Here is a 240,890-nt window from a genome sequence, read left to right as displayed (position 1 = left end):
CAAATTTTTTTTCCATTTGTAAGGCATAGAATATTTGCAATGTATAATATCGTGCATACTGTTCTTGTTTAGCTTTTCTCAGAAGTGTGCAAGACTAAGCACAAGGTTCTGTGAGAAATACAGAATTCTACTTGTTTTTAAAAATGCCATTCAGCAGAAAACAAAAGCTGCCTTCCCCATTGTAGATCTTCCTCTTTTTTTCCTGAGATATCTAGTTTCTCTTTGCAGTCACTTTTTCTTTCCTTTCTAAAATGTCTAATAGAGAACAAAACTATGGCAAAGTGAAAGTATTGATTAAAAAAAGAATTTGCTATTCACGTCAGTGTTTAGTGTATTTTTGGAAATAATTGTGAGCAGAACAGCTACAAGATGTTCTAAACATCTGCACTGCATCTAGCAAATGGCTTTTCAAACATTCCCATGTGTGCTTGACTTGTTCCTGCACCATCTCCAGCAACTATTCCTGGTAGCTATATGTGTCACTGGAATGGATGTGGAGGAGAAGTTATGTTGGAAAAGGGTGAAAAACACTTTGGAAAAACTTGGACAGAGACCTTTCCTTGGAGGAGATCTCATGCTCACCCTTGAAACAAATCCAGTGGTCCCAACATGAGAGTGATGGAAGCACTGGGCTGACAGTCCATTATGATGAACCCAAAGACTATACTGTTCCTTGGATTTTGCCATTCTTCATGCTTGAGTGCCTATTTGCCTCTTCTATACATCCAATTACGCGGGAATTAATTACACACTATGTTAAATTCATCTGAGAGATATTTTGATTTGCCAGCTATTTAGCAGTCCTCACTCTTGAAAGTTTGTGTCTCAAATGCAGCAGTTGCTTCATCTTCTTATACCTTGCCTTCAAGCAGGGAGTTAGCTATCATTGCTATATCAATGTCAATATTTATTGTGTCAATATTACAGTAATGTTTGTGGGGTTTATAGGATTATTGATAAAAAACATTAGATAACATGGGAGCAGAACTGGATACCTTTAGAAACACACCTGCTCAGTGTTGAGACTCCATTGTCAATGTTCTCCTGTTTCCAAATTATAATTTGTCATTTCTTGTCTGTTTAGTTGACAATCCACTCAATGTAAGCCACACCGATTCTGATTCACACTGAAGTTACTTTGCAGTCAAAGAACCCTACAAAATCAAATGTTTCAAAGAACTTAGCCTTCCATCAGTGCTGCAGCTTTTAACAAATAAATTTATAATTGCATTTTTAAGATAAAGGTAGACAAGAACATTGGCCATACAGAACACAGGGTTACTCACAAAACTACAGGACTTACTCCAGATGAAGTGTTTCTGATTTTAATGGTGGTGCTCATCTATAAAAGATTCAGGAGCACTGAAGACCATCCCATTGCCATCACAAAGTCAGAGCTGCTACCATAACCTCCCTTCTTTCCACATGAAGAGTGATGGGAGGTGGGAAGAAAGAGGGTGATTGTGTCTTTGTGGATATCTTTGCTCTGGCACGGGAGAACAGCAGCTGTGAGCTCTTCAGCTCTTCTCAAAGCCTTCCACAGCTTTCTTAACAGGAAAGGGAAACTGGAAGCTAGAAGTTCATAAGCATTCTAGCTTAGCCCATTTCTGTCGTCCTCAGATTAGAAACATACAAAATGTAGTGGGAGATACAATGCCTCTGTGTGACATTTCTGTTGTAAATGTGATAAGTGTTATAATTATGCATGCACATAAACTTAAAATGGCTGCAATTGTACCTAAAGTTTGGTCTTTACTCCTAAAATGGAAAGCAGCCATGGATTTACTTACCTTGACAAGAATAAAATAAATCTTGCATGCAGCATAGTTTTAAGGGAAAAGGAGAAGAATTTGATATATAACCATGCACTAAGGATCCTGATTTGGCAGGGTTTCCATTGGTTTTTCTTTGGGAAATGTTTCTTATCAAGACGGCTCTCTGGGATCTTTCTCATCTTTTCTGCTCCTTGGAGTTTTTTCTTAGAGAAAATGTTTTAAAATTCTAGATATAATCACAATTTTTTTTTTTTTGCCTTTTCAGACTCAGATATGCCCTAGGTTCTGTGCTTCCCAACACAGACTGCCAGGCAGCTGGGGGAAAAAGGATTCTTTATAAATTGAAGCTCTTACTTCTTCCTTTCTTTACTCCCTTGTCCAGTCATCCAGATTAATTCTTGATTGTGAACATAATTTAGAGCATTTATTGCTTTCCCTCAGGCCAGAGGACATCTATTTTTTAAAGGAAAATCTTCATAAGTAATACTTTGCTTGAATAAATGTGCTTCAGAAGCTGAGTTGTTATGAGCCTTTTCCACCCAGGCAGCTGGCAAATGAACACCCTCATGGAAAGGGCCTCATTGCTGGGACATGAAGCCAGGACAGCAGCTGTTTTACACAGGTAACTGTGGTGGCATGGTTTTCTCAGGCGCGACACATAAACACAGCCACTTGCCTGCGTGTCCATGGCAGTGCTACTAATCCTTGCTGCAGTACTGACCCACAGTACCCGTGTGCTGGTGTGCCATGGCCAGGCACAGCAGGGCACGCCTCGCAGTACACAGGTGGCTTCACAGTGCACGTGCTGCAAGAGCTGCTCCTGCCCCTCCACTCCCACCAACAAACATCACACCCATGTAAATGACAAATGTGTTGAGGGGAACGAGATTCGATAAGGAATAAGAAAGAGGGAGGAGGCAAAAGAGAAACACACTCCCTTCTGCTGACATGTCATCACTGGCACATCTGCTTTATGTCTGAGTGTGCTAATGATCTCTCTGAAACCCCAGTGCAAGACAATTAGGGATGATAAATCACAAGGGGGTTTCTTAGGTTTTAAGATCCCAGATGCTATAGTAGAAAAAAGGAGGCAAAAAGAAAAGAATGGATGCTTTATCTCACCTAAAATCTGCTGAGTGCTGACACAAAAAACCTTAACTTTAAAAAGATAGTAGAATGCCATAAAACACAAAAAGGGCAAAGTTTTTTCCACTTTTGTCTGGATTCCAACTCATACACAAGACATTCTTCATGATTATCTTTTTTTTTTGAGGGGGAAGGAAAAATTTTAAAAAGAAGCCTGGTCTTCCTGGTCTTTAGGAGTTGTGTGTATATATATACATCTTCTTGACTGATGAACTTTTATGCACACATAAGCTTTTTCATCCAATAAGAAGTCACTTTAAAAAATCAAACCATAAGTTATAGGATGATTTCATTGCAAAGGGGAAAGTCAGAATTGTTTGCTAATGCTTATTCTTTTCCTCTCTAGGACATAGTCGATTACAAGGCAGTATGTACCAGGGGCTTTTCCAGTTGTGTTTGTACACACTGTCTCCCACATCTTCACACAGTGGTAGAAGGCAGATTACACACTGTTTATAAAGCTAAAGCTGGACAAATTATCTGCAACAGATGGTCTGATTAGCCTGAGCCTCCACCTTGCTCCCAAATTTTATGGTAGTGGATCCTGGTGTTTCAGATTAGTTTGCAACTGAGATTTGTCAAAGCAAGGGACAGACTGGAGGAGCTGCGTGTCAACTGCACCACTGGGGCGCTGTGGCAGCTCCATGCTTTTCAGAGACCCTAGAGGAACTGACTGAGAAGTTTACAAACACTGAGCAGCAAGCTGATGCACAAAAAAGAAGCCACTAATATTAATGAAAAGTCAGTTTTCTCAAGACTGGTAAACATTACCTGGAGTTGGTGTCTGGAGTTTGTTAGTACAGAACCTCCTCTTCCTCCAAAGGGTTCTGAAAAAACAACTTCCAGATCATCATGGTCTGTTGTTTAAACCATAATAGAGGGCAGGCTTCTGCAGGAAACTGGCACTACAGATCTGCTGTCCTTCAGTGGTCAACAGCTTCCTGTGTTTCCTTCATTAAAAAACATGCATGTGATGGTGATGATGATGATGATGACGATGACGATGATGATGATGATAGTAGAACTAGAGAAAATTGCAGTGGATGGTTTCAGTAATCACAGGTGCCAGTCATTAAAAAAACACTGCAGTGCTGATGTCAGCTGATGTCCTCCATTAGCTTTCCCTGTGCAAGACATCTGAGGGCTGGCATTGACCTTACATCACAAAGAGCATGGCTGTCAGAGTACGTAGTCCTAGAAGTACATGGTTTGCTTTGCATCCTTTTATATCTGAGTGAATTTCAGACAGTCTGGGAACTGCCCCTTCCATTAGGCTATGGGGGCTACTGAAAGCTTCTAACCCAACCTATTGATTTGTAACTGTTGATCTCCCCTCTAAATGGAGGGATACCATGTCCCGTGAGATGGAATCAGCCTGTGCTCTTGCTGGTGCTAATGCAAATATGAGAGGACAAGCATTTGCTTTACTATTGATGAATCCACTCAGGCAGAACAGGACATGCATTTTAATAAGACTATTTCCCATTATACTGAAACACCTTGCTCTTTGCATGAAAATAAAAGACAGAAATAGTTGCCTAAGGGCCATCTACCCTCCCTGAAGGGGGATTCTAAAATGCTTCTTGTGCAGGGGCTGGGGTTAAGTATAAGTGAGAGGGTTGCCCAACAAAGAAAAATAGGGGGTGAAATGCAGCTCTGGAGAAGCTGTTTTCCAGCAGTCATGCCTGTTGCACCACACTGTAGCTGTCTTTTTTAACAGTCAAGGCATGACTGCAAAAAAAAGAATACAGGCAAGAAGGGATAAAAATAAGTGCTTAGAAGGGAAGTGACTGGTGGATGGACTACTAGAAAGTACCTTACTATCATCTCCCCAGTTGTAGTCACTCTTGTTGACTCTTGGGAAGGAGAACTCAGAAAGCAACTACCTTGCATGTGCCCAAAACTAAGGACTTAGAAGGCTCCCAGACTCTCTGTAATTCTGTGATTTGTGACTAGAGATTTATCTCCTATGCAGTGCTCCTTCCAGCATGCGTGTTCTCAGAGAGAAAAAGCTGGGGATGAGGAGCACCTGACCAGGCTGGCTAGAGCCAGCATCACTAGCTCTCAGCTGGATTTCCACATACATCTGTACAGCACCATCCAGTTACTTCTTTTGCAAGAATCAAATCAAAGACATTGGTATCCAGTGCAAAAATCCCATCCAGCTCATCTAAATGCAGACAATAGGGGGGCCCCACTGGTTTATCATCTTAGTACCCTTCAACTTAATTCAACAGTGCATGGTTTTCCTGGGACTGTCTGGCTATTCCCTTAACAATTCTCTTCAACACTTCCACGGGTCTGGGTGCAAAGACTAGAATTTTCTAGTCCCACAATGCTGAGACATCCAGAACAGCCCATGGACTACTGCAAAGCATATGATACTGTCCCATACAACATCCTTGTCTTTAAAATGGAGAGACGTGGAATTGATGGGTGGACCACTCAGTGGATAAGGAATTGGCTGGATGCTCACACTCAGAGTGTTGCACTCAAACAGTTGTAATGTCCGGATGGAGACCAGTGATGAGTGGTGTCCCTCAGGGGCCATATGGAATCAACATTATTTAACATCTTCATTGGGGACATGAACAGTGATATTGAGTGCACCCACAGCGAATTTGTGGATGACACCAAGCTGACTGGTGTTGCAGTTGATAATCTGAATGGAACAAATGACATCCAGGCGGACCTGGACAGGTTTTAAAGTTGAGCCTCATGAAGATCAACAAGGTCAGGTCAGGGCAATCCCAAATACAGACACAGGCTGGGCAATGACTGAATTGATAGCAGCCCTGCATAGGAGATCTTAGGGATATCTGTGGATGAAAAACTGAATATGAGCTGGCAATATACTCAGGCAGACCAATCACGCCCTGAGCTGCATCAATAGAAGCATGCCCAGCAGGCTGAGAGTGCTGATTCTTCCCCTCTGCTCTGCTCTGGCGGACCCAGCACAGGAAAGACATGGATTTTCTGGAACAGGTCCAGAGGAGGGCCACAAAGATGATCAGGGTGCTGGAGCATCTCTGTTATGAAGACAGACTGAGAGAGCTGTGGTTGTTTAGCCAAGCTCCAGGGAGACCTTATAGTGGCCTTCCAGTACTTAAAGGGGGCCCTGAGGAAAGATGGGGACTGACTCTGGATCAAGGAGTGCAGTGATAGGTTGAAGGTGGTAATGGTTTTAAACTGAAAGAGGATAGATTTTGTTTATATGCTAGGAAGAAATTCTTTACTGTAAGGGTGGTGGGACACTGGAACCAGCTGGCCAGAGAAGTTGTGGCTGCCCCATCCCTGGAGGTGTTCAAGGCCAGGTTGGATGGGGTTTTAAGCAACCTGGTCTAGCAAAGGGTGTCCCTGTCCATGGCAGGGCAGGTAGAACTAGATGATCTTTAAGGTTCCTTCCAACCAAACACTTCTAGGATTCCATAAAATGGTGGGTTGTGATATCTCCCAGTGTAAGGCTATAGCGAACTACTGGAGTGTGACCCAAAAATACAAACTGGATGCAAGCCCCTACGTGGACAGTGTGGCTTTTGTGTGAAGTGACTGCAGATCAGCCCAGACAGTTATCCTGGTTATTCTCAGCAGACTACAAAGCAGCTGGAAAAACACCAAAATAATTCTCAACTCAGATGCCACTACACTTAGACAGTAAGAGGAGAAAAACTACACCTCTGCTCATTGACAGTATTTTAAAGAGGTGATATGATGAAACTCAGAGCTGCATTTTAGTAATTTCATTATTCTAAAGAGATTGCAAAGAAACAGACTCTTTCTAGTGAGACAAGTCTGCTGAAGTTGGCTATTAACATGATATCCTAAATATCTGCTACTAAGGTCCTGCTCTCTTCATAAAGAGTCAAGAAAACATGACATAGAGAAGACCTGCAAGGTCACCTAGTCCATCTCCTTGACACTATTTGTTGTTTTGTTCTTCCTTGGTTTCCCATGTCTTAATCTAAACTTGTCCTTATTTCCTTCCTCCCTATCAGCCATATGAATCTCTTTTAAAATAACTGCCTTCCTCCTCAGTATCAGACCAGATAATAGAGTACATATTTCATGTCTTTCTCCTGTAGAACCTGAAATTAGTCTGTTTCCATTAAGAGCTCAAGTGCAGCTGAAAAATCAGTTTTCATCACTCTTCTTTTTTGCTTTTTCTGTGCATTTTGCTTCTATCAGCTGTGGTCAATAGTCCCCCTCTCCCTTACCTGCTCACCTGTGAAATTTTTCTTACGTTTAGTTACACTTTTGTAAATCACGTCTTTAATTATTAGTGAATATTTGGATCTGCATCTGATTTAATTTTCAAGAAAATTAGCAATGATGGACTTTTTGGGCCAAGATAATGTGTTTTCACTTGTTCTTAGTCAGAATACCTCTCTTTCTTGCTTGCAAGGTTCCTTAGGTTGCTGCGTTTATAATTCCCTTGAATTTGGTCTTTCTTTCCTTGTTCCCACTGATGAACATTAATCTACTCATAACACTTCCATTCTTTTTTTTTTTCTCTCCTGGTTTTTGGCTGCTTGGCAAGGCTATCCTGGCATTTTCTAGAGGAGTTGACCTCAGGGTAACAAGTGCTAGTTACCACTAAAAACACATGACCAGTCACAAGTAACTGCTCAGGTACTAACAACTCTTTTCTTTTACCTTATCTTTTTAATAATGCTCCTTTAAAATGTTACTGAAAAACATGGCAGTTTTTTAATAGATTTCATTACACTGTAGCACAAATATATATATGTGTGTATCTATAAAATGTAGTATCCTTACCGGCACTAAGGATTTCCAAGCTGCTGCCACTCTTAATACTGCCCTTTACTAGAATGCTTTAGTGGCTTTTGGTTTACGATGAAGCTGGCCATCACTGCAGAGTTATATTCCAATTAACTACTTCTGCCCCAGCTTGCTTGAAAAAACAATCCATGAGAATTTCCAGGGAGCAAGACATCCTTCAGAGAACAGGCTTCCATCTTTTTCTGTCAAAGAGCTTCTAGATCAAAAGCTGAAACAAAGTCTGTTGACTTTATCAAGACAAAATGCAATGACTTCACTTCAATGAAATGTTCTGATAAGGCCACTTTTGTATTCCCAAAACTCAGCTTTGGGGATTGCTTAGTATATGGGAGAGTATGAATTCTAACTTTTCATTCCAACTGAGATGGAAACAAATTCAGATGGTAGATATTTTTTTCCCCCAGAACAGAACTTCAGCATTTCAACCAGCTCACAGCAGATTCCTATTTACAGTGCGTGGATTTCCTGTCTGCTCTACAACCTTCTCCAGGAGTTTGAGGCTAAAACTTTCTGCTCCCCTCCTCAGTAGATCAACTGATTAAAACATTATCTGATCCTTAGTAACCCAGGGCTATAATTTAGAAAAAACATAATTTCCCTCTGCCCTTTATTTTTGTTTGCCCAAGGGAGCGTAGAAAAAGCAAATATTATCTACAGACTTTTTTTTGTTTTTCAGAGGCCACATGCAAACAGTTCCCCCTGTCCTTGGAGCTGCAACCCCTTACCCTATAGCTCTCTGTGTTATCTCATGTATCCTTCCTCTTGTTATTTGTTGTGTATCTTCCAAAATAAACACAACTGCAGAACCACAGGATAACTTCAGATTGCAAGGCTTAGCATCAAAAATTCCACTGGCTTTAGGCTGGAGGGAACACTGCTGCACACAGGGATTTGAGTTAGACCTCTCTAAAAGACTGCTATTTTTTCCTTTCCCCTGTACATACTAGAACAATGTTCACAACAACGCCTTCATGCTTTTCAAGAAGCAGGAACCACTTGATTTTTTGATGAACAGAGAATGTTCCTGTGGTGATTTTTAGTGGGAAAAATGTATCCCATAAACACACTATGAAAGAACATTCTGGAGGATGTGGGATGGTTATTGGTATAGTCAGGAGGGCAAAATCCTGTTCTGTTGGGATTCATTTATGTTTCTCAGATGGGAATGTGGAGAACTGGAATTCCAGTTTGGATTGTTTCTGTGTATATTAATATGTGGCTGTGCATTGTACAAGATGGCATAACCCATATGCTCACTGCCCAAGCACCCAGCAGGAAAGACATAAATGGCTTCATACCATCGTAGAACTGTTGCTCAGTTCCTAAATAGCCTCTTCACATCAAGCGAAGTATCAGTTCCCCAGACTCTATAGGAGAAGGAAACTGCACACGAACTCTAGAAAATCGGCAGGACAGTCTATTTTAGGAGCAGAGCTTCAGCTAGTAAACTCTGAAGATTTGTTGTTTTAAACATGAATCAGGAATATATGGAAATCAGCACCATTTGCACAAATGTGAGCCAGGACTCATAGAGCAATCTGTATATTCCGCAAGATAATGCATTTTCTTACCTTCAGGGAAACCTGAGGCGCTTTGGGCAGACACGTGTTCATTCTGCCTGAGCTCTGAGCTGGCGTGAGAGGAGCCAGCTCCTGTGTGGAAGCTGTGCCATCACAGTGGTGTGGCACTGTGACAAACCCAATGTACACTGCCTCTCAGCACCTGGTCTGTGTCACAGTCCCTTACAGTTCGCTGTAAGGTTCCATGATTCCAGCCAAACATGGGAAATGGATACAACTTCATTGCAAGGTCATCAAATAAATGAGCATCACACATTGCTGGGTTAATCATATGCCCAATATTAAGTTAGAAAAAGAAAAAAAAAAGGACATAATATTTTTAAATAAAAATTTTGTCTCTTCTAGGCAATTCTTTTGACTCATCTCCTCTCAACATGCCTCCCAAGGTTTAGTCCTACTTGCTCTCCAGCCACCTGTACAGTCTTCCCACAAAAGCAAATATAACTTGGTGTTGCAATGTAAAATGTAAGCAGGAAAGAAACCTTTCTGTGGCTGTAAGAAATTCATATTTCTTTCAAGGGAGGGCTCTTAAGATTCCCTATTTGATACTATGACTGTTAGGAAAGAGAGAAAAAAGACAGAATTGAACCACCAGATCTTGGTATTTCTAAATGTTTTCTCTGATTTATTATGTCATCAATTGACAGTATAATTCATGGCAGGTAGATGGTATGATTTTTTTCCCCCCCACAAAATTAATCTCAGTTACAGAAAGTCTGCAGTTCTACCCTTCAGGTGACACTGTCTTCCACTACTGTCTGCCACTTAGGCAGGATGTGCCAGTCAGGGCTTTCTTGGCACAGCTGAAAGTAAAGACTCTGCAGAACTGTCTAAAGATTAGAAATATCAAGGAATATGTGGTCTAATTTCTGCCTGTTTATGATATTTTATGAATTCTCAGGGAAAAAAAAAATTCATTAATTCTTTAATTTAAATATTATGTTTAAAATACAATACATCATCTTTGGCCACAAATCAGGCTGACAGCTGTAGCCATCTGCCCAGGACTGCTGGGTCTCTCAAATGACTCTCAAAGGTGAATATAATGTCCAGGAAGTCAGAATTCTCTAATTCTGGACCAAAACCAGTTTGACCAGGATGGCAACACAAATGACCCCAACCTCCGTTTTATACCGTGGTTGCTTTAATCAGCTCTGGAGACAGAACTGGAAGAGGAACAGGGCCTCTGTCAGAGGCTGTAAACAGCACTTCTGAGCCGCTTCACCATCTCAAGGGTATTTCGGATAGTGCTGTGTAATCACAGTCAAGCAGCAGAATTGAGAGGAACTGACATAATATTCAAGTATTTGTTTCCACTCTGAATAAGAGACAGATAAATATATGGATTTTTTTAAAAAGTAAATGAAAATATTTGGAACGATACCTTGAGGCTGCACACAAACCAGAAGAAAGCACTTTTTCTGTTTGTTTTGAAAATACAAATAAAAAATGCAAAAAAGTTTGGAGCGAGATATAAAAATGAAGAGGGGAAAAAAGCCAGAGAAGTGTGTCCCCAACGTCAGAAGGACACGGAACAATTTGGAACAAGTCCAGATGAGGACCACGAAGTTGATAAGAAGACAGGCTGAGAAAGTCGGAGCTGTTCAGTCTGGAGAAGAGAAAGTTGCATGGAGACCTCATAGCAGCCTTCCAGTATCTGAAGGGGCCCTACAGGGAAGCTGGAGAGGGACTCCTCATTAGGAACTGCAGTGGTAGGACAAGGAGTAATGGGTAGAAAACAGAAAGAGGGAAAATTTAGGTTAGACATTAGGATGTTCTTTTAGATATTCTTTACTGTGAGGGTAGTGAGATACTGGAACACATTTCCCAGGGAGGTTGTGAGTGTCCCATCCCTCGCAGTGTTCAAAACCAGGTTGGATAAGGCCTTGAGCAACCTGGTCTGGTGAGAGGTGTCCCTGCCCATAGCAGGGAGATTGGGACTAGAGCATCTTTTAGGGCCATTTCAACCCCTTAAGAGTCGAGCCCCCTTTTAGGGAGGGAGTGGAGTCACCATGCCTGGAAGTGTTTAGGAGGTGTCTGGATCTGGCACTGTGGTTTAGTTGTTTAGGGGTTCCAGTGGTAATGCCAGGTTGACACCTGGACTTGATGATCTTAACTTCTCTCCCAACCTTGACGATTTTACAATTCTGTGAAGATTCTACGGTAAGCCAAAAAGTAAGTTTTAAATGGACTCAATGACACAAAACAAGTTGCTTTTAACTTTAAATCAGAACTAACAAAACGGGTGCTTGCCCTGAGGCCAAGAGCTGTCCTTGGTTCTCCGCAGGGTTCTGCCTGCAGAATTTTGTCCCCGGGCTCGGGCTGTGCTCGCTCCAGGAGTGGGTGGTCGGGCTGAGGTCGGCTCTGGGGGAGGCGGGAGCCTGTACTGTACCGGGGGAGCTCCGCGGACACACGGCTGTATCCGCCGAGTGGAAGGGGACAGGAGGGCACTGCGCTGCCCTCGGGCACCTGCCCCAGCCCCAGCCTGGCCCCAGCCCGGCCCCCGCCCGGGCCCGCGGCCGCTGCCCGCCCTCAGCGCTCGGGGCCGGTCCGTGGCCTGTGGCGCAGCGCCCCCCGGCGGCCGCCGCGCCCCGCGTGCCCCAGCCCCGCGCGTGAGGGGAGCGGGGCCGCGGCCGGGGCCGGTGTGAGTGCCCGGCTCTCTCCGGAGGCCGTAAGGACCTCAGGGAACTTTAAATAATGAAAATAACAGTGTGCGGACCCTGCACTGCAACTAGCGTGGACTAGGGAGTCCACGTCGAATATTCGTACTTAAATACTAGCTGTAAAGCACCGTTTGTCATTAAACTGGGGGTTACTGAGAAGTGGAAAGCTTAACGTGACTCTCGTCAGGGAGAAACAGACACCTTTAAGCAAAGTCACTGGTGTGTGTTTCTGGTGGAAAATACATTTATCTGATAGGATATGACCAGTTTAATCTCTCTTTTTCTATGGAAAAGCCACAGTTTACTATGTGCCTATAAAATTTGATATGCTGCAGAAAATCAAATAATGAGACTGCAGGATAACTTCTTTTTAAAATCTGTTGACTTTACTATGTTTTAATCTCTATAAAATAAACTTCCCCTTAATCTGTAAACCACATCACTTATCAGATGATACCTCTATTATCCAAACCCCAGGATAGGGGAGCTCAAAGGGAACCTTGCAGAACAAAATGGGGAAAATGAAAAGATGTGATGACATCCCACCATACACCTACTGAACATTTAAAGGCTAAATTCTCCTTGTAAATGTCAGTCTTTTCAGGAGAATCACATTGCCCTTGTGATTTACTTAGTGTCTGCTGGGTGATGCACGTGAGCTACATCAAGCGGTTCATTTCTTACTGCCAATCACTACTTTATTACTGCACAAACAAACATCCATAGCTGAAGGTATAGTAACAAATACATTCATTGCATTTATTTGAATAAATGAAGTTGGCTTTTGGTGCTTATTCCCACCTGGAAAATAAAATTAATTTTATTTCTACTACGGGGGATGTTTTGGGGCCAGCTACTACAAAGAAGGATGTCACAATGAGTAGAATTTTTTTTTACTTGTTGGTGATGGTTTTTAAATTAGTTTCAATAATGCATACTAAATATATCTACTGTACCTCAAGATAGCTTAAAAAAATAGATACAATTTTAGGGAGCGAATTGTTAAGCAACATAAACAATACCTCAAGTGGCAGTAGGCTTACTAGTAACTTTTTGGATTCTCAATCCTCATTGTACAGCACAGGTTGTTACAGTTATGGAACAGGCAAAAGGTTGAGAATAAACAAGAAAAGGTGCTAGTAAATACAAAATACACACTACATTTTGTGTAGAAACACAGGCTGTAGAATTCTAGGAGACTGCTGAGGAAAGTAAAATATATCAGACCATTTCAAAAGCAAATCAAGAATAACCACATTGCCAATGACATCATTGGAGTCCTCTATTGAGCAATTAGGGCACTGTCAGCTCTTCCAATGTGCTCCAGAAAACATGCAGAGAACCCCAACGTAAAGTGACAGAGTCATCATCAGTGGGACCACCTCAAATCCACCACATACTTCTGACCATATTCTCCCAAGCACAAGCATTAATGGATTTGTTTTTCCTGAAGGAATTGAAAATAATTGTTCATGTTTATGTCATTAAACGTGTTTTTTGCCCACTTTGCATAACTTGATTGTCTTACTGCTTAGGAGCTGAGGCCGAGGCTGATTCGGACACTGCAAACGATCCCGTTCCAGTATGAGTGGGAGGCTCTTGGTCACAGTAACGATTCCTCCCTCTGCACTTGGAGGCAGCTCTGAGATCACATCTGCAAATCATTCAGATAAGTGACTTTGGTTCCACATAAAATAATGTCTTACAACTGTCCAGTTCTGGAATTTATATGTGGTTAGTGTGATAAATGTTATATGATCTTATATACATATATATATATATATATACACACCAGACAAAGGATAATCATAGGGTCAATGAAAAATGATAGTGAGGAATAGATATTGGATGATAGCAAACAGAACAATTGTTGAGCAGCTCGTTTGTAGTTGTCTGCAGAAAGGAAAAGGAGGGTGAGAGTCTCCCATGTGTTAGAGATAACAGCAGTATCAGCTATAAAAACTCTAGGCGCACTAAAAGCAAACAGAGCCTGAAGTCCAGATAATGTAAGGTTTTAGGAAAGGCACATTTGCAATCCTTTCACCAACATTTTCTAGAAGATCACAAGAGTCAAGAAGAGATTCCTGGAGATTAAGTAGCAGATTTGAATCTCACATTTTAAAGAGGGCAAAGGACAGGAAACTATAAACTAGCAAATGGAACATTGTTTGTATATTAACCTGGACACTGCTTAAGTGATTTGGCTAAAGAACACCTGGAAAGGTTCACTCCAATTAAGGAAAACTAGAATGGCTTATAATTCATTAAGTTGTTTGAGGTCTTTAGAGATACTACTGCCATTGAGTTCTTTATAGGTATTATGACTGTTGTGAAAGATACATTCATTTGTGTCATAATAATGAGAGCATGGTTAGTGTGAAGCAACAGCACATACTATGAGGTTTTGATGTTCCAGCTGAAGTTTCTGTGAAGCTGCAAGAAAAGTTAAATGCTAGACAGAGGCCACTGTTTTCACTGGTAGGAAAGAGGTTAAAAACCAAAGGCTATTAGAAAACCTTTTTTCTATGGATTTTTTTAAAATCCTCTTTTTAAAATTACTTTTTTGTGAACATTTGGGAACATTATATTAAATTGGTTTAGAAAAAAGTATTTTATTCTTCCTGGTATTTTTTACAGCAACACAACAAATCCTAGTATCTTGCAGAGCAAAACTGATTTCAGTGGCAAGGTCTGGTGAGATGGAAACACATCCCCTTCCAACCAGAACTGGGAATTTGGGGCAGGGACATGAATTCGCGGTGAACACTCTTGTGCCCCATACAGGCCTTCTTCAAAGCCGCTTGTACATATGCTGTTGCTCTCAAGAGTGCGGGGTAAAACAGCTGCACTGGGAACAGGCATTTCTTCACCTATCCTGCTTGCTGAGGTGAGGTTTTCTTCCAGGCTTTACCATCTCAGGCAGAGGCCATGTTTCAGTGGGACTCTATCCTTACAGATTTTTCCCCTTCTCTCCTGAGAGTTGATCACCAGCTGTATCTCATTCAAGTTAATACTTACTGCATTAGGGAGCTGTCCCGTTCTACCACTCTGAAGGGACATCAGTTTTGCTTTCTCCACCAACCCCAGCCCTTTGGAAACAGTGGAGGTTGTGTCTGGATGCTGCTGGGCAAAGCAGACCTGTCAGGAGAAGCTTCTCTGCCGGTGTATCACAGGTGCACATATAGTCATTTTCTAGCCCTGAAAGATACTGTGTTCTAGGAGCAAAGAGCAAATAGGATTTCTGGACACTTACCACCTTCTAGCAGCCTGATTAAACAGGGCTGGCTGCCAATAAAGAAGGAAAACAATTTATTATCATGTGTATTGGAACCTGCTGGAAAATTGCTTACTGCTCAGCATTGTCATTAACTCAGCAATAGATTTTCATATGGTTTCCATTTTCTCACGCTAAGGGCCAAACTCATCCCAGATGTAACTTCATTAGTGCCAATACAGCCACACTGAGAATAAATTTGGCCCCGTGATTTTAGGATCTCTGTGTGCGGGGACTCCAGTCCACGTCCCTATGCCAAACCATTGAAAGGCCAATCTCTCGGAGTCACCTAACAGTTCTTCCCTAACTGTTCTCCAGCAAAGACTATTTAAAATTAAACAACTCAAGGTCAGGTACCTCTCTGGACCAGGAGCTCTACAGCTGAGAATGGTTTTTCTAGTACTGCATGAGCCAGGGCCAGAGGAAGGAGGCATGTAGCTGAGAGGAGGATGTACAGCCCCATACTGTATTCCCCCAGGACTCAAGCATGGCTAAAGTCCAGGCAGATTGTGCGACAATTCACTTTAACCGCTTCAGATGTGGTTACCATAATTGTTCTAAGAGTAGAGAAATCAAACAGATCTTTCTAAGACAGGAAGGTGGATTAAGACATAGAAAGCAGAACTGTCATGAAGGCAGTTAAGAATATGGAGCACCAAATGTTCCCAGAACTCTCCTTACTGATAATTTACTGTGTTAAATTTAAAGAGTGTATCTTTCAGGCATTGTATAAATGGAAGGATTTGTGTGCCCAGACTAGGAAGACTTTTTACAAGTACATTGATATCTCTGACACTGCATGCTAGTCTGAGTATCCTCAGGCTACCCAAGGTTTTGTTCCGGTACTTACCGATGAAAAGTGTTACTAAGTTTTTATGAAGAGTTACATTTCTGAAGCCAGAAACTCTGCACTCCGTACAGGCCTCAGCACACTCAGTACCCAGCATTCCTCCTAATTAAAGTTTGAATGGCTTCTATAAAAATACCACTGATCAAGATTTTCTGTCCATAACTCAGACATGCCTTTCAACACTCTATTGTGCTTAGGTGTTACCAGTGATGAGAATAACTTTATAGTTTAGCCAATGCTCACATTGAGCAGCAGAACCAGAAAGCATTTCCTCAATTTCCCTTCTGAGGCAATTAAATATCTCCACGCAGTCTTTTAATTTCAGTATTACACTCACATTAATGACATTTATTCACTTCATAAGAGTTTTATGTGTTTATTAGAACACAGAACCAAGCTCAGATTAGGGTTTAATTTCAAAATATTGGTCTTTTCTTTAAAAAATTTATTATTTGCCAGGGTTTGTACCAAAACAATACATTGTTTTTATCTGTTGCACAGAGTGTTACATTTCAATCTGCACTCTCATTTTTGTGTTACTGCTCTGGGCCCTGCATGAGTTTAAGTGCCTAAAGTTAGGCAATTGCTTAAATACTTTGTGAGGTGGGAGCCTCAGGCCTCACAGAACTACTGAAGAGACATATAAGGGTTGTTTCTCTTTTAAAGAAAGGTGAATGAGTGGTACTGAGGGTGTTTAGTGTCTTGAAATCACTTAGGGCTTATTTATTCTTAGACAGGAAATTTCTGTGGTTAATTTTGAAGCCTTAAAGTTATGGAGGAAAAAGCAAAGACTTTTGTAAGTGAAGAAAGTACATGTTTGGTTTGGATTTGAGGGTTTTTTTTTTCTGTTCTTAAGTCCAACATCTAAAGCTGGAAATGTCAAGCAGTTTGTGGAGTGGTTCAGAGGTCACTCCTGTGCACTGTCCTGGCTGGTGACAGACCCACAATGCTGGGAGCTGTCTCCATCAGAGGAGGTTTTCTGCTTGCTGTTTACAATGCTAAACATGTCGGTAGCTCATCTGGTCGTAGGGGCCTCAGCAGACTTAGGAGTTGTGGAGATTTCCTGTGCGCCAAGGGTACTGTGGTTTGTTGCCACCTGCTCCAAATCCCTTGTAGTCCTGAATCCTTAAAGGACATTCTGGATCAAACTATCCCTCTTCCAGCTTTGCAACTTACTGGTTAAGGCAGGGAAAGGAACAGAGAGGTCAAAGGCACAGACAGTCCCCTCCAGGCAGCGACACCTTTCTTGAGGTGTCTCTTCCCTTTGGAGATAGGGCATGGATGGGACTGGTTTGTCCTGTGAAGTTTGCTTCCCCATGAGCTTTGGCAGCAACAAATTCCTGGAGAGCAGCGTTCCAATGCTTACTTTGCAAGGGAGAAAACCTTCATCTTTTCTCCTTTCCTTCTTTTTGCAGTGCAGAGGTGGAACACCCCTGGGACATGTCTGTGGTGTTTCTTTCTTACAAGTTTTGGCACTAGAAGGTTTCTGGTTTGGTGCCAAGGCTTTATCTCTCTCCTACACATTATCATAAGACAGCATCTTAGGTGGCGTTTCTGGCTGTCCTTGCATTCCGCACCAGAGGGGGTTCAGTTATGCCACATTTCATCTATGATTTATATTTTTTGCCTCTATCCACTCTTTTCCCTCCTCCTGGTTGTTTATTTTACTTCTTGTGTTTTTCTCAAATGATCCTTGTTTAAATGTTCAGAGGCTGTTTTCGTATTAATGTGTTTATATCTTCAACATCTGTTTATTTTGCTGCAGAACACTCCAAATGACCTGGCACAAGAAGTAGCAGTGTTTATAAATATAGCCATTACTTTAATTATACTGATTTTTAACTCACAGTGTATTTTTATGTGACTCAAGAGATTAAAACAGAAAAAATTCCAGGCCATACTTAATCAAATAAGTATTACTTTGTTTAACTGTATTATCAGCAAGAAAATCTGGTCTTGGCTTACTGCAAGCTGACTTTTATATTTGTCACCAGAGGCTCTCAAAATTTCAGCCTCCTTTTTTTCAGGTAATGACACTCCAATATCCTGGCTTTCACTAAGAATGTAGTAAGACATTCTTTTTTCCTTTCAAACTTAGGTGATTTTAATTGCAGGAGATTTTACAGAGAAGATAGCTCCTTTATGATTTGGATCCAGATTGCTGATCGTAACTTCCATGACTTCTATAAAATACTTCCCTTCCCCTAAATCCTTTACCTAGTGTAGCTTCCACCTCTCAGCTCAGGCTGTTCTTGTGCAGCAAACACTCTCTACAATGATGTGTTGCCAATGCATTTCCCCTCTATCCAAAGTACACTGGGTCCACCCCTCTTTTTGCAATGGAGTTCAATGAGTGAAGAATTAATCAAGCTTCTAAGTTTCTGAGTTTATAATGGAACAAAATTCTTTTCAGATACTTATTCTAGTTCTCTTGTTAGTGCTGGAAAAATATGCAGTGATACAGCAGTGACTGTCATGCACACCAACTCATTTCATCAATACAGATTCTCAGAACAGCCACATGCTTTGTTTTAGTAGAGAAATAACAGGGAAAAGGAAGGAGCATTCAACCAAAAGCAACTCGTTCATGTTACGTAGATTTTGCAATGAATTTTGCATTGCATATCCATAGATTTATGTTCATAAGAGCCCAGTGTTATGTTCTATATGAGATCAACCTTTGGTTGTGTCTTAGCATAAGCCACTTATCACTCAAGTGTAGAAATGTTTTCAGTTGACCTGTTGCTCTCACATTTTTGATGGATTTTTTTGTCCATATGGGAATAAAAAGGCTATTGCAATGATGGTGTCAAAAAACAGAAGAGAAGAAATTTGACAAAAACACCTCAGTGAATGTTGTTTTGCTTCTGTGTGCCTCTGAATCCCTGACTGCAATAGTAGTGTTCTACTGGGGCCCCAAGTTTCCACTGGCACCTTCTTTCTGTATCATTCTTTTTTTCATTCTTTGTCATCAATTTTCCCATGCCTAGTAGAAAATAATAGACATTTCTTTGGCACCACATCTAGCTGTATCTTTTAAAGGACTTAGTGCATGCAAACTCTCTCCTCTACTTATTGCTTGAATCTTTCTCATTTGAACTCAGAGCTGTTTCTCAGAAAAGGCTTTTACAGTAATCAAAACCTTCTTTTTGCACTTTCCATTCAGGTTTTCTCCTATAGACTTGACTTTCCAAGAGACCAATTATTAGCATTCTTTTAAAAAGATTCTTGTGAATGGGAGAGCCATAAGAATGTTATTAAAATTTCATAGGGTGAGAAAACTGTGACCCCCACTGAAAACTGTGCTATTACATAACACCTGTAGGAAAAAAAGGTGGAAATTTTGGTAGTTTCCCACATGATCTCACAAAATTACAGGTTTGAAGGTGGAAGAGTGTTGGATTTTATATTAAATGTTGTGCATAGACTGTTTTTATTTGCTCTGTTTGGGCTTATTTATCTAAGAAGGATTTTTGTTGCCTAGACCTTTTGTAGTGATTTGTGAGAGACATTTCAGGAAGGAAAAAATGAGTTGGTGACAGACTTTTGAGACTATTCTATAAAAAGCCAAAATGCTTAAAGTGAGCTTAATGATGGCTGTTCTGATACACCTGACACAATTTTCTGCTCAGTGAGCGAGACCACATCTGAGATTTCCTTAGCAGCAGGTCACAAATAAAGTAAGTTATTGAACTGAAACTAGAGCTGAGAGTGTTCTGCAAGCAGCCAGGGAAACTATAGGTGCTGGTAAGCCAGCTGGGAACGTTATCAGGGACAGAATTGCACTCCAGCTCCAACCCCATGAATTATTTTACGGTGGCAGGAGGTCTGTGGGAGTGTTTATATTTGCTGTCTGACTTCCCTGTGTTTCATCTTTATCACGTGTGATAGATGGCATGTTTTTATTAAGCAGTGCTTGCAGGACAGCTTCCCTCTAGATAAGGAATCAGTAAGCCAGAGAGCAGTGGCCATCCTTTGAGAGCTGCAGGAAAGAACGCTTGGGGTGAAAGACTCCACCATATATTTTCAAGGACTAAAATTTCTTGATGCTAGGGAAAATGAGGAATTTGGAAGAAAGAGCAGGGTTCTATAGTCCATAGGTAACATATGAACAGTCAGATTTGAAAAAGTTCCTGCACCCAGACTGATAAGTCTTTTACCAGTGTGAGCTGTGGATGTTTGTCCTACCAGCCCTGTTCTTCCTACCACACCCCATGTTTTTTACAGGGAGGAAAATTGAAGTCTCTGTTGGAGCACCCAGCCAATTCCACAGTCAGGATCAATATCCTGCACACATCCATCTCTCTTGGTCTGTCTTTGGATCCTACTGTAGCTACCAAACCCAAGCTCTTCTCATACAGTCCATAGGCTTCTTATGTCAGAGAACCTTTCACAAACTTGGCGCTGCTTTGGCCCAGGTAGGAGCAATGTCTGTCTGAGCAGCCTTGTAGTCCCAGTAGCCCATGGTCTTCTTCCCCAGCTTCCCACAGGCCATAATGCTGCCACAAAGGGCTATGGTTCTTTTTAAAGACATGTCTAAATCAGCTGTAAAGTTGTCTACAAAATATTAACATATTTTAAATAGTAAAAAGAATCACTGATTTTTGAAGAAAATTGAAAAAAACTGAAATCTGCTACATGAATATGTCCAACTAAGTGTGCAATCACTGCAGTTGTGCGTTTTAGGGAAAAAGTTAGAATGGAAAGTTCTGAATTGTTTTGCAAGAGAAGTATCTAATAAAGAGCTCAGGTATGGAAACAACACATTCCCTTGGACATGTAATAATTATATGACCAAACTATATTAGATAAGCAATAAGGACTCAGGAAAAAATTTAACTACATAGGAAATTACAGTTTCTCTTTTATAGTCACTCTATATGCTGAAAAGTCATAGCTTATTCTGTAAGACATGAATCAATAAATTACAAGCTTTAAAATAGGTTTTTAATTAATGTTTTCATTTAAATACAGAATAACATTAACATTGACTCTTTTAGGTTTACAAGGATGCTATTATGACTGGCAGATGTGAAATTTAACACAGACAAACCACATCCTGCAGAGACTGTATTTCATTTTATGGCATTCACCTGATAGCTTGCAATCCTCAGTTGGAGTTCCTTCAGCAGTATTAAAAAACCAGCTCCTGAAACTGAGTGCCCAAAAACCCTACACGTAAAATCACACCCATGATCTCTCAGAGCTCATTTCCCACTCTCTTACTGTAAACTCTTAGGGTTTGAAAATGAAACAACTTTCAAGCCTTAAAAGTGAAATTCACTTCACCTGCATGAAATCATAGTAATCAAATTTTTATGGGTGGAGTATGGAAGGGGAGAGGGAGGAAAAATTTATACTGCAGAAGTGTGGGGTCAAGTCAGGAGGTCCTATACAGTCCTCCCTTCCTCCCTCTCTTGCAGCTGCTCCTTTTTCTGGCATATTGACAATATCAGCAGCTGCAGACTGCCTACAACCAGAAGCTCTTTCTCCAGCTCATTGTGGCCTCTGCTGTAGTCTTTCCTGTCCCCTTGGGTTCCCATCTATTCATCCTTAACTTGAGACTTGCTTGGTGTTAGCTGCCTGATTAGTTGAACCATTTAGGTCCTAATACAGAGCTCCTGAGGGCAGGAAGAGCTTTTGCAATGAATTAGAGATTTAAGCTCAAGGTGGGTCCCTTAAAACAAACAGAATGATATGAAGTGGCAAGGTGACTGTAACTGGAAAATCTGGGACTGGTGCTTGACAAAATTGTTGGGATTCACCAACAGTGGTAAGGGCAAACCCAGATTGTCTGAATTAGACTTCAATAAATTGCATTAATACAAATCTCCTGGAGCAGTAAGGTGAAAACTGGACATTTAGAGGATGTATGCCAGAGGTGCTATCAGAAATTAACTCAAATAAGTAGAGGTTGGTCTACAAATATAAAAATGTAATGTCCTTATAGAAAGTATCATTAGATGAAATTGACTGTTGCCATCACCACAAGGGACAAGTATTGCAAATACCATAACTAAAATACAGAGATACTTTTAATCCATCTGCAAATACATCACTTTCAAATAATCTCTGAGAGTTGTCAGAACTAAAAATGCTATCTTTGCTACAGAATAGAAATTGCAGAAAAGCCAAGCAAAAAGTTCAATTATATGTGCATGAATATGATTTTAGAACATTCCCTAGATGAGACAGTGTTAGATAAGATTTGCAAAGGCTGTAGCTGATGGAGAAATTGCATAGAAATAAATTCCGACTGTTAGGATGGGAAGGATTGTTCAGGATTATCATTCCGGTTTATTGGGGTGGAGGCTCCTGAATTGTTGTAAAAAACTGTGCTGTGAAGAATATGTGAATGTAATTAGCTAGAAGTATAAACAAGCGAGAAGTATTGTTTTATTATAACAGATGAACAGTGGCAGGGAAGCACTGTTAAACATATACAAAAATTCAGGCCAGATTAAGCAACAATTTTCATGGTGTGGTGTGGGTATCTTGGGGGGTTCGGACGGTCGGGACGGACGGAGACGGACGGAGACGGAGACGGTGACGAGAGATCTCTATAAGCAGATCTTGGAGCATGCGGTTTATTGCAAAGGGCGTGGGTATAGGGGCACTGCTTAGAGCTGCAGCTGGCAGCTCTGAGCAGGCCCAAGAGAGCAAGAGAGTAAGTGAGTAAGTAAGGAGAGAGAGAGAGAGAGAGAGTGTAAGAGTGTGCGAAGAGTAAGAGAGGAATGGAATTGAAGAAGAAGTGATGAGAAAAGGATGGAATGGTGAAGTCCTGGTTACAATACAATAAATCATCTTCTGTACTGAATATTCTAATTGTCACTAGCCAATCTAATACATGATACAAATCCTATAGCATTTACATACAGCCTATAAGAGTTCTTATATTACCATAGAGTGTTACATCTTAACTTCTAAAAACTACTCTTTGGACCCCTTCTGCTGAGCTAGTAGGGTCTGCTCTGACCCTTGGACCTGCCTGCAAGCAGAGGGTATTGTTCCATCAAGAGGGGATTACCTTCAGTCGGCCATACCATTGTTTTCCAGTTGTTCAGTAACTAAGATTTGGTATTTCAAAAGTGGCCTTCATTTCGATGTCGCCTGTAGTTTTCATATTCCCAAAATCTTTTGTCAGGCAATCATATTTATAAGGCTTTCCTGTTTCATCTTCCCCAACAGTGTGGTGCAGGAAAATTGGCCACTGGTAGCAAAGTAACTGTAGATTTGTGTATATTGGCTGGAAAAAAAATCTCTTCAACATTTCCTGGACTATTATTCTTGCTTCTCTGAGGTGGCCTTGCTTAAAGAAACTACAGGTGATTGTGTATACCCAATTTGATTTTGCTATACATTTTACTTGACCTGGAAGTATTTGAACACAGCTGTAGGGCATAGGACATGATTTTAAGTGCTTCATAAAGAAATAGGCTTTTAAATTTCATTTACATATGACAAGTTTTGGGGGACATGATGTCTGAATTATAAAATATCCGTAGAAACAGTTGTAGAGTCATACACTGATCACTGTTTAGCCCTTTGATGATAGAAAAACATGAAAGACAGTTCTGTGGGTGCTGCCATGGGAAAGTTGTTTCTCTCTAATCACTAACATTACTTTTTTAGGTGTTTTGGTCTGGACAATGCACTTGCCAGGCCAGGAACTGGTATTGCTGGTGGTCCTTCTAGTTGTGCAAGGGGGTCATGGATGAAGGAAGACAGTGTCATCTCTAAAGCCACAACAATTTAATATACACACCCTGGCACTGTCTGGGGTAAAAGCCAAGACTCTGACACAGCGGTATTTCCAGATCTGTGCATTGCTTGTGCACACTCATGTTGACTTTTAACTGATATCCTGAGAAAACTGCAAATAAAACTGTGGTTTTCAAGTCTCAAGGGACTGATACCAAGTGTTGGATTTAGATTTTAGTTTTCTGAATTTACACCTTTTTTTTCCATATCTTGTTTACTTCTGTCATTTTTAATGAACACTCAGACCCTGTGACAAAATCCCTGGTGCCCAAGTTTCAGTTTCACACAGGTCTAGCAGCTAACTTGGACACTTACATGACTTGCAATAATTTGGAGACATGGTGTGTTTTGAGTAACTAAAAATTACATTACAGAATTCTGCAGCTGATGGTGTTTATCATCAATTTACAGATTTAAGTAAGAAAAGGTTTGTAGTATCAGAGAGGAATTAACTGAAACATTTTGCACCTAAATTATATTCTTTCACAAGTAAAATAGAAATATAGCTATCTGTGAAGATAGAGGTTCCAAATAATTTCTAAAAATACCTTGCATGCTAAAATGTCAGTAAAATCAATAGCTATTTTTATTTTATGTTATTAGTAAGATTTAAATTAAAGTTTCCTACCTACAGGCTATGAAAAAAGTGACTACACAAAAACAGGGTACTGGTGTCTACTCCAGACATTACTAGAATCCTCAGCACCAATTACTCAGTTGTGAACCAAAGGCTACAAAATTACCAAAGCAGTTACACATTTCTTAGTTCTTCCCTGACAAAAGTGTTACAGAGAGAGTGCAAGGGACCTTCCTCATTGTTGTGTTGTTCTCATCACCTGTACCTTATTAGAGGAAAAAGATTCCAGCACTAGATGCCAATATTTTAAGGAATGTAACAGACCTTTCCATCTCTGAAAGTATTTCCTGCTCTACTTTTTCTGATACAGCCTGTGGTTCAGAGAGAGTGCTGTAGAAACTTCACCATCTAGCCTCCAACATATCTGGAGCAGTTCATGGTCAGTCCATATATTAATTCTTAGATCTTAGTTGAAATTTTGGCTGGTTGGGTTTTTAGATATGGTAGAGTGAGCTGTTTTTTTCTGATTTTTTTATTACATTCCCATCTCAAAGCCATTGCTGTTTTCCTAATAACTTGTTTTCTGCTTTGTCTTGCTGCATACTTGGGAAATAAAGAGAAAGGTGCTATAACACTTTGGTCCCAAATACAGTGGTCTCATTTTCAGGAATCTTCACAAGAACATACCCACTCTGGTGGCTCCTCTTACCTCCAGAGAATGGCAGTATGCCAGTAATCACGCACTGTTTTTCACTGCAGAACCTTATTGAAGGTTTTAAACCCTGGGCAGGGTGCCTGCGCGGTGCTGCACCCTTTTCTTTACCCCGCCTGGTATCCTTCACCTCAGGCAGCCTCTTGTGTGCACCACATGTGGGTTGTGGTGCAGAGCATGGATGCTGGTTCATCCTTACCTTGGCACACATCCAAAGGGGTGAGGCAGGCACCTTGGCAGCACTGCTCTGCATCTGTCCATGGGGGCACTCAGGGCTCCATCGTGTCCCAGCAGGTCTGCCAGCTTGGATCATGGGCTGTCCTGACTGCTCAGGGCTCTCTTGAACACAAACTCTGTATGGGGATGTCTGAATGCCTTTGAATAGCTCATTTGCTTTCCAGGAACAATTTTTTTTCCTCCTAACAGTGTTTTCGCAAGATTAAATAAGTGTGAAATGAGCATTTATATGATCCCTGCCTATAAAAGATGTTATCTGCCTACTGAGCTTCCCTCCCCTGTTTGCTAATGGGAGTTGAGTCCTTCAATTCATGGTGCTAAATTTACTGTAATTAATTATATCTCTGTTCCAGTGCTGTCCTCATAATGGGTAATAATTGTTTGCTCTGCATAGACAGATGTTCCTTCTGCACTGTCATAAGAGTGCCTGGGCTGGGATATGAGTAAGCTCACAGAGGTGACTGAAGATTAAGCTTTATATTGCAGCAAGAAATCAGACCAGTACTTTTTATATATTCTTTTAGGACCTTTATTATTTTTGTAAGGTTTTCATAGGCTAAGAAACACAAATTGCAACAGAAGACAATTTCGCACATGAGATATTGCCGTATGAAGTGGAGAATGCTCATACTCAATAGATACTGTAAAAGAAAGTTTTACAAAACTATTGACATTAGAGGTGTTCAGGTGAAGGATAATACTGGGTGACTTTGTTCCCTGCTTTGTTTTGCAGAGGGATGAGAGGGAACTGAATTTACGTACCACTAAAAACTGTAGGTTTAATATCTAGATATCTAGGTGTTTAGGACTGCTGCAGAATCTCTATCTAAAACCTGTTTCTTAGGATACCATAACACTATAATAATTATCTCCTGTTACTGTTAAAGAAAAATACCAGCATGGCATGCTCCAAAGCTCATGGATGACAGACTCCTGGTTCCCCTGAGAGGCAAATGAAACCCTCCCTGGGGCCATGTAGGGCTATTGGTCTCTCTCTGCCAGAGCGAGCCATGGCTATGCCCATGGCTGGAGCTGTGTAGGTGAACAGGCTGTTACAGACCTGAATTTGTAATACACATTTGTGTGTGAAGATGGTGCATTGTATGTTTTACTACACATGTAACTTGCTTTGTGGTGAGCAGGCCCAGTTAGGAGTAAAGATCCCCAGACGGTTTTCCTACCTTGGTTCCCAATCGGGTAGATCAGCTTATATGTCACTCAACTTGTTTCTTTGATTGTAGATCAGAGACCTCAAACCTGACTTCTTGGCAACTGCTGGTAAAAAGTACTGCACAGAACTAGGTGCTCATCTAATTAACATGGAGTATGACATCTGACATCATGAAATCTACTGGTGAAAAGTAGTATGCAAAACTAGGTGCTTATATAATTAACATTGCTTCTTCAATTTGTACAAATAACTATTTGTATTCTATGTCTTACAATGGTTCCCAATGGTAAAACTTCAGTGTTATAAACAAAACACTGCAAATAGATTCAAAGTTTGTTTCTTTGTCCCTTAACGTGAACTATATTTGATTAAATGGAAGGATTTCTCGACTGAAACTTGTATACCAAAAAGAACTCTGGAAAACAGTTGTGTTAACATTTTACAACTGAGTTATGAACTCTTGAAAATATGAACTTTCCCTGAAGTTTGGCAGGAGACCATACTCTTTTACTAATCTGGCTTGCAGGTGATTCTGGGTTTATTAAGCTCAAACACTGCATTTTTTGAAATCTTTGAGTGGTGGAATGCCTGTGTCTGTAGCCCTGTAGCTATAGTTCTTGAGATTTAGTTATTCACAGAGGCTTGTTTTTCAGTTTTGAAAATGTAACTTTTATTTTTTAAACTTGCTAAAAGTAGAATTTCAACATCGTATTTAGGGGAGAAAATACCATCTTAAAGGAGATGTAAAAGAATTACAAGTAGAAATTTGTTTAGCCTCTCAAAGGATGTTTCATCAGGCCTGTATATTTGCCAAGTATTTTCTACATAAAAGACTCTACTGTTGCATCTTTTCTCTCCTGATGTTTTGGAGACACTGAGAATGAGCCTGCTGCATTATGGAAACTGAACACATTGGATATGTTATTGTCAAACATTTAATCAAATTTTCAACCTGTCCATATGGACATAACCTAAGTTTTTCAGACACACATTTTCCTGTTGGCCAACAGTCCTTAGCAAGACTAAGTTAACTAATTAACTATGTTAACTAACTGAATAACAAAACTCCTCCTTTGGGAAGGGTGTCATCTGTGGAGGGCTTCATTTGGGAAATGCTTGGATTAAAAATGTGCTTAAGTGATGAAGGCACCAAGGAACCAGGTGAGCATAAAGTCTCTAATTTTCCAGTAGTGATAAATGTGTCATTCAAGCTGCACTTTGGAGCCCTGAGGCCCCTCTAGCAGGCTTGTGGGTGAAAGCTGGGGAACATGGTGAAAAAAAACAGTGAAGAGACAGCACTGAAAAGTAACATATTAATGAAAAGCAATGTAATATTATATATTTCTTTTTTAAGAAATATGGAGGTTGGCTATTTTTTATTGATATTCTTATGGCTGATTAAATATCTGATTAATTGGAAGAATGATGTGCAAGTGGGACACACTCTGAAGAATACATTATGAAATTTTTGTTCCTACCTACCAGTCAGAACTTTTTCTCTTCCTGCTACTGTTCTATTTTTTCTGCAGTTTTTGTTTTATTTGGGAATTCTGGCTCATTTCAATAAGTTGTTTAGGTTCTATGGCAATTGGAGAAGTAGTGAAATGATTAATTCCTAAGAAAATCAGGTAGTCAAGAGGAAAGCACAAATTCACGTCAAACAGCTTAGCAATCTCTGCAGAGCATGATTTAACCTTACTTAGCATTTAACAACAGCTTCATTTACATTAAAAAATTATAAAGTTAAGGTAATAACCTCCTAATAAAAATACCTGAGGCTTCCTGCAAGTCTTTCTGCAAAATCAAAGAATATTAATTACAACTTTCTTGATCTTTTGGATTCCAAATATTTTGGATTCCTTAAGAAAAAATGAAAACTTATTTAGAAGATAATGCCTCACCTTGTTGAAGAGTTTCTGCAAGCTTTATATTTCCTTTGAAAGTAGACATTTATATTGGAAATGTTTAAAGTAAAAGCAAAATTTCTCTTCAAATCCATCTAGGAAAAAATTCTGGTGTACTCATTAAAACAACTGTACTTGTTTAGTACTTTCATATATTGAATTAAACATCAAAGATTAAACGCATATACAGAAATCATGCATATTTGTATAGAGGCCCATAGATGAAGAAGAGGGGAGAGGGCACAGAGCACTCCATGGTGGGGATGGTTCAGATGCAGAGTGGGCTGCTCCGTGAGGACCCCAGTGCCCACACGCCCTGCACCAGGTGCGTTTGGCATCCTGGTGGATGAGCAGCATTGTTGGTTCTACTCCATCATGAGGAGAGATTGTCGTTGACATAGGCTGGCATAACAGACTTTGATAGAGAAATGAAAAGGTAAAACAGATTTTGGACAGTAGAATATAAGGTAGAAAAGTTCTAAGTACATTGGGTGTCACACATACTTTCCCTGCCTCAAACTGGAACACGGCATATTAATGAACACTTGCACCTTTTTCTTTTGATGAAACCTTTCACAAGCTCCTTAGGGCACAGAATTTTAATTTCCCCTCATAAAAAGTCACTGATAGTATTAAATAGCAAGCAACCTTAAATAACGACACATGTTTGGGCAGATAATTAAGTACTGATCTGCTTTTTTAAATTATACAATTCCTCTATTGTCGCAGCGGGGATTACTGCAACAAGTATATTTCAAACCAGGAGTCCCGTGGAAAGCGAAGTATATATGGACAGATTCGTGGTAGATGTTTCAGAGATGTTTATTTCTCCAGCCGCATGGCCGGGGCTCAGCTCAGGAACTCCGCAGTCACGGGACCTGAGGGTCCTTGGCCACCCCAGGGAACCCAAACCAACCAATGGGGAATGAATCTGAGCAGGGGCAGGGAGACCCCGTGTCTCCCCCCCAGGGCCCATCTCCCAGGGCTACACGGCAGGGGAGGGACCCCAACACTCTATGACCGGTTTGATTTTAAAAACCCTGATGGATTGGGCTATTTTTCTAACTATGAATTTACTGCCAGATACAATTATACTAACAAAACATATATATCAAAAGTACAATTAGAGATTACTTATGCTGTTAAAAAAAAGCCCAATAGCAGCATATTGATCAGATAGTTCTCAATCTCAAAAAAGCCCCTTTTTAATATCCCCTCTAAATTTTTTGGGGAAACCAAGCCCAATGAAAGTAGATAAACTCATAGAGTAGGGTAAAAGGGTAACTGACTTTCTGAAACATACTGTACTAATCTCAAAAACATAATGTAAGTAATCTGTGCAGTGGTGTGGGGGTTATTATTTTTAAGATGGATTGCTGTATTTTGCTGTTTTTCTACATCTTATTTTGTCCTAACAAAATTGTTGTGTGATCCTACTATGCAGATCCATCACTATCACAGTGAAACATACTCCAAAACTAAAAGACATAGGAAAGAAAATGTTTGAAGTGATTTTCTGTGAAAATCTAATGTTCAAAAAAAAAAAAAAGATATTTTGCATTTTTTCCCAAACTTCTTGAGCAGAACATAAAAACTGGAGCTGTTAATTTCAGGCAGATTGTGGGATTCTTGGGGGATCCCATGCAGGGCCACGAGTTGGATTTGATGATCCTGATGGGTCCCTTCTAACTCAGTATATTCTATGATTCTATGATTCTGTAAATGTCAAGGTGCATCTAAGGACCAAAATAAATATTCTCTGTGTTGGTGAGAAAGAGGTCTTGGTAAAACCCCTGAGGGCAGTTGGCTCCCTTTTGTACAGCTGAGGCAGTGATAGCTGTGGGTGCTGAGTCAAAAGCCACTGGATGTATTATCCTGCAATGCAATTACAATTGAACTTTTTTCCCCTGTCAGTGAGAGGCAGAGAAAAGGAGGATCTCTAAGCAGCTGGAAATTTCCTTAATCCCATTTAGTGAAGCTCCCTGCTTTAGTCAAAAACAATCACATCCCAAGTGGGATTTTGTGATATAAAGCATCTCAGAGCTTGTTTGTGGATTTTTTTTCCCCAATTCCTTCCAATAAAATAAAGCTGAAGCACAGAGGGAGGCAGGGCAGTGGCTGCACAGCCAGCTGGACAGGAGGTATGGCGGGAAGTCCAGTAAATGTTTCTAAAGTGAGTTAAGGTATGTTCCTGGAACACTAATCTCCCCCTTTCATTCAGAAATCCTCACAGGATAAGCTTTGCTGATTTGACAGAGGAAAAAGGAAAACTTTTTCTTCCTGTAAATACTTGAGCAGAAAGGAAATTTCACAGGGAAAAATGATTGTCATAAACATCATCGTTTTATAAGGAGCTTAGTAATACAAAGTGTCTGGAGTTAAAGAATCTTTTAAAAACACCTTAGAGAAACTAGAGGTCCCAATCCTCAGCCTTCCCACTCTTAAAGCTATGTTCCCCTTGTCACTGAGAGAAAAATGTGGGAATTATTACCTCCTTGTATCTCTGCAAAGAAAAACTAGCCCACGACATTCACATCTCTGGCCACACAGGTGCAAAACAGGCCTGTAAGTGGTCCCTGAATGCATATAAATCCTGTGAGCCCATGTTCTATCAGCACAGGCTATACATTTCATATCTTTCCAGCCACCTCTATTCTCACTGTTGGCAAGTGGATGGTATAAACCACCATCTCCATTTTCAACAGGAATTTATTTTTTAATGGTCTGGATAATAATAGCTATTGGTTTAAAAGTTAGAAATTCAGTTGAAAATAGCATAAGTGAGTGAAATTAACTTTTAACATTGTTTAAGTTTCTTTTCTTCACTCCCTTTCACCTACTTTGGTCACTGAAAGCTTTGCATTGGGACTGAATTAACTAGAAATATATTTCTGATCCTGCCAAGATGTCCAGACTGGATAAGGATGAATAGTATCTTTTCCACCTTGTGTAATGACAGAATTTGCCACTGCCTGTAAGGTCTCTCTGGCAGGAATAGAAAGGTCAGCTGCAAAGCCTTCTTTTACTCTGAAATGTCATCAGTCAGAATGCTGGGGGAAAAAAGGAAGTGAGTTAGGTTCAAGTATTTCCTAAATGCCAAATTTCACTCCTCAGATAGGCCCCAGACTGGAAAGATTCATACATATTCATAGAAAATTATTAAAAGATTCCTCTAAAAGTCTTCACAAAGTGGGAGATCCCAGACCTTTTGATGATATTGAAGGAAATTCTTCTCATGCAACTGGGATCTGCTACAGCTTATATTTTTAGAGGTGATGGACACTGCTGTATTTGAATGTCACAGGTCTTAGAGGCTGAAAAAGGCTGTAATTTCTCTCTTATATTATCAGTTACCTAGGGACTCCAAGAAAAAGTATTCCTATTTGCTGTAGTAGGTATTTTGCAGAGGACATTCTTAGTGCTGGAGTATTCTTAGCTCTGAAAGGAGATGTTTATTCCTTTGGGTTGATCTCATATTCTGCCCCAGCTAGATGTGCACTCATGTCTCTGAAACAGTGCTTCTCCCACAGTGGACAGGGCTGAGAACACTCAGAATGACTCTCCAGTTTTTGCTTCCAGAGACAAGAGTTGAATCTGGCTTCTACAAGCAACACAGTAATTCCATACAACTAGAAGTGGAAGAAGCAAACTCATACCTTGTTTCATTGTATCCATGGAAATGGTGTCTGAGGAGTAGAGTCCATTCTGCTGCTGACTTGCTCCAAATAACATAGTAGGTGATTCTCTGTTGAAACTAAAGATACATCAGATAAAGTTACATCAGATACATCAGAAAAAGATAAAGTTCAAAGGTCTGTTCAAGGTCTGGTTATAGTTTTGGTTTGGGTTCTTTTTAAAATAATTTGTATACTTGAAAGGTGAGGAGGCAATAAATTCACAGATGACACCAGGCTGGGAGAAACAGCAAAAGTAATGGAGAAAGGACCAAAACTCAGAATGATCTTGGCAAATTAAAAAAGTCTTCTGATAAGAAAAAGAGGAAGCACAGTGAAGACAAGGTCCTTAGGTAATCAGGTATAAGCAACTGAGCAAATGCAGGATGGAGCATGACTTGCTGGATAGCATTTTGCAGAGAAGAGAGCATGGAGAATCCCAAGCCAAACAGTAGTCAGGGACCTAAAATGTCATCTCCTGAGCTGTATAAACAAAAGCATTGTCTACAAAACACCGGAGTATTTATTTTCTTATTATGTTGGTGAGTCCTTGGGAGAAGGATTACACCTGATGCAGGGCAGCATCTCAGAATTGGTGGGTTCTGAATTTTAAAACACTGATACGCCTTCTTGGTGCTTCAGGGTGTGCACTGTTCTTCAGACTTCCCCAGCTCTTTTAGGGATGCTTTGGCTTTTACTTCTGTCTCAGCTACATCCAAGTCATGGCTCTTTGCTGCCAAAGGCTGCTCTGAAGAATGGGCAGGAAAGCAGCTGCAAGTTTTTATGTTTCAACCTCAAAACCCATGTCACCTATTTTAATAAAGAGGAAATATTCAAGCAGGCAATATTTCACATGTTTTTAACATGGCATGTGAGATTTGAGGCTTAAACATGGGAAATCCCACATTATAAGGGATGTTTGGCCACTCAAGTTATTTTTAAAAAGATGTGAATCATCTGGAAGGGGTCCAAAGGAGGGCGCTAAGAATGATTAGCTGTCTGCAAAGATTGACAGCCAAAAGAAGGGAAGAATGAGGAGGGAGACAGACATAAGCTTCTGACATGTAAAAAGTTGCTGCTGCAAGAGGAAGGAAGTAATCTGTTTGCCATGTTCATGTTGGATAGGATAAAAACCTAAAAGCTTTATATGCCACTGAGGGAGGTTTAGGTTAGATGTTAGAAAGTGTTTCTGAACAGGCAGAGCAGTGAAACATACGAATCATATTCTCTGGGGAGTGACTTGGGACATAATGTCTGGATCACTGGGCTGAACTGCAGAGACTGAGTGTAGCCTAAGGCAGAAGAATGGCAAGAGCAACCTTGCAGTGCTCTTCCCAGTACTGGAAGTCTTCCCAGTACTGCTTGTAAGTCTATCAACAGCAGTAGAAAGAGGTAATCAGCCGAGTGCCAATTTTTTAAAGTATCATCTTGAAAAACTCATTTGCTCTTCAGGCAACAGGAAAGTTCCCACAGCATGCCTTGGAAAGCACGAAATTCACCTTTAGTACTAAATGTTGCTTTCTTGGAAACATTCTCAGTGAGGTAATAGTCAGCACAAAATAAATTACTGCATTTAAGTCAAAGACCCAATTTTGACTTTTCTTGTCTGCCTTTCTTTGCATTTAGGCATCATCTACAAAATCAGAGAGTGCAGTACTGTGCCCTATAACATAGCAAGGAACAGAGGGACCTTGGTATTTTTTATTGCAGTGTTGACAATGATATTTATCTTTAGGTAGTACCTTGTCCCTGAATCTTTTGCCATGCATTTATTCAAGAAAAAAAGAGATTTCACATTAAATGCGTGATAACTAACATTAACTCTACATCGAATACATATATATACATATATACAGAAAATATATATTTATTCTCCTGCAATATTCATGACTTTCATATGCCTTAAAGGACTATTTGCTCCATCTGGTTACTGAAGATACTTAAATTTTCTTGAGTGTTTATAGGGTGAGAAATTCCATTTGCATGCAAAACCTCATGACTCCATATGGAGGTTCTAGACCCAATTTGCCAGAAGTTCATGATTCTAAGATTGATATAAGAATAATATACACTAATCAAGGAAGAACTGTCATGACTATGGTTAACTTATCATTTTAATTATAGGGTAAGAAACAGCTATACAAAATAACTTCTCTAATGACCAAGCCTTACAGTACAAGCTGTGCTATGATTTTTCTTTAAAATATTAATTTCATTCTAAGACTTGATGTTTTTTCTGACATGGATAATGTTTCTGCACTGACACCTTCAGAGTGCAAAATTAATTATAACTGGAAAATCAGAGTTAATGAATTTCTTTGTATTTTATTGTACTCCCTTTTAAATATTTGAAGTACCATGAAAATTATTTAAATTTCTCACTCCTTCACTACTTTTTTTTTCCTTCAAAACAATACATATTTTTCCAAGACCTAATAAAAGAGAAAATGTTCATAAAACATTCTTTTTATGGTCTTTCATTTTCTGTATTCAGTCACGTAAAGGTGATATCATTACCTTGCGGGGACTGTGTTTTTTGTTTGCAGTGGCACCCCAGAGACAATATACGGATGTATTTACATAACCATTGCCCTTAGAAATGTCACAGTATCAGGTATAACTTACTGAGCAATAAATTCTTACCAGCTTTCAAATCCAAAATGGGCAGCATGGGAATTACTCTTCATATTACATCTTTAAACATGCTTTTCTTTCTAGGTGATAGAAAAATTACAGTGAAGTAGGGAGGGAGGAAAGCAGAAAAATAATCTGACTCATGTTGGGTAAATCTGAAAAGGTAATTTCTTGTTTCTGGCCCGCTAGCCTTGAGGCACATTTTTCTTTGTTTCTCTGCCCAACTTGTACTACTGCTTTTGATATGAGGTAGACTCATCCACCTTCACAATGCAGTTCTGGTTTTGGGTGAAGATAGGACCAAAACCAAAACTGAATAGGAACCAATACTGTTGGAAGATGCTTTCAGCCAAGTTGTCTGGACTTGTCCCTCAGTTCTCTCTTCTGACACCAGATTCTTCTGGCACCAGATGGTTGAGGAAAAGGAACCATTTGGATCAGCTTTCTCACCCTCTTCTCAAGTACTAGCTCAACTTTGAATTAATGTCTGGTTTTACCTTCATAACAGACTCTATGCACAGCCCAAATGAAATGGCTCCTTTAGCTCTGATTGTTCATGAACATAATCTGTTAGTCAGCTTAGGAAGTATGACCTAGGAACTGAGAAAGTATTGTTTTTGATGGCCGAAGCGAGCTGTAAATTAAAGGTGTTAGTGTGGCCCTGTCACTGCCCAGTTCTGGAGTCATTGCATTTAATATGGTAAACAAAAGCCTATAAATATTCAAATATACTCTACTGTTAAACTATGCTTTCTACATCCTAATCATCCATCATATGTTAATACTTACAACTACAAGCTGTTAATTCCCATCGCAGCAACAGGCAAATCTGCAGCCTGGCCAGTGGGTGGCAAACGTGTTTAACTGGAAATCTGATCTGCCCCTGCTATGGGGTCCCTAGCCTACAATATTTCATGACTGCTTTCAGCATGTCACTCCCATCAGAGGTCCTGCTATAAAGCTTCAGCACTTGTACTGCTCAGAAAGGCAGCTCTAATTCACTCATTTGTGGTCCTGCTCCAAGACTTTACTACTTCTCTCTCACTAGAGACCCCAAGACCAATACAGTCCTTCCCCATGACAAGCACACTGGCTCCAGGTGCATAATACTGTATATATCCCTAGAAAGAAGCTCTAAAATACCCACAGCAGTGCAAACAGATCAAGACTCAGAGGTGTGCCAGAATCCTGTCCATGAACAGGTGAAGGATGTCCCCAGTGCTCGTCCTCTCCATCCTATCTGCCTGGGAAAAGGAGACTGAAACCAGCTCCTTCTCTCCCTCTTCACCTCCAGAGTTGCTGTGTGACAAAGTCAATGTGGGAGGGAAAGTGGCAAATAACCATGTTGAAAGAATTTCTGGAGTTTGGCAATTTCATTAGGCATCTTCGCACTCTTATTTCTCCTTCCTTCTATCATTTTAATTAATATATGAAAACAGCAAAAGGTAAAGGACTCTCTTCCCACTGAATTAAAATACAGGATGAGGAAAAGGAAGATTAGAAGTTTGCTGAAACTCTAGGCGAAAAAAAGAAGAAGAAAAAAAAGAAAATACAACTTCTCCTAGTTTATAAGACACGTATATTTAGTATTTATCATTTCTTAATGTTCTAATGTTCTGATATATTAAAAACTCGGTCATGTCCAAGACCGTTACTCTGCTCTATAATAAAAATGTTTTAACAGCTGGGTGCTGTCCTCAGCCAACTGCATCAGGTGACAGTGCACCACCACCATCTACTGATCAATTGGCTGTATTACCAAGAGAGAAAGGCCCCCACTTGGACCGATTTGGATTTGCAGATTTTAATTCACAAGTTAAAATTCTTTTACTGAACCAGAGTTTGTCACATGTACATGCCTGACAAGGAGAGCAAAGACAGCTAAACTTAGAAGTCTAGAAAGATCATGAAACTCAAAAATTGCAGGGAGCAACTATTTAGGAGCTTGGGGTAATGCTGATCTGCTGCTGGAAAAACTGCAGATAAAAATTATTTGAACAGCATTTTGCTCTGACTTAGAAAACATGAAAAACTGGTGACTGTATGGTAGGCAACACTGATTAATGTTGCACTGGAAGGATGAAATACTGCTTTTCCTGCCTGCACTTTTACTCATGTAAATGAAAATCATCAGCAATACTGTGTAAATTACCTTTGACAATTCTCCCAATTGACAATTCAGCTGCCTATGCCCATTTAAAGAGCTCAGTAATGTGATGCATTGCATTGCATAGGACACACACTCGGTTCTTCAGGCTAAACTTAGAGCACATTTGTTCAGAGGAGCTAAGCTGTTGCTTCTCAGTATGTCCTCTTGAATTAAACTATATAAAATAAAAATGATTGCATTTTTGTATTTAGGAAAGTAAGAAATTGAATTAAAATTTCTTAGCTTTAAAGGGATTCTTTTGGTTCATAGCCTTTATAATATAAGTTGTTCTTTTCCTAACCTTTCAAGGTCTCAATGTACTTAGACCAGCTACTCACTTTTTTTAAGAGGCTGCATAGAATCTTTTTCTGCCCCTTCAGCAAAAGAATTGTTTTTTACTGGAAATCTTACAGATATTGAAAGCGTGATCTCTCAGCCTTTCTTATGCTATTGAATCCTTTTGTTCTGATACTTCTGTAAACCAAGCTGATGTGAATGAGGATTAGCCTGGTAGAGTTCAAGTTGTCTAGAAGTAGGAGACTATTAACAACAATCCTGTGGGGTAGCTTGTACAGTATCTACATTCTGCAAAGGGATATATCAAAAATACCCAGTCAGAGCCCAGATTTTCACATCTATTCCGTCTTGGTGTAAATGTCAGTGCATTGTGTATGAAGACACAGACTGGTGCTTGGAGCCATCGTTTCCACTGCCTTTTGTTAAAGTGTTCCATATGGCTACCTCTTCAATCCACTTATCTTCTTTTGTCTGTGTTGGTGGAGTTGTGCTGACTTACAGCAATAGATAATAAGTCATTATGTTCTGTGCTAGTGTTACCTCTGTGTTTCACTTCACTCTGTCTATGCTCTAACTTAGATGATCAGTGTTTGAGGACAGTCACCTTTGATATATTGTTGAGAATGCCATGCACACCTCTGCACAATAAATAGTGTGATAAAAACAACCAAGAAATCAGACACAAGGTAATGATCTAGTGGGCTGTCTCGTCTTTGACTGCAATCAAGGGAATTTACAGGTGTTCAGCTGGCCACAGGAGGGCTCTCATATTGTTCCCTAGATTCAGTAAGGAATACAGTGTGAACAAAGAGCACGTAATTCAGATAAGACAAATTCTCTCTCTTCCCAGATTATCCTCAGAGTTTATGAAAAAAAGTTTTTTATAGTTCTTAAACAAAGCCTTTCCATCAAGGTTAAGACCAGCTGGGACCATTACATCATATTACAGAATATGAAACCATTGTTCCCAACATTTTCATGCTTGGAACTCTCTGCAACTACCTTGTCCACTTTCCCAGTCCCTAGACTTCATCTTTGTCTGGTCCTTTCCATTTCTGTTTTCCTCCTTGGGCATTCCCTCATTTAATGTCTCTTAATGGCAATAGCAGGGAGGTCATGCTAATTATCCCAGCAGGGCTTACTAGCCTGGACTCCAGTCCCTGCCATGCTTAGCCTCTAATGTCATTAGTCTGAAGCACACCTTAGTGACTGGAAAGTAAGAGCATGAGCTGTAAGATTGTACCAATGTGCTTTTGTTTTATCAAGATGTTTTTGCTGAATATGTAATATTTGTGTGTCTTTATACAGTATAGTAATTTTAAAAGAATTATACTAACTCCAGAGATTTTAAACTAAACAAAGAATAAAAGTCTTTTACTCAGTTAATACTTTCCTTGTATGTTTATATATATACATTTGCCTACCATGCACAGATACAGTTTTATGCCTGCATATATGTATTTATGTGTCTTGATATTTATCTACATATAATTTTACAGTATGCACAGAAAGATTGAAAAAGGAAAATTTTTCATGGTGGCATTGCAAATACATAAATAAATGCTTTTCATGGAAAAGAAATCCAAGAAAAGCATGCTTAAATTTTACAACTTCCATGTTGGTCCTAGTGGATTTCCATTTTCAACAGTTTATGTGTATCCACATGCATATGAATGCATACATGGTTAAGCCTAATATTTGAAGAGTTTCAGTTTCCTACAGTGAACATTTCATTAGTGTTTATGTAGGCTATTACCAGCTTGAGTCCTTCATTTTAATAGGAATTATGTGTCTAAGCATTCCCATGAACACTGTGCCTGATAGAGGTACTGAAGTCCTTCAATGCAAAGCCAGCACATCTCAAAAGCAGGCTGGCATGCGCTAGGCCAGTCTGAAGCAGAGGCAGACAAATTCAGTGCACATTTGGACAGATTGACTTCTGGGACTAGTCTGAGTCACTCTCATGTTGAAATAATGTCCCTAAAACCAGGCCAAATGCAGGGCTTACTGAGCACCTCTCTCTGCAAGTATGTGATCCATTTAGAGGCTTGACTATTTTTCTCGGGTCAAACCCACTCCTTTGTGTCTTCATTTTTTCAAGCTACATAAAATCACAGCACCATAAGATACATGTAATGAGCTCACGTCTCCTTTTCTGGGTTTCCCCAGAAAAGCTATGTTCATTGTGCTCTGGAGAACACATTGCAATGAATGTCTTTATTTGCATAATGTTTTCAGTTGAAAGCAGAAACCGCAAGCATCTCAGTTTTTGTGTCACAGTACTTCTGTACTCTATTTGATGGCCATACCACCTTTCTCAATAAGTGATCTCAATATATTTTTCCAGTCTGTCTCCCATATTATTTTGCAGTGTACAAGAGTTGTAAGAGAAACAGAGTAGTCTTTGTGTCCTTGAGCCTTGCATTACAGGGATAGCCTGGCTTTTACGTATGGACATTATTCCACAATTCCACACTCAGCAGACCCATAAGTTTCTTCCATCCTGGGGAAAAAACCCACCACATTTTCAGATTTCCTATTAGTCTCTACCCTGTCTACCCAACATATGGCCACAAACTCTCTTGCCTTAGCTTTCTCTATGTTGGATGCAGAAGCTGATAATAACAGCTTCTTTTTTTGTTTGGTTTTGTTTGGTTTTTTTGGTTTTTTGTTTGTTTGTTCTTTGTTTTGGTATTTGGTTTTGGTTTTTGGTTTTTTAATTTATAGAAGGCATACTTTCAGCTGGAGGGCTGTTCCTGGGCATCTTGAGGTGTAGGAGTGCTCAGTGAGGGGCTGTGAATATTCCTCAGGAAGCAGCACATGGTTTGGTGTAAGATTAAACTGGGTAATCTGTAATCAGAGCAGGCATATGGTGTGTCAGCATGGTGGGAAACACCAACAGATCAGGCCAAGCCTGTGAGCCAAGCTAAGTGGAAGGGCCTGGGAAAGCCACAAGTTTGCTGCCTTACCTAGAAGCAGCTGATCCCTGCTTCAGTGAACAGCAGAAGCTTGTTGCCCGCAGGAATTTGCTCCAATAGACAACTACCCTCTTTGCTTTTCCTAGAGCCAGGCTTGCTCACATGAGTGTTCAAAGGGTTCAGAATGCCAGAGACAAAAGCATTTCACAACACTTCAGCCCATATCTCCTGAGGCTTGTGCCTCTTGAGGAAGGCTCAATTTTTCCCTAAGTAGTCATGAGACGAGTCCCTCACAGCCAGTTCCATTTCTGAAGAATTACAATGCCTGGTCTTATTCACTCATGAGATAAAAATACAGTCCTGCCCATCATTTCAGTATTTCACATTTCACTGTGTTTACCTTGCACACTACTTAAGCTCTGTCTTTTCCAGATGATGATTAATTCAGGCAAAACCATCTACAGATGTTCCTTCTCTCATTCCTGCTCCCCTGCCTTGAAAATCTGTATCTATTTCAGATATACAGTCCTCCAAAAAGTTGGGAAGAGCTGATTCTCAGATAGCAACTGAGACAATAACCACTCTCCTATCTTTTTTATGCCATTTAATAAAAATTTCAACAAATGTTCAATTTTAATACATTTGTAATCAACAGCACAGATGTCAGGTTTCATTAGCAGTCAGGGATGGGTTCTCTCAGTATGTCTTCAGTCAGTATGATCTACTGTATATCAAGAAAAATACAAACTTACTGTGAAAAGTATCACAGTTAAAATGAACAGACTATTCAGCCATGGAATGGAATGGAATGGAATGGAATGGAATGGAATAGAATAGAATAGAATAGAATAGAATAGAATAGAATAGAATAGAATAGAATAGAATATCCTAAGTTGGAAGGGACCCACAAGGATCATCAAATCCAACTCCTGTTGCTGCACAGGACCAAGAATCACACCATGTGCCTACACCATGCTTTGGACAAACATGGGGGAAAAATGAAAAGGAGAGAACAGGGCAGACAGAGCTCTGTGCATTTCTAATAGGTATACAGGGAAATACAAGGGAAGATATGCAAACCCTGACCTGGAGAAGTTCTGGTACAAGTGTATAAATATTTTCCAGTATGGTGAATAACTTCTTGACTGAATCTAGATTACATAAAATGTCCTGTCTCAGTGCACTCAGAAAAGAAAAGCCACGGGTCACAAAAGAAAAAAAAAAAAAAAAAAAGGAGCATTTAAATTGTCTTTCAGACTGCAGATGAACCTCCTTTATTTTTAATTGAATCAGTTGTATTTTAAATGCATAGTGAAAGCTCTGCTACCTCCTTTTCACTAAAGCAGGGACTAAGTTATTTTTCTCCTGAACTCTGGCATAGAGAACACAGTCCTCTCTTCTTCCCCCAGCTGACAAAAACATTTGTACTGTGTATCAGTCCTTTGGTCACCTTCCTCCAACAGGTTTCTGACATTGCCTTCCTTCCCTGCCAGATGCTCCTTTGACACTTTGCTTCATGTAGAAACTAATTTCTGTTGCTTCCCCCCTCTGTGCTATGCACAGAGAACAAGTGCATTCCAGGTCTTCAGGGGCAACCTGAAAACAGCAGGACTGTGATTATCTTTACTTTCAGGCATAAAGATTTCAGGGAATGATAAAAATCTTAAGGATATTGGGTTTGGCTTTTGGTTATTTCCAAAGTAATGGGAGATGGCAGGATAAGGAAAAAAGCACGAGTACACGAAGATGCCTCCTGAGACACTGAACTCTGGGACCCGTAAGACTCAGAATAATAGCAAGTAAACCATCAGAACCATTTATAAGCACAAACATGTGAAAAACCAAACAGTTTCCACATACTAATATTGTAGAATTTAATATTTATGTGTCACGTGAAACAGCTTGGTAGGAAACTCTGAGTTTGAGTTTAGCGACAGAAGGAAAACAAAAACCATCACAAAATGCATCACGTAAATTGTTGTGGGAGGGACAGTGTTTAGCACTCACTAATTCAAAGCTGGGCCCTTGGGGGCTAAGAAACTACTTGTATTTGCTGGCACAGCTGTAGCTGTCGAAGGGATTACTAAGGCGTGATGGGATGTGTGTGGCAGGCAGATGCAGCAGAACAGTCATCTGAGAAAAATTATATCAATAAGTGCCACAATGTTTTGGGGTTTTTAACTAGGCAGTTAAAATATTCCCAAAATTATTTCCAGTAAGAACTTGTGACATAATATGGTGGAATGAATACCTGAAATATTTTAAAAGTCAAGCTTAGAGCCTGGAAAATTACACTTCACAGAGCTTCCAGGATTACAATACAATTCTCTATCTTTGCAAATTACCAATAACTGTGAGCTATTTTAGAGTTGCTGCATAATGGCATTTGCAAAAAAAAATCCCTGAGCTTTAGAAATGGCAAGTCTCCACCTCTTAAGAAGAAACAATGATTCATACTGATGCAGCATTGTCTGTTTGACTCAGCAGGTGTATTGATGCCAACCAAAGATAAGGGATGGGTTCTGATCAGTAAAAAAATCCCCATTCCTCAATTTAGATTAAAGAAGGAAAGAGGTTGAAGTAGGAAGGTGGGAGTACCTGTAGTAATAGAGATTAGGTAAAACTGCTTGAACAAGACTATGGCAGTAGGTATGGCAAAGTTTAGAACTATAAACTGGTATAAATGCATGAGATAAAACAAATGGAAAAAAAGACAAGGAAAAAAAAAGCAAGTGCCGTTTAGAAGTTTGGGTGAGAAGGAACAGTAATCAGGTTTTAAATGGTAAAGAAAATGACAAGGTTTTTGAGTAGAATGTTTTAATTTCCAATTGTAAAACTGTTACCCTTGAAACTAAAGTTTGAAGTAAATAAAATTTGGAGCAGAAAGATAAATTAGATTTTGATAAATATAGGCAGTAGCCAAAACCTTGAGAATAAATGAAGTGTCCTGGATGTCAGGAGATGTGAGAGCAGAGGCGAAAGGCAGAGGAGAGGAAGGGGAGCCACAGAAAGACATAATGGACTTTAGAACTTCAGAGAAAATCTGTTTTAAAAATCTTAGTAAGATTATGGCGTCTGAGAACAATGTTTGCCAGTTTTGTATTGATTTATAAAGTGGTTTCTTTTTTTTGTTTTTCTTCCCCCAAAGACTAAAATCTGTACAGGACTTGTAATGACACCTCAAGGCCATTAAGAAAGACTCTCTTGCATTTTACTTTTGCTGACTCAAATGAACTGTCATCAGGAGGCACAAGGAATCACAAACACTCACAAACTCCACGAACAGAGCTGTGCCTGGATGGGTGTTTGCGTCCACAAGAGCTGTACTGCTGCAGTGGCCTCCGGGAGAGAACTGGTGTGGTGGTGAGGAACTCAGATCTAAACTGCTTTGAGTGTATTTCATCGAAGAGATTAAACAGAGAGGGAAGGCTCTTAGATTTAGTTATCAAGAGCTTTAGGAAGACAGTGGTTTTAGTAAGGCATTACACCGAAATATACTTTAGAAAGCTTCTATTTTACTGGTATACTTTTGTCATCATTTGCTGTAGCATAAAGTTTGGTTTGTTTTAATTTGACATATTTTTTGTTGTATCATAAGAGCTTTGTGGCAGCTGAGACAATCGTGTAAGTAATATCCAGCAGAGTTTAAATCAAACCTTGTTCATAAAAAGTTTTAAGTTCACCTAGCTGATATCCAAATGACAGTCATCCCTTCAGCTGAATGAAGCCATAAATAACAGAAAAGGGGAAACAAGGACTTTTAATGCTGAATAACAACTTCCTCATAATTATAGTCTGTGTTATCCTTATAATAATCCTTAGTATTAATGTTTTCTTTTTTTATTCAGAATATTGTTATGTTGGTGTTCTTACTAAATCCTTAACTCTCAAGAGTCCGGGACTCATGGGACTCTCAGATATTTTTGTTTCTTTTAAATTCACCTTTCAGAAATGCAGAAAAATCTGGAAAACAGAACTACCTTAGAGGTTAAAAAACTCCCTTGCCAGTCACAAAATGTTCTGATATCTCCCATAGCTCCCAAAAGCCCCAGAGACCCCACACAACCCCTCCTTCATCCTTCCTTCCCCTGTCCCCAAACCCACTGACTCCTTCGTCATCCTTTCATTGCTGCTTCAGATGTCCCAGCCCCTTCTCCGCTGCTGAGCCTGGCCTCCTAAAACCTTCATTTTGACTTCAAGACTCCCTACCAGCTTTTCCTCTGCAACCTTTATGCAATGCTTACAGATATTTTTTTTTTAATCTCAGCCTAGTCCTATTCTGGAAGCTCCAATAAGATAAATAATATTTTATTTAATATAGAAATAGGGCGATAAAAGCTACTTTTGGCTCTAATATTTATTGAAGTCTCAAGCTGGTCCACATGCAGTTGTCTACTAAGGGATTTAGTGTGAAGTCAGGTATGGGGATGTATTTCACACATTACTGTTTCACACTGACTTCCCTATGTAAACAAGTATTTAGGTCTTGCTGAGCCAAACATTTCTTTACCTTACAAGCACATATAGGCACTAGTTGACTTTCATATTAATAGCACAGCATGTGTATGACAATATTGAAATGATCTGAGATCTTCAGGGTGAAACATATTCATGCCAAAGACAGCATTATGTTTTGGTATCCACACTCAGCATGGCTTCAACTACAACAACAGTAGTACTCAATGACTGCTAGATTTCTCGTAAGGATATGCAATAGTTGTTGTCCTGGTCATAAAACTTTGCTTTTCTCTTTGAAAGATCCACGACTAAATAGCTTCTATAATTTTCATGTAAAATGTTTAATACCATATAATCTGTAGCTGGCTCAGCTTACCAAATAATCTTCAGGGCTTTATATGTGACGTTCACTCTATTTTTTTTTTTTTTTTTTCTAGGTTTAGGTTTGTGTGATCTTCCATGTGTAAAGTAACTTGTGCACTGGTAAACAAGTATTCTTCCAGAAATTATAAAAGTACTTCAAAGCAAATGCACACACTGCTACTGCCAACCAGAAAGGCTAGATAACAGCCTGCTAGAGCTACGTCTTTATTATAAATATTTGCACCTTCTGGTTCACTGAATTCACTTGCTATATATGAAATATTTAACTGTTAATCCTCCATTATAGAGTTGTCATTGGCTATCTGAGCACTGCTTTCATAACTTGTATTTGTCTATGTGGAAATAATACCACAAGAAATATGGTAGTAGACATTGTGAGAAAGAACAGAAAAGAACTAATTAGCCCATCTTTTTGCTTAAGCATATTCAGCATACCTTTCAAGGGTGTCTGAATATTGTAGAATTAAAAGTTGGAAATTTTCACTATAAGCCTACCTGCAAACTAGTCCATGTAGTCTTCAAGGCACTCATTGAATGTGTCTGTCTACTAATGACTGGTACAGAGAGCCTCATTAATAGGTACTCATGTTGTAAGTATATTAGTATTCATTATTTGAATAGTCAGCTATTTGAAAATGTGTTTGTACAATTTAAAATATAATTTACATTGTTTGTACAATGTAAAAATGTACTGTGCATAGCATCAGCATGGACTGGACAAATAGGAAATGCTGAAAGGAAAAATTTCCCACCTTGGGTTAGGAATAGGCCCAGCCATCTAGTTCCCACTGCACCTCCAGTGCTAGGGCTCAAGGATTCTTTCTGAATAAAAATCACAGAATGGTGAGGTTGGAAGGAGCTTCTGGAAGTCTTCTGGTCCAACCTGCCTGCTTAGGCAGGGCCTCATAGAGCCAGTTACCCAGGATTGTGTCCAGAAGGCTTTTGAATATATCCATGGATGGAGACTCCACAACCTCTCTGGGCAGCCTGGGTCAGTGCTCAGTCACTCTCAAAATAAAAGTGTTTCCTGATGATCAGAGAGAACCTCCTCTATTTCTGTTTGTGCCCATTCCCTCTGGTCCTGTCACTAGGCACAACTGACAAAAGCCTGGCTCCGTCCTCTTTGCACCCTCCCTTTAGGTATTTATATACATTGATCAGATTCCCTCTGAGCCTTTTCTTCTCCAGGCTGGCCACTTTCAGCTCTCTCAGCCTTTCCTCAAAGGGGAGATGCTCCAGTCCCTTTATCATCTTCATTACCCTTTGGTGGATGGTCCCCAGTGTGTCCGTGTCTCTCCTGTACCAAGGAGGGCAGAACTGGACACAGCAATCCAGGTGTGGCCTCACCAGTGCTGAGTAGACGAGAGGGATCACCTCTCTTGATCTGCTAGCAATGCTTTGAATAATGAAGCCTGGGGTACCATTCACCTTCTTTGCTCCAAGAGCATTCTGCTGGCTCATGTATGACCTAAATTGCAACTGAGCTCTCACTACAGCCTGACTTCGATTTTTTTTTTTATGTTATTTATTGACACTGCTCCTGTGGTGTTTACTCAGGCTGCAGTGAATTGTCTACTTTTTTTCCTTAAGGGTGTCTAGCCAATGGGTGTCAGCAAACAAGGCATGGAAATGTGACTGGGATATAACTGATATTTGCTTAAGTTTGAAGAGGATTTGAACTGAGCTATAATATGTCAACTATCCCTTGTGTCACAGGGAGTTTTCATCCAGGAATCAATGGCATTACCAGTATGTCAGTGTTGCATATTTCAGTGCTCACTGAAGCAACAGAGAAAAGATCATTTCAAGAGAAGCTATTTGGAGGAATAGCTCAGTTTCATTACATGAATAGCAGCATTTATGAGAGTGCTACCATGTAATTATATAGACAAATTTAGCTTATTCAGGTAAGAGACAAGCCCTGTGTGCCCAGCATAGTCTGTAAGGATATCTGTGCTGAAATAAAGAAGAATGCAGGGAGCATGTGGTACTATACACACTGTACTTTCAAAACCTGCAGCTCAGAGGTCCAGTTGTACCTTGGGCTGCATCACAAGAAGTGACCAGCAGGTTGAGTGAAGAAGGTGATTCTACTCTCTGCTCTCATGAGGCCCTGCCCGGAGTACTGTGAACAGCCTGGGGCCCCAAAATAAGGAGTCCAGAAGAGGGGTATGAGGATGATCACAGGCTGGAACACCTCTCCTATAAAGACAGGCTGAGAGAGTTGTGGTTGTTCAGCTGGAGAGGAGAAGGCTCTGGGGAAGCCTTATAGCACCTAAAGGGAGCTGCAAGAGAGAGATGGAGAAAGAGTTTTTACAAGGGCATGTAGTGATAAGAGAAGGGAGAATGGCTTTAAACTGAAAGAGGGCAGGTTTAGATGAGATAGCAGGAGGATATTCTTTACTGTGAGCATGGTGGGACACACTGGAACTGGTGGCCCAGGGGAGTTGTAGATGCCCCATCCCTGGAAGTGTTCAAGGCCAGATTGGATGGGACTTTAAGCAACCTGGTCTAGTGGAAAGTGTCTGCTTATGCAGAGGAATTGAAACTAGATGATCTTTAAGGTCCCTTCCAGCTCAAACCATTTAATGATTCTGTGATTTCTCTGTGCAGTATCTCATTTCTTTCCAGCCTTAGTTATCCACTGATGTTGCAAGCGTGGTTGTATCTGTCAAAGTGAAATACATTGTAATCAATTGGAGTGTCTCTAAAAATGATCTGTAAAATCAGTTTTAACACTTCTGGGGTACCAGAATTTCATAGAATTTATAAAAGAAACAACCTGTAGCTTGTGATGTAGCTACTCTGGTCAAATACTGAAATGACAAAATAAACAACTGTACTGCTTTCTAAAAATCAATCTATAACACATCGCATTATTATTGGAAGATTTTACTTAAAAATAGATATTACTAATTAATCCTGAAGCTTTAAGACACCTCAGTGAGAGATTAAATTTGTAGGTATACAAACTTCAGTCTTACAGGCCAACTGGCACACTGGCAGCGTTTGGGAGCAGATCGTGGGAAATCCGCGAGGCAGTGGGGCAGAGGCTTTGCTTTGCACAGCTGTGTAAAGACTTGCCATAATAGCTGTCTGGAGCAGCAATCTCCGTGCTGGAGGAAACATGAGGAGCGCCTGTTCTCCCTCCCTCAGGACGCGTAATGCTCAGCAGAGACCGGGAAGGGAGGAGTTGACGTCTGTGCCCTTGTGTTCTGCCTCCGCTGGCCTGAAGGAAAGCAAGCCGAGAGATGCTCTTAGGGAAGATGCAAACCACCCCAGTGAGAAAGCCCCCAGGGAGAGCACCCTACCCTCGGCAGAATGTCCCCAGTGCTACCCTTGCCATGCTCCGCACGGGGCCGGAGGTACCGTGCCCAGTCTCAGCCCTCATTGCCACGATTTCCAACCCAGAGTTCACCGTTCCTGTGCAGTTTGCTATAGCATTTTTAAAAACTATTTTCTATTAAAACCAGTAGATGGGTGCATTTGCTGTTGCTTTGTGGTTGGTTGGTTCGTTTTAGCTTTTATTTCGTTTTAAATACTCCAGCAGCGGCAGGGGCCCCGGCCGGAGGTCACGCGTGGCAGCGGGGCCGCGGGGAACCCTGCGACCCGACACGTCCCAGCCGTGCGGAGAGCAGGTCACCGCGCCCGCCTTCCCCCTCGTCCCTCCCGCTGGCTGCGGTGGGAGGCGAGCAGGGCCGGCACGGCTGGGGAGGCCATTTTGCAGCCGTTCGGGGAGGGAGAGCCGGCGGCGGGCGCGGCCGGGCGGGACCCGGCCCCCGCGGCAGGTGAGCGCGGCAGGTGAGCGCGGCGGCGGCGGGCGCGGGGCCGGCCCGGGCTGCCTGCGGGAACGCGCGGCCGCCCCGGGGGCAGGACCCGGCGCTGCCGGGGAGCCCCCGCGGCGGGGCAGGGCGGGGTGCGGGCGGCAGGGGGCGCTGCGAGGCAGGGCAGGGGGTGCCACCAAGGGTTAAGGGGCGGGCGGAGAGCCCGGGCTGCTCCCGGGGGGAGAGCGGGGGGATAAACGGGGCGGAATTAAAGAATAAACCCGGGCGGACAGGCGGCGGGGCCGCGGAGCGCTCCCGCCTCCCCCTCCTTCTCCCCCCCCCCCCGCCCCGCCGCCCGCCCGGGGGGACAGTGCGGGACGCGGAGCCGGGGCGCAGCGGCGGGACGACAATGCAGCAGGCGGAGAAAGCAGGAGGGGCAGCACACGGCAACATGGAGGGAGGCGCGGAGCGGGCCAGCCCCTGATGCGGCTCTTTCTCCTCCTCCTCCGGGCAGCGGCTCCGGCGGCGATTCTCTCCCTGGCGGCGGCTGGCGGCGGCGGGTGGAAATGAGCAGGTCGGCGGCGCTTCTCCTCTGCCTGCTGGGCTGCAACGTGTGGAAGGCGGTGACCAAAACCTTAGGGGCGCCCGAGGCGGCTCAAGGTCGGTGCGGGATGGGCGGCGGGACTGGCCCGCTTTGTGCGGGGGCGGCGGAGGCTGCATTGTGCGGGGGGCCGGGACGAGGGTACAGCGGGGAAGCGGGGCGGTGATGTGAGACCTCTCCCGGCTCCCGCCGGCCGCCGCGGACCCCGCAGCCCGGAGAAGCGAAGGCAGCCCCGCGGCTGGGGAGCTTTTGTTACTGGCAGGGGCAGGGGCTGCGCTGGCCTCATTGTGCTGCCCCCTCCGTTCCTCCCTCCGTCCCTCGGTGCCGCCGGAGCTGTTGCATTGCGTCCTTTTCCCCCCGGTTTCCCCTCTCCTCACCGTGCCCGCTGCAGGGCCCGACGCGGCGGTGAGAGGCGGGTGGGGGGCACCGGCGGCCGCAGGCCGTACGGGTCCGCCGGGCTGGGGTTCGCCCCCCGGGCTGACGGCGCGGCTGAGCCGCGGCCCCGGGACGTTTCCGGGCCTCCGTCGGGCCTTTTGTTCGGCGCGGTGGCTCCCGCCGGCCGGGCGGGGTCTGTCACCGCTGCCCCTGGGCAGGCGGGCAGAGACGCTCCCTGGCAGGACAGGGTCGCCCTCGCCCGGGCGGGCGCAGAAGCCGCAGCGAGCCAGTGCCCGAGCGCCTCGGGGGCACCTGGAGCAGCTCCTGATGCTCCTGTGCCGGGCTGCGGGTCCTGCCCTGGGCTGCGCAGCCCCGATCCTCACCTGTGCCGTGGTGTGGCAGCCCCTCGGCCGGCGAGGTGCACCTGGCCTCCAGCCGTTCCCCGTGTGAAAACTCGGCGAGGAGGGGGAGACGCTGCCGTGCCCCGCTCGCCCTCGGCCTTGCGTTTGGTGGCAGGAGGGCAACCCATCCGTCAGGCTGCGACAGGGATCCTGCGGCGGCATCGCGCCTCCGGGACAACGGGTATGTCAGGATGCAGAAAACTTGTGTAAACAGGGGTACAAGACGTGTTAGAAGGAAATGCATCCTCCCCTGTGGTCAGTATTGGCCTTGTGGGATGTATTGTCAAATGGCTAAATGTGTCATCTGGGATGAGCGATCATACACCGGCTGGGCCTTCATGGCATCGGGCTGGCAGCATTCTTCCCGCTGCGGTGGGGTGGACGTGCGCCACGTGAAGGGTATGCTTATGTCCTGTTTTCTCAAAGCTGTTCTGATTGTTGTAACAATCAGTAAGCAATGCCTGCCGCAAGAAGTAAAATGTTAAAAGTAACCTTTTTGGACTGTTTCTTTCATGGTTGTATTTAAGTACACCAAGTAGAATCTGGGTGGGCATGTGTTCGCACACAGAGTAGTCAAAAGGCAAAGGTGTCTTGTAGGAAAACCTGCCTATCTGACATCACATGTAATACCAGATTTTGCCTTTTTTAAAGGGTAAAACAGTAGCAGTTCTGAAATAAGAACCACTAACTATAACTCAAAGGCCACTAAACTTAGGATATACTGAGTTTATTGATAAGCATGCCAGAAAACCAGAGCTGTGTTTGGCCCATGAAGCTGGCATTTTGGATACCAAGGTAATATAAAAATCTACTGTTATTTTTGTATCATATGGAAAAACTCCTTCATGTATGTGATCAAAGTGGTGAGGTTGGCAAAATTAGTGCCTTTCAACTGCCCTGTTGATCTTGTCTTCTATTGTCAAGCTTAATTCAGATGGCATGGAAAGGCTTGTCTCAGTAGCTGCTACATCCACATCGAGACTGATGGCTGATTATTTGGATAATAGCAGCTGTGTCAGTGAGTAGAGAACATTTTTATCAAAATAGAAATGTCTAATTTCTATATTCTATCTAACATTTGAGTTTTCATAGTTTTCATTTTCCAAAGCCTGGTTACAAGCCCAGTCTTTACTCTTCGGCTGTGTGCATTGGTAAAAGGGGGTACGTAGAGCTGATCTCATATCAAAGTGTATTCTGCTTCCTAGTTATCAGCTACTTACTGTGAATCTTTTTTTGAAAGTTTTGTGATGCCACCTTAGCCTTGAATAAGTTCCTGAACATCAGGTGTGATGCTTTTCTGGGGAAAAGAGTTTTTGTATCAGGTACATTCCCAGTTTGTATACACACAGCACAGTAAGTGCCAAACGGTTGTAAAACCTAAACTAGCTGTTTTTCCCTCTTCCCCTTTTAGTACCATGGTCATAGTTGTAGGTCCCAGTAAAGAGCCATTGCCAAAGTTCAGGGATGTTTGCAGATGACTGTCTTTCCCATTGTGGCTGGGAATAAGCTAGTTAAAAACCAAGGGCTTGAAATAAAGATAGAGGTTAGAAAGCCAGAGCATGCCTTTAGGGAATAATTGCTTCAGCTGCAGTATTCGTTGTTGGACAGGTTACATGAGGCTAGGGTGGAGAACCCTCCTCATGGTGGGACAGATCGGATGAGACTTGGTTAAGATGTTCCATGTCTGTGTTAACAAACCAAATAAATAGGTCTTGGATTTTGAGCTTTTTGAAGGTGGGATTTGTAGTCAGTGTTCTAATTAAGGAAGGGATGAGGAGGGATGCTTTGCATCAAGTATTTCTCTGCTTTATTGTTCTCAGACGTATGTTCAGACAGTCCCAGCTTCGAATTCTCCTCGGCCAGACTGATTACGTAATTTGTGCATATGAAAATACTGGTAATTAAGCTCTGCACTTAGCACCGTGTTTAGAAAATTGAATGAATTTTCTATGCAGATCTCTTGGGGCCTCTGAAGGTCACAGAGGTATCCTCTAAGTTTCAGCAACTTGTTTTCTTTAATAAGGTAAAGTTCTCACAGATGAGTCGTTCACTTTTGACAGTGTTGGTGCTTAGACCCCCAGCAGTGAGGCTGTTAGATGTCCATGAAGGTTCACCTTGGAACCTTTACCTCTCTAACCTCTCTCAAGTATGTAAAACCTGACAAGTATTTCAGATGAGGACTAAATTGCAGTTTTGTGGGGTTTTTGTTTGGGTTTTTAAATTGTTCTAACAGGTATTCCAGAACTTAAATTTGTTTTAATGCTGAAATGAATGTGTGAAAATTTTGAAACAAACAAAAAAGCCCCCAAACTAACCCTTAAGCTGAATTCCTATTGGCATTGGTGATTTGTTTGGTGAGTACACAAAATACGCGGTGCATGTTTTTGACATGAATAGGTAAAACCTAACAGACCCTTGGCAAATAGGAATGTAAGAGTTATATGAAGAGGTAACATGAACCCAGGGGGAGTGTAAGCATAATCAGTGTAATTTGGGAAGGGATTAAATTTCTTCATTGCCTGTAAACTTTGCTTCTCAGTAGAAGATGAGGATCATTCATTTGTAGCTGCTAGGGAAGTATTTTAAGAGAAATCCTAGAATATTCTGTTGTAGTGCCGAAATCTGGTATTATATTTGTCTGCTGCGGTGTGTATTGTTTTTAACTTGTATTTCAGTTGGTCTTCCTATTTTATTAGTTGTTCAAAATTAAGAAGTTATGAATAATAAAGTAACAGTTGAGTAATAAATAGCACCCAATTCAAATACTAGCCTGTTAGTAGACGAATATGCACAGGAAATCCCACTTTCACAATCCCAGAATGAGATTAGGTAATTATTTTCGAGAATGATGGTGAATAAAAATTCAGATATTGCTGCTTAGTCAGAATCTGCAGTGTTTTTTCCCCTCTGTGTGCATGGAGGTTGATGCTTGAGTGCTGCTGTTTGGAATTGTCTGCGAGCAGCCATTCCATTACTTTGTGGAAACTAACTTCACAACCATTTCAGATGGACATTCTGCAAAGTCTGCTTTTGTGGACAGCACAGTAACAGCTCTGAGAAGACCTTCCATTTCTGGGTTTGTTTTTTGTGGTGTTGTTTTTAAACTAGTCATTCCAAGCTTGCGGTTTTAACAGTGATGATAAAGTTTAGATTATGCAGAAATAGTCTTTAATAGTCTTTTCTCTCTTTCCTCTTGCACTGCCATACTGCCTCTTCTCATTCAGCTGCAAATTACTAATGACGGTCAAATCCAAAGGTTTATTTCATTGAGACCACAAATGGACTCCTCAGAATAGAAGCTAAATTGCTCTAAAGCAGTACAAAAAATGTTGCTTTATTTTAGTGGAGGAGCCAGTTGTTTACTGAGTACTACAGTGTTGTAAAATGTTAATGAAGATGAGGTATTTGTTGATTTTATCAATAATCAGATCCAGGTAAGCACTAGGTTTTGGTAGGGTTTTTTCATGTTTGTCTTGAACTACTAATGCCTGCAAATGCCTAGTAACTGATTTCTCTCAGTCAGATGAACAAGTTACCTAGGTGATCTGAGGGTTTAAAACTGCAGTCTTTTTCTCCTAAGCATTTGTGTTCACTGTTTTGGCATCTAATACCTTGCACTAAGTGGTTCAACTTACCTTCAATAGCGCATGTATGCACTTGTGAAGTGACAAATTCATATGTTGGCTTTCCCTGCTGTCCCACTTGGGTCTTGTGGTTTTTTTGCCCACTCGTATCTTGAGATAGTATTAATTGCCATGTGTTTCTCCTCTCTCCTCATTTTTGTCTTTTTTTTGAAGCACCACACTGATGCCTTCTCCTGCTTGAGACTGGGTTCATGAACCTTTTAGGGATGGCTGTGTCAACCTTTAAGTGAATGGTTTCTGGTAGTAGTAGTTTCTGGTAGCAATGAAATGCAGTTTTACAATTTTAATTGTAGTGGTTAACAGAAGCTTTGCTATATGTATTTGTGTGCTGGGGAGGAAGAAGAATTGTGCATTTAGATTTTTTGAAAATGTAAGAAATCTCCAGTGGTTTTGGGAGATGGAGGAATGGAAATGTCACTCTGCTTCTTGTTAGTACAAACTTCAGATTAGTTTTTTACTCTTGTCTGCTGTGGGCAAAGCCAGTCTTGGTGCAGGAGGAAAACCAAGAAGAAAATGCCTGCCAAGGAAACACAATGCATAGGTCATATCATTATAGGAATGTGCTGTACCTGGCAGGTTGGAGGTTCAGCTTCAGTGGTATTTCTTAACAGCTCTGCTTGAAATCTGGCTGTTGAATAGCAGTGTTGTTGGGAGTGATGCTTCTATTCCACATCTCAAATTCTAGTACACTGGATCAATACAGTTGTTGTGAACCTTGAGCTTATAATTTAGGGAGGTTCTTCCAGTCAGCCAAAGGTGAACTAAGTAATCTCCCAAAAATACCTGCAACTTGAAATCAAAGTATGCACTTTTAGTATTTCTGTTGGCTTATACTCTCATTACTTTATGCAAGCTGCATTTTTTGTAGGATCAATTTTCCTTTGCTGCAGTATATATATATATATATATATATATATATCTGTTCTGCCTTTACTTACAAAGAAAAGCAGCTTCTGAGAGAACTGTGCTGTTGGTATTCTGCTTCTCCCACAGGTCCTGATGGTTTTACCATATTCATACTAGGGAGCACAAATAAGGGAGGCAAGAAGCCTGTGTAAATGGTTGTACTTACTAGGAAAAATCAGTTTAATAATACTAATATAATACATGTTAATAATATACACTAAAACATTTTGTTTTAGCAAGTGCCAAAGAGAACTGAGTGCTTTTTTTTTTTCTTCAGAAATTCCAGAAACGTTATCCTGAAAGCTGGTTTACATTAAGCTTTCAGTTAATGTAATATCTGGCTTGCTGTGCATGGGTAATAAGCATTATACACATGCTTTTTACAAATACCATCTTTAGTTTTATTAGAAACTGGAAAATATGTATGTATTTTTAAATACAGAACCGTAAGAATGTGAACATATTATAATTTCTTGTTGCTTTTTCTAAGTGCATTGAACCTTCCACTTTAAAATAGTAAGACAGAATCATAGTTGACATAATGGCACATCTGAGCCCTTGAATATTTTTAAGTTTGTTTCAACATAGAGCAACATTTTCATTTCTGTAAAATGGTGATGTTCTGATTCAGATATACCCGTGCCACTCTTGCTAGCTTGAAGAGCAACAGATCTTGAGAAAAACTGAAGGAAAAATTCATTTATGTACAGTATACTCTCTAAATTTGACTCCCTGTTTTTGGTGGGTCATGACTAGCTGCTTGGGGGATTGGGTGTATTTAAACAGAGCTACTGTTGATATAAAAGTAAATTTTGAGTAGAATCAGTTTATGCAGGCAGGGCACAAGAGTCCCTGGAAATCCAACACTGAAGCTATCTTTTACTTGTTCCTACTCTTAGCTCTTGCAGTTCTGTGAGCTGTCACTGCCTGTGCCATTCTGTGGAGGTACTCTAGGGATTGAATTCCTGCCTTTGTTCATTATCTGTACACCTCATGCATTGGCAGGTGAAGCTTTCCTGCTGCTGTGAGTGGGAACCTGCACCATGGCAAAGTGCCGCTGTAACGGGTGCTTTTCAGATGGACAGGCAAGACACATAGCAGTATAGAGGACACCACACAGGCCTTGCTGGAGCTGGAGTGACTTGTAGGGGCCAACCTCAGCCTCTCTGCCCTGTGGGAACCAGGCTTTGAGAGACACAGTGGCAACTGAAGTTAGCAGAGAGGAAATGGAGCATGGAGGGGAAGCCAAGGGGAAGGAAGTAGCAGCATCCTTTCAACTTGAGAACAACAAAGCAGCTGAATCCAATGAGGTGCATAATGCTTCCAGTTTAGTTGTAGCTGCACGAGTGCTGTGAGCTGCTGTACTATGTGGTAGGTATAATACAATGAGAGGGTTTAACAGTAAAGGGGAGCTCACCTTGACGGTCCATAAGTGCTGAGGTAACTAAGAGGTAGAGGCATAAAGTAGTCCGGCTTTGTTAAAGAAAACAGAGCCCTTTCTTCTTCCTGCAGTGATTAACAGAAGTGATAGTGATATTGGGTGCTTCCTCTTGTTTCATCCCACCTTTGTGATTGTCATTACTGAAATATACTGTCTTTCATCCTTTATAAGCAAAGGTATACACAGCAGCATTTCTCAAGTGATTTTGTGAGACTTGTTAAGAAAACAGCACCAAATAAATTAAAAGCTGCATTTGTACTGCTGCTGTGAGGAAATTATTGTATCAGCGGTTCTGTCCAGCCCTCTTGCTCTTCACCATACTGTGAAAAGTTATGCAAGGTGAAAGGTTAAGATCCAAACATCTCATATGTCAGTCTACATGTCAAATACTCCTCATGTGAGGGATATGCAGTTTGCATCCAGGTAGGAGACATCTCATCTGACTTGGGTGTCTGCAGTCTTCAAGTGTCTGCATTGTAGTGAGTCACCCACGGTCCTTTTACAGACAAGAGGATCTAATCTTCTCAGCTAATGGAGCTGAGTATCATTCCTGTCACCTGGAGTAAGGACGTTTGGTCCGATGAATCGTGCTGTGTGAATCTCCACTGACAAGCATGGCAGCCTACACAGCACCATTTGTATTCCCATTTAATCAGATAAATCCTCCCTCAGTGTTGCCTCCCTCAGTGTTGCCCTCTGGCTTGGCCTTGAGCTACTGAATATATACAGTGTAATAAACTATGTAAAGGAACACACACTTGGATTACCTGGCTGGGTTATGTGCTTTTCAAGACTCAAACAAGAGTTATTGTCTATTTACATTTCTAAACCATTTGTCTTTGTAGCATTATGCTTATGAGTCTAAGTGTTTCACTCCCAAGAGTAAATAAACAAAAAGAAAGGTTTAGGAACAAGTAAGGAGGCTTGTAGAGTTGTTTGGACTTGCCTATATGTTTTGCCATGTCTTTAATTAGCTTTGTATTCCCAAGGGTTGATTTATTCTGGATTAAACTGCATCGGTACTCTCATCTTTGTCTGTTTTCTCATACTGGCATTTGTGTAGCAATGTGGTAAACCAGATCAAGGAAGTTATCCAACTGAAAACTCTTGTATGCATCAACTCAGTCTTCACCTGGATAGTTTCCCTGACTGGATTCATCAGAAATTACACAAATGCTATGGCTGGTGCAGCAGAAAGGGCTGGGAGGAGCTGGTAATCGAAAACAAGGACTTCATGGCAGCCGTGCCAGTTGATGCAGGATTGCATTTTTTTGTAGAAGTAAAGCACAAGACGTAAGGCACAGCATTTAGAAAGGTAACTGTTTTAAAAGTTACTACTTAAAGGAAACTGCTCTTGTCTGGAAATATGATACCACCCCATCACTCAAAGTAAAAGCATAAAGAATTTTTTGAAAAACCTATTTGCTTACAGTAGACAAAAAACTGCATTATACAGTTAATACTGGCAGACCTGGGCCTGGGTGCTGGCAGATGATTTGAGGCGCTTTCATCTGCAACTGTCTCTGTCAGAACAGTTCTTTGTCCCTGCCTAGGATTTCTGGTTTGTACCCTGCGTGGAAGTTTAAACAGACTTTCATCCACAGTTTCAACTCAAGTGTACTGTGACATGTAGTCCTCAGGAGTGTTTCTCCCAGTTGTAGGGCAACAGGTGAGTTAGTACCTGAGTCGTCTGTTCTCTGAATGTTCTAAATGGCTTGAGAGGAAATTATATATTTCAGTTCATTTGAATGCTAAAGAAACATGGGGGCAGTACTGGCACTTACCACCGCCTTCTGGTAGAGTAACTTTGCCAGCAAGTCATTAACATAGGATTTGACATGGTTAGCTATGCCTGGTAGTGTCTGGTTGCTCCTCTCTGATCTGTCAGCTAGAGTGATTCCCACCTTCCTTCAGTTAATTGCTGTACTTTCCTTAGCTACTGCACTTCTGCATTGATGTCTCCAAGATTAGAGTGTCTGCTGAGAGATAAGAACTTTTCACTCTTTATCCTGTGCTTCCTCCTTCTGTCCCAGTGCTGGCCCTCTGTATCTTGAAAGGCTTGGTTTGTGTTTGCTGATGACAGGCAGGAAGGTGTGCTAGGGAGTGTTCATGGCCTTCTCTTGTTTCTGTTTGAGTTGGGCAAGCATTGCTAGGGCAGTAAATGGATCCAGGAGCTCTGGAGACAGGACTGATGGTTTGCAGGGGGTGAGGTGGATGAGGGCAGGAGGCACACCGCTGGGCAGGAGGGGATAAACTTGTCCAGGCTTTGCATTCTGTTTGCAGAATGGGAGTCATCAGCTCAAGATGGGAGCTTTCTTTACTTCCCTCTGTGTTGTGCTGCTCCTGGCAAGTTCTGAAACCTGCTGAGTAGCATGCTGACCTGGACAAATATTGCAGTAGTTAAAAAGGCTTCTTGGGGTAATAACATTGACAGACACAGTGAAGCACAGCGATATACTTGCTCTTTTAGCTTTACTGCTAGTACCCAGAATATCCTTGCAATATTCACAGCTTATTTCAGCATTTGGAGTCCTGGGAAATAACTTAAGCTTGGGCCAGTCTCTAGGTTCATGATGTGTGATTTACAGGACCCAGGAACACAGATTTTGAAATGAGAGCTGTATTTTTGTTGTTTTGTGGTGTACCTGTGTGTGGGGACAATTATATTTTCCCTACTACAAAAACCTTAATTTGAAGACATTTATTTTCTTAGAAAGTTAACTATCCTATAAGAACAAAGGAATTTTTACTTCATTCTTTAGTATACTGATAGTTGAAACTTTTTAGAGGGAGCTATGGCATTAGACTTAGTCAGTGAAAATATTGTTGTTAGCATGTTACATGAAAATTAAATATACAGTTGCTTCAAGCAGCCTGAAGCAGTAGGAGCTAGAACTTAAAATGGGACGAGTTTGCTTATTGCTGTAAGCTACTGAGTTATAACTGCAGTGGGCTTTGGAATATTAAATTAGTAAAAGTACTTTAAAAATCAGTCGTTGAAGGAAGAGAATCTAACATACTAAAGGTCTGACATACTATCTGACATACTAAAGGTCTTGTTGAAAACCATTAGTTTTTCCAGACATTTGATAAGGCCTTCCTTCTTCAGGTCAGGTCAGATAGGAATACTTACGTGCCCTGTGAGGCTTTAGCTCAGCAAAAACTACTTGCCATTCTTTAGCTATGTTCAGAGTCTTGGTGAAGATGTTGTTTTAGTTAGTAATTTTACCTGTATGTAATCTTTCAGTGAACTGAGGGGGGAGGGGGGTGTGTTTCATTTGTTTGGGGTTTTTTAAGGCGTGGTTTACTATTGCTGCTTAAAGAGCTGAGTGAGCCCTCTCAGCAGATGTAGTTAAAAAGGAGGTCAAAGTAGTGTCATGTCACAAGCTGACTTTCTAGGCACAGAAAAATAGCCTTGAGTTTTGAGGGGTGAGGGACTAGGTAAACAGAGTAGAGCACTTTTTGTGGTGGGCTTCTAGAAAGGTAATGTTTATTCCCGTGTGCAAGTTAATGCATGCTTTAAAGTGTACTTCCATTTTTCTGTGGTGAAAAAACAAATTTTAAAAAATGTATATGAGTTCTCAAGGTCAGACTCATAAATAAGTGATAGACCCGTAGGTTCCTTCAGAGCAGTAGAGAATCTTTGCTTACCATACATGATTGCACATAAACAAAGATGCTTTTTAATATCTGATTTATTCTAGGATCAAGTCTTGCATCAGTTAGCTGCTTGGAGTGATCAAGTGTCATCTTCCCTTACCCCTAGCCTAATTGCTTGGGGAAAAATACTAAAACTTAAATTCTTATGGCCAAGCTCTCTCAGGCACTTTGTGTGCCTGTGCCTGTGGTGATGTTAACATTTCCAAGAAGGAATATATTGAATGGGAGGTAAAAGAAATGTACAGCACTGTTTCCTTACCATGATGCTGACATGGGACAGAAAGTCTCATGGCCTCACTGTTACTTCATGCCATTCTGTCTGCTGCTGTACAGGATAACAGTTGGTAAGGATATACTCGAAAATAGTCCATCCTGACAGAGCCTTGGTACATATAGGGCTGGCCAGAAATAAATGGTATAATTCAGAAGACCTTCTAACAGCCCAAAGGCTTTGAATGCGATGGGTATATTTGCCAAAAGGAACAGCACTTTCTCTGGATGAGCTTAATCTTTTAAGTTATTCTTACAGCTTCTTGAGTGTATAAAAAAAGTAATAAAAGTTCAAATTAATAAAGGAGAGTACCTTCCTTGGAGAAGAAAGGCTCGTTGCTTGTTCTCTAGTCACAGGATGAGGAAGGTATGTCTGTTGTGCATGAAATAAGGTCAGGAGTAAAGAGAAAGTGCAGTGACCATGATGATACACTGTGTAGGTCAGGGCTGGAAAGTAAATCAAGCCCACACAAGAGTTTGTTCTTAATTCATGCCGTTTTTACTTCAGTGGTTTGGGAACTTTTTAATGAATTAAGTGATACTTAGTAATGAAGTTTCTACTTTGTATTGGGTTGACCCTGAGTTGATGGACAGTCTTTAAGACCAATTACGCTTCTCACAATTTACATATTTAAACCGCACAGAAAGGCGGGACTTCCCCTTTTGTCAGAGCTCGCCTGCTGGGAGGTGGGGGGGGGGCTCCGAGCCTCCCGGCCCCGCCGGGCCGGGCTGGGGCCGCTACCCCTTTCCCCCTTTCCCAATGCTGCGGCCCGGACCCTGGGTCACTGGGGGGACTGTCCCAGAGCCGCAGGCAGCTAAAACCAGCCATGGACTGCCACAGCTAAACCCATCCAGCGCGGCTTCTGGGGACAGGCGGGTCCCTCTCCTCTCCATGCGGAGCTGGCGGAGTCAACGGGAGCCGGCAGAGCCTCCTGTCTGCAGCCAGCACACTCCGTGCTGAACTGAAGAGGACACCACACAGCCAGCAGCACAGAGGGAGCGAGGCTTTCCCCACCGTAAAGCCTGAACAAGAACACCCTTCAACATGGCGGCTTCAGAGTCAGAGAGAAAGAGAAGTGAGTCCCGTGGGACGGAGCTGAGCATGGCAGCGGGAGAAAAGAGGGCGGTGCCGCGATTCTGGCGCGCAGCTTAAAAGAAACCTTCTTGCATGCCGTGGTAAGAAACTGTAATACCACAAACTGTTTGTCTCTTTAATCCATTTGAAGAACATGAGGGGATGGAGTATCTTCGTGTGCCTGTGAAGATTGTGAAGAATGCCTATGCCAGGCTATATAGAAGTAGTAAGAGGCTGTTAGAGACTTGTGGCGAAGAAAAGCCTTTGTGTGCAGGCCAAAATAACTTATCCTTAAAAAGATGAATAACCCCATGTGATGGCCCATGTTTTGTAGTGTGAAGGAACTGTGAGATTTTTCATGGGAGAGATGTTCTACACACAGCAGATTGTTTGTTTCCGGGCGGATCTGCTGTTAGTGGCAGTTTGGGAACCACGTGCAACTGAAGGAAAACCCTTTTTTCCTTAAGCATAAGAGAGAGACTTTTCAAGAACTGGAACACTGACTAACATCCCATGTTCTGTTATCCCTTGTGTGAGCTGGGTAAAAGGAGAGAACTGCTGGAGGGGCGGGGGGGGATTTGCTTTAATTTTGTTTTGTTATTTTGTCTTTACTTTTAATTCTATTAGTAATAAAACTCTTTCATTGTACTGCAACTGTTTAAGGTTTGTGCCTGCTTTGCTTTTCTCCTAATTCTTATCTCACAGAAGGAAAATAAGTAAGTAATGAATATTTTGAACCAAAGCCACTACATTCAGTTGGTGTTTCTGCCCGGTTTCGAACTCAACCCGCTACACACTTGGACCCTTGTGAAGTAGTGTTCAGATTTATTCCCCCTCTTCTTGCAGTTTCATGCTTTTCTTTGTCAGACCTGCATGAAAGGTAAAGGGTGAAGCCAGAAAGTGGCCTGGCAGTGGGCAGCACAGTGGTGTGTCAGCAGTCTGGGTTTGCTTTCAGCCTCCTGGGAAGGCAGAGAAGCCCCCACCTGCTACACTGATGTTCAGATCTGAGGGGGTTTTTTTTATGTACACAGCAACTTGTCCCCGAAATGAATGGCAAGCTTTGTTTGTGAATATATATATGTGAAGAAAGTAAGAAGATTAAAAAAAGGGAGGCAAAAAGAAAAATCATAAAGGTGATAGGAAGGCATGTTAACGTTCCTATATAGAAATTGAAGTTTGAATGGATTCCAGCTATGAGTGCTAAGATCCTTCTTCCTTTTCTTCTTGCACTTTTCCTCACCTTCCCTTTCCTACTGAGTCGAGCTTAATTTTTAACTTTATTTCATTTTGGCAGAAGGTAACCTACATTTTAAAACATAGTCTTGTAAACAAATTTGTATTTCAAACATACTCACAAAACTTGATGTTGTGGGTAACATCAGAATCTCATTTCATACTCTGAAGCAGCAGGAGGATTAAACCCTCAAATTCAAGGTTCTTTTTAAAAGTTGGTACTTGTCTGTAGTTAAAACACAGAAAATACCATAGAAAGCAATTATTTTAATTTGGAGAATGAGACAACACTGATAAATGTTGATTTCAGGAATTGTGCTGATAACCAGTTGCATTCGTCAATGTTCTCCATGCTTATAGCGTAGTATTTGGTTTAACATTTTTGTTACTGAAAACCCAAACTGATGACCTGTGATTTTTATGAGGTAGCTGTGTATTCACTGGACTTTGCCTGAGGGCGAAATAAAAAACTATGTGCTTTATACCACCTTAAAAAGAATAGGGAAAAATAAAAGAACTTAACTGTAAGTCCATTGATCCCTTTCCTTGTCATGAATTATTCACATACTAGTGTGATTGATTTTGTTAGGGGAGCTTTTTAAGACTTGTGAAGAGGAAAACAAATATGAGCATAATAATTAGTATCGATATAATTCCTAGTTATCTTTCACACCTTAGTTTGTCTCAGTTTGTCTTAATTACCAGGTTTTTGAGACAAAAATTGTGAGTTGGTAGGATTAGTTTCTCCTAGTGACTCTTGAAAAACTATGTATTTGTTTGTTGGAATCCTGTCTTCTTATTTCAGCTAAGAATCTGGGATGGCTGCAGTTGGTTGGAGACCTCAGCATTCATGCACACATGTGCAGATGTGCACACATGCTTGTCTTGCAAGGCCATATGGAATGAATCAAAGCTTACCTCACAGTAGTAAAACTGTAATGCATTTTCCACCATTTTCAGTTATGTGTTCATGGCATGATATTCTGTACTTTGAACAACTTACAGTGATTGCCCTTTGTAAATGGTCATTATTCTGTGAAATTAATGTATTCTCCAGGATACTTAGCATCAGTTTTGTCCTGGATTGCTGTGGATATTTCAATAACACCAGAAGTTGTGTTGTCTTTTCTGCTCACTGGCTTTGTTCAAAGCAGCTTTGGCTTGCAGATGCATACAGATGTGTTTGTTCTTTCTTGTTCATGGCAGTAGATTTGCAAAAAACCCTTGCTAGCAGATAGAAAGCATGTGAACTAATTGAGTGTATGAGTATGTGTACTTCCTTGTTCAGGATTTTTAAACAATCTGGGACCTCTAATTAAACATTGCTGGCTTCTGGTTGGTTTTTTCCCCTGCAGTTTTCATAGTATCTCATACTATTATTGGGAGTTCTTAAAAATTTACAACTTTATCAGAAAAAGTGGATTTTAATATTAGACTTTTAGATCTTTTATGTAAAACTATAGCACTTCGGATTTTTTCTCTCATTCTAGTAGCTGAAGACAATTTAGGCTGTGATAGTGCCTTTGATACTATTAAAAATTATCCTTTCTAGACACACAAATACACTTAGCATTAAAATGGAGAGCTAATCTACTGTTTATATTTTTATCTCTATTAAGATAAGTGGAGCAGTTAAGATACCCTAAAAATTGACCAGATGCTGAATCGGATGTCTTAATCTGTAAATGACATTAGTGAAAATCAGTACTGGTAAATTTTTCTCTTTTGTAGTAATAGTAGGTCCTTGGGTTCTAACTGTTCCTATAGGCTTGTTTGGAACGGATATGCTGTCAATTTTTCTGTATCAGGAATATAAAACAACAAAAAAAAAGGATGCATATTTAGGTAACATGGTGTGTCTTGTACATGGATTTTTTTTTTTTTTTAAATGGCTTGTAAATGCTCCAAGCCATCCCTTCAGAATATGTCTGGTAGTTGAATCTTCTGCCATACTTGTAATTTTTGACAACACAACTTCAATTGCCGGCAGTTCGGGTGTAGTTAATCACCTTGGTGGAGTGGCCAGTAATTTCTTCATGTAGTCATGATGACCTTGACTTTCAGAGGAGATGAACATATGTCTTCCTCAGTGTGCTGCTGTGGTTGTCTTAGAGTAAGCAGCATGCTGAGGCCAAAGTATGAAGAAGCTGGATAGTTCATCAGGGAGTTTTGCTAAGAGTTGCTTAGCTATTTCCTGATTCTTTCTTCTGGAGGCTGTCCAGACACATCCTTGTGTCGATTCTGGAGACATTTTATGCATTCACATGAACTTGCCTCTCACGTGTGTTTCCAACTGTGCATTGCAGAAGTTCTGTTACCTGGGTGTTTACTCAGAGAACCATAGAATTATTTAGATTGGAAAAGACCTTTAAGATCATCTGGTACAACAGTCCGTCACTAAACCAGGCAAAGTCCATCACTAAATCGTGTCCTTAAGTGCCTCATCTGCATCTCATAAAGGAGTTAGTTGGGTCCCTGCTAGTAACTGTAAGTCCCTGACAACTTGGCAGTGTTTCAATTTGTCATTCCAGTTGCTTGAAATACAGCTGCATTATAGCTTCTGAAGGACTCTAATCCATGTGTCTTGTTCCTTTCCAAGATTCTTAATCCCCATCAGAAGAGACTGAGAAGGATTTGGTTGCTCAGTAGTTCTTGGAGAGAGATGCTCAATGTGTAGGTGGAATGAGGCATTTTGCTGGCCTTCACTACCACAGAGGGATGTGCAGAGATGAGGCTGTAGTGAGCACTGCATTTCCTTGTTGTTCATACTTGAGGAAAGCTTCATCAGCTTGACAGCTGTGGCAGTATCTCATGGCTGCCAGCTGCTGTCGCGTTGGCCAGTCCTTTGTGTTCTTGACATGTTGCTTCCAGACTTAGAAGGTCTGTTGTGCTGGCTTTCTGTCAACTGAGGATCCTAAACTGCAGCTTCTTCAGCGTGGGCTGGTATGGCTGAATGTACAGCAATGAGCAGGCTGTGCTCCTGTTCTTCACCCTCATCTACGCCCCACTGCTGCTGCTCTTTGGATAAAGCATCGAGATTGTATGGATCTCTGCAATAATTAAAAGGATGATTCTTATGAACATTTTGTGAACTCATTGGGGAAAATGAAAAACATTCATCTTGTTGGCTCCTGTTCAGAAGAATGGTGGCTGCTGTGCAGTTGTTTTTGCCTTCCTGCGTGAGCTTGGAACAAATGTCTCATTGTTTTGCTCTCAATACCTGCAGATGCTGGGCTTGCACTGCTTACCACCGTTGTAACTTCTTGCTTGGCTGTTAGATATCCGGAGATAGCAGTAGTGCATGAGGGCTCCAGCTTGTGACTGGAGTTCTGCTGGGCTGTAATCTGTCAAGATGTTGTGGCTTCTAATGTTTTCCATTGCCAGGGAGCTAAATAGTAGAAGTTCTGCTTTGTGGCCACTTCCAATGCTGTACGGTGTGCAACAGAGAAAAGCAAGTAATGTAGAAACAGGAAAAAAGTTTATCTGAAAATGCAAATAGTTGAAAGAGGTAAACAAAATAGAAAACATGAAAGGTACTTACTGGTGTCTTAGTGGTTATGGCTGCTTGTTCTAAACTGGTAGGTGAAGAAGGTGTCCACCCTTATTTGCCAAAGGCTGGCATGCTGGGGAGTGCTTCAGAGCTGCTGTCTTGCAGTCCTGAGTATGAGCTGGAGGGTAGTTTTCTGTTTATTAGTCTTGTTGACAGCTTGGACTTAACGGAAGTAGATACTAATAGAGGAAGTAAACTTAGTGCAAGGCTATGAAATGACAGGGTAGCATTTTATCTTTCTTTAAACGTTAACTTCTTTATTCAATTTACATTGGGTTTCTCTGCTTTGAGAGAGGGTTTGTATTGCCCAGATATAGGGGCTTGATGTAGTGATGGGATGTTTGTATGATGGAATAGCCTTTCTCAATGGGTGTGAAAAAGATGAGCTTATGGAAAAAGGGTATTTGTTTGAAGAATTGTAAGCATTTATTTTTCTTGTGCAAAACCTTCTGTTCTAGGTATTCTGTTCAAAGACAGTGTCTGATTGCTGTGTGACCCTTGCCCAGAAGGTCTTGTATTGCAGACTTTGTCTCTGATCTAAATTCACTGTGGCTGAGTTCTAGTGCTATATGTTGGTCTTTACTTTCTGAGCACCTTTAGCAAGAAACCAGTGTGTTGTGTGCTTGAATACTGATTCAAACTGCTGCTTTTTAATAACATGCTCTTGTTTGCCCTTTTCACTGAGTAGTCATTGGCTCTGTCCTCGTTCCTGCTCTCTGCATATCTTCTTCCTCTAAGAAATCATACTGCTCTCATCAGCCTTACCCGTCACTTCTATATAGGTCATGTCTCATTCTACATATTCTCTTAATTTTGATTTCTCTGTCTGTCTGGTCTCAACCAGCTCCTGGCTATGCCATAATTTATTACAAGTGACAGATTTGGAGGAGGAGGTCCTCTGCTGTATCATATCTCTGACTGTTGTACTGATAGCAGATGATGGTGCTGTGACATTCCTCTGCTTGGGTGTTTTCAAAAAGTTCCAGGGTGGAGGAACTGACATGCTCTGCAAATTGTAAAACCCAAAGGAGTTTAAAGTAACAGCAGCCAAACAGCTTTAACTCCTTACTTTCTTTCTTTATATTTTGAGTGAGAAATAAAGTTAATATTTTTTTAATAAAAAGAATGAATCTTATTGTCAACTGATGAGAATCAGATGCTGACTTTTTATAGTGTGATTCTTTTAAAGAGTTAAAACATGATAGCAAGGGTATTAATCTAGCAAATGTCTTCTGGTCATGTTTTAAACCCAGCATGAACAAACATGGATGTTTTTAATAGAAAGACAGATATTTAATTCCCAGAAATATACAGGTCTTATGCCAGAATAAATGCAATTTGTGACTTCATTTTTTTATTATTTATTTTAGAATTATTTCCTCGGGGGCCATTTGCAGACTTTAGAACACTTAGAACTTTCACTAATAGTCTCGAGATTTTGTGTATTACATAAACTTCAGATTTCCTTGCTAGTCATCTGTGTTTATTTGACTTTCTGAGAGCTGTTATAGGCACCAGCAATGGCCTGTATTTGATTCTTGGATTGCTGATTTTTTTTTTTATTTTTTAACTTTTTTTCTCTGCTGCTTTGGTCTCATAAGTCTACCTTGTCTGCTTTGCTTTCAGCCTGGAGCAGGATAATTGTTACCTGCTGAACATGGAAAGCAAATATTTGCAAGCTAAAAGTAAAGGAAGGCTGTCCATTTCTCCTTTCTGGTGTGCAGAATGACTGCGTGTTGTTTTGAGAATGAGTATGTTGGTCTGCATGGTTGCAGTTGGTGCTTGTATATAGAGCAGAAGTGGGGACTAGGTGAAATTCCTTGGTATTATATTGTGGATCATACCAAGTGGCCCTTCTGCCCTTCGATCTGTGGATGTAATACTGCAGAAATTACAGGCGGTGTGCAGGACGTGCCCACAACTCTCTTTGTAGGGAAAGGCAATGAAGTGCAGCAGTATGTTAACTTCTGCCTTTGACCAAAAATGTTTGGAACGCAGTTCTGAATATGAATCATGAACCCTTTGAAAGTGTAGGAGTATGGTACTGGAACAGACTGGATTTTCATCTCTTTAGCAAGTACCTTGTAAGCATTTTTTGAATCTCACTGACCTCATCTTAAAACTGAGTTCTGTCTGACTTCACCATTATGAGTCAGAGGATGTTTCAAGGAATTCACTGTTATTAGTAATATTGTGCAAATTTTTCAATACTTTTTATCTGCCAGAGCAACTGAAATATTAAAGTCCATGAAATACAGCATGTTCTGGCTTTTACTGCTGTGTGCATAGACAGGATTGTAACCCAACAACTTGATCCATCTGGTTGAGTTCAGTGAAGGCTGCAGTTGTACAAATACCCAGTTTTTAAAAAAAAAAAAAAAAAAAAGGAGGAATTAAAAATTTTACAAACTAAAGATTGGGCACATGGGGTCATTACCAAGAGATGTTGTAAACACTTAGCTGTACAGAACCGCAAGTGTTCAGAAGATACACCAATTAATTTTTAGTTGGTAAATTTTATTCAGGTGGTAAGGTAATTAGAACCTGATAATCCCTCATACTTTCCTTCTCTAGTATTATCCAAATGATTGTAGCTTGCACAAGGTCCTATTTCATAGAACAATAATATTTTAGACCATCTTATAAAATTGGAAAACTGAGAGAAGCTTGCAGGCATAAAGATTTTATCAATTTCTCTGACAGAGCTGTTTTTTCAACTTGAAGATACCTCAATACAATTGCTCTGGCTTTAACTTTGGTAAGGTAATATTGAGATAAGTCAAAGGAGGGAAATAAGGATGGGTAATATCCATCAAATTGGGGAAAGGTAGGCACTGAAATAGTGTGGAGATAGGATCACAGAATGGTTGAGTTTGGAAGCTACCTCTGGTCCAATTTCCCTGCTTCGTCAGGGCCATCTAGAGCTGGTGGCCTAGGAGTCTTTCCAGACAACTTCCAAGTATCTCCATGGATGGAGACTCCACAACCTCCCTGGGCAGCCTGTGCCAGTGCTCAGACACCCTCACAGTGAAAAAGTGTTCCCTGATGTTCAGAGGGAACCTCCTTTATTTCAGTTGGTGCTCATTGCCTCTATTCTGTCACTGAGCACCACTGAAAGTGCCTGACTCCATCATCTTTCTAGTAAAGTAGAAGTGAGGAAAAACTGTGACATATGGTATTAGCATGATTATGCCACATTCAAAGCTGGTTTTTCCAGGTTGTACTTGGCTAGAAGGGGCTGCTACTGTTAAGACCAGAAAGAGTAGAAAGACTTCTGAGTTTGAAAAAAATTATCGAACTCTTACTAATTATTTTTTTAGGTAGAAGGATACCTGTCTGGGAAATCAAACCTTGCATGTTTCCTCAGAATTAATTCCATACCAGAGCCAAGAAGTGTACAGTATGCCAGGTTATTTTGAGTAGAGTTGTATTGCTTTCATAGCATTTGTTGTTAAAATACGAACAGCAATGATACAAGATGAACTGCCAGAAATTTTGGATGTTTTGCCTTTGCCTTTGGTCTCAGGAGCAATGATTTCACACTTCATCTGTCTATCAAGTGCTCTGGCTATGTAGAATTTAATATATACTGAGCTGTGGTGGTGCTCTGCTTGTATGCTTTTAGTGCCATATGTGTTGGCATCTATATTTTATTTGATAAGCAATTTTATAACATATTCCTTGTACTACTTCCTCCTTAAAATATTACCGTATTTTCCTTTCAGATCTAGCATAGTCAGCTTTGGATGTTTCAGCAGTTACTGCAAGATCCCTGTTCCACAGTTGGGATAAGTTCAGTTGGTTTTCACCAAAAGCATTGAGCAGTGTTGGTGCATGGAGTCACTGCTTGGCTGCACAGACAGGGATGAGGTGTGCTCACGTAACACTCTGCAGTCCTTCAGCTGGAGGAGTAATAATATTCAGATGAGGGATGGTGCTAGGCTGCTTGAGCATGGGAATGCGCTACTGATGTTTGTGATTACAGTTTCATGCGCCTTTGGTATCTGCAGTGAGCAGCTGTTCTAGCAGTATTTGATCCCAATCAAAAAGCAGTCTTACTCTTTTGCTTAATCCAAAGGGAATGTTATTTACCTCTACAGAAAAGGTTGTCATAGCTAGCCTGAGCTCACAGCTTGGTGAAGCCATGTGGGACTGTTTTTATTGTCTTGCTATCAGTTTGTGCCACCTGGCACAGCTCCATTACATTCAGGTTTTTTTCTTCTTTTCCCAGAAAGGAGGAAACAGGCGCTTCAGGCCCTGAATACTCATCTACACATCAGTGTGTGATGATTTGAGATAATAAATGAATTATTAAACGTTATTTTTTGTTTGTATAATGTTCATTCCTACCTAGCTTTTGAACTACACATGAACTTGCTCAATCGTGCATTTTTTTACTTCACAACATAATTAACTTAGTTTTTGTCTAGTACAGATTGCTATGTTCTATTTTGAATTTCAGCTTTCTGTGACCTAACACTTCATCCCATTTTGAGGGAAGAAGAAAAAAAGGGAAGAAAAAAAAAGGGCATGGGAAGGGCTTAGGGAAGATTTCTTGATGTTTCTTACTCAAGCTGGTTGTTTGAAGGCCGGACTCTGCCGTCCCCAGGTTAATCCATATGACCTGCTGCCTTACCTTGCTTGAATTGCATTTCAGTGTTGGGATTTGTTGGTTGGTTGTGTTTCTTGATGTTTTGTTTTGTTACAGTACTTTTGCTCTTTATTTGTAAGAGGTGGGAAATGGCTGTGGTGAAGAACATCCCTTACTGTTCTAATTGTTTTGTACAAAACTGAGATTTTGATAAATAGACTGTTGCAGAAGCTGGTTTGGATCTTTTTTCTCTAACATGTTAACATTGCACATAAGCTCCTGTTAATATTGAATGGGAAAATAGTGTTGTTCCTCTTCAGATTACATCCCCAAACCTGTAGTAACAAAGCTGTTAGTAGTGTTTCATAAGGATCTTGCTTTACATTTGGCATTGCAAAATTATTTCTGTGTGACCAAACACAGATGCTGAATAGTTACATTAGTAGGTTTTCATTTGCCTTTCTAAAAACATGTATAAAGCTTTGATTTTTATAAGAGTCTTTATAAAATGAAACAACTATATTACAGTACTAATTTGTCTATTTTGGGACCAATAACATCAATTTCTAATGGAAGCTTACCAACTCTTAGTTACAGAGGAAGAAAGAGATATTAGAGTATTGGTCAGTCACAGATTGTTTTATAAGACACCAAATAAAAGTAAACAGTGATTCTCTCTGCAAATACAGAAAGGACCTGTTTAAGGAAAGAATGACGCTTGACGGTTTGGCCTTGAGAAAAGTATGCAGGTGAAAGAAGCAGCCATTGAGAAGTGGGGTTCTGGCAGGCAGCCAATTGTGTGGGTGTGGAAGATAAGTAATTACCTCTTTTAAGACAGAACTTGAAAATCTTGACTTTTTTAATGATGCATGTTTCTTCTGGTAATAGAGGCCTGGATCTGACTACCCCCAAGATTCCTTCATGTTCTTTATTCTAATTTAAAACTTTACTACTAAGAAAAAGTGAGAAGAAGAGAAACACAGAAAAATGTAATAGTACAGTGAAGATCCAGCTAAAATATTTTTCCTTTGTTTTTAGTTTTTGCTTTTCAGTGGAATGCAACAAAAACCCCTGTTCTAAAAATGGCCTGAGGTAATTCAGTATTTAAATAAAAAACTAAAGCCAACACACGAAGTGGAAAAAATGTATCTCTAATTTCTTGAGATTTACAGTTTCTTTTGTACTTGGGTTACAGTTAGGAATTGTATGTTAGTATTCCTTGGTAATTTTTTATACAGATTATTATTTTCAAAGTAATTTTTTCCATTCTTGCTGCAAAAGAATTTGTACTCAATTGAAAGTAGTTACAGTTTTATTCTCAGTGCACATGGAAAGTAATTAATGTGTTAGATAAGGGATTGAAAGGCAAAACATGTAACTGCATTTCAGGGCTGATGTGACTTAGTATTCAATATGGAAGAATTTGCTTTCTTGCCTGTGGTGGATTTGGTTGTTTTTAAACACTTATACAAAACCACCACTGGATAGCAAGAGGAACTGAAAAGCAAAGGAAACTTGTAAATGCAGCTCCTAATTTTGGGAAGAATTAAATGTCTGTTAAATGACTGTTCTGTGATCTCACAAAGGTGTGACTGCTGCACACCTTGGCTTTTGAGTTGATGGAATGAAATGTATCTAAGGATGCCTGTGTTCTCCAGCAAATCTGCTTGCAGAACATTAGTCTGTGGGTTTCTTTGTGTGCTCATTTTAGTGTAAAAGACTTGGATGATAAAGCAGCATAAATTGAAGCTTTAAATAAACTGTCCAAGTATTCTTACCACTTGGATAAGACCAGAGAGATACTCTTCATTTGGGGAGCTAATTGATGTCATATTTGGCTACAGTGTGATGTTTTGACCAACAGCTGAAATAATTCAGATTTGTAGAAACATTCGATTTTTTTCTTTGTGCAAAATGTATAAAGTTTTAATGAAGCTCAGCTCATTTAGTATACAAATCAAATTGCTTTGGAGAGGAAGTGGTCTGACTTGTTTGGAGAAGCTTGTAAAGCTGCCAAAATATGGTAATTTTTTTCTTTGCCTTTCATAGTGCCAAAAATGGGACCTTGGCAGAGGTATTAACTTGGGTACATCATATCACCAGGTTCCTCAGGAGAACAACAGAAACCCCTAGCTTTTGTCTGTGGAAAACCATGATCTTGGAAATAATGGCAGTCTTTCCCTTTAGTATGTTGTATGCTTCTTAGTGGGAATTGTACTTTAGGTATTTTGTGAGAATATTTTGGGTTATGGAATACCCATCTTCACAAAGTCTCACACAGAGCTAAGTCTGCCCAAGTTTACTGCAAATAACTATTTAGCTATTTTCAATAATACTTAATGTTTTAACAATTTTTTAGTCAAAGAATGTTCTGTTTTTACATTTGGCTTTGTTGTTGGTTGATAGGTTAGTTGTTAGGTTGTTAGTTGAAACCCCATCAAAGTGAAATTGCAGTAAAAGTAGACACCAGGCACAAGTTCTTTATCTGCTGTGTGGCCTTGTCTTGTGCCTTGCTTACTGCTCCAGTGTGGTACATACTATACCACTGTGGCTTAACTGGCAAGTTGATCTTTTTCTGGATAGTTTTCTCAAGTGTTTTCCTAGATTTTTCTTTTGTCAGGGGAGAGGGAAGGAGGTGGCACAGGGGAATGGACTGGTTTTATTTTCTCCTTTCTTTACTTAAGAATTCTGTTGGACCTCAACAGCATACTATGCCATCCCATGGCTATTGTGTCTGTCTACAAGAAATGTAGATTTTTAACCTAGTTCAGTCTGAACAGAGCAATTTTTTGCATGAAAAACATCTCCCCCCTGTTCCCCCCCACCCCTAGTAAAATGGATATGGGAATTATTTCCTGGTTATCTAAATAAGTCCCTCATGGGGAGTTCCTTGATAATCATGGAACATCTTAAAGCTTGTATGTTGTGAGCAAGAATTCTCACCTGCCAAAATGTAGACTGCGTAAGAAAAGTGAATATACTGGTATTTCTGCATATGTAAAAATCGGGGTACAGTTCCACTGTTCTTGGCCCCAGCCACTCACCTGCGTTTACCAACGTTTGGCTGTGCTAGGACCATCACTGCCCACCATCACACCATGTCAGTGACTTGATTTGGGTTAAAAAAAATTATCCTTCCCTTCTTTTAGCTAGAGTCTATTAACCAGCCCATATATATAAATATGTATTTAAGTGCAACTGTAACCAAGATAAGTCTCTTCTGGAACCACATCTGAAGAGTGTCTCTTCTTGCACCCACTGGAAAATTTTCATCTCCATTAGTTCTTTTGAAATTACTTTATCAAATATAAGTGCTTGACAGACGGAGCCCCATCTGTCATCATACCATTATCTGTTGTATTTCTAAATTTGCTCTCACTTGTAGTGCTTGTGAGAATACTTTGATATTGTTCTTAATTGTTCCTTGGCTGCTTGCAGAGTTATAACCTTGAACAATGAATTAACTCTTGGACAAATGCATGATGTATTACATGATTTTATGTAAGACAAGAGACTTTGCCCTATCCTTTATTCTTTTACTTTCATATATGCATGTAATGTAACTTTTTTTTTTTTAATTAGACTGACTTTGTCACTTTCTTGTCATAGTCCACAGTACTGAGCCAATGCCGAAGGCGAATACCACATTAGATACAGTAGTGGCCTGATCTGGTGTGGCAAATCCTATTTTCATTCTTTAATTTTTTAAAAATATATCTGTTAGTTTAAAGTCTGATTAACTTAATCCAAACCACAGAATAATTGTCTATTTTGAGGCTGAGTGTAGATTAAGCTGTGTCTGAAAGTAAAAGGGTGTATGGCCTTTGGGAATGTCAATATAATGGTTTAATCAGGTGAATAGGTTTAATTATTTCAGTAGTCACACTAGTAAATTGCAGAACCCAGCAAAGGATAATGCAGTTTATAGGATCACTGGTTTGAGTTCAGCCCATATACGTCATTCAGGAGTCTCTGATCTGTAAAGTAATATTTGCAGCTGCCATTAAAAAAAACCACCCAAACTGCCTGAAGGCACATTTTAGTGGTTCAGCCTCATTTCCCAGTGTTGATACTTGGTTTTAGTCAAAGCACTGACTGAGTCCTGTCACAGAGGATCTATCAGGTGCACTGTACCTACCCTCTGGCCCCGAATAACCCTAAATTTTGTGTGGCTAAAACCCATCTCAAACACAGAAACAGAAATCAATGGGTTAGTCAATTCTCTGCCTCGCTTGTTGTCAGTTAAAGGACACTGTACCCTGTGTTGTAGTAGGGGAATAATTGGGATATGTTTGTTTATTGAGGATAATACAGTCCTATTTCTCAAAAGTTCATTCAGTAGTGGAGTTGGTTCACTTTTATATTTTGCATCATCGTTGTTGATGTCTCAACACATATAAAATGACTGGCCAGTAAGAGACTCTCTGATTTTAAGTGGTTAGTTGAGGAGGTTGACGGCAATCCATGCTCCATTGTGGATGTTGCCTTTGCTGTCAAGATACAACTTAACCATGCTTGACAGTGGCTTACACTGAATTTGATTTCAGACATTCCTAGAACTGCCTGGGGTAGTTTTCTGATTAGATAGTTTTCTTATCTTGAGAAAAAGCCCTTTTCAAAATTCTTATGGCCCAAGAGGCTACAACCTTCCTCTGTCTCACTGGAACTGTGGTGTCTGGTTGTCTTTTTATACCAGCAACTGTGTTCATTTTGTGCTCTTTCCAACCTGCAGCAGATCTATTCCCTGACAAGATTATTAGGATGTGTGGATTATGGAAAAGTTGATATTTAAAGACAATAAAGCAACTATCATGACTTACCACAGGAGGTAAATCTGTACAGTAGACACCTGAGGACTATGGGTACAATCAGCACCCGGGAAGCAGCAAATTGAGTAAAACCAAAGAAGAGCTTGACTTTTTGCTGGTTTTTTTTATGTACATGATATTGCTAAGATGTAGGAGGGCAAAAAGCTGATAGTTGGGCATAAGAAGAGAGAGGAAATATATCTTTCTCTTGGGAAAAAATGAAGTAGCTTTTTAGACCAAGTTGGAATCTCATCTGGTACTTTTTGAAGGTCATCATGCATCAGTATTTATAGCAGGTTTCCCTCCTTTCCTCTCGTACACACACATATGCTCACATTCGCTCGTTTTAGCAGCAAGCCAAGGCTTGGAAAAAGTAATAACCAGCATTCCTGAATCCAAGATGGAGACCTTTCCTTGTAGCGTTACTTTCTGTAAAGTTGAAGAATTGTTACACATGATCATGAGGCTACTAAAAATATAAATTGCTTTACTTTAAGTGCCCATAAATATTAACATTCCTAGTGGAGTTTTTTCCCTTCTATCCAGACAGTATAGTCATATTCCAATAGCACTGATAAAGTTACAGAGCAAGAGAGATACTAAATGGATAAAGCTGCAGACCCTCCAGATCTTTCTAACCAAGCTTCCTTTAGAGAAAAGGACCCCCTTAATGGTTAACTTCTTTGGTGTTATCCTTTCTGCAGGGTGTGTTGCCTAATCTAGAGTCACAAAATGAGTGGTATCTGTGTGCTATTGCTAAAGGAGCTCAGAACAGTTCTGGTACAGCCAAGTATGAAGTTCTGACCATTAGAAGTTAACATTCTTACAATGCCAGTTAGGTTTGTACTTAACCAAAATTAGTGTCTTGAAGGAAAAAAAAGTGATTTTAAAAAATGGGAAAGCAATCAAATTACACTTAGAAATTCTGTGTGCTTTGCTTCCATGTGATAATTGCATCAGTGCTGTTTTCCAGTGGTGTGTGCCAGAGGAGCTTTTTGTCCTCAGAAGAAAACTGTGTACATTTGTTCTTTTTGTCCCCTTCCCCAGCCCAAGGCACAAAGTCAGATGGGGGTAAGGGTTGAGGGCTGTAGTATTCTTACATGTTGTATATTCAGGAAAAAACATCCCTTCAGTCAAATGTTCATGCAGTTAATTGAGGACATTTTCTGAAGATTTAAATTTACTCTTTCTTCACTCATGTAGTTTTTTCTCCTTCTGTTTTCCATGCGTAGGCTGTCTGAAGTCGTGTGTACTGTGTATTTTAGAAATGCAGACTAATGTAGTTAGTAAACCTTTTCTCCACTCATCAAGGAGGTCTAATTGAAGGCATGCATCGAATAACTTTCCTAAATACTTACCAAAATTATGGATTACCAACATTTTGGTCATTTACTCCGATGCTTAAATTGACTAACAACCTTAAGGACACAAAAACTATGGGAGTCATCTAAGCCAATTTAAGTTGGCTAAAAGTGAAAGATTATAGGTAGTATTGGAAAAAATACAGTGGAGCAATGTGGGTTTGTTTGATTTATATTACTCTTGGCAGGTAAGTGATGCTGATTTTGCATCATCACATTCCCTTCTTGCTTTCTTGTATCATGTTGACTTGTGAGCAACCACATTTTTACTTGAAAGTAAACATTTCATTGCTCTTTAAGTCCTGTTTGTGCAAAGCATGCTTTTAATGAGCATGGGCATTTAGCTGTAACAGATTGAAAACAGGAGGACTCTCACAGTAAAAGAATTTGTATTTTGAAAGCTTGCCCACTACTATCCTTTGTTTATGACGCTGTGGTAAATTAATGCACTGTTACAGCTCTGGCTTCTGCTTGTGGTTGGGCTTTTTTGGTTGTTGTTTTGGAGGGGAATTGGCTGTAATTCAGGTGATATATCCATTATATTTATATATAGGAACTATTAAGTAAGATACTTTCACCTTCAACTAGCATTTAATGTGTACGTTAAATGTCAAAGGAAATTGAGGTGCAAACAGTCATTAGGAGGCATCAGGAAGGAAAGCACTGAAAGGAGAAATGGAATCCAGTTGATTTTCAAAAGTGGCTTGATGAAGATGTTTTCTGTTAACTATGGAGAAAAAACAAATTGCTTTTTAAACCAGTTTCCAGGCTGCTTTAGTGTTCTGTCTTTTCCATAGAACTCTTCCACTGTGTTTTCTTAAAGTACATCTTTCAGCAAGCTCTCTCTTCCAGCATAGTTTAGAATAAGATAACTTACTGCAGCACAATTTGAATGAGCTGTGTTTCTTGCTATATAAAATTGTACAGCATCCACTCTCTCTTTGAAACACAGTGAACAGTGGGCAGAAAACCACATGGTTGCAATATATGGGACATCTCAACTAAAATCTCAACCCTCTTCATTTTTAGGTGTAATTAAAAGGTGAGGTGAACATACCAAATGCAGGAATCTTAATTTTGTAGGCAGTTGTTTTTGTTACCAGTGTGTTTGTGGATTGACTTAATGGAGATTCCAGGAAAGCTGGAATTTTGAAACATTTGAAAACTGTAATATTGCTCAATTATCCAATTGCCTTGGATAATTTCCTAGAAAACTATGAGAGTTTAATGCATTTTTTTCACCTTCATAGTGGTATCAATATTGATGGCAGGCTGATTTTAGCAGCTTTGTAGTGTTCAGAAAGCAAAGAGATAATACCACTGAGTTTTAAAGATGGCTTTGTGAAATGGCTCTAAACTGACAAATAATGATTTGTTGTCTTTGACATCTGTTAAATAAATGAATACATCTGAACTTAATAAACTAAAGGGAATGCTGCTCCATCAGTCTCCTTTTCCCTTTGCTTTTCAAGTATCCTTGGAGACACAGTTTGACCATAAACTTTTTTCCAATTGCCTTGTGACTTTTTTGCATAAATCTTCATGTAGGTATATGTAATGTTTTTCCATCTCGATTTTAAACTGTGTGGGTGTATAACTTGCTTGCAAATAGAAGTACTAAAATAAGCATGCTGTGTTCTGCATTGTCACTGGAGAAATACTGACCTTCCCTGAAGGTGTTGGGTTTGAACGCTTCTGGCAACATAAAATAGATGATATAAAATCCCTCATTATGTCTCTCAGTGCAGGACTTTTACATTCTTGGAGCTTGGTCTGATAATTGCAGCACTTTTGATCCATAAAGAAAAGAAGTCAAAGTAAGATGAAAGATCTGAAAAGCAAGTCAAATGCCAGGGAGTAGCAGTCCTGCTTGGAGCAGTCCTGTTGCTTTCTTGTGGTGGTGGAATCTGCAGAGCCCCTGAGGAGCTCCAGTCATGGGGAATGACCTCAGTAGACCCGGAGGTCACCAAGGCCATTGTGGTACAATCATCCTGCTCCCAGCACTGTCTCACAGCCACCAGGATGTGCTGTCTGTTTGGCCAGGGGGGAAGGAGACTCTTCACAGAGTTCTGCTTCTGCCTCTGTTACTAAGATTTTGCATCAAGGTAATTTTTTATCAGTGGACATGCTGTGCATAGATGATGATTCTAGCAGCCACACCACATTATTGCATCTGTTCTGACATATTTCAATTCTTAAACATATTATGTTCGTATGGTGATAAATAAATATTCCTGATTTTGAGTTACAACTGGAATTTGCTAGTCCTCAAAATATCAGGTAGAGTAGGTTTTTGCTTGCCATAGAATTAAACAACTACCAAATTGAATGGGGCTGAACTAAAGTTCATCTACAACTGTAGTATGATTAAGGCCTTTCTGGTTGGGTTTCTTAGCTTGGTATTAATACCATATGATGGATTATTCCAGCCCTGAAGCAAACCCCATGTGAAGTGAAAACTATGATTTCTTCATTTAACTGCAAAGAAGTTAGTCCTCACTCTCCTTTATGCCTCTGAACCAGTACTTCTATTAAAGAGGGAATGCATAAGAAGTGTAATGCATAAAACCCACAAAGTTTTGTAGGAAGATAGTCACCCAAGTAAGAGAATACACTGAGGCAGTGAAATTAAGTGATTACTCTCATTTTCAGATGTTTCAGTTCTAGCTTTGTGGAAGGAAATTAGAAACTTCCCATTTAATTGTTTCCTTTTTAATAAACATCTCATCTTAAACATTCTTTCCTTCTCCTGTGTAAAAATAGAATTTTAAGATAGGCCACGTGGTAGTATCACTAATAATTGTAAACTATATGAGGGTGTATACCAGTAAAATGTGTTGCATTCGTGTGGTGGCCAAGTTATGCTTGGTCTGTGGCATAGAGTGTGACAAAAGCAGTGGGCTTTTAGTGAGTGTTCTGCTGTTACCTTCCCCTCCCTATGAGCACAGGAGGGGAACTGCGACTTTTAAAACACCACCCACAGATTGAATTTTCTACATTACAGAATTTCAGCAACCTATTATCTGTTTCAGTAGCTGTCGGGGTATTGACTGTTAACGTTTATAATGCAAAATGAAAAACTGTATCATTATAGACTTGTCAAAAAGCTGCAAATCTACCTGAAGTTAAAAAAGCAAAGTGTAATTAGATGCCTCAGTGATCTGCACAGCCTTTCTTTCTCCTTCACTGTGGGGTTTTTTTTCTGTAAATTGAAAAGAGGCAGCAGCATCTTTGCAAAGCAAGCCCAAACCCCAATAACAGTCTTTGTTTTCCACTGAGATGCTGTGTAAGTTTGTACATCTTCGAGTCAGCCTAAGGCCGGGCTGAGAAAACAGTCATCTCCTCAAAGAACAAGAAAAGTCAGGAGTGTGTGTGCATGTGTTTGTTTTAAGACTGAGATAAGGGAAGAGCCTCAAATTGTGCTTTGTCTCTGAGACTCGAGTGTGATGAGTCCACAAAATGGTAGAAGAGTGGTGCTTGGTTCCTTGTCTACTGCTGGATCTCTTGGTTTCAGTAATACAAGGAAATCTGTTTTCAGCACTCCTACATGATGGTTTCTGTGTTGCTGTGGCAGCAAAGCAGGGTGAGAGTTGGCTTCTGAAACAGGCACACAAGGGGTTCTGCAGTGCAAAAAACAAGGCAGCGATTAGTGCGTCACCAGATTCCTGCTTGTTCTTGCAAAGAGGTTGTCATCGTCAGCCCACTCACCCCTTTGTGAGCCTTCTTGAGCTAGTTTTGAATAAAGAGGCATTGTGAACATACTTGCCAGGCAGTCAGTCTTCCCTTCAGCACAATGAAGAAATACTTCTAGGTGGTCACCACTCAGGTCACAAAATATCAAGCTCTTAGCAATTTCTATCTTTAAAAAACAGCAAAAAACCCACCCCCAAACAAAACAAACAAACAAAAAAAAGAAGTTAATACAAACATCAATTTCCTGTAGCATCTTTGTCCCACTTTCCTGGAGGGGAGCAATGTGGGAAAGAGCACTTTGGCTAGACATGCCACTTTCCTTGGCATATGGAGTGCTGAGAACAGAGGAACTTTTCCCATGTCTGACTATAGTCCTTCAGACTCTAGGAGTGCTTGTCATCCTTTCTTCCTTACAAAACTTTAGCCTTCCCACGTGCATCTGTTTCCAAGTCTAGGCAGGACCCAGGCTGAAAATGGGAGAGGTCTGGTCACTTGGTGAACTTCACAGCCCATTTTACTACGTTAAAACTATTATGAAAGTGGTATTCTTGGGATCAAGTTTCATACACATCAGATGATTTAGGTTTTTTTTCTTACTATTTTTTAAAGATCAATTCCTGTGAAGAAATTATTGTGGAATTTTTCAAACCAGATGTAAGTAAGAATAATTTTAAATACCTGCTTTTTGTGGGTTTTGAAGTTCTTTGGTAAACTATGAATTTATTGTGTGCGTTCTGTTTAAAAACACAGGTTGATTAAATCTTCTTATTGTAGTGTATAAAACTTGAATTAATCTCTGTTTATTAATAAGCTATCCTCACCAATGGCAGTTGTTAATCTCTCAAAAATCCCAGTATAGTAAAAGCCAGAATACTGCAAAGGAAGCTTATGAGTCTATAGAAGATAGATATTATACATAATGCTATTCATACTTCTGGTGCTGTTGGCCTTGGAGGTGTTGTCCATGTGCTTGAACCTTAAAAATTTGCTTTTCTGGGTGCTCATTTATGGTGGTCTGTTAGCTGGACATGTGTAGGCTATAGAACCAAACAGCCACCTGGTAAACCGTCTTTATTTTCTGTATGGTCTCAGGTACTTCATAGTAAAATTGTCTTAGTGTTAAGAACTAACTATTTTCTTCCTGTACTAACAATTATTTGAACAATTTACTACTAGTTTGTTAGATGTATAAAGGCAGAGCATTCAAAAATAGCCTAAACCTACTCTCCAAATGTTGCTTGACGTTTTCTCCAAGGTATGCTGATGTCACAGGAACCTGAATCCTTACGGCCTTTGGAATCATGGAGGTGTATACAGACTGCTCTGTATACACTACTGAAGAAAACTTAGTTTTCTGGACTTGCTAAAGCTTGTGGTTTCTGAAGTAGCTGAATGTGCAAATGAGAGTCCTACAGCTGTCTGTTGCAACACCAGTGAGCGTTCCAAATAAAACTATTGGAAACTTCTTGTGTAAAAGCTAGCAAATATTTTACTGTCCACAAGGAACATAATTAAACTGATTTAAAAAAATTAAAATAATCTGTAGACATTTAACTTCAGAGGAACCCACAAAGATTTTTGGAGGCAACGAAGGATATAAAAAGCAGCTATGACACACATTTTGCATTTAAGCATACTGTTTTATATAATAGTTTTCCCTTTGGATATTTTTAGGTATTGCTTTGTATCTGTTTGCTGATGTGTATAGATGTCCTACACCACCGTTCATCTCTCCTGAGTGACAAATCTTTTCCATTCAACTTTTTTTTTTCCCCATAAAGCAATGTGCAGATTGTCTTCTAGCACTTATGTTGCTACTATGGTTTGCTTAAGTGTTTGCAAGAGCCATGCTAGTGTTAGATGCCTTTCTGATTGCAGCTTGCTCTGGTTTTATCTTGCAAGTGTCCCAGATGCTGAGTGCTGTCATGCAAGCTATGCCAAAGGAGAAGGGGTTCACCATGTGCTTTGCAGTTCTGGGTAGGGTGGGACCCAGCCATTTCAAAAATCATGTTGTGCAAAACAAGCTGCAAAATTCAGAGGGATGGCATACTCCTAGGTGTCCTCCCAGCACGGGTCTGGGCTCTGTTGAAGGAGTGCGTACAAGTCCCGGAGCCAAGGTGTTTCCCTGGATCCCATAGCACAAGACCAGAGTTGCTGTTTTGCACAGCTTGGGTGGTTTCGGGGCATGCTGTTCGATATTCCTTCCCCTGCCCCCAATACCCTGCTGCTGGTTTTGATGCTTGTAGGGTGTGAATTCAGTGCTGGTGTGAGTTCCTCTGTGCCTCTAAGGGGATGGGTGTAATAATCCTGCAAGCCCCTGAGCCGCGTCACAGCACAATGTATGGCTAGGCAAGAGTTTGTATCTCTTAGCTTGTCTTGACTGCTGTGACAGGAGAAAGCGGAGTCTGTGATTCTTTGGTCTCCCCTCCCCACCTCAGTTCCTTGCCAGCTGGCTGACAGCCCTGAGGTGGTGGGCTGAGGGTGGTATCTGTGTGAGGGAAGAGACAGAAGTGATCCATATGCTGGTGCTGGAGTGGAGCTGCCCTGGTTCTGTGACCTGGCTCCCTGACGGCCGCGTACAGCCAGCCCTTGCACCGAAGTGTCTCAGCGCGCCGCAGTGATGTACTTACTCCACAAAATCAAAGTGAGCGGCTTGAAATACACAACTTCTCTTTTTCCTCCCTTCCCCCCGCCCAACACCCGCATACACAGGGGGAGATGATACTTTGCATATACAAAGCCCACGTGTATCGGAGGATCTTAAATTTGAGCATCCAGCTGCTGTGATAAATAAAACTAGCAAATGATCCCAAAGAGAAAGGAGAAATGGGAGTCTGGAGTCACAAGGCTAGGGTATTCTGGCCCAAAGCAGATGTTGTCAGTATCTAGGGTGGACGTGCTGGAAGGGGAGTGAACCTTGGATGATGTCAGTGAAGTGTGTACACCCAAGGCTGTGGGGGATGGGGCAGCTTCCCCAGCAGAGCCCCTGGCTGTCGGCGGGGAACACAGCTGTGCGCTGCCCCTGCTGCCTTACACCTTCATCCCAGAGACCTTGGCACCTAAGGGAAGTGGAGCGATGGCTGTATTTAGCGAGCAGGGCCTGTGGCATCATGTAGGTGTTAGTCTTTCACTGCTGCACCAAGGAAAAGTTTTCTCTGTACCTTGCTTCTCTGAATACTTTTGGATCAGTTTTAAGGCCAGTCCAAGTAAGAGCAAATAGCAACAGTCAGTCTAGAGCTGACAGGAATTACTGGAATGTGATAAGGACTTAAAAAGGAAGAAGAGTCCAGTATTCAGGGAGAAAAATCCATTTATGGGGTTTTTTTTAAACTCCAGGAAGATGGAGGGACAACATCTGTGGACCTGTGACTTTCCTGTAAGCATCTGTCCTCACTCTCGTTTCCCTGTTGCAGTGAATGGAGATTGTCCGCCTCTTCTCGTCTTCCTATCCCCTCCCATTTTACCCAGGCTGGCAGACATGGCAGGTAACCAGCGGGGCTCCCAGCTGTGTTAGCTGTGTGCTAGCTCATGTTAAGGTCCATTTACTGCTCTTCCCAGCTCAGCCCAAAGGCCTTTCCTTTCACAAGGATACATTTGCTCATCTTTTTTTATCTAATAAGAGGTGAAAGTCCCACTGAACATGAAATATTTTGTCGATTCTCTGCAAGTTACAGAACTGTTAGAATAAATTTATCTACAGGCTTTCATTTAACTCATACAAAAGCTAGATGCTGCCCTACCTTCATTACATTTTCACTCTGTTATTGTACAATTTTTCTTTCTGAGTTCAGAGCTCCTTTTCCTAAATAGAGTCTGTGACTGTTTCTTAAGAACCCTAAACCAAGAAGCAAGCCCACTGCCATCTTTAATAGACTTCCTTCATCATTCACCGGTAGTTATTAATCTTTTTGCTTTTATGGGTCCTATTTAAAATATATTTTAAAATCTAGTAGCAGTAAAAATGGCCATATAACACTGGTGAGCCTCATGACTTTCTCTTTTTCAGGTGTCATTTGTGACTCTTGATATAATCTATAGGTTCAAGGGCCTTGTCTGTAGCCTGAAAAAAAACTGCCACGGGAGGGGAAAAACCAAAACAGACTGGCCGGTGATTGCTTTCTTCAAAATGGAGTAGGTCAGGTCCCATCTGTTAAGTGCTGCAGTTGAGTGATAGGCAAGAGCAAGTGGGGCTGCCCACACAAAATGACAGAAGATGCTGCTTTTGTGTGAGTCTGCTGGAGCCTGCATCCTCACCCTGGAGGAAGGAGCTCCAGAACTCTGCTATACCAAGGAGCCTACTCGCTGCTCTGACCTTCATGATCATACCATGTTTCAGATATTCAGCATATTTTGCTACATGCTTTAGGGCTGCTTGTAACTCTGGGTTTGGTTGATTTGGCAAAAAGGTTTGGTAACTTTACAGCTGAGCTGCTACAGTTGCTGGAATCAGTGTGCCTGCTGTCACTGCAAGTGATCTAAAAAGGATGCATATTTTCAGAAGGACACTTTTGGGGGGAGAAGTAGCAAGGGTTGCAATGAAGCTGTTGAAAAATGAAAACTGTTATTTTAAAAAGTAATTTCAAATTTCTGTACATTTTGTAGAATTAACTTCTGAAGCCTGTTTTTCTCTGCATGTTAGTATAGTCTCATGTGAAACTTGGAATGGTTTGACCTAAACGGTTGCAGAGAGAGCCAAAGTAATGTATGTGTATTTTGTTGTTTTGTTTTTTAAACTGTGGCAGGTCTGCTGCTTAAATGTATTTGCTACCACTCCTACTTAAATAAAATGGAAGTTTAAACAAGACACTGCTCCAGTGTAAATCAGTTTATTTCAGGTTATTACAATTAATTGCATTTAGCAGAGCTTTCTCTGTTTCCTTTTAAAAAAATGTGTATCAGTAAGTGATGGAGTCTTGGAGCATGAGAACACTAGGACAAAGGTACCTAAATAAAAGGCGTTTCACAAGCAGTTCTGAAAATTAATAGCTGAGGGTCTAAATATATCACCTTATCCAAGTTATTTCAGCAGTAGGTCACCAGGCCAAAGAGGTGGCCGTTTTTAAGCCATATGAGTCTTTAGCACAAGAGCAGAAAGTAGCCCAGACCAGGATTCCTGGGTGAGACCCTCAGGCTTATGCTGCTCCAGGGACCTAGGCTGGGGAAGATGCTGTGCAATGGCTCTGCCTGCCAGAGGACTCCTGGCTTGGAGTGCAGCTGCCTTTCACAGACCCTTTCTGCATGTGATGTAGCCTGGGCAGCAGAAATGGGAGAATTGTCAAGGTGAAGGCCACATCTTCAGAGTCCAGGCTTTGTTACTGCGAGCGTAACAGGCAGTCCCCAGGGCACTTTGCCAGGAAACCCCTCTAATTTGTGGAAAAGGATAGGCATGGTGCAAAAGTAACTTAGGGCCTGCAGAGCCATCTGCTTCTACCACTGTGTTGACAGCAAGTTTAGCACTGCATCCCTAAGTGTATCATGAAATCTCACCCATTCTGTTTCATAGTTACCTATTTGATTTTCTAAGAGTCCTTTCTACCAAGGGAATTGGAGCAGTGGCTCTCAAAAACATTTTGGCTGAGGTTCCTAGTTAAAAAGAGATTTTAAGAAATTCCACCCACTTCACTGCAGTTTTAGCATGGCAGTAACAAAAATGAGTTTCTAAACCAAACTCCAAAGTAGGCAGCCGTGTTTTATATGTAAGCATACCCATTGAAAAGAATATGAAATGTATTTTGCCTGGCTTTGGTATTGCAGCTAACATAAGAATCATCATGTTTTAAAGGAGTAGCTATACGCTATGAGTCACTGTACTTAGCCAAATTATTATCTTACTGTTACGTGCTATTTGAGACCCCAAGCATTTTGGGCTCCATGTGAATGTAACTACCAAATAATTTCAGCTTAATTTTAATAATCATTTAATGGCTAGGAAGATGAACTTAGAGTGAAAATATTAAAAGTTGTTTCATTCACATTAGCTGGTAATAATTCTTACTTTCTTCAATTTTTCTTTACTTAACTACCCACTCAGATGGGAGTATCCGATTGAATGCTCCAAAGCTGAAGTGAAAATCCATCTTGTTCACCTTGAGCATCTTAGCATTAGAGTAACTCTGCCATTTCTGGGAGAAACTTGAGTCTGCAGATAAGCTGTTTTAAGTTGCCATTTAAGACGATTGGATTTTTAATTGCTTTGTTTCTCCTATATTGCATCCACATGTATATGGGTACAGGATGTTAATGTGTCTGTAGAATTTTATTGTAACTACATAGAATCAGAACTGTCACTATTTTGTTGCGGTGTTTGTTGCTGATCCTGTACTAGAGCAGTGGATGCGAGGTCCTTTTTTCTTTATAAACATCTAAGGCAACTGAACTGGTTGTTGGCATCCTTGCAGCAGACCTCTGGTTCCTACAGGATGGGTGCTGCAGGGTTGCCTAACCTCTCCACTTCCTATGCTCTTTAAAGGGGTGCATATTGTGCTTGGCCAGGTGATGGCTGGAAATCTCTGTCATGCTTTGGTAGCACAAGGCCAGCTGGGAATTCAGACTGGCTTTGAGCAGTAATAGCAATCTACTGTCCTTTTCCCCTCTTCCCTTAAGTAATTTTGCAACCTCAAGAGAGCAACTGACCACTTGGGTTGTTAGACCTGTTGTTGAAATAAATAAATCAGCCTTCCTGTGTAACTGCGTGCTGCAGATGATGAGTGTATACACACACACACACACACACACATCCTTTGAGTTGTGTGGGTTGGGGTTTTTTTCCAGAATCTTAGTGTGAAGGGGGGCCAAAAATGTAAAGAGCAATTTTGACTTAGAACATATGCTCAGCAAAGCAGAAAGAATACCTTACTTTTGTGTTGTGAAATACTAATTTCCCAAATCTCAGGTCATGTTGAAATTATGTGAACTTTAAATTTATCGTAATTTATAGAAGTGAATGTCAAAATAATACAAAGCATGAAGTGATACTGAATATGTTGATAAAAATTGGTATTTATAGATTTCCTACAACCATTAAATTCAAGAAGGAAAGATGAGGAATTTGTATCTCTATTTTACATGTTTACAAGAAGCTTAACACTCCTGTAATACTCACTGGAATTGTATTTATGACTAAATATGGTAGAATATGTTTTAAATTTATTAGACTGGTTCCTTTAAAGTAATGATTAACTGCTGAATACTGTAATTTTTCTTAGTGATTCTTTTGTGAGTGTGAGAACAGAATAAATTACAAATGCACAAAGGGGAGATATCCCTGCGTGAACTACACATTTTCTTAACTTCAGGAAAGTATCTGTAAACTTGGTTTTTGAATGGGTTTCAGGAAAGTGATGTGGACTGGTACTGTCCGGGAAATTTTTAAGTAAATGCTGTAATTTTTAGTTTGATTAGCTGCGCCTTGTGTTTTCAGTTTAACTTAGCATACGTGTGTGTACATACATATGTGAACCTTTTATCCGCTAATTATAGAATTTCTAAGGTTGGAAAAGATCTCTTAAGATCATCAAGTCCAATCATTAACCAAGCACTGCCATGTTCATCACAAAACCATGTCCCCAGGTGCTAATATTATATTTATTCTGGGCACAGTGTATAGTAGAGCATACTTTGCCCTTTTAGAAGTTGATTATTGGTCTCATATATCTCCTTTTTCATTTGCATCCCAGCAAATTCCTGCAACACATCCTGTTAATGTAGCTTCTGTGTGTAAGTTTAGCCCTCTGTATGATTTGGGTATTTAGAAAGGCCTTCCTCCTGCTTCTCCTAGAAGCATTGTTTGCACACAGTAGATCACTTTCCAAGCATACAGCTGTTTGTTTAAACCAGTATAATAATACTTCATAATGCTTGCTTAATGCATAGACTAAGTAGCCTACAAAATATTCATGTTGCTGTCTGTGCCAAGGAAGCAGAGCGTGCTGCTGGAATGTTTTCAGTTCTATGTATCTGCTTGTAAATGGGAAAGTGGCCTTATTTGTCAAACTGAAAACCAGCAGCCCTGTGTGATAGTGTTACTTTTAAACAGATGTGTGTTTTGTAGCACAAGTATAAGAAACAGAGGAGGTGAAATGAAAGAATTTGAGGGCTTCTGTGCTGAGGGAAAGAGCTTGAGCAGAGTGCTGTTTTCAGCTATAAACGTGTAGAATGAGCTTATGCCAGAGTAAAAGCAGTAACTCTTTGATGTTGTCAAATGGACAAACTAGTAAATAAATATGGGCATTTTCCAGAAGCATGTATGCTCTGTCTGGACTCCTTTAGTTAGGCCATATGTGTAATATCAAGTTTAGTTATTTGAAGATATATTTAACATTACGTGGGATTTTTGATTTAGCAAAATGATAAAAATTATACCAAAATCACAATGCCAATGTAATTTTTACTTTGTTAATATGAAATACATTAACAACAATAACAATCACTACACAGTATGTGGTACAAGTTCTTGGTCTCTATAATATGCTCACCATCGTGATGCTGGCCATCACCAGCTGCTGAGGAGGAATACACTGGTTGAAACCAGCACACAGCTATCTTTGATTTTATTTATTTATGTTGCTAATTGTTCAGTTGTTACGTGCTTTCCTGGTCTGAGCCATGTATATATGCCTTCTCTGTGCTAGTTTGGGAGACATTCTTACTTCTTTAATGAACTTGGAGAAAGATTTGATCCACTCAGCTGTGGTGTAGTCAGTTGATTCACTCAAATGACATAGCTGTTCATCTAACACAAAGGCGACCCTCGGGTGCCATTTGTGTTGAGATACAGTTAGCCCTGTTTGCAGCAGCTGTGGTCAGTCCCACCCTGCATTATTCCCTTAGCTTCAGGGCACATAGCCTTTGCCCATCTCCTCTCAGCCTTCCTCTGCCATTTTCTGGCCAGTCACAGCGTTTTACATCAAGATTGATCTCTAAATAGAACAGATCATTCACTGATCTATTTGATCAGCTGTGATTCATTGGTTTTTAGCATTTTGATTTGTAAACCCCAGGAGTCCTTCAGCAGAGTGTCATCCCTTTCAGACACCCCCCTGAGATAGGCAATTATATATACTACCTAAGCAAACATGGTACTCCCAAGTTACTTTCACCCATTCCCAAAGCCTGGTTCGTGGACCTCCAGAACTTCATTTTTAGCTACAGTGGTAGTCATGGGACTGTGATAAGCAGCTCTGGGAATCAGAGCTGCAAGGTGACCAAGAAATACAAAGGTGTTCTCCAGTGCTCTTCCCATCTTGGAAAGCAAGATAAGGTGTGTGAGCAGCATGTCAAACCCTCATTGTCACATTGTGGTTTTTATACACAATGAGTCTAAGAAAGATGAATGTTGCAAGTGTAACTGTACCTTTCCATTATGATTTTGTGGAAGAGCCAATAACTTCTGATTTACATAATTGACTTCCTGTGTAGGGGAATAGAAAATAATTTTTCAAAGTTCAGAGTTCTAATCTGATTAGAATTTTTTTCTCATGAAATCATACTGGCTCTAAAAATTAATCCCCTGCCAAGAATTAAGATCACCATGGCTATTATGGTAATTTAAACTGACACAAGTTTTGGTTGCTGAGTCAGTTATGTATGCTCTGCATATATATGCAGTCATCGTAGCTGAAGTATAGACAGTACAGCAGCCTGGTGCAAAAAATATTAATTGAAAAATTAATTGACTTGGATCAGAAGGCTGCTTCTATTTGACTGAGATTGGATGAAAGAGAAAACAACGTGTCATGATAAATGGCCATGTATTAAGCTGGGGTTGCTTTACAGTATTAGCATGAAGGGAACTGTAATGGGTCCTATTTTATTTGAAGTTTTTATTCACTATCTCGAGGAAGACCTAGATCACAGGTTAATTAAATTTTTAAACTATTCCAGATGAGGAAATAGAAATACTGTTTTAAACAGAAAAATCTCAAAAACTTGGAAATAAATATTTTTGGAGGATAGGAAAATTTCAATATAGACAAGTTGGGTGGCATTTAATCCTGTTGCTATTGTGACAGAAGTCACAGGAAGTGGCATGTAGAGATGTTGATAAAAGGAAGCTTTTTCGGTTTGGGAGGAAACAACAGTAACCTCCTCCATCCACCCAGTCACAGATACCAATTGACTGTAGAGGTTTTTGGGTGTTCAGGAGCAGTTGGAAACACTGTGTAATGCCTGTGCAAATGTCCTTGCTGCCAGCCCTTTCCTGGCATTGTCACCAGCATCCTGTCATGATGGAGCCAGGAGATTTTAGGGCTGTGGTGCCAGTATGCAGCAGTAGAGGTTGGGACATTATTGAAGAATCGGTATGGGATTTGGGATAAATGCAGAATAAAGGTTTACTGCAACTGTACATGCTGAATACTGACCTTAAGCTTGCTTAGGTCAGGAGATGGACCGTCACCCTTTCAAAGTGACCGTAGGGATGCACCAGAGCTGAATTGCCCATGAACCAGCAGGGGTGGTCCTAAATTCCTTCTTTTCCTCTGCCAGTGTTGCACTTGGCCACCACTCTCCACCCCCACACCTGCCTGTTCTGCTGATTTTGGCATGTGGGGCTGCATTGCTTCAGCAGTTCAGGCTGGTAACGTGGCACTGAGCCACTTGGTTTGTTAGGCTGGTGCAGTGCTGTGTTAGTGAATGCAACCAACACAGCAGCAAGTCCAAGGAGAAGTGGGATAGCCCAAAGGAAGGAGCAAGAGTTCAGAGCCAGGCCACAGAGGTGGGGTGGGAAGGTATGCTCCTGGTTTTGCTGTGGGGTAGCTGAACAGTAGTGCTGCACTCCTCATCACTCTGCAGAGCTCTCTGCTCAGACTGGCTGGGTTGGAGGAGTGAGATGGTTACCATGTGTAGCTTCACCTATGATTTAATTTTCCTGTCTTCCAGCTGGGGATAACTTCTGCAAGGAATGAAGCAATTATATCAACTGTCGAGTTATTTGAAGAAAGGGAACGTGCAAGTGCCTAGATAAAATTTTAGTGCAGTAGTTCGCCTCTGTATGTGCATGAACTTACGTCAGTGGAGCACTGAGATGAAAGTGGGAGTTTGCACTGCAGGCTGCAATGGGAATGTAGAGAGGCACTTGAGATGGGTTTGTTTGAATTGTTACACTGCTTTGTTTAAAAACAAACAACTCAAGTAAAAATACCTTCTTCCAAAGTGATATCTAGCTTTGCTTTCACAACAGGCTTTGGAAATTAGAGATTAAACCTAAGATTAAAGCTGCTTGAAAATGAGCAAAAAAAAGTGCTTGTCTCCTTGCTGCCCCACTGAACATACATTGGATTGCTTAAACATAGGATACATCTGCTTTGAATTGCTTTCATCAGATGCATACTTTATTAATAGGATAAAGTTGTTCAGAGAAAATGTAACACGTGCCTTTGTGGCTAAGCAAATCCAAGCCTTCCTTCCCCAAACTAGACTGGTGGTGCAGTAGATGTAAATTTGGCTTAAAACCCCTGTGAGCTCCGTAGCGGCTGAGCTCGATGTGGTGTTATCCTCAGAGCTGATGTCACAAAATCAGCTGTGTTCTTGAGTCAGTGGAGAACTCTAATGCTGAGCAACTAGAAAGTATCAGTGCATTAACTTCTCATTCCATATTGATCCCCAAACAGAGTTTCAAAGAGCTCTATTACAAAAAAAAGAGGGATTACTTTTTCATGTCTTGTAAAGAATACATTATGTGTGCGGCAAGCTAAAGCTTTGAAACTCAACTTCCATCTGTGCTCCATGACAGTATTTTATTTAATTCCATGTCTAAGAGACAAGGTTTGGAAATCAAATTAGTTTGTGTCATGCACAGTTCCTGTAGAGATCAAAGGCAGACCTGTTAATGCAACTATTGCTATTCATGAGTTTCATAGCCGTGTGAGTTTCAAGTTAATTATAAATGCTTGTTTAATCACTTAACAATAGGGTATCGGAGTCTCATCTGGGCATAATGCATATAGCTCCCTTTTTTTTTAATTAAAGCAAATTCCTACCTTTTCTCCCAAGAAATTAATTTTGGTGGTAATGCTCTAGGCTCTAGCAGGTCAGAATATGCAAATCTTCTTTTACATGTTGGACAGCTGCATATTGAATGTCTTTATTTTATTATCCCATTACTGCCCCTCCCTCCCCTTTGAATACAGGGCTTGTATAGTAGCCTGGTTTTCACTGCATGTGGCATAAATTGCTCTAGTTCATATAGTAGAATTCTTTTTGTGATATTTTACTAAAACCTGTGTGCATTATCCCTAGGAGATAATGCATTGTGAGATAAATTAATGTATTTATCGTTTTAGTTTATGAACACTTTGTTCAATGGATTTTAAACCTGCAGAGGTAAGTAGGGCACCTGCCTGTCCTTCATATCACAGACCACTGTGCTTTATTTGAATATTGAGGATTAAGTCTAATTATTTTAGTTAAGATAAACTATTTCAATCCTCTGGAAATTAAATTCTTGTGCACTAGAGGAACCAGCCACAGTGCCAGTAATGCCTGAGGCACTTGGAGCAGCAAGGAATGTTAGATGAGAAATACAGATGAATCAACTTGAGCTGCAGAGAAGGGGGAAAAAGCCTCATGTGCTACCCAAGAGTAGCCTCCTCCACAGTCCTGGATCCTGCTTGTCCGCAGAGATGAGGTGAGCAGAATGCTCTGATCAGGTATCATTTAGGGGCTTCTCTGTGTCAGCCAAGAGTGGAATATGCAGCTCCTGTTGCATCAGATCTCTACTGTTTCTGAGGAAGAGCAAGAGGGAGGAATAAAAGAAAAACTCAGAAATCAATCAATTGTGCATTTGGGGAAGAAAGTTCCTTCTTGACTTCTGAGGTGTGGGAGTTAATTATAGTCATCACACTGCAAGTACTCAGTGTGCAGGGGACCCTACTGATAGTCTTCCCCTTGATCTCTAAAGTAAAAAGTGTTTAGCAAATTCATATTCCAGTGCTAAAAAGAAGCTCCACAACCAACCACTTGGGCTGGCTTCATAAATGTGCTAGAATCAAACATTAATACTCTTAACTCTTAACATTAATTGTAAGCCTTAATTAAACACCTAGAACTAAAAGCTATTAAAAAAAAAATTTCTCACAGCCTGAGTGAGTCTACTATCTAGTAAGCTGCTTTCTTATTGCTAAGAAATGACACCTGAATTTGCTTAGGTTCAGTGTACAGCTGTTGGCTGTCCCTGTTGGCAAGACTAAAGGTCCACAGCTTACTAGGTCTTTTGCAGTTTCGTTGTTATGCACAGTGATCCAGCCTTCTCTTGCAAGAAGAGGAGGTCATGTTCTTCAGATGGCCGGTCCCAATGCTGCTTCCCTGTCCCCTGGGTTTTTATATGGCTCTTCTCTGAACCCCTCTGCTTTCTAAATCCTTTCTGAATCTGAGTCTGAGAACCAAGCTGTGTTGTGTAGTCCTTACTGGATTTCTGACCAGTGCAGTAAAGAACTTTCTTCTTGATGCCAGGGACTACAGCACCCATGGTGTCATCTGGAGAACTGCCGATCAGGCACTGAGCAGACGTCCTGTGTCCCGCCCTCTGCATGGTTGGCTTCCCTGGAAATCAGTGGCACTCACTCACCCCAGCTGAAACCTGGGCCATCTGTGGTGGTTGGGAAGGTTGTGTAGCTCTACTGATTTTCCTGTAATGACCACCAGAGCCAGTTCTGGATAGAGGATGTCATCATCTTTGCTGTGAATCTTGTTCAAGCATACGTAGTTTGCTATTTGAGGTGCTGCTTGAGAACCTGCTTTCAGCTGACAACATCAATGAAGATCAGAGTCTATGTGCTTCTGGAGGGATGTTACATACATGTTTCTTTTTCTTCATACAAACTTACTCTGCTGCTATTTTGAAGTGTGATTGTCAGTAGAGCTTTCTTGATGCAGCACATTAGAAAGATTCGATATATAAATGCTAGCGTTGGCATCTGTGGCTAAAGCATGGGGAACACACCTTTTTCTAGGAAAATGTTTTCCTTTAGATAAATGAAAATCCTATTGTTTGGCTGAGGATTGACCTCACACATGGGCAAAAGGTTAAGAAAAGCTTATCCATTTGGCATGTAGGATTCGAAGCCAGGCATGTTGCCAGTAAACTCAATCAGAGCAGAGTACACAATTTTACGTAAAGTTCATAACGGCATTTTTTAAATGAGCAGGAAGTTTTCTTTTTCTAATCAAAACCTAGATCATTTAAATATCTCTTTCTTTGGTGATATCCTGTCATTGTCCATGGATAAGGGACCCCCAAAGGAAAAGCTAAGTGATAGCAGCTGCCTGTGTCAGCCTGTTCCCAAAAGAGATCATCTGTCCACCAGACGTCAGTGGGAGTCTGCCTGATAGAGGGGTGTGTGCACAGAAACCAAATTGCAGGATTGGAATCTAAATAGGATTGTGATCTTTGGTTTCCAATCTGTGTCATAACTTTTCTCTGTTTATTCCAGTATTTGGGATGTGACAGTTTGCCTTTGCTCAGGTCGCTCAGGATTTTATTTTCTCGATTACGTTAATGACTTAAAAAAACCCCCAACAAACAAACGAACAAAACCCCAAAACACCTAAAACCAGTGCTTTTAGAAGACAGCGATGATGATAGCAGTTCTGAAGGAAATCATTCCCAAACTGAGAGTTCACAGCAATGTAAAGAGCAGTCGTGAGTGTAAGAAGGGGTTACAACTGCAGAAATAGTTTTCTTAAGGTTAATTGTATTTCAGGCAAGGCAGTAGGGTTCATAGAGCAGATGGCACAGGAAGGATTGCTCAGAGAAAGTTTAAACTTAGTAAAATCTCAAAAATCAGATTAAGAAGACAGATGGGATTCTGGATTGGAATGCTACCATTTAGGGGTGTTTTTGTCTTTTTCACTTTCCTAAATTATAACCTTGAAGATGCTGGAGGTTTTTTATATAGCTTACAATAAATTTAGTACCAGAAAACTGGGAGGGAGTTGCACTTAAGCAGCTGTTTTCACAGTAACTAGTAGTTTAGGTCTGCACACATTTGAAAAACAAGTAGGAGGTTATTGTTTAAAAGAAGACAAAGGACTATAACTACAAGAGAACAGATTTACACTAGACTTGCTTGAGCATACATATACATCAACCTTGATCTCTTTGTGGAATTTACCCCTGCATTTCCTACTTGTATGTGCTCTTTTCCCACTAACCTCCTTTTCCCACTTTGCTTTGGAATTCTTGAAGCAGAGTTGAAGGGTTGCACTGTTTAACATGTGTGAGTGGCCCATTCTTACCTGCACTAGAAAGGGAGACACAGGCTTTTTTCCCATCCAGAAAGGATGTCTTTGCTCGTGGTTTATCTTCTGGAAATGACAGTTATCCTAAGTGGTTCTTGCTTTGGACTTGAATCTTTCCTGTAAGAATGTAATGGCAGGACAGACTCTAGTGGTACAGGCAAGTGACTCTGGCTCTATAGTACCTGTGTCCACCAGTGCTACCAGCCACCAGGGAAGTACATGTCAGACAGATGAGTTCTGAAATAGATGCATTCACACCACACCACACCTGGCAGGTACATCAGACAGGGCTATGGCTCATACACAGCCTGTCCTGACTGTGGCTGGCTTGTCTGGGGAAGTGAGAGACCACAGCTTCCCTGGATGAATTCATCAGCCCAGGGTCTGTCACCTCAGCCATCTCTGCTTTGCTCTCACATGAGTGCTCAGCACTCTTCACCTTTAGATCCCTTTCCTTTCTCCAGGACTTCATTAGTAGCACAGAACAAAGCCCCTCCACAACTTAGCAAATACTCCTGCTGTACATACAATAGTGTGAGAATGAAGCAGGCTTTCCTTTAGGAGTTCATGTTCTCGGAGTTCATGTTCTCAGAGTTCATCTTTTGCAGTGCTTTCAGTTCCCTGCCTTCGTCTACAGCTGTCCTTCTTTTCTGAGTCCGTGTGTCTTTAATTCTCTGTGAGCTTGTTGCTGTGGCAGGCTGCAAAGCTCAAGAATAATGTATCTGCTTTATACCCACTGTTTGCTGAGAGTACCGACTAAAAAGTTTGCCAGATATTTTAAATACTCTATTCCATAGTTAAAAATAAGTCTTTTAAACAGCTTCTAATTGATTCCATCCAGTATGCCTAGTCTTTTGATCTAAAACCTCCCTATTAATTAGAGATCAGACTGATCTTGGGTCATTTCTTGACCTTACTCTGCTGTCTTATTTCCCTTCTCCAGTTCTCCTGATGCTCAAGAAGTGCCTGAATATATCCTAACAATTCTGAAATTTACTGTCTCTCTTCACGTGTTCTCATCACGTCACTGTTTGAGAGGATATTTTCTTCAACGATTTCTTTCCAGTTTTAAGCTTTTAATCACTCAGTTGCTGTGGAAATTACAGTGATAACGGAGGTTTAGTGTTCATGATTTCACTGCTGCATTAGATAAGAAAAAGGAGCTGTTGTGTGGGAGAAAGCCCTGAATTAAGCAAGTAGTATACATTTCACATGTTTGTCAGGGAAGATAACACATGAAAAGGAATTGGGATTGTTCAGGCTGCTAGGGTTTTCTCTATCTGCTCAGGAAAAAAACATGTTAAATATCAAAGAGAAGGAGAAAACAAGCCCAGTGTCTGATCTAGGGACTGTGGGGTTTGGAGCAGCAGTTCCAATCTGCTGCCTTTCAGGACATCAGTCTTCCATCTTGGGTGATTGCCTTTGTCATTTCTGTTTAGAAACAGGATTTTGGAAACCCCTATCCTTCCTTATCAGAAAGAGGGTAGGATGCAGAAAGAAAGAAGGATGCAGACAGAAGACCTTACATAGCTATGGAGTGAAAGATAAAGAAATTCCTACTGGAGATACCCATGGCCTAGCTCACTGATTTGTGAAGAGAAAGATGGATTTGTGTATACAGGAAAATTTTATTGTTTTTTTTCTTGATCAATTTTAGTAGTAATCTCTATTCTAGAATTTTGGATGTATATAAGGAATTAAATTGATTTGATACTTCTGTTGTTTTCTTACCCTCTTCCTTAATTAGTAGTTAATATCCAGAACTCCTTGGTTCCGTGTTATATGTGGTTGTTTTAGAAAAGGCTAAACTTCCATGTTATTGAAATTGCTAACAGTGATTGCTAACAGAAATTGTCCTGTTCTCTTGCTTTTTCTTTAATGTATCACCCATTATTCTTAACCTCATCTATTCTTGCATTTTTCCCTAGGAAATTCAAAGTGGGAAGTGCTAAGAGCACAGCTGTCTGGCTTTGGATCTAAGCAAATCCCTCCACTTTGAAATAAAACTTACACTGGTTTTTGTCCTCATGTTTGTAAATACATGCATATATATTTTTTCCTTCATTGATTAATGTGGCTACCTTTCACATACACAAGATTTCACAAGTTGCATGGTGGTCAAGGCAGGATTTCTAAGGATGCACTCTGTACTGGGCACCAGAGTATGTGGACACTGATTTTCAATGTACATTGCTTTCTTTGACTACTAAATGCAAAACTGGGAAGAAGTCCAGAATCTTTAATAACTAGAATGTATTTCATGCTGCTCCCATCTAAATTGGCATCCTCCATTGCCAAGTTCTAAAGCAAGGGCTGTGATGATGATGAGTTGTCTAATGGGGTTTTTGTGCAGGGCTGCTTGATATTGGCATTTTCAGTACTGTAGGATTCAGAGAGAAGGTCCCTGCTTATAAAAGGGCCCAAGATATTGTTCTTTCTGGCTGAAATGCCCTTAAGACAGATGTGCTGATACTTTTGTATTAGGTCCTGACATCATTTTAAAATTTTAGGTTGTTACAGTGTGTTTCTCTGTATACTCAATTGTGCCATTTTACTACTGAAACTCACAACAAAGATTTTGTTCTTTGTTTTCTTTATTCTTGGAGTTATATCTTGCTGGCTCAGGGCTTACACCAAAATAAGTTCTTACAAGGCATTAGTAGTAGAACAGAACTGTACCAGCAGTACTGTTCTATAGAAATCAGTGTAATGTTTTTGAATATATATGAACAGGAGGTTGTCATAGTTTGAAGTTGGTTAAGTGCCAGGCACCCACAAAAAAACCACCTACTTATTTTCCTCTGCTATAGTTAAGCAGAGGAGGGGAAATTAAAACAAAAACTTCATGAGTTGAGATAAGGATTATTGAAAAATAAACAGTGTAAGGCAAAACAGGTTTAAAACTTAAACAGTATAAAGAAAATTTATTATTAACGGACTTGAAAGTAAAAAGGATAATGAGTACCAAAGGAAACCTTCAGAACACCTTTCTTTCCCAGTCTCTCCCTCCTACCAACGGCGCAAGGAAACAAAACACGGGGGTTTTGGTCAATATTTAGCTTCTTAAAAGTCTTTCTTTAGTATGCTTAAGGAAAAGAGTTTCTTCTGCTGTGCCGTGGGATCCTTCCCATGGGAGATAGTTCTCTGCGAACTTTTCTAGTGTGGTTTTAACTTTCACAAGCAACAGCCCGCCCAAACCTGCTGCAACATGAATCCCTCCCACGGGTCAAGCAGTCTTCCCACAACCGCCTAGCATGGGTCATTTCAGTTCGTGGGGTTTAGTCTTTTAAGGGTGAGCTGTTTTAGTTTGGAAGTGAAGGCTCTTTTTCTCTATTGCTAAAAGCAAGGGTCATTTCTCTCTGTTCAAGTTCCTCACTAGATTACAGCTTTTCAGTATCCGCGTGCTCCAGTGTGAGTACTCTTTTTCATGGGCTGTGCGTGGATCTCTGCACCCCCCCATGCACCTCATGAATTACAGGGAAACTGTTGTATTATAGTCCTCACCATGGCTTGCAGGATAATCTCAGCTCCAGCACTTGGAGCACCTCCTCCCTCTCCTTTTTTTCACTGACCTCGGTGCCACCATGTTGGTTCTCCTCACGTGTCCTCACTTTTCATTTTTCTCTGACTTGGAAGAAAGTTTGTGTCTGTAAGTTGCAGTTGAGTGGTTGATCTCATCCGGGCTCTGCATCTGGGAGTTGCTCATGATGTCTCTTGCTGCTGGCCACGTGGTCCCTGCCAGCACCGCATGGCCAGTCCTGGACGCATGGTCCTCACTGGCACTGCACGGGCGGCTCTGGCCTCAGAAGGGCTTTGGCCACGCAGTCCTGGCCTCGGGAGTCGGGATGGGGCCCAGTGCCCTCCCCCCACTGGGATGGGCCCCGGCAGCCTCCTCACCACCCCTCGGGAGAAGAAAGAGAGCTTCCTGTGGCTTTTCCTTTCTTAAATACGTCCTCACAGAGGCATTAACTAACTCGTCTAATTGGGCTAGGAACCTGCCCGTTGTCAGAGCCTTCAGTGAATGGCTCTGTGCCGGACATAAAAGTTTGAGCAGCTTCTCTCCCGCCCACTAAATACTAGACTGTTTTTAAACTAGCACAGATGTCATGCTCTCTTCTCTGGGCATCACATGCAGAAATGCATTGCACGTGGAGTGTGAGCATCTTGCTTGTGAGAGGCTGAAGTCTCCTGACACAATAAGGGAGTTTGCAAAATACCATCTACTACCTTAGGGAATAGAGTACGCTGAGGTGGGGAACTTTATGCAAGAACAACAGAATTTTCAAAAATTAGGATGGGAATGAGAGAAAGGGGAGAATGGGAGAGAAAAGAGGGAGGGAGGTGTTCATTTAAGAGAAAGAGGCAACTGGAAGCAAAAAAGAACCCGAGGAGTGTCTTGGTGGAAGCAGTAGATCATTGCTGGGTCTTTTCAACACAGCATTGCATTTAAGTCATGGTTGTTGCAGAAAGGCACAGCTGCTACTTTATAGCATGAGGCAGTGGAACTATTGTAGGCACAGAAAAATAATGGTAGATAAAGAATGCCTTCCAGAGGGACTGTCTTGCTCAAGCCACTCCATTTTATGTAACAAAAGCCTGGTGACACTATGCATGGTTTAGTCATAGGAGTGCCCAGAGTGGACAAATATTGTACATCTGGAAACATTTAAACTAGTAATTAGTTTCTGGAAAAATGGCAAATTGCTCAAGAAAAATGTAGTCCATTGTGTTGGCTTCTGACTGCGTATCTGCAAGATGTATGATTCTCCTGACTGCCTTAACCATCACTTCTTTGCTTCTCACCAGCTGTATGTGGGGACAGGTGATACAGCAGTGTCAGGGCTCCTGCTGTCACTGCTAGCACTCTGCATCCCACCTGGTTGTCCTGTGCTTTGAGGACATGGACATGATCCTGTGGGAATTCACCACCTTGGTTAGGCATCACTGGGGAAGTCTTGTACCAGCTGGGGCAATCTCTCCCACTGGAGCTGAAAATCTCCCAACTGTAGCACAGCCTACTCTATTGCCCATTTTTTTCCTGGGCTTCCATCATGCACATTTCCTCCATTCCATTGCTACACAGAGAGAATTGCTTTGGGAAGGAGTGAGGAGCATACCCCACTTTCAGCCTTTCCCTCTCCCCACTGGTGCTGGAGAAGGCTGGCTGGAGCAGAGGTGCAGCAAGGCAGGGACCGTACAGAGAGTTTCCATGCCCTGCTGTCCGTTGGTAACACATGTGTTTGATAGCACACATTTGGAATTGCTATAGTACAACAGTACTGTGTGATTGACATGTTGCCCCTTGAAGGGAACGTTGCCTGCCCTGGTGATGTGCTGCCCAGCTGCATGTGGGTCACAGGTGGAAGATAGATGCCTCCACAGTTGAAGTTAGCTGTCGAGCAGTAATTCAGGACCTGGTCTGGCTTGTGGCAGAATCTGCAGTGTCTCTAAAGAGTGACTGCCTGAGACGGAGAGCTGTGGGCCAGTATAAGAAGTTGTACATGGCACCAAAATGGCAGAGCTGGTGTCTTTTCAGTCATTGGTGTGTCAGCATGTTCTAACTGCTGCCTTCCACAGAAGCTTTTCAGACAATAATCACTGTGGTTGTTTGTCATTACAGAAGTAACGCTGAAGGTCCATGTAAGCGATGCCAGCACCCATCAGCCAGTAACTGAAGCCTTCATTGAGATTTTTACCAACCAGATCTCCATTGCATCTGGAACCTCAGGAGCAGATGGCACTGCCTTCCTCAAGTTTCAGTATAAATTGGGCAATCAGCTGATAGTGACTGCTAGTAAACATGCATATGTGCCAAATTCTGCACCATGGAAACCTGTAAGATTGCCTGGTAAGAGATCTTTATTTTTATTCTGAGGTAAGATTTTGCATCTAAAGGAAGCTACACAGTTTTGTATGATGTGTTTCAATGCTTGAGATCCTGGGTGGAGGGAGAAACATCGGCCCATTTCAAAAATAGTAACATTTCTACCTCAGTTAAACTGCAGCATCAAGGCTGAGCAGAGACTCACTCTCCTTCTGGCAGTCCTTGATACAGTGCTACATCAGTTTTCAAACATTTGTTGGTGCTCTTACAGCTCCATAGAAAATAGAAATCTGTTCCAGATCTTTTTCTTTATGGAAACACCATTTCTAAGAGCCTTGTTTCAGCAGCTGTGATGTACTCTTGCTTCTCTTCCAAGGTATAGCAACAACTGTTGCACCATAGGCTGTAGTGTATGAAAAAAGTCCTGGTCTTTTACTTCTTAGCCATGTCAATAGAACAGTTTTAATCTGCAGTTACATTATCCAGATGTAAGGATTTTTAGTACATTAGCATGGCTTTGCTTCTTCCACAGGCATAATACTTGCATGTTAGTTTTTATCAGAATGCCTCAGAACTTTACATTAGTTATATGAGAGGAAAAATTGAGTCATGAAGCCTATTTCTGTACTGCTAAAAAGAGCAGATTGAGGGTGGCTTTCAAACCTCAAGATGAAACATCTATATGAAGATCACATCCTGAGTTTCATCTGCCTTTCGTGTAATCCTCAGCCACGGTTAGGGTCCATGATATTTGGGAATGGTCCCAGGCTTGTATTACACCCAAATCACACCTAAATAACACACACCTCAGATTTGATTATTAGCCTGGGCCAAAGCCATGCCAGGTTTTAAGTGCACTAATATTTAAATAGTATACATGTTCCCAGGGCAGTGTTGAATTCCATGTTTTGGCTCCATTTTATTTATTAATATCAACATAGCCAGAAGGACTGTGTGACTTGCTGCAAAGTCAAGTAGCAAAAGTATTTTCAGAAGGAGAAAGGAGCGTGAATCTCTTCAAACCCAGAATTATGCTTTAGGCATTTCAACATGCTGTTTACTTATCTGCTTTCACTTGCTTCAGATAAGAGTGGCTTCTTCCACATTTTCTGTACTGTATTCCACCATGTTTTTCAGCTACTTAATGGAGCTACAGAAAATACTTTAGTCAAGCTCTTTAGGGTGTAGTGAAAGAATAAGAAGCAACTGAAGAGTTGCTGCCAGGAGAGTTTCAAATAAGTAAAAGGCAACAATTCATTACAGCAGCAACAAAGATTACAAGCAACAATTCATTACAGCAGCAGCAGAAAGGTTGTGAAATCGTAATCTTTAAAGACATTCAGAACTCAACTGGACAAGCCCTGCTTGGTGGAAGCAGGTGACATCCAGAGGTCCCTTGCAGCCATCATTGTTCTGTGACTCTGTTTAGCACTTTCCTTTGGGTTTTCTTCTCTTTCAGTAAGATGAAGTGCAGCTTCCTCAGCATACTTTATGTGCTTTTAAATTATTAAAGTATGCAATAACCTTGCCTTGTGTCTCTTACCTTTCTGACTCGTACCCTAGGTCTTTTAAATGAGATGTACCCTTCCATAGCCTGGAGTTTGTTTGGTTAGTTTTTTGCTTGTTGTTTTTCTTAAGTACTGATTTTGAGGGAAGAGAATTAAACAGGGCATTCTTGTTTTAGTAAGTCATTGAAGTTTAAAGAGCAGTAATTGTATAGGTTCCACAAAATCTTTCTTTCCATGGCTGAAATGTGAGCTTAGCTCAGAAGGTAGATTCGTTTCACCTCTGATCCTCCCCCACTGAAACTGGAAGATAGTTTGTCATTGATTTAATTGGAAGTGGAATCCTTTCTTTTGCTTTCGCTACCTTGAACTTATTCCTTTCTTTGATTAAAGAAACAAGTTACAACTTGATATGCCCTATGTAGATTTTGAATTAGTCCTGAAAAGGTACATGACATAAAAGTTAAGGACCAAGATACTTAGGCTTTTATTTTTTGTACTGACTAAAATGCCTATAGTCTTTAAAAAACTTTCCAAGATCTCCTTCTATTTAAATGCCATGTATTTAAATGCCTAGCATGCTTTTAACTAGCACAGTACAGAAGTTCTGAAAAATGTGCAAGTTGTTTTGTTGTTATTTTTAAGCTGGCTTGAATGATGGGGAGCAGGCAGCATATCTCAATGTTCATTCTGCAGTATGCAGTCTGGACACACCCATACAGCTGGATCCTCATTTCCCAAAAATGCTTTTTAACAGTCCTAGGAGCTGTCCCTCACAGAGCAGATCCCCCATTCTGAGCAGCATTCCACCCAGGGCAGTGTTTAGGCTGATATGCCATCCTGTGTGCTGTGGTAATTGGACTATGGCCGTATTTACCTCAAATGGGAAAAGGATAACCACGAGCAGGGAGTATGTTTGAAAGCCATAGGGTGGTAATGTTTAAAGTCCTGTAGCAGAACTTTCCTAAAGGATCAGGATTCTTCCATCACAGGCAATATGCATTAGTTATAGCCTTATGCTGAAAAGCTGTGCAGCCACTGAACTTGTGATATTGTTGTAGTAGCTTTAAGGAGTAAACATCGAGGGTTTTCTGTTCTTATAATTTGACAGAAATTAACTTTTCTTACATTAACCAAAATAATTACTAGCTCTTTACTGCTTAAACAGGAGGATTATTTATTTACATTGTGATAAATGGTAGGAGGGAAAGATTTAAGATCTCTTCTTGCATTAAAATATTTATCAGCAGAGCCATGACTCCACTTATTAACAGTTCATTAATTTAACATCACTTGAGTTGTTGAAGTGTTCATGATGGAAGATGTGTTCATCTGTCTGGTCTTAACTAAGCATAGATTTTTCTTTGTAAATAATTCGGAAGAAAACGTTTGTGACTGGTAATCCTTATTTAAAAAGGATGCTTCTTTTGGAGCAGTGTATGCAATGAAGAGAGGGAGTTGCTGAGACAGCACAGTTCAGACTAAGTTGACCCTTAGTTGGTAGGGTCAGTGTCCAGTTGTCAACTAAGTACCATCCGCTTGCTCCCCCCCAGCCTCCATGGGTGGAGAGGAGAATCATAAAATGGTAAAAACCATGGGTTGAGGTAAGAACAGTTTAATAATTGAAATAAAGTAAAATTTTATAATAATAAGAAGAATGAGACCTAACAAAAAGAGAGTGGGGAGTAAAACCCGGTTAAAGCAAGTGATGCACAATACAATTGCCCAGCCCATCCCTGAGCAGCAGTTGACCCCTCCCAGACAACTCCCCACAGTTAATATACTGGCCATGACATTCTGTGATATGGAATATCCCTTTGGCCAGTCTGGATCAGCTGTCCTGGCTGTGCTCTCTCCCAGCTTCTTCTGCAGCTTCTCACTGACAAAGCATGGAGAACTGCAAAGTCCTTGACTTAGAGTAAGCACTACTCAGCAACACCCAAACCATCAGTGTGTTACTGACATTATTGTCATCCCAAATCCAAAACCCTGCACTGTACCAGCAACAGAGAACAAAATAGCTGTATCCTGGCTGAAACCAGGACAGTCAGTCAAAGCAAACCATGGTTTTGTCAATGTGGTGAAATACAGTTTTAGGAGCAGAGGATGATGTTTATAGTATTTTTGGGAAAGGAGAACTCATCTGGAATTGTTTACCTGTAAAATAAGGTAAACTGGGAAGGCAGAGTATAGTGTTTCAGGACTTGTCCTTGGCATATCCATTCAGGGAAATGTGTAGCTAGCTCTGGATCCACGTTTCAAGAAGAATGTTTGAAACTGTGGACTTGTATCAGGGGTGATTAAAAGATTGGAAAATATGGTTTCCAGGGAAAGACTTGGAAGTGCTTAATTTATTTTGTTCACCAGCGAGAAAGTTCATGGGGTAATTTGATCATAGTCCATCAATACCCTCATAGAGAACAGGAAACGGGTGAGAGAGAATTCTTCTGTCTAGCAGGCTTGTATAAAAAGAAGATCAAATGGCTGGAAATCTAACCTCTATAAATTTTGATGGGTAAAGAGGCACATAGTTTAACTGCCCTCATAATTATTTATTAGAACACTGATATTACAGTGTATTCTTCACCACTGGATGCCTGTAAAAGAAAACTGGGGTTTTTCTACAACATGTTTTCAAGTTTCGGTATAGCTATTGAATCTGCAGCAATAATTAATCCAGGGAAGGTTGTAGTTATACAGGAATAAGGCTGGATCATCACTGTCATCCTTCTGGCCTTAAACGGTGTGGCTTTCTGTCTTTGTCATGCTGAGAAAAGATTGTGCAGAAAAGCCCAAGGGAAGTTTAGAGGTTATATATTCATTATAGTCTGGCATATATGGAAGAAGACATTGGCATGGTTGATTGTATTGAGCTCCCCAGGGTGTCTAAATTATATTAGCTTTCTTCATACAAATTAAGTTATTGGAGTAAAGACAAATTTTGTAATTGTGTGGCCTTAGTGCTACTTGCATTAGGCTTTCTTACTTACATTGCCTAATGTGTAAATCTGTTTCACCTGTAGGGCATTGGAAAGAAGATTCCCAGCTGTACTTGCAATAACATGATTTTTAATTTTTATTTATTTATTTTAATGTTTATATCGTTAAGACCATCTTTTAGATGGTAGTTTTTATCAGTGTGTTTCTCCTAGTTTCTTCTCCTATCTCCTGTACTTCTCCCAAACACTAAAATTTCTGATCTTTAAAAGGCGAATATCTTTCTTAAAGCAGAAATACTGTAGTCTCCCTGTTGGTAGCTAACATCTGTATGATCTCTTGGGCTAAGTAACGTGTATTAATGTAGAGGAAATTCATAAAATTCCAGAAAATCAGAAGAGTTTGAGTTGTTATTCTATTGACTCTTTCTGGGAATGCCTTCCTCAGCTGGCATTTACTTCAGACTAGGATGAGTACTCTTCAGGTATGGGATGCTGTCCAATTACCAAAAATTACTGGTCTGCATTAGTCTCCTCCTTCTATCTTTGAAAGCCATGTGTGGACTGCAGGCAGTCATGCTCCTTTCTGTTTTCATGGATGCAGGAGGCAAGTGGGTTCTGTGGCTAATTTCTTCCCTGTTTTGGATCTTCTGGGTCTGAAGAACTTGGCATGAAATTATATCCTGTTTTTCACTCTGCAAAGATGTGTGTGCGTACTGACACAGGCCCCTGCAAGGAGTGTCAGTACCCAGTGGGAAGGGAGGTCCTTGCAAGGCAGACTGCTTGCAGCAAGTACCGTTTATCCATCCCCTTTCACACCACTGGTAGGATGACAGTAGTTCTGCTATAAATAACACTTCCCTGGTGTAGGTGGTGACTCAGTAAGTACATGCTGCATTTTAAAGCAAATTATTCAGACTTATTCATCATACTTTGCCTTTCTGTATGACTTAATGTAAGCATCTCAAAGTACTTAAAAGTTAAGTTTCATTAAAATATTCCTGAGGTAAGAAGTATAGCTGTTGCACAGAAAAATAACTCAGCCAGACTGAGTCAGTGTTTCAATTCTCTTTATGTATTTCATGTCTTTCTGTGGAGCTGGGAATTGCTTCATGTAAAGCATGAAACCCTGCTTTACACTGCACTCTTCAGTGCTTTGAGCTGCCATGCATGACGTGCAGGAGTCAAAGCGTAGAACATTTTGTTTAGTTCAGTAATTACTGTGGCAGTTTAACTGTTTGGTTCAGAAAATGCATGTGGTTTCTGTCATGTATACAATATAATTTTAATAGTTTGGGTGGCCTGCTTTTGCAAAAATGTGAAGAAAGTAACCGCTGTCGTTGTTGGATTATGTTTATAAGAATTTAAATATATCCCACTTAAACCACTTCTCTCTCACAGTGTTCTCTTCACTGAGCCTCGGCCTTCTTCCTGAACGCTCAGCTACTCTCATGGTCTATGATGATGTAGTCCAGATAGTCTCAGGATTTCAAGGTATGCTGGCTTTTGGAGGTTGGAATTGAAATTTAAGGGACACTACACAAAAAGCCTGACAGCCCAATTGCTGTCTGAACTCTGTCCTGTGAATGAGACTGGTATTCTGTGGGGAGTTCTGAGTTCCCTGAGGAATGCTTCTCTGTGGGATTGTTTTACCAAATTAATAGCTGAATTCATCCCTAACTGCTGTGACTAGGGAATTCAAGTTACACAGTAATAAATGAGTTTGGACTTTAGTGTGCCATATGAGAGCTAGAGATTAAGTTTCTTATGATATCTGTTGGATGTTTTCTCATCTAGCCTCATTTAACCATCCTTGAAATAGGCATTTTCTGGTGTTCTTAATGTCTAAGAATTTTCGCTGGTTTCATTTTTTTTCTTGCTTCCTAGTGTGAATGACTTAGAAATTTAGGGCATAGAAAAACTGAAAATTTCTTGTATCTACATTGTTGTATACCCTGTATAAACTTGCTTTTCCTGTGGACCCCTTGTCAGACTGCCTGCAAACCTAAATCCTACACATTGAAACCCACTGTGTTAGGAGAATAAAGTTTGAATAACCTTTTCGTAAGGCCAAACACATGTTAAAGCAACTGTAGTATCAATCAGAGGAACAGTGTTTTCTGAACTGCACAGTGAAGAATAAAATGTTCATCTGACTAGGGGTCTGACGTAAATTAATCCAATTGATGTGCTGGCTGAGGTAAGTCTGTTAACAACAGGAGCTTTTTACCTTGAACCAGAAAGGGGACATCCTTTTCTGTGGGCACTCTTATTGTGCATAAATGGTGTCTTATTCACAATAAGTCTTATGCTTGCCATCATTTTAAACTCTACTGGATAGTTAATAAACAAGGGAATAGTGCCCTCAATAGTATTCCAAGATAACCTTGTTCTATCTGAGAGAATATAATACAATTACGCCTTCCTGACATATTTTTTCAGTTAGAAGCCATCCAGACACGATAGGCTTTTCATTAATGATAGCACTAGATACAACTGCAACTGAAAATGCATTCAACAAATTAGGTAGCTGATGGAATGCTCAGAAGGATCTGGAGAAACAGCTGCTGTACATATATTCTGCAATTTGAGAGCGGGACATTGTCTAATGGGGTAAATTAGATGGACAGTGAACTGGGTTAAAACACAAGGCATTAGGCAAAACATGAAACATTGTTTACCAACAGTATTCCACTATCCTGTTGTATTAAATACTCTTATTCTTATGCAAATGTGCTAATATTATGCAATTAACTGAAAAAGAACAGTATTTTCATATTCACAGCTTCCTTCAAAAAATGGGGGATGCTAAAGGACTAGAGGGACATTTAACAGCTGAGTGAGACTCATAAATATTTTCAGCATAATCTTCCTTCCTTCAGTGAATTGATCCAGTGTGTTAACAATATATGTAAATTAGAATAATGTAACTGGTTCTACTGGGATAGCAGAAAAAAGAGATAAAGGAAGAAAGTGGTACCTGGAGTATGCTAAGGACTGGGATTTGAACTTGCAGTCTTCCCCCGTAAAATCTAATTTATGAGTCCAGTCGGCATTTCTTTTCTTGGGACTTCTCTTGTGATGAAGCCTAAATGGAAGACAGCCTAGACATTGTTCCAGTATTTGAATGGAGCCTCTCTAGTCTCGATCCAAAATCCTCGTGACCTAGTTTTTCTCTGTTATTTTCTCTAATTTACTTCCCAGTAACCTCGCGCTGTTTCAAAAGAGCTGATCAGGAGTTACCTTAGTGCAAAAATGAGAGCAAACCAGAAATCATTATACCAGGAACAGACTGGGAACACTGGTGTTTGAAGCACCAGTCAAAGGGAAAGAAAGGCTGTCTTGGTACCCCAAGTTACCAATTGCATTTGAGTAATTAATCAAGCAAGCAACGTATTATGCAGTTGAGAAGTTTGTCTGAGTTGATGCAGGCAGCTTCATTTTCATGATGGCATTACAATCCACTGCTGTGCTCTGTCAGTAATTGTGAGGGATGGGGCTTGCCAACCACTGGGTCATTTAAGTTATTTAATAGCAGCACAGTGACAGACTGAATTTCAGCGTTCAGTGAATGGAAGCTGTATGGGGACCCTCTATCTGTCTCCGACCTATGAGCAATCAGAGCATGAATTGGTGAAACTTCAGATGTTATTTCACATAGATTAAACCTCAAATGCTGGTGTGGTGCCACATGTCACACATCCAGTGTGACAAAAGGTGCCTTACAGGGACTCGTTAAGGTTACATCCTCAGGAGTGTACTGGCAAGCTGGAGCTGACAGCATTTGAATCATGGCTGATGTGTTGACAAGAGGCTGTTTAAAGAAGATAAGATCCATGCTCAGCAGTCTTTACCTCATGGCACACACCACGTGGAAGGGGCTCAACATTCCTATTTTACACTTGCATGTGCTTGGGTTTTATAAGTAAAAACTGGGTTTTATAAGTAAAAACTGGATTTTATAAGTAAAAACTAGGTATCTTCAGTAATAGAAGCAATGCTAATAATCCAGTCCCAGTGCTGTGATGACTTGGTGAAAAAAACGCTTAAGAGTCTGGTCAGCACAAGTTTCTCCCACTTCCAGTTCCCTCAATAAATCTATCCCCAAACATACACCCCAAAATCAACTATGGCCGCTGGTAAAGGAGAATATTAGATTATGTTGTAGCAAGGTGGTGAGAGAAGGTGAAAGCCTTGGTAGCTGCTTCCCTCACAAGCCTTTCTCTGGAAGCTCCCAGTCTTCTGCCCCTTTGGAGTCTCCTGCCAGGTGTGGGAGACCCAACTGAGGAACTGAGGGGAGAGTCAGGGTGAGTGTCAGGTTTTGAGTGAACATCAATCTGGAGGAATTTGTTTTCCAGAGTGTGAATTAACTACTCTGCACTGATTTATTGTCTGTGTATGCACTATCTACAGAGGAGGCTGTTTCTTCATTCTCAGAGCTTATATCTGAGTTCATTGCTGCACAGGTTTCCTGCCAGATTTGGAGCTCAGCCATAAGAAGGCTTTGTGCTGCTTGTAGGATTGAAGGAGCTGAGGTTGGCTTTCTGAGTCCTCCTTATCTGGTTAAAATTTGGCAGTTCATGGCTCTCCCAGTGCTCAAACCCCAACCCCAACTGGTTTTTTTAATAGAAGTCCCATAAACTACTGCATTACAGACTCAACAGCAGTTACTTGGGTTTTAATTTTTAATTAGTTTGCATCTTTGGAAATAAAACACCAGTTCTTGGCAACTTAAATAATGCACCTTAACCAGAGATTTAGACAGCAGAAAATCCTGCAATTTTACATTGAACTGTTGGTGATAATCCTAATACCAGTTTCTTTGTTTGGAAGGAGAGGGGGGTGTTCCTGTTCTGTTACTGTGGATATTTATACCCATGGGCTGTAGGAGCCCACTTAGCAGTGCAGTCAGAGGTTTCCAAAGTGCCTGAGCAGATCAGTCCCTGAGGTACAGCAAGCTGCTACAGTATTGCAGAGCACACAGGAGATAAGTCCTGCCTGAGTTTGTTGCGATTTATTTATTCTTTTACATAGTTTTCCATTTAAGTCTAGAAATTGGATAAGGGAGGTTTCTTCCCATTTCACACGGGTGTTGTTTAATGACTATATTAAACATTTTCGGGTATTGCCAGTCTGGAGAGCCTGCTGTAAACACTTAAATGTTTCAGAAATTAAAAAAATAAAAGCAATTTTATAGCTTCTTCTTGCAGAATTACAAAAGAAATGACAGCTAAAAAACAATCAGCTCTTTGGAGGTACTTGCTCCTGTATACAGACATTTTTCTTGGCCAATACAACATTTTGTTCTGTTGAGTTTTATGTTTTCTCACAGCTAGAGTTCCTGCTGGAAAATTATGCAAGAAAAGATTCCAGTCTCTAGGTTAATGACACTCACAGTTACAAAGCTTAGGAGCAAGTCAAGCTTGTTATTCTTTCTTGCAGTGAAGCTACATGTAACCTAAAAGTGCTGCCAGAGACTAATGGGGGAAAAGATGCAAAATTGTTTTGAGTTGACATCTTTGAATCACATAGTCCAATGTGAATTAAGAAGAAAACTGCTTGCCTCTTGATTTTGTGCTGTGTGGGAAGTGTTCTGTGTGTATTCAAAATGAGCTCTGGAGAATACAATAGCTTTTGATTTAAAAATTAATTTGCATGTTGTGCACACAAACTTGCAGATGGAGTCTTGCTGTGTGTTGCTAAACAGTATTAATGGTGAGTATCCTTTGAAAAAGACTACTGACTTTGTAAGCTGGGATTTAAATGAGACATGAAATGCCATAGTACATGAAACAATCTTAAATCATGTTGCAGCAAAGACCCTTCAATTAACACCTAGTGAGTTTGAAAGAAATGCTAACACTATACAAGACAGAGGAAAAGAGAGAAATCTTACATGCCAAGTAATTTGGTTCTATTTCGATGTGTTCTTTTCATGGGAAAATACGGCAAATCTTTTCACCCAAAGTTTGTCAAGTGAATCTTTTAATCCAGTGATTTCAATAGTGACCGGTCTCAGTTTTAGAGTTAGTTTTCATGGCCAAAGCTTGGCAAAATCTAAATACAGAAGTTACATAAGTTAATTGAGACTACAGGTAGAATTGTCTCTTAGAAAATAATTTTAAAGAGTATAAACTACATTTATCTTGCTATTTCAGGGAAAACAAAATTTGAACAAATATGGTGAACTGGATGCTTTCCTAAGCTTTTGCATACCCTACCTCTGAACTTAGTTTTCGTTTCAGTTATTAGAAGAGGCATGTAATGAAAGTGGAGGAGAAACAACATAGCCAGAAAAGCTTTTGACAGTAGGTGCCTCCACAGTTTTGCTCTGGAATACTTGTGGACAAATAATGCCAACTGCAAAATACTTGTAAAAATACGGGTTATCCATCTTTCATAATAGACTTCTGATGTCTCTGTCCTTCTCAAGCTACCACAGTTTATAATGAAAAAAATGTAAAAGTGCTTCCATGAATATGAACACCTAAATATTCTGCCCACCTTGGATATAAAGTCACTTTTAATATTTTTAGGTGCACGGACTCAGCCACAAGTTCACTTTCAGAGAAGATCTGTGAAATTGCCAGAGAACACTAGCTACAGTGATTTGACAGCATATCTGACTGCAGCCAGTTCACCCTGGGAAGTGGACAGTTTCCCTTATTTGCAGGGATTAGATGGAAATGGAACAGGTAACCCACTACTTTGGTTTTGCTCTGATTTCATATTGGTCCAGGGCTTGACTTTCGATCATATAATTTTTTCCATTCCCCATTCCAGCAAACTTTCTTTCAAATTTGGGTGACATGATGCATTCAACTGCCCTGCCAATATGCTGTTCCAGTGAGCAAGAGGGCAAGGTCTGCTATCCCTTAAACGGGGCCACTGAATAGCAAAGATGAAAACTCCTTGGCCTTGGGAGATCAGACGAGTTGGTTACACTTTTAGTTCAGAGCTGAGTCTCCAAATGCGCTGCATGTGCACATAAAAGATGGAGATTAATGTGAAGGAACGAGAGAATTTGAGGATGCCATAAAAATTCTTGTTCACCTTTTTTTTCTAAAATTAAATAAAATGCCTATATCTCAAGGATTTAATACTGTGTTGTTTCAATGGCTTTGTTGATACTTTTGAATGTAGCCAAAATGTGCAAATTCGTCTAGCACCAAAGAGAAAACAATGAATATTCATAGTAGAAACACAACCACTGTTAAATTCAAAGTTGTAATACATTTTTATGACTGCAACTGCCTGCTAGTCTTTTTCCTCTTTTCATTCAGTCTTGAGTGAAATAATTCGTGTTTCGTAGGTAAGAGGAGAATAGCAGAACCACAATGAGAAGCCTTCAAATTCTTAAAAGGCTGGTGTGAAAAGGAGAATAATTTGTTTTCTGTGCCCATAGTGAGTTAGAAAGTTATCAGTGGCCATGCAGTGTAGCAAGAGAGATTCAGGCTAGTGATTAGGAAAACCTTGCTATGGTGGGGATGGTTTAAGCTGTAGAATTAATTGTTTGAGGGTGTTGGACAGAGTTAGACAGTCACCTGTGAGGATGGCAGAGGCATAGTTGAGCCTGCTTTGAAGCAGCCTAAATATCCCCTTGAGGTCTCTCCCTGCTGTTTCTCAGGATGCGTTTACTTGTGATGTGTTGATCTAAGTGGCTTTGAATGCTAGGTCATGTGTGTAAATGGTAGCTTGCTAGCTTCCCCCTTCTTCCCTTTGTACAAATCTGTGCATCTCCTTTTCTATTACAACAAGAAATGTGTCTGCAGCCTTACTCCAATCCTTCTGTCTGCTCCAGTGAGTACATCTCATCCTATCTCATCCTATCTCCCTGTCATTTTCCTATTCTCATCTTCAACCTTCAGTTTTCTCTGTCTTTTCATACTCAGACTGATCAAAATCTCTTAATCTTTTTTAAAATTAAGGAAAGCATTTGATCTCACTCATTTGTCTACTTCCTCATCTCTGTTCTTTTTATCTCTAAACCAACTGAACAAACTGCTGGCAGTGTGTGTGGGATTCCTCTTTCCCAAATCTTTCCTAAGTATTCTGCAACTCAGCTTCCCATTCTTGAATTTATTTAGTTATCACAGGTCTTTCCAAGGCTTCAGATGATCCCATCTCACGAGAACTGCACAACCAAGATATTGTCTTTCTCCTGTTTTACCTCCTATCCCCCTATAAAACAGATTAATGCAGCCTTGGGTTTTTCAGTCTTCTGTATTCTTGCATGACAGAGACTTTTCTTCTTGAGCACAGGGACCCTGGATTTGACTTTTAGCCTTCAGGTAGAATTATGTTTTAAAAGACCAAAATGACAGGCAAAGAAATGGTATTTAAGAGACTGAGAAGTGGCTTGTTTTCCAAATACTGTAGTATTCAGTATGGTGTTAACACAGACTACAAATGCAATGTATTTTATTATGCACTATAGTAGTAGTGAAATATCCTCTGTCTCTAGTAGAAGCCTCTCCTGATGTGGAAACATGAAACTTTAAAATTGTGAAGTTGGATTGACTACCTTTTCTGCATCTCCAAGTGACTTGGTGAAGACTTGGCCTGGAAAACTTCTGAAAGCATAAGAAATTAGGTCAACACCTGCTTGATTTTTTAATATTTCTGGTCTCAAGAGAAAAAGAATATTTACAAATTTTAGAATTCTAAGAAAACTTAGCATTGATTTGCATGGGAAGTTTTGGAATTTGGCAGAACACTGTCTCTTCCCTCTCTCCCACCTCTCCTTACCCCACAATTACTTCTGTGTTCTTTCTCAGTTTATTTACATGTCTGTAGCATTTTGGTGAGGTCTCTCCATTTAGGTCTCTCAGTATTTGTCCAGAGTGACTTCATAGTAGTTTTAGCTAAAACCTATTCTCTATAAGTTCAGCATTTTTCATAAAATACCACCTGGTGTTGAATTAGTAATACAGAGCAGTGAGAATTCATTGCATGAATCAGCATGTTGTAAACATAAAAATTTGAAGAATTTCACTGCAAGTAGTGACAAGCCTGTATAGTGTTAGCTTCTTGTTTATATTATTACCAGTTGGAGACCAGGAGGATGGTTCCACAAAATCTTGTCCTTTTAACCCAACTAAACAAAACTTTCCATTGTCTGCCTCCATGGACCAAGCTGGCTAATAACCATTACTCCTCCTGCTTTTTGTGGCTGCTTGTTTCTTTATAAAGCATCATGTCTGAACTGACAGTGAATTTTATCTGATTATTTTTAAAGCTCTTTACAGGTCACCAGATGTCAAAAAATGACAAGAAATAAAGCTGACATTTATTGAAGTCCATTCCCATTTAATCTGTGTGTGTGTATCAGTTTTATAGGATGCGAGAGTTTCATAAGCATTGATTTTAATTTGCCTTCACAACAAAAAAGAGAAACATTTTATCTTTTTAATGAGCGTTAACATACTGTACAAGATGGCAAACTGAAGAAATATTTCTTCTTGCTAGAAGATGCAGTGGATTTCAGAAATTTCTTCACCCTGATATAAATTGTTCAGCCCAGTGCTGAGCAAAGTATTAGTGCATCTTAATGAAAAATTGTGTTTCACCATCAGAATGCTTTTTCTGGGACTGAAAAGTAATTTTTAGAGATATATGCAATATCAAGACAGTAATAAAAGAAAAATTCAAAACTTTCAATATCTAATAGATGCAAAATACAAAACATTATTTGATCCTTTATATTAATTTAAAATCTGAAGTTATACCTTTTTTCATTTGGAATTTGTATATACAAGAGTGTCGTCAGGATACAGTACTTGGCAAGAGGAATTTATTTCTCTGATACCAGCCTGAGAACCTTAGTGGCCCAAGTCCTGGGGTCAGGCATTAATCTGACAGAAGTTACAGGTGCATGGCAGAGGCAGTGTATTGAATGATCGGGAATAAAGAAACAGCTTTTCACTTACCAATTCCTTCCTCTATCTTGCTGTTTTATATTCTAAGGTGTTAAGGGGACAATACTGTGCACCACTGGAGCCTATAATACACATTTACAGGTGCATGGGTAGGCTGGCAACCTTCCCCTACATCCTAGCTGAATTTTCAACACTTACTTGTCTGTTTTTAATCTGTTAGCTCTGTGTCTTTCCTGCATTGCCACCTTCAAAGTGCCTGTTTTCTCAGTACTTTGATCCCTCTGTAAGGTCAACATCTGCCCCTCTGTACATAGTCAGTGAAGGCAGCTTGTGTGTCCCTTTCACACCAGCCACATAACACTGACACACACCTAGAAATCTGGGCAAAGTGGGCATCAGACTAGATTCTTTCATAAATCAGCCACTTGCAAACATTACTTCTGGTTATTTTCCATTTCTTCAGTTTGACAATCCTGCAAAATCCAAGGAATTTGAATTTCAGAGAAGTTTTGTCACCTTTTTTTCCCTTCCCTTTACCACTTCCCCACCTCCTTTCCTGGTGATGTCTTTATTTGGTGAGCTGTTACTCAGAGACATCAAATTTAATAAAGGCCATTTCTCGAGACTTAACCAGAGTTACGAGAAATCATAAAGGTCTCAATGCTTTCCCACCGTTCCCTAAAGTGTGCTCATCCTGTTGAGCACTGTCACTGAGATACAGCATGTTCCTGAGGACCTCTTGGTGTGCCTTCAGTGGTGGGTGTGAATGTGCTCTCACAGGCAGTGTGCAATGTACAGCACCAGGGTTACAGTGGGGGCAGTGCCCCATCTCTGCCAGCTATACATCCCTCTTCCTTCTCCCGGATTTGCCCCTCTGCAGGAAGAGCAGCTACACAGCCCCAGAGCCAGCACAACAGGGGCAGCAGGGATGGTGCTTGTGGCAGCTGCCTGGGCCTGCGGGGCTCAAGCCCCCTGCAAAACTGGAAGCTCTATTTCTTCCAATTTGAACTACTTTTGCTATTGCTGTGAGCTCCTGATCTCCTCAGTTTTAAACCTCAAGGGTTTAAACCTCAAGGTTTTTTTTTTTCACCTGTGTACATATACCTGGGATATTTATCCCTGTCATTGATTCATTTGGTTAAATCATTGAAGGGTTATAATGCTTTTTAAAAGTATGTTATCATTAAGTGACATTCACTGGCATGCAGTTTAAACATAAAGAGTAATTACTGTCTTAGATAAGAAGATAACATTTTATATGCTAATAGACCATTTAGCATGGTTTTATTCAGTGAAAAGCCAAAGGAAATGCAACCTGGCATTCTTAAGCATGTGACTGATCATTTGTGAGGTGCCACTGTTTATTTTGGAGTTTGTTAGTTAACAATATGGGCATTTGAAGCTATAATAAAGACTTGTAAGAGGTTTTTTTTTTTTGCCACAATTATGGCCGTGTTGCTCATACAGGTTTATTTAAGCTGAATTAACATGAAAAAGTATATGCAGGAGATTTTTACATTGTAGTTTTTTTTGTCTTCACATTTTTCCAAAATTAAGTGAAAAATAGGCCATATACATCTTCCTTCAATTTGTGGCTTGGGTTTGTTTTTTTTGGCAGGGGGAGGGTTGTCTGTTGGCTGGCTGATTGGTTGGTTTGAGGTTCTGTTGTAAGGCAGGGAGGAAATTGCTGCTACCATCCCTTGAGACTTGGGTTGATGCAGTACTGCGGTGTTGAACCACACAGGTATCCCTTAAATTCTGTACATTCTGTAGTCACAGTGTTCATTCACTCTCTTGTTAGGAAACAGCACCAGGTATGACCTCACCCCTGTCACTGCAGTCAGCGTCCACCTCCTCAGCAGCGATGGGACCCCCGTCCCCGTGAACGGCCCCATCTACGTAACAGTGCCTCTGCCAGCAAACAGCAACCTGAAACACAATGCTCACGTTCCAGCATGGAGGTTTGACCAAAAATTTGGTAGGTAACATCTCATTGTGGCTCCCTAGATGGCTTTTCTATCTAAAAGAAGAGACAATTGAGTTTTACTGATCAAGTAATGTGTGGTATATATGCAAATATACTTGACAAGCACTGTGTGCTAATTGTAAACAAAAGTTTTTATAAATGTACCATTTTTCAATTATTAAATATTTTATTTTAAAACTTGAGAGAACTGCATTTCACCCACAAACTGAGGAGAGATGTGTTCATTACAGCACTGAATTGGAAGTGTGTAGAAATGGAAACATGCCTTATCTTTGCCAGCAGCCAGTTGTCTGACCTTGGGTCCCTCTCTTGGCTCGGGCTGTGTTTCCTGCCTGCCAGATAGGAAATAAAGTACTGACTTCTTTTGTAAATCACTTTGAGATTTACTAATACTGTCAGGAAAATACATGTAAATGATTTAAATAAATTCTAAAAATGAAAAATTGATGAAATATTTTGAAAGGACGGAATGACTAATTAATAAAATCTGTAAAATGCACTCAGGTTTTTATATTACAGAATAGTGTTTGCCATTGTGAACAGGAGTTTTCCCAGAAATACATGTTTTAGGCTCTTTTTAAAATTTATTTTCTTTATTTTGTTGCTAGTTGGTACACTGTACTGGCCTTCTTTACAGCTTCGAAGTTTAAAGGACAAAGGAGTGCATAAGTCTTGTCCTGGTGATCTCCCTTCAGTTACTGCACTGTGCCATCTGAAGTATGAACCAGATGGTTGTTAAGATAAAGGAGAATGGAAGGTGAGAAAGGTTGATACTGAGAGAAAAAGGAGCCAGAAATGTGGGTCTGTATAGACAATCAGTGGGGCTTTGTCCTGCAAGGCAAATGTTCTGAGCCAGTCGATGATCACACCTAGAAGTAGAGCAATGAGCATGAAAGCAGCATGTCGGAGAAAAGGAGGAAGAGAGAGGTGAAGGGCGAAATAATGTTTTTCCTTCCTTCCTGCCTCTGTTTGCTGAAAAAAGTGATGTATTTTCAAACAGCATGCCTATGAATCTTCTGTCAGAAGTTGCCTGTATTAGAGAGCAAAGCAGTACAATTCAGTAAAGAGTAAATTTGAGTATGATATAAAGTGGAATAGTAGAAAAAGAGTGCAATTATTGGATTTGGCTTTTCCCTTAACTGTGGAAATGACACTTCTCTTGTGCTGTCCTGGCAATAAGTTTCACTATTTTCTTCCCGAAACTGAATCATTCTTCTAGAAACTATTTTGTTTTCCCTTATTAAAAAAAAAGACAGGGAAGACTGAGTCATGTTTACTTTCCCCACAAGAAGCAGTCCTTCCCCAGTCCTTCTGTCAGCTGTGCTAGAGCTGCAGCCTGTCTAATTGCCAGTTACTCATGGCAAGTAAATGGTTCAGATTTTGATTATGGAGCTTTCTCATTTATGGCCAGATTTCTCCTGCAGTGAGGCCACAAAACTCTCTCTTAGTGTGGAATATGGTTTTTAATTTTGTGTATAAAGAGCTAGTTACCCTATTGTGTGCAGTATATATATTAGTATAGATCAATATGGGTTAGTTAATTAGTGTTGCAGGCTTGAGGCTCCCAATCTTGAGACAAGTCCAGCCTTGTTTGATTCATGACAAACTACTGGAGCACTTGTGTTAGGAGGAGAAGGCATGAGGACTGCTAAACAAAATGCATCTTTGTCAGGCCACTTTGCTTCACAAAGCTGTGGAGAGGAAGGTATTGAAGATGATAGGCTCAGGCTCCAGCTCACGCTTCAGCTTAAGTAAGCATCTTTCTGTTCAACCAAAGATGTTGAACAAAGATGCATTTTAAGCCCTGACTACAGCATGCCAGTTCTAGTAGATTTTTGCCCACATCCCAACCAATTTAAATTGGAGTAGCTTAATTTAATAAGTAGAGCAGCCACACTACCTTTTGCAGGCTACTTTAACACCCTAAGGTCTGTCAAACGAGCCATATGTAGCATGAACATGGTGGTATCCTGTCATTCCACATCCCTGTTGTTCTTGGACTGTGGAGGGAGATGGATGGCTAATGACTGGAATGGCTCCATGCTGGAGAAATCCTTAGCTGGCAGATAAGTTGTTGTAACCCACTTGCACTGCTAGATCTGTGCCTTGTCAGGATAGGACCTCTGACCTTATTATTCTGATTTTGTCTTTCATTTCAGGGCTGCTTTTTTCAGTGCTGGTTATGTCTCAGTCTCTCCTTAATAGATTTCCAGTGACATTTAAATTTACATGCTTTTCTCTGAGCAGTGAGTAAATGCCACAGATAGAAATCTGTGACTGTCTTACCAGGCGCTAACACAGCACTTCTCTCTCATGGATTAGCAGTACAGTGGATGCTTGTTTGTGCAAGCCATTGTTTTTGTTTAGAGTCCATGTGGTTGTCATCATTACTGCATGAAATATAATTTCTGCTCTAAAAAGCAGAAATACTTTTTACTTTCAGAGGATGTGGAGAAGTGACAGAAATACTACAGATATATTTTAATCCTTAGTGTCTCATATGTTTTGCTGAGCTCATGATGAACTAATATGAACCCAAAGGCATCTGACTGGAAATGCAGAGATTTTCGTAGTTTCCACAAAAATGAGGCGTATTTGCATCTTATGGCAGCCAAAAATAACTAATGGCTTTTTAGGATGTTTACCATAAACAATCTGTATTTGCATGACCGTGCTTTCTATCCTTGGGAGAGAAGCAGGAGAAGCAGCATAGTCTGCTTAAGGCTGAGAGTGGCTCTACTGACACTGATGAAACAAGCAGCCAGAAAAAACAGGCTGACATCAAAATAAGGCAATCTGCTGCATCTATTTCATACTGTTCCAAATGAAATTTTTCATTATGAAACAAACCTACTGCCTTGTGTGCACAGCAAGCGAATTAAAGCAATAATATAATTTTGAATAGTTAATAAAATGAAGATCAGCTGTCAATGCCCTGGAGATGTTTTAAGGGTAAGCAAATACATGTAATCTTGTTCCTGTGTTGGTCCACCACTGTTTCCTGCAACATTTCTGGGTGTTGGTAATAATAAACACAGATGCATTGATGTTGCACACTAAAATGCAGCTTAATTGCTCCATGCTGTGGACATACCCATGTCTTGTGTTTCACACTACTGTGGGATGGTGGTTTATTTCACAGTATGCACTTAAAAGTTTTGAACATAAAGACAGGGTTTCTCTTTTCTATAATCAGGAGTGCTCAGTGGGGTTTTCTGAGTTTTGGGGTTTTTTTTTCCTAGCAAGTACTGTGTTGTATTTATCAATCTGAGGGGGCTGAAAAACTTTTTTTCTTTATCCATAAACAGATGGCTGGGATCATGACTTCTTCCGTGTGTATTTGCCTTGATGTCAGTAGGATTTACAGCAGTATAATTAATCTCTATTCTTGGACACCAAATTTCTGTTCAAAACTTCTTTCTAGCCTTGTCCTCTTCAGTCAGAAATACCACAGATCCCAGCAGAAATGAAACTTTCTGCCTCCTGTATCATCTCCAGCTCCCACCAGCTGGACTGAGTAACACAGCACTTGCTCAGCTGTATTTTCCTCAGGCCCCATTTAAATGGTTTATGTTTTATGTTAAGGTGTCTGGTTTTCATTGGATTCAGTGAGCATTCTCCATTTTAAGTCCTCAGTTTCATTCCATGTGGTATGAAGGCATTATGTTGAACCTAGACCTCTAGATCCACATCTGGAGCTGTATGAAGGACTGTAAAATATTATCAAATATTCCAGTGTGCATAATATGAAAATGAGATTTATTAATATGATGCATCTGAATTAATCAACAGGAAGGTATTTTCAGCACTGTTTTCAGTTATGTGGCAATGGATTCTGGAGTGGAAGGGTTAAACCTTTGCCCTTTTGTTCATCCTCCTTAAAATGTGTTATTTCTTGTGCACTACATGTAAATTAAGTTCAGAATACTGTGTCTATGTTCTTCCTTCTCCCTAAACACTTGGTGTGCATCTTGGACGTGACCTTGTTGTGTTTAAATGAGTGGCTTCTTTGCAGAGGAGGATGTTTCCCCAGTGCCTGAAATTTCAACCATGTGTTCATGTAAAGTGATGGCAGAATATAAAGAAGAGTATCTTTGGGAACTCTTTGTAACTTTATAAAACACAGTATTTTATGTACTGTGCTGTTCTTGGTTGGTGCTTTCTGACTGCATTTTAATGCCATAATAGATTTCTAAATGCATTTAAAAGTCTGGTACATGTTTTTTCTGGGTGATGTTCTGCCGTCAGTGGTAAAATTTGTATTGATTTTTGTAGAACCGGAATTTCCAGATGTTCCTTCCTCAGCAAAATCAAGATAATGTTTTCTGTGCTCAGAAGAAGTCATGAGGATATACTTACGTGTAAGCAGTATTGGTGCCTACTTAAACTTGACTGCAATTTCATAGAAGTGAAACGATGCTTGTTTTTTGTTCACAGTGTTTATAGGGAGAGAGCGACAGCTACTGTCAGGCAGAATATGTAAGCAGATTACTGTACATCTACCTGTGTAGTTCACTGTGCATTGTTTGCAAATAACATGATTTATAAAAGTCTCGAATTTAAGGTTCCACAGGGTAGTAGTGATGATCCACCCAAAGAAAATACTGTCTTATGTTTCTTTTTTGTTATGAATTTGATTAATGTCTGACTGTCACCACATTCATAGCCCTGTGTGACTGACAGAAGATAATCATCTAACAGAAACATTCACAGCCTGTCACTTGATCTGGACACTGGGTGTGAGTATGTGCTTCTGACCTTGGAGGGATGGCCTGCATTTGGGCTGCATGCAGCTGCACACGTGGCCTGGGACTTCATGCGCTTTTCCATGAAATGCGTCTTCTATGCCTGAGAAATGGACGTACTCAGGAAATCACATTCCTCACCCCAGAAGTTTGAGCTTAGTATAATCATATCCAGAACACATGGTTCTAGACCAGATTCAGTGATGATATGGAGATTGGTTTGCAAAGGTGAAAACCACAAAAGTTCAAGGTTAAGCTATTTCTGTAGTTTAAAAATTTCTTGACTATTTGATTTTGACTTCCTTTTTAATCTCAGCTGGAAAGCTTAAATTATTCTTAAAGACTAAATACACTAAGGAATACAGGTTCTTAACTAACTGCTCTCAAAGAATTTCATATTTTGTGTGTTGCCATAGAAATGGCAGCTACCAAGCCCAGCTTTTTACCGTGTACAATGTCTACATAATAGGTGCAGATACAATTTCAGAGTATTAGACAGACCTCAGCATTGAAAGGAGAAGAACCTCTTCCTCTGATGCTTCACAGTGTAGTTCACTGAGGTATGTTCTCACTATCATGATTCCTCTGGAGAGGATCGTAGGAGACAGTTGTGCTTATTTATTAATGTGTGTTTTCAAAATGGATGTTGTGGCTTACTCATATGAAAGTGAATGAATGGATTGTTTAATCCTGTGCCCACCTCATACACCATCCGAGCTGCAGATACAGCAAAGTGGCTGAGGTATGGCATGATGGTGGTGCTTAAGGAGACACTGAAGGAATCAGGTTGGTGCCAAGTATAGTGATCTTTGTGCAGATAATCTACTAATACGTAGTCAAGGAAAGAAAACTGGAAACAAGTCTCTGGCTTCTGGAAGCAGGTTTTAATAATTTAGTGTCATGTAGATGGCCCTGTTGCTCCACCTATAGAAGTCATGGCAGGAGAAGGTGGAAAGAGGCAGGCATCAAAACTTCAGAAGAAGAGAAAAGACCTTTGTGCTTGTGCAACTGCCTGAGTTGAAGAGGACCTGGAGATTGGTGGGAATCCAGGCAGGAGTGGGAAGTGCCTGGATGGGGCTGGAAGAGACTGAGGAGGACCTGGGAACTCCTTCCTCTGCAGCTTTGCAATGTTAGATCAAATCCCAGTGTGCCTCTATTTCCACTTCCAGTTTGAAAAATAGAAACTGAATGTGAGTGTGATGTGAGGCTGAAGGAAGGAAAAGGCATGCAGTGTTTTGAGCATGTGCTTTTATTTATTACTTGTTCTAATAATTTTGTCAGTAACTGAGAGAATGTGATTAGTAATGTGGTAAAACAAATTCTAAAGGCAGTATCTTTCACGTATACCAGTAACTGGGGATGGTGGTCCAGCAGGCATAACTAAGCTTTTCCTTTTGAAAGACAATTATTACCCAGTAATTATGTATCAAAGTCATTTTCTTTAATAATTCCCTTCTGTTCTGGCATCCTGGAAGGAAATACTGAGTGGACCAAAGCAATGCAAGCAGTTCTGTGTACAATGTGCCCTGCCTTCTGCCTAGATATAATTAAGATTATTAAATAATGAAAACTGGTGTGTTCTTTTGTTAAACACTTGACAGGTGATTTAAGGGGGAGAATGAGAAGAGATGGAAAAACCCACAGAGCTTCTCAGACACAAACAATAAATTGAGCCCTTAGATTTCCTTGCCAAAATCTTCAAGGTATGATGGTAAAAGCATTTCCCTTTTAGTTAAAGAAATAATGGTGGTGCTGCTAGAACAGGAGCAGGATTTAGCCCTGGAAGGGTTGTGTAACAAATTCTGTAAGAGTGGAAGAATAATGAGTCTATGGACTCTCAGTGCAGGGATGTTTATTTTTTATGTTGCTTAGCAACCCTGAAAACAAAATCGTAATATTAACCTAAATACTATGAATTTTTAAACCCATGTATATTGGGGGGAAGGTGAGGAGGAGAGTAAGCTCCACCAATATTCAGGAAGGAATTTTCAACTTCCATTTCAAGCTTTTAGTTTTTCAGAAAATGCACAAAAGTAAAACAAAAAATCCCACCCCTGTCTAGTAAAACTTCCCCTCCTGATGCAGATTAGGGGTGATTTTCAGTCAGAAGAAGAAATCTGGTAAGCAGCTTTCAACTGGTAGGATGAAAAGCTACAATTTATGTATGTCATAACCTGCTTTAAGAAGTTATTTTCACAAACTTGCCCTTGATTAACTCTTCATAATAATGCTGCTATTCGCAGTGTCTAAATCAATTACTTCTAGAAGCATTTTTAGTATGTTTTGAATAACCTTTGCTGCCCTACACTGTCTAATAACAACCTGCCTCATTCCTTTTGACACATATATCTCTGTTTAACCGTGAATCTCTGCCTAAGCAGGCCAATCTTACAAGACATCGTAGACAGCACAAAAGAGATCCATGCTGAAAGAAAAACACTTCTCATTAAGGAATATTTATTTAAAACATCTATGCTATTAAGCAGTACGGTTAGAAGTACCTTTCTTTTCTTTCCAAAGCTCTTTTGTCTAAGGAAGATAATCTTCTGAATAAAAATAAATTCATATAATGTTTAATTTTCTCTCTGACTAATTAAATCCTCTTATTTGTCAAACCTATTGGATGGAAATAATTAATGTTGTAAATAACACAGTTTGGTTCCCTGCTTGAGTGGGATTGGATGATCCTGTTGCCAGTTAAAAGAAACAAAATGAAAAGCAAACAGTATTTGATCAATAGAAGAATTTTCTACCAAAAGCTCACATGTAAAATTAATTTATGGAAGTAAACCACCATAGCTACCATATATTTAAATACAAGCAATATTTAGGCTTTATGACTGTCCTTGGGGGAAGTTGCTGGCTGCAGCACGCTCCTCTGACAGTCATTTACCAGAACTATTTTGGTCAGTGACAGAAAGAACACCCCATCAAAGTCAGCAGAAGTCCCTGCAGCAGTAGTGATCTGGAAGGCTCTGAAATGGTCAGCTTGGGAAGTTAAACCTGAGGCAAGCAGCTCTGTACATCCTCCCAGAGAGCCAAGATCTGTGCTGGGGTGCCAGCAAGCAAACTGCCCTTGCAGCCAGATCACAAGAGGCGAGGTTGTCTTCCTCCTTCTCGGCTGTAGCAAGAGTCCCACACATCTCTCCCTAGAGCACATGGTGGTGTGGGGCAGTCCTACCTCACCTAGGTCAGTGGGAAGTTTGCCATTTGCTTGAGCTGGAGCAGCATGGGATTGCCAGCATGCTCAGTCACACGTGGAAGCCAGAGGGACATACCATTCCCTGGATTTTACTACAGATGAATTTAAAATAATGAAGTCTAGCTTTAAAATATGGAAGCAGTGTCATACTTAGAGGTGTCATGTATCTAGACAGTGGAAGCAGATCCATTTGTGCTGCCTGGTTCCAGCAAGCTGTCACATCAAATAATTGATGTCTCTGAAGACAGCAGGACGTCTCTTTTCTGGGCAAACCAGCCATAGCTACAGTGGTTGTGCAGGGGGATAGTCTAGAATAGCTGTTCTTCAGTGGCTTCTCTGCAATAGCTGCCCTTCTGGGTACTCTCCTTGCTGAAAGTGCCATTTTTCAGTCTGATTCAGAAGTAAACCAAATTAAATTACAAAAAGGTGTTTTTTAATACTGAATGTGTCTTGAAATAGGGATTTCATGTGCAAACCTTTTGCTGTTAAATTTGCTCATGATAACCCCCCTCTAACCCCTATTGGCAAGTCCTAAAAGCTGCCTTAGATAAATAAATGTGTTCATCACAATCCAAGTTGCTGCAAAGTATTAAGATGCTTCTCTCTAGCAGAATTTGTTTCTCCTGCTCTGCAGAAGTCAAACTTTCTCTGATATTTTTGCAGTCAGATGGACGTCAGCTTTCTTTATCTGATCGTTTTTTGATTTGTGTATCTTTAAAGTACTGTCATTTTTATATTCTTTTCTATGTTCTCTTACCTTGCTTTTGATTTTCATATATGAAAGAGTGATGGGTAGATGCTTCATAAGCTTTTTAAGAAAGAATGAAGAATAGATTTGTTAAATTACATAATTTATTCCAAAAAGTTAGTAACGGGCAGTATAATTTTGGTGAGAAAAGCATTAAACACCTAATTTCTCTCTGTGCTGTTAGTTTGAGCCAGGAGACAGCTCCCCTGACTTGAATCTTGGATCAGCGTGTTGGCTCCACTGAGCAGTAAGAGAGGAAAAAGAGGAAGAGAAATGTAAAAATGATCTATAAGCAAGAATGTCTCTATATATAGAAATTTTCCATGAAGCACCAGACAGTCTTTAAGAATTAATGGTGAATTGGCCTAAATCATGCAGTGCTTACAAACTATACTGAGCTTGCTGTTTCTGCTCCAAAGAGGCATTGACAAGTTTTCTTTGGAACTACACAGTCTTGAACAAAAATGATCACTTCCATTACAGCTCTTTTTACCGGCTTGGGGTTTTTTTAATAATCCTGTATTGCTTATTACTTAACAATTATTACAAATAAAGTAGAAATATTAATCAGCAGTGAAGCTCATTGATTTTGCTGACTTGGGTGGGGGGAAGAAGTAGATGTTACAACGTATTTGGAGCATAACAGATTAAATTATCAGAACACAGCATACAGGGAGGTAAGATTTCTCTTCCCTTCTAAATCCTACTTAGTTCTGCAGTTGTAATCCTAACAACACAGAAAGAATGAATGCTGCTTGCTCTTCTTCCATTTGCAGGCTACTGCATAGGAACAGATAGAAAAATGGACAAAGTTCTTTACTCACTGTCCCAGTCTCCTCCTTTGCTTACAGAAGCAAGTATGTGAAGACACAGAGGGTAATTAGCTTCACTTTTAGAACAGGAAAACATATTTTTTTCCACTCCAAGGAGGAATCTGAGGCAGGATAGGGAATTCCTTCTCAAGGCTGCTCAGCAATGAACTCCTGGTCATGTAAGGCAGTGTGAAATGGTAGGAGCACAGCCAGTCTGGAATTGGGTTTTGCTCAACAGAAGGTCCAACATCAGTCATTACAGCAAGCCATTGCATGTAAGGAGCTACAAGAACACTTCTTGTTTAATGATACTTGAAAAGCAGCCAGGAAATTAGAACCTATAAAGGATGAAATACGAGAGATACCTGGAAATGCTGATGGATGGATTTGCAGAATACTGGAGGTACGTCAGTTCCCTCCAGTAACACTAGGTTGGCTTTCAGCTATTTGATCACAAAAGAAAGCAATACAGGACTTTGTGTTTCAGCTGTTTCCAGTCAAAACTGTTCTGTTGCTGCTGTTTTGAAGGATGGAGTTCTTTGCTTTCTTCATCCCACAGTGTGGGAGGATGCTCTGTTTTATTAGTGGACTATTGGTAAGAGATGGTGAAAGTTTAAGAGGCAAATTTAGCACCAAAGTTTCGGACAATGAAAGTATTTAAAAAGAGCCGACAGTGAGATAGTGTACTCATGGTTCACAGGAACCCACATTGGTGTCATCCTGATGAAGGAACTTGGGACAGTGCCATTTAAAAAGTAACTATTTTCTGTCATAATACACCAATTTGTAGGGTATGGTCAACAAAAACTGCATCACTTTTGTTTAAAGATGACCAATATTGGATATATCTCCCATGCATTTGAAATTCTTAACTATCCATAACAGAGAGAGGGAATTACATTTTTCCTTAGTTTATACAGCCCAGCACATTGCCTGGAGTATGTCCAGTGGTTAGCAAGAACGGGTGAGCTAAGTGAGCAGCAGGTAAGTGTGGAACCTGACTGAGGCTTGTGCAGTAGACTCACTTGCTTCCACTGCAAAGAAAGGATTCCTGTTGTTGCTAAAATATGAGCAATCTGAGCTGCTGCTCGTTTGGCAGGACGGCAGCACAGCTCTGCTCGCAGCGATAAGCCTGCAGCCTCTCTGAGCTTCTTGATCGCTGCGTTATGCAGAGTATTACCGAGCAAAAGGCTTTTCGGGAGGCAGCAGGAGGACTGCGTCCTTTGGCATGCGGCATCATGTGGATAAGGCATGCTGGACACAAGTTCCCCCTAGTGAGGGAATCGGTAATAGCTTGTGCTCGAGGAGGCAGCTACAGACATAGACACCGAAGATAGTGAACTTTGCTACAAATTTCATACGTCTGCATTCTGCTTGTGTGTGAATTTAAAGGGCTTAGAGATGGTAAGAAGAGTATGTGAAACATGATGTATTCGTCACCCAGGTCCTTCCTTTTTTTTTTTAATCAGTACTTTATATCTCTGTTAAAGTTTTACTTTGTTATTGACATTGTTGTGTATTTGAATAGTTGGTGCATATTCTCACCATCCAAATCTTGCAGAAAAAGAAAAATTACAAGGTTCAAGGTTACAGAATTTTTTACCAAATGGCATTTTAGAGACAAGATAAAAACATTTTGTGACCCTAAGGACTATTTTTCACCTTCAGGGCTATTAGTATGACATCTTCCCTGAAAGTGCATGGATAGACAATCTGAAGGGTTAGTGGCCATATTAGTAGAGAAAAAGAAATCTACGTTTCCTAGTTTTTCCAGAAACTTCACACATAACTGTGGACAATTCCATTCTATTTTTCCTGAAAATGGTTCCCTAAGAGGGGCAAATGAGTGGCTACATCAAGGTGTTCTGCTGCAACAGTTATGGATGCCACATATGCAAATCTGTGTACACAGATTTTGGTCCTTTTAGTACCGTAAATCAAAATCATTTGTGTGACTTTCTTTATGAAATAACAGATTATTGCTATCATCTACAGACTTGAAACGATACTTGGAAAACTGATAATTACATCAGCAATTCCTTTTCCCTGTTGCCCACAAATTCCGTTTGGTTGCAAATACAGTGGACATCTGGCAGTAGTACTCACCTCAATCTAGAAATCCTCTCAACCATGTATTCTTCTAAACCTTTCACTGTATTCAGATGGGTTTATTATTTACCTAAGACAGTGGTCTTACATAGGAAAAATCAGTAGTAGGGAGGAAATAAATACTCAGAAAAGCCATTCTTATGTGTAGAGGGTTTGCACAGATGGATAATCTAAGGAACACAGAAGAAATCGTCAGGATCTTGGATGTATTATAAAAACAACAAATCCAGCCCCAGCACCTCTTCTGTGTGTTCTGTACTCACTGCTGAATGTTCAGATGACTGTCATCCAAAATGCTCTTGCTTAGTCCTGAGTGACATCTGATGAAAAGCACCATTTTGGGAATTACAAGCAGGAGACTTACTTAAAGGAAGGGGAATCACAAGTACATGATGCAGCTTGCCTTTCAAGTGAGCATTTGAAGCTGAGTAGGGGAAATACAGCATTCTTCCCCCTTCTGCCCAGAAATAGAGAGCTGCACTACAAAACTGCAGAGGGGTTTATCCCTTCTCTGTACACAGATCAGCATCCTGGTAGTGGCCACCAAAATATGTGAAGAACCTCCTTAAGGAGTCCATGTCCTCTATTATGGCACCAGGGTGGCCTCTCAGTGATTGCTCTCCGTGTTGAGGCTAGCAATTCTGTGTTTCGTTCAAAGAGGATGAATACAGGAACAGTCTGCAAGCCATTCTGGGCATTTGTTACATCAGAAACTAAGGTGATTTTTTCTCCTACAGCCCTAGAATCAGAGGTCTTAATGAATTACTAAAAGGCATTCAGCTGGTTCAGTTGTAAAGGTTCTCATGAGCCACCTCTTGGAATAAAATTAATATTCAGGAAGTAGAGCAGCTCTCAGCTAGTGCAGATTGTCAATCTGGACTACTCAAGAGTTACGTGAACTTAAACACATTGCTTTAAAATTGTTAGTCTTACTTATTTTGAAATAATCATTTCATAATTCTAAAAAAAATCAATTTTGTTTCTTTTGAGAAACATGTTTTAAAAAACTCATCATCTGTTACCAAACAGTATTCCTGTGGGTATTATACAGATTCTGAATGATTAACCAAGTTAATAAAAAGTGATGGTGCAATGTAATTCTAGTCATGGGCAGCAACATTCATAAGCTTGCTTTCTGTATAGGAAAACTATTTTGAGGAAACATTTTCCTCTGTCTTCTAGAAGTTGACAGCCAGGGCTGGTAGAAAGGTGGTGTATAGAACTGATGTGTGGACTGAGAGATGTAATCTCTTGAACTACATTTTTAAAGTAGGCTGTCTATGTATAATCAGCTTCAGGAATATCTTTCTTCAAAATAGGGGAATCTAATATGATGATAAATGTTTTCTTTCAACAGGTTTTGAAGATTTACTAGTTTTATTTAATCTCAAAGGTTTTATGTTTGGGATTTTTTTGCTTCTTACAAAGCCATGGGGATGACTGCTTGTGGGAGCTCTCAAATGCCAGTGACCAGAAGGCACAACTTCCCACTTGACAGCAACAATCCCTACCGCACATTGATAGGCTTTATTACTGCTTGATTTTCCTCTTGTTTGCAGAGGAATGTGTGAATATCTGTAACATCTTCCTACAACTTTTACATTTACAGGGACATGGCTGAAGAGTAGTTTGGGCATTGTACAACAAGAAGGAAGTCAGTTGACTTGGACTTATATTGCACCTCAGCTGGGCTACTGGGTAGCAGCTATGTCACCTACTATCCCAGGTAAGATAGAACTGGATTTTATTGATATTTGCAGCATTGGGTAATTATTTATTCATATATAATGTGTATATTTTTCAGAATGAGCTCATCTGAGATGCCACAGCTTGATCAATAATGGATTATTAGAAAACAGAAATCTGAAAGTAAAGGGCTAAAATCTTTTCGGGATTGTGTGGGGCAACCTTGGTGCTCAAAATACCTGTATCATTTCAATGGGGAACTTTTTTAATTGTTCTGCTTTGATGCATTTATGTCACCACTGCCTGGTAGAGCTATTGCTAGAAAATGACAGGAGTCATAGCATCAATGTGTTGGTGTTCCAGCCAGTAGAAAAACAGGTGCTGTGAAGTTTCTGTACAGAAACTAACAGAGATACAGATTCATCTAAAATCAGCATTATCCTGGGTTAGCTATTACTATTGGTTGGATGGATGGATGGATGGATGGGTGGACACTTTTTTCCTTTTGCACTGAAGATGCACATTTTGCCCTGAGTTATGCTTTGCATCTTAGTGACTGATTAATTTACACTGAGAATAACTTAGCTTAGAAGTTTCCCCTTAGAAGGTGGTTTATTAGAGTGGCATTGGTACAGAGGTGACTGGTTGCCATCCGCAAACCTCTTGGCATAACTGTAGAAAATGGCTTTGAACTAGGCATTAATTGCATGTGCTTCTGTGTCTTTGGAGATTATTAATGCTGCAACTTCTGCTTCCTTTTTTTCTGCCTGTGGCTGCTTCAGATTTCTTGGTGTTAGTTCTTCAGGCACCAGTTATCTGAGATACCTCTGTGTATAAAAGAGCCAATCAATCAATCAATCAAAAAAAAAACCAACTCAGAACTCCTTACAGATTTTCTTTATTAGGTTTTCCAGCTGAAAACTTAATCCAGTAGAAATGAAAACATGTTTGCCTTGGCTGTGCAAGCTCAATAAACTATATATAACCAAAAAACCAAACCCTTACATGAGGAGAGGTTTTAAAGTCTACTTACACATATCATGAAGTTGTTTCCTAATATGCGAGCTTTTTATTTGAGGTTCTATTAAATGATAGATATTAAAAGCTGGGATATTCAGCTGAACAGACTTTAGATATCTCAGCAGGACAGACTTCAGAGGCAGGTGCAGATCTGAATAAGCTATCATATTAAATTTAATGGAATCTTACAAAATAATTGTACTTGAAGAAAAAGCAACTGCTCTGAGCCAAACATTTCCCAGTACAGCTCTGTCCCCAATTGCAAGGAAGTTACACTAGTCAGGAAATTGTTATTGTAACTCTGAGGTTACAAGGCCTGTAACTCTTAACAGGAGAAGGATTATTTGTCCTTGTGATTTAACTTGTATGGCAGAGTTTCTACTTGTATTTTACTTTTCCTTCTCTCTAGGGCTAGATCTGAGTTCCTAAAACTTTTTTGCAATAGGAACATTTTCATGAAAAATGCAAGTGATTTATCTTGTCTTCTTTTTGCTTAATGTCCTGAAGCAACAGTAACAATCAATTATGTAAAGGTAGTGGTGGGACAGAATGTATAAATATTTAGATTTCCCAAATGCAATATAATCTATGTTACTTTTAATGAGTTAATGTATTTTTGCATATTTTATCTCCTAATTGAATCTATTTTATTTCTTATCTCAAAAATGGGCAAAAATGAGCTTTGTTTTCCTAGCAGTGGCTCTACAGACCACTCAAGATCCACAGATGAGGTTTTGCAAACCTTATGGCCTAGAACCGTTAAGTTGACCAAGTTTGCTGTCCTTCACAGTACATGCATGTTAGTCTGCCAGCTGGTGCTGTACCTCCTTGCCTGCACATGAAAATTTGAGTCTTTATTTCAAAATTATCATAAGGATTTTACAAACCAACAGGGTCACTCACGCATAATTCTGAACAGATGTTGTCCACATGTGTGCATTCCTTTGTATGTTAGAACATTTACTAAGCGTTATTTAAACCTGGAGTTACAGCTCTGTTTCACTAGTGGCCTGTTTCTTAAAGCTACTGAAGATCTGCTTGGTTTGGCTTGATCTAGACTTCAGAGCACCAACACATCTTCCAGCGAATTCTGTAATGCAGTGTCTGTACTGTTTGGTGGGAAGCACCACAGATGTTAAAGAGCAGTTGTTGCCCACCCTGTTGCTTCGTGCATTACAGTGCTGGGAGATGCTGGGATGGATTTTCTCCAGTGGTGAGAGCTTTGGCACACAGCATCAGCATTAGGACCTGGAAGGCAGCATTTACTGATGCATGCTTCCATTGAAACTAGCTGCTTTTCCACAGAATGAGCTAGTTGGACTTGCAGTCATGAAAACCAGCACATGCTTTCTCCACAAGTTGCTCCCTTCTCCAGAGATGGTCTGCTCAGTAGGCACCAGGACTATGAGCAGCAGTGTTGCTTAGTGCCCTGATAATAAGAGAAGGTGTCCCTCTCCTTGTTTGACTGTTGTTCCTGTTTGCAAGTTATTACAGGTCTAAATTCTCTTTTCTGGCCTTCCAGGTCCCGTTGTAACACACGACATTACCAGCTATCACACAATGTTTCTTTTGGCAATTTTAGGAGGGATGGCTCTCATACTTCTAGTCTTGCTGTGTCTGCTTTTGTATTACTGCAGGTAAGATTCACCATCCTGGTTCCTTAGTTCATGTTGAAAATACAAGCTTTTTTGTGCTTATGAAACTAAAAAATTTTGTATTGAAACATTTTTACTTTGGGGGGAAAAAAAAGGGAAGCAAACACTTGAAAGAAACAGTGAGATCAAATTTCCTGTGTTCCTGGTTACATGAAACATATAAATCCCTGCCTTTGGTAAGATGCTACTTGAGTACCTGTATTCTCCATGTAACTTCCTATCAAACATGGGCATAGGTTCAAGATCTCTGTCATTGTACCTGTTATGCATTTGCAAATGATTTTTCTATTGGTGTTGTATTAAAATGAATGTTAAACTTTTATCAGCAAGTGCCTACTAATGAGTGATTTTATATTTGCCTTCACCAGACATTTACTCCAATTTGTAATTGGTACTTGAGATATTTCCCAATTGACATTAGTTATTCTTTAATTTTATCTTCGCTGCTGGGATAAGCTTTTAATTTTTAGATTATGTAATAAAAGCTCAATTCCCCTAATACTAATCACTGCTTAAAAAACTTCTGTTAAGACACACTTGCTTCTCTTATTTTTGTGTACAACAGTCATAAATGTATAACTTCTTTTGTTACTGGCTTTTGTAGAAGAAAATGTCTAAGACCACGTCAACATCATAAGAAACTGCAACTTTCGACAGCACTGGACACTTCTAAGAAAGATCAAGCAACCTCAATGTCCCATATAAATTTAATATTTTCACGTCGTGAGTCGGAATTTCCAGGTGGATTGTCCGTTGCTAGCAATGGACATGCTGAAAACTCAGGGGCAAAGGAATTAATCAGTGCTGCCCACATGGAGATGGTATCACCTACTGGGGAAGCAGATATGCATACACCTATGCTCAAACACTCCTTCAGTACTTCCCAGGAGTTTAGCTCCCGAGAGGAACTGCTCTCTGACAAGGAGAAAGACAAGAGCAGAATTTCCTTGGATGACCTGACTCCCAGTGGATCGCTAAGAAAAGACTACCACAAATCAGCAGATAGTTTTCCTCTAAAGACAAGAAAGTCTACAGAAATAGCTGAAGGCTATGAGTCCCCTATCAAACATGAGTATAGGAGAAGTTACAATGCTATGCTCTCTCAGCCTTTATTTGAAAAGCAAGAGAGAGAAACTCAAGTATCTATGAACCATATTGCTACTGGAAGTAAATACAATATTCAGGAACAAATATACCCCACACCTTCAGCCCCTGAAAAAGAGCTGCTGGACTGCAGACCTACTGATTGTATGATGTCTCGTTCAGTTGATCACCTTGAAAGACCTACATCTTTCCCTCGACCAGGTCAGCTAATCTGTTGCAATTCTGTTGACCAAGTCAATGACAGTGTTTACAGAAAGGTTTTGCCTGCACTGGTCATCCCAGGTCATTACATGAAGCTGCCTGGAGAACACCCTTTTGTTAGCCAGCCGCTGGTTGTCCCAGCTGACCAGCAGATTGATATAGAAAGACTTCAGGCTGAGCTTCCTAACCCTCACGCACGGCTTTTTCCACACCCCGCCCAGCAGCTGCAGCCCCAGCAGTTGGCATCCCAAGCAATATCTCAGCAACATTTGCAAGATGCAGGTGCAGCTGAGTGGAGTCAGCCAAATGCTTCCATGTCTGAATCTATTTCCATTCCTGCCTCTCTTAACGATGCATCCCTGGCTCAAATGAATAGCGAAGTGCAGCTTCTTACAGAAAAGGCTTTGATGGAATTAGGAGGTGGAAAGCCATTGCCTCATCCTCGAGCATGGTTTGTTTCTCTCGATGGGCGCTCAAATGCTCATGTTAGACATTCATACATTGATCTCCAAAGAGCTGGTAGGAATGGGAGTAACGATGCCAGTTTGGACTCAGGTGTTGACATGAATGAACCGAAATCTGCCCGAAAGGGAAGAGGAGATCATCTGTCTGCACCACAGAGTCACCCCCCAGTGCAGGAGCACCAGCAGAGAGAGCGGAAGGTTTCGGATAGCACGGCTTACACACAGCTTGTGTACTTGGATGATATGGACCAAAGTGGCAGCGAGTGTGGAACAGCAGTTTGTAGCCCTGAGGACAATGCTCTCCGATGCCTCCTAGAAGGCACCAGTAAGAGAAGTGGTGTGCAGCTGCCCAGCCTGCAGGAGGAAACCAGAACTGTGGATACCAAACCAGAGCCATTAACTAGTCCTGAACATGGAACATCTGTTCAAGATGACGATGATGAAGATGAGGAGGATGAGGAAGATGACCAAGGTGAAGATAAGAAGAGTCCTTGGCAGAAACGAGAGGAAAGACCACTAATGACTTTCAATCTAAAGTGAGCTATTGTGAAAATCCACCCTTCAGTGGAGTATAAAATTGCCAAATATCCTTTCTGTGGAAGTGCTTGATATTTTTTTTCTTTTTTTCTTCTTCTTTTTTTTTATGTTGTGGAGAGAAAAGAGAAAAACAAATTGTGGTGAGCAACATTTGAAAGAACTTAAATGCATTACTGTGTAAATGTTAGAAAAGAATTAAAATCATTCCTCTGATTTAACAGCTGCCTCCAGTGAGATAGCTGAACAAAGAGTGTGATTGTTATTCCATATACTTGATATTGGTCATCCAGGATATTGAAAATACTGACAAATTGTTTTTGGTTGGTTTATGACCTCAATCTCCTTATGAATGGGAGCTGGTAAAGCTTTTGTTTTGTAGGCCAATTTTATGTTGATAATGCTACTGAAAGTATCTTAAAAGCAGGAGTTTGACACATGGTGTCCAAAATTGTGCATTATCTCAATGAAAGGCTATGCATTGCTGCTTTTAGTAATATTTTGCTTATACTATGCTTTTCTTAATTTTACAAGTTGGTTGTAAACATTTTATGTCCTTTATTATATAACTACTCAGCAATTTATTTTAATGTACAACTGCAGGAAATTTGAGTAGCATCCCTTAGCATTGAAGCCTTTTTATGAAACCAAACTGAACTTTATGTCAACTAAGATTCCTCCAATTCTGGTCCCATTTTCTCAAAGTGCCTTTTTTACAGTAACAATGAACAGTCCCTTCTTTTGCTAAGTCCTTTTAATTGACCCCATTTGAGATTTTATAAACTTCTGAACTTCTACCTTTTATTTTGAGCTGCATGCCAAGAGTCCCATTTTGTGCTGAGCATTTCTCATTTCAATACAGTGTATTCTGTAGCTATCATGTATATTGTGGATTCTGTTTAGCCAGGATAGACTTAGAAGACATTTTAAAGGGCCCAGAGTAGACAAGAAGATAGTTTCATTGACTGTATATATTGTTAGTTTCCTCTGGAATTACATGAGCTAATCATGCTCATATAAAATGGACTATTGACCGAGCAAGTGGACTGAATGTGTCTAGAAAAATTTGGGGGGAAAATAAATGTACTGTCCAAAAGTGCCAGAATTACTCTTCTGTGCTTTTTCCATACAGAGCTGCTTGGTTATCCAAAAATTATAATTGAAAATAAACTGCAAAAAGTATCTTTGTGGATTTTTTCCTCTGTTAGTGGGTATCACATTATTTAATGTTATTTAAAAAGAAAAATACTTTGGTTTCACTTTTCCTGTGCATATTTATGCGCATGTGACTTACTTTCTTTTGCAGTTCTCATGAACTTAAGTCAATACTGAAATTTAGACCCCTTTTCAGAAAATCATCCTCTGTATCTTGATAAATACATAATGATTTGCTTAAGTATCACTGAAGACTTTGGAAATGAAATCCTGGTATCACCAAAATTCCCTGTGGAGTCACACTTCCCGTGGGCCAGTTTTCTTCCTAGGATTTCTGTGGATACTCACACTTACTGCACTCTTCTCACTTTTTCATGAATTGGGTTCAAAGAACAGGAAGTACGTGACTTCCACTCTTGTGGAATCCCTCGTAGACATTCCGTTTATCGTGTTTCATTCCATTATTTTTTTGCAAATTAGCAGCAGTCACACTTACTAAAGTTAACAATTAAGTCATCTCCAAAGTGATATAAATGCTATACAGTTCCTATTTAATTTTTAATAACAAGCCCCAACTCACATTCATTGCTTTATTTTCAGTAAATTTCAAGGCTTTCATAGGAAGCGAGTCTTGTAATTTCCATCTTACCATTTGTCTTACCTGGGAACCTGATCTCTAGCCAGGAACTGAATCCCAGTTCCCTAGTTCCCAGGTCAATGCTCCTTTCCATCCATGAAGCCAGATCACCTTTTGCTTTGATTCATGTTTGAAAGTGATATATGTTGTAAAAGGAATCTAAAATACTGTGGAGTGCATTGAATATTGAGATCACCATATTAGCAGTAAATTATGTTTTACTCATTGTGTATGTGCCAGGTCCTTTCCTGTTCTGTTTAGGAATTTTGTACTGACCACCTGTGAACTGGTTTTGGGCTCTGGATTACTTATTGTCAGTTTGTGCAAGGTCACTGAACAGAAAAATGCTACTTTAAAGGAATAGTATTTATCAGATGTCAGTAAGTGCTGGTGATACAGTGTCACTTATTAATCAGAATGCTGCATAAGTAAACATTCTGAATAAAACTTCCGCATACTAGAATTATTGTGCTATTTAATTTCAAGTTTCTGTTGTCTTAAATCTGTCATTTTTAATTACATTCTTTTTTCACATTCCTTTGCAAAGTTTCCATCATTACTATCTTGTAAAGTGAGATTGTTGCTATTAAATTGCAGTGGTTTGTTTCTTTAATTGTGTTGGTTTTATGTTCAAAACACTTCTTTTTATGATTTGATGATTTGTGGTCCTAATACAGCAAATATACTTGAACAAACACAATGTGGGTATGTTGCAAATCTTCTTTAAAATAGCATTTTTTAATTGATATGATAATTTAATTTTGCAAAATACATAGTTTATGAAATGTATTTCTCTATATCCAACACACCTGGGCCATATGCTAAATGAAACTGGAACAGAGTTAACACAGATCAGGTAACAGGCTGAGATTAGAGTGCGCTGTGCCTAATCTAAAAGTCCAGTGGTAAGTTCCATGTTTTAATTTTCAAAAACTTACTGAGGAAGATACGTCAGTAAAATACAAAGAAATTTTCTTGCTTGTATATTGCAGTTGCACAGTGAAGCAAGTACCAGTAAAGCTTATAAAACACAAGAGAACAAAGTATAACTTGAATAGGTCTTGGCATCAGCAGCTCCAAGTCCATGTAGAAGATAACCTAGAAAATTAATTGTTTTCTTGTTTTATGATGGCAGATCTTAGTAGGGAAAAACTGAAAAAGTTTGTAATGACAAAGCTTACAAAAATAATGAAAATATGTTTGTCTTTGAAAAATACTAGAAACAAATCTTCAAAGTTCAGGTCCATTTATATCACAGACTTTCTGAAATGTTAGTACTGTTGGGAGTTAACACACTCATTAAGAGTCCATTCACTTCATGGTTGTCCCTCAGCTCCCACTTTGTTCCTGCTCAAATACTTGCTTCTCAAAGCTTATTAAACTATCTGTAAAGTACCTTGACTTAATGTGATAATGACCTTTTATTATTTGATTAAGTGCTTTGTCAGGGTACCAGCATACTAAACCCTCTGCAAATACAGGGACAAAAACTGGTTACTGCCTCAGAGCATTTGCAATCTAACATGTTACATAAATTATACAAAATTGTGGTAGTGATCTAAGATGAACAGTTTACAAAGGAAGGCCCAGCATTTGGAAATTGCTCATGATACTTTTCTTTGTTACTGGGAGGGCTGAGTAGCTTTATTATAGTATAATAAATATTATATATATATATATATATATAAAATATATATAATATTTTATATAATAAATATATATAATATATAAATATAATAAGTATATTTATTATAGTAGTAATTAAGCACTCTTGAAATAACCTGGCATTTTCATTTTTCTGCTCTTCATTCTGTCCATGAATACTCATGGGGACCAATTTTATTTCACTATTCTAAACCAGTATGTTTGAAATGGATAAGAAATCCAATGTCCTATGTAGGATTTAGCCTATAGAACAGTACAGGTATAAATGAGCAAGTGTTGGATTAGATATTTACTCTTACTCTAGGAAGGTCCGTAGTGAACCAAAAAGGCTTTTTTTTCATAGCCAACAAGAATTCATCTGGGAATTAAAATGTATTATAACACAGTAATCAACTATCAATAGTCTGTAACTTGGAGTGTGGTAGGGTCCATGCAGTACATCCTTACTTGGTCAAAGGAGCAGTGAGCGACAGGTAGGGTTTCTCTGAATCAGTGCTGCCGTTTGGGCTCTTTAGCATTTGAAATTCAAGTTGTGGTATCTGCCACCTGGTGGTGAACTGCTTCTCCAGACGTACTGTGTGTGAAGCAGAGTTTATAATTTCAATATAAGCCCAGTTAACAACTTCAATAACACCAGCAGGCAGCTGGCACAGGATCATCAGTTGTTTCCTGGGCCTGCTGTCTGTCCAAGTGCAGAGATCCCTGTCAGCCGAGTCTCTTTGCTGGGGGAGTATTCAGCTTACGACATCTCCATTCAAATCAAAATGCATCATCACTGATGGCTCTGTATTCTGCCTTGTGAATGGCACTTTGGGTTTAGATTAAAGTAAGGTAAAAACAATTTTAACTACTTATTGTTTCCAAAGTTGAGAAAAATAGGAGCAACTCAATTCTTCTTTTCCTGTTCCTCTGCTTACAGACAGATAAACTGGCAGGTTCAGCACTAATCTTACTCATAATGCTAACCTTACTATTATTATGTCTGTGTATATATATAGATACACACACACATATATATACACACACACATATATGATTCATAATATATATAATATTATGCTATATTATATGCCATGATAGATACGTACACACACTATCTTTTCATCATACCTGCTATTTTCATTTCAGTGCTGTAAAACAATTGGAATTGGAGCTTCAGGTAAACAACTAGGCAGCTGTCGAGTCCAATTTTCAGAATAGAGGAGAATTTTCTATTACACTTATTCATGTAATTCCAGCTGTTAAATTGAGACCAGGTACTGTCTTCTATTGTCAGTAGTAACAGGGTATCTAGTTCTTTTCAGCTGTAATCCTCTGGTATCCACAGGTTATTATTTTGCAAACTGTGGCACCTGGTCTATTATCACTTAACTGAAGTATTTATTTTATTGATGTGCTTTTCTTCTAGGAATGAACAGTGCCAGTTAGCGTGTTTGATCATTAAATAGCTACTCTGCCTTAGAAACTTATAGCCACAGGGAAGGAAAATGTGATGACAACAGGGGGGTACAAATACTTGTTTACAGGTTATTTTTGTAATTCTGTAGAGAAGGACTTTGTGTTCACATGACTAGAAATACAGACTCCTCAATAAACCCAACTAAGGAATGCTTCTGCCAGTTTTATTATAAAGGTAGGAAATGGTGCTTGAAATAATGCTGTGAGATGAGAAATCCCTCTTTCAAAGGAATAGCTGGTCCTGCTGCAAGAGAGGTTGAGCATCAAAGCTGAAAGAACTTACTTAAAGTGGGTCCTGCTACAAGCACTGTTTTTTAAAGGGTTTTGGTGATTTAGTGGTTGTAGGAAGTTTAAAAAGCTTGGCTTCTCTCTCCCCTCTCTTCAAGGACTGCCCCTTCTATAAACCCAACTCCCTGATTCCGCCTTCACTTTTGTGCCGTGCTGTGAGGCCACACATCGATGGAACATACAATGTGACATCCTAATACTAGACTTTTCAGTAAAGCTACTGTTAGATATTGGGGAGGGCAAGCTTTCTTTGTATCTATGCCATTTGCTCTAACTTGTATTTAACACCTTGCAATCCTGCATTAAATAACAATAAAAATGAGAGCATCAAAACATGATAACCAGGTTCCCCAGTGACAAATGTATTTGTCTTGACAGCTGGATTGGTCTTTCATTCCTTGAAATCCTTGAAAGTATACTTACATAAATGTGTGTGTGTGTGTGTGTATGAACATACACACGTGCATGGATACACAGTCACATGTATGTATATAAATGCATTTAATATAAAAGCTGGCTTAAATACTAGTTTCAGCATTTCAACATCAAGCAATAGTGAAGGTCGCTTGCCCAGACTGACTGGAAGAACCGGCATGAGAGCCCATACAGGTTTGTATTAATTAACTTAATTGTCCTTGTGGTCTGACATTGCAGGGTCAAAACCATGCTTGATGCTGAGTTTCTGCTGCACCTCCAACTTCCACGAGATTTATTCACACTTGCCTTCTAGCCTAGACCTGATGTATAAATTTTGTGATTAAAGCTTGTCTAGTATCTATATTTTAAGTAAGTTACTCCACAGTTGGTGCACACTTGACAGAGGCTTTTCTTTTGCACAAAATTGTAAAATTCTGAAGGGTAAAATCTAAAAAAAAAATCTGCATAGAAATTGAAGAGTTGTAATAATGAGTCTGATTTTCCATTGTCTTCATAGGGAAGACACTGTCTATGAGACACTTCTTAATTCAATGTAATTCTCCATGCCATAGGTGTGCATCCTGAACCATGCTCTTAATCTGTTTCTAACCACCCAGAAGGCACATCTGTCACAGGAAAGAGTTCTTTTTTTGTTTGGAAGTAAAGAACTACCTGAAACAGACAAAAAGAAAACTCTAAAAACTTGCATTTTAGAAAAACTACTGGAACCGTCAAGAGGTAAAGAATAATTCATGTATCTATCACTCCTTTCATCAGAATAAGGGAAATAAAGCATCTTGGCTGTACCTGCAGCCTCCCTGCAAGGAGAAGGAAACAGCAGGCACATTGATAAGGGAAAATGTAAAAGGCTAGTGGGAGAACTGATTGCAGAGCTGACGGGTAAATTGGATTGATTTGGAGATTGGATGGGCAGAAGTAATTGCTGAGTATTGGTCAGAGCTCCCACAGCACCTGTGTCAACACCATCTTTGTCAAAAAATGTGTCACCACTAATTCTTGTTCACATACATAGTTTGAGAAGGGTCTTTGAATAAAAATAGACATAAAAATTCAAAATATGTATATATTTGTAATAATTATTTAATTCTCAGTCCTGATTATTAAATATATTTTTTACCTTTTGGGGTTAGAGACCCAAGGAACTGAGCAGTGCTGGAACCAGCTTGAACCTGTGTTTGATGTAAGTCTTGTATCCTGCTTCCAACAATCATCAAAAACAGATGCTTCAGAAAACTGAAATCTCTCCTAGCAATAATAGCTAACATAAAGGGTGAAAGTCTTTCTACCCTTATCACTTACCCCTTTAAGCACAAAGGTTTGTATTTATCATACACATTTTTTAATACTCTGATGTTTTCACTATACATGTAAATGTCTAACCCTCTTCAGTGCTGTATAGCCCACGGCCCTTGCCAATGCAGGCAGCAGCATGGAGAAGTAGATGGTTCTGTGCAAAGGTAAGGTGTAAAATACAGGAGGTAAGGTATAGCTGCATTTGAAAATTGAATGAAAAAGAGTTGAATGAGAGTGCAGCAGGAAGAATGGGATGCTTTGAGAGTGCTTGCCGCCAGTTTTACCACTGCAGCCAATACAGGCCATCAGCAAGTGGGCTGTGGGAATAGGCGAGGCTGCAGCTCCCTAAGCATGGTATGCAGGGGGGGCTAAAAAGAGGTAGGGTGGGTGAGACAAGCCATAAAGACCAGAGGTGTGATCTCACATGGATACACGTGTGCAACATATCGTATCCTTCCCTAACCATTTCTACCTATGCTGTTAACTGTAACAACTATGGAGAAGTGTTCTGGTGCATTTGTTCTGTTTATTTTCAGTCTTACTCTTTTACCCCTGCCTCTCATTCAGAATTGAGGAAGATAGTATTTAAGTTTTCACCATAAAGATTAGCCAATTAGAAAAAAAACAATGTGAGGTAGTACTAGTAGACACTTGTATGAACCAAAGTCTACATATATTTGCTCAATAACTTTTTTTAATGGTAATTAGAAAAATGGGGGCAACACTGAAATATTAGCTAGTTTTCAAATTGGACCAGTTTTGCTTCAAATTTACAAGATTAAAAATGTTTACACTAAGTTGTTACTTGCAATCCAAATCCATTTAAAATGCCATGAATATTTTAGTGTGGTGTGTAAAGGTAGGAGCAGTCCTGTGACTCCATGAAAATTTCAGATATTTCTGTTACGAAGTGTTTAATACTCAAAACACATAGACTAATCAGATTATGCCAATAGCCTGAATGTGGGATTATATATCACCAGCTCACTGGGATGCAATTAATATGTGTTGCTAGGCAGGTAAACAAGTCTGGATTATGCCTGGCTGCTTGAGGGAAACAGTATCTGTGCCTGGCGGGCTTTATTCAGTTGCAGAAGAGCAAGGAGAAGCATGGTACAACCCTGCCCACATACTGCACAGTCTCCCCTGTTGGTTCATCCAGCAGGTGAGATCTGACAAGTCCCTGTACAGTCCCGGGAATTTAGGCTTCCCAATGCCCAGTATTTCTTTCTGCCAAGCTTAAACAACTCCTCCCTCAGTAACATGGGGTTCCTGTGAACTCATGTTGGCCACCAAGATGCCTAAGGTATTTGAGTGTTTGTAGGGTTTCCTTTTGAGTCCTGGAGTTTCCTCTGGGAGTCAACTGGGAAAAAGTTAAACACAGCAATGGCAAAGTCCATTTGTGGATCTGGGCCTCTAGTCATACATACATTTGAGGTGGCCCAAAGCATCTCTGAATTGTTAGACACAGGTTAATTTTGTGTGGCCATGACAGACCCACGACTGCCTCTGTTATGGAAAACGGGGGAAAGACAGAACCTGGAAGGAGAAGTAGAATGGGGAAAGATGCAGAAAGCTGGGATTTATGGTGGTGTGGTGGGTCCCCTAGACACTGCTCTGTTCTTTGGTGGCTAACAGTAGCGGGAGCAGCAAGGCAGAGCTACATCTGAAGTAATTTATTTGCATTTCTCTCTTCCTTTCTTCCAATTTGTTGCCATAAGCAACTGGGTATGTTGTCTACATCTAGCAGCAAACCTAGAGTCCCTACTGAAGCTCTAAGGACACCTATGAAAATAACCAACTGATGAATAATTCATGACATGCTGGAATTATTTTAATTGATTTCATGATATGCCATTTAGTATTAAGTAAAGTGTATCTCCTCCAAAGGAAGACTATTTTCCTTTGTTAATAATTTTTTAGCCTTTGTGCAAAATGACTGTGCTTTCTTCTTTTCAATCTTCATAAAATAAAAGGCTTTTGCTTTTATCTTCCCTGTAAATCTAGGAAGAGGGCTTTTTTATCAATTAAAAACAGTAAGTTCACACCTTCACAAACACAAGATCTTTACCTGGTTAAGTTTAAAATTAAACATTTCTGATAATTTTTGATGGTCTGCTTAGACTGGTGTGAGTCTAAGCATTGTGTCTGCAGTACTGGCATGCAGCATTTTGGGGAGTTCCTGGACATACCCATATGCAACAACAGAGATCTTGGAAGTACAGATGCCCGCAGGGAGCCTCTTTGGGCACAGCAGATGCCATCCTTGCTGCTTCCTGTCATAACGTTACATACTCCAATAACTCTCTGTGGTTGAGCATGTGCAGTCCTGAAATTCAGAGGTACATTTTTTCACCTTGCTGCTCTATTTTTGGAAGACAACTATACATGTGATAACCAGCATCTATCAAGTAGTGTAACTGCTGAGCAGTGTATGCAAAGTGAATTTAAATGCTCTGGGAATATGTCTCGTAATTTCAGAAATGCAAACCTCAGAAATCCACAGTGCTGGACAGGTGTGTAACTCTCACTTCTGGTGAACTTCTCTACTTGTGGCATTAGCAGAAATTGCATTTTCATGAAATGCAAAGCACAATCCAATGCTGTCATTTGGCCTTGCAACAGTCGAACCTGGATAATAATCTCAGGATATCGACTGCACTATGTGTAAGGTTATTCTTCACATATGCTATGACGTACAGAATAGCAGCCATTCTGCAGCTACACTCCCCCTTCCAGGGAGAATGCCTAACAGGCTAACTTGCTGAGAGAGATTCATATTGCCTCTTTAATTGACAATATGAAATGCAAGAAGAGTCAGGATCCAGGCTTCCTGTACTCTGTCTCAATGAAGTGAGGAAGATTGTGGCAAAGGACAGAAGATGGTGATATCTACAGCTTCTTCAACACAGTGATTCAATACAGCTGTTTAGTCATTGACATACTGTTCTTCACTTTCTCTTACACATTATTATGAGGGGAAAAAAATCATTCGTAATCACTGGATTAACTTCTCCCCAGGCTGTGAGACAACTGTTTACAATTGCTTTTTCTTACTGAGAACTATTGGGTATTATGCCTTTGTTTTGAGATTTTCTTTCTCTCCCTCGCATTACAACTGAATGAAGGTTTACTCCTAAAGGTAATTTCAAACTGTAATGACATGATAGAAACATTTTTCCTCTGAACTACAGTGACAGCTTGACCCTGAGAGGTCATACTTGGCCAAGTGTAAATTACAGACTCCATTTCATGCATTTGAATCACAAGTTCCTGTGGCAACTCAAGCTGTTAAAGGACCAAATGCAGTGGGACACAGAGCAGCCCCAGGCTGGTGCTCAGTAGAGAGAGGTTCAGAGTTTGACAGTTGGAAGGACATTTAGCTTTCTTCTACTTGGCCAGTGAGATCTTTTACTTGACATGTCACCTGCAATATATGCTAGAGCATAATATGACACCACCTTAAATCAAAAATGGAATAAAGTAATCCAGATCAACGCCTTAAATCAAATACGGCAGAAGCAATAGCTTCCTCACATTAAATTACTTTCAAGGGTGCAGTGGACATAAGGAGAAATTACAACTGATGCACCCTATTCTTATGTTTTAATGTGGTGGTTGGCAGTGCTGCCAAACCAAGCACTCAGAAATTCTGATTCTCATCCAGAAAGCTTGATATGACCCTGGAAATCCTGACAGTTCAAATACTTAACACACGTTGCTCTTTATTTGTTTTCCTAGGTACAAATCATTATCATTCAACTCCAGGTTTTCTAGCATGGAGCTTGTAGAAATACCAAAGGCTTTGGGAAAACAGCAAGTGCTGTGAGTGCCCACCAGCCACCATGCTGGAATTGCCCTGGTGGCCTCAGCAGCTTCCACCAGCAGCAAATTTTGTTCATAGAGCTTCATTTTAAGTCCTGGAGTTTCCCCTGGGAGTCAACTGGGAAAAAGTTAAACACAGCAATGGCAAAGTCCATTTGTGGATCTGGGCCTCTAGTCATACATACATTTGAGGTGGCCCAAAGCATCTCTGAATTGTTAGACACAGGTTAATTTTGTGTGGCCATGACAGACCCATGACTGCCTCTGTTATGGAAAACGGGGGAAAGACAGAACCTGGAAGGAGAAGTAGAATGGGGAAAGATGCAGAAAGCTGGGATTTATGGTGGTGTGGTGGGTCCCCTAGACACTGCTCTGTTCTTTGGTGGCTAACAGTAGTGGGAGCAGCAAGGCAGAGCTACATCTGAAGTAATTTATTTGCATTTCTCTCTTCCTTTCTTCCAATTTGTTGCCATAAGCAACTGGGTATGTTGTCTACATCTAGCAGCAAACCTAGAGTCACTACTAAAGCTCTAAGGAGACGTATGAAAATAACTTTGGCGTCCGAGTGTTTATGGTGTGAGAAGGAAACACGGGGAGCGGCAGAACGCGCGTCGATGCTGCCGAGGCCCGGCAGCTGCAGGCCCGGCCCAAAGGGCTCCGCGGGACAGACACGCCGAGGCTGCGCTCGGGCTCCCGCGGCTGCGGGGGCAGCACCCACGGAGGGGATCCCGGGTCCCATGGAAGGCCGGGGGGGAAGCGGTGTGGATGTCGGCATGAAGGGGCCAGTGCAGAGCCAGACCCAGCGGCGGCACCGCCCGAGTGCGCGGGGCTGGGCAGGGCAGGGAAGGGCCGGGCAGGACAGGGCGCGCAGCGCTCCCCGCACGGCCCCGCCCCGGTCCCCACAGGGTGGCGGGAGCGGCCGGGCAGCCCCGGCGGCCGCCGCCTCCTCGTCCCCAGGCTTTAGCGCGGGGAAGGACCGCAGCTAGAGGGAGCTGCTCCGGACCGCGTCTGCCCGTGCGCCCCGGTTCTTTCACAGGCTCCCCCGCCCCTCCCCTCCCTCCTTCCCCCGTGATGGCGGAGGACAGCGAGTCCGCGGCCAGCCAGCAGAGCCTGGAGCTGGATGACCAGGACACCTGCGGCATAGACGGCGACAATGAGGAGGAGACCGAGCACGCCAAGGGGTAGGGGCGCGCTGGGGGAACGGGCACGGCTCGGGAAGGCAGCTCCGTGTCCTCCGCCGCGGCAGAGGCCGGGCTGGAGGTGCCCGGGCCGGGCTCCCCTGATGCCCGGCGCGGTCCCTCGGCGGGGCTGGTGTGGCGGGCGCTCCTGCCCGCTGGCGAGTGGCCTGCGCGGCCCGGCCGGGCCCGGCTCGGCTCATCCGCGGCGCCTGCGCCGGGCCGCCCGCGGCCGAGCGGCCCCAGCCCGGGCCGCCTTCCGCTGCAGCGTGCGGCCGTGGGACGGCCCTGCCGCCCGGCCCGGAGCCCCGCGCCCTTCTGCCCGTGAGGGGAGAGGCGGGAGGCCGGGCCCCGGCCCGAGGTGAGGGGGCGGCGGGGCTGGCACTTCCCCGCCGGACATCGGCCTTGAAATCGTGCCGAAAAAGCGAGGGTAAATCCTGCCTTGTTGTTGGCGCTTTGAGGGCTTGGAGGTGTTTCTGGGTATTTTTGGCCGTCAGGAAGCCCCCCGTAGCGGGGAGGTGCCCCCCTGTCCCCCCGGTGGTTTCGGGTGGTTCCAGCTGACCGGGCAGCCCCGCGTACATCCACATCCACACCCACCGCCCGCTCCCTCCCGGCCGGGGTCCGGTCCGGGCATCATCGGTGTCTGCCTGTCCTGCAGACACTCCTGCTCACCGTCACCCATTGTCCGCAAAGAGATGGTACCTCCAGATCCACACGCTGCGGAGAGGAGAGCGCGTGTTTCACCGCGGCATTAGCCGGGGCAGACGCTGTTGTCTGGTTGTAGTTCCTTCTCCGCTAATCTCGCGTCTCAGATCTTCCCACGCTGAGGATCAGGCGGTGTCTCCAGTTGCCTGGGGAGCTGATGGGAGCGGCAGCCAGCGTAGCTGCGGCCCCTGGCACCCGACCGGTGCTGGGCTGGCTGCGGTGTGGCTCCGTCTGGGCACGAGGTGCCAAGGGTCTGGCTTAGTCTGCGGGCTTTTGGGCCAGGGGAGTGGGAGGGATGTGTTTCAGAAGTCTGCTTCATTTAAAATCACTTTTTTTTTCCCTTTTTTTGGGGGGTAAGAAACGTGATTGCAGAGAAGGCGCTTTGTTGTCGCAGCTAGGAGTGGCTGGAGTAACCTAAAATAGAACTAGGTTAATCTATACAGTGCTACACAAATATCTTCTTCGTGAATTTGTGATTGATCTGCTTGAGAGCCTTTTCTGTAGGTGCTTGATGTTTGAGGATGTACACTGTTTGTTGTCTCCTGCCCCTAGGATTTGGTTGAATCATAAATGTGGCAAGAGAAATCTGAGAGACTTTGGAGGGCTGACTTGTCTAGAAGGCAGGAAAGGGGAAAACTTTGAAGCTTGATGCTCTGTCATTGAGTTAATGGCATGCACACTAAAATAATTGCATCAGAAATAATTAGAGTAATATAAATCTGGGATATTAAAAGGGATAAAATATCGTTTTATTATCTTGGGGCTTTTGTTACATTTGTTTCAGTAAATATGTCACAGCTGGTGATTCCCAAATATGTGAAAGTAAAGCGCTGAGAGTAGAGACTTATTTATTGTTCTTCATAGGAACGACCTGGCATCCTAGTTGGGATTGTTTGATAGCTAGGTGATGCCTGTCCAGAATTCATTTGGATTGAATCCTACTTCACTTTCCTCTCCTGTTTGTTTGTGTGCGTGCCCGGGCTGTAGCTGCCCTCTGCAGCGTAGCACTGCGTGTGGCTGTGCTCGGGCTGCTGTGACAGCGAGCCGAGTGTATGTAAGGAGCGGCCAGGGAACAAAGAATTGCACTTTGGTGTGTTCTGAATCACAGCTTGGTGCTCTGCGCCAGCACGGGTCTCGCTGCGCTCTGAGGGACACCAGCTGTAGCCTGTATGGTCTTCTCCCCAAAACTTGTTTTTGTTGAATATCCCAAATGTATTTTAATGAGTATTTCCAAAAAAGCTGCTTTATTCATCTTTGAATAAGAAAGTGAATGCTTTCAAGTAATACGAAGTTTAGTTAAATTAGTGGTAGATCATTCCAGCCGAAAAAGCTTCTTAAGTGTTAGTATCTGCTGCATGAAGTCTAATACTGACTTTCGAATTACTTTATTTTCCTGTAATCTTTGAAAAATCTTGTTTGCTGCTCTTTGTCTGCAGGCTGAAATATTCAAACAAATTCCAGCAAATGAAAGGAAAAATCTCACAGTAGAGCATGCAAGATCTACTCTTGATCTGGGAGATTAACCCGTAGAAATAGGAGCCTAATTAATTATTCCCCATTTTCTCCCTGTCATTGTATATTAATTCTTGAGGTAGCTTTAAAGTTTGCTTTGAGCTTTTAGATTAGGTTTTATATACTTAAGCAATTTCTGAGCAGTCCAACTACTTGAGACTGTGACTTTGTCAACTGTCTTGCTAAATACTGCATGGTCTCTATTGCTGCAGATCAGTATTTAATCTCATGCTATTTTAACCTGCACTTTTTTAGAAGGAGACAGAATATTGTGTGTCAGTCTCTATTGGAGTGCCATGTAAATTAAGTTACTTTCAAGATGTTTCTTGACATTTGAAAATAGGTCCTTAGAATACTGCCCACACAAAAACATGTATTTTATATATATACATATATATATATATATATGACTTTTCTGTTGTTGGGTTGTTTTCTTTTAATTTGCATGTTTTTGATGTGCCTGAGCATTGAATGAGTGCAGCAGAAAATAACCATTTTATAGCTCTCAACTGTGCGAATGTCTTTGTCCTCTGATTCTGCTCCTGTTTTTTAGATGCAGGATTATGTATGTTGTGTGACTCATTACTGTTTTCCTATTCTGTAGTTTGTTCCTGCTGGATGCATTATGCTGTATTTGTTCTGTATTGTAATAGTGTGGTTTACAAAATATCTTTTTTAGTGTGTATGTAGAAAAAATGTATTTGTTGCACCTGGATCCACCCTGCTAAGCCCAGCCTTATAAGGTGTCTCAGTTCATTCTAAATAGCTCCTTATGCTCATTTCCAGAAAGGCCTTGGGCACAAAACATTTAGTAAACAGATGAGAAAAAGGTATGACCTTTAAACAACTCCTCCAGCCCGCACAAATTATTTGCTTTGAATGTTTTAGTAGTATACCCCGTGATTATTGTTAAAAAAGGCCAACTTTATAATGAATACTACTTTTAGATTTAAAAAAGAAATATTTTTAAGGTAGTGGAAGCAGTGCTTGGTTTTAGCAGGTGAGTTTTACATCTTGGAGTACAGACTTGAAGGGGGAGGCAGAGGAAACATGGAGATCTGGGGAATACTGCTTGGGTTAGCGTTTAAGGTATTAACCTATTGCTGCTAGGTTTTCTTGCTAAAAACCTTGCATTTTTAAGTATCGAAATGTATACAAATTAAATCTTCATGCAGAGAGATGCTTTGTAATGGTAGTTTGTTAGTAAGTGGAATTTGAAGGGCATGGACCCTTCTGGTCAGGACCTTTCTGTATTGTCTTGGAGTGGTGGTAGTTTTACACAGCAATGAGAAAGCCTTTTGCACCTAAACCTCCATTTTCTTTATGAATCAAGGACAGCCCCAGTATAAATAATACTGCTTTGAAATTTTTTGAGGTTTTGTCCATATACATGAGACCTGATTTTTGTGATCAAAAAGATCTGTGTAACGTCTTCAGAAATGTAGCTTTGCAGCCTCACTCACAGAGAGAGAAGTACTGTGAAGGCAAGAACCCCACACAGGCCATTGCAGTTTAAAAATAAACATCTGAAGTATATGTTTGGTTTTAAATTTGAGAAATCGCTAACTTAAGATTACCATTCCATGTAACTTAAAACAGATGTTGATATTACAAAAGGCTGTTTCTGCTAAAGCCGAATTTAGTATTCAAACAGGAAATTAAAATGACAATTAGTGAGAAAGATAATCTCAAACCAAGGGAGCCAAAACAGTTTGACCACTTGAACAGGTTAATTGTCGCGCTCCTCCTGATTTTTCCATCTCAGCTTTTCATGGATTTGCTCTGAGCCTCATAAAGTAAGTTTCTCCACCTTTTCCACACTTCTCCCCAAATGCAGTAAGTATTCCCATTTTTCAGTTTAAAAAAACCCAACCCAACCAAAACACCACCACATGCAGGGAAAAGCAAAAGGGTTTTTTTTCCACATCTATGCAAAACACCAGATGTGTGTACATAAGTGGAAAGGTATGTGGGTGGGATCATGGGCTTGCATTTGTGACTTGCAGACAAAATCATAAAACTGTAGGCCTAAGTGTCTATCTCAGAGTCCTATCCACAGCCTGTTTCTGGGGCAAGGTTAAGTCTGTCTGGGGCAGAATAAGGTCTTTTGACCCTTCTTTTGCCTCAACTGAATTTTGATTTGCATGTCACTTTTATGCTGGCCTCACCTTTTTCTTATTCATCAGACTGACAAAATTGTCATTGTAGGTGCAGTTAAAAATATCTTAGACTGTGCCTGTACTTACATATAGTTGAACCTCTGTGTATAGACTTGCCCTCCTGTCAATAAAGTTCTCGTGGTATAAGCACGTCTCCTAGACTGACACAGTCAAAATCTTCCCCAAGTCTAACACTGAATGGTTTTCTTGGTATATTCTGCTGTGGTTTATGTGGCAGGCTGGACCGGGGCAGATGTGTTGTCTGATGCATGAAAAGGTCGTGTTTCCTGACCTGCCAACTTTATGTGGCAGCACCCTGAGTTCTGTATTGTTTTTCTGCTTCCCACGTGGGACCTGTGCTCAGAGTTGTGTCACTTTACACTAGCAGGCTAGTTTGGAAAAAGAGATTTCACTCTTAAATGGGAAACTTTTTTTTTCCCAGCTTCTGAGTGTCATCATATAGGTGTATTTGACCAGACAGAGGAGAACTCAGATCTTAGGCAGCACATAAGAATGTCAGAGAGAAGCTTTTAATAGGAGCCTTTGGTTTTAATCTTGTTACCTTTGCATATCCTTTGTGCTGTTAAGTCCAGTGCAATTACTACAAGTTGAGCAACAAAGTTCCTCCCTTCCAAGCCATTCTCACTCCCAGTTTTAGAGCCTTTCAGTTCTTTTCAAGGCAGAGTGTGAAAAGGACAAAAAATCCTGAGATGTTTTGGTTTTGCTTCTGCCCTAATTTGCTTGATATCTCTGGTTCTAACTTGTGTTGGACAAACCTGTTTACTGAGTAGAAGTTCCTGTGCACTGCCTGCTGCCAAATATCTGGGTAGCAAGCGTGCCTAAATAGTAGGATGAGTAGAACTCTATTTAAATCCTCTTTTTACATTGTGTGGACTGTAACAGTAAAAAATAAACTGACCCAAGCAGGAGACTGTGCGTAAATAACTGGTTGGAATGATCCCTGGATAACCTGTCAGAAAAAGATACCGGTATTTATTTTGCAATGGCCAGTGTGAAAGATTTAAACCTGAAGGTCATAAACTAAGGACTGGGATTTTGGAAGATTAAAAAAAAAAAAAATTAAAAGGCAAGTAGTGTAGTTTTAAACGCCACATATATTTTACAGCAATTCACTTCTGTCTTCCTTCTTTCCCAGCTGAAGAATATGCATTTCTGTATAAAAAAGGTCTTGAATTGGTCAAAGAAAAAACTAAGATTGTCCTGGTAGAAGTATGGTTTGACTGGGGATAACATTAGTAAAGCTGGGCAAAGCTGATTTTTTTCCATAGCTGCCAAACTTTTTTCTTAGTACAATTGTTCATTATTTCACCAAACTAAGTAAACATTGACCCTCAAGTAATCCTAGTGAGCAAAATTGCCCTGTGGTGTATGTGATGCCAGATCCTCCTGAAAGACAAGAAGACAAGTGAACTGCACAGCTGCAGCTCGGGACTCAGTGCCTGCTGAGGGTGTCTGTTCAGGAACAGGGTTTGCTGGAACTCTGAATAGCCTGATGTTCAACACGGAAGCCCTTGGGAGCCAGTTCAGGGACATGGTGGCATCATTTGTTTGTTTTATGTGAGGTGTTAGAGGGAAAGACAAGTTTGTGGACAGTTGCAGAAAGTAAAAAAATACCTCATTAAATGAACTGAGCAAAGATTAAATCACTTTCCCTAATATTTTTATCTCAATTTTGCCAGATAGAGGTGGTGAAGTCCTAGGTCTTGTATACATGTGTGTGGTTTTACTCTTTTGTATTTATAACCTCTTGCCAGGCTTTTGGGTCTGTTCTGGGTTTAAATTCTGTGCAAAATGTCAGCTTGGTATACAGGCCTTCAGATAGATGTAAATTTTATTATCTTAATTGGAGAGTCAGTACTGTGCCCAGGTGACCAAGAAGGCCAATGGCATCCTGGCGTGTATGAGACAGAGTGTGGCCAGCAGGACCAGGACAGTGATCGTACCCTTGTACTTGGACTGGTATATCCTGGGTTCAGTTTTGACCCTTTCACTGCCCTCAAAACTGGTGCTGGAGCATGTCCAGAGAAGGGTTGTAAGGCTGGTAAAGGGGCTGAAGAGTAAGCCTTGTGAGGAACGGCTGAGGGAACTGGGGTGGTTTAACCTGGAGAAAAGGAGGTTCAGGGGGGCCTCATTGCTCTCTACAACTACCTGAAAGGAGGTTGTAGCCGGGTGAGGGTCAGCCTCTTCTCCCAGGTAAAAAGTGACAGGACTGGAGAAAATGGCCTCAACTTGCACCAGGGGAGATTTAGATGGAATACGATGAAAAATATCTTCACTGAAGGGGTTGTTGAACATTGGTAAAGGCTCCCCAGGGAAGTGGCTGAGTCACCATCCTTGGGGGTATTGAAAAGACGTGTGTAGATGTGGCACTGAGGGGTATGGTTTGGAGGTGAACTTGGGTTAATGGTGGGCTCAATGATCTTAAAGGTGTTTTCCAACCTAAGTGCTATGATTCAATGAAATTGTGATTCATTGTGGATCATGTAGGTGGTAAGGCAATATGCTTATTCTGCAACAAACGGTTTTCTCCCTGTGTCACTTACTCAAGTCCATCTTTTGTTTCTGCAGCCTTCTAGTAAATCAAACTCTTTTATCTCTCCAGTGTGTTTGGTCTCTCTACTGCTGTCCATTGAGTAAGAACTTGGTCTTGTTCTAGAGGCTGCGACATTTACAACTCTCTCTTTCTGGGAGTGTTACCCAGTGTAACTTTGAATGTTAAGGGCTTCTTGAGATTGATCTTTCCCTACAGACTATTCTAAAGTCCAGTAATGATCTGACAAAAATCAGTCTTTGCTTAGTTGCATTGTTTGGTTAATAGCAGACTTTGGGCCTCCCAGCTGGAGGGAGGGTGTTTTCTTGACAACATCAGCTCAGACAAGGTATAGGTGCTAAGACTTGTCATCATAATCTTGAAAGTGAGCGCGTTACAGCAAATAATATGCTCCTTGCAAATGTGTTGATCTTAATAACTTTAGTTATGTTCTTCTGAGTTTTCTTTCTTTTTGTTTGTCAGTATGATAACTGGGGTTTTCCCCCCTCCAGGATTAAAAGAAACAATTGTTTGTTGCACTGACTTTTTTCTTTTCCAGTGAAGAACACCCAAGCCCTCCAAACTCTAGATATCTGTCTTCAGTTCCATTATTTGCATATGGTTTTGCTGAGGGATTAGCCTCTTGAAGACAAGTTAGTGTTAACTGACTCATTGCCTCTGTATTTTTCTTCTGTCTGAGAGTTGCCAACACATCCCACCCACACTTTGCAAATTCTCATCTAATCTTGTTTCTATATCTCAATTATTTGTTAAATCTCCTTTAAGAAGAAAGAACTTATATTATCAATAGTAAAAATATATCAGAATCTGCAAGTGCAATGTTTACTTTGTTGTTGGGGCTTTTTAATTAAAGTTAACCCCTTTGTGCTTATTGTTTCAAAGCACAAATATTTGGTTAGTTTTATGTTGTCTCTTACTGGGATTTCAGCAAGACTTTCATTGCCACTTAAGTTACAAACAAGATTTCCTGAAAACAGAATGTTTTCACCTGGATTCTTCTCAAATTCAGATGTGCCTCATGGTTCAGCATGAAGGGGAAAAAGTATTGGGCCACTAGTAGTTACTGAGTTTCCAAGGAGGTTACTTTCCTGTGTTCCTCCAAACTGTTGAATTTGGTTGTTTTGTGTTTGTGCTGGGTAACAGTCTGAAGAAGAGCTGGCTCCTATGTAGTGTCACAATTTGACATGAGTATGTCAAAATGCCTGGTTGTGCTGGTGTCAGAGTATAAAACAAACTAGACAGCACTTGAAGGAAGTTTTTCATCAATGCTCTCAGTTTCCCCCTTCCTTCCTTTCTTTCCGCTGCCTTTTTTTCACGTTCAAATTACTGTTAGATTTTTCATATCAAATTGCTGGGTTTTCCATATTTAACTTTTTAAAAATTTTAGACTCAGTGGTATTGATTTTTCTCATTGCACATTCTTTGAATCTCTGGCAGAAGTCCTGGAGGGGATTTGGGAGCGAAGAAGAAGAAAAAGAAGCAGAAGAGAAAAAAGGAGAAACCAAATTCTGGAGGCACCAAATCAGATTCTGCATCTGACTCCCAGGAGATTAAAATTCAACAGCCTTCAAAAGTGAGAGCCTGGTTCTGTTTTAATTTGTGCTTGCTTTCTAATTTAATTTTAATTTGCGTGTCGCTTGTTGTAAAAGCAAGTTGGTAGTTCTGCCTTAGTGTGTGAAAATTAAGCAAATGGTTCCTGTCCTGATCAGACAGAAGCAAGGCAAGACCTGGTGTTTTCAGAGCTGTTGTCACCACCACGGTGGTGTACTGTGAGAAAGGCAGGGGAGGAGTTGTTTTGTCTTTCTCTTTGAGCAGTTAGAACTCGGGCTAGTGACAGCCTCGTTGCACGGAATCATAATCTGCGGTGGTAATGCTTTTAAATAGATTTTGTATTTGATGAATGGCCTTTAGTTTTTAGCCACCATCTAACTTGGCTTAGTGCAGTTTTGGTCACTTGTGCAGCATAAAGCTCTCTCAGCAGCAGCAGCAGGAGGGAAGGTGGGCCTGCTGTGCTAAGCAGTCTCTTTGGGGCAAGTAAGCAGCAACGCAGTAATCTCAAACATGAAGATACAGGCTGAAGAAACTTCTTTTGCTTGGAAAGGCCTCCACTATAATTAAGAAAGCAGAATTACTTGAGGGAACGTACAGTCCTTGTGGATTTTATGATAAAATAGCATTGTGTGTGTGCATTTGTCTATCATGTTCTGAATGAGCAGTGAATAACGTGTTGTGGTGGCTTTTCAGCATACAGCTTTTATCTCAAGAAAAATCTGAGTCCGAGAACTAAAGTTTGTAAAACTTAAGTCTATGGACCATTGAGCATATTGAGGTAGTTATATTTGCTTTATCAGATTACTGCGGAGAATTTTACACCATTGTACCAACAGTAATCTTCATCCTGTAAGATTTGTCAAGTACATTGGGGCCACCAACTAATTTTAGGGGGAAAAAAGTTGTGTTCTGGCTCATTGGCATAGTGATAGATTTTTGTGTTGTCCCTTTAGATCTTCTCTGTGTTACCCTGATTGCTTTGAATGGGCACATTTGGCACAGGGGACACTTTATAATATGTAGAGAGATCTTGAGTACTTCTTTGCCACATGTTTTTGATACCGCCTTTGTGTAAAACACGTGTCATGAACTGGTAATACAGGAAGACTGCAAATCTCCTGGTTGTGCTGGTGTCAGAGTATAAAACAAATTAGACAGCACTTGAAGGAAGTTTTTCATCAATGCTCTCAGGAACTTCACAAATGCAAGGAACTTCACACTCTTACAACTGGCATGAGGTAAATTTTCATGTTAACATTAAGGCATAGTTAATTGCTGTGGTATCCTGTGAGTTCCTTGATTTTCTGCTGACCAAGCTTACTGTTCCATATGTTGCATCTAATTGAGGAAGCTGCTTCATGGTTTTTTTGTTTTCATGTGCAAGATTTTAGTCCTGCACCTTGTAGTCTTGCACACCATTTCTCTGATGTGATGTGTTGAGCAAATGTGGAAGCCGATCCTTGTTCTAAGTTGTATACTTGGAGTGGCACTGTTCATGATTATTTTACTGACACAAGAAGTTTAGTCAGTCTGTTAGCAATGTTATAAAATTTTCTATTTTATTGGCATAAGAAAAAAGTTCTTATAGAAGTCTTTCTTTCAAGCTCTAGGCAGCTAAACCACTTTACTCTTCTTATATGGCTTCCACTTTCCTCTAGCCACAAATGCATCAGCATTGACTGGGGAGTTATTTTGCCTTCTCTGCTGTTTTGCGGGTCTATCTTAGACGACTATTCTGTTTTAGATTTTTTTAAAGCATCTTAGACTGCTGATCTGGATCAGTGTGGAAAAATATACTTATTTTGTCTGCCACTCAAGTAATATTTGGATTTTGTATTCCTTGTGCTATGTAAAATTTATTGTAGGTAACAGGCTTTTAGCATTTGCTTGCTCTTGGTTGAAAAGAGCATATTTCAGAGGAGAATGACACTGTACACCTTACCTTTAAGAGAATATATGCAGGATCATCAGGTAGAACTCAGTGGGGCCCCTGAACTCATTGAAAATGATTTTGAAAAAGGATTTTGATGTCACATGAGTTTGTAAACGCATGTACCAGTCTGGAGATGAGTAAAGCAGAACAGTGAGTCTCCTTGGCTTCTGCCTTCCTTATATGTGATAGTAGTGATAGTAGACCTTTTGAACACTGGTGTGAGTGTAATCATAGCAATAAATGCTTGTTACCATTGTATCCTTACTGTGACCTTGGGGACACTTCACTGCCCGTCTCACAAGACTTCCATCTCTCCCTGTGTCAAGTTCCAGTGATGTAGACTATCCACACTGCCACAAAGAAAGTTCGCTGTATCTGCAATATTATCAGTCATTATTGTAGACACTAGTGGCCTACACAGTCTAGCTACAGAATAACAGATTGGAAGGGACATGTGAAGGTTTTTTGACCAACCTCCTGCTTAGAGCAGATCCAGCTAGACCAGTTTGCTCAGGCCTAGATCAGAGTCTAGGTCTCCAAGGATGGAGACTCCACGATCTTTGTCTGTAACTTATTCCAGTGTTTGACTACAGTTTTGGTTAAAAAAATAGTAATTCCTTATATCTAAATGGATTTTACCGGTTTGCAACTTGTCTCCTTTGTTTCTTGTGCCATCATTGTGCTTGTCTGAAAAGATTTGGTTCAGCCTTCTTTATGCCCTCCCATTAGGCAGTAATAAGATTTCTCCTACTCCCCCAACCTCCTCTTCTTAAGGATGAACAAACCAAGGTCTCTCATCTTCTCTTTGTGTGTGATGTGCTTCAGCCCCCCATTTATCTTGGTGCCCTCCAGTGAACCTGCAACACTCTGTCAATGTTCTCCTTGTAATGGAGAACCCCAAACGGTAAGATGTGACCTCGGGGGTGCCAGATAAAGGGGAAGACTTCCTGGCCAGTCTTACTGGTACTACTGAGTATGCAGCTGTCTGTTGCTGGCCAGCAGTCTGCTGGCTCATGTTCAGCCCTCTGCCTACCAGGACCTCCAAGTTCTTTTCTTCAAAGCTGCCTTCTAGCCAGTCCATGCGGGCCTCTGCCTTTGCATGGTCTTTTTCTAACCCAGATGGAGGACTTTGCATTTGCCTTTGTCAAACTGATTAAGTTTCTGTTTCCAGCTTGTCAAAGTAGCTTTGAATAGCTGCTCTGTGGTCCAGCATATCAACCATTCTTCCCAGCTAGGTATCATCTGTGCACTTGCAGAGAAAGTGCTCTTTGTCAAGTCCAGATCATTAAACAATATTGACCCCTGAGTCCTCAAAATCCTCTCCCTTGCATTCTTGAAAATGGGTGTGACATTTCCTTTTATCCATTTATAGGAAACTTCCACTAGTTGCTATTTTAAACTTAATAGATGTTAGTTGCACTAACATAAGCCAGTTCCCTCAGCACCCTCACATGCATTTGGTCTGTTTTCAGGGACCTGTGCATGATTAGTTTACTCAACAGTCCCTAACTTTTTCTCCTGCTGTGGTTAATGGGAGTCTCACAGACTGCTACAGTGCACAGGAACATCAAAGGCCTGAGGTCATCAACAAAACTGAGACAAAAATACCATATTATACCTCAGCCCCATTGCACAACAGGGCCATCTTGTGCTATGAAGAGATATTTGCCCTAAATTGAAATTAAACAAAAGAGCTGGTTTTTGTTTTTCTAATTTATATGAAGTTCTGTGTAGGTTTTCCTTGCTTTCTATTAAAGGAAAACAGAAAGTGTTGAAAGTAAACTTCTTAGTCAGGCCAATCTCTGAATGTTTTGAAATTAAAGGGTATTCCTCCTGATGTCCCTAGCCATGGTCTGTTTAGTAGAACATTAACTTCTTACTTTACTATTTTGCTAGTAAGACTTTCTTAGGACCTTTTTTTTTTTTAGATTTTCTGCTTTTTTAATGTAGAAGACATATTAGAGACTTTAAAACATTTATGTGTGATTTCATTATGTTCTCTCATGATGAGATTTCTGAATTTATCTAATGGCATTAGTAATTTATGTCTCTGTTATCCTGATCTAGAAATAAGATAGGCTTTTTAGGCTGGAACAGTGTAGCTCTAAAGTGTGTAAATATGTTAATTCACAGTTACTTGGTTGACAGGTGTTTAAGGCACAGTTACAGGTGAAATTTGCAATACTTAAATATTAGGCATTTTCTTTCATTAATTTAGATAATAAAAGTGTTTATTATAAACAGTAAATGATGGGCTGCTTGAGCTCCAGGCACAGAGTTTTACTCCTTTTGTGATAGAGGATACCAGAGGCTGATCACCCAAATTAAGCTTTATCATCATTATTACATTTATTTTATGGTGTTTTTTCAACACATGAGTCTTAGAAAGAAAGTGAAATATGGAAATAGTAATCCATCGCTCTTCAGTAAAAAAAAAAAAGTCTGGCTTGAAATCTCTGTGCAGAATTGCTTAAAATTTTCCAGTGCATTTGAGACTATTCTTTCAGATGGATTATTGCACTGCAGTCTAGGGAAACCTGAGCACAAGCATGCTGTTGGTATGCCTCAGAACAGGACTTACCATTAGGAAGATAACAAAAAAAACCAAACAGATTTTAAAGGAGAGAGGGAAAAATCCCTTTAGATTCAGAGGTCTGTTACCATTATTCTTCTGTACTGTCCTTTGCAGGAAAAATTCTTATTTCTGTTACATTTACTCAGAGTGATCAAAAGTGAGGGTTTAACAGATCAATGTAGAAACACTTGGGTTTATGCTTTTAAAATAAGTTTTCTATAAAGATTTTTCGACTTCTAAGTGGAAAGTGGGTTTATTTTATGTATGTCTGCTTCAGTTTAAATTGTCTTTAGTTATCAGTGTTGGCACAGTTGACATTAGCAGCAAGATGGTTAACTCCTCCATGTATGATGCAGAAAGGGGTTATCTGCTCTAATTATTGCAAGCAAATACAAGGCAGTATAACTAAGGTTAAAAACCAGGTATTTGTAGCACATCAGTGCACCTTCAGGTACTGCTTAACCAGAGAGAATTTAAATATTTATACTGTATGTGTAAAGTGCAACTTGAAACAACTCCATGTGTACCAATGGTACCTTTATTGTTAAATACCTAAACCGACTCTTTTTTTGGTATTTTGTTGTATTTTACCAGGGGAACAGGGAATATAAGAAGCATTTGTTATTGCAGTACAGTATTCTGCCTTAATGCTGCTATATTTGTGTTAAAAATGTCGATGTTTCTTGGTTAAATGAAAATGCTACTCAAAACTGTTAATTGTTTTGTGAAGTTGCTTGCCTGTTGCCCACCTAACTTTTTTCCACCCTCCTGTCTACAAACGTTGTACCGAAACTAGCCATGATGAGAAAAGTACATGTAAGAGTAGGTAACAGTAAAAGAAATGAACGTTTGTACAACTATTCACAAAGTAGATGTACTCAATAAGCTTCCTATTCTATTTGTCTATGTGTGCAGAATCCAGCCATTCCAATGCAGAAGCTTCAAGACATCCAGAGAGCGATGGAGCTGCTCTCTGCATGCCAAGGCCCAGCAAAGAATATTGATGAGGCTACCAAACGTAAATACCAGTTTTGGGATACGCAACCTGTACCTAAACTTAGTAAGTTTAACTGGATCTGTGTGAAAGATCTGTCTTATGATCACTAAAGAAATGTGTGCCAGCTCTGTGACATGTTCTCTAGAACGGTTATAAAGTTGGACTGTGTGTGGTAGGGATCCTTAGTCTTTTGTGTCATTTATGTGGAATTCTTGATGTTTTCTAGGGAAGTGCTTGTCTTCCCCACAGATAATATACAACAAGATACAGTGTTAATAAATCTCATAATAAATCTCATTCTGATGACCTCTGTAAAAATGGGAAATGCTATTGAAATAACATTCTTTTGTATATTTTAGGTCTGAAATCTTGAATAAAACATAGAAATCTTTTCCACTTTAGGAGAAGAACTCTTAAGTGGTGACAAAGAGTAAAGTTTTTTGTTTGTTTGTTTTGATAGTTTATTTATACTTCATTAAAATTTTTTTTCAATAGATGGATTTGCTATCACAGAAATAATGACTCTCCTACCTATGGTTGCACTGTTTTCATACAGCTTTAAGTGGATAATGGTACTTGTCTGATACACAGACTCTTTCTCTGCTATGTGTTCATGTTCTCCTCCACAATGTACACTACCTTGAAGACATGCTTTCTCAGATTGTTTTCTGGTCTTGATTCCAAGTGAGATAATGAGGTGATCTCTCCTTGCCTTTAAATTTGTAATGAATTTGGCAAGTTATTTTTTATATTGATCTGGTCCCTGATAACATGGTTAAAATCTTCTCATTGTTGGAGAAAGTAGTTGCTGACCATCTTGTGGGTTTTGCTTTGCTTTCTGAACCTTCTTTTTCGCTTTCATTATCTTCAAGTTAAGCAGTTGTAGCTTTTCAATGTGAACATAACTTGGGGGCCCCACAAGTAAAACATTCTCAGGACAGTAGCTGGCATTGTTCTATCCTGCAAGTTTCTCTCCATTGCCCTGGAGACTGGTATAGAATAAGCAGAAATAAGGTAAAGTCTAAAGCACAGGAGCAACTCTGCTCACTCTCTCTCCACAGGCAGCATTTCACATTAATCCGTGGCTAAAGCTTAACCCACAATTATGTCATTTCTTCCTGACTTTTCTTGCGTAGAGAAGTCCAGAGCAGAGTCCCTGTATTTTCACCCAGATTGGATTGAATTGACCTGCCATGGCTTTTCTGTATACAAATTCTATCCAAATAAAGTAATGGTTGTAATGTCAACAGCAATCCAGCCTAAGTGGAGGAAGATCCTAGCCAAAATAAGTTGATGTGTAAATCAAAAAATGCTCTATAATCAAGCTTTTTCAGAACTAGTTCAGGTGTCTGCATAGTAGTTCCAGGAGTTCAGTTCAGGCTAATCAATGTATCTTACATCACTTAGATAGAGATGAGTCTGTCACTTGCCAGTCTAAGAAAGCCCATAGAGTGGCTCAGAAAATTATTTGTTAGTGTTGTTCAGTAGAAATATGCTTTGTTGAATTTGGTCAGCAAGGTTTTGTCCAACAGCGTCTATGAATTTCTTCTTAATCCCGCAGATGTTTTTTTCAGCTTTTCTTTATCTGCTGAATGAACAGATTGGGAAGTCATTGCTAGTTGATACGCTTTATGTGTTTAGGTGGAAAAAACGATCTGTCAATTCAAGAAAATGTTGTTGGGATCTTTGCATTAAATTTACTTCAGAATCCTCCTGTGTTCAAGTTAAAATTGTTAGCAATAGGTCCTTTAGTTATGCCAAGCCTGCCATATAGTGGCAGTAATATCTGGGCTGTTGGTTCTTTTCAGAGTTTGCTTAAAGATGCTAATAATTATGACCTTCCAAACAGCATGGCAGGCCATAACTATTCGTCAGGACTAAGCATCATTTGGAAAAATTCACTCAAAGGACCATTTCACTGTGTAGTTTGATGATGGTGACTATACGGTTGTGTTTATGGGTAAGAATCAGGGGGAAGGCCAGCAGGGCAGATACCATGGTGTGAGTCAGTTCTAGACCTCCCAACCAGGATGAAGAGGCAGATGAAATATTCTTTAAACATCTGGCAGAAGTCTCACAGTCACTAGCTGTTGTTCTCATGGGGACTTCAATGTACCAGGTGTCTGCTGGAAATACGGTACAGCTGAGGAGAGACAGTTTAGAGGTTCCTGGAGTGTGTGGAAGGGAAATTCCTGGCAGTTGACGAGTGAGCCAACTAGGGATGGTGCTCTCCTAGACCTGTTGTTCATGAAAAGTGAGAACTTGTGGGTGGTGTCCTGGTTGGAGGCCGTCTTGGGCCCAGTGATCATGAAATGATAGAATTTTTGATTGTCAGAGAAGTAAGGAGGGGGTCAGCAGAACTGCCACCTTGGGCTTCTGGAGGGATGACTTTGATCTTTTTAGGAGACTGGTTGACAGAGTCCCTTGGGAAGTCCTGAAGGGCAAAGATGTCTAGGAGGGCTGGAAGTGCTTTCAGAAAGAAAAGATGTAGGAATAGGTTGTCCCCATGTGCCAAAGGATGAGCCGATGGGGAAGGAACCCAGCCTGGCAGAACTTTGGCTCAAACTGTTGTGAATGAGTGGTTTGGGCCACCTAAAGAATCACCATCAATGATAATGGCAACAAGCAGGTTTTAATGTAAGTTTGTGGAAGTGCAACTCAACAGTTCAAAGGCAAAGTTCTCTCTATTACTTACTGCATAGATGAAACACACATAGGAAATTAGAATTAGCAACAAGTTAGAATGATTTACATGGAAACTGGGGATGCAGAAGAGTCAGGGTGCCAAGGATACAGGTGCAAAAATATAAGGGTACAAAAGAGTTTAGCAGTACTTAATCATTAATTCAACATTTGTGAAGTGGTTCAATAGGATTTACTACAATTATAAGAGTAACGGCTCAATTATACGAGTATATGACTTAATTATAGGTTCTAGATAATGGCATTCCTACTATAGTCAACTCACAACATGCACGCAGGCACAGAGATGTTTACATGCTTATGTGTTCAAAGGTGCCTGTTAAAAATTCCCCTTAAGTGGCATACATCGAGTCCCTTGCATTTCTCCACAGGCAAGGGTTGAGCCTTGAGGAGTGGGGGGTGTCAGCATAGGCCTCATCCTTGACAAGTCTTTAGACTATCACAAACTTGAGGGTTTGCAAGCTCTGAGAGACATCCCTCTCAGAGGGAAGAGCTGGTGCAGCCCACTGCAATCAGGGCACTGTAAAGGGCCTCACTTAGGACCACTCTTCATAGGATTGCAAGATGATTTGCTTTAGCCATCAGTAAGTTTCCATCATGTCCATAACCCACATTGGTAACTGCTTTTTGAAAAAAAAAAGCCAAAAAACCCCATCCAGTAACAGTGGTAACATTTCACTTAGGCTACAGTTCAGGCAAATGGTGTTCCAAGGCTGTCAGGAAATAGCCGATTATTAGGAAATAACTGATTATCCATTGTTCCCCACCTTGTTCAGGCAAATGATGATCCTGATACAGTCAGTGTCGCTCCCACCTTTACTGTGCAACAGCTCCTGTTACCATCAAGGGACCTTTCACTGCCCAACTGGTTTGGTCAAGGCTTATCAGGAACTCCTGAGATCATAGAGCAGGCCCGAGGATGGATGGGGAGATGCACCACCAGAGGAATTCAGGAAAGAAAATGAGAGTTTATGGCTATTGAAGGACCAGCAGGCAACTCATGGGGACTGCAAAGATGCTGAGGTTATGCAGGGAGAAAACCAGGTCCAAAGTGCTTACAGTGTTACCTGGTTACTGACTTAAAGGGCAATGCTGCAAGAAAGACATTGAGGTCCTGGACTGAATCCAGAGAAGGGCAACAAACCTGGTGAAGGTTCTGGAACACAAGATTGATGAGGAGTGGCTGATGGAGCTGGGATTGTTTAGCCTGGAGAAAAGGAGGCTCAGGGGAGTCGTTATCACTGTACAGCTACCTGAAAGGAGGTTGTGGTGAGGTGGGAGTCAGCCTCTTCTGGCAGCTAACAGGAGAAAGGACAAGAGAAAACGGCCTCAGGTTGTGCCAGACGAGATTTAGATGGGATGTTAGGAAAAATCTGTTCACTGAAGGATGGTTGAGAATTGGAAGAGGCTCCCCAGGGAAGTAGTGGAGTCACCATCCCTGGAGGTATTGAAAAGATACATAGATATGATGCTTAGGAACATGGTTTAGTGGTGGGCTTGGCAGTGTAAGGCTAGTGATTGTACTAATCTTAAAAGTCTTTTCCAATCTCAATGATTCTATGATTTAGTAGGTGCTGCTCCTTAGAAGAGGAACAGCTGCAGTTTTTAAGTGTATACTGAGGACTGGAGCTGTAAAGTAAGGGGAGAAGAAAGCATACCTTCAAGTAGGATTTTAGGAACACATTTCACATACTACCAGTATCTCTTAAATGCCCTGGCTTTGCTATGTCACTGCTCCTGAGTAATCCTGTTCAGTTCAGGTCTGCTCAAGTCAGTGGTAAACAGGATCTGAGCCATAGCTTGTTAGCTGTGAGTACATGTTTCTCCTGATGAGGCTGTGGATCTCATGGCTGGCTAAATGCTGTGCTTGTGCTTATAAGTTGCTGTCCTGTGTTATGAAATACAGGATATCAGTTGAGGTAGAGTGGTTCTGTGAATATCTATAAATATTATGATGAGACAGTCATAAGTCTGAATGTGGTCTATGAGAATGAGGAGTAGCATAAACTAATAATACTAGTTTATTTTTTCAGCATTTTTTAAAGCATCTTGTTCCACTCACATAATTATGAGAAAATGCATGATGCTAATTAAATGCAGTTTACGGAACTATCAGGAAAGCTGGCAATGTAACGTTTTTTTGGCTTTTTTTTTTTCCTCCTCCCTCGAAAGATGAAGTTATAACTTCACATGGTGCAATTGAACCAGATAAGGACAATGTCCGCCTAGAGCCATATTCTTTGCCACAAGGTTTTATGTGGGACACACTGGATCTTAGCAATGCTGAAGTTGTAAGTAGAACAATTTTTGTATGTATCTCAAATAATTCAAGTTTATTCTGATTGATATGTGGATAAGTCTTTGGATTTTTCTGTGTGTATTTTCAGCTGAAGGAATTATACACACTGTTAAATGAGAATTACGTAGAAGATGATGATAACATGTTTAGGTTTGATTATTCACCTGAATTTCTTCTGTGGTGAGTAGCAAGTTCCACATTCTGTTCTGGCTGGAGTGTAATGAAGAGTGTTTTTATTACATCTTCTTAGGCAGTAATTTGTAATTATTTCTGTCATCACTTCTAGGGCATTACGTCCTCCGGGCTGGTTACCGCAATGGCACTGTGGGGTTAGAGTGTCTTCAAACAAAAAACTGGTAGGATTCATAAGTGCCATCCCTGCAAATATTCGTATTTATGACAGGTAAAATGCACCATTACTTTTTTATTTGTAAAAGAGTAATGCCACAAAACAAATCTTAAACTGGTATCCATTGCTATATAGAGCTTAAAAAAAGAGAAGGAGGGGAAGAACACTAATATTTATTTAAGGAATTTTCTTAGTGATGGGTGATACAGATAATGCCATACAATATTCTGACCCTGCTGGAAAGCATTTGTAGTTGATCAGCTGGACTTCTTGGCCAGGTGTTCATACACTGACAAACATAAAGCATTATGACACCACATAGCATTGTTTGGATGCCATTCTGCGTCTAAAGTAAGGCAATCAGTTAAGTCTTGATAGGGCTCTGGAAAAGGACTCTTGCAAACCCCTTAGACATAGCTTGCATATTGCACAATTTGCCATTGCATTCGCAGTATCATAGATGAGTATTTTTTGCAGATGTACTTTGTCACAGGCTGGTTTATTTTACTTCAAATTCTTCTTTCACAGTATGGAAAACTGTAGTTACACAAATGGAAGCTTGCAATATGTAAGTCTCTTTAATTTTTCTACTATTTAATGTCCTTATAGTGTGAAGAAAATGGTAGAAATCAATTTTTTGTGTGTCCATAAGAAACTGAGATCTAAACGGGTGGCACCTGTACTGATTCGGGAAATAACCAGAAGAGTAAACTTGGAAGGAATTTTTCAGGCTGTTTATACTGCTGGAGTGGTACTTCCCAAACCTGTGGCCACTTGCAGGTAACCTAGGTGATGTTCTTAATAGTATTGGTTCTTATAACAGTTATTTTTAAGAAAATTTAATGTAATTGTCCAAAAACAGTAAAAGCATAAAATTCGATGGTATTAAGTGTTGTGGCCTTGACTAAACTGAAGGGCCTGAGTGTTTGTCAGGGTTCGTGTTTTTGGTGGTGGTGGGTTTTTTTTCCCCCCTTCCCTCCCAGTGCCTTGGATAAAACAGCTTCTCGGACTAAAATTTAATTTGTGGTTTGTTTAGCATACTAAATAGACTAACAGATGTTTCTTTTGACCTTCTGGTGGAAGCCGTTCTAGCAATGACAACATTGTATACCTGTGTTTTTCAAGTGGCCTGTGTCCCTGCTGGGACGCTTCCCTGTTAACCTGGTTGCTTGCCAGAGATGGCAGAGCATTTCTGGTAACTGAATGATTTGCTTCTTTTGAAATACTGTCATCTTTCTTGGAGAAAGGAGGACTTTATTGGCATTTGATAAATACAGGAAAACTACCATGTGGGAAGAGTTACAGTTAAATACAATTTCATTTGCTTGGAATGGATTTTATTTCTACTAGGAAAAGTTCAGCTCCTGCAGTTTTAGTTTGGTTGTTTAGATTTCTGGAAGACAGAGTACATTTTGATTTTAAATTGTTTTGTACCTTTCAACACCAAAGATCCTGTAAGTTTCTGTAAGGAATGATGGGGGGGAAAAAAAAAGCTATGCTGTGTTAGAATAACCAGGGATACTCTGTTGCACAATGACCTCCCAGGACAGGGAGAGCTCCTTAGAAAAATGCTTAAAAACATAAGCAGAGGGTCCTGTCTGCACAAGAAAGTAAATGTTACTATGTGTGTGTGGTGAGGTTTCAGGGCTGGCAAATACTAAGATGTTTAGTCCTGTGCTTATTTACTCTGTATCAAAAAGCATTTGCTGAGGTTGAAAATACTGTGATAGCAGGCTTTTTAAAAAGCTATTGCTTGGATATAGCTTTTCCTTAATTTTTTTTGTTAATCAGCCTTCTTATGGATGTGGTACAGACTTGCTTAGAAACAAATTCGACGAGTAGAAAATGAGTGAGCAAGAAAGCAGGGAAATGCATGCAGGTAACGCTGACACATAAAATACTATTTAAATTCATTATTTTGTTTTATTTCCAGGTATTGGCATCGATCACTAAATCCTAGAAAATTGGTGGAGGTGAAATTTTCACATTTGAGTAGAAACATGACTCTACAAAGAACAATGAAGCTCTACAGACTTCCTGATGTAAGCAGTATGACTTCTAGAGATTCCCCACAGTTATTGTGAGGCCCAAAATAACCTTCCATCTGTCTCTGACAGCACAGGCTTTTCTGTGTAAAGGCAGTGCGTGCAGGACATTAAAAAAAAATAATCTCTGGTTGATGAAAAAGACCTTAAGGGCTATACTGAACAGAAGAGACTATTGCTGGAAATCTGGATCTCTATGGAGAAAATACAAATTTTGACCTAAAATCCTTAAACAAACAAAGGAAAAAAAACCCAGAAAGCCTGACTTCACAAACATGTGGGATTGAGTTGAAGATGCATAGAACTATTCTCGGTATGTTTAATCTGATAAGAGATTACTGGAACAGAAAATCAACAGTTCATGTCTTAAAATTCTCAGAGAAGTCATTCAGCAACTTGGCTGAATACAATCATATTGTTGATTCCACTCTAATTCAGATTTTTTTCCGTTCTGTTGATGCCATGAAGATTTTTGCCTTTTCTTTTATACCCCTGTTATACTTTTTTACAACTTCTGTATTCCCAGTGCTTTTTGCCTACATTCTTACTCTTGTTTGTCAAGCTAAGAGACTAAACATTTTAGAAGCTTCGTAGCTAGGGATCAGTGTGCCCCAGACCCCAAGGTCCTCTCCAGAACACATTCTGTGAACCAAGATAGAACCATCCAGGGGAAGGTTCCTTGGGGAGGGGGGCTCACTTGAGCCTCTCATTGGGGAATCTTTGATAGATATGCTAATTAGTAAAACCTATAATGATATACCCAATGTTGGGGGGAGGGGGGACACAGACATAGACTCGGCGGGGTGCATCTCGATGCATATGACCTGGACGTGTACACCTAAGGATCCTTAAAATAAATACCAAGGTAAAATCCCTTTTCCCCTTCCAACCGTGTATGCCTCTTGATTTTAAGACCAGGAAAAGGCATCACTGTCAGAGAATGTTGTTCTTCTGCGTTGAGCAGGCTCAGCAAAAGCCACTTCAGTGTGTTGTGCACTGTTTGTTTGCATGGTCTAATAAAAAACAATTGTTCTGGCATAGCTGGGTTAGTTAAAATTTTTTTTTTCTCATGTTTGCAGCTAATAGTTAAGCTTGCAAAAAGCCTTAGGGTGCTTTTCCATGATAGGGCAAGTCACTGTAAATACTACATACTGTTAAAAAATCTCATTGCTGTAATGAATAGCCTACAGAATTTAGTCCAAGCTTTATGGCTGAAAACAATTTATATGCTTGTAAAAGCTACTTTTTTTGTAGGGCTTGCAGAGTACCCTTTACCTGTACCTTATCAGTAAACCCCTCTTTATTTAAACAAAACCTTCCTTTTGGTGAAAAACCACACTTTTTTCCTCACTCATAGTGCTTTATAATGATTTATCTGATTTTGGAAAATTGTGTCTGTTGCTATATTTAGCTTGATGCTGCAGATTCTCTTAGTGCTCAGATATTTGAGTAGTAGGCTGAGCAGCCCTTGGAATAGAGCACATGCCATGGCTTGATCCATACTCCTGCTGCTGTCGGAGACACTTGTTTCCTGCTCTGCCTGGTGCCAACTGTGCCTGCACATGCAGCCTCTCCCTTGCGTGCAGGGCAGCAGTTTGCATAGTTTAAGAATTAATAACCAAATTAATTGGGTTTTAATCTTGGACAGCTAAATATAGCTTCCATCAAATCTTGAAGACGTTTTTAACAGTCTAAAGAGTGCAATATACGATTTCAGGTATAGGTTTTGGTGGCAACTCTAGTGACGTTTCTTAGGGAAAAAGCTCAGGGAGTGAATAAAGAAAAAGGACCTTATAGTACCAAAAGCGTAACTACAGAGAATTATTAGAAGTAGCAGTTGTACCTTGATCATTTTCCTTTATCATAAAATCCAGTTTCAACAGAAAAGTGAATTATGGAAAACAAGTAATACATCTCATTCATAAAATATAGCTAAGGCAAAGATATACTACACATAGAAGTGCAAATAGAAAATAGGTGCTTTCAAAATCAGCTTTTAAAACTTAGTGATGTAAGAATCCATATACTTCAGGATTTTTGTTAATTTTAGGTTGGATTTGGGAGCTTCTCCCATGGAAAATAAAGATTTAATCTTTGTTCTGATGATTTGTCTTTAGGTCTTGTGCTTTGGGTTTATTTGGAGGGCTTTTCTTTGCCTGAGAAAGGGATTAAGTGCTGTTGAGGCTCTTCTTCCTCAGTTTCAGGCTGTTTTAAGCACTACTGTCAAAGAAATTTGTCAATTCAGGCCATGCTATCCTGTCCCTCAGCACCAAACACTGTTTCTTGCATTTTAACCTCTTTTCTTAGTGTCCTTGGAATATCATTGCCACTTGGAGCTCATCTCCCTTTAAGAGAATTAATCATTCCTAATCACTTGAACAGCCTGAATTAAAAAGGTTTTCAGATATAATAAATACTGTAATAAATAAATACCACCCTCCCTAAAGGCTGTGCATGTACCTATAGATACCAAAAACAAAAGGTTTTTTCCCTAAGTGTTTAATCTCTTGAGCAAGAAGTTTTCTGGAAGAAGTAAAATTTGACTATATTTAGAGTCAGGACAGGAGAATGTTTGTATCTTTTCCTGACCAACTGAGATCCTGATGCAGGACAGTTGCATGAATATGTGCCCAGTCCAGCAGAGAAACAGTTCTGTACACTTTCCCTCACCTCTGGGATTGCAAATAATCACTTACTCGTGGCCATTCTGAGCATTACTGGGGGGAAAAAGGTGTTCCAGCCCAGCCGCTTTTCCTCCATCCTTCTTGTTCGTCAAGTATACGCCCTTCTGGAATAAGGACATTTAAAAATATAGATGACGTGCTGTTGTGGAGTCAAACCATAGTCCCAGGCTGCCTAGAAAAGCAGGATGACTGAAATGTAATACACAGGCCAGAGCTGTGGCAAAATGTGCCTTGATTTCTCATCTGGCTGCTGACTCCCAGAGCGCATGAATAAACACCTCCCCCAGAATAATGCCTTTTGGGCAAAGCATAATCAGCTACACTAATTTCAGGCTTCCAGTAATCAAGGCTTTACCTGGCTGTTCTTGCAATTGACTTTGCTATGATTGATGTGGTACGTGCCCAAGTATGTAGCTCAAACAGATGTGGCAGGATAAACTAGAGCTGAAGAGAACAAGGATTAGCCTTCCCAAAAGGAAACATCCAGGAAAGCTAGCAAAAGCTGGGAAGAAAACTTTAATCACTTTTGCTTGTTTAAACAGTAATTGCATAGTACTAGAAAGTAATTTTTTCCTTTTCTGATGTTTAAAGTCAGAAAAATAATTTTATTTGTTAAAAAAAGTTTTTCATTTCAGGCAGCTGTAAGTTATGAGAAGCTTTCTTGTTAACAGAATAGCAGTTATGCCTGTATAGAAAGTTGTTAGCAAGGGAGTTTACAAGTGCTAAAAATGGGTGGAATCTTTTTGGTTAAATAATTTCTAAATAAACTTATTCAGCTGACATTGATGTATACCTTGACTGTAATTTCCACAAGTTTGAATTGCATGTGTTCTTGTCTTCAGATAACTTCTGATATGCAAGTTCGTTTGTTTTGTTTCTGTGTCTGAGCCCCAGGTAGTTTAGAAGATAAGAAATGGATTGACCTAAAAAAAAAACAAAAAAACAAACTGCACGAAGTCTAGGCAGTTGACGAGGGTATGTCTTTCTCTGGAGAAATGAAGCTGTTTCAATAATGAAATAAAAAGATTGAAGTGCCCCAGACTGTCTCAATAATTAGAAGAGAGGGAATTCTGGTTGAGCACCATTTGTAAAATAGCATAATGAATTAGGTGGCTGGGATATAAAGTAGGCTAATAATGAATGCATTATAGCAAGTGGAGTGACTCTGCAACCTACTTTCAGCCTTTGCTGTGTTGGCAGTTTTCCTTTCAACATCTTAACGTTTATTTTTCTTTTTTTATGATAAGGCCACAAAGACTTCAGGTTTGAGACCAATGGAACAAAAAGATACTAAAGCAGTACAAGAATTAATCAATACTTACTTGAAGCAGTTTAATCTTGCTCCTGTTATGGATGAAGAAGAGGTGGCCCACTGGTTCCTGCCTCGGGATCATATTATTGACACTTACGTGGTAGAGGTAAAATATGCCCTTACATATGTGAATGTGTGTGTGTGAGTGCCACTGACAGTAGTTCGTATCAGCATCAGGTTTTTGAAATGCAGGCAGTATGAAACATGCGTGGCATAGGTAGAATTTGATACCATGAGTGAAAGCTTTATTCTTTCTATTACGTTCTGTTAATGAGAAAATGACTGTGATAAAGTGCTCTTATAACAGGGTATCTTAAAGAAGAATTCTGAAATAGCAAAATATCACTATCTTGCCAAGAACTTTATATATTTTAAGATCAACTCTTCCACCTGCGTTTCTTGATTCTTTTTTACTGAGATACGATATGATAATAAGCAGTGGTCTTCAAACCTCCTTTTCTAGAAAAAAGGAAAAATGATGCAGTGACTGAGATAAGGATTTGTTTTGAATTGACTGTCATTCTCCCATGTGTACATCTTTCTGCCATACACCATTACAAAATTCTTCTTTTAAATCTAATTTTAGAGGCACCTGCTGGGGGAATTATGTTTTTTGATGGTTTGCTTCAGTAAAGTGTGTTTTTTCCAGTAAAAGAATGTGTATATATGTGTATGTATTTGCATATATATATATACACACATCTATCACCCCCACCCTCCAAACAACTGGGCATAATGCTTCTCTGAAAATATGGAGTGCAGGAGTAGATTAGCATTGGACTGGAAATTTCCCAGACATGTTTGGAATAGGTGCTCTAAAGCTAGTGGAAAGATACACCCTTCCCTTTGAGTCCATACAAAATCAGTTCTAGACAGCATATTTAGACAGTGTATTACTTTGCTTAAAGTGATAACGTTATTTAAAAATGATCAGCACTAACATCCCTAAACCTTCTCCTCACAGAAGTCCTAGGTTGTGAAGCTCAGCATTCCCACACTGTAACCTGAATTTGTGCAGGAGCCTCAGCTGAATTAGGAAACCTAGTGCTGCTGGAGATGAGTAGTCCTGCCTATCAGTTTTTATTGTCCAAGCTTAGCTTTTTAGTTACTTTGTAGTGGGTCTAGTGCTCGCTGGACTTTTCCATGGTCTAATTTACAGTCCCACCTTCTTTCTCCACTCCCTCTTTTCCCTGCCCCTCTGCCCTGCTCCCTGGGTTGGTTTTTGGCTTGCTTTGTGAGTTGAAGCCTACAGGAGAGTTCACAAGCACCAGGATCATCATGAATGTGACATTAACAGTGCCATGTTAACAGCACAGTCTTCACTTACTTGTTTTATGCTGTCTCTTGGAGTAGTTTTTTACTATACAAAATGTAGGTTTGTTAGTGCTTAAAATCTTTTTAAGACCTCTGTGACTTGGAAAAGCTAGTGTCAGACTTATAAGTCATCTCTGTAATGTGCAGATCTAAAACCTTAAAATACTCTGTATAATTTATGAGTTAATATTTTCATCATCCTTACTGAATTTAGTGAGTGACTCAATCACTTTTCTGTTCCTTGTAGTTAGTATTACTCTACTACAGAATCTGTACCTGCTCTAAGACAAAAGCTTTTTTGCATGTGGTATGTTCAACTGTTTTACTTTTTACTGTAGAAATACTACTAATTTAAGGAGCCACGTGAGGTCCTTCATTGAACTCTGATTAGTGGTTACTAGTCATTCAAAAATAAAGTAAACAAGCAAGAAGAAGCATTTGTGTGTCTCCTTTGCCTTATTTTCTTGGAGATACTCTGGGGAGTTTTTTGTGCTCAGCATGTTAGTCATAACCCATGTAATAATTATTTCATAGCCCATGTAATAATTATTTCCTATTTCCAACTAATACATGCTCTTGAAGGTGGCCAAACTTCCTTAGATGTGTGAAATTAAGAAGTTTTATGTAGTATACTTTAGATTTCTGTATAAACACCTTTTTTGATGACTACTGGTTTTACTAGAATTTCAATGTGATTTAGCACTGTTGTCCAACAAATAGGTTGTGCTTGTTGATTAATATTTAAATATGCTTTGTATACCAGCACAGTATATTTTTCCTCTATTTTTAGAAAGATGAGAAGATTATTCTTTGATGTGAATGTCATCAGATTTTTTAAATATCCATAATATTTTAAGACTATTTTATTAAAAATTAGTTCAGTTGGAAAAAAACTTCAATACTTTTAGTGGAAGTGTGCTTTGTTAGCTTTGTCTATAGCAAACTACTGCTTTGACAATTGTTTGTCAAAATGTTAGTGGTGTAATAGACTAGAAAAATTTAAATGTTTGTTTCCTCAAATCTTAGCCAAGACTAGCTGTTATCCCATGATACTTACAGTGCACAAACCTTGCTGCATTTATTACTTACTTTCTGTAGAACTGCCACGTTAGCCTAACCAGTAATTGATTACTTATTAATGGACTTTTGTTTTGGTTTGGTTTTTTGTAGGGTTCAAAAGGTATTTTAACAGACTTCCTCAGTTTCTACACATTACCTTCAACAGTGATGCATCATCCTGTTCATAAAAGCCTCAAAGCTGCCTATTCCTTTTACAATATTCATACAGAGACTCCCCTCTTGGACTTAATGAATGATGCACTCATTATAGCTAAATTGGTAAGTTGTAGGTTGGGTTTTTTCTGCTTCATTCACAAAAGTATTCTTAGGAGTGGTGGCAAGGTAAGAACTGGAGTAATTTATCTGTGCCAGTGCATTCAGTTTTACTATCTACAGCACAGAATGCAGTTGATGAGACATATACAATATATATATCAAAATATAAAGCACTATGCTTGTTTTTCCTTTTTACTTTGAGTGATGCTGTGAAATGACAAATGCATGAAGTGTTTGCAATAGCTTGAACTGTGGAAACGCCCAAGAGCACACTGGTGACCATAGTCACTAAGTATCAGAAGAACGAAAAGTATCACTAAAAGAATTTCCCTTGGAGATGAATTAATAAGTGCTATAAAATACACTTTGCTTTTTTAAATTATTTCTTATTTCTAAAAAATGTAAAAGTTTATTTATGTGAGCGTTATCATTTTATCATTACTACGTGTAAAGCTGTGTAGATGATGTCCTTGTAGCTTTTAAGCATACCTTTATGTATGGCATTACACTGATAGATTTTTAGTTGAATGGAAGGGAGAAGACTATAAATTAAGCTCTTAAACAGAAGAATTTTGAGAGTTTAGTGCTGTCTGATGAAAAACTATTGCTCAGCTCTTAGTGATTAGGGATTCGTGGGAGTGCAGTGCTTACACCAGTGGCACATACCAGCACTCTGAGTGAATTTGCAGAGACCTGTTTGGCCTGGGTGGTTCAAAGAACTGCACGAGCTTCATCCAGTCCATAGCATCCACTCTACAACCATTCCCAGCACGCTGCAGAGCACAGGCACGTTTTCTTTCTGCACCTCGTTCCAGCTGAGGTGTTGCTGCCGCACTGCTGGTGGTGTTGCAGCTGCCTGGGGAGTGCTCAGTGCAGGCAGTGCTGCCTGTGCTCCAGCAGGCCATGTTCAGAGCTGCCTGCACATGCCACGGGGATTTCTGTGTTGGTTCCATATGAAGCCAGTGATGGTCTGCAAAGGCTGTATCTGTTCAGACTTCAGGCTGCATGAAGGCAGCCACACAGTCTTCAAGCTGTCTGTCCCAGCCATGTTCATGCAACACTGCAGCTGAGCTGCCATCTGTGATAGGAACTGCTTGCTGAGGCTTGTTAACCTAGAAGCAGTTTAGTAACTATTTGTCAGGGAAAACTCCTGGACAGTCATGGAGAATACTGTTATTCAGGCTCCAGAATAATCCAAAAGGAACTTCAGAGACAGACTTTGAGAAGGTAGTATAATTTTCAGAAGTGGCTAAAAATACTTAAAATTATTCTTAAAAGTCAAGGTAGAAAAAGGTTGGTCTCCATTAGAAGTGTGGCACAGGGAGCTGTGTGTCTGGCCCTTCTCTAGGCCATGGATGGGACAGGTGAGGAGGCAGTTCCATGGTCTGACTGCAGGGCTTTGTACCTTCCCCTGCATACATTTCTCTCCCAATGTGACATGTGACTCTTTCCTTTCGAGGGGATCATCGTATATCCCTTGCAATAGTGGGATTTAGACACCTGTGATTTCTAAAGTACCTGCTGGGCCTGTAATGCATCATTAGATGCCTAATTATAGTTGCAGATCTGGCAGTTGAATTTTACATGAGGAGAGGTAAGGCAATGGAAGAGAGATGATAAATGCAGTCCTGTTCACAGCCTTTTGTTTACGAACATACTGAGTCTGGCTGGGATGGAATTAACTTTGTTCCTAGCAGCCCATATGGTGCTGCACTTTGTCACTGAAGCAGGGCTGATAACACAGTTTGTTTTGGTTTTTACTGAACAGTGCTTGCACAGCCTCAAGGCTTTCTCTCTTTCCCCCCCAGTGAGGAAGCTGAGGGTGGGCAAGAAGTTGGGAGGGGACATAGCCAGGACAGGTGACCCCAACTGACCAAAGGGCTATTCCACACCATATGATGTTCTTAAAGGCTGAAGGAAAGGAGGAGGAAGGGGGGGATGCTTCCGGTGATAGCATTTATGTTCCCTAACAACCATTATGCAGGCTGAGACCTTGCTTCCCAGGAAGTGGTTTGACATCTGTCTAGCAGTGGGAAGTAGTGAATGAATTCTCTTCGCTTCCCTTGTGCCTTCCCCTTTTGCTTTCTTTATTAAACTGACATTATTTCAATTCACAAGATGTCTTGCCTTCCTTCTGTTTTCTCCCCATCCTGTGGGAGAGGAGTAAACCAAAGGCTGTGTGGGTGTTTGGCTCTTTTCTGGGGACAGCCCACCAGTCTCCTTTCTGGACTTCTAATTCCGAAGCATGGGTTTTGGAGGTACAAATTCAGCTCAGCAAATTGCTTTTAGGATTTGCTTGTCAGCTGATGTTTATTTTTATCTTCATATCACACTCTATTAAATTAGTTTAGAATTAGTTTGGCAGTTACAGGACAAAACACCTGACCTTCAAAGTAAAACCCAAAATGTTGAGTTACTGACTTAGGTTCTATGCGTTCTGCATGGAGTCAGAGTGGGATTTTGTGTCAACATAATCCCTCTAAAACCCTGCCTATTTTATTGTTGAAGCTGACACTAAGTTTCTGAATACCCTAAGTCTCTTGCCACTCTGTAAAGTATCATTTGTGTGTCATTTGAAACTTTCAAAAGTAAAATTTAAAAAATGTTTTGCTGTTGCCAGAAAGGATTTGATGTGTTCAATGCACTAGACTTAATGGAAAACAAAACATTCCTGGAAAAACTCAAGTTTGGGATTGGAGATGGAAATTTGCAGTATTACTTGTACAACTGGAGGTGTCCAGGCATGGAATCTGAAAAGGTAAGGGAGAAAAATGAGTTTCTGAATTCCATTAGGTGTAATGGTACATTAATCTGCACTGGCCAAAAATGGGCAGAAGTTTTAAAATAAGTTAATTGGCCCTGTTCATGATCCATAATTGAGATGCAGAGACTATTGATGTTTACGTTTACTGCCACATTTGAACTAAAATAATATCTTTTTCTTCTTCCTTTAGGTTGGTCTTGTATTACAATGAGAACACTTACGTTTCTAGAACTCTCGAGGTCATCGTTTGAGTTAATTTGATCTCCATAACTCTTGAAATAGTATTGTTCAAGAGGAGTAAAAGCACAACGTCAGTGATACTGAAATAGTCCGTTAAATCTGATCAACGAAGACATCCACATGTGACCAAATTTATGCATTTTCAGATAGATCAGATGGTCCATGAAACTCTTCTATTGTCCATGAAAAGAATAAAAAGCACATTCATTTAAGTTTCAAAGCTTAGCTTGCACCTTGATGAGAAGAAGGTATTTTTTTCCACTCTGTAGAAAAGACTGTTTTGTACAAACTGAACTTCAGTGGTGGATTAGGGTACTAAAATATTTGCTATTATGTGGATGAACTGCTGCATTTCTATTTATTAAGTGGTGATGTATGTATGTCAGTGTAACAGAATGAAGGATACAAACTGGAGTATATCTTTGCTTAATTACTTAACATGGATATCGTCATTTGGGGGAAAATCACGAAGTACGATACCTTTGTAGCTCTATGGAAGTCCTGGATGTTTTTGTAACTGGAGCAGTATGACAATGTACTGGTTTAACTAGTGCATTTGTTTCTCCATAAGCAACGCTGCCAAATCAATAAAAAATACAGATTTGTACTTTGATCTTAAATAGATCAGTGGATTGATTTAACAGTATCGCACTGTTCAGTGCAGGTGTTATCTACGTTGCCAGAATGATAATACATTACTGTACTTAATTTACAGTTGTGGCACAAAACCTTAGTTTTTCCTCAGTAGAATAACATCAGCCTGTGTGTAAAACTAAGAATTTTAGTAGTGCTATCAGGATATTTATAGTTTGAATGTTTTCAACGCTTCTGCGAAATTGCACATATTCCTTTGTCTACTTTGATTTCCTATGAAGTCTGTAATTCTAATGAAAAGTACCTTGTGTAAATATGTATTCATAAATTGTTCCTGGTAGTGTTTTTATCCTGACTTTGGAACAAGAAGTTTTGCTATGTATGTGGCTGGTAAGCAGAAGAGAAATGCTCTGCCCTCCGTCCTCGGAAGTCTCTGTACTGCGCTTCCTGAAATGCAGGAGGGCTGATCTTTGTTGTTGGGTGGAGCTCTTTTAATTCCCTCATGAATGCTCGGCAGCAGGAGTGGCTTCTGAAGCACTTTATATGCATTCCAGCATAGCATCATAGCTAGAGATGATAGCAGTTCTTTCAGCTCATGGATGCTGCAGAATTGTGAGCACTGAGAAAATCTGCGTTAAGAAACTGTTCTAGCTGAAAGTGCCAAATTGTGGTAGTGAAGCCTCTGTGCTGTGAGCATCTTTTGAATGTGACTTGAATATCTCATGAAATGCAAATGTCTTACTTTCCTTTTAAACATGCCTGTAATTCTGACAGCAGATTTTGCTGAAAGTTTAATTCTGTACATGAAGATAAATTTGTCTGTTCTTCAAAACTGTTAGCCCTACCCACCTCCTTGTAGCAGTGGGGTTTTTCTTTCTTCCCGCTCCTTTTCCAATGTGTGAATGGCTTGTGGTTTGGTTTCTTTTTCTTGTTGAATTGTGGTGAGAGGACTCTGCCCTAGAAACAGTGATAAATCCTTTCCCTTATTGCATTATAGCTGATTAAAGCATTCGACTTCCTTCAAACAAAGGAAGGGACTGAACGTGGTTTGTTTGACCCCTGGTTGTGCACCAGCTCGGGAGCTCTTGAATTTAAGAGGTCTTCAGAGGAGATCTAATGCAGTTGGGCTTTACATCTCTGGCCACTCTTGATACCTCTGTGCTAGTAGCAGTCAAAATGGGTGGTGCAGAGAGAGCTTGGACTCTGTGTGAGGCCTGAGCATAATTAAGTGCCTGAAAACATAACTGATGGTAATGATACCTGAGGTAACAAGAAGGATTTAATCTCAATGCCATCAAAGACTTAAGTTTTTATCTCCTAAAAGGCAAGAAGGTGCCTCCTTGGCAGGGCATTCTCATGGAGCACTCTGGGATGAGGAGGAGGTTCACCAAGGAGCTCAGTGTGTTCTGCTTCGGCTCTTAAAGGCAGAGCCTCAGCAATCCTCAAGGGTGCCAGAGGTGAGGTAGGACAGCAGGGCATAGCTGTGTCCTCATGGCTAAGGTACTTCCTTGCTGAGACAGCCCAGGTGATCCACAGCCCAGGTGTAAGATACGTTCATGTTCTCTGCCTTCCTTCCCCTCAAAAAAATGCACATGGAAGAAATGTTAGGCAGATGATTCCTCCTATCTTCTCTGAAATCAGAAGGCAAATCCTTTCAAGTATTGTCCTTGACCAAGTATGTCCAGGTAGAAGACAGACTTGAACATGAGTTTCCTGCAGCCTGGCTTTTACCCAAATCTTCAGGTTAGGGCACATGAAGGAAGGAGCGTGGCCAGTCTTATGCTCCCTTCTAGTAAAATAGCGCCATTTGCTTCTGAATCCAAGGGATAAATTTCTGTCTTGTTTTCTGGCTCACTCTGCATATTCACTGAGGGGCAAGAGCGCAGAGACATGCTCCTGTAGAAGCTGTGCAGCATTGTAGCTGAGAGAGAAAATTTATTGGCCAGAGGGCATGAGGGAAGCAGGCATCTAAGCCTGAGTGTTGGGGCAGCTCTTGGAGAGTTTTGTTCATGGACTTGTGTGTGTTAAGCATGGCCTCTTCTGTCCCTCCTGAGTGCTCTTCACCTGTAGTGTTTTGCTGAAGTATCACAGCATCAAGAGGACTTGAGTCTTGAAGGTGTCCCAGCCTGCACCCACATAAAAGACAGTTACTCTGGAGGTGAAAATTGTGGCAGCTCAATTTGATTTCCTAAGCAGGTACTAAATAAAAGGTGAACATCTGTGTGGGGCCACTGTCAGGAGCTCAGTAGGAGGGACACGTCTCTTGTTTCCAAGGTTGAACCTGTGTGCATAAGGCCCGCTCTGAAGGCAAGACTCCTCAGAACCTAATAGTTGTTTGCAAAGGATTGGCAGCTTTAAAGCTTGCTCCACCACCTTTCCCATCTGGCTTTTTAAACATCTATTATTTCTTTCCCAAAGTAACTTCCTATCTGGAGAGGGAACCCAAATCCCTGAAGACAGAGATAGACCTGGGCAGGCAGTGAAGTGCTTGAAATATGATTGCTGTGCTGATGTTCTTTACGAAAGCTAGTCCTTATGCTCTGTGTAAATGCTAAGACTCTTATGCTATGGTTAGCCAGCCTGGGAATGATGCACACTAGTGCCAGCATGCCTTCAAAGTTTTATGCATCCAGAAAGCCAGAACAAAGGACATGTATGAAAGACTATGAAACAAGGCAAAGAAATCTCCCCTCTTCTTGCACCCTCAGACAAGGACAAAAATTTTAGCATTAAATGCTTTGTTTAAACTTCAAGGAGCGTCATGACTGCACAGTCACTGCTCATTGCTACTGCCTGCCTTTGTAGTTGGTGTCATGAACTAAAGTAATTTCTAAATAAATTCAAAATACAGATGATCTCTTGGATGGCAGTGGAAGTCTAGATTAACAAATCTCTGAAAAATACATGTAAATTTTACCTTTTACGGAACAACAGAGTAACTCAGTTATTTTATGCTTTCTTCTACAAGTAAATTCCTAGGCTGTTGATTGCCTCAATTACAGCACTATTTCCCTTCCTTCCTACAACCCCACTCCCTCATTAGGAAATTGTTCATAGTCCCCAGTAAAATTTAAGGAAACTCAGAAGTTACGTGGTACGTTTTCAGTCTTGTAGCAGTTACAGTTCTCATCTACTTTATATGAAACAGTATACGGCTTATGTCAATTTCCTGGGAAACAATTTTAGACAGAGATCTAATGGAATTTAGGTTTACATTTTCTCACAGGATACATGTTAATAATTCCCATATGGAAGTATTTTTTTTAATACTGCAGCAGTAGTAATTTGGTTTTGTATTTGAAAATAGCTTTTCCTTCAGCATACCATATAGAAGGTATCAGGTGGAACCCACGTCTGCATACATTTGTGACCAAAACAAGTTGTTGTTCAGCAGAACAAACTATTATAATAGAGTTCAAAAGGGAAGTCTGCCTGTGCTATTACAGCTGTTTACTTGATCCCAGCTTTAAAAGACTTATACTGGCATGGACCTTTGTTTAAATAAACTTTCACTTTTGGTATTTACTTGTTTGAGTAATTATACTTAAATCTGTTTTGCTTAAAGTATGTTTATCTGTGTAAAAATACAAAGTTCATTTAATGCTTTGCATTAACTCCAAAGAAGTATTAATTACGTCTTAAAATTACTTTAGCATGTTCATTACCAGCTTTAACTCTGATCTCCAGCTGCCAATGAAATACTTATCCCCAGGTAAAGACTAACACTCAAGTAGCAGTAATATTCTTTATTAAAGCAGAAAGTACTTCAGCCAAACGCAATATAAAGTTCACCTTGTATTCAAGAGCTTTACACTGTAAAGTATAAAAGAATTGTTCAGTTAGAACTGTACTCCATTCTGCATTTAAAAAATCAGTTTAATGGAAAGAACCAAACTAAAATCAGTTACGCTGAAAAAGCCTTTTTCTTTTTGCGAGGCGGTTTCTTTATCTTATCGGGATTTGGGACAAGTTTCTTGATTTTCAAAGGCTGCAAAATTACATTTGAAAGATCAGGCCAATTGCTTTCCATATGCTTCTGCTTCTGACTTGTGAGCTCATCCCCCAGCACCTCTGCAAGCTCTTCGGGTTCCAGATTTTCTGAAGAATCTGTATCTGCATAAGCCATGGATTCTTCAGTTCTGTACTGAAGCCAGGGCACTTCCAAAGCTGGTATCTTTGGAATTATTGCTGCTATTGCTTCAGTGAATTTGTCGGACTGCTTTTTGAAGCCAAGTGCTAAAATGGATGTTAGGCCAAGAAGGGGCGCAATGGTCTCGCTGAGCCGTGGCACCTGCCCTGCCGGCGTGGCGCGGCTTGCGCTCAGCTCGATCAGGTGCGTCGTGATCATGGCAGGTTTGGCAGACTTGCACACCAGCAAGAGAAGTAGTTCATTTTTTTCCAATGCTTTTGTAACTTCATTAACTCCAATAGCAAGCTGTCTTCTGATACTTACGTCAGTCCATCCTGGTTTTTGTTGGTGGCTTTCTGTCTCCTCTTTAGGGAGTTCATTGGTGCCAGCATCACACTTTCTTTCTGTTTGTTTTTTTGTAAGGGAACGTTTTTTCTTTCTTGGACTCTCAATCTTTTTAAGTCCAGTATGTTTAATCCTTTCTTCTAAGGTCTCTAGTATAAAATGCATATCTTCTCCATCTATGGTTTTCCATTGGAAAACAAAGGGGTTATCTAGGCATGTTTTTACAGTGGTTTTCTTTGCTTTCCGAAGTGTTGCCGTCCCTTGCTGAATTACAGACATCCTGAGGTGGTTCTGTGTTTTGTCACCCTAAGGAAGAAAGAGCAAGACCTTAGTTCAAATACTGTACTGTGTGCTGTGGACATTGTTACCAGAAGCTTCTTCTGGGAATGCAGAAGTGAAACATCCTATGTCAGTGATACTAGCATCTGTCAACCTCCTCACATTGGCACCAATCCTTCACACATCTTCCACAGGGCAGGTGTGGAGCTGCTTTTTTTTTTTTTTTTTAAATAAATAGCTGGACAGGACAGTAAGGCCACAGCAGTGACAACAGACCCTTACAAAGCTGAAAAGCAGCTGGAGGTATTACAGATGTAAAAAAAACCACAAACCCAACCAAACAACAACCCATCCCCAGAATCACAGGTTGATGGACCACTCCATTTTCGGTCTTGAACAGCTGCATTGTCCCCCATGACATGGGAGGGAAAAAAAAGGCAAAAAATCTGAAGCACAACATGAAACGAGCTCCTGAATTTATTTAGGATTTTTAGAAATTTGTCTTTTCAGTCTTTAGTCCATGCCTTTGTGTTTTTCTCTATTTGGAAGGCATGATAGTAACTTGCAGACTCTTAATAATTTATGCTTTCAGGGAAGGAAGGCAATCCCCTACATGCCTCCAAAAGTTCAGAAGGGGTCTTTTGTGTCACCTGGACCATGCCTTTAGGGATGAGAAAAACTGAACAGGAATGGAGAAAGCGTAATTGTTCTTGCTCTGATTGATCTAGTTCAGAGTAGCAGTGAAGACACAAAGTCAAGCCTGGTGATGTCCCTGGTAAATTGCAAAACCCCCATGCTCCTGCTTGGGAACTAGCAATATCTTCATTGTTACACAGGCAACCTTACAGAATAAGAGCAGTTCAGGTTTGTAATCAGGGGAAACATGACATGACTCCCTCCTAGGTTTCCTAGTTACCCAAGCAGGCGTACAGATTGCATTTATGTACAGCTCATGAACATCTCAAGGCTGCCACCCAAAAGATACCATTCTGCTGCTCATACCTGTGTACTGGTAGTGAGCTACCTTGCTATAAAAAGACAAACACCATCTTCACACAAGTGTACTGCCATCAAGCAACATCTGTCTGGACAGATTTTCACTCAGTAAACTTGTCTGGAGGACAGCAGGAGAAAGATGTACACAGTGTGATTCTGGGGGTGGGCTACGAGTTGGACCAGAACGCCCAGGAGTTGGATTTGATGATCCTTGTGAATTCTGTCCAACTCAAGATAGTCTATACTCTATCATTCCACCTGGAACAAAGTTGTATCAATGCAATGTGAACTGTTACCCAAAATAAGAGTCAAAACCAGTGAAGGAGTTTCCAGAGAACAGTAAAACTGAGGATTCCAAAATACAAAAAAGCACTGTGGCACTCTTGAGCACTCTCAGAATAATCTGTGAAATGCCCTGGGCCACCTTAGCAATGGTCCATCCAACCCAGTTATCTGCCTCCAACAGTAGAAACTGGAAAAACCATCTGGGGAGGACAGGGCTGGCATTCCCCTCAGCTCCCAAGCACCCAGAATGGTTGCATCTGGGATATAAGAATAAAAATGTGCCAACTTAACCTATCAGTCCTTTATGGAGCTATCATTTATGCAGTTATCTAATCCCTTTTGCTTACCATCACAGTGGCAACAACCAAAAAGTGAACACAACTAAAGAATGGAAATAACCACAAAAATTCTTACATACGACCGAGTTAGAACGGAAGCTTGTGACTGCTTAAAAAAAAAGAGCTCTGGGTTACCGCTTTTAAAAGCTTTCAATTAGGGATGCTCTGATGACCTGTGACAAGCAAAATCAGCAGCAGACTTGTGCACAAGGAAAGAAACATGGAACATGTTCACAGTTCAAAGAATACGCTTTTCTGTTCAAAATGGGCACTCCTGAGAAAAACAAGCGTGCAGGAATAAGGAAACAGAGCAACGAGTGATAAAACAAACACTGAGTTCCTCCAGCTCGCACCACCGTCGCGACCCCCCTCGCTTCCTGCGGAAAGGAGATCGGGAAAACACCGTCCACGTCACCACCAGGAACCTTCTCCAGCCGCTTCCGCTGCAGAGCGCTCCGCGGGCTCCTCCAGCTCCTGGCAACAGGGAAACGCGGGTTAAGCACGGCCCCCAGCACGATGCACGGCAGCCGCCGCCGGGTCCCTGTGGCGGGGCCTCCGCCGGGACCGCAGCACCCGCTTCCCGGACCGCCGCATCCCGGGCCGCCGCCGCCCCCCCACCCGCTGAGCAGCTGCGGGCCGGACCGCGCCCAGACGGCCAGGGGAGCGCGGCGGCCTCCGGCTGCCCGACCGCGGGGGCCAGGCCGCAGCTGCGCGGCGTCCGCCGGCACAGAGCCGGCCCTACCTCGGCCACCCCGCGCTCTGGGAACACGCCGCGGTCCGCAGCACGGTCCCGCTCCGCCCCCGGCTCCGCTCCGCCCCTGGTCAGGCTCCGCTCTGCCCTCGGCCCCGCTCCGCCCCCAGTCTGGTCCCGCTCCGTCCCCGGCTCCGCTCCGCCCTCGCCCCCGCTCGCCCCGCTCCGCCCCGCTCCCGCCCCCGCTCCCCCCCCGACCGCGGCTGGGCGGTGTCCGGAGCGGGCCGGGCAGGAGCCGTGCGGGCGTCGCGGGGGCGAGGGAGCGCTGGGCTGCTCGGGCGGGTCCCGCGGTGGCGGCTGGGCGGGCGGTGCCCGGGCTGCGCTCGGGGCCGCATCGGGGAGCGCCGTAGCGTTGGTGCAAAGCAGCGTTAAAGCGCTGCTGCCGGGGGCCTGCCCTTGGCGGGGGTCGCCGTAGGCTCACTACTGGCGTTCCCAGGGCTCGAGCGCTCCCGAAAATTGGCGCATAGGCGATGGCAGACCTGCTTCGTCGTATATCAGCTAACAAAGTCAGGGCCAGGTGACGGGGTGCTTCACAGGGACTTGACAGCCACAGGGGCGTCCCTTGCTGCAGTGCAATGTGCGCCCGTGCTGTGCACGGACATTGTGTTCTGTGACTGAGCAGACAGGTAAGGGCTGGTTCCCTTCAGTGGTTCCCACAATCTGCCCCAAGCCTTTAATAAATCTTCACAAGCACGTTCAGTTTACACATTCACCGTGCTGCACAGCATGGTTAAGCACAGCCTCTTGGCCATGAAAGAGCAGAGCTTCTTCGCCAGGACACTGGTGCTTCAGAGGTGTTTTCAATTTTTTTTTTTTAAATCTTCTTCTATTTACTGAAATTTACTTGATTTGTTTTCTCGTTAATTCCTGACAATTTAAGCTGGACGTGTTTCCCCTCAAATTACTCTTTTTGCATGGTTTTATGGAAGTTAGTGGGTTAAAAAATGCAGAAGTACCTAGTGTTGTGATCAAACAATGCTCAGGGAATGGTGAACATAAATGTATAGAGGCATGAATATAAATAATTTATTCATTGATACAATAGAGATGATTGTTTTTCTTCAATGGTTACCTTTGTAGGGTAGTTTATCAATTAATTTAATATTCTTTTTATTCTGTACTTAGTAGACCAAATCAAAAACCAGCCTTCACAGTGTATTTGGTGTGTGTAGCCACTTGTGTGAGGTATCCTTGGAATGACCCACGTTTTTCATAGCTGCAGCTGAAGGATGAGAGGTCCCAGGTTGGCTGGGCATGGACACGGGCAGGGGCTGCGGCAGAGGTAACAGTTCCAATAACTGGGCTGGTTGCAGTTCAAATCACTCAAGAAACTCCTTTTTCAAACAAACGGCTTGGGAACCTTTCTGTATCACTGCTCTCAGCCTGGTGGCCTAATCCTCGGTGGTGTGGAAACGAGCTCAGGCTTTCAGCGGAAAGGACTGGCGGCTTAATGCTCCTGCCCCCACTGCGCCTTCCCCGGCGCTTGTCGCCGCTCAGTTGTCGCGGCGGGCCCGGGGGGCGCGGCGGGAGTGAGTCCCTGGGGCGGCGAGCTGAGGTCACTGGGACCGTCCCAGCGCCACCGGCGACCGCGCCACCGGAGCCGAGGGGCAGACGCGCCGCGTCCCCGCCGGAGAAGGAACGAGGCCGTTCCCTGCGCATCCTCGCAGCATCATGACTCTCCAGGTACGCACTTCTGCATCTGTGAGACAGAGACGAGAGGAGAGGGATGAACTGTCCGTCTGTGTAATGCCGTGCTGGAGACTGCGGTATTTCTTCAGCATAAGGATTTTTACTGCAAAATCAAGGTTACCTTGCGGCAAGGGAAATTTGCCTAAACCCTTGACGGTTAAATAGTGCGTTACTTTTCACAAGTGGAGGGTGAGAAGCACGCTGGTTAATTTGAACTATTTCATAGGTCATGTAATATTTTGGAGCCTTACCTGTTCAGAGCATACGTGAATTATTTTTCTTTAGGTGTGCATCTGAGTTTGCCAGGACTGAGTTAGGCATGAAAAGGCAGGTACATGCCATGTTTTTAGGATCTAGCTGGTTACTTGGAGCTATTAAGGGAGGAGGGAAACTTCTAATACTGACGCAGTGTTATATGTGCACTTGGGAAGCATAAATAATTTTTAAGGAAGAGGTGTGGTTTTTTTAGGGTGTATGCATCTTTGGACTGGTACATTTTGATGGGCTTGTGTTGTGGTAGGAGAGCTTCTACTTTCCTACCTTCTGGCTAGAGAGAGAGCTTCCTTTTACCTTCTCTCTGATCGTAGCTTTAAATAGCTGTTGAGGAAATTATTGCTGGCTTTTAGCCTCCTACCTTTGTGGGAAACTATGAATACTTCCCTTGTCTCGGCCATGCCCTGATGGATTAAGCTGTTTTTCTTCTTTAGGCTTTCCTATTATCCCTTTCACTTCAAGATTTGCAAGCTCTTTTATCCCTGTCTCATTATGTCTGTCTCTGTTTAGTTAGTGTGCATTTTGCAAAGGGTGAGCAGCACAATGCTCTGACCTAGATGCAGGGAGTGCGCTGCCAGCAGCTTAGCAATTTTCTTCTGAGCTGCAATTATGTTGAATAGCACAGAGGTTTCATTGTGCTGTATTACAGCTAAGAAGAAATCTATTTCTTCAGTAGATTGCGAAATCCCAAACGTAACGGCACCTTTGCTTAATTAATGATTGCTGAAATTATAGTTTGTTTTAATCTGCCTTGAATTCACTCTAGAAAGTGAATTTATTAGCCAGATGATTAAGCAATGAGCCATAAATCATAAGAAAGAGCTGAATGCAGTATGACATGCCGTTCCATAGCTGTATAGTTACACTTCCACATAGAAATCAGTGGTTGAAATTTTAAGATACCATACTCATTCTGCATTAGACATTACAGACCTTTTCTGTTCACATTGGTTTGGTTGACAGCTACTAACCATATCCATAAATTTATTGAATCTAGCTGTATGGGCATGAGGACAAATGAATAAATAATGTTCTCATTAGTGAGGCTGTAAAATATTTATAAGTTTTGCAAACTGGTAAAATATTTGCTGTAAATGAAGAATTCATTCAAGCTTTTTTCTTTGTAAAAAGGGAGTATCTGATAATAGTCTGACAATTTGTGCTTTTATCTTTAATGCACGTGTATGTTTATGTCTGTATATATTTTTATGCTTTTTATTTGATGAGTTAAAGGGAATTTTATTGGCACATGATTAAAAGGAAATTATATTTTTACAGGCTGCTCATAAGCATGTTGTGTAAGCAGGCAAATCCTAAGCAACAGTCTCTGCAGAATGATTCGCTAGAGGGGAATGAAGAAAGAAATGTTTAGTATTTAGATTTCATGTCTGCACATTTCTTGCTCTGTAAGATATGCATTTGCAAATTTTTAAACTATCTTGTGATATTTTCCTATAGATGCAAATAGAATAAAATTATAGGAAGATAAGGTTATTAACTTAATGGTGTCCTTAATTTATTTTTTTATCTTTAGTCTTGTACAATATAACAGGGCTTCTGGTTCATTCCTACTGTGAAGTTGTCATGATTTAACACCACCCAGCAAATACGTACCATGCAGTCACTTGCTCACACCCCCTTCACCTACAGTGGGGTGGGGAGGAGAAATGGGGGTGGGGGGAAAGAAAAGGGGGAGGAAGCAAAAACTCCTGGGCTGAGATAAGAATAGTTTGATAATTAAAAAAAAGTAAAATATAATACTGTGATAGTAGTAATGAGAGACAGAGAAAGAGAGCGAGCGAGCATGTGCAATTAAACCCAGGAGAAACAAGTGTTGCACAGTATAATTGCTCACTACCCACTGAGCAAGGCCAAGCCCATTTCCTGAGCAGCAATCTGTCCCTCTCTATCTGTCCCAGTTTACACACTGGGCATGACGTTCTGTGGTGTGGAATATCCCTTTGGCCAGTTTGGTCAGCTGTCCCAGCTATGTTCCCCCCCTTTTCCAGCTTCTTGTGCAGCTCCTCAATTTCAGAGCATGAAACACTGAAAAGTCCTTGGCTCAGTGCAAGCACAACTCAGCAACAACCAAAACATAACAGTGTGTTATCAACGTTATTCTCATCCTGAATCCAAAACACTGCTCTGTACCAGGTACTATGGAGAAAATGAACTCTACCCTGACAAAACCAGGACAGAAGTTTAGATCAGAAAACAACTCCAGACATGTGAAAGATTTTCACAGATTCGAATGGTCCTTGTATGTCAGTGCTGGCAGAGGCTCACATGCAGTAGTAACTTATTTAAACTTTAAACAATGTGGCAGCCTAGGTATGGTTTATTATTGATACGTATTTTAAATCTTACAGTTAACAGAGCATAAATCCTGTTTTTGTTTGCATGTGTGTGGATAATATTAAGAGGTGCCTGTGATGGAGGAGTCAGTGATAGATGTAGTCAAGAACGTCACATTTCTGATATTTGGATCAATAATTAAATACTTATTTTAATAAAATTGTACCTATAAAAAAACCTTGAGCAGTAGTCATCCATCACATTTATTTTTGTAAGTAAATGTACATCCCTTTTATACATCTGAACCAATAGTGTGACTTTAAATGCTTTAAGGACTGTCAAATACGTACTGTTCCAGTTTCTTTTGACCACTATTTTTAATTCATTGGTAAGGTAGTTTGTATTGCTGATTTTTGTTTCCTCTCGTTAAATGCTTCTCCATTATAAATGCTGTACATCTATTAAAAAATACTGTTGTTAGTGTGTAGCAGTTTTTGTGTAATTAGTCTCGTCTTGCTACCTTAGTACAAAACTCCCTCATATCCTAATGCTGCAGCGTCTGGAACACTGCACAGCAGTGTGGCACAGCTGGAGTGACTCGGGTAGGCTGGGATGTAATTCAGAGCATGTCAGTTCCTCTGCAATCCCCATGTCCTTGCCTCTTCCCTTTATGCTGAGCATAAAGTGGAACAGGCCTGTTTTCATGGAAGGATAGGCCACCTGACTGTCAAGGCATATAGTGAGGTAAAAAGTCCTATGAGCAGTCTCACAGCGACTGTGAGTTCAGACTCCTGCTTATGGCAGTGTGTCTGTCCCCTCCCTGCTCCCAGGCTGAAGGCATCCACGCTGTGCCTAAGACACATGGCAAGGTGCTTCTACCCCAAGCCCCGAATTCTCTCCCTGTACTGGTGTGACTTCCGGGCCTCAAACACGTGGGTTCACCATTCTGGGTTTGCTGCTAAAAGGAAGAATAATGTTTATGGCCCTCAGCAATTTTTGATGAAAAATTAAAAATGAGCTTAACATCTGAACTTGTTGAAGCGTTTCAGGTGGTTGTAGGAAATCTGGGGACAGTTGCTGTGCAGAAGGAGACCAAAAGACAATACAGCATAAGAAGAAAAATAAAGATTCCAAGGCTTTCATGAAAGAAAATATTAATATTCCAAAAAAAATTCTGAGAAGGAATGCTGTGAGGCCATTTCAACATTACTGATTCAGCTTTTATATGTAGCCTAGAGCACACAATTTTGGTTTATCTAAATTACATATCACATATACACATAGCATATGAACATATTTTGAGGCTTTTGTTTTTTTATTCTAGAAAAATCCTGTATTTTTTTTCAGCACTCTCAAATACTTGGTTGGTTAAAAAAAATCTACAGTGTTAAAAGAAATCAGACACAAAAAGTTGGACTTAAAGCTTCATGTTTTGCTGTGGTTCTATGGTATAGTTGCATTGTAGTAACATTGAGAATTATTTTTATTAAAACAGGAACAAACTACGTAAGTAGTTACATGTTTCAGTATATAAAGTTGTAGATTTAAGAATATAATTTGGAAGTAATTTAATCTAGAATTTAGTACAGAAACTGTCAAATCATATACTTTATTGAATGACCAAGTGTCAGATCTTTAAGAAGACAAACGGCACTTGGAATCTGGCTAATTCTCAGAAGGATTGTTACATTCAAAATAGAACAGCAGCACTTCTCAGACTTAAAACAATCTTTATCCATTTTAGCACACCAATTCTTCTCTGTACTCCTCCCTCCACTAGTGGGCGTTTGGTTCAGGGAGGTCTTGGTGGGAATCTCCCATAAACCTTTGCTTGTCAGTTATGCAAACACTGAGGTCCTCACTGAGTAGGAAGATTATTTGTTAAAAAGCATCTGCATTGCTGCAGGATTTTTGTCTTTTCCTTTCATTGCACTTTAAGGGTGCTATGACCTGACAGACCTAGAGATGTGTATTGTCATCATGAGTCCTTCTCATCTCATGCTCTGTCAATCTACAGCTGCAGTTTAAAGAATGTTCAATATTTAATTGCTGGTTTGCAGGGAGCTAGAATGCCCTTTTAATCACACATAATGATTTTTTAAAAACATTCCTTTTAAATGCACCTCTCTGTCTGCTGCTGCTCCTTGTTGCAACTCTGGTGTTACAGATGTACATCCTCTTGTGGCGAGCCCTTTTGTTCTTAGAATACTTGTGCTTTCCCTTTGTGAGTTTCATATAGCAATTCAAAATTTGCAAAAAATTAGAAATTCCTCAGAATTTTGTTTCTGGGGAATCTCATTAGCCAAACTAAATTTCCAGACCAAAATAAGAAGTGAATTCCATCTCAGGAGGTAGAGGTGACTCATTTGGTGGTAGAATGCACTCAGCTACCTGACTTCACCCTGTTTGCCTGCTGCTCCTGCCTTAATGCAGCCACCAGCTGGCGTGTCCTTACATTAATGAATAGGTAGTTTCATGATTCCAGGAGGGGGCCTTTCTGTGAGGAAAGATGCATGAACATCACTCTCTAATTAAATTATTACTCATTTTTCCTTCTTAAATTTAAAAACAGAAATAACCTTTCTCTTGTACTTTTTCTCTGTTTAAATACAAAATGCTATAGTGAACCAAGCTCTCATTCATATTTGCTTATTTCCATCACTTGGTCCACCCAGCACAGTCACTTGCCAAGGAGACAGGGATCAGTTAAGGAGACAAACATGCATTAGGTTTTCTTATTAAAAAAAAATCAAATCTTTCCTGTAACTAAAGGGAAAAGTGGTATAAAGAAGCACAGTACAGACTTCTGAGGTAACGCCAGGATCTGTGATTTAAACAGAGCTTCAGCACTCATGCTGAAATCATTGCTGATTTTCACACAAACTTTTAAGCTGGGGTAGTGGGTTGATGCTGGCCAGATGCCAGGCACCCATCAAGGCCACTCTCTCACTCTCTTCTGCAGATGCACAGAGGAGAGAAAATTTAACAAAGGGTTCATGAGTTGAGGTATGGACAGGGAGAGTTTGCTCATCCAATACCATCAAGGGCAAAACAGGCTCAACTAAGAGACATCAAGTGAATTCACTGCTAACAAAATCAGAGCAGGATCATGAGAAGTAAAATAAGGCCTTAAAAACACCTTCCCCTAACCTCTCCCTCCTTCTCAGCTCTACCTCCTACCCCAGCAGCACAAGGAGACAGGGAACGAGGGTTATGGTCAGTTCATCACCCGTGGCTCCTCCCACTGCTCAGGGAGAGGAGTCCTTCCCCTGCTGCACCGTGGGGTCCCTCCCACGGGAGACAGTTCTTCCCAAACTTCTCCAACGTGACTTCATCTCACGAGCAACAGTTCCCTGTGACCTGCTGCGACACGAGTCCATCCCATGGGCAACAGTCCTCCCCAAACTGCTGCAGCATGGGTCACTCTTCCATGGGGTGCAGTCCTCCAAGGACAGGCTGCTCCAGCCTGGGAGCCCCATGCTCCAGCGTGGGGCTCCTCCACGGGCTGTGGGTGGGTCCCTGCATCCCCATGGCCCTCCGTGGGCTGCAGGGGCACAGCTGCTTCACCACGGTCATCACCGCGGCCTACAGAGGAATCTCGGCTGCGGAGCCTGGAACACCTCCTCCCCCTCCTTCTCCACCAACCTTGGTGTCTGCAGAGTTGTTCTTCTCACATGTTCTCACTCTGCTCTTCTCTAGTCATAATTAAAACTGCAACATAACTTTTGTTTATCTTTCTTCTTAAAGCTGTTTTCACAGAGGCGTTACCACCTAATAGGCCCAGCCTTGGCCAGCAGCACATCCATCTTTGGAGCCACCAGGAATTGGCTCAGCTGGATATTTTGGAAGCTTCTGGCAGCTTCTCATGGAAGCCACCCCTGTAGCCCCCCCCCCACTACCAAAACCCAGGCCATGCAAAACCAATACAATTGGTTTTGTACAGGATATACTGCGCTTCTGCAAACACAGATCCAACTTAAAAGCTAAAATAATTGTTGAAACCAGCATATAGCATGTTAAAGTGGTTGTATCTTTTTGCATTAGAGTAGTGCAGTGACCTGATGGGTCTGTGGTCGCTGTACGAAATCTGTCTCTGAAATGTCCTGGGCATGAAACAGAACCCCAAACCTTAGCCTGAGACCTGCTTTATAGAGAGAATAGCTACAGCCTCAGGTTGATGTGTGTAATTCACAGTGATGAAAGGAGCAAATTTACACTTAACTCTGGTGCTCTCCTGTGTTTCAGAGTTGGGTGTGGAAGGTGGTCCTGGCAGTAGCTCATCTCCATGGGGTTCCTCTGTGCCAGCTGTTAGTCACCTACTTCCCTGTCAGCAGAGCAGTGGAAATGGAGGGTGAACTGGGCAGTACCCCTCAGAGAGGATTTGAGCTCCCCTGCTTGAGCCAACACAGTGCAGGAGGGCCCAAAATGGTTGAGAGATTACTGTGGGGTGTAAAGTTCAGTGAATACTTTCATACCTGCAGTGTGACTGTAAAAGACAAATACACCACATAAATTGTGAAGGCTCCTTGCCCCTATCAGCCATGCAAGCCTATATCCCTTTCCTAACAATGTACACATTTATGAAGCTCCTTTCATGGGAAAAAGCCTTGTCTGACCACTAAACCCAAGTGAGTAATTGAGAATATCTAATGATACTACTGTGTCTTATACCTCATGTTTTAAATACACCCTTTCCAAAGAGAACTAACACTTTCTGTTCTTTCATCAGGCTGACTTTGATGGTGCTGCAGAAGATGTAAAAAAATTAAAAACAAGACCAACTGATGAAGAACTGAAGGAACTATATGGATTGTACAAACAGGCCACTGTTGGAGATATTAATATTGGTATTACTATGTATACTTCACATTTACTCACATATCTTGATAATCAAGCTAATGTTATGTAAATCTGCATGATAACCAAAGCTATGCATTTATTTTGGCAGAATGTCCAGGAATGCTAGATTTGAAAGGCAAAGCCAAATGGGAAGCATGGAACCTGAAAAAAGGTGTTACACCAATTAAATTTACATCCTGTATCAAGTTTATAGGATGACAAATGAGGAAAGATAATGACTCCTACTTTTCTTTGCAGGTTTATCAAAGGAGGATGCCATGAATGCCTACATCTCTAAAGCAAGAGCAATGGTAGAAAAGTATGGGATCTAGAATATTCAAAATAATTCCCACTACTAATTAACTCTTCAGTAGCTAATGAACTAACTCTGTTGAGAAAAATGCAATACTAACTTCTTATTGTGCAGTCTGATACTAATAAATTTTAAGCATAAGCTGTTTGACTGTAAAGGGTATTTACATATATAATATATTTTTAGCTTATATCTTAATCTAAATAAATTTGAACTGAATAAATTAAGCCTTCTGTGAGAATTGTGGATTTTTTTGGGTATTAAATTATATTTAGCATTCTGACAGGAGCAGACAAACAGAGAAGCTCTAACAGTAAAATAACATAGACATAATTTTTTTGCAAACAAGGTTATGGAATAAAGTGAAGAGTTTGTACACATGCAAGAGAAGGAGGAGAAGATGAAACCTTTTTTAAGACCCAAAACCATTGTTTGTTTTCAAAAAAATCAGGAAAACTCCCCATTTTAAAGGATTACAGAGGAGGAACAGAACAACTTCTAGGCATAACTGTAAGCAATGTTCAGAAAGAATGACTTACTACAAATTGCAGTGGACTAACATTCTGCTATTGAGGGAAATACTCATAGACCAGCATTTTCTATGCATCTTGTTATGTGTTTCATCAAGAATGTTTGATTAGACGGTTCCAGAAGATAAAAGTGACCTCCAGGAAGCTCATAAAAGGAAGTATCTCCACTCGTTAGTTCTTGCCAAGCTAAAAAAGATATTTAAAGTGCCAGAGAAATGTCAACTATTGTGATCATTTTGTATAACTATTTCAATTACTTAATAATTATTTTAAATCCCATATCAACTTTTTGGTTCATACATTGAGACTGCTCTGTTGATTTGTTTCCTTTAAGAAGGAGACAGATTCTAGAAAACTCTAATTAACAGATGCAATACAACAAGACAATGTGTAAGTATTAAGAGGAAAACCATTGAAACAAAGTACCTTGTACATCATGTACCTCATCATCAGACCCATAAAAGCAGGTAATATCACAAGAGAAGGGGATATCCATTTCTGCCTTCTCAAATCTGTGAACATAAAAAATAGTCATAAAACATTCCATAAAATACCTGTATTTGGAATTTGCTTTCACATACAAAATAGGTTTTTTGTTCTCCTCCAGAACTTTCAGGTGTCAGATTATGCAGGACATCAGGAGAAGAAAATACTGCATCTTGAAGTTTCTTAGCTCCTTACCCTACTGCAATTAGCTCTAAAATTGTAAAGAAAAATGACCCAATAGTTAAGGGAAAAAAAGAGCTTCAACCTGCAATAAAAATTCTCACCTACAATAAATAATTGTTACCAACATATACAAGTTTTCTAATGTTTCAGCATCTTTCAGTGTCAGGTTCCTAAGACCAAAATGGGCCCCACACCCAAGAGTGTCCTTGTTTTTGCCAAGGTGAGAAGCCTTAACCACTCAGCTACATGAGCTGTCATGTAACATCCAGTGGGGACAGCAGTTAGGACAGAGGAAGCCGGTTGCTGTCTGGGTGCCCAGAACACAGGAATTCTTTTCTTCTGGTTAGGCTAGAGGACCTTGGATCAGGAGACTGAATGCAGTGTTCCTGAAGCACAATCAGCTGAGATTGTTAACCTCAGAAAACAATAGAAGACGCAAGAATACTCCCTTTTAGTAGCTGCTGACTTTGGATCCTCAGTAGAACCATAATTCTACCATGTCAATACTGCAGTAACAGTTGTGGTTGTTGCAGTATGCAGTGTTTCTTCTAGGGTTTAAATAGTAGAAAACAAATAGAAAAGCACACAAAGGATAAAAACTATGTTTACTATTTCTTATTCTTTTCATAACAAAAAATGAGAACAAATTACGAAGAAAGAAAAAAGAAAACCTGACACGATCAGACAGAAGTAAAAATGTAAAATACAAATATGAAAGTAATACAAAGTTGTAAAACTTACAAAAATGTCTGAAGAACTCCAAAGTCTTCTCTGAAAGTAAGCACCATTTGTTTCAGAATGTCTTCATTATGCTGAAGCTCAGAAGGAATTCCTCCTAGAATCTGTAGCCGTGCAATAACTTCTTCATCTTTTGCATCAGATATGGGTAAGCTTCTCAGAGCACGGAATCCTTCAGACTGTCAGTACCAAACAAAACAGATCAGGTGTTGTATATAATATACTTAAAATAATCTTTCCATTAAAATGATTTTGGTAAAAAGTACAATAATTTTTCATCTCCAAAATATGATGGCTGATTAGTTTAACATTCACAGAGAACACTTCATGGAAAGGGTTAGTAGACTGTGTTTACTGAAATCAAAAATTATGAGTGAGCCAAGTACTCTCTACTTCTGAAACTTCCACAGACAAACAACTGTTAGTATTATTTTGTTCAAGTTTGACTCTTACTATTGAAATGCAACTAGTAAAATAATCAAAGAAAGAAAAACGCAGCACTGGACATAACCCTGGCTAATGTAGGACTGAAGAGTGAAGAGACCAACTGACTATGGAAATTTGCAGCAATTGCTTCCATGAATCACTAGCTAACAATTGCTTCCATGAATCACTAGTTCATACTCAGGACTGCTAAGAAGCCTTAGCTTCAGCAGAAACTGAAGAACAGAAATAGCAAATACTGTCTGAGAACAGGACTGGAAAAATGCCACTTCACTGCTGTTTTTCTGAGAAAGACTAGCAGAACTAGAAGAACCTCAGAAGAAACTGATTAAAAATCCTACAAAGAATGAGGAGAAAGAAAAAGATTGAACAAATGTACTGAGGGCTGATGCAGCAGGTTTATGAAAAATGAGGTCAAGACAGTTATTTCACACGTTACAGAGTAAGGAGGACCACTTATTATTTTGGTTTGATGACTTTTGAGTTTTAAACCAAAGGCCATAGTAAATAACACAATATTCAAAAAAGTTTAGTTTAAGGATTAGTTAGTTTAAGCATTAATTAGTTCAAGCATTAGTTTAAGGAGGTTGTTCTCTCAAGGCTAAAGTTAGCAGCAGTGAATATTATGTATTCTGCATCTATCCCAGAACACTTTTCTCTCATAGATTCTGAAGAAATGTTTATTTTGTATTAAAACTACTCTGCATACCATACTGTAAAATATTATTTTTACCCTTGATAGCTAATTTACAGTTCTGTTTCATAATGTTAATGATTCCATAACTTACGTGTGGGGCATGTCCCTCTGATATGAAAAGATGGACCGGCTCCAGTCCGTACTTTTCTTTCAAATGAAGTGCAACTGCAAAACTCACGTAAGATCCAAAACTGCAGCAAAAAGATAAATTAAAGCAAAGTATGCAAAAAAATACATGAAAACTGGAAAATAAAAACGTAATTTAAATTTCAGTGCTAATTGGCTATCTTGAACAGTTGCTGAAACCATGTAAGATATGCAGATTACAATTATATTAAATTGACATGAAGTATATTCCTACGCAGTCTGATTTTGTAAATAAGACCTTTTCTTAGTCTTGCTTTTAATTGTCTCCTTAATTTTCAGTAAGAACAGTTATTTTGAATACTTGAGACTAAGCAATCTTCAAAATCTGTGTTTCATGAATGGTTCACCCCCTTCATTCATATAGATCAAGCACTGTCACAAATATTAACAATAAATGCAATTATAATTGATTAGAAACACATGTTCAGATGTTGTGCCTGAAGGTATAAGTAAATAAATAACTAGAGTCTTTGAGAGCAACTGCATGTTTTAGGATGGCTTGACAGAAGATCCTTGCAGAAGCATATTTTCCTAAAGTTTTTGCAAATAAAAACAAGTAACTCTCTACTCCTAGAGCTCAGAAATAGAAGCTCCTTCACTAGGGTATCTAAAAATGTATATTTTTTTACCTGTGACCAAAAAATGCAAATGGTTTTTCTTTCAATTCTTTTAACAAAACATTTGTAACTTCATTAACTATGCTTGTCATGTCTTTTGCAAAAGGCTCCTCAAGACGAGTTTCTCTTCCAGGAAACCTTATACAGCACACTGCAGAAGAGGCGGGGGAAGGGAAGGAAAAGAATTACAGTTATTTAAAATGGATACAGTAACATAACTTTAATTAAGTTTTAAAATTATTCTGCAGAATATATATACTATTTGAATTTAATCCTTCTTACAGTTGATATTGTGCACTTGCTTGCTATTGCTACTACTGTGATATAATCCCGTAAGGGATTAGGTTTCCACCCCTTCCTTTAGTCACCAATGTTGCCCCTCCAGCTGATTTGATTGATAAATGCCTTGGGTCAGAATGCACAAGATCCTGATTTCAGCTGAGGTTTGAAAGCAACTTTATTGTCACAAGTTTTAATAACAATCAAAAATTCATCAATTTCAATAATAGTAAGTTTGAGAGTTGTGTAAAGTACATCCTTTCAAGGGCAGCATTAGTAAGTGAAACTGTATTAGAATTGTACAATCCCTGTTTTCTTCTTTGTCAACTCTTCAGCACCGCTCATTGGCAAATGTGGAATCATAGTGCAAATTGGTGGACATTTGTATTTATAGTTATATTTATAGTTATTTATATAGAAGAAAATTTTACGTTTTTACTATTTTCCCTTCAAAATTGAGGGTTTTCCTCTCACTGTTTAGTGAAAGTAAGGAATGAATAGATCAGAAAAAAATGTTGATTTTCTCAAATCTCCTTGACATCATGCATACTGCCAGTTACACAGAAGTAACGGGTCAGACAAAAAAGTATTTTAGAAAAGACAGAATAAACCACAACCTAATACCATAGATAGCAATACAGAAAAGTTTACATCTTCTATACTTTCTGCAGAAACCATCTCTGAAAGAGCATGCTGTGCCCTGATTTTATTCATCTGTGTCTGCAGTTGGTCCTAGGCCATTTCCTTAGTAACTGTCTTGCAAATAGTTCCAGTGGACAAAAACTTTTTTATTTCTTCACTTTTTTCCCTAATTTCAAGAAAAATTCAATGTGCAACTGCTTACCTGAAATTATACATGCATTTAGAGGACCAGTAAAACTGCAATGGCAATGCTCATGAATATGAAATTATTTTTTTCTTTGTGGAAGGTCTGGAAAATGGCCTTGATTCCTCTTCAAATAGGTCAAGCAATGGATCTTTTTAGTGCTGATATATCTTGTGAGCAATAAGAATTACTTATAGTGTAACTGAACGTCATTTCAGTGTTATAAAATTCATAGATTAAATTTCAGTTTTGATACAAGAAGTGCAAACAGTGGCTAACAGATGCTTTGTGCAGCCTCTCAACATTAGAAAAGTTCTCATCTTCACTGTTAACCTTGCTGAAGACTGGCTTATCCACAATATGCAGTGTACTGCTGTTTCTGAATCATACCAATAGTTTCTGAAGCAGTCAAACATACTATACTATATATATTGTGAAATGTAGCTCTGAGCATATAATTTTTTCACCCAATCGAATATAATTTGATTCAAGGTGGTACACAAAATGTAGCCTCATGGAAATGCTAACTCCTAATGAATGCTAGTTCCTTCCTTTCTGGACAAGACCCACTGGATAAAGATTGTGGTGCTCTCAAGATTATTATATTCCATTTTAAAAACTTGGCTATCATGTATTTTAGAAATCCTTCACTTCTACTCTAACTACAAAAATGACTAACCTTCAATTGAGTCGTTGAAGAGTTTGCCCCACTGAGCAAGTTGCGAAGTTCCACCTCCAGCCCACGGAAAGCAAATCAGTCTAAAGAGAGCATCTGGCCTTTTGTGTACACAAACAATCAGCTTTTCCATTTCTGGAAAAAAAACCAAAAAAAACCAAGAAAACAACACATCATTCTAGAACAAGACTCTTCAGATATAGGAAAATTAGAGTGAATTAAGACTAAATTGAAACAATAGGGTGCAATATTTTCTGTCATCAGAACTGCTTGTGCTACAATAGCTATCTGTTAGACATGAGGTGATCTTCCTACAACACTGTAAACCATTTATATATTGTATATCATTTATAAATGATGGCAGAATGGTATTGGGCAATATCCTTAGCTAATATTTGCTCAGTCACTGACCGCAACAAACATTACCAGCAGCAAAATAATTGATAAGGGATTTCTTCCATCTGAAGATGTAGAAAATATAAGGACCACCTAGTTCAATGTTCTCTCTACCACAGTGGTAAAATAGATGTCTAGGGAACAGCAGGATGTAGTTTCTTTATATATATAAAATGTCTATGAATTACTCTTTCACATATTTTTCCAGTCTCCCCTTGAACAGTTGGCATCCACGACATCCTCTTGCAATGAGTCGCACAGCTCCACTATCTGATGCATGAAGAATGATGCCCTTGTTTTTCATCTCACTCATACAAATTCATTTGATGTACACAGGGCAGTGCAGTAAAGAGAGTGAATAGTGCACCTCTCAGGGTTTGCCACTGAGCATTTCTGAGCTCTGCTGTCATATTGTTTCAGCCCTCAAACATTTCTTTATCCTGAATGAAAAGGCCTGGCTGTGTTAGATATCCTTCAAATCCATCATCACTGCCTACCTCTGGACTTCTAGTTTTGTTATATTCTGTTGAGATGGTGGAGTAACCAGAGCCACGTCCAACTTTATCACAACAGCTTTGGTAGTTTTGCTTAGTGACTGACAGAAGTAACAGCTGAAGCAAGATTTGTAACTACTTCTTCCTTCTTGCTGAGAAGAAACAATAGCATTGAAGATGCCAAGTGCATGGTCTCTAGCATCAGATACTGCTTTTACTATCTGAAGAAAAAGCAATTCTCAATCATTTTTATTCTTCTTTCCCAGTTTTCTTGTCCTTTATTCTGGCTGATTAGATTTGTGGATGTAAATACTGAAGTGACAAAGTAGTACTGATAGCCTATCAGGCTGCGCTCAGTCAAAAGAACCCGGGAACCATGTGCTTGGTGAAGATATATTAATTAGAAATATATGATAGAGAATTTTTATAAAAAGTTTTCTGCACCCATTAGAACAAACTCTCATGTTCTTGTTAAAAAGATTGAAAAAAAAATACTGATTAGGGGATAGCAAGCAGCAAAATTCCATTTCCAAAATGCTGCGTATCATTAAGGGTATTATTTCTTGCCTTGAATATAGCTCAGTATTTGCAAGGGCTGACTCACCACAAAATACACCTGTATGCCTACATGCAATCTTTTTCACCTGCACAAAAAGTTTGAGAAATGCAACCAGATCAGGATAGGCAACAATTCCGACTTATATCAAAACTACACAAACAAGACAAAAGAAAACTGACCCAAATATTGCTGTGGTGGTTGCTTGAATTTCATGTATGTTTGAACTGGAGAGTTTGTGAATATTTGTTACGAATCACTTCAAAGACACATTAAGAAGAGCAAGACACACAAAAAAACCCCAAAAAAACCAACCCAACAAAAAACCAGAAAACAAACCAAAAAAAAGGTCTCAAAAATCACTGGGTATGTGAGCCTAAAGCAGCTGAAGAATACTGACACTGATGCTACAGAAGACATAACTCCTCTGGTGGATTTTTAGCTTCAGTACGATTAGTTCCATTTACACAGTCACTTCTTCCAGAAAAATACACAAAAAGCTCAAACATTTCTGAAGCCAATGTTTTAACTTGGCAGTCAAATAGCAAAAGAAAAATCTCTTCTCAAACTATTCCAGAGGTGACACAGAAATCTCAAGCACGATAAAGTACATTTAATCAAAGTCTTTAAATTATTTAAAGGTACATTAATGGTTACTGAAATCTTTCCCACTTTAAACACTTTTAAATATTGCTTTATTCCATCGCCATCCAGCTTACTTTAGGTACAAATACCTGAACAGTCAGGAAGACCACTAGTGCCAGGCAATGACAGCCTGAGGGTGGCTCCACTTCTCAGTGCTGCACATCAAGAAGCTGCAGACACCTGCTTTTAAGTCTTTTCTAGGCTTAAGGGGAGGAGCCCCACCACAAAAACAAACAAACAAAAAAGGCACAAACTGAGGCATGCAGCATCCCAAAAGGGAGACAGAAGCATCATGTGTTAGAGGTGACACACGGCATTTGGCAGAAATACAAGAAAGGCACACCGCACTAATCGCAGTGAATGAAACAGCACAGGCTAGCATGCCCATGACAGTACACAAGTTGTAGCAGCTTTCATACACAGAGACACACAGCCTTGCTGACAAAAAAGCTGCATAAATAGAAAAGCCAGCCTTTTGTAAGAACTATGTCCAGAAGTACAGCACTCACACCTAGGCTGGAGAGTTTTACAGGGGTCTGAAAATGCTGCTGTAGAAGACCATCACCTGATTTGATTAAACCACTGCATTTGGTTAGTGGACCAGTTGTCATTTCTGCAAACTGAAAGACATAGCAGTGTATGAACTACACACTGTGGTTACATACGATAATTTCATGTTAGATATCCTTTATGCTCCTGGCAATCAGATGAACTATCAGTAACCTAAAACACCAGTATATTTTACAACTGCATTTGCAACACTAGGAAGACTGACTTTTTTCCCCCCTTTGACCTTACTTTGTTTTATGCCAAAACCAGCTTTCAGGAGAATATGGATTATCTTTTCTCTTATCATAAAAACTTCCCTTGTTGTGTTCCCCCATATGATGATGTAATCGATGTATTGCAGGTGTTCTGGAGCCCCACCCTTTTCCAGCGCAGTCTGGATCAGTCCTGATAGGGAAACATGTCATTGAGCATGAACTGGCAGGACTGATCAAGAGAGCTTTAAAATAGAATTGATGGGGAAAGCTGAAGGTTGGAATAGCATCAACTAAGGGTGGCACTGCTAATGGAAACACACCATGGGATTACCTTGGAAATCTTCTTTTCGGGGCTTAGGATTTCACAAGTACTGGCCAATCTTTAAGAACCACCTTTTGGAAGCACAGGAACAGGCAATTCCTCTTTTTTCCTCATTTTTTACAAGACAGGAGAGCAGTTGAAAGAATTGGATTATATTATTTCCAAAACTATATTTTCCTCTGCTTTCATCTATTGGCCTTATACCTGAGATCTAACTTAGACCTATTATAACAAAGAGAGGATACATAAGAATTCTTCTGCATAATCAAGATGTTCCTGGACTGTAAACTTTTCAAGTGAAACAAGCTTTTATTTTATTCCCTATAAATTTTAAGTTAGATGTGTGATCTGATGAATTAATGGCAGAAAAATATATTTTAGAGTGTTCACAGTCAAAAAGAATGTTTCTTTCTTAAACTGTTGGCAAAAAAATGGCTCAGTGAGTGAAAAAAGAACCCCACTGAATTTTAAGAAAGTATTTCTTGGCTTTTGTCTCTTCACATTTAGAATAAGCTGAAAATAAAATTCTAGTTTGATAAAGAGCTGTATAAAAGATTAAAAGAGCCATCATTTAAATCACAGAAGAACTTAGGTTCAAGGGGACTTCTAGAGATAATATAGTCCAAATCTTCTCTCTTTAGGTGTTGAGTATCTCCAAGGATGGCGACTCTACAACCTCCCTTGGTAACCATGTTCCAGTGTTCAATCATGACTCATAGTGAGGACATTTTTCTTTCTGTCTATATCCTTGTTGTCCCTTGTATCCACAAGTCTTTTGTCTTTTTGCACAGTACATCCAAGAAGAGTCTGGCTCTGCCCATCCTCTGCATATCTGTAGCGGGATTCCTTGCAGAACAGGGGCATATGATACCCCTGGAAAGACTGGACAACCCTGTGCTGAGGAAAAGCCCCTGAACAGGCCCCTGGCTGCCGGCAGCCCTGAGAGTCCTTGGCAAGGTATACACTGGTCGGCTCCCCCGCTGATTAGAGGCCGTCTAGAGGGACTGGGCGTGAATCTTTGCAAAAGTAGATATAAGCTTGCATAGTTGAACAATAAATGGAGAACAATGCTCAAATCGTATCGGTATATGTGTCGTTTATCTGTCTAGCCACCCAAAACATATCCTTCTATTAGGTAGGTGAAGACATCTTTATTTGGCACTCCCCTCTTAAGACAAAACCAATTATCTCAGACTCTCCTTGTACACCACCCACTCCAGTCACAATCGCAGGGAACTCTGCCACACTGACTTCAGTATTGCAACATCCTTCTAATACAGCAGAATTAAAAATGGTCACAGAAGTAGTATACCAAAGAAATTTTGGATTATTTTTCAAACATGTTTCTGAAACAGGCTTTCAGGGCATGAAGAACTTTTTACATTAGCTTTATTCATTGTCATGGTATCACCTTATAGTAGGTGGACAAGTACAATTGAAAATACTAGCGACAACAAAACTGCTTTTGCACTGACCAGCTGCTAGGACAAATGGACCAACAGCCCCACCGTGCAGGGAACAGAAAGCCAAAGGTAAAGAAATACCAAGTACTTGCAGCACAGGGCTGCAAGATATTTCCCCAAGGAAAATATATTCCATAGCACACAGTCTAGAAATCCATGGAATGAGTCTTTGTCAATTGCAGGAGTGTGGTATTTGCCAGTAGGGCAGTCCAGGACCAAAGAGACCTCTCAGGTATCCAGGCACTTGCAAACCCTACATAGTAGACCCATGTCATTTGTGCATACGTGACTTAACCCCTTGTCTGCAGATTCTGGAAGCCAGGGAAAAAGCAACCCTATCCCCAGATGGCAAGTAGATCCAAGTCTACTTACAAAATTTAGATTTAAGGTAGTCCATTCACCTCCCACCAATAAGCACAGAAGTGGAATAGCGTGCCTGGGAGTCAAATGATCCACTTCATGGTAGGTATGGAGTCTGTTATCAAAGCTGCTGGATTGCTTACGGCAATAGGCACGCATCTGAGACACCTGGCTGGGAACATGGGAACTTTAACAAGGCCGGGCATTGACAATTTGGTGTCTGCAATCCTATAATAACAGAGCTGTCTGGCTGTAGGACAGTGACAGTTAGGCAATGTAATCCTCTACTGACTTTATCTTCACAAGAGAAACAGTTTGTGCAACTGACAGACACCAACATGTCTCAATGTCTTAAAACATTGTGATACAGTTGAAATTTTTTACTTCTGCATCTTACACATTCCTGTATCACACACGTTTGGTTACATTCAGTATTCAAATCATCCTTTAAAAACGTTAAAAAAATATGTTTTCTAGGGTAGGCACTTAGGCTTTCTGGAAAATTACAGGTTTACGGAAAGAGGTGTCCAGTTAGAGAGAAAACACATCTGCTATATGCACTGAAATGTTTAGCACAGGTTTTTGAGGATAATGGATTTATATCCCTGAAAGTTTTCATACTCAGCAAAAAGCAGTGGTGTGATCTTCCATTTAAGACAGCAAAATACATAAATCACAGGAAAAAAAACCGTGGGAAGCCATATCTCAGTAGCTTCTGAGTTCAGGAAAACACTGGTCTTTGCTTCTTGAAAAATAAAGACTAAGGCAATCCTTCATCATTATACCTAGACCCTAGAAAATATTGGAAAAAGGTATGGAGCATACTCATCTTATTAGTCATATTTTTCCCAGTAACATATCTCTCATGGCTACACTTTTAGCAGACTATATTTGAAATAGGCAAATGTCATTGTTAACATCTAAAAGCTGATGATGAAAAAAAATTTGTATGTCATTACCAACTGAAATGCTGTCCTCCAGAAAGCTGTTTACCCATTCCTTTACTCAGTCTTGAAAAAAAAATCTAGGACATTATTACAGAGAAACTTATTTGTGGAACACTTGCCTCTGATAAGCTCAACGCTTCCCTAGTGCAAAATAATTGAACTAAACATTAAAGTCACACAACATGCATTCCCAACATGGACTTTTACTACTTAAACTGCCAGGGTGTTGAAGCTGCCAAATATACAGACCATGCATATGCTTCAAAAACAAACACAACAAGGAGCAGTATAATCTCCCCTCCTTTCCTACTGTTTCTGATGCCAGCCTAGTTCTGCTTTGGTACAGCCACATAACCTTTGCTCAGATTTTTGAGGAAATCATTCAATTGAGAGAAAGACCTCTAAAGAAATCCATAGAGTTGAGTTGTGAAAGGGAAAAGGGATAAAACTAGAGATAAAGGCTGCAGAGATGGCACCAGGCAAGTAGCTCAACAATTACAAGGAAAGACATCAACATGGAAAGATAATTAACATCTCAAGAGAAAAAAATTAGTTGGAAGATTTCAACCTCCTGTTTAGTATCTTTATTGATAATCTGGATGAGGGGATTGAGTGCACCCTCTGTAAATTCACAGACAACACCAAGTTGGGTGGGAGTGTTGATCTGCTGGAGGTCAGGAAGGCTCTGCAGAGGGATCTGGACACGGTGGATCAATGGTCTAAGGCCAGTGGTAAGAGATTCAACAAGACCGAGTGCTGAGTCTTGCCCGTGGGTCAAAACAACCCCATGCAGCGCTACAGGCTTCAGGAAGAACTCAGTACATAAAGTAGAGGGATGAAGGAGGAATGGAGGAATGTTTTGAGAGATGGTGTTTGTCTTCCCAAGTACCTGTTACATGTGACAGATCTCTACTTTCCTGGGGATGGCTGAACACCTGCCCATAGGAAATAGTGAATGAATTCCTTGTTTTGATTTGCTTTAATGTGTGCCTTTTGCTTTCTCTACCCACAATAAACTTTTACTCATCTGATCCTCTCCCTGATCCCACTGGCGAGGGAGTGAGTGAGCAACTGCATGGGCTTGGTTGCTGGCTGGAGTTAAACCACAACCGTAGGTAATGGGAAGCCATTTTGGCAGCAAAGGCAGGTAGTAACAAAGAAGCAAACAGAAGGCGCCACTGCTGCAGACACAAAGAGGAAAGAAGTCATGGAACATGGTGACATTTTGTTCTGAATATGGCAGATTATGTCACAGATTTTTTTTTTTTTTAATGACTCTGGGCTGAGCCATAGCTCTTCAACACACACCACCCAGGTACTCATGCAGGTGTCAGAGACCCCTTCAATGTGCCAAATAGCAGTATTGGCAGGAGTCACTGAAAGTAGACACCTTGTTAACCATGGCAAGTAGGGCCTCACATGTCCTTCCCAGTACAAATGCTGCTTCACCATGTAGTGAAATGTTTGCTCCAGCATGTGAAGACTGCTCCAAATCCCACCCAATTACTCTGGTTGGTGCTTACTCCCACTCCAGTGGAGTGGCAAGTCACACTCCACAAGCATCTCTCCCACACACCATTTTAACAGGCGGCACAGAAACCCAGCAGTCTAGCTCAGACCTGAGCCACAGAAATGCCCTTGCCACAAAGCAGTTGGGCCACTTACCCTGGGTGAGGAGTCCCCCCGGCCGGCCACAGCTTGCATGTGGTCTCAGTCCTGCTAAGGACACCAGTGGAGTTAAGAGCACAGCCCAGGAGGAACAGCAGCTGTGAAGAAGAGCCCCTGCCTCCAGTGCAGCCCCAGCTGCACTTTCTCCCCATGTCACAGATCCTGAGTTCTAAGGATCACTGAAGTCCAACTCCTGACCCTGTGCAGGACATCCCAAAAGTCACAACATGTGCCTTAGAGCATCTTCCAAATGCTTCCTGAACGCCTGAACAGCCAGGCTTGGTGCTGTGACCGATTTGCTACAGAGCCTGTTCCAGCGCCCAACCACCCTCTGGGAGTACCTTTTCCTAATACCCAACCTAAACCTCTCCTGAGCCTCAGGCCATTCTATTGTTTCCTGTCACTGTGCACCACAGAGAAAAATCAGTGTCTGCCCCTTCTCTTCCCCTCACAAGGAAGTTGTAGGCTGCAATGAGGTCTCCCCTCAGACTGAAGCGATCAAGTGACCTCAACCGCTCCTAATGTGGCTTCCCCTCTAGGTCCTTCACTATTTTCATAGCTCTCCTTTGGAAGCTCTCTAATAGCTAAAAGTCTTTCTTATATTATGGCTCCCAAAACTGCCCCCAGCACTCAAGGTGAAGCTACCCCAGTGCAGAGCAGAGCGGGACAATCCTCTCCCTTGCCCGGCTGGCGATGCTGTGCCTGATACCAGGACACGCTTGGCCGTCCTACCTGCCAGGGCACTGCTGACTCACATTTAAATTTCCATCCACCAAGAACTCCAGGCCGATGGAAATGAGGTCTCCAGCCTCTCACTCCCCAGTCTGTACGTACGTCCAGGGTTGCCCTCTCCCAGGAGCAGAATCCGGCACTTGCCCTTATTAAACTTCACACAGTTGGTGACTGCCCAGCCCTCCGATTTGTCCAGGTCTCTCTGCGGGGACCATCTGCCTTCGAGGGAGTCAACACCTCCTCCCCATTTCAAACTGTCCTTTTATTGACACCCCGCTGCACGCCCCCAGAGCGCAGGGGATGGCGAGGCCGCTCCCCTCCCACCTCCCCGGCCGCCCCGCCCCGCGCGGCTTCCGGACCCGCTGGGAAGTGGGGCAGAGGCGAAGGCGGCGGCCGGGGCTGTGGGCCGGGATCCGGGATCGGCGGGGCCGGGGTGAGCGGTGGCCCCCGCCGGCCTCATTCCTCGGGGGTGCGCGGCGGCGGGGCAGAGGGGTGGGCTCGGCTCGGCTGTCTCCTTACGCCCAGGCCCCGTTCGCCTGGGGCTCTCCGGGGCTTTCCTCGACGCAGGCCGTGAGCCGCTGTAAACCCTGCCGTGGTACCGAGGGCCCCGCGCCCGGCCCGGCCCGTCTCGGCTCCGCCCGGGGAGCGCTGGGGTCGGGGCTTGGGCGGGGGCCTTGGGGGGGTCTGCGGGGGAGGTCGAGGAAGGACCGCCAGCCGGGCTGGGATGTGATTCCCCCTTCCCCAGGTATCCTCTGGTCTCGGGCGGGTGTCCCGGGGCTGACTGGCTTCTCCTTGGGAAAGAAAGCCACAGTCGTGGCGCTGGATAATCGCGACATGCTGGAGAAAGCATCAGTAGCCGCCTAGTCATCGTTTCCCCCTGTTGTGTGTGTGCCTCTCGTGGCTGCAAGCCAACAAGAAACCCTCGGTCCGTGCTTCGTCGGGGAACGTTCCCTGATATCTGTCTTTTACCGTGTAAATGGCAGGAGGACGGAGCAGGGGAGAGAACAGTGTGGGGGGATTCGTCATCGAACGTGGGCTTCGTGAATAGCCTGGTTGTGCTGCAGACCTGCAACATGGAAAAGCAAGTGCTTGAATCCTCAGAGGAGCGAACGTTTCAGTACCAAGATTCTCTGCCTTCCCTGCCAGTACCTCCTCTTGATGAATCTTTGAGTAAATATCTTGATGCAGGTAATGACTTAATGTTGTAATGGTAGTGTGTCGTGTGCTGTTGTAACCAGGCTAATCTGAAGATGTTTGAAGAAGTGATTGTAGAGACAGCTTGTATTGTAATTGGGGCGTGGCACACAGACAAATATAGAGTGCCAAACGTCGTTTTCAGGCTCAAAACTGGAAATTAAGTGCCCAGTGCAACCTGAGTAAGTTTCCTTTTTATCCCTAATTACCTTTCTTCAAGGGAATTTGGCATGTGAGAAGGTTAAGTTTTTGGTTTGAGAGTGGAATTTGTTTTTTTTACTTTTTTTTTTCCTCTCCAATAAAAAGCTGGTCTGATAAAAGATACTTCACCTACAAATTTTGTTCTGCATAACTGCTTGTTCATAACTGTGTTTGCCCAGGATCTTTTTTAAAAAACAGTTATTTAAAACTTTTCATACTTAATATTGGTGCGAAAGAACATTTATTAACTACACAGTACTAGGAAAAAGCAGTGGTGAGCGTTTTCACATTAATTAGCTTGGATAATTTCTGCCTTGACATGTTGACTAATCTAAGGAAGATCACAGAAAAGTTTTGAAAACAACATCAGTGCATGTGTGTCTAGCTTTGTTTATAAAGCAGAAATGACTGGTTAGTTCTTTATTATATATTGGGAATGATAAAAATACATTATGAAGTGTCTTGAGATTACTTTTCTTTATTTCTTCAATAATTTTCAGAACTCTTGAGACATGGAGCTTTTTCTGAAACATCTGCTTTGTATCTTACTATCTTACAGGTATTACACAAATGTTAACAGAGTTGAAGTACTTTCCTTAGCAGAAACATACCACACCAAATTTTCCCTTTCCCAAAATGGACTTCCTTAAGTTTACTCTGAGTTCCCATTTACTCTGAGTTCCTGTTTATTCTGAGTACTGGAAATGGCCTGCTTTGGTGTTCTTACATCGTTGCTTTTTGATGCAGAATGTTCAAGTGGTGCATTTAGAGCAAAAATGTGTGTGTATGTGTGTTTAAAATAATAAATTTTCTTTTTGCTGTAATGCAGATTAACTAAAGTTGTGCTGCAAAAGTAGAACCTGCGATAACAAAATTGCTGTTTAGTTTTGTAAAGTCATCTGTCTCTCCAGGTTAATAAATAACTCTCTCATGGAGTGAGAAAATCTGACAGTGAATTTGTTCGCTCGTTTTCTGATTCTGATCTGTTTTCATGAATACCTTATCACGTCCCTTTCTTCTTCATGCTGAAGTTAGTTGCTGCTTATTATTCCACGTACAAAATCATTCTATAATTTTGATCACTGTTGCTCTTGTTTAGTTTCACTGGTGGTGGAGAAAAGTTAGCCCAGCATTTGCCACAGTCGTTCCTTGTACAAATAATTCAAAGTCAAAGTGTGCAGGGCACAGTTCTAGATGTAGCTCTGTGAATTTCATTGCTTAAGCTTGTCATTTTAGTCTGTAAATGTGAGTGAAGGAAAGGAGAGGCTTCTGAAGAACAATTCAGAACCTCCAAAGGATTCGTCATAGAGGCTTTAAATCAGTCCTGGGAAGCTGTCTTTCATTTGTTGGAGGAGAACTCCAGGCACTTGACATTAGTCAGGGCGTGGGCTGGTAAAGCACTTGTTTGTTTAAAGCCAGCCAACTAGAAAAGCTGGACAAAGTATGTGTCTGAATATGCCTTATTTAAGGCTTTAGAGTAGCTAGCTCTTCTTTAAAGAGTAACCCTGTTTTGAAAGTAAGCCTTGAGCAGAGAAGGTGGCCATAGCCGTGTTATTTAGCCTTCCAGCCCAGAGGTTGAGATTCAGAAACATGAACTCAACATGAAAGTATGAAAACCCAAAGTTCCAGCTTCCCAGAGCTTATTGGGTAGGCATTGAATTACCAGAAACACACCTCACACACAACCCTCCATTCTGTTTCCCACTGACTTCACAATCTAAGTATAAATATACCAGAAAATACATTATACACCAGGTGAGTATAGGATAAAAATGAGATGTGCCTGTATGGAAAATGACATCAGCAGTGCCTGTTTCTGACCATAGATTTCATGGTAAAAAGTCTTTAAGGAGTGTTTAGATTAAAATAATGACTAGTTTTGCAGATATTTATGGAGGACTTTGGCCTATAATGCACGTGATCTGAGAGAAATCCAAGTGGATTAAAACCAGAAAAACTGTCTAGCAGTAACTGCATTTGCCGTCAAAGGTGGATATAACACAGGGACAGTGAGTGAAAATTGATGGGCAAGTTGCTGGTAGACCATGAATGGACTAGAAAATACAGGCAAGTAGCTTTCAGTTGGTGCAGTGGGGTGGCAGACATGTATGGCTCAATGAGTTAATTTACAAACAAAGTTTCTGTAAATTTAATTGCTTGGTAGAACTCCGTGGTATTTCCAGCTACAGATGTAAATATATTTGATTTAATTATCTGTTAGGTATTTCCCATTTTCAGCAATTACTTTAGTCTGCTAGCATCTGTATTTGTTTAAAAGTATGCATTTATGTTTTACTAGAGCATACTGATTTATTTGCAGGTTTTTAACAGGTGTTTAAAAGGTGTTTCCCTTCAAATAGTTGTTTTAGAAAAGTTAATTCTCATCTACTCCCTTGCCTGTGAATATCTGAATCTTGGACTAAATGTTAGTATACAGTTGTCTTTAAAATAAAAACATTTTCTTTTTACAGTGAAGCCATTTCTAAATCAAGAAGAATATCAAAGAACCGAGAATATAGTTAAAAAATTTGAAAATGGCATTGGTAAAGAGTTGCATCAGAAATTACTGGAAAGAGCTAAAATGAGAAGGAATTGGGTATGTATTTAGATATGTAAGAAATCATAATTCAGTGTGAGAAACTTTTAATTCAACTTGTGGAAATTCAGTTATTCAGGATATAACTCAAGGAGTCATTTCACTTTTTTAAATCCTAGGATCTTCCTTACATCTGCCACTTGGCCTGTGGATATGAATTCACTTACATATGTGTCATTTGTTTTTTTCAAAGCTGAGTGGCTAAGAGAGCTCACTAATTGAAATTTAAATTTACCATTTATCTACCAGCTTTTGCATGCTTTGTCTGTCAGTATCTCCTTCTGTGACATCTGTCCCTTCTCTCTTCACCCTGGCAAAAAACCAAAAAACAAAACAAAAAAACCCCAACAAAACCAACCCTGGAATTCAGAGTTTGGTTTCTCTCTTTTTCTTCCCAGAAGGAAGCTATGTGGTAGCATTTTAAAGTTGCCTTTCAACAGAGAAAGAGATATGAGGAAGGTCATTACCAAGGGGAGTTCATGAGGGCTTTCTAAATCCTAACATGACGCAGTCCAAACGGGATTTTCAGATGGTGGCAGAAAATGTACATTAAGAACTAACTGTCTGTCTCAGATCCCTTCTCAACACAAGTCTAGTTTCCTTCTCATGGAGTAATCTGTGATTTTCGCAGCTGCCACAACTGACGTCTGCAGGAGTTTAAGATGAGGAATATCAGGGAAGAAATATCATAATTTACAGTTTAATATTCTTAAGCAGCATTGAATTTTATTTCAAACTTGAAAATAGAAGAGCTAAATGTGTCAATATCTTCAGCAGTTAGTTTCGAACCACTGTCCTGCCTTGTGTTATACATGAACTACTATTCAGAGTATTAAAAAAAAAAAAAAGTAAAAAGAGCAGGCAGTTGAACAGACAGGTGATTATTAAAGAATTAATGAATAACAATAAGTTCTGATGTTAAACATTTTTCATTTCAGCTGGAGGACTGGTGGCTGAATGTGGCTTATCTTGATCTTCGCATCTCAACACAAATACACTGTAATATGGGAGGCCCTGGTCCCTATATTGAACACTGCTGGCCACCAAAAGAGGGCACTCAGATAGACAGAGCATGTGTAAATATATGGCACACCGTGAAATACTGGGATTTGTTGCGAGCGTAAGGCTTTAATAATTGATCCTAAATATTGATGGTCTTTGTATCCCTTAATTGTATATGTATGTTTATGTTCATTGGCATGTATTCTTTGCAGTAATAGACACGTTTGTCTTACCTTGATTTAATTCCATCATTGTAATTTCTCTTGCTTAATGTTGCTGTATTTATTACTACAGAGAGAAGGTTGCTGTAGAGAGGTCTGGGAATACTGTTCTGGACATGAACCAATTTCGGATGCTCTTCTGCACTTGCAAAATTCCTGGAATTACTAGAGACTCGATTGGCACTTACTTTAAAACTGGTAAACAAATGAAAATTGGGGGTTAATACAAGCAAATGATTTTTATTAATGTGCTAAAGGAATGGTCAGTTTAACCATAACATACTTACTTTCTTGAGCACTAAATCAGGTACTGGTTGTTGAGTGTTTATATAATGAAGCAAAGAAGGTATCTCACCTAGAAATGCCCTTTTTGGTGCAATATTTAGTCCTTACCAAATAAGAGTAAAAGAAAGCTCTGCTTCAAATAGTGTATTACCAGCCTGATGCATATAATAAGCATGCCAGCATTAAGAATTGATGAAAGACAAATTGTGTGTGTTACAAGTGTGTGTGGATTCAGCAAGGAACACTCATTTCAGCAGAGGGAGTTCCTGCCTACAAGAGACACAAATAAATTAAATTTGCTACTACATAATGACAACGACTTGAAGTAATTTGTAACACGGAAAGTTATATGTGACTTCTGTTGGTTTTTAAAATGTCTTCAGGTTTTCAGAATTGAACAAAAAAAGGTCTGTAGGACTTGCTGAGTTTTTCTGTATCTGTCACTTTATCCCCAAGGTTGGATTTTCCTTTATCACTGTTTTTCATTTCAGAGGCTGAAGGTGAATGCCCATCTCACTTGATCGTCCTGTGTCGAGGTCGGGTGTTTGCATTTGATGCTGTACATGAAGGCAGCATACTGACTCCTCCGGAGATTTCCAGGTTTTGAAAACACTTATGTTAAATTAGCTGTGCTATTTAAGCTACACACAAAAGAGGCTTTTTTCGCCCATTCCCTTCACCCCAAAGAATTAGGTGTCAGAGAGGCTACAGCTTCTCCTTTAATTGAAGGTTCAGATTTGAGTAAATTCTTGTTGAGTGGATGGCAACTTCTTTCCATATACTATTGTAATGCATCTGTAGAGCATCATACAAAAGGGCTGAAAGAAGATATTTCAGTAGGAAACATCATTTTTTTGAACTTTCTTTACGTGGAGTTAGTAGGGTTATAACTGTCGTCATTCCATCCAGGTACAATCCTCATTGATAATTGTCTCATTGCTACTTAATCATTATCAAAGTTGAAGCACTCTCATGTGTTGAACTCTTCTATCACATACACAAGTAGTTTCAGCATAAGTCTCTTGTGACTGATTTGGGATCTATATGCATCTCCTTACTAAAGAAGAGTTGTTAATTTTGCTACGGAATAATTTAATGCATTTGTCAAAGTGCTGCTTATAGTGCACAACAGAAAACTTGTGATTAAAACTGGCAAAAAGTAGATGGCCAAATTCCTCAGGCAAGACAAGAACTAATTGAAGCTAAAAATCACTGTTTAAAAATAGTCTGGTACTTTATTACTTAATATTTTAACGTATGCATTTCTAATTTTTGTAGTTGTACCTGTTAAGTCAAGCCAGTAACAAAGACATGAACACTTGGAGTACAGACAAAGCCTTCTAAATCTATTGTCTATAGGAAGAGCAGGTTGGGTGTGGTTTGGTGGGTTTTTTTTCCTTCGGCTTTATTTTTATAACCCCATGATGGTTGTCTTACATTTTTGATACTATGTAACTACTGATCAGTAGTGAAATTTAATAGGCAAGAGTGCCAGAACAAAGAACAAGCCAGATTAAGTGCCTGTAATTTGTGGAGTTTCTTTAACATCAAGAACAGCATATGAAAAACCGAACTTGCAAACTAAAAATTGCCCCTCTGTTAATTGTTATTCCAAAGGAAAAAGTAGGAAGAGAATTGCTCTTGAGTAGTTCAGACTCTACATTCAGGATGTACTACTGTAGCTAGTGTTCTGCTTTAAATTTAAGGGTTTGTCTTGAGGGGAAGGTTTGTCCGGTATGTGATTAGTCGCTGTAAAAGCTGTAAAGCTGCAGTACTGCAGATGACTGCTGCTCTGAAAAGTCTCAACCTGCACTGTTGAAGTCTTAAATCTAGTTTCAAATTAAGTGTGTAATAACGCTTTAGCATGACAATTGTTTATATGTGAGTTTGTGCTGGGCTCGAAGGTGCTGAGTGACTGAAAACTGAGCTAGTCTTCAATTGTCCTTAGAATCTGGGGGAGCTGATTCATGCTTCCTGAAAATTCACATTGGCTTGTGAATGTTGAACCAAAATTCCAGCTTTGCAATAAAGAGACAGAGACACAAGGTGACTTATACCTTCTTTCCATCTGTTCTTTGTTAACTTCAGTTTTTGAAATCTTCTTAAAGGCAACTTTCATATGTACAGAAGAGATGCCATAGTGAACCAGATGGACCAGGACTGGCAGCCCTAACAAGCAATGAAAGGACCAAATGGGCAGAGGTAGGAGTACTTCAACAGCTGGTTCCTGAAAAAAGCATTGTGATCACTGGAAAAACATTATTTCACTTAGCTTTGTCTTTTTATGCCTTGTAGCTCCGGGAATATTTGATTTATCTTGATCCAAAGAACTTAACTCTTCTGGAAAAAATTCAGAGAAGTTTGTTTGTGGTCTGCCTTGATGACTCTAGCCCCCATTCAACTCCTGAGGACTACACCGAGGTAGCTAAGAATTTCTGATAATTCATACCTGATCATCTTTACATAAAAATTTCTCCTGCATATATATGCAGCAGTAGCACCTCTTGCTCTTTCAGAACAGTAAAAATGAAGCAGATAAATACGCAAAAAATGTGCTTTTTTGATCCATAGGAAAACTTAAATAGTTTTAATCTTTAGGACATTGGAAGTGGGAATGGCTGAAATCTACCTTCATAACTTTTTAGCCCTCTATCTTTCAGGGTCTTCAAAAACATAGTCATTAACTTTTTATCCCCCTTCTAGTTAATAACTTGGCCTTATAATCATGTTTCATCTTGAACTGGATGAAGATGTCATCTGTCAGGGAGGTCTTGCCATCTTAATGTAGACTAGGTTTAGCTTACAAAGATTGGCAGTGTTCTCGGTGTTTTTTAGAGTTCACAGTGTGTTTCTTCTGCTTTAGCTTACAAGGCTGGGGCTAACAGGTGATCCGACTGTGCGCTGGGGAGATAAATCCTACAACAGCATATTCTTTTCCAATGGAACCTGTAGTGCATTCTGTGACGTAAGTTAAATTTTTTTCCATCTTCTGAGTATTTAGTTACTGAATTTCCCCCTTTGGAGTAAGTGCTTAATGTGTTACTCTTTAGTATAGCATTGTTTACCTGGCACCTGATTTGGTAAGTTTCCAAAAGCAGTCTGCTTTCTCACTGTTTGATACTACACCATACATGAATTAACAACAGGATCTGAAGTCATAATCTTATTTCTGAAAGTATTTAATGAGGAGCTCCAAAGAAAAAAATAATACAATGCACAAGAAGGCTTAAAATTAACTCTTTGTTTGATATATCCATTTGAACAGCTATTTTTTTTAACTTACATTATTTTAAACTTTTGTTGTTGTTGTTTTTTAAACTTTTTTTTTTCCTGTGCATGCATATTGCATGGCCAGAAGGGCTTGTATTTTTCCTTAAACGTGCCTTTTTGTGGCAGTTGTACATTGTGCCTCCCTGTCCAGCTGCAGAACAGTCAAAATGGTGGGTGGACTTTAAGTAGTTCTTCATGTATTGTAGAACTATAGAACAAGTCCAACACTGTGCAGTAAATCTGTTGGTCTGCAGGAAAAAGAATGGGATAGGGAAAAAAGCAGAACAGTTTGATCTTCTTGCTTTTGTGCAAAATAATGTAATATCTTCTCTTATCTGATTCTAGCATTCTCCTTTTGATGCCATGGCTTTAATTACCATGTTATCTTATGCCGAAAAGAAGATTATTGAAAATGAGGGAAAATGGAAGGTATCTGTCCTTTATAAACTTTCAAGCTTATCCGTTAATGTGTCTTTTCTTATGGATAACATTTTCTGATTTTGTGTCTTTCTTTCTGTCTTCCTCTTCCCAGGGATCAGATAATGTGAGGGATATTCCATGGCCAGAGGAACTTGTATTCACAGTGGATCCAAAAATTATAAATGAAATTGGACGTACTAAAGAATTGTATTACAAGAAGGTAAAATTTGTTCCTGGTTCTCTTAGTTGTTACTGATACTATTTTTTTTTCATTCTATTTGCATGTTTTTAGTTGGTCTTTTTTCATGCTGGAGAACAGGAATGAGTATGTTACTGATTAATTGTTGAATTTAACACCATGGTTAAATTTGTAACATTGGTGCATGTTGAGTGTGTTTTCTTTGCAGTGGGCCAAGTTGTGATACTTCTTGACTTCTGTTGTTTTACCTCCTTTGGTATGACAGGTATCTGACTTGCAGCTGGTGTCTTATGCCTTCACATCCTTTGGCAAAGCATTGATTAGAAAAAGTAAACTTCATCCTGATACATTTGTGCAGCTTGCCCTTCAGCTTGCTTATTACAAATGCCATGGACGGTAAGAAAATACCAGATTAGGAATAAAAAACTAGTTTCTTGAGTAGAGGGGTGCAGTGGCTTTGCAGTGTTAATATGTAATTTGCTATTGGGATGTAAGAATGAGGAACTAAGGGGGTTTTACAGTAGCAGTTGCACAGGGCCATACTTGCTTCAGAAGAACTGTGTACTTGTGCCCGTAGGGATAATACATGTAACATATTGTGGAATGGATGGCAGAACACAGTCCTTGAAAACTTGAATTCGGGCTGTACAAGGGAAACACTCGGACAAACACCAAATCCACAGTGGGTCAGGATTCTCTAATGTCAAATAGTTGCTCAAATATAGAAGAGAGTTTTGTCTGTAGCATGCGACAGCCATCAGTAAAATGTTGAGTCTTCCAAGCCTGTAAAAGGCCTCACAAACTTCAGTGTCTCACTTTCTCTGGCAATACTGGAGGTGAAGGTTTGGGCAAAATAATAGAGATAGAGATAGTGACCCTTCAAATGCCTGCCTCTGCATTTTTGGATGTGGCATTTAATTTTGTATTACCAATTAAAAGGTGTCATTTTTCCTGTTATTGATGTTCCCAATTTTTTTGCTAACTAGCGCTCATTATGGCTTGTGTAAGTCATTACTGACCAGTGGAGTATTGCTTGCTTCAGAAGGAGGAGGGTTTCATCATAGGAGTGTGATGTTTAGTCACTGGTGAGGTGTGGCCCATCATAACAATGGTTGGTAACTCTTGGTTCGCTGAACATCAGGACCAATAAATTATCTGACTAAAATAGCCTTGGTCTGTTGTAAACGCGCAAGTGTGTTTCATGTAGGTTGTATATTAAGCGGTAGACTGTCATAGAGCTGGAGTTGCTCCCTGTGAAAGCTGGATGGCTGTCAGTATGCAGCAGAGAAGGTTTTGACCTTTTCCCTCTAAATTCTTCAGAACACATTGCTTATTTCGAATGTGTCTCTTAATTTTTGAGGGTTTGGATGGTGTAGGTGGAATTATGTAGTGAAACTGAAGCTTGTGTAATTTCAGCTATTTTTGCTAGAGGCTGGTGGATCTGTAGTCTACAGAAAATATTCATGGCAATGCAGTCTTTTCAAGGTATTATTATAGTACTGGGACTTTTTTTCAGTCATCTGTCACATAAAAGCACATAGAGTTGCTTTGTGGCTCTTTTTCAGACACGTAACTTAAAGAAAATTAATGGGTTTCTGGTACTTGTAACTGAGCTAGATGTGCAAGATCTTTTGCAGGACTTTTTTAGTCCTTGAGAGAGCAAATAGTTTTGTTAAGTTAATGAGACACTCTTCCCTAATTTTTATTCTTAGTCCGGGCTGCTGTTACGAAACTGCCATGACCAGGCGTTTCTATCATGGCCGCACAGAGACCATAAGACCATGTACTGTGGAAGCAGTGGAATGGTGCAAGTCCATGCTGGATCCCTCTGAGAGTGTAAATACAGAAATGCTACTTTCATCATTGAGTATTAGAAAGCCTGTCATCTGAACCGCTTCAAATTCGTTTCTCTGTTGTCTCACTGATGGGAGTTGGTGCCTTTCCAGTGAGACAAATTTCAGATGTTGGGTTGCTTGAGTTCTGGTTCTGGTCATAGTGACTGATATATGCACATGTGTGGGCTTGCTTGATTTTCTGTGCTATTTACCTTTTGGGTTCAAGAGTATAATTTTCTTTGAATTATATTCACCCTGATTTATTTCACACCTCAAAAAGTTACTGGGTTGGGACCAAAGTATTCTGCTGCTGTTCTGTTGTTTTAATTTTCAAGTGAAATCAGGAAATATTTATGTAAGAGTTGCATCTGAGAGCAAGATTGAAATCTGTTTGTGTGCTAGTGGTAACAGGGATGTATTCCAGAGTTTGAGTAGCTGAACCAGAGACCTTTTCTTTTCCCAGCAACTACCCTCTGGTGCTTGGCTGGCAAAGCAGGTCATGCCTGCTTGCCAAGCAAGAGCTCTACAAAAGCTCTTTCTGTTGTCCTCACTGCACATTTCTCAGAGCCTGAGCAATTAAGCAAGGAGAGGGTTTTTGAGACAAAGGGCAACATAGCTTCAGAAAAATCAATATTATAAATGCATCTGAAAAACACAGAGGAAAACGGCTGTCAGAAAGCATGTGATTGATTATTCTAGCCTTGAAGAGTACATTTTCCTGGTCTTCACTGGCTTTTGGCATGTAGTGCAGTTTTAAAACTCCGTTTTCTGGCTGTCTTCCAAACCTGCTTTCCTATTCCAAATATGGATTCCTATTACCTCCCTGCTCCTCAGTTACCTTCTAACCAATTATCGGGCTTCTGTGGTTACTACTGCTACTACTACTAGTGTGTAACTTCCAACACTAACTGTAGCCTTTTTCTCTTTGTAATGTTAAATAGCATCTCCAAATATCTCCCTATTGTTGTTTTGGGGTTTTTTTTGGTACCATCACCTGGAGCTTTAAAAATCTGTTCTATAGTATTGAAATTAACATGCTTAAAAGTCTGCCTTTATGTAATTTTTAGTACCTTAAAGTCAAGATGCTTTGGAAAAAATCGTTTTATCTTAAATTTTCTTTTGCCCCTTGTCAGCTTGGTAGCTTGATTTTTATCCAAATTGAGTGGCTGCTGTCCTTGTTTCGCATTCTCTGCTGCAGTCTCATGTGTGGTGAATAAAAGGATAAAAAGCGCTTTTTAAGTAGTCAAAGAGCTATCAAGATCTAAGATCTTGGAAGTCATGATCTTGAGCATCTAGGACTGTTTCTCAAGACCTCTTTTACAAAAACCATGTTATTTTATTCTCTCTGACTTACATAAGTTTTAATATAAACTTGAAAAAACACGATGTTGGGCAGATCACTGCAATCAGCAGTGAAAATTTGGGAATGCATCTAGTAGAAGCTAGTGACCTTCTAAATAAATTGTATTGTAGAAGGTTTTTGGGTTTGATCACTCTGGTTCACACAGGTTCCTTTCCATTGTTCCAGGTTATTTGGGAAAGAGGATGAGGTTTAGGATATTGTTCAGTTCGAAAGCAGTCTGAGTAAGAGAACAGAAATACAGGAAACAAACAAGCACATTCTCCTGAAAAGGGAATCTGGACTTTGGAGAAAGGGTTTGAGAGAGGTTCTAATGTACCTTTCAAGTTCCTCCATTTTCTTCTATCTAAAATTGTTAGAAACTATGAAAGGGAAAAACCTGCTGATCTGTGATTGATGATGTGTTACTCATTTGGATTGGTTTTTCTTTTTCTTTCTTTTCTTTTTAAATCCTGTCTCCCCCCCTACTTTACAGACTTACCAACAGCTACAACTGATGCATAAGGCATTTGCAAAGCACAATAAAATGAGGAAAGAATGTGAGAATGGAAAAGGTACTCTGGGATAAAAATTTTTGGTTTTTTTCCTTGTGGGTGAAAAGGGAGTATCATTGTATGCTAGTATATTTTCTCTGTCTCCTTATTTTCAAACTGAATAAAAACTAAGTGAACTATGTTCACTTGGAATATTAATTCAGTTTTTTTCCCAGCTAAACATTACTTTGGAATACCTTCTGGTCAAATATGTGCTTGGCTGATAAGTGAAAGTAGTCTTTTAGGGCAGAGGAGAGATTGGGTGAGATTCTAACCCACCTGTGTTAGTGCTGTAAACTATTCTATGCTTAAGAAAGAGTAGCTGGGAAATGAACCTGATGAACTTGATACTCTCTCCAGACTACTTGGTGTGCTATCACAATTCAGGGCAGTCGTGGCCCTGAAAGCCTTTTCGCTGTGTTGACATAATTGCCCATGGGCCACTTTCACTGTGAGGAACTCTTCCTCCTTGACTGAAATGGGAGTTTTCTTGGGTTTTGTTCTCTGCAGGAGCTGTGCTGGGTCTCTGTTACTTAAATCATTTGCTTTTGAGCTCAGTGCTGCAAGTTGAAAGTGTTGAAGACCTCTTAGATCAAATAGTGGGAATGTTTTTGGATGCTACAATATGATGCTGTTGTTCACCTGTCCTTCAGCTGCTATTTGAGCTCCCAGCTATCCAGACCAGAAGAAGCAGAAGAGCAGCTGCTGTTAATGATTCAGTATTTGCATTTATTTGATAGGCTTTGATCGTCATCTTCTGGGTCTCCTCCTCATAGCACAGGAGCAAGGACTGCCAGTGCCAGAACTCTATGGGGATAAGGCCTTCACAGCCAGGTAATTCATATTCTTGTCCTGTGGGGAGTTGTGTCCCTCAACCCTTGATTGTATACCAAGGCCTTTTTTACATTGGCCTTGTGCGTGCTGATTTCTTGATCTCTACAACAAAATAACTGTTTTGTAAAACGCACTTTGTCTTAAATTGTCTTTAAAAGTGCTGCTTTTGTTTTGTGTTGTTTTGCAGTGGAGGAGGTGGGAATTTTGTCCTTTCAACTAGTCTGACTGGCTACACTAGGTTTAGTGGATCTGCACTCCCTATGGTACAACATGGCTATGGCTTTTTTTATTCAATTAGAGATGACAGGTAAGGATATAATTTCAATTTGGATATGGTTCTGCATTTGTCACAGAGGGAAAGGCGGCCAACAGCTAGAATGAAGAAAGGAAAATACCAAAGAAATATGGCTGAATGTGTCAGAAGAGGTTGAGAAGTGAGGTACATGAGAATAGAGGCATTGGCATTCTGGGAAAGCATGTGTGGGAGGCAGGATGAGTGGTGGAGGGCAGGTGAGCACCAAGATACTGACAAGAAGCAGAAATAAAGAGTAGGGAAGGTGAAAGAAGGGAGCAGCAAAAGGAGTTAACTTTAAAATAGGCTGTCATTTCAGAGATTATTTGGAACATATAAAGGGGTTTTTTGGCTGAGCTAGAGCAGATGAGAGGACAGGTGAGCACACTGCCCATCGTTCTTGGCAGTGACACACATCTCGACTCAAACCAGACTTTTTTGACAAGGAGAGGCTAAAACATTTGGGTTCACTTCTCCAAAAATCATATGATTTGAAAAGATCGAACTTTGGCTTACTTCTTATGGACAAAAATTACTGCTTTTTAGTGAAATCTAAAACTACTTTGGTTAGAATGTGTAGAGATAAATTGCTGTTTTAGGTGTAATTCAAATTATGTCTTCCTAAAGCTAAGCATGGGTTTGTGTGCCCATTCAAATCAGTTTGAGAATACAAGCCATTAATACTTTGATCTATGGCTGTCTTAAAATAAATAGAACTAAATCAAGATATACCTTTTATTAGATAAATAGAAAGAAGTACCTAAAACCTTAAACTAGTTGTAGAAAAAGAAGAAATATAATTCACTGCATTTTCAGATGTAAGCAGAAAAGTTGGTCACCGTGTATGTAGTAATGGGTATTTAAATCAAAGTGTCTGATTTCAAGATCTGTCAACATTATTGCTTACTGAAGGCACTAGGGATCAGAGTCCTTTTTTAATGTTGAGACTGTGTTTATGTGACAGTCTACTTAAGAATTTATGTCAGTAATTCCACATCTCAGGAAAATTTGTATGACTTTATCCTAGACCTTCACAATTAAGAGTGGTGATTTCACTGTTTTCTATATTGATAGGATCGTTACTACCTGTTCTTCTTGGAAATCCTGTCCAGAGACTGATGCAGAAGTGCTGTGCAGAACTCTGTTCCAGTGTTTTCATGCCATGCTGCAGTTAACAGTTACAGCTCAGCTGTAAGCTCAATAATGATGTAAGAGGCTTTGCAAGCTCACAAGTTACATGTAGTACTTAAAAATGAAATGCTACTCAAGAGTACTCTTACATTCAAGACATTTAATGATCTATGTGACATGTACCTATTTTTATGAGATTTACTGTGGTAACAGTACCCATTTAAGAATAATGTAGCCATTTGCAACAGCAATGCAAGCAGTAGTACCTTACCTGTGTAGAACTATGCAATATTAAAATATGCCACAACAATGCAAACATACTTAGGGATGGGGTGTTGGAGTGGAGAATTGATGGGTGACTTGTATTTATGACCTTAGTAGTCATGTGTAGAATAGTTTGTAGTCTACTGATAGTGTTTATGGCAGTGGAGCACTTAACTGTGTACTTAAAAGTAACCACACTATCCTCTTATGTGATTATGCTTCCTATTCATAGTGGTTTATGAAACAGAAGGGCTGCCTCCATCAGGTTATGTGGTACTTTATAAGTTATCTTTCATTTTTTACTATCAGGATTATACCAAATAAATGCTGCATCCATGAACGGGGATGTTCCCACTACATTTGTAGTATGAGAGCACTACAGTTTGAAGTATTTTGAAAAAGAATTACTCAATAATAAAGACAGAAAGCAGCATGAGTTTCAAATTTCTCAGTTTTCATTCTCTAGTGAACTGTGAATACCTGCTGCTTTACGCTAATAATGCACAATAAAAGTAAGCACTAAATACAGTTTGATATGGTTCTCAGGATTTTAATACTTGATTCCTCTGAGCAGCTTTGTATTTTCCTATTACAGAAATAAAATTTTCTAAAAATCAACTTTGTATTTATTGATTTATGGCTGGACTGTGTAACATTGTGTAGGAACATTGTGAGAGAGATGATCTTGGAGACAGGTGAATTTGAAACAGAGATTTTGAAGTACTCGTTTCTTCTCTAGCTTTTAGAGTTTCAGAGAGATCAAATACTATTATTTATTTTACAGAAACAACTCAATTTTCAGCTAACATGGAACCAGTCTCTTTGCCCTCTGGAAGCTCTGTTGCATATTTTTTGTCCACAGTAGCAAGAATACTTCCCCTTTTTATTTCCTCCCTTAATACCTGACACTTCTCTACAGTCTGGGGTATGTTACACTGTGTCTTGTTGCCTCAAAAAATGGTCTCCTCATTTCAGCCTTTTGTTTCCTTGCCTTTACTGAGCTATCTGTATGTCTTGTCTCAGTTACATATGACAGGCATCCAATGTTTCATAGTTTGAGATCTTCCAAAACTCTGTATATACAGAGAAAGAATCCATCCCTGTTCTGCAGTGCTTATGATAACCCACCCTCTTTCTCAGAGGTAAATGACTTTCTGAAATCTCATGGGCAGTGAAGCCTGTGTCTTTATGATGCTGTGATTTCTGTGAGATAGATTAGGATTTTGGATCAAGCTATGCCTGATGATTTTTATTCTTTATTTTAATAAGTTCTCTCTGATAGTTACAACCTTTCACCTCCCTCAATTGTGATAAGGGCAGTTTGCTTTGAACATTCATTCAAAAAAGCCTGAAGTCTGAAGAAGGGTGTAATTTTGCATTTATTTGCATTTATTTTCCATACACCTACTCCTGCCTTTCTGAGGATTTCTGGGAACATGGAAACCCTGACAGAAATAAAGAAAAAGGGCAACATTTTCAGAAAGTGAATCATTGAGAAAATGGCATTCAATCAGCAGCATAAGCAGAATTTCCTGTTCAGCTGAGACAGTTTTGAGTCTTGCCTAGAGAAACTGAAGCCAGAAGTGTATCCAGGGAGAACAAATTTAAATTGTGTGAGTTGTTAGAGCTACTTGTTATGTGCTGTGGATGCGTGAATTCATGAATGTGGTATTAATTTCCTTGTTGTGTAAAGCATTTCATCTCCAGTGCCTCTGCCCTCAAAGCCTCTCCCTGTTTTTGTACCCTTCTTCATGGGCACAGGTGCTCTGTGCTGCAGAGCTGCTCTCCGTGCCTGGAGCTCTCCACCCAGTCCTTTGCTTTCAATTTGGCAAGCCAGTGAGGTTTTTTCAGGACTGCTGTGTACTCTTTAATTTGAGTAACTATGAATTTTGTGCTGGTGGAAGAGGGTTGGGCACTTAAAGCAAATGTACTTCAGTTATTTATTAGTTACGGGTTTTAAGGAAACTATTTATGGAATTGTACCAAAACCACGTGTAGTGAAACATCCTTAATAGTCTCATCTAAAAGACTGAATCTGCCATATAGCTGCGCTTCAGCAGCTGGTAGTGCTCACTCTCGTGCATTTCATGTCCCACTTTGAACACTGACCAGAGAATAGTAGATGCCTTTTTCAGTCCAGAACTGCTGCTGATTCTTTCTCTCTACAACCTTGCACTCTGAACCACAGCAATCTTGTCTGCATTTTGGATGGTGGAGAGGTGGTGAGCTATCATGGTGCATGTGTGACCTTTTCTGTCTTGAACTGATGCTTCCTGACAGTCTCCACAATGGAAAAACCAAAAGGTGAATTAAAAACGAATCCAGCTGCTGTTCCCACCTGTGGTGCTTCTAGTCTGTTACCTGTGATAGAGCAATGACAGAGGTGATGCTTCTATGGCCTTGGAGGTGAAAAACTTTATCCTGATGACTAGTTCAGATTCCTGTTTGTACATCTGGGATGGGGGACAGGAGACAGACAGTGCTCACCGTATTTTCACTTGCCCCAGAAGTCAGGTCAAGCAGACTTTTCCAGGGTCCCAGCCTGGCCTTTTTTTACTGCTTCAAGCAGATCTTAGTTGGTTAGTTTTAGGAACTGTCCCAAACAAATTGGCCTGTCTTATTTGACAAGTCATGCACTTTCTGACTCACTTTGAGCAACATGGAAAACTGCTCCAAGTCCCATTCATTGAATAATTACAACTTAATCCCCCAAAGCGTCCATACAATCAAATAACATGCTGGATAATTTTGTATTTCAGTTTTTAACCTCTAAGAAAGCATGTACTTGGTCTAAACACTTAACACCCACTCAGGACCTCAGTTTCTTGGTGTTTATGTTCATTTTAAAAAAGAATATTTCAATATATATATTTTTAAGAAGCGTTCTGTAACTTGTATGGCACTTGCAAACTTTGTGCAGATAAAAGCTCAGGTTTTTTTCCTGATTCAAGGTAACAACAATGCAAACATTTTCCTTGGCTGCTGAAGCAGTCTGTGTGTGGAAGCAGATATTCAACACCAGAAAAAAAAATTATATGGGTATTTCTAGACATAATCCGATGGAGGACTGCAGTAGAAGTGTTTCTACATCCTGTTCAGAGCATAGTCACAACATTTGTGGATATGCTGCTATTAAATATATCCAATTAGACTGAATTATAGCAGTGAAGTGGAGACAGCACACATTTTCGCGATGAGAGTTTATTTTCCATTGGTCTTGTGTAAGCTGCCACGAGGATAATGCTATGGAGTTGTCTCGGCTGTGGGAGCCCAGTCACGAAACACTGAACAAGCCCACATCACCTGCAAAGGCCTTTGGAACTGCAGGGTAAACATATGTCCACACTCAAAAGCAACCAGTGATTTGGAGCTTGCCTATAAAGAAATTACCTTTCATGGGCTATATTCTCAGCATGTTTTGAAAATCAAAATTTTTCCAAACTCCTAAAGGAGAAATTCCACACCCAATGCCATCTAAAACTCCTAAAGGAGAGCCACTGGCCATTCCTAAAAATGTAGAGACATTTTCCTGGCTTACACAGCAGTGTGGTATCTAATCCCTATTCATTTTATACCTTTGAAAATCTTCCTGTTTTGCACAGAAGAAAAACAGTAGAAGTTCTCAAAAATTATTAACTAAGCTAGGTACCTAACTGTGATTGAAAACTAGAGGAAGCTCATGCATTAATTTTCTTAATGTTCCCAAACATTAAGAGAATCTACTTCTAGCTAATTAATATCAACAGCAAGTCTTATATAAGCAGCAGTTGGTTTAGCCTTGGTCAGGAATCTAGAAAATCAAAACTCAATATGTAAAGCATCTTGGTAATCAGTGTTGTAAAGTATATTCATTAAGCACTGAATTCACTACAGCTCATAATTTAGTTTCAAAGTACTCATTTTGTGGGAGAAGAAAATTTAGAATTATCCACTAGATATGTGACTATATCACTAGATATGTCTAGAAAACCAGCCAGTATGCGGGACTGAAGCTCAATTCTTTCTCACTTTCTGTTACCCATGTCAGATTTGTACTCTGTGGAATCCCACTGCCTTCACAGAAGCTCCTCATAGTATCTGTACCACTCTGAGTTGTTGCTCATGGATTGTACCAGGAGCTACTCGATTCATTAGGTAAGTGTATGACAAATTCTGCTGCTCATAAAGAAGGCATGAAATTCATTTGCTCTCTTTTAACTATGTCATTTCTGTCAATTTCAATGAGCATAGGTTTTTTTTACTTCTGGTGTGTGAAGATGGCATTTCTCCACAGGCAGTATTCCAGGAAGAACCTCGCTTTTAAAAAAAGTAGATTTCTACCTAGAGTTAAAAGTAGATGCTTGAAACTTATTTTCCTTCAAGTTTGCTTGATATACTGAGAGTAAAACATTTTGCTGAATTGCTATGGAAGGACGTATGGTTTAAATACTGCCAGAAACTGGTGATCTGCAAAAAACTGTTTCGATGAATATAGTCTGCCAAAACCAGATATTCAGGTCATCGCTTAACAGTCATGTAACTCTTCTGACAAATACTCTCCAAGGAAGTTGGCATGAGACGATAATCACCTGTAAGCACCATGGCTATGAAAAACTTTGAAATATTTCAGTGCATTAGAATGCACTCAACAAGTTTACTAATTTGGCAAAACTTTGTGAATAATTAGAGGCAGTGTAATGAATTTTTTTTCTTTGTTACCTTATCATGTAAAGAAGAACACATTTCTTTTTTTTAACACATTTATTCTTTTAAAAATAAACTTTTCTAACTTCTTACTTTAATGTGTAATGGAACACATCTACGCTTGTGAATCATCAGCCCTTATTGTAAATGTAGAAAACAGCTTGGAAGCGAACATGGCTCAATCTCCAACTCAGTAAGAAGAAGGGAAAGCCTAGAAGCTCTAAGTATGGGAGCTAACCTCCAAAAACTTAACTCTACCCATGAAGTTAGTAAATCCTTCTTTCCACATCACTACTTCTATATAAGAAGTAGAATACATGCTTAGACAATCTACAAAAAAGAAACACAACAGACTAAGTACCATAGAATCACAGAATAATTAAGGTTGGAAAAGACTTCTAGGATCGTTGAGTTCAACCACGTAATCAGCACTGCCATTTTCACCACTAAACCACGTCTTAGTCTCACATATCTACATGGTTTTTTGAACACTTTCAGGTTTGGTGACTCAACCACTACCCTTAGAAGCCTATTCCAATGCTCAACAGCCCTCTCAGTAAAGAAATCTTTCCTAATATCCAATCCAGTGGCTTTCTAGGATGGGGGGACCACATCAGTGGACAAGGGAAGGGCTACAGATGTCATTTATTTAGACTTCTGTAAAGCCTTTGACATGCACCCCCCCCCCCCCGAACATTCTTCTCTGTAATTTGGAAAGACATGGATTTGATGAGAGGACCATTAAATGGATAAGAAATTGGTTGAGTGGACGCATCCAAGAGGGCAGTGATCAAGGGCTCAGACCTGATGGAAATCGAGAGACCAGTGGTGTCCCTCGGGGGTCTGTATTTGGACCAGTGTGATTTAATATCTTCATTAATGACACAGACAATGAGATCGAGTGCACGCTCAGCAAGTCTGCAGATGACACCAAGCTGAGTGGTGCAGTTGACACACCTGAGGGACAGGATGCCCTCCAGAGGGACCTGGAGAAGCTCAAGAAGTGGCCCTTGGGAATCTCACGAGGTTCAACAAGACCAAGTGCAAGGTGCTGCACCTGAGCTGGGATAAGGCCCAGTATCAACACAGACTGGGGGATGAAGGGATGTGGAGCAGCCCTGCCCGGAAGGACCTGGGGTTGCTGGTGGATGAGGCTGGACATGACCCAGCCATGTGCACTCACAGCCCAGAGACCCAAATGTGTCCTGGGCTGCACCAAAAGCAGTGTGGGCAGCAGGGCAGGGGAGGGGATTCTGCCCCTCTGCTCTGCTCGGGTGAGAGAGACCCCACCTGGAGCATCGCATCCAGCTCTGGGGTCCCAGCACAGGAAGGACATGGACCTGTTGGAGCAAGTCCAGAGCAGGGCCTCCAAGATGATCAGAGGGCTGGAGAACCTCTCCTGTGAGAAAAGGCAGAGATTTGGGTTTGTGCAGCCTGGAAGAGATGGCTTAGGGGTGACCTAATTGCAGCTTTCCAGTACCTGAAGAAAACCTTCATGAAAGATGGAGAAGGACTTTTTATGAGAGCATGTAGTGACAGGACAAGGGGGAGTGGCTTCAAACTGAAAGAAGGTAGGTTTAGGTTAGCTTTTAGGAATAGATTCTGTAAGGGTGGTGAGGCACTGGAACAGTTCACCCAGAGAAGCTGTGGATGCCCCGTCCCTGGAAATATTTAAGGCCAGGTTGGATGGGTCTCTGAGCAATTTGGTGAAGTGAAATGTGTCCTGCCAATGGCAGAGGGATTGGAAATGGTCTTTAAGGTCCCTTCCGACCCAAACCTTTCTATAATTTTATGATTCTGATTCTATACCTCTCCTGCAGCAAGCTGAGGTAATTTCGTCTTGTCCTCTCGCTTGTTACCTGGGAGGAAAGGCTGATTCCTACCTCACTAAAAATCCTTTCAGGATTTTCCTTTGAAACAGGTTCCCAGGCTCCTGCTTCTCTTCCTGGCTGAGAGGGAAGGAATGAAAATCAGAGCAAGAAATTGCAGGGTGTGATCATCTACACTGTCACACTTTCTCACATCCTTGTTACTGATGGTTTCTGTACAGTGTTTTTTTATCTTAAGCCCACAGACAACTGCAAGGTGAGAGAAAGAGAGGTAGAAGAAAGGGCCTCTGAAAAGGAACAAACTGGAAAAAAAAAGACAAAAAAGAAAAACCTCTGTTGGGAAAGACTAGGGATCCCAAATGCAGGTTTGGGACAGGCTTGAGGGATCCAGTACTTTTAAAATGCTTAGTATGCTCTGAATGCTACAAACTCTTTGAGGACATAAATGAGTAACTCGTGTTTTCAATTTTCAGCTTCATATTTGCTATATCACCATTTTGTCAGAATAATAGAACAAGGTAGACTTTAACTTGTTTCAGGAGTATATTCTCGATCCATCACCAATGTGCCTATTAAGCAACACAGTTTAGTACAACATAAAAACCTAAAAATGCCACGGAACCTACTTTTCTTGTGATTTACAGTTCCTTCTTATCTTTTTTTTCCATGTCCAGCCAGCATCTTGATTTGAACCATTCCTGTTACAGCAATAATTGGCACAATGGCTGAAAGCAGAGGAATCAGCTGCCAGCCACAGACCAACAACAAAACATCCCAGTCCCAAGAACCGCTACATTTTGGGCAATTAGTGCCAATCTGGAACCTGTAACCTGGAAATGAATGAAACCATTGTAAATTACTCTGGTTTATTTTAAAACTAGACAGGAAATATTTTTTTACCTAGACAATTGAGATTTATTCACCGGACGCCATCTGAAAGTGCTTAATTTGGTCTAAATATTCTGCAGAATTGGATGCTTTGTCTTTTGTCAGTTGTACAGATGTTTCCCTCAAGCCTTCTGTATCTTATCTATAGTATTTCTCCTCTGCTTCCATATATTCACTCAGACTTACAGTCCTTGTTCACAGGTTTTGCCCAAGAAAACACAATGGCATTTCATAAATCTCATGTATTTTTTTATATGTACAACCATGACTTTAAACTTGCCACATCCCAAAACATGACATTTCCTAACTTGGAGTCTGAGATGACTACTTTTTTCTCTGACCACTTTTATCTTTAAACAGAGGAGAAACAGTGCTGCAAAGAGAAAGTTTTCCTTTTTGAGGGATACAATTAAGCATTTTGTTAATATTTTTAATATTTGCAATATTTAGCATGAAAACACAATGCTGTCTAGACATCTAAGCAGATTGGATAAATAACTTAAGACTCCTTGGATGACTCATTTATATTAGTGATAATAAGTGGATCAAACATTAATATCAACTAGGAGGAAATTATTTATAAAATACATTTTTGTGACAACAAAATAAATGTTACTTAATAAATTAAAAATTAATAAATAATTAATTAATACAAAACGTCAGTCTGCACATCACCTAATTAGGTTACATTAGAGAACTTAATCACTTCATATTACAACAGGATGACACACATAATATGGTTTTCCTTGCATGTAATAATAAATGCAAGAGATCTAAATGTTTAATAGAGATATGGAAACACAAAACTCCTTTTTGCAATAGCACAAACACCACCAAATTATTTAATATTTAATGTAGCTTTACAATAAATTTTTCTTGTGAATTTAACATGTTTTTGACAATCAGATGCTCAGTAAATAGTGCCATGGAAGCTGCCAATCAGGGACAATTACTTGGATTTATAACATGCATCTGCAAAGATTACAAAACAATATACCTTCTCCTGTTATAAAACTAGAAATAAATCTTCGTTGTCTGTCAGTTATAAGTACTGTGAGAGCTGTAACTCTGCTGTGAAATGTTTCTGAGCGTTGCTGCAAAATCTCTGTGGTGTCTGAGAACACGTATGGGAAATAGTGTGCAGAGCTGGGAGATTTCTCAACACCACCTCTTCCTCATCTGGAAGATACTATTTTTAGGGGGAAAATATCTTGGCAATTATACACTTTTCTATCTCATTAATAATTCAAATTAATTGGTGAGAGGTACCAGTGACTTTAAAACACATCTTTGAAAACTAAAATGTCTGAATTAAATGCAAGACATTTGTCTTATTTAAATCCAGGAAGCAAAAATAAAAAATTCATTCCATCTTTCCTCCAGATTTGCCAAATATCAAAACTAAAATGTCATCATCATGAAATAATCTTAAGTTTTGTATTACTTTACACATACATAATTTGTTTCAAAGAATGGTATTTTTGTGTAAGAACTGTTACGGTATTTTAAGAGTTTTTATGTTTCTTACCATAAGTGTATAAATGCAGAACCTTTATACATAAACAAACATATTACATGTTGATTTCTTGGGGTTTTATTGAGGGTAGGGGATCATTTTTAAGTGCAGTAAAGTACTATATTCTTATATGTGGTAAGAAAAAAAATACGTGAAAGAAGCAGTTCTGATTCGGCTCTAGGCTAACAAAGCCAGGTGGCTGCTTTGGTGTTACATGCTAGGAGAACACACCACATGTGTTGGTGCTAATACACAAAACCCTCCCAGGCCCCACTCTTGCACTGCCTGGCACTTGAAGAGGTTGCCAGGTGGACACTTGACACCAGAGTAAGAAAAGTGAATACAGTGGCATTACTTGAATCCTCAGACCATGAAGACCACTCATTTTCCTTTAGGGTCTTTTCAAGCCCTTCCTGCAGGGATTTGTTGAGATTCAGCATGGTCTGAGAGACCTCACTTTCCTCCTTGGCTGGTCAAAGAAGTCTCATGGGACTTAATTTCCAAGGAGGTGACCTATAATCCCTTCCCATATAAACCAGAAAGAAGAGGCATCTGGGTTGCTAGGGAAGGGGTTAACAAGTGGAGCTGATGTGAGTCACGTTGGCTCTGGGAACGTCTCAGGGAGGAAACGATCCTCTGTGGAGGCCAGGAAACCTTCACTCAGCTGCATGGGCTCAATAAGTGGTGAGGTTGTGGACGTAGCTGGGATAAACCACTGTCTGTAGTGAGAGAATGACAAGGGAGGGATGTGTCTGGTCTAGTCTCACATTGCTCTGCTTTCTACTACTTCAGGGATCACAAGCATGCCTACAACTGGGTCAGGCGAGAGTAAAATTTAGTAGAAATTCAGAGAAGGATTGAAGTTATGCTGTGGATTGATAATATGCTGAATACCAACATTTCCCTAAAATACGTGATGAATTAAAAAGAATACTTGTTAGGGTATCCACTGGTAAGGGTAGGAATGGCAACAAAATAGGGAAAAAAATATTTGCATTAGTTCTAGCTGTGCTAAAATATAGACTGAAAACACCATCAAGCCCTCAGGGCAAGTACCACTGCAGGCTGTGCCTCCCAGGTAGGGTTTGGTTTAGCAGTTTCCACTGGCATCTCACACACTCTGCAGCGGGTGCTGAGCAGCTCAGCCCTGCTCCAGCTCCAGGAGGAAGCTAGTGCCAAGCCTCCAACGGTGGTGATAGGGCTGCTTACACACACTCTTGGGAACCTTGCTGACCTACTCACTGCTTAGCAACTGGAGACGGCCCTGCTTGCATTCCAGGCTGATTACTTTTGAAAGATTTAGCTTCGTTGCTGACTGTACTTCTACTGACAGCAGAGCCCTGCTCCTAGACCTGATCCCTACTGTTACTGTCTTTGGCTCTGTGCCTTCTACCGAGGAGCAGCCACCAGTTTAGTGAGTGCAGTTAGTCAGATATCCAGGTCCTATTCTCTTCACTAGTTATTTTTTGTGGGTCCTAGTCTATATGAGTTAGCTGTCTTTGAAGGCTGATTTGAATTTCAGGTTCAGTCTCGTAGAACACAGTCTACTTTCTCTGGTCCTCCATCCCAAGGTGCTTTGATTTTATTAAAACAGCTAAATAAACACCACAATTACCTTTGAGCTTTTCTACACTTGACGTAGAGTTACATTTAAAAACCATTCAAAATATGTACCTGGACCTGTCTGTGGTAGCCTGTTAACCCCCTGATTCTGTGATGTTCCCTCTGTTCCTTGTCCTAGCCTTGGCCACTCCTTCAGTTTCTCCCTATTTCCTCCTGTACCCCAACCCTGCCCAGGGACCACCCTTGAGTTCCTGACAAAAGCACCCTGACCCCGGTGTCTCTCTCTGCCACTGAGGGCACCGGCACAAGATGTGAATAAAGCCATCTTACCACCTTCATGAGAGACCCTTCTCTACCTCCTTTGCCATCCACTGCGTTGTAACGCTGCTGGCTGCTGGAGCCAGATCGCAGGGCTGTCCGAAATGGACTCCGGGAAGTGACTGATCGCACAGCCCTAGGAAACCCCGCTGTGCTCTCAGGGAGCTGCAGCCTGCTAGGCAGAGTCCAGCAGTTACAACACCTCTTCTGAAGATCTAGCACAGCTGGTTTCCAAACTGAGCTAAAGAAATCAGTGTGGTATCTTTGTGGGTAGGACCACAGCATTACTGCTTAAATAAACACAAAGACAGTTTATGTCATCTAAACAAACAAGCATTTCTAAAGCTCCAGAAAACTAAATATATAATGTTTTAACCTGACTCAGAAGTCATCCTTTAAATACTATGGATCAAAGCCTCATTGTAAGAATTTCTCCAGCTTTGCCTAATGTGAAATCCTGTTTGAGAAAAAAAAAAAAAAGGCTTTTGTATTACCTTATCATATTTTTTGTCTTTTTCAGGTAAGTAAAGTGACTATGTGCATACAGTTAAAAATAATATTACCATGTAAAAAAAAAATCAATCTGTAACTGAGGTAATCCAAGTTTTTAAAACCTAAATTTCGCACCTATAAGGTAGAGAAAAATGATACATTATTAAGAAATAAGTGTATATCATGTAGCAGTCTTCAGGCTCCACCAGACCCTATGCTTGTTTTAGGCACTGTACAAATACCAAGGATTTCCCCCTCTCTCTCTAGGAGCTTACAGTCAAAACCTATAGTGCTGCTGGTTATTTTCTAGAGGAAGCCTCTAAACCTGCACAGATACTGACTACAACACAACTCAGTGTGCACAAAAATGTGCTGGGAATCTCTCGCTCCTGGGGCAGGGCCATGCAGGGCCAGACCACACAGAGATGAGATGAGCTGAGCTGAGCTGAGATGAGATATGAGATGAGACAGGCAGACACATTAGGTTGAGGAACACCCATAACAGCTACATCAGCATCTTCTTTTCTTTTCCAAGGGCATCAGAGAACTGGGAATTGCCTGAAGAGAGGGCAAAGGCTGGATGTCTTTTCAGAAAAGGCACCATATTCTCAGAGGCATCAGGCAGAAGGAAGCAAGGTGGTGTTCACAACTCTACAGACTAGGCAAGAACAAGTAGCTGAGCAATAAATAAAGCAATTTGCACATGTAAATGAGATATACAGTAAGTCACTTACCTTTCATGGAACTATCCAGAAACAGAAGTTGAGAATTCAATATTAAAGTAATTTTTTTAATAATATTACTCAAACAATTTTAAGTACCACAACAAAGCATTTAGCTTCAGAGGAAAAGGCATTTCCACAGAACTCTTTTAGGATTATGTCAGTTTATGAGTCCTTACCCAGACACACAGGATGCCTTCACAAATTTTGTTTAAAAGTTATGCCCTCTCAAGTGGGATTGTGTTCCTTTTTTATCCCATTAGTTATGAAAAACACAGGCAAGTATGAATACAGAGACACGAACTTTTAGATCAAGTTCATGATGCAGGTTTCTGAACCTTTTAATGCTTTTCTGAACGGATGGGGTTTTTTGTCCGGTCAGTATTGATCCTTTCTGTGCTTTCTCTGAGGCATCTGATGCACTGCCTTCTTTCTGTAACTGATCCTCAGTTCCTGATGCCTGAAACAAAACACAGTATAATGCTAAAATTTGTTTGCAGCCATCCAGAGGGACCTTGATGGGCTCAAGGTGGGCCCCTGCAAACCTCATGGAGTTCACCAAGGCCAAGTGCACCTGCACTGATGTAATCCAACACAGACAAGGGCTGGGAAGAGAATAGATTGAGAGCAGCCCTGCCAAGAAGGACTTGGAGACGTTGGTTGATAAGAAGCTTGGTATGACCCAGCAATGTGCCCTTGCAGCTCAGAAAGCCAAACACACCCTGGGCTGCCCCAAAAGCAGCGTGGGCAGCAGGGTGAGGGAGGGGATTCTGCCCCTCTGCTCTGCCCTAGTGAGACCCCACCTAGAACACTGCATCCAGCTCTGGGGGCCCAACATAAAGACATGGACCTGTTGGATAAATCCAAAGAAGGCCGCAAACATGATCAGAGGGCTGAAACGCCTCTCTTATGAGGAAAGACTTGAGAAAACCTGAGTTTGTTCAGCTTGGAGAAGACAAAGCTCCAGAAAGACCTTACAGGAGCCTTCCAGTACCTAAAAGGGGCTACAAGAAAGCTAGAGAGGCCCTTTTTAACAGGGAGTGTAGTGATGGGATAAGCAGTAACAGTTTTTAAATGGATGAGAGTAGACTTAGATTAGATATTAGGAAGAAAATTTGTGCAGATGGTGAGGCACTGGAGTAGGTTGTCCAGAGAAGCTGTGGATGCTCCATCCCTGGAAGTGTTCAAGTCCAAGTTGGAGGGGGCTTTGAGCAACCTGGCCTAGTGGAGGGTGTCCCTACCCATGACAGGGGGGTTAGAACTGGATGGTCTTTAAGGTCCCTTCAAACCCAAACCATTCTGTGATTCTATGATTCTATCTGATCCTGTACTTTCAAATGATGAACAATTCTGAATAAAAACTACAATTCCTGTCAAGTAGAAGAAAGATTGATGAGCTGAGTATTTTTGCAAAGCCCAGTTAAGTACTGAGTTTCATTCAGTTTTCTCTACATTCACTAAAAACCTAGACATTACGCTAACACACATAAGCAGGGTGTGGGGGTGTGGGTGTGTGGGTGTGTGGGTGTGTTTTAGCCACATATTTTTTTTTTTCATTATTTTATTATGTTAAACTGTTATGAAAATATACAGAACTAAGTTAACTGAAGAGACCTGCCAGAAAGTCATTTTAAAATGCAAAAATTATATTAAAAGTCTTAAATTAAAGGAGAATCAGAAAGTCACTGAGAGGGACTTTCAGTGCAAGGAGGGAGCTAAGAAGAATAGGAAACAAAATTTATAGCTATTTCCAAGTGTAGGCCTGAGAGAAACTGCTTGAGAAGTTCAGGAGATAGCTTGGGAGATAATAAAAATATTCAAGATAAGTCATGTCTGAATTACAAAACTTCAGAAGTCTGAGTCATTAAGATGCTGTGGATTTGTAAAGGTACTTGCATAAAAGATTTTGAATTTTCACAATGAGAGTGGGAGGCATTGGAGCAGAGGGCTTGAGGAGGGTGTGGAGTCTCCATTTTTGGAAGTATTTCAAAGCCAATTGTACATAGCTCTGAGCACCTCTGCCCTGACCTCAGAGTGCACCCTGCCTTCAGCAGGGGTTGGATTAGATGGCCATCTCTAACCTGAGTGATTTTATAATCCTATGACTTAGTTAACGTTCCTTCAGAACCAAATTCAGGAATGTCTCAGGATTTCATTTGGCAGATCAAAGTGAGAGCTGATTCAGGTACCGATGCCACTTTTAACCACACAGCCTCTAGATCTGGTAATTTTGGACAAGTACAGTGCAGTTCTCAACCATTCTATCAGTGAATTCAAGAACAGGGTGCCGAGGATCTCAGTTTTGTCTTCATTCCTGAAATGACTTAAACAACTGATGCATCTTTTCCTAATAAAGAGGTGGGGATTGTTTTTCAGGATAGGGAGAATTTTGGCGCTGCTAAATTATCGTTGAAAGGGATTATAACTTTAATTCTCATCTTATATTGATGCGCACTTGTTGCCACACAAGTCTTGGATAAGGAACTTCTTCTCTCCAGTTGCATCTCTACCAGTGTACAACAAGGAAGGGGACCTTTTCTGGATGTGAGTGAATGAATCAAGGGGCAATTAATCTACAGTAGATTACCTAGCAAAGGTAGGACTTTAGGTGCCAGCAAGTGGGTTTTGATTTTAGTCTGGTGACTATGACGTAGTCTGGAAAAGTAGTCTGAGAGGCAATCAACTCCACATCTTCCTTTTTTCCACAATCTTAATTTTTACCTTCACATATACTTTATTTTTAATGTCATACTTCTGAAAAAAAATTGTTTAGAACTCCTGTAATTTACAGCTTTGAATTAAACTTGAACATTTTACTTAATATGAATTTTTCCTTATCTGAAGTTTAGCAGTCTTCAAGGGAGCTGTTTTCCCCTGGAGTTTCTTCACTGAGAAAATACTGCAAAGCTGGAAGTACCTTTGGGAGCAATTCAATCCAGTTAGGTCAATGGTGCACCCTATGATAAAATCTATGAGAAAAGCTACCTGCATATTGACAAGCTTGTAGTAAATTCCATTCTGTTCCATTAATTCATTATCAACTTGTTCTGTGATGACACCATTTTCAAGTGCAGCTGTAAGATCTGCATTTTGAGCCACTGAGCTATGTGTAGCATCTTTTCCTGACCTGGAAACAGTGGAATTGTGGCTCCAGATGAACATTTTCAGGCACATATAAC

The 240,890-nt window shown here is 40.4% G+C and overlaps 6 protein-coding genes and 1 long non-coding RNA gene across 18 annotated transcripts; 5 read left to right on the top strand and 2 right to left on the bottom strand.

The window, feature by feature from the left end:
- Positions 1-29,434: 29,434 nt before the first annotated feature.
- LOC104689205 lies at positions 29,435-45,582 on the top strand. Its single transcript, XR_751758.3, has 3 exons — positions 29,435-32,183; positions 43,271-43,485; positions 45,018-45,582. It is a non-coding gene; the product is annotated as an uncharacterized LOC104689205 (long non-coding RNA).
- A 3,493-nt stretch (positions 45,583-49,075) lies between these two features.
- Positions 49,076-138,389, top strand: FAM171A1 (family with sequence similarity 171 member A1). The gene is made up of 8 exons (XM_039548759.1): positions 49,076-49,388; positions 101,195-101,422; positions 107,241-107,333; positions 112,376-112,534; positions 117,519-117,695; positions 130,930-131,046; positions 133,549-133,663; positions 134,286-138,389. The coding sequence occupies exons 1-8, from the start codon at positions 49,295-49,297 to the stop codon at positions 135,988-135,990; spliced, it is 2,688 nt and encodes an 895-aa protein (XP_039404693.1). The 5' UTR covers positions 49,076-49,294; the 3' UTR covers positions 135,991-138,389.
- A 9,328-nt stretch (positions 138,390-147,717) lies between these two features.
- On the top strand, positions 147,718-183,086 carry NMT2 (N-myristoyltransferase 2). 2 transcript variants are annotated; one of them, XM_039548760.1, is made up of 12 exons: positions 147,718-147,924; positions 156,304-156,439; positions 161,841-161,985; positions 166,798-166,916; positions 167,013-167,104; positions 167,211-167,327; positions 167,883-168,053; positions 169,207-169,315; positions 173,250-173,420; positions 175,799-175,966; positions 178,584-178,721; positions 178,918-183,086. In XM_039548760.1, exons 1-12 carry the CDS (start codon positions 147,815-147,817, stop codon positions 178,936-178,938), a joined length of 1,497 nt encoding a protein of 498 aa, XP_039404694.1. In that variant the 5' UTR covers positions 147,718-147,814; the 3' UTR covers positions 178,939-183,086. The 2 variants fall into 2 exon arrangements, with proteins under 2 accessions (XP_039404694.1, XP_039404695.1); XM_039548761.1 differs by lacking the exon at positions 156,304-156,439 and having other exon boundaries at positions 147,837-147,924.
- A 206-nt stretch (positions 183,087-183,292) lies between these two features.
- On the bottom strand, positions 183,293-186,785 carry RPP38 (ribonuclease P/MRP subunit p38). Of its 3 annotated transcripts, none has more exons than XM_039548763.1 (3): positions 186,676-186,785; positions 186,069-186,407; positions 183,293-184,341 (listed from the first exon to the last, which is right to left on the bottom strand). In XM_039548763.1, the coding sequence occupies exon 3, from the start codon at positions 184,312-184,314 to the stop codon at positions 183,466-183,468; it is 849 nt and encodes a 282-aa protein (XP_039404697.1). In that variant the 5' UTR covers positions 184,315-184,341; positions 186,069-186,407; positions 186,676-186,785; the 3' UTR covers positions 183,293-183,465. The 3 variants fall into 3 exon arrangements, with proteins under 3 accessions (XP_039404697.1, XP_039404698.1, XP_039404699.1); XM_039548764.1 differs by having other exon boundaries at positions 186,265-186,407; XM_039548765.1 differs by having other exon boundaries at positions 186,287-186,407.
- Positions 186,786-187,977: 1,192 nt separating this feature from the next.
- Positions 187,978-196,320, top strand: ACBD7 (acyl-CoA binding domain containing 7). The gene is made up of 4 exons (XM_010399223.4): positions 187,978-188,367; positions 195,671-195,788; positions 195,890-195,952; positions 196,039-196,320. The coding sequence occupies exons 1-4, from the start codon at positions 188,356-188,358 to the stop codon at positions 196,110-196,112; spliced, it is 267 nt and encodes an 88-aa protein (XP_010397525.1). The 5' UTR covers positions 187,978-188,355; the 3' UTR covers positions 196,113-196,320.
- A 102-nt stretch (positions 196,321-196,422) lies between these two features.
- Positions 196,423-210,316, bottom strand: OLAH (oleoyl-ACP hydrolase). Of its 6 annotated transcripts, none has more exons than XM_019285851.3 (8): positions 210,166-210,316; positions 209,329-209,379; positions 201,720-201,851; positions 199,948-200,086; positions 199,263-199,362; positions 198,034-198,209; positions 197,050-197,135; positions 196,423-196,809 (listed from the first exon to the last, which is right to left on the bottom strand). In XM_019285851.3, exons 3-8 carry the CDS (start codon positions 201,847-201,849, stop codon positions 196,676-196,678), a joined length of 765 nt encoding a protein of 254 aa, XP_019141396.1. In that variant the 5' UTR covers positions 201,850-201,851; positions 209,329-209,379; positions 210,166-210,316; the 3' UTR covers positions 196,423-196,675. The 6 variants fall into 6 exon arrangements, with proteins under 6 accessions (XP_019141396.1, XP_010397528.1, XP_010397529.1 ...); XM_010399226.4 differs by having other exon boundaries at positions 210,064-210,273; XM_010399227.4 differs by having other exon boundaries at positions 210,087-210,273.
- Positions 210,317-210,418: 102 nt separating this feature from the next.
- On the top strand, positions 210,419-230,488 carry CROT (carnitine O-octanoyltransferase). Of its 4 annotated transcripts, XR_005601459.1 has the most exons (19): positions 210,419-210,496; positions 211,047-211,251; positions 213,930-214,054; positions 214,993-215,174; positions 215,351-215,475; positions 216,054-216,162; positions 217,671-217,764; positions 217,858-217,983; positions 218,426-218,527; positions 219,178-219,261; positions 219,365-219,472; positions 219,717-219,847; positions 221,164-221,287; positions 223,122-223,200; positions 223,920-224,013; positions 224,201-224,320; positions 225,380-225,513; positions 226,485-228,004; positions 229,728-230,488. XR_005601459.1 is itself a non-coding variant. In XM_039549210.1 (18 exons), the coding sequence occupies exons 2-17, from the start codon at positions 211,137-211,139 to the stop codon at positions 225,498-225,500; spliced, it is 1,839 nt and encodes a 612-aa protein (XP_039405144.1). In that variant the 5' UTR covers positions 210,419-210,496; positions 211,047-211,136; the 3' UTR covers positions 225,501-225,513; positions 229,728-230,488. The 4 variants fall into 4 exon arrangements, 2 of the variants coding, with proteins under 2 accessions (XP_039405144.1, XP_039405143.1); XM_039549210.1 differs by lacking the exon at positions 226,485-228,004; XM_039549209.1 differs by lacking the exons at positions 226,485-228,004; positions 229,728-230,488 and having other exon boundaries at positions 210,420-210,496; positions 225,380-226,318.
- The last annotated feature ends 10,402 nt before the right edge of the window (positions 230,489-240,890 follow it).

The sequence above is a fragment of the Corvus cornix genome, chromosome 2 (genome assembly GCF_000738735.6).
Source record: "Corvus cornix cornix isolate S_Up_H32 chromosome 2, ASM73873v5, whole genome shotgun sequence".
NCBI classification, from domain to species: domain Eukaryota; kingdom Metazoa; phylum Chordata; class Aves; order Passeriformes; family Corvidae; genus Corvus; species Corvus cornix.
Note: the sequence above shows the minus strand (reverse complement) of the source record. Positions and strands in the feature narration are given on the sequence as shown.

Excerpts from the sequence above, each read along its gene's own strand:
- NMT2 (XM_039548760.1), top strand. The coding sequence starts at position 147,815 with ATGGCGGAGGACAGCGAGTCCGCGGCCAGCCAGCAGAGCCTGGAGCTG. Across the intron at positions 161,986-166,797 it reads GCAACCTGTACCTAAACTTA|ATGAAGTTATAACTTCACAT; the intron begins GTAAGTTTAACT and ends CTCCCTCGAAAG. Across the intron at positions 167,328-167,882 it reads AATATTCGTATTTATGACAG|TGTGAAGAAAATGGTAGAAA; the intron begins GTAAAATGCACC and ends ATGTCCTTATAG.
- ACBD7 (XM_010399223.4), top strand. Across the intron at positions 195,789-195,889 it reads TGTTGGAGATATTAATATTG|AATGTCCAGGAATGCTAGAT; the intron begins GTATTACTATGT and ends TTATTTTGGCAG. Across the intron at positions 195,953-196,038 it reads AGCATGGAACCTGAAAAAAG|GTTTATCAAAGGAGGATGCC; the intron begins GTGTTACACCAA and ends TTTTCTTTGCAG.
- FAM171A1 (XM_039548759.1), top strand. The coding sequence starts at position 49,295 with ATGAGCAGGTCGGCGGCGCTTCTCCTCTGCCTGCTGGGCTGCAACGTG. Across the intron at positions 49,389-101,194 it reads GGCGCCCGAGGCGGCTCAAG|AAGTAACGCTGAAGGTCCAT; the intron begins GTCGGTGCGGGA and ends TTGTCATTACAG. Across the intron at positions 133,664-134,285 it reads CTGCTTTTGTATTACTGCAG|AAGAAAATGTCTAAGACCAC; the intron begins GTAAGATTCACC and ends TGGCTTTTGTAG.
- RPP38 (XM_039548763.1), bottom strand. The coding sequence starts at position 184,314 with ATGTCTGTAATTCAGCAAGGGACGGCAACACTTCGGAAAGCAAAGAAA.
- OLAH (XM_019285851.3), bottom strand. The coding sequence starts at position 201,849 with ATGGAAAAGCTGATTGTTTGTGTACACAAAAGGCCAGATGCTCTCTTT. Across the intron at positions 199,363-199,947 it reads TTTGCATTTTTTGGTCACAG|TTTTGGATCTTACGTGAGTT; the intron begins GTAAAAAAATAT and ends TTTTTGCTGCAG. Across the intron at positions 197,136-198,033 it reads GGAGTTCTTCAGACATTTTT|ATTTGAGAAGGCAGAAATGG; the intron begins GTAAGTTTTACA and ends TTATGTTCACAG.
- CROT (XM_039549210.1), top strand. The coding sequence starts at position 211,137 with ATGGAAAAGCAAGTGCTTGAATCCTCAGAGGAGCGAACGTTTCAGTAC. Across the intron at positions 215,175-215,350 it reads TACTGGGATTTGTTGCGAGC|AGAGAAGGTTGCTGTAGAGA; the intron begins GTAAGGCTTTAA and ends TTATTACTACAG. Across the intron at positions 224,014-224,200 it reads GATAAGGCCTTCACAGCCAG|TGGAGGAGGTGGGAATTTTG; the intron begins GTAATTCATATT and ends GTTGTTTTGCAG.